Below are 288358 nucleotides of genomic sequence, written 5' to 3'. Positions count from 1 at the left end.
CGTGTTTCTCCTTGGATTTATCCTGTATGGCACTCTCTGTGCTTCCTGGACTTGATTAACTATTTCCTTTCCCATATTAGGGAAGTTTTCACCTATAATCTCTTCAAATATTTTCTCAGTCCCTTTCTTTTTCTCTTCTTCTTCTGGAACCCCTATAATTCAAACATTGGCACGTTTAATGTTGTTCCAGAGGTCTCTGAGACCGTCCTCAGTTCTTTTCATTCTTTTTTCTTTATTCTGCTCTGCAGTAGTTATTTCCACTATTTTATCTTCCCGGTCACTTATCCGTTCTTCTGCCTCAGTTATTCTGCTATTGATCCCATCTAGAGTATTTTTAATTTCATTTATTGTGTTGTTCATCGTTGCTTGCTTCATCTTTAGTTCCTCTAGGTCCTTGTTGAATGTTTCTTGCATTTTCTATATTCTATTTCCAAGATTTTGGATCATCTTTACTATCATTATTCTGAATTCTTTTTCAGGTAGACGGCCTATTTCCTCTTCATTTGTTAAGTCTGGTGGGTTTTTATCTTGCTCCTTCATCTGCTGTGTGTTTTTCTATCTTCTCATTTTGCTCAACTTACTGTGTTTGAGGTCTCCTTTTTGCAGGCTGCAGGTTCGTAGTTCCCGTTGTTTTTGGTGTCTGTCCTCAGTGGCTAAAGTTGGTTCAGTGGGTTGTGTAGGCTTCCTGGTGGAGGGGGCTAGTGCCTGTGTTCTGGTGGATGAGGCTGGTTCTTGTCTTTCTGGTGGGCAGGTCCACATCTGGTGGTGTGCTTTGGGGTGTCTGTGGACTTATTATGATTTTAGGCAGCCTCTCTGCTAATGGGTAGGGCTGTGTTCCTGTCTTGTAGTTGTTTGGCATAGGATGTCCAGCACTGTAGCTTGCTGGTCGTTGAGTGAAGCTGGGTGCTGGTGTTGAGATGGAGATCTCTGGGAGATTTTTGCCATTTCATATTATGTGAAGCTGGGAGATCTCTTGTGGACCAGTGTCCTGAAGTTGGCTCTCCCACCTCAGAGATGCAGCACTGACTCCTAGCTGCAGCACCCAGAGTCTGTCATCCACACGGCTCAGAATAAAAGGGGAAAAAAATAGAAGAAAGAAAGAAAGAAGGGATGGAGGGAGGGAGTGAGGGAGAGAGGGAGGAAGGAAGGAAGGAAGGAAGGAGGGAAGGAAGGAAGGAAGCAGGGAAGGAAGGAAACAAAGAAAGAAAGAAGATAAAATAAAATAAAGTAAGATAAAATAAAATAAAGTTATTAAAATAAAAAATAATTATTAAGAAAAAAATTTTTTTAAAGAAACAAACAAAATGGACGGATAGAACCCTAGGACAAATGGTGGAAGCAAAGCTATACAAAGTCTCACACAGAAGCATACACATACACACTCTCAAAAAGAGGAAAAGGGGGAAAAAAAATATATCTTGCTCTCCAAGTCCACCTGCTCAGTTTGTGATGATTCGTTGTCTATTCAGGTATTCCACAGATGCAGGGTACATCAAGTTGATTGTGGAGCTTTAATCTGCTGCTTCTGAACCTGCTGGGAGAGATTTCCCTTTCTCTTCTTTGTTCTCACAGCTCCAGGGGCTCAGCTTTGGATTTGTCCCCGACTCTGTGTGTAAGTCGCCGGAGGGCGTCTGTTCTTCGCTCAGACACGACGGGGTTAAAGGAGCAGCTGCTTCGGGGACTCTGGCTCACTCAGGCCGGGGGGAGGGAGGGGTGCAGATGCGGGGCGAGCCTGCGGCGGCAGAGGCCGGCGTGACGTTGCACCAGCCTAAGGCGCGCCGTGCGTTCTCCCGGGGAAGTTGCCCGTGGATCACGGGACCCTGGCAGTGGCGGGCTGCACAGGCTCCCCGGAAGGGGGTTGTGGATAGTGGCCCGTGCTCGCACCCAGGCTTCTTGGTGGCGGCAGCAGCAGCCTTAGCGTCCCATGCCCGTCTCTGGGGTCCGCGCTTTTAGCCGCGGCTCGCGCCCGTCTCTGGAGCTCCTTGAAGCAGCGCTCTTAATCCCCTCTCCTCACGCAACAGGAACAAAGAGGGAAGAAAAAGTCTTTTGCCTCTTCGGCAGGTCCAGACCTTTTCCCGGAATGCCTTCTGGCTAGCTGTCGCGCACTAGCCCCTTCAGGCTGTGTTCACGCCGCCAACCCCAGTCCTCTCCCTGCGCTCAGACCGAAACCCGAGTCTCAGCTCCCAGACCCCGCCCGCCCCGGCGGGGGAGCAGACAAGCCTCTCGGGCTGGTGAGTGCCGGTCGGCACCGATCCTCTGTGCGGAAATCTCTCCGCTTTGTCCTCTGCACCCCTGTGGCTGTGCTCTCCTCCGCGGCTCCAAAGCTTTCCCCCTCCGCCACCCGCAGTCTCCACCCGCGAAGGGGCTTCTAGTGTGTGGAATCCTTTCCTCCTTCACAGCTCCCTCCCACTGGTGCAGGTCCCGTCCCTACCCTTTTGTATCTGTTTATTCTCTTTTCTTTTGCCCTACCCAGGTACGTGGGGGAGTTTCTTGCCTTTTGGGAGGTCTGAGGTCTTCTGCCAGCGTTCAGTAGGTGTTCTGTAGGAGTTGTTCCACGTGTAGATGTATTTCTGGTGTATCTGTGGGGAGGAAGGTCATCTCCGCGTCTTACTCTTCCGCCATCTTCCCTGCCCGTCCCCTGGTGTATTTTTAAAATAACCTTTTCTCTGAAGCTTAAAAATAAGAATGAAGATTGATTTAGTCATCCTCCACGGAATGTGTGTATGTGTGTGCGCGCGTGTGTGTGTGATACTAGGTTTTGAGGACAATTATAAGGGCAAGAAAGTTTTGGGTTTTGGCTTTAGTTAATGTAGATACTGGTTAAAGTTAACTAGGACAAAATGCATTTGAAGTTCCCTTTGCAGTATCACATTAGCTAATTTATAACAACACGCATTTTCATAATACTCTCAAAGGCTTTGCTTTAATGATGAAAAATAGTTTCTGAATGAAATAAAATTCATATATTCTTTGGGCTTAACAAGCTCAAGAGTTCTCTTCAATTAAAGACACATAATGTTTATAAGAAAGATGATCCACAGTGGGAGTTTTGTGATTTCTTGGACTCTCTAGGTCTAATTTCTGAATTCTAAGTTCATTTTTTTCTAGTTGTAGAGAAATAAGTTGACAGAGCATGTAAGTAACTTGTATAATTTTTCTTGCTGTTCTAAAACTACCAAAAGTTTCAATTTTTATCTTTAGAGAATGAAAGTGGCCAAAATAATTGGGAAAAATAGAAAAATAACAATTTCTGGACTTTAAATAAGAGGATCTGAATAAATGTTTCTCTAGCAATACCAAGGCAAGGAAAAGTGTGAATATACCAACATATCTGGAACATTATAATTCAATTAGAGAAAAGCATTCTGTCTTTAGAAAGGGCATTATGTGTAATTTCCTCCATAGACTCAATAACTGTATAAAAATATTTTATGAAATAAAGAGAATGAGGTCAGGTTCATGAATTTTTAGTTCATGCATCCTTTTAAGACCGTAGTTTGGAACAACTACATTTCTGGGGTAGCAGATGGATGACCATGGGGTAGCCGTGGGCCAGGACCTAAAGAAGCTTGATAATATATCTGGAAGGCTAGGTAAAGTATTCTTTAAAATAAGTCTTTAAAGGCACACAATCATAGGCTATGTCTAGTTCTGGAAATTTCAGAAGTAATTCAAGTCTACTAAAAAGGAGAAAATGACGAGAGAAACGTTCAGATGAGTGGAGCATAGGTTTAGAGCTGGAACTCTGGAGACAAAGACACAGACACTGCTTTAAAGGCCAGTCTTTGTACTGGATCAGATGCTCTGCATTTCTATTCCGTCAACTGTCTAACCCTCATTTCCCTCATCATAAAATGGGAGAAATTAGTGCCTATTTTATGATATTGCTGAAAAGATTAAAATGGGATAAATCATGCAAAATACTTAGCATAGCATATGATGCAAAGTAAATGCTAAATAAAAATGTTGGTTACATTTTGCCAGCATTGTTGCTGTAGTTTCTGTATCAGCCACGTTCATTCAGAGAAGAAAAGCCACTATGAGTTACCTAGAATAAGGAATTTATTATGTAGATCATATGGACCTTACACAAATGCAGAAGCTAGTCAAGATATCTATGCCAGACTAGGTGGCCTTTGTACCTGGTGTTGGGGCAAAGTCACTATAAGTTAGCTGGGCTGGCAGTTGAAGAGAGCTGGATGAGAATGTTGGGGGTGGGGTAGGGGGACGGGGGGAGCAAGGACAAGCTACATCTTGCAATGATGAAGGGAACCCCTGAAAACAAACTGGATTCCATGAGGATACCTGGAACCTCAGTGGTGTGAGGGACCTACTGGAGAAGATGGTGTTCTTTACTGTGGAGTTTCATATATACCTAGCCCTGGACACTAAGAAGAGATCTGGGGGGAGCTGGAGAAGCTGTGAGCCCCGGTGGTATCCCAAGCAACAAGGTTAACTAGAAGATCAGCAACAAGTGTGAGCTGCCATACTGCCTGGCACCCTATACCAAATTTTAGAACACAAAAACGGCAGCTTTAAAATGTTTCTGCCATATAAATTTTGAGCAAATTTCTTTGTGACCAACCCTAACATGGGACTACACAGGAAAGGGAATTATGGGAAACAACCCAGCTTGGCCAAGCTGAAACAGTAAAAAGCCATCACAGTTCACCTCCTGTCAACTTGGTATTTGTACACACTTCTTTAAAACTCTACTTGAACTCTACTTCATGGTCAAGTACAGATGACAGCAAAACCAAGCATCCATCTAACATGATGCAAATATCTCTTACATAACCAAAATCATGCAAACCCTCTCTCCAAAGAGGATACAAATTCCCCGTATATATTTTTATAGATCATGTACATTTCTCTTCTAGCTGAATCACATATGCTTTTGATAGTTGATAACTTAAATTCTAAGATATCAGACTATTATTAACACATCCTATGTTAGATAAGAGAGAAATGGATGAGGGGAAAGATTGGTTACTATATACACAAACATATTTATATCAAACTCAAGGACCAAATACTCATAATTTTTATACTGTTTCTTTCTACAACTAGTCATGTAGTTGTAGCTGTGTAGCATCTCCTTTTGCTACCTATTTGCCCTCAGTAAGTAGCTTGGCAGCTCATGGTTCCTTCTTTGCTGGGTGACTCAAATTTTCATTCCTGAGGGGTGTAAGTCATTAGGAGCCCTGCCTATATTGGGTTGTTGTAGTTTTCCACTGAATTATTTTTAAAAAGCTTTGTTGAAGTTTAATTTACATGTCTATAATTTTCACTCATTTAACACAGTTCAGTGATTTTGGGTAAATTTTTAGATTTGTTTAACCATCATCACTCTTCAGTTTTGGAACATTTCCATCATCCCAAAGAGATCCCTCGAGTTCCTTGGAAAATAATCCCCATTCCCACCCTCACAGCCAGGAAGCAACTAATCTACTTTCTGACTCTGTAGATTTGCCTTTTCTGGACATTTCATATAAATGAAATTGTACAGTATGTGATCTTTTGCATTTGGCTTCTCTTAAGTAGCATAATATTTTTGAGGATCATCCATATTGTAGTATGTATCAGTATTTTTTTCCTTTGACTTATATCACAGTACATGAAAGTTTTTTGAGTTACTCGCAGTGATCTCCTGCATTCCAGACATGCTCTTCCTTACCTCATTGTATAGTATCAGTGTCCCCTTGATAGTCAGGATCAATCACTCCAGTAATACATTTAACTCTCTTCTTTGTTGATTCACAGGTTTAATAAACCCCAAACAGGCAGGTAGCAATCTCAACTTCTACTTTAATGGAACTATGGCTGTGTCTGGATGGAGATATGGAGATATGCCATCCTTAAGAACTAGGAACGCTAGACCAGCAGAGCCCAAAGTCATGGACACAGGAAGCAAAATTTTTCATAGAGTATCACAAAGGGAAGTGCCTGTGTGAAAAAGAAAAATATGCAACAATTAAAATAATTTAAAAACGTGACTATATACGTAGCCCCAGGTTGTCTAATCTGTTTGGATGCCCTTCTCAACCTTGTAACTCTGCCTGGTAGGGGTGTGATGACCTTATGGACTAGGAACTCTAATCTGATGGGAAATGGCTGCTCCCTTTGCATCATAACAGTCATAAGGCAAACAAAGATGTTATTTAAAAAATTTTTGTGTTATCATTTATCATGATTTTTGTATTAATTTTGATTTTAAAATATTATATTAAAATATTGTTGACACTGATTACTACATTTTCGGCACCTAGTTAAATTTTGCACCATGAGTGAGTGCTTCACTCATCTCATCTTAATTCTGGCCCTGATTAGAGGCAATACTGAGAAGAAACATTCCCATTTCAACCAGTTATTCCCAGACATATAAATTCTTGGAAATGGGAGGAGGAGCATCATATACTGGTCACTGATTTAGAATATACACTGCATCCTACAGATCATTACCCAAGCCTTGCAAGGTGTTGTCCTTTTAACTGAGTCTTCAAAAGGCTATCCCACCATTCTATCAGGCTGGCTACTTCAGGGTGATTCGATGTGGCCCATTGCCACATTTCATTTGCTCTAAAGTGAACTGCTCAGTGAGAAGCAATGTTGTGTGGAATATAATGATGGTGAATAAGACGTTTTCTAAGTTCACTGGTGATGGCTTTGGCAGATGCACTGTAGGCAGGGAAAGCAAATCCACAGCCAGAGTAAGTGTCTATCACAATGAGAACAAAGTGATCTATCTTCCATGACAGAAATAGGCAATGTAATCAGTCAGGAGGTTCTCTGATTTCCCTGTGGAATGGTCCCATATGTTTAGTAGATTACGTAGCCAGCTCAGCCTTAGTGCTTAGAAGTCTGTATTGCTAAGCAAATACATAACCTCCATTTGGACAGTTTGTCATGATTGCATTGGGCAAGGATGAGGTAGCTAGGGAAAGAGGTTGACTGATGTCTGTAGAATTGGTCATCTTGTTCACTTGATAATAACAGCTCTTTCTGTTGAGCTTGTTCTTTGATAAGCATCTATCTGGGACACAAATATCTTTGCTTCCAGAAACAACTATCCATGGACCTTTTCTCCAGATCTCTTTGTCACCAGTTTTCCAGCTGTGTTCCTACCAATTCTCTGACAATCCAGCCAAATTATTAGCTTTTGTCCATGACTTAGAGTAGATTTCTACCTTTGGTATTCCAGGAAAAATAAAAAAAACAGATAGATTGGTTGAAGTCCCGCCCACTGGAAGGATTTCCCTTCAAGACCACTCCAGAGTGGATCTGTAGTGCTAAGTCATCCACAGTTCACTTTTGCGGTATCAGATATCACGCAGAACCGAATGTAAAATTAAACCCTTTTCCCCCTAAGTTAACTGGCAATGGAAAACACTCCATAAGAAGGAGGAACTGTAGCAACAAGAGGGACCTTGGAAACCTGGGCTACTTGCTCACGCAACTTATTTGTACCTACAGGACCTTCTCAAGTCCAGCTTCATATACACCACTTCTATTTTACAATAGAGCACAATTGTGCATACCCAATATTATGACTTAGTGGATTAGACAACACTCAGTTCATGACGGGCAGCTCAGGTTGCATGTTACTTTATGGCCCAGGGTAAGTCAGTATTCTATCTTTACTAGGGCTCAGTAACAAACTGGATGGTCTTTCTTAGAAGAAGTATAGTTATGTGCTGAGAGTGGCATAGCTTTGCTCAAACATCTTAAATGTCTGCCCTGTAACTCATTTATAGACACCTGTCAAAGCCTCCATGCAGCATCCCTGTCTGCCACATACACTTTAAGTATCATGTCTGCTGGGTCATATGACCCAAGTGGCAGAGCAGCTTGCATGGCAGCCTGGCCCATGTCAGAGCCTTTATTTCTTCTACACTTCATCAAAACTGGCAACTTTTCCAATTACACAGTAAATACTTCAGAAGAGTATACCCAAATGAATATATGTATTACCTCCAAAATCCAAAGAGACCCACTAATTGTTATGCTTCTTTATTAGTAGTAAAGGGGCCAGATATAGCAATTTGTTCTTTACCCCTTTGGAAGGGGTAGCTTAATGTGCCTTGAACTTTGGAACCCTAGAAATTTACTGAGGTGTCAGGCGTCTGAGGTTTTGTGACTTAATTTCTTTTTTAAAAATAAATTTATTTATTTAACTTATTTTTGGCCGCATTGGGTCTTCGTTGCTGCTCAGGCTTTCTCTAGTTGTGGAAAGCGGAGGCTACTCTTTGTTGCGATGCGTGGGCTTTCATTGTGGTGGCTTCTCTTGTTGCAGAACACAGGCTCTAGGCATGTGGGCTTCAGTAGTTGTGGCTCGCGGGCTCAGTAGTTGTGTCTCGTGGGCTCTAGAGCACAGGCTCAGTAGTTCTGGTGCACGGGCTTAATTGCTCCATGGCACGTGGGATCTTCCCGGACCAGGGCTCAAACCCATGTCCCTTGCATTGGCAGGCGGATTCTTAACCACTGTGCCACCAGGGAAGTCTCTTGTGACTTTATTTCTTACCACCAGACATTCACGCATCTTACCAAAATGTCTAGAAGAGTTTCTACTTCCTGCATACCAGGCGAATCATCATGATATCGTCAACGAAATTGACCATAGTAACATCCTATGGAATGCAGGAGCAGTCAAGGTCCTTGAGGACCAGATCTTGGCATGAGTTGAAGAATTGCTATAACCTTGAGGTAGGAACCTTGTTGGCCCTAGTAGTTAAAAAGAAACTATTTCTGATCATTTTCGTAGTAGGTTTAGAGAATAAAAACATAAGCTGGATGAACAGCTTGCATGAAAGGCATCAGGGATATGTCGATTTGCACCAGCAACAAACTTCATATGGAATAGGAGCTGCAGTTGAAGCTAACATCTGATTAAGTTCACAAGAATCCACTTTCATTCTCTGAGGTCCATCAATCTTCTGTATGGGTCACGTCATTCCTATGCTTGAAACACTCCAATGTCTCCCTCCGCCTACAGGACAAAATCGAAAATCCTCAGCCTCAGCCTTAGGTGTTCAGACTAAGAAACACCTCGTGTTATTTTCATGTTTTCTTTCAAGTATTTTAAGGGATTTTATCCCTTAGTGAATTTACTATATTTTGAGTATATGGAGTAGGTAAATATAGAATTTTTTCATGTGACTAGCAATTTTTTTCAGCAACATTTATTTAAAGATCCATCATTTCACCAATGATTTCTTATTCCCCCCTTGTCACTTACCAAGGTTCCATATATTCATGCATCTGTTTCTGAGTTTTTCAGTTGGTTCCATATGTCTGTTCCATATGAATGTTTGTTTTGTTTTACCCTAAAACACTGGGAAGTCCTTAGAGAAGGCAGTATATAGTTTCCCCCAGCTTTGTGTAACTCCCTCAACTCTGTTGTCACCCATGCATGGCACCCATGACCTGGATTTGCCTCCTCACACAAACATTAAATTTCCAGCTCTCTGCCTTTAAGGACTATATTCAGTTCTGATAAGCTTATAAGCTATTACTCACCATTCGAACTGATTTCCTGCTTACTTCTGGCACTTTGGATTTTCCTTTTCTTAACTTTGAGTTCACTAAAAAAATTAAAAATATATTTTTTGCAGTGTTTCTATGTGTTGAAAGCATGTACATGGTGTATCTTCCATGTCAGATCAGTTCATCACATTTACCACATTTCTATTATTTGGGAATTTTTCTTCTTTCCTTGAAATTATTTTCTTTGTTCCTAAATTCTCCACCAACTCGACTAATATTCATTGCCTCAGGGTAAAGCAGATAAAGCTCTACAACAAAGACGTTTGTAGAGATGTTAAGTGGAATTTTTTAAACACTCAGCAGGCACACAGTCTGAAACCAAAGAGCTTTTGATTTGCAAGGGCTAGGACTTCAGAGGAAAGTTGTTTGTTTTGATTTCTAAAAAGATTTGGCTTGGATCATCAAAGCTAGAGCCTGCAGGACTAGAGCATAGATATTATAAAAGATAAATGTTGAGTAGGGCAAAATACAGAGTACAGTACTAGCCCCTTAGAGGAAGCACAGAAAATAAATGACAATAAAAAAGTCAGTATATCTAAAGGGAGTCACTACAGCAGGAGGCAAGGGAACCCTGTAGCAGAACCTACAGGTAGACCACCCCAAAAGGGGTCCAGATGGAGGATTCAGCTGAGCCTCAAAGAATCAGCAAGCCAGAGTGATGCCTGGGGTAATCATCCAGTCCTACTCAATCCCAGACATCAAACAACAAGCTACATTATTAGTAGGGGAGACGAGTAAGGACCAGAGGGCATCAAGAGAACAAGAAGCCCCTCTTCCACTACAGTGATAATGGATAATACTTACTGAGAATTTACTATGTGTTAGAACCTGTTTTTAGCATTCACGTTCCCTATCTAATTTAATTCTAGTAACAACCTATGAGATTGGTGGTGTTATTATCTCTATTTTAAAGATGAGGCAATAAAATGCAGAAAATTTATGGTCATATGGCTAGAATTTGGTAGATTCAGGGTTTAAGTCCCTATGTATCCAGACCCTACTAAAGGGAGAAATAAGGAGAAAATCCTTTAGAGGAATGAAAAGCAAGATGGAAGTTTGAATTTGAAAACAACTTGGGGGGCAGAATCAAGATGGCAAACTAGGGGTGAGGAGTTTCAAGATGGCGGAAGAGTAAGACGCAGAGATCACCTTCCTCTCTACAAATACATCAGAAATACATCTACATGTGGAACAGCTCCTACAGAACACCTGCTGAACGCTGGCAGAAGACCTCCGACCTCCCAAAAGGCAAGAAACTCCCCACGTACCTGGGTAGGGCAAAAGAAAAAAGAAAAAATAGAGACAAAAGAATAGGGACGGGACCTGCGCCAGTGGGAGGGAGCTGTGAAGGAGGAAAGGTTTCCACACACTAGGAAGCCGCTTCGCGGGCTGAGACTACAGGTGGCGGAGCGGGAAAGCTTCAAAGCAGCAGAGGAGAGCACAGCAACAGGGGTGCAGAGGAGAAAGCGGAGAGATTCCCGCACAGAGGATCGGTGCCCACCAGCCCGAGAGGCTTGTCTGCTCCCCCGCTGGGGCGGGCGGGGGCTGGGAGCTGAGGCTCAGGCTTTGTTCAGATCCCAAGGAGAGGACTGGGTTTGGCTGCATGAACACAGCCTGAAGGGGGCTAGTGCGCCACAGCTAGCCAGGAGGGAGTCCGGGAAAATGTCTGGAGCTGCCGAAGAGGCAAGAGACTTTTTCTTGCCTCTTTGTTTCCTCGTACGCGAGGGGAGGAGATTAACAGCGCCGCTTAAAGGAGCTCCAGAGACGGGCGCGAGGCGCAGCTATCAGCGTGGACCCCAGAGACGGGCATGAGATGCTAAGGCTGCTGCTGCAGCCACCAAGAAGCCTGTGTGCGAGCACAGGTCACTCTCCACACCTCCCCTCCCGGAAGCCTGTGCAGTCCGCCACTGCCAGGGTCCCGTGATCCAGGAACAACTTCCCCGGAAGAACACACAGCGCGCCTCAGGCTGGTGCAATGTCACGCTGGCCTCTGCTGCCACAGGCTCCCCCGCATCCGTACCCTGCCCTCCCCCCGGCCTTAGTGAGCCAGAGCCCCCGAATCAGCTGCTCCTTTAACCCCGTCCTGTCTGAGCAAAGAACAGACACCCTCCGGCAACCTACATGCAGAGGTGGGGCCAAATCAAAAGCTGAACCCCGGGAGCTGTGCGAACAAAGAAGAGAAGGGAAAGTCTCTCCCAGCAGCCTCAGGAGCAGAGGATTAAATCTCCTCGATCAACTTGATGTACCCTGCATCCGTGGAATACCTGAATAGACAACGAGTCATCCCAAACTGAGGAGGTGGATTTTGGGAGCAAAGATATGTATACTTTTTTCCCTTTTTCTCTTTTTGCAAGTGTGTATGTGTATGCTTCTGTGTGTGATTTTGTCTGTACAGCTTTGATTTTACCATTTGTTCTAGGGATCTGTCTGTCCATTAAAAAATTTTTTTTCATTACTTTAAAAAAATTTTTCTTGGGCTTCCCTGGTGGCGCACTGGTTGAGAGTCCACCTGCCAATGCAGGGGACATGGGTTCAGGCCCCAGTCCGGGAGAATCCCACATGCCACGGAGCGGCTGGGCCCGTGAGCCATGGCCGCTGAGCCTGCGCGTCCGGAGCCTGTGCTCCACAACGGGAGAGAGGCCACAACAGTGAGAGGCCTGTGTACTGCAAAAAAAAAAAAAAAAAAAAAAAAAAAAAAAAAAAAAATTCTTAATAATCATTTTTACTTTAATAACTACTTTACTTTATTACATTTTATTTTATCTTTCTTTCTTTCCCTTTCCTTCTTTCTTTCTTTCTTTCTTTCTTTCTTTCTTTCTTTTCTTACTTTTCTCCCTTTTATTCTGCAGTGTGGATGAAAGGCTCTTGGTGCTCCAGCCAGGCATCAGGGCTGTGCCTCTGAGGTGAGAGAACCAAGTTCAGGACACTGGTCCACAAGAGATCTCCCAGCTTCACGTAATATCAAATGTCGAAAATCTCCCAGAGATCTCCATCTCAACACCAAGCTCCAGCTTCACTCAACGACCAGCAAGCTACAGTGCTGGACATCCTATGCCAAACAACTAGCAAGACAGGAACACAACCCCATCCATTAGCAGAGAGGCTGCCTAAAATCATAAAAATGCCACAGACACCCCAAACACACCACCAGACGTGGACCTGCCCACCAGAAAGACAAGATACAGACTCATCCACCAGAATACAGGCACTAGTCCCCTCCACCAGGAAGACTACACAACCCACTGAACCAACCTTAGCCACTGGGGACAGACACCAAAAACAACGGGAACTACGAACCTGCAGCCTGTGAAAAGGAGCCTCCAAACAGAGTAAGTTAAGCAAAATGAGAAGATAGAAAAACACACAACAGATGAAGGAGCAAGGCAAAAACAGAGCAGACCTAACAAATGAAGAGGAAATAGGCAGTCTACCTGAAAAAGAATTCAGAATAATGATAGTAAAGATCACCAAAATCTTGGAAATAGAATAGAGAAAATACAAGAAACGTTTAACAAGGACCCAGAAGAACTAAAGAACAAACAAACAATGATGAACAACACAATAAATGAAATTAAAAATTCTCTAGAAAGGATCAATAGCAGAATAACTGAGGCAGAAGAACGGATAAGTGACCTGGAAGATAAAAGAGTGGAAATAACTACTGCAGAGCAGAATAAATAAAAAACAATGAAAAGAATTGAAGACAGTCTCAGAGACCTCTGGGACAACATTAAATGCACCAACATTAGAATTATAGTGGTCCCAGAAGAAGAAGAGAAAAAGAAAGGGACTGAGAAAACATTTGAAGAGATTATACTTGAAAACTTCCCTAATATGGGAAATGAAATAGTTAGTCAAGTCCAGGAAGCACAGAGAGTGCCATACAGGATAAATCCAAGGAGAAACACGCCACGACAAATATTAATCAAACTATCAAAAATTAAATACAAAGAGAAAATATTAAAAGGAAAATCAACAAATAACATACAAGGGAATCCCCATAATGTTAACAGCTGATCTTTCAGCAGAAACTCTGCAAGACAGAAGGGAGTGACAGGACATATTTAAAGTGATGAAAGGGAAAAACCTACAACCAAGATTACTGTACCCAGCAAGGATCTCATTCAGATTCCATGGAGAAATTAAAACCTTTACAGACAAGCAAAAGTTAAGAGAATTCAGCACCACCAAACAGCTTTACAGCAAATGCTAAAGGAACTTCTCTAGGCAGGAAACACAAGAGAAGGAAAAGACCTACAATAACAAACCCAAAACAATTAAGAAAATGGTAATAGGAACATACATATCGATAATTACCTTAAATGTAAACGGATTAAATGCTGCAACCAAAAGACATAGACTGGCTGAATGGACACAAAAACAATACCCATATATATGCTGTCTACAAGAGACCCACTTCAGACCTAGGGACACATACAGACTAAAAGTGAGGGGATGGAAAATGAGATTCCATGCAAATGGATATCAAAAGAAAGCTGGAGTAACAATTCTCATATCAGACAAAATAGACTTTAAAATAAAGACTATTACAAGACACAAAGAAGAACACTACATAATGGTCAAGGGATTGATCCAAGAAGAAGATATAACAATTGTAAATATTTATGCACCCAACATAGGAGCACCTGGATACATAACACGAATGCTAACAGCCATAAAAGGGGAAAATGACAGTAACACAATAATAGTAGGGGAATTTTACAGCCCACTTTCACCAATGGACAGATCATCCAAAATGAAAATAAATAAGGAAACACAAGCTTTAAATGATACATTAAACAAGGCAGACTTAATTGATAATTACAGGACATTCCATACGAAAACAACAGAATACACTTTCTTCTCAAGTGCTCATGGAACATTCTCCAGGATAGAGCATATCTTAGGTCACAAATCAAGCCTTGGTAAATTTAACAAAATTGAAATTGTATCAAGTATCTTTTCCCACCACAACGCTATGAGACTAGCTATCAATTACAGGAAAAGATCTGTAAGAAATAGAAACACATGGAGCCTAAACAATACACTACTTAATAACCAAGGTGTCAGTGAAGAAATCAAAGGGGAAATCAAAAAATACCTAGAAACAAATGACAAATGACAATCACGATTACCCAAAACCTATGGGATGCTGCAAAAGCAGTTCTAAGAGGGAAGTTTATAGCAGTAAAATTCTTCCGTAAGAAACAAGAAGGATCTCAAATAAACAATCTAACCTTACACCTAAAGCAATTAAGAAAGATGAACAATAAAACCCCAAAGTTAGCAGAAGGAAAGCAATCATAAAGATCAGATCAGAAATAAATGAAAAAAATTGAAGGAAACGATAGCAAAGCTCAATAAAACAAAAAGCTGGTTCTTTGAGAAGATAAACAAAGTTGATAAACCATTAGCCAGACTCACCAAGAAAAAAAGGGAGAGGACTCAAATCAATAGAATTAGAAATGAAAAAGGAGAAGTAACAACTGACACTGCAGAAATACAAAGGATCATGAGAGATTACTACAAGCAACTCTATGCCAATAAAATGGACAACCTGGAAGAAATGGACAAATTCTTAGACATGCACAACCTTCTGATACTGAACTAGGAAGAAATGGAAAATATGAACAGACCATTCACAAGCACTGAATTTGAAACTGTGATTAAAAATCTTCCAACAAACGAAAGCCCCAGACCACATGGCTTCACAGGCGAATTCTATCAAACAATTAGAGAAGAGCCAACACCTATCCTTCTCAAACTCTTCCAAAATATAGCAGAGGGAGGAACACTCCCAAACTCATTCTACGAGGCCACCATCACCCTGATACCAAAACCAGACAAAGATGTCACAAAGAAAGAAAACTACAGGCCAATATCACTGATGAACATAGATGCAAAAATCCTCAACAAAATACTAGCAAACAGAATCCAACAGCACATTAAAAGGATCATACACCATGATCAAGTGGGCTTTATCCCAGGAATTCAAGGATTCTACAATATATGCAAATCAATCAACGTGATACACCATATTAACAAATTGAAGGAGAAAAACCATATGATCATCTCAATAGATGCAGAGAAAGCTTTTGACAAAATTCAACACCCATTAAGATAAAAACCCTCCAGAAAGTAGGCATAGAGGTAACTTTCTTCAACATAATAAAGGCCATATATGACAAACCCACAGCCAAAATTGCCCTCAATGGTGAAAAACTGAAACCATTTCCTCTAAGATCAGGAACAAGTCAAGGTTGCCCACTCTCATCACTATTACTCAACATAGTTTTGGTAATTTTAGCCACAGCAATCAGAGACGAAAAAGAAATAAAAGGAATCCAAGTCAGAAAAGAAGAAGTAAAGCTGTCACTGTTTGCAGAAGACATGATACTGCACATAGAGAATCCTAAAGATGCTACCAGAAAACTACTAGAGCTAATCAATGAATTTGGTAATGTATCAGGATAAAAAATTAATGCGCAGAAATCTCTGGCATTCCTGTATACTAATGATGAAAAATCTGAAAGTGAAATCAAGAAAACACTCCCATTTACCATTGCAACAAAAAGAATAAAATATCTAGGAATAAACCTACCTAAGGAGACAAAAGACCTGTATGCAGAAAATTATAAGACACTGATGAAAGAAATTCAAGATGATACAAATAGATGGAGAGATATACCATGTTCTTGGATTGGAAGAATCAACATTGTGAAAATGACTCTACTACCCAAAGCAATCAACAGATTCAATGCAATCCCTATCAAACTACCACTGGCAATTTTCACAAAAGTAGAACAAAAAATTTCACAATTTGTATGGAAACACAAAAACACCGAATAGCCAAAGCAATCTTGAGAACGAAAAACAGAGCTGGAGGAATCAGGCTCCCTGACTTCAGACTATACTACAAAGCTACAGTAATCAAGACAGTATGATACTGGCACAAAAACAAAAATATAGATCAATGGAATGGGATAGAAAGGCCAGAGATAAATCCACGCACCTATGGTCACCTTATCTTTGATAAAGGATGCAAGAATATACAGTGGAAAAAAGACAGTCTTCAATAAGTGGTGCTGGGAAAACTTGACATTTACATGTAAAAGTATGAAATTAGAACACTCCCTAACACCATACACAAAAAAAACTCAAGATGGATTAAATACCTTAATATAAGGCCAGACACTATAAAACTCTTAGAGGAAAACACAGGCAGAACAGTCTATGACATAAATCACAGCAAGATCCTTTTTGACCCACCTCTTAGAGAAATAGAAATAAAAAGAAAAATAAACAAATGGGACCTAATGAAACTTAAGAGCTTTTGCACAGCAAAGAACACCATAAAAAAGGCGAAAAGACAACCCTCAGAATGGGAGAAAATATTTGCAAATGAAGCAGCTGACAAAGGATTAATCTCCAAAATATACAAGCAGCTCATGCAGCTTAGTATCAAAGAATCTAACAACCCAATCCAAAAGTTGGCAGAAGACCTAAATAGACATTTCTCCAAAGAACATATACAGATTGCCAACCACCACATGAAAAGATGCTCAACATCACTAATGATTAGAGAAATGCAAATCAAAACCACAATGAGGTATGACCTCACACCGGTCAGAATAGCCTTCATCAAAAAATGTACAAACAATAAATGCTGGAGAGGGTGTGGAGAAAAGGGAACCCTGTTGCTCTTTTGGTGGGAATGTAAATTGATACAGCCACTATGGAGAACAGTATGGAGGGTCTTTAAAAAACTAAAAATAGAACTGCCATATGACACAGCAAGCCCACTACTAGGCATATACCCTGAGAAAACCATAATTCAAAAAGAGTCATGTACCACAATGTTCATTGCAGAACTATTTACAACAGCCAAGACATGGAAGCAACCTCAGTGTCCATTGACAGATGAATGGATAAAGAAGATAAAGAAGATGTGGCACATATATACAATAGAATATTACTCAACCGTGAAAAGAAACGAAATTGAGTTATTTGTAGTGAGGTGGATGAACCTAGGGTCTGTCATATTGAGTGAAGTCAGAAAGAGAAAAACAAATACAGTATACGAACACATATATATGGAATCTAAGAAAAACCACAAAAAACGGTTCTGATGAACCTAAGGTCAGGACAGGAATAAAGACACAGACATAGAGGATGGACTTCAGGACACGGGGAGGGGGAAGGGTCATCTGGGACGAAGTGAGAGAGTAGTACTGACATATATACACTACCAAATGTAAAATAGATAGCTAGTGCAAACAGCTGCATGACACAGGGAGATCAGCTCTGTGCTTTGCGACCACCTAGAGGGGTGGGATAAAGAGGGTGGGAGGGAGAAGTGAGAGGGAGGGGATATGGGGATATACGTATGCAAATAGCTGATTTACTTTGTTATACAGCAGAAACTAAACACTATCAAGCAATTATACTCCAATAAAGATGTTAAAAAAAAAAAAAACGAAAATGACTCAATTTAGATCCTGAAGAAAATTGCCCCAAATAGTCAAGATTCTCCAGAGAAACTGAGCATGCGCATGCACATACACACATATATACATTTTTAAATAAAAAGATTTATTATAATAAATTGGCTCACATAATTATGGAGGCTGAGAAGTTCCTCAATCTACTGTCTACAAGCTGGAAACACAGGAAAGCTGGTGTTATCATTCCATTCTGAGTTCAAAGGCCTGATACCTGGACAGCCATGGTATAGGTCCCAGTTCAAAAGCAGGGGAAGATTGATGTCCTAGTTCATACAGTTATGTACTTAGAGCAAAATTTCCCATACCCTGCCTTTGTTGTATTCAGGCCTCCAACAGATTGGATGAGGCCCACCCACGTTGGGGAAGGCAATCTCCTTACTCTGTCTACCGATTTAAATGTTAATCTCATCTAGAAACACCTTCACATACATACCCAGAAATCACTTCTTTTTTTTTAAATTGTATTTATTTATTTTTGTCTCTGTTGGGTCTTCGTTGCTGCATGCGAGCTTTCTCTAGTTGCAGTGAGAGGGGGCTACTTTTTGTTGAGGTGCACAGGCTTCTCATTGCGGTGTCTTCTCTTGTTTCAGAGCACGGGCTCTAGGAGCGCGGGCTTCTGTAGTTTTGGCACGTGGGCTCTAGAGCACAGGCTCAGTAGTTGTGACGCACGGGCTTAGTTGCTCCACGGCATGTGGGATCTTCCCAGACCAGGGCTCGAACCCGTGTCCCCTGCATTGGCAGGAAGATTCTTAACCACTGTGCCAGCAGTGAAGCCCCAGGAATCACGTTTTAACAACTACCTGAGAATCCCTAGCCCAGTAAAGTTGACACATAAAATTAAGCATCACAGGTCCATGCTTTGTCAACTTGGCCTCCATACACACCTCCTTAAATTATACTTAATCTCCAAGTAAAGACAACTCAAGGTCATAATTTCACCTAACATGACACAACTATTCTGCCTACAACTGAAAATGCACTAAAACCCTTTCTCAGAAAAGGAGGTAATGTTTTTAAGTGATATTTACTTTCATCCTTGATATCCCATAACCTAAATACTATGATGTAAGATTAATAATACTTAAATACTGTGATAATAAGTCAGTGCATCCTATGTTACATGATAAGGGAATAAGAGAGGGAAAAAAACAGAGATACTTGCTTTATATATACGTATATATATAGATAAATACATACTTGCAGAAACATATTTATAACAAAATAAGGAGGAATAATCGTAATAACTACAGTCCTCATTTCTTTAACTGGTCACATGGTCACAGTTGGTATTTACATCTACTTTCTTCTACTATGCATTCTGTATTCCCATTGTCTTCAGAAAGCACCTCAGCATTTCATGGTTCTTTACCCAGTGGAGTGACCTAAACTTTCCTTCCTGAAGGGTCTGGACTGTTAGTAGTCTCACCTGGATTGGATTGTTGTAGTTTTCCATTGACCTTAATCACAGGACATGGTAATACTAAAAGACATCTTAAGAGATCCCTTGTATTCCAGACATACTCTTCCTTACCTATACTGTGGAGTTACAGTCCAATTTCCCCTTGGTAGTCAGGATCAGTTACACAAGCCAGCACAGTAACTCCCTTCTTTGCTTGTTGATTCAGCAGCATGAGGAGTCCAAGGATGTTGGGCAGCAGTCTTAGCTTTCAGTTCAATGGAATTATTGTGTGTCTCTTGGTGAAAACATTCCTTTCTTTGGAATGAAGACCTCTAGGCCAGCAAAACACAAGTTCCTGGGAACAGGAGGCACAAATTTTGTCTAGTGGGTCACTAGGGGTAATAAAGGGTGGTGCCATTATTACTCCCATTTCTGTGCCTTGATTCCTGAATCTATAAATCCTTGCTATGGGAGAAACGGTACCATATATTGGATGCTGATTCAGAGCATACACAGTCTTCTGGAGAACCTTGCCCCAGCCTTGCAAGGTATTGCCACCTAGCTTGTACCATAACTGAATTTTCAAAAGGCCATTCCACTGTTCCATCAAACTAGCTGCTTCAGGATGGTGGGGATCATGATAAAACCAGTGAATTCCATGAGAATGGGCCCATTGCAACTCTTCTTTTGCTATGAAATAAGTTCCTTGAGTAGAAGCAATGCTGTGTGGGTAAGGCATTCTGTAAGTCTATGGATGGTAGTTTTGGCAGACATGTTATGTGCAGGGAAGGCAAATCTGTATCCAGAGTATCTATGCCAATAAGAATAAAATGACGGATGCAGTCCAATGTAATCAACCTGCCACCAGGGAGCTGACTGATTACCCTGGGGAATGGTGCCATACTGAGCACTCAGTGTTAGACTCTGCGGCTGGTAGATTGAGCACTCAGCAATGGTTGTAGCCAGGTGAGCCTTAGTGAGTGGAAGTCCATGTTGCTGATCCCATGCATAACCTTTATCCTTGTCATCATGGCCACCTTGTTCATAAGCCCATTGGGTGATGCAGGGATGGCTGGGGAAAGAGGCTGACTGATAACCACAGAATGAGTCATGCTATTCGCCTGATTACTAAAATCCTCCTCTGCTGAAGTCATCCTATAGCGAGCATTCACATGGGACACAAATACACAAACACCTTCCCATATTTTTCCCATTCAGAGAACTCTGATCTAGCAGCTTTTTGGGTGGCACAGTAAATGGGCCAGAGTAACACATTCAAATGAGGAATATATTGCTTCCAAAAATCAGAGGCCCACTAGGCATTGTGACTCTTTTTTGGTTGTGGGAAGAACCAGATGTAACAAGTTTTTCTTCCTCTTAGAAGAGAATGTCTTGACATGCCCCACGCCACTGAACCCTTAGAAATTTCAGTGAGATCGGAGACTCCTGAACTTTTATCAGATTTGTTTCCCACCCTCTGGCATACTAATGTCTTACCAATAATTCTAGAGTAATTGCTACTTCTTGCTTACTAGGTTCGATCAGCATAATGTCATCAGTGTCGTGGACCAATGTGATATCATTTGGAAGGGAAAAGCTATCAAGATCCCAGTGAACTAAAGGATGATATACTGCCAGAGAGTTGATATACCTCTGAGGTAGGACAATGAAGGTGTATTGCTGGCCTTGACAACCGAAAGCAAACTGTTTCTGGTGGGCCTTATTGACAGGGGTGGAGAAAAAGCATTTGCCAGATCAATAACCGCATATCAGTTACCAGGGGGTGTGTTAGTTTGCTCAAGCAATAAAACCACATCTGGTACAGCAGCTGCCATTGGAGTCACTACCTGGTTAAGCTTACAATAATCCACTGTCATTCTCTGAGATCTGTCTGTCCCCTCACAGGCCAAATAGGCAAGTTGAATGCAGACGTGTGGGAATCACCACCCCTGCATCCTTCACGTCCTCGATAGTGGCACTAATCTCTGCAATTACCTCAAGAGTATATTATTGCTTTTGGTTTACTATTTTCCTAGGTAGAGGCAGTTCTAGTAGCTGCTACTTGGCATTTCCTACCATAATGGCTCTCACTCTACAAGTCAGGGAACCAATGTGTTATGCTACTTAGTGGCAAGATTGAGTGTTTTCCTCTGGACTGACATAAGTGGGAGTTGCAGGGGAAACATGAGTGAGTTAATTTCAGTTACAAAGAAATAAAAGTGGTTACACTGCTGCTCATCTGTACACATATGACACTGCTACACATATAAACCTCTGGCACATAGTAAGTATTCTATAAACATTTACAATTGTTATTGTTGTAAATATTTATAAAATACTTAATAATACAATAAAAACAATATCCCTCCGACCATGCAGATTTTCATGGCTCCCTACCCAGGAGTCTTATACTAAAATTCCAGGTGTCTGCTTTATCCCAATGGTCACTCCTGGCACTGAATTTTTAAAGTGGAGCTGCACTTTTCTGATATTGGTTGCTTGCCTTATAATGTACACTTTTGGCTCTTGCTGCTACCACTTGCCTACTACCTGGTGTATTAGTGTGCTTGGGCTGCCATAACAAAATTCAAGAGTCTGGGTGACTTAAAACAACAAAAATATATTTTCTCACAGTTCTGGAGGCTAGAAGTCCAAAATCAAGGTTAATGCCAATTTGGTTTCTGGTAAAAAGGCCCTCTTCCTCGCTGGCAGATAGCCAGCTTCTCACAATGTCTTCACATGGCTTTTCCTTGGTGCATGTGCAGAGAGAGAGAGAGAGAGGGAGAGAGAGGGAGAGGGAGAGGGAGGGGGAGAGGGAGAGGGAGAGGGAGAGAGTGCACGAGAGCGAGCTCTGGTATCTTTTCTTATAAAGACACTAATTCTATTGGATCAGGGCCCTACCCTTACAACTTCATTTTACCTTAATTGCTTCCTTAGAGGGCCCACAGACACACTGGGGGACTGGGAGTTATGGCATCAGTATATGAATTTTGAGGGACACATGGATATTTAGTCCATGATAGTCCACATCCCTGCCTGTTGCTCCACTTTCACCTGGATTACTTCCTTTGCCCTGGGGAATCCCTATATTTGCTTGGTTATGACCATTTCTTTTCTGGGCTAACCATTCAAATCAAGCAAACTATTCCTCTCCATTTTTTCCTTATTCCTCAGTTTATTTAAAAGCTTTTAACCAAAATTGTTATAAACCCTGTTAAGTTATTCCATTTAATTTCATTTGATATTTTGTCAACCACTATCAGAGCATGGCATATTTCAGTGGAAAGGCATAAAATAAAACTTTAATTCACTAGCATAGATTCTTAAAACACCAAATTTTTTCAAAGTTATTACAATAGATTATCGGGGGAGAGGAGGTGGGGACCTGCCTAGCCTTCTTACCTGCTTCAGAAAACTGAATAATAAGGAAGCCACTAGCAGCCCTACTTATTTTAATTTACCTGACCATACTCCTTTCTCTCCCAACCCCACCGTTCCCTACCCTCTACCTGTGCTGCCTACACACACTTATGCACATACCAGAAGAAGAAGAAATAAGCTGTCAGCAATCCTTTGTGGTAAATATTATAGATGTGGGAATTGAGTCTCGAATAAAATATTATTTTAATTAAAGATTTATGTTTTTAGAACCATTTTAAGTTCACAGCAAAGTTAAGAGTAAGGTACAGACATTCCTGTATATCTCCGCCCCCCTCACCATATGCATAACCTCCCCCATTTTCGACATTCCCCACCAGAATGGGACATTTATTACAATCAATGAACCAACATTGACACATCATTATCAATCGAAGTCCAGAGTTTACATTAGTGTTGTCATTCTATGGATTTGGATAAATGTATAACAACACATATCCATCATTATCGTATCGTACAGAGTATCTTTACTGCCCTAAAAATCCTCTGTGCTTTGCCTATTCATCTCTCTCTCAACTCCAACCACTGGCAGTCAATGACTTTTTTTTTTACTGTCTCCATAGTTTTGCCTTTTCCAGAATGTCATGCAATATGTAGCCTTTTTAGATTGGCTTCTTTCACTTAGTAGTATGCATTTAAAGTTCTTCCATGTCTTTTTATGACTGGATAACTCATTTTTGTTTAGTGCTGAATAATACCCTATTGTCTGGATGTAACGCAGTTTATTTATCCACTCACGTACTGAAGGACATATTGGTTGCTGCCATATTTTGGCAATTATGAATAAGGCTGTTATAAACATCTACGTGCAAGTTTTTGTGTGGGCATAAGTTTTCATCTCCTTTGGGTAAATATCAAGCAGTGTGATTGCTTCATTGTATGGTAAGCGTATGCTTAGTTTTGTAAGAAACAGCCAACTGTTCTCAAGTGGCTGTACCACTTGACATTTCCACCAGCAATGAATGAGAGTTCCTGCTGCGTCACGTCCTCATCAGCACTTGGTGTTGTCACTGTTCTGGATTTTGGCCATTTTAATAGATATGGAGTGGTATCTTATTGTTGTTTTAATTTGCACTTTCCCGATGACATATAATGTGGAGCATCTTTTCCTATGCTTATTTGTCATCTGCGTATCATCTTTGGTGAGGTGTCTGTTAAGGTCTTTGTACCATTTTTAAATTACTTTTTTAAAAAGTTATTATTTATTTATTGATTGATATTTTTGGCTGCGCTGGGTCTTCCTTGCTGTGTGTGGGCTTTCTCTAGTTGCAGCGAGCGGGGGCTGCTCTTTGCTGTGGTGTGCGGGCTTCTCATTGCAGTGGCTTCTCGTTGTGGAGCATGGGCTCTAGGCACACGGGCTTCAGTAGTTGTGGCACGTGGGCTCAGTAGTTGTGGCGCACAGGCTTAGTTGCTCCGGGGAGTGTGGGATCTTCCTGGACCAGGGCTCGAACCCATGTCCCCTGCATTGGCAGGTGGATTCTTTTTTTGTTTTTTTTTGTTTTTTGGTGGGGTTTTTTTGCGGTACGCGGGCCTCTCACTGTTGTGGCCTCTCCCGTTGCGGAGCACAGGCTCCGGACATGCAGGCTCAGCAGCCATGGCTCACGGGCCTAGCCGCTCCGCAGCATGTGGGATCTTCCCGGATCGGGGCACAAATCCGTGTCCCCTGCATCGGCAGGCGGACTCTCAACCACTGCGCCACCAGGGAAGCCCGGCAGGTGGATTCTTAACCACTGCACCACCAGGGAAGTCCCTGGCCCATTTTTAAATCAGGTTGTTTGCTTGCTTATTGTTGAGGTTTAAGAGTTGTGGGTTTTTTGTTTTTGTATATTTTGGATAACAGTCCCTTATCAGATGTGTCTTTTGCAGTTATTTTCTTTCAGTCTGTGGCTTGTCTTCTCATCCTCTTAAGTTTGTCTTTTGCAGAGCAGAAGTTTTTAATTTTAATGAAGTCCAGGTTATCAACTATTTTTTTTTTTTTTTTGCGGTACGCAGGCCTCTCACTGTTGTGGCCTCTCCCATTGGGGAGCACAGGCTCCGGACGCGCAGGCCCAGTGGCCATGGCTCACGGGCCCAGCCGCTCCGCGGCATGTGGGATCTTCCTGGACCGGGACACGAACCCGTGTCCCCTGCATTGGCAGGTGGACTCTCAACCACTGTGCCACCAGGGAAGCCCTCAACTATTTTTTCATGGATCATGAGGAGGAGAGCAGAGGAAGAGAGAGATGGGAGCGGCCACAGAGAGTAGAATTAGAACCACTGGCTATATGAAGTTAAAGGAAAATTAAATTCCACTAAAAGTAAGAAAGAATTTTCTAACATGTAAAGCTGTCTTAAATGAAGTGGGCTGCCTTGTGAAGGAGTGAGTTTCTCACCACTACAGTTGGTTAAGCAGAAGTTTGTCACAGATATCAAATAGAATATGCAAGTGTTATCCAATTGTCCCTTGGTATCTGAGGGAGATTGGTTCCAGGATCCCCGTGGATACCAATATTCAGGGATGCTCAAGTCTCATAAAATGGTGTAGTATTTACAGATAACCTACTCACATCCTCTCATATAATTGAAATCATCTCTAGATTACTTATAATACCTAATATAATGTAAATGCTGTATAAATACTTGCCACTGTGCAGAAATTCAAGTTTTGCTTTTTGAAACTTTCTGGAATTTTTTGGGGGGGATATTTTCGAGCTGAGCTTGGTTGAATCTGCAGATATTGAGGGCCAACTGTATAGGGAATCAGACCAAATGACATTAGGGTCCTTCCCAAACCTGAGACTTTTAAGAATCAATGTCCTCCTCCTTGAACTTTGAAGATATATGCATATGTATGGAAGCCAACCCAAGATGCTTAAATGATTATGGATGGGAGTGTGTAAATAATCCACATGGTGGAGTATGGAGCAGGAAAATGTCAAAGCCCCAAGGTATCAGTTCACTTTGGCTAAGATATGCTGCAGTTACAAACAATCCCCAAATCGTGGTGGCTTACTATAATAAAGATTTCTTTCTTACTCTCTTTACATGTTAGCTGAAGATTGACTGAAGTCTAGACCACTCTACTCTTGGAGTCCAGGCTGAAAAAGAAGCCTGTATCTAGACATTGCTGGAATTATGGAACCACATGGAGGCTATTAAAACTTCTTGGAGCTGATATCACCACTTCCATTCCATTTCTTTGGTCACAGCAAGACATTTGGCTAAGCCTGCCATCAAAAGGGAAGGAAAGATGGCCCTGAAAGGGAGGAAATAATTTAGCTATATTTAAATATACTACATCAAATCTTGTAGTCATGGTTTGACATTTGACAATTCCACACAATGAAATAAATGATCTCTAGGGAGTAAGAAAAACCTTTTTTGTATAGCATATATTTTGGAAGTGCTTTTTCCTTCAAAGGCAGAGTAATCTAAAAACCTATGATGGATTTCACTGCAGAAAGAGAAAATGGAACTCCCAGGCATTTATAGCAGGTATACTTGCAGAGTTGCAGGAAGAAATCATCTCCATTTATTCCATCATTGCCTTTCAGAAATATTAATATTCATGGCTACCTACATGTAGTTGATAAAGCCTTTGTACTTTAAAAATAAAATTTTGAATAATTAATCACAGAGATCGAGAATTCTCTGTAAGTCCATGACGAGAACTGTTTGGGTCATGGCAGATGTGACTCTGTTTCATGTGGGGACTGTGCAGCTGAGTGGAGGAGCTGGTGTTGGAATTAGACCAGAATGAAAGAGATAAGAAAACAGAAGATATCCAAAGTGTTTTTATGTCAAACTAATAGTCTGGACTTACTCTGGAGGCTATAAAGAGCTAAGGGAGACTTTTAAGCAGGGAAGAGACAGGATCAAAACTATTCCGACAATAATATGGAGGGTGGATTGGAAATGGAAAAACATTTGAGACAAGGCTGAGTAATTATTATAATTAGAGTAATGTTGGCTATAAGTGAAGTACCCTGAAACTAGGCCAGAGTAGTAGTAACAGAAAAATGAGAACAAATGGAAAACTATTATAGAGACAAAAAAGATTAGGTCTTGGTGACTGATGGATGAGAAGGCTGAATGAGAAGGACTCTGACAATTGCCAAATTTGGGGCTTGGTGCAGCTGGGCAAGTATAAAAATTCAGGCTTAGGGTTAAGCCCTTGTTGCTACTTCTTAGATCTGTGACCTTGAACAAGTTATTTTATCTTGCCAGCCTCCATTTCCTTTTCTGTAAAATTTAGCTGATAATAATACTCCGATCATAGAACTATTGTGAGAAGTTACACACTGTGACCAGTGCCAGCTTTCAGAGACCCTTTAAGGCACTTTTGAGACTTGGGGACATGTTAAGATAGACCAGTCTGCCATCTAGACCGTCATTTTATTGCTGGAATGGATAGGCCACATGGACAACAGAGCATGAATGTCTCTAGTCTTGCTTCAAAATGGATATTCTAAAAAATGCTTTCTAAATGTTAAAAACTTTTACTTTCATCCTGCCACTGTGTCAGTTCGGGTTGACCTCACAAATGTTTATCTTTGAAGACTTTTCTCCTCTCTTTAGTTCCTTACTAGATGCCTTAGAGCTGGAGCCTTCACCCAACTCCAGGTTCTCAGTACTCAGAATTAGTATAGATGTTACACATCCACTAGGGAGGAATGGTGACACATTTAAGGATTAGTGATTTGCTTAACAGAAAAGGAAACTACATAGAAAGTAGGCAGTAAATTTTTAAAATTTTGGATCAACTATGACAATAAACCCCAATACTTTAGTGATGAATCAGAGTACTTAACCTTAATGCCTTAATATCACCCTAATACTGATTGCCCACCCCATTGTAAGCAACAAAACTATTACTTTTGTGATGTGACGATGAGGATGATGAAGGATAGATGGCCAGTTGAAGTCTTGACAAAGACTATTAAGATTTCTTGAGGTACATAAAAAATCAAAAGGGAAAAGTCTAACTAGAAAAATATGTTTGTATCCATTTACTCTGGATACATAAAATGATGATTTCTATTTATTCCTCAATATTCATTTTCCCCTTCTTTCTCTTAGTCATAGAACTCCCTAACTTTAGACTCAGCCAAAGACTGTATATCCCAATCCACTCTGCAGCAAGTTTTGGCCATGTGACCATCTGGTCAAGGATATGAGTATGAGTGGGAAGTGCAGCCTCCAGGTCACATGCTTGAGAGGAAGCTCCTTGCCCTTCACTTTCTTGTTCCTTTTCTCATGACAATTGGGTGACTGTCAACCATGTAAACAAGGGAAACAAAGATAAAGAACCCGAAGAACTTGGATGGCCTTGTGGAGCAAAGCCACTAATAGCCCAGCTACCTCCAGCCTCTTACATGGGAGACTACTAGTTTCCATTTTGTTTCAGCCACTGAATGTTTGAGTCTCTTCATCATTTATAGCAAGTTGGTGTAATACATGAAATAAAATGCCTGGTACAGTGCCAATCAACTATAAAAGAAAAGAACACACTTTAAAAAGGTTAAATGATTAAAATATACCATTAAAGATGGTGTCTAAAATGTGACTATAATTAAGTTTTAATTCTCTGGGTACAGAAGTCATCACACTTCCATATTGTGCATATATATATTGCTTGAATTTCACACATTCAAGGCTATTTCACTTTTTGAGTGAATGAATACATTGTGAGTGAAGGTAGGGGATTCTCAAGTATGTTTTTAAAGATTCACATTCTTTGTGAGGGTTATGGCTCTCTCAGTCCTCAGAAATCAGACCACAGGATATTTGTCTTGGTACCAGCACCAACAGGACCCTTATTTTTTTGTCCGGACAAGGCATGAAGTCTGCTCCCACATCAGGTATACTGGATGTGTAGGAAAGGTTTCAAGCTGCATAATGCAATGATGGCCATAGTGCAGAAGCTGCAGGGGAGATAAATGCAAAGTTAAAATGAGAAAAAGCACTTTTCTATTCACAAAGAAGGCCATGTTTCTTTGGTTGGCTTATTACAGACACTCCTATCCAAGCACCTGGTCTTTTCTTCACTGTGTTTTGACATCTAATGTATTAAATATATCAGAGGATTCAGCTAGTATTATTCTGATACTTCTTTCATCTCCCAAGTTTTCTAAATGTACACATGATACTAGGACCTCTGAAACTCCACTGACCAGACTTTTTCCCCTGCAATCAAGAAACCCCTGCATTTATATTTCCATAAATGTAAAGCTGCCAATTGAATTAATGACAGGTGGACTTCAAAAGGTCACTAACCTAGAAGTCAGGCTTCTGGTTCTAGCTCTGCTATGCATAACTTTGTGACTTTAGTCACATAATCAGTTTGGGTCCTAATCTTTAAATGAAAGAATAGAACTAACTGGTTTCCTAAGGGCCATGTTCTGTGATTCTACAAATACGTATGTTATAAGAGGGATTCTATCCACATGGAGTTAAATTTTTGTTTTAACATATTCAGCTCTTGAGGAACATATGTAAAGGCAGACTCTTTTGGAGAGAGTGTATGCATCATATATTTGAATATGTTTTAAAATGAAAATTCCAAAATTATGAGAGTTTAAAAATATTCAAAAAACTTTTATTGAGTGTCTGCTAAGTGCTAGAGATAGAGTGGGGAGTAAATCAGACATGGTCCTGTCCCCTACAGAGTTCAGGAAAGGTAGATATCAAAAAAAAAAAAGGTAATAACATACATGATGAGTGTTCTGAGGGAGAAGTAGAGAAGGCTTTGGCAGTGTATAATTAGTGGGCTTAGGATAATCAGCGTAGGAGACAGTGATGTTATAAAGCAAGAGACGTAAATTTTGAGGTTGACTTTTGGGGAATAAATGACCATTTCCTTTGTGTGGAAGTAGAGCTCAGAGGCCATGTACACCTGGGTTGAATCCCAGCTCTGCCACACACTGCGTCATCTTGGGTAACTTCTGTAAACCAGTTTTCTTAACCATCAAATGGGGATGATGATAGTACCTACCTCATGAGATTGTTAGGAGGATTGAATGAGATACTGGTGTGCCTAGCACAATCATTATACGAACCACCATTATAATTGCCATTAATGAAGAGTATTGTGTGTCTTTGGGTCTAGTCAAGCATTGATATCAATCTCCCAGCTGTCCCCAAGAACCCTGTTATCAGTAAAGCAGTCCTGAGTGGCATGAGAAATTTTTAAATTTGCAAACTGGCAAGCAATCTGTGGTTTATCAGAAACATCCAAGACGGGGCTTCATAAAGCTTCCCTGAGCTCTTGCTCCCATGTCTCTCTACCCAAGCTTCCCTTGGGGGAGCTCCAGCATATGTTCCAGAGCCCAGCCTGAGGGAGGTGGACCTGCAGCCACCCAATTGCTGTTCCAGCAAGATGTACACTTGATATAATTTGAACACAAATATAAACCTATGGTCAGTCATGACATGTTTAATTTCTGACAGTGATCCAAAGAATATGAGTTGGCAAAACAGAACAAACTTAAAAAGGAATGACACAAAGACTTCAATGAGAGGCAAGAGAAAGCTTTTTTGGCTCAGTTATAACTAGATCAGAGAATGTTGTATTCCACCCAAGTCAGCCAACAGCACACTCTCCCAGCTGCTCCCACACCTCTGCAGGCAGACATTCCTGTTTGTAAGACAATGAGGTGCCTGCAGCTATATTTCCAGCCCTTCTTCATGATGTTTCTAGCCTCCTTGACAGCCTACCCTTCGTTACTCTGAAAAAGCCTCAGTTGCCTAAAATGTCTATCAGCTTTGGCTCATATGGCATAATATGATATGACATGATATGGTATGATAATCATACAGCAGAATATGATTAAGTTTGGGAGGAGCTATGATTCACTCCAGAATTAGTGTCTTAACGTTCAAAATGACAAAGGGGCTGACATCAGCCCAGCACCTAATTCAGAATCTAAACTGATTAGAAACAGATAACCGTTATCATTTACATACATCAATCACTTCATAGGAAAAAGAAGTTGCACTCTATATTTTCTCAATGATTTGAGTATTCTTTTGGTCATATCCTCTCCACAGAAGGTCCCAACCACTTGGCAGAGAACTCTTTAAATTAATAATAAATCTGTATTATAAAATTAATAATAAAATAAAAACTAATGTGTTGATGAATTTTATTCTGTTTTCAGCCCAGTATGAACAATAGCACCCCCTTCTTGGCTACTTTCAGACAATCTCTTTCTGAACTTCCAAATGATAATGTTATTAATATTATTAGTAATATTGCTATTTCTGATCTATCACTTCATAAAGTTTTCAACCCAAACCACTCTGAAACCAGCATAATTTGATGATTCTAACTCCTGGCATTTCACTGAACACAAGTCAGAGCATGGCGTGGCATGGCAAGAACACTCGGGAATGCTCCAGCTATGGATATGCACCACGTGGTTTCAGCAACTCTGAGGTAGAAGGGGCAGAGGCCCTGGAAGGACACACCAGAGTGATCCTCAGACATGGCAGTCAAACCTTCTGGGGCCTTAGGGTGTCTCCACGCATGATGTTGGGGCAAATTGCTCCAGTGAGTTATGCCAGAACGTAAGCACATGAAAAAAAGAATAGCCTGTAAGTCCTGTCATCATGAAAAACCCACTCACAAAAGATAAACATTCAAGCTGCCTGTAATCCCATCTCACAAGAGATGAGCTAAGGGCAAAAGCTCTCCATATCCCTTTCCCCGTAGAAAAATGTCATTAATCCCTCCATTAATGACTTCAATAAAAGGATGTCAAAGGAGCAATTCAATAAGACTCAACCGGCATTAATTTGAGATCTACTTAAGAGGGGTAAAAATAAAGTGGCTGCACAGAATTATCAGAAAACTGGAAAGTATGTTAGTACCAGAGCAAAGCTCTGAACCATCTCAAAGATGAATAACAAATTTGCTGAAAGAAAAAGGGAAAAGCAACCAAACTTCTATCTCCTGAAAACCTTATATTTTGAGATCTTCAGTTATGCTGCATGATGAAGCTTTATTTTCCTAGTTAACACTCCCTGCAGCAAACCAGAGATGACAATGTATTGCTTGTTCCCTAGAGGAAGAAGTCAGCCAGACATTACGGAAAACAAGAATTGGGAGGATTTTGCCCTTTCTGAGCTAGTTTTCTTTGTTTGCTTTTTGGTGTTTTGTTTTAGGGTGTTGCTATATAGTAAAGGTCCTGCTGTGAGGTGAAATGCAGAATGTTTCAATCAGGCACACGGGATTTGCTTTACTCCTGTATGGTAAGATGCAGACACAGAAATGGTTGTCATGAAGGAGCTTTACGCTCACTGATCCCTAGAGAGAGAAGGCACAGCACGTGCCACAGGGCCACACAGGGAATAAAAGGCAGAGGGTAAAATGCAGGCAAGAACCTTTATTGTGGTTTCTGAGGGAAGGAACAGGTGAGGCGGGCTGAGCAGGTTTGGGATAGGCTAGTTTCAAGAATTTCAGCAGGCTGTGGGGGACAGGGGCTGGTTGTCTGGTCCCTGGCCCTGGGATGATAGGGCAGGGTAATAGTGGCCCTGAGTGTGAGAGCCCATTAGAGGAAGGGGTTAGGGGTGTGGGCTCTGGATGGGTTAGTTTGCATGTGAAAGACACGCTGGCTGGTGAGTTGCTTGCTAGCTCTAGAAATTAACTATCTCTGGGAGGGGTAGTCCCTCTGGTTCAGCAAGACCTCAGATGTCAAACATCAAAATACAGAAACTAGAAAACATGGTTATTACACAGAAATATGTCACACTTCATAACTGAAAAAATCATAAAAGTGCATAAAAATATGGCCAAACTTCATATTGAAAAAAAACAAAACCCTGAAAAACATTGAAGTTCTCAGTATGTAAAAGCCATAGTTTCATTTTATTTGCAAATTTACATTTTTTAGTACCATTTGGAGTAGTTCCAGTATAAGTATAAATATTGTAAAACTTTTAATTTATACTTTTCTTACGTCATTTGTTACATTCATAGATTTATACAATGGCATGACATCTGGCTGGCTAAAAGCAACTTGTTTAAAAACTAACTACGATGTACCTTTTAAAAAAATACTATATGAACAGAAAATGACATTTTTCCTACCAAATTGTTTAGCCTTGCCCCCCAAAAAGCTCAAAAATATGGTGCAAGTAAAAGAATATTATGACTATTCATTAAAAAAAATCGTATTTCCGGATCTTCAAGGTGACCAGTCAAACATGGCTCAGTGATAATTGTCAGTCTGTCAGGATTAATACAATCCACTCATACAATCAGGTGTGTCTAGGGATAATGGATCAGCCTTCTTTGCTGGGTCCTCTTCTTCTCAACCTCTTAAGTTTGGAATGTCTTAGGGCTCAGTCCTTGGGCCTTTTCTGTTTCAATGAATATCCCCTCTCACAGTACCCTCAGCTAGACTTATGGCTTTAAATCTCATCTATATATTTTGAACTCCCAATTTTACTTCTCAAGCCCAGATATATTTCCCCAGTTCCAAACTCAGACATCCAACTTTCTACTTGACTTCTCCACTTCGGATGTTTGATAAACAAATCAAGCTTAATGTGTCTAAAATGGAACTCCTGGGCTTCCCTGGTGGCGCAGTGGTTGAGAGTCCGCCTGCCGATGCAGGGGACACGGGTTCGTGCCCCGGTCCGGGAAGATCCCACATGCCGCGGAGCGGCTGGGCCCGTGAGCCATGGCCGCTGAGCCTGTGCGTCCGGAGCCTGTGCTCCGCACGGGAGAGGCCACAACAGCGAGAGGCCCGCATACAGAAAAAAAATAAAATAAAAAAAAAAAAATAATAAAAAAAAATAAAATGGAACTCCTTGTTGCCACGCCCCAAACCCTGCCCACACCATCACCAGACCTTCTACTTCAGTACACTTCTGCAGATCACTTGACGCATCTCCATCCTATATATCAGGTTAGTCAGGACTCCCCTCTTTCTCTCACATCCCACATCCAATCCTTAAGCAAATCCTTCAGGACAGCCCTGTCCAGCTTTCACTGCTCCTTTTTTCTGGTTGCAAGTTTGGGAGCCTGAAGGTTGTGTTAAATCTCAAATAGTTAAATGTTGTTTTAGTCAGAGTTCATAATCTCTTTAGCAATATAATTTCTTCAAAAATTTAGAAGGCACTTGGTCTATTTTTCTGCTGAAATTCCTCATTGATTTTTGTACGTTCTCCAACTTTTACATTTGATCCTTTAGTATATTAAGCATAATTATTCTAAAGATTCTGTCTGATAGTTGCAACATCTGGGTCATCTCTGAGTCTATTTTTGTTGATTGTTTTATCTCCTCTCAGTGGGTTGTTTTTTCTTGCTTGTTTGTCTTATAATTTTGTATTGACTGCTGAATATCATGTGTAGGACAGTAGAGACTAAGGTAAATAGTATTTAGTCCTGGATATGGGAATACCTTTTCTTCTGTCAGACCATTAGTGTGGGGTTGAGTCAACATAGTCAGGAATTGAATTGGGCTTAGGTATTGTTTTGCTTTTGTTGTCTTCTGTGCACCACAGCCTTCAGATTCTTTTAGCAGTTGGGCTACTACTCTCTTGTGCTTGCAATGAGAGATTGAGTGCTGGAGGGTTTCTCTTGATGTTTCTGCTCCTCCCTCACCTGTCAGTCTCTGCCTACATTCCAACAACTCTCTGTTGTCCTGTTCCAGCCTTATTCTTTGGCAAGCCCTGTGCAGCTGGGCCTTGGAAGTGAAGCTTTCTCTCTCTTTCTCTTTTTTTTACCTTTGGATGCTTTTTTTATTTTACATTTCATATATTATCCAGTTTCACATTCTCACAGGATCAGCAGTTACAACAGCTTCCTCCTTTCCCAAGTCTGAAAATAGCAAGAAAGCCACAGCTGCGGCCAAAGGCAAAGCACTGATGTGCTCATGAAACAAAAAATTGTGTACTTTTTCCTTCTTTTTCTTTCTTTTCTTTTTTTTGCAGTACACGGGCCTCTCACTGTTGTGGCCTCTTCCGTTGTGGAGCACAGGCTCCGGACGCACAGGCTCAGCGGCCACGGCTCACGGGCCCAGCCGCTCCGTGGCATGTGGGAACTTCCCAGACCGGGGCACGAACCCGTGTCCCCTGCATCGGCAGGCGGACTCTCAACCACTGCGCCACCAGGGAAGCCCCATTATTTTTCTTAAAATAAAGGTTGACACTAAGGCTCACTGCTGGAGAACGGAAACCCTTTTCTTCTTCACACCTCAAACACAATGTTAAACTTATGTGGGGGAATTCCCTGGTGGTCCAGTGGTTGGGACTCTGCTTTCACTGCTGAGGGCCCAGGCTGGGGAACTAAGATCCCTCAAGCCACATGGTGTGGCAAATAAAAAAAAAAAAAAAAAAGAAAGAAAGAAAAACCAAAACCAAACCAAACCAAACCAAACCAACAAAAAAAAACACCAAAACTTCATCTGAAAAACTTATCTGACGGGCAAAAAGGTCTCCTCAATAATTGCACACACTTGAAAAACTCTTTATGATTCACAAATATTTCATTATACAGGGTACAAAAATACTTTCGCTTTTTGGTTGGTTTTGAATTGTGGAAAGAATGAGGAGCCATGGCACGGGTGGGGTGCCCTGGGAAGAGGTAAGCAAAATAGGCAGAGAGGGCTTCCCTGGTGGCGCAGTGGTTGAGAGTCCACCTGCCGATGCAGGGGGCACGGGTTCGTGCCCTGGTCTGGGAAGATCCCATATGCCGTGCAGTGGCTGCGTCCGTTAGCCATGGCCGCTGAGCCTGCACATCCGGAGCCTGTGCTCCACGACGGGAGAGGCCACAACAGTGAGAGGCCCGTGTACTGAAAAAAAAAAAAGAAAAAAAAAAAAGGGCAGAGAAAGAATTTCCTTAAAGGGTGTTGGCCTGTCTGAGGAGAAGGACGTGGAGGACCCTGATTTGAAATGACAAAGAAAACACTCTCTCTGTGTTGGGTGGTCCTTCCTGTTCAGCCTGGGAGTGTGTGTGGTAGTGGGGAGTGCTGGTCCCTGGGAAAAAACAGGCTGCAGCGCTTGGCCCTCACTGAAGCAGGATAGGTACAGGGGAGAGGTACAGGGAGGGACCAGGAATGATGAACTATTCGTGGCCAGGACCTGTTGCTATGGCGACACAATGTGAGAACAAACTGTACACTCACATATACACAAGTTTGTGTCTTAATTCATGTCAGAAAACATGGAAAATGAAAGGCCTTGTTTCTCTGAGTTGGAGCTACAGAAGCAAGTTTGGAGTGGAGGTCGGGTCTTGCTCAGTCCCAGAGAGGCCTCTCAGCTGGATCTGGGTGGCCCAGCAAGAAGGCCCCTGAATCCTGCCATGAGGCCTTGGAGAGGGGATTTAGGGCTGGGCAGGGCTGAGGAAGAGGAGAAAAAGGAAACAGGAAGCAGTCCACTGAGTCAGGCTTAAAATTCACAGTCTTTGGAGGGAAGTGGCAGCTCTGCACAGGCCACTTGGGGGCAGGGGGCACTCAGGGAATCTTCCTCCCCAGTGGGGCAGGGACTTCAAGCCTTGGTGACAAGACTGAAGATCTAACAGAACTGGCCCTATTTCCATCCTTTCTGGGTGGTGTCTGAGGAAGGGGGCCAACGTAGCAGAACAGGCAGGGCGGTGGCAGCAGTGGTAGCTGGGCAGGTGAGAGCAGCAGGTGAGATGGCTGGGGTCAGCTCTGTGGGGTACAGAGGGTAGGAGACCCAGGCCTCTGGGGATGTGGGGATCAGAGTGGTCCCCATCAGGTCATAGAGGCCCTTGCGATAAAGTGTACTCCTAGGGCGGGGTGGGCATTGGTGGGATTTGGTATAGCCATTAGCTTGTTCTTGGCCCTCTCGGTTTGGCTTTGGCAAACTCTACCCTCAAGATCTGCAGATTCTTGGGATCTAAGTGAATACATTTCCATGCATTCTTGGCCACTTCTGCTCCTGCCCAGCTGTCAAAGATCACAAAACAAAGCCTCTCTCTATGTGAGCTTGATCAGGGACGCTTCATACTCCTTGGATGTTACAAGGGGACGCAGAGGGCAAGCAGGGCTTCCGGCTTCGGGGAGGAGGTGGGAAGGGGCGCAGTGAGCCGTGGGCTCCGGGGGTGGAGCATTGGGGCCATGAGCGGGGCAGCCTCTGTTTGGGGGCTGGGATCACCTCAACTTTGCCTGATGTGGGAGATGGGGAGGGGTGCGGGGGCGGCACTGGGAACCTGAGCCGACTGGAGCTTTCTCACTGTGTCTACACATCCTGTCGATGGCAGCTAGACTCTGTCTTGTATCTGGGATTGGTCTTGCGCAGGAGTTTCTTGCCTCTCCCTCGCTGGTGGCAGCACTCTGATAAGATCAAGATCCAGGACGGTTTCTTGCCTCTCTTCCAGAGCAGGTGGCTTTTTGCTTCTACTTCCTCCTTAGATGCAAGGCGTCTTTGCCTCTACCCTGTAAGCAAGAGGGTTTGCTGCCCTTCCTTGCAGAGATTAAGGCCTTTGCTTCGTAGGGGAGAAGAAAACAAGGGAGCAAGTAAGGCCTTGTGCCCATCCCCAAATAGCCGTCCATTACTTCTTCATACCTGCATTAGCGAGGTGGTTCTCTCAAATCTCCTGCCCAGTCCCCAGTCTCTTTGTGAGTACCCTGTGGAAGCCTGTGGGCAAAAGCTTGCAGTGAGTGCAATCTCCCCTTGTTTCTAGGAGGTTCAGCTATCCCAAACTGATGCATCAGCCCACATGTGTCTTTAATATATATTTTTAAAATTTTAGCTATTTTTTCCCAACCCATTTATTTGTATGGCTGCCACCAGCTTTCCCCCTACTCTGCCACAGGTTGAAAGGCTCACGTGTTCCATCTGTCCTGGAAGGATTTTGTCCCTTATTAGAATTCAGGTTATGCAGTTGCCTTGTGATCTCAGCTCTCTGAAATGCTCAAGGAAAGTTTTTGCTTTTGTGGGTTAACTACCTTTCACACCCCCCCTCATGTTTAGGTTTAATGCGATAATCTTTACAAGTTTGTACATCCTAGGTGGGAGCTGAAATTTTGTGTTCTTCAGTTTTAAGTAATAGAAATTAATTCTAGCTAATTAAAGCAGAAAAGACATCTTATTACATTGATACCAGGTAATTAACAAAATCTACAGGTAAGGTAAAGAACAAAGCTCAAATTAGACAAGAACCAGGGGGATTCTAAGGGTCCAGTCAACAAGGACCACTTAGCTCTCTTGGCAGGGTACCTTTACAGGAAGGAACAAATTCCAGCAGTCCTAGGTTCTCAAGGTTTGGCCTTGGGAAAATTTCTAATTGGTCAGTTTGGCCCTCATGCTTTCCTCTTAGTTTTAAGAAGAAACAGTGGTTATACAAATGGAAGATAGGAATGTACCAAAATAGGTGTTATATCACTGGAATAGGGTGAGTGGACTCTGGATAGGGAAGAAAAACAATTTCCTACTATGCCTATAGGGGTTCCTGATTTACTGATTTCGATCTGTTATAAAGATTTCATTCATTTATTTGTTCAACAATATTTACCAAATATTTATTATATGCAAGGCAATGTTCTTGTTAGAATCATGTGCAAATGAGCCCAAAATAGGGAACATTTAATTAATTAAATTATTAATTTTGTGATATATATGAATGTTTTTGCTTGCTTCCGTGTTCTCAGTTTTATTCTTGGATATTTAGATAATAATGAGTATGTAAAATTTGAATCTTTTGTTTTGGAAGTGAGTTACAGGGGAAGAGTAAACAATAGTAATAGGGAATGTATTTTTACTCACTGAAAATGTGAAATCATCATTCAGATTGTTGCATGATACTTTAAGAGATAGAATAGACTTTAGAAGAGAAATGCTCTGTCTAGTATCAAAAATACTTAAAAAAAATCTTTGTATAATTAGATGAATTTCAATAATTATTCTCTATATCCTGAAAATATTATGAGAACTAGTAACTTAAGGCAAAAGGGCAAGGTCAGAGGCAGTACAGAAGTACATCTGATAGAATTATTTATAGTGAGTGAGATTTTCATTCCTTGTACTTCTAAGGAAATTATTCTTCTTGGAATCTGAGAATGGGACACATGGTTTGCAAGTTTAATTTTTTCTTATTTGCCTGGCAAATGGAATGGCTTTTCCTAAGGAATTGGTCTGATGATAAAATGTGCTAAGTCTGGGATACTTGGGTCCACAAATGGGATAAAATATATTAGCTTCTCTTCCTCAATGAGGCAGTAGAATGGGACAGGAGCTCAGGAATCAGAACGAGCTAGATTTAGACAAACCTGGATTTAAGTCGCACTTTGGCAATTTCTAGCTTTTTAACATTCCAGAAGTTATTTAATTCCTTTACATTTTCAGTTTCTTTATCTATAAGATGGGACTAACATGGTCTTTTCATGAGTTTAAATGAAGATTAAATGAAGTATTTAGTATAGTGTATTTTACTTACTGAAAACTCAATAAAAAAGTACTATTATTATTATTATTTATTTATTTTTTTTGCGGTACGCGGGCCTCTCACTGTTGTGGCCTCTCCCGTTGTGGAGCACAGGCTCCGGACGCGCAGCTCAGTGGCCATGGCTCAGGGGCCTAGCCGCTCTGCGGCATGTGGGATCTTCCCAGAACCCATGTCCCTGCATCGGCAGGCAGACTCTCAACCACTGCGCCACCAGGGAAGCCCAAAAAGTACTATTATTATTATTAGCTCTCTTACCATAATAATCTACCAAGCTTGTATGTTCTCTGGATGATTTATGTTGAATTATTTATAATTTATTCTGGAAATGAACTTGATACACTGAAATCCTGTTATTAACACATGGATTTACTATAATTATCAACCAGAAATATTACAGTCTCACTTTTAAATAACCAGATGTGCAAATTACAATTATAAGAAGAAAGGTGTCTGTCACTGGGAGCAGCAAACAGAAAACCTTAAGCTACATCCTCGACAGAGTGAAGAAGAGGGGTTGCATTGGATAGGAAGGGCCAAGTTCCTTCTTCAAAACATATCACTGTTGTGTGGGAAACATGCACAAGACTGAAGATCACTCACTGCTTGAAGGGCTGACAAGCTTGTAGTCTCTCAAATCCAATTATAAAATCGTAGAGCCATTAATCTGTGGGACAAATATTTGAGGGTTTTTATATTTTGTCTGCTTTGTTATGATTTACTTTGAATCATTCCTTCCTTCAATGAAAGGGGACTGACATCATGGGTTAAAAACTAGACAAACTAGGCTTTAGTCAGACCCATTTTTAATTTCTTATGTGACTCTGGCAAGTGCTCATGTGACTCAGTTTCCTTCTCTGTCAAGCGTTGGTTATAAAATTGTGTTTCCTCCAAGTTCAGCAGCTGTGAGTAAAAAAGAGAGACACAATAACTACAACAATTAGTATTCCTGTTTTCTTTCCCCATGTTTCCTAGGATTTCCCCGTATCTTTGTGTGAGGTACCTTGAGTTTTACTCAGAGTGTTCCTGTTATTTCAGGGAGAAAAATGGGACTGGTGAAGAGTTGCCTGAGAACTTAAGATGCCCAGTTATCTTAGAGCACTTGCCATTTCCTTTCCCTCTGCTTGAGTATCCAGGAAATCACAGTCTGTTTCTGCCTGTGATGCAGCTTCTCCCCAGTTTGCTGGTATTGCTGATGCCCGTGTGTGATAAGTGACTATCCTCAAAATGGCCACAGCTGATATTAGGATAACAAACAAGCAGTAACAACACCAAAATTAAACAAAAACTCCCACCCATTTTTTTCATGGAGGTCCCAATTATTCCTGTTTTATGTTTTCAGTGTCTTATTGAGTTTTCAGTAAAACAGTTTTTCTTGAGCCCTCGTTTTCCTAGGACTTGAACCTGAGAACTGGGCTAGAACTCAACGTGAGCAAAAGATACCTAGCTGCACTCAAATTCTGCCACTGAGCACAGAGGCATAATTATTGAAACAAGCTGGCGAACCTGACTTTTTTTTCCCAGAAGACTCCTCAGTCTCTCATTGAAATATGTTCTTGGCAGACATTAGTCTTGTAGACAAGCCCTAACTGAACTTCAAAGCATGGACTGCCTGAGCTCAGCCAAGAACCCTAGTTTCATTGTCATTTATGTGTCCTTTCTATAACATGAAATAGGTGTTAGAACATGTAATAACAACTAACACAGTTTGGCTCTACACAGGTGGAGTTTGCAAAATGGATACATGACTCAGACCAGATGCCCACTTCTCCTGTCCAAACATCTCAGCACCACATAAGAACTCCAGAATCAGGATTCTGTTCCAGAGAAAAAAAGACAGGATCTTGAATTGACTGAGATTAAATCTTTATTACCTGATGGAGCGAGAAACTTAAGTAAAAGTTGACGTGAGTTACAGAAAAGCACAGTTAGATCTCTGCACCCAACATAGGAGTATCTGAATACATAAGGCAAATGCTAACAGCCATAAAAGGGGAAATCAACAGTAACATAATCAGAGTAGGGGACTTTATCACCCCACTTTCACCAATGGACAGATCATCCAAAATGAAAATAAATAAGGAAACACAAGCTTTAGATGACACATTAGACAAGATGGACTTAATTGATATTTATAAGACATTCTATTCAAAAACAACAAAATACACTTTCTTCTCAAGTGCACATGGAACATTCTCCAGGATAGATCAAATCTTGGGTCACAAATCAAGCCTTGGTAAATTTAAGAAAATTGAAATCACATCAAGTATCTTTCCGACCACAACACTATGAGACTAGATATCAATTACAGGAAAACAACTGTAAAAAGTACGAACACATGGAGGCTAAACAGTACACTACTAAATAACCAAGAGATCACTAAAGAAATCAAGAGGAAATCAAAAAATACCTAGAAACAAATGACAATGAAAACAAGACGACCCAAAACCTATGGGATGCAGCAAAAGCAGTTCTAAGAGGGAGGTTTATAGCAATACAATCCTACCTCAAGAAGCAAGAAACATCTCAAATAAAATATCTAACCTTACATCTAAAGCAATTAGAGAAAGAAGAACAAAAGAAAGCCCAAAGTTAGCATAAGGAAAGAAATCATAAAGATCTGATAAGAAATAAATGAAAAATAAATGAAGGAAACAATAGCAAAGACCACTAAAACTAAAAGTTGGTTCTTTGAGAAGATAAACAAAATTGATAAACCATTAGCCAGACTCATCAAGAAAAAAAGGGAGAAGACTCAAATCAGCAGAATTAGAAATGAAAAAGAAGTAACAACTGACACTGCAGACATACAAAGGATCATGAGAGGTTACTACAAGCAACTCTATGACAATAAAATGGACAACCTGGAAGAAATGGACAAATTCTTACAAAAGCACAACCTTCCAAGACTGAACCAGGAAGAAATAGAAAATATGAACCGACCAATCACAAGCACTGAAATGAAACTGTGATTAAAAATTTTCCGACAAACAAAAGCCCAGGACCAGTTGGCTTCACAGGTGAGTTCTATCAAAAATTTAGGGAAGAGCTAACACCTATCCTTCTCAAACTCTTCCAAAAGATAGCAGTGGGAGGAACACTCCCAAACTCATTCTACAAGGCCACCATCACCCTGATACCCAAACCAGACAAAAATGTCACAAAAAAAGAAAACTACATACCAATATCACTGACGAACATAGATGCAAATATCCTCAGCAAAATACTAGCAAACAGAATCCAACAGCACACTAAAAGGATGATACACCACGATCAAGCGAGATTTATCCTAGGAATTCAAGAATTCTTCAATATACGCAAATCAATCAATGTGATACATCATATTAACAAACTGAATGAGAAAAACCATATGCTCATCTCAATAGATGCAGAAAAAGCTTTTGACAAAATTCAACACCAATTTATGATAAAAATTCTCCAGAAAGTGGGCATAGAGGGAACCTACCTCAACCTAATAAAGGCCATATATGACAAACCCACAGCCAACATCATTCTCAATGGTGAAAAACTGAAACCATTTCCTCTAAGATCAGGAACAAGACAAGGTTGCCCACTCTCACCACTACTATTCAACATAGTTTTGAAAGTTTTAGCCATGGCAATCAGAGAAGAAAAAGAAATAAAAGGAATCCAAATCAGAAAAGAAGTAAAACTGTCACTGTTTGCAGATGACCTGATACTTTTCATAGAGAATCCTAAAGATGCTACTGGAAAACTACTAGAGCTAATCAATGAATTTGGTAGAGTAGCAGGATATAAAGTTAATGTACAGAAATATCTTGCATTCCTATACACTAATGATGAAAAATCTGAAAGAGAAATTATGGAAACACTCTCATTTACCATTGCAACAAAAAGAATAAAATACCTAGGAATAAACCTCCCTAGGGAGACAAAAGACCTGTATGCAGAAAACTATAGGACACTGATAAAAGAAATTAAAGAATACACCAACAGTTGGAGCGATATACCATGTTTGTGGATTGCAAGAATCAATATTGTGAAAATGACTATACTACTGCAAGCAATCTACAGATTCAATGCAATCCCTATCAAATTACCAATGGCATTTTTTACAGAACTAGAACAAAAAATCTTAAAATTTGTATGGAAACAAAAAAGACCCCGAATAGCCAAAGCAGTCTTGAGGGAAAGAAATGGAGCTGGAGGAATCAGACTGTCAAACTTTGGAGTAACTACAAAGCTACAGTAATCAAGACTGTACGGTACTGGGACCAAAAACAGAAATACAGATCAATGAAACAGGATAGAAAGCCCAGAGATAAACCCACACACCTATGGTCAACTAATCTATGACAAAGGAGGCAAGGACATACAATGGAGAATAGACAGTCTCTTCAATAAGTGGTGCTGGGAAAACTGGACAGCTACATGTAAAAGAATGAAATTAGAACACTTCCTAACACCATACACAAAAATAAACTCAAAATGGATTAGAGACCTAAATGTAAGGCCTGACACTATAAAACTCTTAGAGGCAAACATAGGAAGAACACTCTTTGACCTAAATCACAGCAAGATCTTTTTTGACCCACCTCCTAGAGTAATGGAAATAAAAGCAAAAATAAACAAATGGGACCTAATGAAACTTAAAAGCTTTTGCACAGCAAAGGAAACCATAAACAAGATGAAAAGACAACCCTCAGAATGGGAGAAAATATTTGCAAATGAAGAAACCGACAAAGGATTAATCTCCAGAATATACAAGCAGCTCATGCCGCTCAATATCAAAAAAACAAACCACCCAATCCAAAATGGGCAGAAGACCTAAATAGACATTTCTCCAAAGAAGATATACAGATTGCTAGCAAACACATGAAAGGATGCTCAACATCACTAATCATTAGAGATATGCAAATCAAAACCACAGTGAGGTATCACCTCACACTGGTCAGAATGGCCATCATCAAAAATCTACAAACAGGGCTTCCCTGGTGGCGCAGCGGTTGAGAGTCCGCCTGCTGATGCAGGGGACACGGGTTCGTGCCCCGGTCCAGGAAGATCCCACATGCCGCGGAGCGGCTGGGCCCGTGAGCCATGGCCGCTGAGCCTGCGTGTCCGGAGCCTGTGCTCCACAATGGAAGAGGCCACAACAGTGAGAGATCCACATACTGCAAAAAAAAAAAACAAAATCTACAAACAATAAATGCTGGAAAGGGTATGGAATAAAGGGAACCCTCTTGCACTGTTGGTGGGAATGTAAATTGATACAACCACTATGGAGAACAGTATGGAGGTTCCTTAAAAAACTACAAATAGAACTACCATATGACTCAGCAATCCCACTACTGGCCATATACCCTGAGAAAACCATAATTCAAAGAGAGACTTGTACCACAATGTTCATTACAGCACTATTTACAATAGCCAGGACATGAAAGCAACCTACGTGTCCATTGACAAATGAGTGGATAAAGAAGATGTGGCACATATAAACAATGGAATATTACTCAGCCATAAAGAGAAAAGAAATTGAGTTATTTGTAGTGAGGTTGATGGACCTAGAGTCTATCATACAGAGTGAAGTAAGTCAGAAAGAGAAAAACAAATACCGCATGCTAACAAATATATATGGAATCTACCAAAAAAAAAAAATGGTTCTGATGAACCTATGGGCAGAACAGGAATAAAGACACAGATGTGGAGAATGGACTTGAGGATATGGGGAGGGGGAAGGGTAAGCTGGGATGAAGTGGGAGAGTAGCATTGACATATATACACTGCCAAATGTAAAATAGATAGCTAGTGGGAAGCAGCTGCATAGCACAAGGGGATCCTCTTGGTGCTTTGTGACCACCTACAGGGGTGGGATAGGGAGGGTGGGAGGGAGACGCAAGAGGGAGGAGATATGGGGATATATGTATATGTATAGCTGATTCACTTTGTTATACAGCAGCAACTAACACACCATTGTAAAGCAATTATACTCCAAAAATGATGTTAAAAAAACCCCAAAATACAGGCTTAAGGGAGATTCTGGTGGTATGTTGACATGAACTCAGCTCCTCTTTCCTTCGCCCTCAGCTCTAAGCTATCTGCCTTTCAAGAGCCTAATGGCTGCTGGCTTCCATGGGAAGCTAGGGAGATGTTAGGTCTCAGGCTCTGTTGAGGTTCTAGCAGAGGGTAATTAGTCTGATGCTTTTTCCTTTATGGGAAGTGTAACGTCCTCAGTGGATGTTCGGAAATGCTGGGAGGTCAGAGATCTGTAACTCTCCAGACAGAAGACAATGTTGGCCCAGATCTTCTTACCTTCACACGGCCAAACCAAAGCTGTGCAGGAACACTGGATCTCCCTGTTCCTCAGGCTGTGGGAGATCTGAGAGCAGGGAGGGGGTTTCCTTCAAGACCAGCAGCAGGGTCTGGCAGGCTCCTGTAGTTAGAGATAGCTTCATCTTTCAAGGTCTGTGAGATTCTTTTCATTTAGCATCTGAGCTCCAATGAGTTGACATAGAAAAATAACCCACACAATAACTGAGAGAAAAGCAGTCATTAGAACAGACACACCACTGATAGAGTGCTGTTGAAGGAGATGGTGACATTTTGAATTAAGATTCAAGACTAGAATAAAAAAATTCTTCCTATAATTGAAAATGTGGCTTCCAAAATAAAAAAAAATCAGGAAAAGAACTGTGGGAGAGGACAGTCTCTATTGAAACTGAATCAGTGGTCTGAAACATCAAGTGCTAAGAAATATCTCAAAGCATAAGGCAAAGTGAAGTGAACCTCAAAAGGAAATGGAAGTCAGGTCCAAGGGACCTAACACCTATGGAATTTCAAAGGGAGAAGAAAGAACAATTGGAGATAAGGCAATAAGTAAAAATAATCAGTATAAAAATTTCCCTATTTTAAGACCTAAGTCTGCTAAAATCCATGAATGCCAAGGATACAGGGGAAATTCTCACATGTTTCCAAGCACTTATGAACAAATTATCTAAAAAAACGCATCAGACTTCTTATTTGCAACAATGGAGCTAGAAACAAGAATGTACTAGTATCTGTAGATTTCTCTCAGAATAGGACCACAACCAAAGAATTCAATACCTGGACAAGTATGAAAGAAAGGTATTTGAAGATATACAAGAAAGAGTTTACTACTTATGCACCTCATCAGAGGCAAATCTACAAGAAAATGCTTTAACCAAATAAGACACAGGCCAGAATAGAAATTTCAAGATGGAAAAAGATAAAGACAGAAATAGAACTGGAGCGTAGGAGAGAAAGAATGTTGAAAGAGAAAGAATGTTGAAAGAGGAAGAAAGTGAAAGTATTCTAAACCTTATTGAAATGGAAAAGGAGGAAAATAGAATCTTGGTAAGGAAAGTAATTAATATCTTGCTCTCAAATAATAGCCCAGTAATAATATCTGATTATGAGAACAAGAGAAGGGGAGATAACCATTTATGAAAAACAAATTAAAAGATGGTATAACTTGCAAATAAACAAGGGGAAAGAGGAATGAATAAAACTTGATCAGACAAGCAAGCATAAAAAAGGTAAAGGTTTCCCCTTATCCCACTTATCATAATGTGGTGTGATAAGTAAGTAAAAAATAATATGGAAAGAGCAATGTGATACATATCAAGCATTATATAAAATGTGATAGACTCAAATTCTATTATTACAAAAGTCTGTTACAGTTTTTTAAAAAAGAGCAGAATTTTGCTCTTTGCAAAATACATACTTAAAATACAGTAATAAAAGGGATTTGAAAATAAAAGAACCATAAAAACCAAAACCAAACAAAACATTGGAAATGCATAGAAAGACATCAAGAGAGGAAATATTAATGGCAGACAAAGTGGAATAGAAGGATAAAAGCACCCAATAGGATAAGGACAGACATTATAAATTGATTAAATGCACTGTTTTTAGCAAATAAAATAAGAAACTAAATATACAAACAAAACTTTTAGGATTACAAGGGGACATTTTATTTCTATGAAAAAAAATAAATGAAAGAACATGATAAAAATACAATTGTACTGAATTTTTCAGTATATTTCCAAGAATTCGAATAATTTAATAGACTCCCCCTGCAAAAGCTATAGAGAGGATATAGAGGAAACGAATAATGCAATTTATAAACTTGATTTAACATATTAATATAGAACATTTTATTTCTTGAATAGGATATATAAAAACATGTTTCCACAGAATATTTCCAAAAATCAATCATGTGCTAGGCAAAAAGAAAACCTTAACAAATTCAAAGTAGAGAGCTTTTACGTTATGTTCTCTCATTACAGTCCAATAAAGTTAATTGGAAATTAAGAAATACACAATGAGATAAACCTGGTATGAAAGAGAAAATTAAAGAATTGTTTTAGTCTCTCTGGGCTGTTATAACAAAATATCACAGATTGAGTAGCTTATAAACAACAAAAAATTATTTCTCACAGTTCTGGAAGCTGGAAGTCTAATATCACTTCTGGTGAGGGTTTTATTCCTGGTTCATAGCAGGCACTTTCTCACTGTGTCCTCACATGGTGGAAGGGACTAAGGATCTTTCTAGGACTCTTTTTACAAAGGCACTGATCTCATTCATGAGGGATTCACCCTCATAACTTTAGCACATCCCAAAGGCTCCACCTCCTAATACCATTATCTTTGGGGATTAAGATTTTAACATATGAATTTGGGAGGGGACATAAATGTTCATACCACAGAAGCAATGGAAAAACAAACAATTTGTACTAAAATAATGGGGAACAGCAAAGGTGAACTTAGAGGAAAATGTGTTGCCCTTAGGTATGGAAGCAGAAATGTAAAAATAAAAGAATTAAGTACTTATCTTAATGAATCCAGATAAGAACATCAATGAAAGCAAAACAAAAGAAACTTTGAAGAGAGAATTAATATTGATAAAAGCTGAAATTATTAAAATAGATGAAATAGCAGAAAAGAATAATAAATTCAAAGATTGATTCTTTAAAGAAGACCAATAAAACAGATAAATACTATATGAGCCTGATAAGAAAAGAGAATGCAATAAAAATTAGACAAGATTAATAATGTGAAAGTAGAAAGAACTTAAAAGAATTCCAAGTAAATACAGTGACTCTAAAGCAGTATTAAAAGAACAAGAACCTAGAAGAAATGAATACTTTCCTAGGAAAATATACATGATCACAAATGAGATAGAGGTGAAAACTTGAATAGACCAATTATTACAGAAAAGATTGGAAAAGTGATAAATGATCTCCTATCAAAAAAGGCAGCAGGCAGATGGATTCACAGGTGAATTTTTAATCTAACCATTAAAGAATAGATAATTCCAATATTATTTAAACTATTGTGGGTCTTAGAAAAGGATTGAAAGTTCTCCAGTTAGTTTTATGAGATCAGAGCACCTCCAATACTGATGCCAAAGAAGGAATGCAACAACAACAACAAAAGTGCAGGCCATTTCATCTATGACTATAAATGCCAAATGTTTAAATAATATATTAGAGAACATAATAGAGGAGTGAATCAAGTGAGTGATACACTATGACAAAACAGTCTTTTATTAGAGAAATGAAAGGGCAGTTCAATTCCAGGAAGTCTACCTACATATTGATTACATTAAAAATTAAAGGGAAAAATCCCAACCATTATCAATAGGTGGTGAAAAGGCATCAGACAAAGGTCAAGCAACCAATGCCAAGGGAAACTTGAAGCAAAATAGGAATAGAAGGAAATTACTTATAATAAAGAGAAGCCCACAAATAAACATTATCTTAAATGGCAAAAAATATATCTTTCACTTAAAATCAGGAATCAGACAGGCATCACTGTAATCACTTGTATTGGTGATTCTAGCAAATGTAAGTAAAATAACTAGTATAAATAATGGAAAAGGAGATAAAGTTCCTGATGATGATGACTGTTTTTTTAGAAAACCCAAAAGACTCTCATGAAAAAGCAAGTTAGAAGAGAATCTGGTGTGTTGAATACAAAATAAATTACAGAAGTAACCAGTCTAGCTCTGTTCACGCAAAAGCACCTAAAAAAAGAAATGGGAAGAATATTTTACTCAAAGGACAAATGCTAGAAAATAATTTGGTGTAAGTTTAGTAGGTGCAGAACATATATGAACAAAACTACGAAAATATTCTTAGGAAATGCATGACAAAATATAAGCAAATGGAAAAGTCCATTATCATCTTGGATGGAATGACTTATTGTTACAGATATGTCAATTCTCCAAAAATTAATGCATAAATTTACACTGTGCTAATTGGACTCTTTTTTCTTGCACGAAAAATACCATATAATAATTGAAAAGAGTCTTAAGTTCCAGATATCTACATATAATAGTAATTGTGAGTGAGTATAATCTTTAACTTAAGGCTTTTTGAAGAATTTTCAGAATGATCAAAACAATACTGAAAAAGACTCTAAACAATTTAATAAATACACTTCAGTACAAGAAATGTGAAATTATATATAGTAGGTTTTAAATACTAGTCTCCCATTTCCTTCTCAATAATTGGTAGGGTTAAGGGGCGAGTCTAGGAGACTGGATGTTTTTGTGAGCCCCAAGCTGTTCTTGTTTGTATGGACTGGTCAAACTTGGTTGTGCATTAGAATCACCTATGGTGCTTCATAAAAGTAGAGATTCTAGGGTCTCACCCAGGAGTTCCTGCAATCAGAATCTGTAGCAAAAGTGTAGAAATCACTGGCTAAGTCTATACTGCAATGGTCACTTCTTGTTTCAGGGTTTCTATTCCGAGCACGGAAACCTAACGTTTACCCAATGTTCCACTGAAACAGTCCATAGAAAAGGGTACAGTGTTTCCACTGGGAGGACTCTCATTTAAATCCTCTTTGTGAGAAATGATTCATTTCCTTTTAAATATGAGAGTTGAAAATCAATTACAAAAAAAGAAAATAGATTTCCCACGGTAGACAAACATACGATGTGAAACTTGCTTTCTGTGTATCAGGAGGCAGTAAAAGTATGTAGACAGTTACGTCATGTATTGGTTTGAGTTTGAAACCTGGCTTTGCTTTTTTCCAGCTGTGTTACCTTTGACAAATTAACCTTTAAGTATCTTCATCTAAAAAATGAGGATGAAAATAGTGCTTCATAGGATAATAGTACTTACTTTAAAAATAATAATGATTTAAAAAGTGTTAGCTAAAAGCAAATAAACAGAAATAATGATCTCAGGGGACCTGTAGGGTGGCCACGGCTGTGGGGACTTGAAGTGGCATCTCGGTTCCCCGACCAGGGATTGAACCTAGATGGCGGCACTGCTTTGGGTCTCGGCCCCTTTGGGAAAGAATTTCAACAAAGAGATGGAAAATAGCCAAGCAGTAAAGTGCTTATTAAGAGAGGAATATGTGCAGATAGACACATGGGTGGGCTCAGTAAGAGTTGTACCTTTGGGAAGTTTAGATCATTTATAAGGGGGCAGTCTTCCAGGTCTTTGTTTTCCTCTGGCCAATTGTCTTGCTTTGACCCTGTGCCTGATTTGTCTCAGGGTCCTCCCTATGTGCACGTGCATCCTTTAGCCAAGATGGATTTCAACTTGAGGGTCTCTGGGAAGTTAGCAAAACTTATTGTGGTCTGGTGCCCCCTCTCCTGAGGAAACTTTCTGTGCATGTGTAATTTGGGGTGTCTCCCTGACCCCAACAATGAGAAAGATGTGACTTCCTTATCTTTTATCCAAGCAGGGCTTAGCCCCTCTCTGCCTCTGCCATTATTGTTATCTTAAAGTGTTCACAGGAGACAAAGTCCAGCTATTCATCCTATTCCTGTTGTTATTTCTATCTGAAGTATAAATAGGAGGCTAGTTGTAAATTCTACAACTGGAACCCATTTATCTCCTGCCTCAATTACGCTAGTAAATACTCTCCTCAGCAAGACTAGCTTGGAAGGTTAATGTCACCATACACCTTAGTATGGGGCCAACACATAGTAGGTACTTAATATTCTTGAATCAAGTTTCAACATGGTGTGGCTCACACTGTACTTTTATCAAAGGCATTAAGTAGTTTCTTTCTCTCTAGCTCTCTTTTTATTAATATAATTTTAAGTGTAATAGCATTTGAACATCCCCAGGTGATTCTGGTTTGTGAATACAAATGAATTCACCTTAATATCACTGCCTAAATAAGTTTTATCAATTACCTCCCTCTACCCGGGCTCCACCACTTAGGACAGGAAATCTTCAGTTGTTTCTCTCAGATGCTCAGGAAGAATTCCACTTCTGTTCTACTGGTCTCTTCTCCTCATCAAGTTATCTTGACCCTGGATTGGGCACTAGTGTCCTTTATGAGAATATGCCTTCTCTGGGTAGAGCCCTTCCTTACTGGTGACAAGGTACACAGAGGTCTGTGGCAGACTGGGTTGAGAGAATGACCCTCTCTCCAGTTCTGTGCTATACTTTGTCACCAGAGCCCAAAGTAATACTTCTTAAATCTGAAATCCCACAGTCATTTGCAAAAATGATTCCTCAGTCTCTGGCCCTAAGTTATTTCCCCAAAGGGCTTAAAACCCTTCAAAGACTCTGTGGGAGAGCAGGGAATGCAGGCACAGCATCACTCCCTCCATTCCTTTCGACAGTTTCCCAAGGCCTCTGGCACAAAATTTCTCCATCCTTCTTTATTCAGAAACACATGCTCCAAGATCATCAATGTATACGAACAGATGGCTGGAGCTGTCACCAAGTCCATCAGGTTTATAGATGATAAGGTTCTAAATCCCAGTTTGGTCTCAGGTGGCCCACCAAAGACCTTATGCTCCTTGCTTATATCTCTGTCAACCAGACAGAGAATTCTAATTCAAAAGGCATCTTGTCTACCTCAGTTCTGTTCCTTTGTTGTCTCCTTTGAAAGTGAAACATCTGTGCGTGGAGAGAAGAATCACACATTTCCGAGGCAGAGGCCATCCTGGCCCTGAGTCACAGCTGCCTGGCTTCACTGAGGATCTAGTGCCCCGGCTTCTCAGCAACGTGGAGCTCAGGGCATTTCTGTTGCGCTGGTACTGATGTACGAACATCTATAACAAAAGTTAACATCATAACAATGGCACAACATAAGGTTAACAATTTAATTTCTTAATTTTCAGAAAGCTTCTTTAAGGTGATATGAAAGTTGTTAATGCCCTGTTAACTTCTTTAAATTCTAGTAAGGTATATAAGGAGGTATATAATGACATTAGGCTCATTAAAAAACTCTTTCTCCTACCTGGGATTGGAAGAATAATAGCGTAAAGTGTAATAGAGTAACAATTGTTTAAGTGTTGTGTAAAATGCCATATAGTGATTAACAAAAAAAATAGTGAAGAATTCCTCCTCACCTTCACATGACTTTAATCATGCGTTTTTGAAATAGATGTTTTCAGTCTAGTTCTGGATGAAGTCCAGCTTCTTCTTTCTGATCCTTATTCCTAATCTCAGGGTGACGTCCAACTTAGATACTGAAGTGTTCCTTTCTCCACTATGAAACCTAGTTTTCACAAGGGAAGGATAAACAAACTCATGTTCAAGTGCCAATCATGGGTGGGATAAGGCTTAGCCTGTGTTTCCCAGAGGCATTCTAGTGGAAAGGCGTTAGTCAAAAACTCCAGGTTGCAATGCCTGGTCTGCCACTCATTCTATGATATGTGAACCCAGCACAACAAACTCTGAGGCCAGTTTCTTTTTTAAAAATAGCAGCTATATGGGGACTTCCCTGGCAGTCCAGTGGTTAAGACCTCATGCTTCCACTGCAGGGGCCACAGGTTGATTCCTGGTTGGGAAACTAAAATCCCTCATGCCCCGTGTTTGGTCCATAGCTGGTACTCAATTTATGTTAAAAAGTCTTGTTAATTTACTCAAAAGAGAACAAAGCCTTAATCCAGAGAAAACGGCTTTTAACTGTGGAATTTCATATTGAGGAGAATCTGGTGGGCCTTTTTTTGGTCTCCCTTAAATCATATTTTATAGGTAGTTGCCAACTCTGTTCTTTTTTTTTCTTTCTATAAGGAGAACAATACACTCGTCTCCATCTCCACCATGGTCTGACAGGAACTTGTTTCAGCCTGGTTGTGTCAGGGGCAGGGACCACAAAAGTGCTTTCACTAAAGTCTAAGGGATGTCACGTGTGGGGCGTCTCTTTCCAGTTACATAAAGTTCACTTCATATGAAGACACGATTCCCTCCCCATTCCCAAGACACTGATCTGTAAAATGGTGCACAATGACCCTCAAATAGTTGTGCATTTCTTTAATCATCTTGTATAGATCTATATGTTAAAGCGGTTTCCTAAATCTACATTTTCCATCTGCTGTGGTTCAACCTTTGCGAAGGAAAGGAAAACGGATATCAGACTGTCGCTCACTTCTCCGTAACTACAAAGCACCTACAGGATGGGGGCACCACTTGATTTTATTTTCTAACTTTCAAGCTGGCTTTGGATAAATACCCGTTTATTTTTTGCTCCACAGAGATGCTTGGATAAAAGATCTGAAGAGTCCCTTCAAGTGCTCCAGACGGCCCGCTCTGTTTGGTGGTAATACATCAGTGGTGAGCTCTGCAGCAGGACTGGCGCCCCGGGGGCCCGCGCTGGAGCAGCAGGGGCACGGAGGCAGGGCTCCGGGCCAGCGCCCTTTCACATCTCCTTAGGAGGGGGACACCGCCCAGGCGCCCGCGTTGCTAGGTCTTCTGTTTGCCGGCTTCTAAAAGAACCCAGAGCGGGACCAAAGCAAACCGGGAGGGGGGCCGGAAAAGCTAAAGCGCCTTCTCAGTCGTCAGTAGGGAAAAGCGGTCGCTCCTCGGTTGGCCCCTCCCGCCCGTAGCCATCCCGGAGAGGGGCGGGGTGCTGAGAAGCCCCCTCGTCCTTGGTTCCTCCCAACCGTCGCCGGTCCCGGCGCCCTCGCTCCCGCTCCGCCGCGCACGTCGCGCACCCCCGGTCGCCGCCCGCGAATGGTCTGGCCCGTCGGTAGCCACCACCCCTTTGGCAACGACCCCTGTTCCAGCTGCTCCGGGTCGAGCGCCGGCGCCCAGAGCTGTGGCTGCCGCGGGCGGTGGGTGGGTGGGCGGGCGGAGGGGAGCAGCCGACATTCAGCGCGGGCTGCCGGGCCCGGGGCAGCTGCGGTGGGAAGCCGAGGCGCGCGGGAGCCGTGGAGGGACCGTCCGCAGCCCGGAGGCGAGGACCCGGGCTGGGTTTTCCTTACTCCGGTGAGTACCTGCTGCCCCGATCCTCCCTGACCCCCTTTCCCTGTCCCCACGCCCCCGAGGTGTCGGTCCCCCCCCGGACGGTCACTGCTCCGGGGACACTGGCCCCCGCGGGAGCAGCGGCACGGGGAGCTGCTGCTGTTGGTGCTAATGATTCAGCACCATTCGCGCCCTGAGAGATTTGGGCAGAATGGGGGAGGGTGGGGGGGCGAGGTCAGTTGCTGCTCTCTCCTCAGCTTCTGGGTTCCAGATGAACGACCCCGGCGGGCGAGGTCGGGTGGGGGGAGCTAGGAGGCTCCCTGCTGGCTTGTTCTGTGATTCTGTCCTTTTCCCACATCACGGTACAGACCTCCGTGAGTGTGCGGTGCAGTATTCAGTGTGTCTTTTTCGCACAGGCGAGTGAAGTCTAGGGCCCTTTTCTACACCTGTCATTTTTTCTACTTCTTCCTCGGTTGGATGCCCAATTCGTGCCATCATTCGTGCAACTTGACATCGCGTTGCATCCCCCGCAAACGTGTGAGAAAGATGCTGTATCCAAGCTGTCTTGTATTCAGAGTGGGTTTGATTGGTCTTGACATAGTAGGAAAAGATTTAAGGGAGGTAGGAAATAATACTTTCAGAGCCTAGGCACTTTATGTATACATATATATATATAAATAATTTCATTAAATCACGACAACAACTCAGAACCAATGTACAAAGTGAAAAGCGGGGAAGTTAAATTACGTGCTCAAGGTCACAGCATAGGTATTTGGATATGAGATGCCCTGATCCCAAAGCCCACGAACCTTCCACTGTATTAAGGAGTTGTGTATCCAAGTGTGTCCAAGTTATATGTACAAGTATATGATTTATTACATATTAAACATAGTATTAATTTTCATAGAAGTGATCTCAAACAACAGCAACAACCTGTAAACTTCCTGTGTATGGAATTATCATTCTTTTAGTGTAAAAGTAGGAGCATTCTTTGAATTATATGAAAAAATATACTATTTTCTTAGAAAGCATATGCCAAAATGTAGTATCTTGACCACACTGCATAGGAGAGCTAGGTCATAACAGGAGCTGTTCAACACTTTTTTGGCAGTGATAGATGGTGCTTTGGCATAGCAGGTGATAGCTCCATTTTACAGATGAAGGAACTGAAATACAGAGAAGGTTCAAGATTACACAGCTAGCTAGTGGTGGAATCTGGACAAGCATTGACTCTTACACAAAACATGTGTTGTAGCAAAGTGTAGCTCTGTATAGTGGGAGACTGTATTGATTTGTTTTTACCCTGCCCTTCAGAGTCAACAGTTATATTGACCTTGTATGCTCTTTCTATAAAAATAATGGATGCTAGGTTTTTCTTTGTTCCTTGCTTGGCCATTTGATTTGCTTTCATTTACGATTTATGTATTTTCTCTTAAGATATGCAACTCTTGTTGATGTTTCAGGAAGCAGGTTGCTATAGTACAAATGCTCATTATCTCCAAGTACTGGACTAGTATATGAGGGCAGATAGGATCATAGTCATCTTCGTCCATCATTTCTAAAGTATTTAACCATTTGCATTGGAGAATTCTTTTTTGAGTTGATGAGGATATTGATAGACTAAAGGGATAAAATGGAGGCACAAATTTACATTTGTTGTTCAGACAAGGCTGTTAAGAGAAGTAGGGTCTTGAGATGAGTCTTAAGTTTGATTTCTAGGAGGTCATTTCTTTTTGTTCTTTATATGGCTATAGACCATACCCTGACCTCAGTGAGGCCTCTTGTGGTCCAATCTGTTTAATCCCAAAGGAGACAGCAGAATTGGTATAAATGAATAAGCAAAAATACAATCCCACTGCTATTTAAAAAAAAAGGAAAGTGCATGTTCTAGCGTTGGAGGGTCAGTAGGAGCATTTTAAAACAGATGCAATACACTTTATTTAGATAACATCACTGAGTATGAATATAATACCAACTTGGCTTTGGAACTGTATTCTCTCTCTCTCTTCCCTTTGTGTGTGTGTGTGTTTGTCAAATGACTACTATCTGCAGACCATCTAAATTCTAAAAGTCTAGCTGGGGAAACTAAAAGTCTAGCTGAGAAAATATTTACCTACATATGAGCGATTAACCAAATAGGTAGAATTGGCTTAATACTGGAAAAATGTAGTGCAGACTTAAGTGCCACATGAACACCTTAAGAAGAAGGAGAAATAGTAATGGCTAGGGCCATAAGAGGATCAGGAAAGTCTTCATGGATGGAAGTGTATTAAATCACTCTCTGAGAGATGGGAAGGCTTTTAGTAGGAAAGAGAAAGCCAGATGAAGAAGTTCAGCAGAGAAGTGGTCATGTACTGTTTGGATGCATGATGACAAATTATGAGGAACCTTGCGTATCAGGCAGTGAAATCTGCTCCTTATTGGGTAATCATAGGGAACTAGTGTAGGTGACTGAGCAAGCCAAGTTTCTCTTTGGCTTGTCTTGCTCCATATTCCTTGTTCCAAGTGCTGTTTGAGAAAATGTTATATTTCCTGGGTACTGATATTAAAAGTACTAACCCAGAAAGTTTTCTATGCAAGTAAGATTTTTCCTCTTCCAAGGAGGTTTGCCTTTTTAAAAGCTTTCCCCCTTTCATTATAGTATTACAAACAATTTGGAAACTAAGAATATATTAAAAAAATCACCGTAATCTTACTAACTGAAGACAACCACTATTAACATACTGATGTGTTTCCTTCCACTCTTTTTTCCGCACATAGTTTTAATCATGCTGTGTATATTACTTTTTATACATTTTTACTTTAAATTTTATAACAGTAATTTTCACTTAATTACAATTTGACAGTGAACATTTAAAATGCCTACATAAGTTTCCATGAGGTAGATGTGCCATAAATTCCTAATCACTCCTCATTGGCACTGTATTTTTTAAAAAAATTTTATTGCAGTATAATTGATTCACAATGTTGTGTTAGTTTCAGGTATACAGCAAAGTGAATCTGTTATACAAATACATAGCCATTGTATAATAAATAACACTGTGATGAACATCTTTGTTCATAAGCTCTTTTCTAAATTTTAGAAATTAGTTCTTTAGGATAGAGTCTCAGAAATAAAAGTTCTGGGTTAAAAGGTATGAGTTCTTGTTTGACTTTTTTTTAAAAAATTGAGCTATAATTGGTATATAACATTTTAATAGTTTTGGGTATATAACGTAATGATTTAATATTTGTATATGTTGCAAAATGATCACCACAGTAAGTCTAGTTAACATCCATTACTACACATAGTTACAGGTTTTTTTTGTGATGCTTACTTTGACTAAATTTTATGCAAGTTTTAAAACTCTACTGGATTCTGTATTCTTTGGAGCATTAGCATATTAAGTACAGGATATTTGCATGTTAATAATTAATAACACTCCTGTCTGTGACTCCTCAGATTATACTGTTTCAGGCAAACTTGTCTTTTGATTAGAAAGATTAGTTAAATCATGGATACTGGGAGAAAGGCAGGCAGTTGGGGCCACTGAAGAGAGAAGATGTAAATAATGGAGGACAGGTTTGGTGAGAGTGAGCAAGAGTTTGTAGCCAGAGAAGGGGCTTGTGTGATAGACTACTTTCTGGTCCTGGTGTTGTATTTGTGGACGTCAACTCTCTCCTTTACCGTGCTCTTCCCTCAGGAATCCACCCCTATCCTCCACACAATATCTGTCTCTTTCAAACTTCTTCCACCCTTCTGTATCAGGTTCCCAGGTCTCAGCTGCAGTATCCCAGCAGTGCAAGGCTTATGAACTCACTATCGCGTTCTAATTTGGAGAATCCACATAGGTAAGCACAGGAATTCCAGACCTCCTTCAGTTCTCAGCAGAAGCCCAGGTTACATGGTGCAAGAGTGTCTGGTGGACGTTGAAGAGTCTCGCCCTCTCCACCGTGCACATTGCCAGAGATGGCCTTTGAGAACAGCAGCCGCTGGGGAGTCGCCTAAGGTTTCCAACATCCCCTGCTGGCATTCGGGTGTCCCCTCCTCTCGTTCCCAGTATTTCTCGACCAGAGGAAATTCCCCTCATTGAGGAGAGACAGTGTGCTTCAGTGTCCCACCAGTTGTAGGGTTACATGACGCTACCTCCTTGGACAGGTACATTGGCCAGGCCTCTGCCTTGCTTCCCCAGGCTCTCACCTGGGTTTCCTCTGGATCCCACCCCCATTCTCCTTGGAATTTGAGGCCAGGGAGCCACTGAGGCAGGGAGGCCATGAAGTATCTCTGAGAACCAGTGGAAGGGGAGTTAGGGACACGAAAGTGCCTCGAGGGCACAAGTGGTTAGCAGAGAGGCAGGCACTTGGAATATATCATCAGTTTGGGAAGATGTGAAAGGAAACAATGAAAACTGAAGCATCACTTTACAAACCAAAAATAGGCCCCGTCTTTTTAGGACCTGACAGATGATTTCTGGTGGAAATTGGGCACTGAGGTAGGCTGAGTAATATTCTGGGCAGAATTTGTCGTGTGCTTAGTTGGGACCTACTATTTAAAACAGTTTGCTTAAGCTATTAGAAGGTGGTAAGTCTATTTCCATTCCTCCCAGGCATTATTTGTCAAAGTTCAACTGGGCTTAGTCAACAGTTTTCCCTAGGGTTAAGTTAAAGCTAAAAACTTAAATTATTTATTATTATTATTTATTCTCCACTACCCTTGTTTCGTTAGTTCCCATTTGACATTTACCTGACACGTTCCCACCCATGGTATACATGATAGTTGACAAAGCCAAGGTGTTGGGTTGTTTAGGCTCTGGGAGTTGAGTGATAAATCCAATTTTCTCTTTTTTCTTTCACTTCTTACTTGTAAGCAACTAGTTGGACTGTGTTTCTTTGACTTCTTTGAAGGTTTAGAGTTAGGTGGTCAAGTGGTCACTGCGTCTCCCCTGGGGCTGATTACTCCTTTCTTTTGAAATTGATGATATTTTTGGTCCAATGGGCATGCTGAACTGTCCACATTGTTTGGTTTTTCTAAATTGTGTTATGGCACCTGAGCTTCCAAACTTCTGTGTTATTTTTGTTCTGCGTAGCTACGTGAAATGGAACATTGTGTTTGATAAAAGATTATTTTGAACATTTCTCTCTCTTTTACCCACTACTTTGCAAAGTCTGAACTGGTGACACATCTAATTCAGCAAGGTGGCAGTAGCTTGTTTTCATAAAAATTCTCCTCCCTCCTCTGTGAGCTTATTTGCAGTGAAGTTGACTTTTTAAAGTAAAGTGAGCATTTGTAAATTTGGAAGATGGATCAGCAGTAATCCAGGCAGCAGCTTCAAGATTATTTCTATGCTCTTTGCTGGATTAGAATTTTAGGGCTGTTTAGGTATACTTCTCATTTAAGGTAGTACTGTCTTTCTTTTGTAAGAGAAGAGAGCTCACTTAAAATTTGTGTAAAATCTAATTGATGTGATTCTAGTACTGTGTTTGACTGGCTTTGTGATATGAATCGTTGTATGTGTGGTGTATTGGTAGGAAAAGTTAGGAACTGTGGATTTAATTTGCATCATTGCATTTGATGGGAAGATTTTCATGTGTAATTTTGTCATTGCTATTATTTAAAATCTATTTTTTCCAGGTATTTAATAAATAAAATCTGTAATCATGTGTGACATTCATAGTGATTGCTGAAAAATCAGGACAGTAATTTTAGCACACGTCTCAGTTTATATTTAGAATCGGTCTGTCTGCAGTTACCCAAACAAATATGTGCTAGCTACTCTATGGAGAGGAAAGATAGAAATTGAACACTTTCTACAATCAGTTTAGTTCACATGAAACCAGATGGAGACATTTTCATTTAGCTGTAGGTTTGATCACATCCAAGATGATAATGTTGTATTTAATTACTTACATCTCTCAATCTAGAATCCTGAAGATTGACAGATATTACTTCCTCCGTTTTAATGATGTGAAAAATCGAGCTAGGCAGAGGGAAAAAAAAAAAAAAGGCAAAATGCATGCCGAATCATCATAAGATTAGAAATTGGTCTACAACTGCCCCTTTTATACTAATTTTGACAATAGGCGCTACTATTTACTGTTATATGTAAACAAGGGGATGACCTTCATTCATTTATTAGATAGTTTTAATGGTTTTACTACATTTACAGTATTTGAGAAAAAAAAAAAGTCGTCAAATCCATTGAATACTTTTTCCTAATCTCTGATGTCTACTTTAGTCCATGTCAGTTTCACCCTTAGTCAACACACACATACTTCAATCCATTATTTTTGGAAAATTTAAACAAGTTATTTCTGGAATTTGCTGCAAAAATTAAAGGAAAACATACATTTTAATTTTCAGGAAAGTTTTAAAGGGAAGGATCAGTGCTTCTTAAAATCAAGTGGACTATACATATGTGGAAAACTTTTTCACTTGTCAGAAATCAGTGCCAAATGGGCATTTCTGGCAGAAAGAAAAGTTTGCTGCTACATATGTTAGGAGGTTGTCATTTTGGGATAGGAGGCATTTTCTCTTTTAAAAATGTATCTTGGGGCTTCCCTGGTGGCGCAGTGGTTGAGAGTCCGTCTGCCGATACAGGGGACACGGGTTCGTTCCCCGGTCCGGGAAGATCCCACATACCGCGGAGCGGCTGGGCCCGTGAGCCGTGGCTGCTGAGCCTGCGCGTCGGGAGCCTGTGCTCCGCAACGGGAGAGACCGCAACAGTGAGAGGCCCGCGTACCACAAAAAACAAAAACAAAAACAAACGAACATGTATCTTGGGTATGTGTTGAGAGCTATTTTCATCCTTGACTAAGGAATTAAAAGTTAAATGTATTTTTCATTAGTTATAATATGGCCTATTTACTTCCATAATGTGCTTGAAAGCATATCTGTGAATTTTGTTTTTGAATTCATAAGGAACCAGAATAATAAATATAGGATGAAGTGAAGGTCCTAAAGTATAGCTTCTACTGAGAACAAAATTAAACAAATACACTCAGCAATACCTATGAATATAGATATTTAGATCTCCAAGTAAAATTACCTAATGGTAATCCAAGAGTTTTTCTCCCGTTGGTATAACTATACATATTATGGTAATATGCAAGTGATATTCATGTTTTCTGGAAGAAAAGAGTCCAGAGTAGTGTAAAAATACTGTGATTTATGTAATTATTTGGGTGATTTCTGATATTTTGTAGGCATTCCACAAATGCAACAATTTTTTCTTTCAGTTAATGTTTTGTATTTTTTATCGTGATAAAAACACATAACATAAAATTTACCATGTTAACCATTTTTAAGTGTATGGTTCAGTAGTGTTAAATATATTCACATTGTTGTGAAATAGATCCCTAGATCTTTCTCATCTTGCAAATCTGAAATTTTATATCCATTAAACAACAACTCCCCTTTCCCCTTCCCCCAGGTCTCTGGTAACCACCATTCTACTTTCTGTTTCTATGAGTTTTAGTAGTTTAGATACCTTAATATAAATGGAATCATACAGTATTTGTCTTTTTGTGACTGGTTTATTTCACTTAATAAAATGGCCTAAGGTTTTATCCATGTTGTAGCATATGACAGTATTTCCTTCCTTTTTAAAGCCAAGTAATATTTCATTGTATATACACCACATTTTGTTTATCCATTCATCTGTTGATGTATATTTGGGTTGCTTCCACATCTTTGCTATTGAGAATAGTGCCGCTATGAACATAGGTGTGCAAATATCTCTCCAATACCCTGCTTTCAGTTCTTTTTGATATATAGCTAGAAATGGGCTTGTTATATCATCTTTGGAGAAATGTCTATGCAAGTCCTTTCCCCATTTTTACTCTAAACCAGTCAAACAACTGTTCTTTTGTTTTTGTTTTTTTTTGCGGTACGCCGGCCTCTCACTGTTGTGGCCTCTCCCATTGCGGAGCACAGGCTCCTGACACGCAGGCTCAGCGGCCATGGCTCACGGGCCCAGACACTCCGCGGCATGTGGGATCTTCCCGGACCGGGGCACGAACCCATGTCCCCTGCATCGGCAGGCGGACTCTCAACCACTGCGCCAGCAAGGAAGCCCCTTTCCCCATTTTTAAATCTGGTTATTTGATTTTTTGTTGTTGAGTTGTTGGAATTCTTTATATCAGATAAATGATTTTCTCCCACTCCATAGGTTGCCTTTTCACTCTATTGATTGTGTTCTTTGACGTACACAAACATTTTGTTTAATATAGTCCCATTTGTGTAGTTTTGCTTTTATTGCCTGTGTAGCACTGATTATTTTTAGCAGTTTAAAAATGTATTGATAGAATTGTTTCAAGTTGCTGTTTATTATTTTCCTCTTTATTCTTTGAAGTCCATGAGATTTTTTGAGACTTTGCAATTATGATGCCTGGTGTAATTATTTAACAAATTAAACTTAATTTTGATTAACTTTTTCTTTTTCGAAGATCCATTTTTTAATCTGTTTAATGTAGAATTTTGTTGCTGTAACTTAACTAATATGTTAATAGGAATTATGTTAATCCTGTACATTAATTTAGGGAGAATTAACATTTTTAAAAAATTAATTAATTTTTGGCTGCGTTGGGTCTTTGTTGCTGTGCATTGGCTTTCTCTAGTTGCGGCAAGCAGGGGCTACTCTTTGTTGCAGTGCTAGGGCTTCTCATTGCAGTGGCTTCTCTTGTTGTGGAGCATGGGCTCTAGGCACACAGGCTTCAGTAGTTGTGGCACGTGGGCATGGTAGTTGTGGCCCGTGGGCTTAGTTGCTCCATGGTATGTGGGGTCTTCCCAGACCAGGGCTTGAACCCGTGTCCCCTGCATTGGCAGGCAGATTCTTAACCACTGCACCACCAGGGAAGTCCAGAATTAACATCTTTACCATATTGATTCTTCCAATCTGTGAACATGATATATGTCTCCAGGTATATATGTCTCCCTTGATTTCTTTTATCAAAATATCATAATTTTAATTACACATATCTTGCACATGTTTTGTTAGATTTATACTGAAGTATTTCATATTCCTTGGGGCAACTGTAAATGATACTGCATTAAAATTTTTTTGTTTCCATTTCTTTGCTGTCAATATATAGAAATGCAATTGGTTTTTGTGTTGGTCTTGTATCCTGAAACCTCATTGAACTCGCATTTTGGATCTAGGACTGTAGATCCTTTGATTTTTTTTAATGTAGACAATCATGTCATTTGCAAACTGAAACAATTTCTTTTCAATCTGTATGCCTTTAATTTATTTTTCTTGCCTTGTTGCAATGGCTAGAACTTCTAGTATTGTGCTAAATAATTTGAATGGTGAGAGTGGACGTCCTTGCCTTCTTCCCAATATTAGAGAAAAATTATTCTGTCTTTTACAATTAAGTATGATGTTAGCTGTATGTTTTTTTGTAGATATTCTTTATTAGGTTGAGGTGGTTCCCCCCCTCTGTTCCTAGTGTACTGAGACTTTTTATCCTGAGTGGATATCAAATTACATCAAATGCTTTTTCTGCAACAATTGATATGGACATATGATTTTTCCCTTAGCCTATTGATATGGTGGATTGTATTGATTAATTTTTTTAATATTGAATCAGCCTTGCATACATGGAATAAATCCCATTTGGTCACGTATACATGACACACACATACATACACGCATACAAACACACATACATATACATGCTTATTGTAGTATTCAATTTGCCAACATTGTTAAATATTTTTTGCTATTAATTTCAGGAGAGATATTGGTTGTAGTTTCCTTTTTGTTGTGCTTCCTTTATTTGGTTTTGGTTGTTAGAATATTACTGGCCTCATGTGGTACTAAGAAACTACCGCTTGTTGAGTTTGGGTGTTGTATCAAATTCAAATATCTATAATAACCTGAGAAGGGTATTAAAATACTCCTTTTTTCCAACTACATATTTCTGTGAGGCCAGTTTTTTCCATATATTTCAACCAGAAGAACTTATCAAAATGAATGCAGAAACAGGTATGAGAATCTGTTTTCTTGAAGAAAGATATTAGAGGAATTTGAAGAAGTATAAAACAATGTTACTCATTCCTTTTTTAAAAAACTATAGTTATTTTTTAATACAGTATGTTTTTGTTAACATGTAATGGTTTTATTATTGTTATTTTTAAATGAATGAATAAGTATTTTAAACATTTATCAGTTTTATTTTTTAATAAGGTGAATATTGATAGATATGACCCACAAAAACAAAGCTCAACAAAACTGAAAGAGCATAAAGAGTTCCAGCACCAAAAGTTTGAGAAACACTACTAAGATGACCAAGGCAAGGAGAAAAGTGAAGCCAGAGGCATGGGCATATGCATCTCACACTTGGCATTGGTTGAAACAAGTTGTTACACGTGCACATTTTCCTTTTTCTCTGCTAGTATTTTTATTTCACAAAAAGATGCTTTTTCCTCCACATCAATTCATTGATATGTATGCTAATCTCTTAGGAAAAAATACAACACATCAATTCATTGATATGTATGCTAATCTCTTAGGAAAAAATACGATAAATAGACCAATAGAAGTCCATAATGTAATCTTTACAAAATGAAATGCCTCAAAATTATCTCCACCCTAACTTTAACAAATGTCTTATATAGACATATAACTATATTTTAAGTTACAAATTATAAAAGAAATATTCAGTTATAACTTATGCAAGGATTAAGTAATTTAGAATGTTTTACCAAGAATTGACTAAAAGATAGTACAAGAAATATTTACATTACTGTCTTTTGATTTTGATTATTGTAAATGGCTTTTCTTTTGTATTTTTCCCCAGTACTTCATTGAAGTATAATTTGTATATAGTAAAATGTATACCTTGTGGAGTTTTTATAAGATTTTGGTAATACCATTCGAAGATACCTAGTTTGTAATAGAATGAACATGCAAGATGAGATGATAAAAAAATCTTAGGGGTCTTCCCTGGTGGCGCAGTGGTTGAGAGTCCGCCTGCCGATGCGGGGGACACGGGTGCGTGCCGCGGTCCGGGAGAATCCCACATACCACGGAGCGGCTGGGCCCGTGAGCCAGGGCCGCTGAGTCTGCGCGTCCGGAGCCTGTGCTCCGCAGCGGGAGGGGCCGCAACAGTGAGAGGCCCGAGTACCGCAAAAAAAAAAAAAAAAAAAAACTTAGAATATCAGTGAGGGGAAAAAATAAGATGAAGTGAGCTAGGGGAGACATTAGCTCACAAAATCCATGTTATGAAATCCTGCATGTTTATTAGAGCTGGACACGCTTTTTTTTTTTAACATCTTTATTGGAGTATAATTGCTTTACAGTGTTGTGTAAGTTTCTGCTGTATAACAACGTGAATCAACTATATGCATACATATATCCCCATATCCCCTCCCTCTTGCATCTCCCTTCCACCCTCCTTATCCCACCCCTCTAGGTGGTCGCAAAGCACTGAGCTGGGCACACATTTAATTCAAGTTTTCTAACTTCCAGGCAAAGAGGGACATACACAGAAAGTTTAATGATTAATTGAAAAGCTAATCAAAGAGAAAAACAAACCAATTGCCTAAGAGGAACAAAGTTGTTGCTATGTAGAATCCAAAGTGAAATTTATGCTACAGTTTCTTTTAAAGTGAATTCAGTATAGTGTAATGCAACATGTCTTCAACATCCTTATAGTGGAATTCAGTAGGATATTTTGGGCTATTTTTTATGATGTCCTTCAATGGGCCCATGATGTGGATCTGTGTTTTGGGGGGAAGTAACCTCCAAAGATCTGATTATTTTCTTCTCTAACATGAGAATAATATCTACCTTGAGAGCATTGTGATATAGGTGAAGATTATAGTCTGTGCTCAATAAATGATAACTATTCTGTTATAGGGTGGCTGTGACCAACAGTGTAGTGTGGTCCAGGTATGTAGCTCTCTGATGATCTGGCTTAATCTAGGAATGGATGTTACAGTGTCTCAAAGAAAGTTCTGCATATCTTTTAGGAATTCCTTCATACATATTATTATTCTTAGCTGAGATGTTAAGGAGCAATCCGTTTGAGGTTTTGCTCCCTGAGAATTACCTGCTATTATTTCTTTTCAGTCAAGTAAAGAATTCCATGATTTGAGAGTCAGCTGGACCGAGTAATAGGAGGACTTTACCAAATGTATGTAGCTAAATAGAAGGCCACAGCTCCTCTGCAGCAAATGGGCTAAAGTAATGATCTTAGACAGGTTTAAATCTCCTCCAAAATCAATTTTGCATTTGTTCCAACACACAGAAGAGTAGGTGTTGGAAGTCCTAAATTTATGACATGGAATGTGACTCCAAATGCCCATTTCAGCTAGAACAGTTTTAGGTAGAGATACAATAGTTGGAATTACCGCTTCTGCCTCTCTTGCAGAGAAGTGTAATTTTTTTCTTCAGACCAAAATATTTTTTCTGGAGTGTTTTTTAAACCATCAGTTAAGTTTCTGTCGAGAGAAAGTGAAAACAAAATTGTTGGGGTTTGGAAAATTCTCACCTAGCAAAAGTTGAATTAGGCCTCAGACTTTTTTGAATAGAGGAGTAAACTTAGTTTGTAGTAATTGCATGAGCATTTTAGGTTGGTTTGCTTCCTGAGCAGTAGTCTTTTAAAGCTAGCTGTCAGATCAACGTAATGGGTATTTGATTTTTAAAAATCTTTTGAGCGTTTGAGTCTAATTTTCTTTCATTGGTAATCCCTTGTGAATTTGCCTTAAGTAAGTCCTACAATCTGTACACATTTTCCACATCATTTAAAGCCTTCTGGGGCTGCCCACGGTGGACTAACTCAGATTCACTGTGATGTCTGCAGGCGGCTGAAGCTAGAGCACGGGCTCCTCTCTGCTTCCCAGGGCCCACAAGACGAAGGAGGGCCCATCCTTCTTGTCCAGACTAAATCAGTGGGAAGGTCATGATCTTAGGTTTGGAGTCAGTTAGGTACTTTTAACATGTGCTAAAGAATGAATTAGACTCAATTATATATCCTAGCCTCAATGATTGTTTTCAAATTCTAAGCAACTAATTTGATTATAACGTAGCCAAATTTCCATCATATTAGAAATTTCCATTTTCCTCACTGCCAGATTAGAGTTTTGGGGTTTAAATAAATGCTTATTTATTTGTAACATATAAAAATAACATAATCTATTATTAATTATAAATGATTATTAATATATAGTATTATATGTTATAATAATATAATAAACTATAATTCTCATTCAGTTTTCCTTTTCCAAATACCAAAACACCTCTTGCTTTATTGGAAAGTCTTCTGTATAGTTTGATTTAATTTTGATTTAAACTATCCTTAAAAAATGAGTCATACAATGTGTTACAAAAATCAGTTATAAAAATATAAAAATATTTAATTATTAGATTTATGCTACCTATTTATTAGTCTTGCTTTCATGGTTGAGATTTGCAGTTTCTCATAGGAAAACTAGATGAATGTTTAATTTTTGGCAAAGAGCAATTCTTCTCTATATTATGGAAAATCTGCAGGATTTCATTCTAGAGGGTAAATAAGAGGGGTACCCTTTCCCCTCCCCTCCCCTCCCCTCCCCTTTCCTTCCTTCCCCTCCCCTCCCCTTCCCTTCCTTCCCCTCCCCTCCCCTCCCCTCCCCTTCCCTTCTTTCCCCTCCCCTCCCCTCCCCTCCCCTTCCCTTCCTTCCCCTCCCCTCTCTTCTCCTCTCCTCTCCTCTCCTCTCCTTTCCTTTCCTTTCTTTCTATGACTATAATTTATCTGTCTCATTTGAGTTTTGGATGTGGTTCTGGTTTAGGGTCCCTTAGTCTATCTCCTCTAATTAGTGGATTCTGGTCTGTGAGGAGCCAGATAAATGGACTGGGAAGCTGAGAAAGAAAAGCTTCTCTGGTGCATATAGTCCCCAGGGCACATTTGTAACTCAATCTCTATGACTGGTGTCTGCATCATTTTTATCCTAATGGTCTTCTTAAGCAGTTGTCTCAGACTGTATAATATAATAGATGAAGGGTTATTATTTTAACTCTAAAATGTTTAGGTGTATATTTGGTAGGTGAGATAGTTGTTATATAAATTCTAATGGACTAAAATGAGGAAAATAGGAAATTCATTTTTTTTGTTATAGGTTACCTCCAGGTTATAAAGTACAAGCTAAATACTTAGCATAGTATAGGTGAAATAGTCATATAACTTGTTAATGAAATTACGTGAAACAGGAAAATGTTACTGTATTCTAAAAAGCATACTTAAATTGTCCAATCTTCGGATCACAGTATAGCTCTGCAAATTATTACTTTTACCTCCCCACTGCCCTTTTCTGGCCCAAAGGAACCACATTTAAATTGAAATTCAAATGTAGCGAGCTCAGAGTTTTGTCTACTTCCAGTCCTTCTGTCTGTGCTCCAAGAGGAAATACTTGGCTTATGACCATTACTTTACCCTCTTTGGACATCATCAGAACTGTGGGTGCTGCCGCCTGCTTCTTCCCGAGATGAATCAGCGATGCTGTCTGCCAGTCCGCTCCAGCCATGGCTGGCTGTTCATTCTAATAGTTGGGCCCATAATGTTCCGTGAAGCTGCATAAAGTAGAAGGTCATAAAGCCATTTGATTTGGGCCAAAAATTTGAAACCAAAGAATGGTATGTGATTTTCTTCTTCACATTTTAAGATTGCAAAAGTTTGTAACTAGAAATTTTGAAGGTTAACTTTGCAGAAAGACTGGCAGAATTTTTCACATGGATTCCTAAAATAGATTTTTAGGGAGTATGCTTTCTGGCATTCTTCCAATTTTAATTCTCATTTATATCCTATTATAATTTTAAATTACTTTCTTCTAATGCTAAATAAATTTGAGTTCTGTTTTATTTAAATTTCTGTAGTTTCTATTAACTGCTTACTAGATATGGTGAATGATATCTGTTAAATGTCTTAATTATTCAGATCACTGTGATAATATTGGACTTTTGACTGGTCAGGGATATAAGATAGTAAAACCTCATATTTGTATATATATTTATATATATAATGTATATTTTTAAAAGACTTTTTTTGAATAATCAAATAGTGCATGTATTTCAATGAAGTTAAGAAATGTGAAAGACATGATAAAATACCTTTATTTAGATGAACATAGATGATAAAAAGAGTTTGGTGGAGTTAAGAATTTAAGATTAAGAGAGAATAAATCATTATTTGTTTCATTTTGATTTGCCTTTTAGTAAAAATGTTTTTTTTTCCCCATTACCATTTGTAAAATGGAAACAAAACATAACCTATTTAGTGTATTTTGTTTGGTAAGTGTTCAGTAAATCTGTTTAATTAAAACCAAGTATGAAAACAGAAATTGGAATAGTCTATTTAATATTAAAATAGATAAAAGAGTAGGCTGGTATAAACAATGTAGGCTAATGCAATAGAGATACCTTCAAAGTTTGTCTTCCTGCTTCTTTGATGTAATCCTTGGCAGAGAAAGGGTATCATGTAGACTAGGTGTCGATAAGCCAGATATTAAAGTAACTATATTTGTGATTATTTAGAAAGATGGAAGATGTGATTCATTCTTAACTTTTATTTTGTATCACCAAAATTTCATGAGTAAAATAATGCAGAGTTGCTATAACCTAATTAAAAAAAACCCAGATAAACACATTAAGCTCTACTATGTATCAGGCTCTGTGTTTTGTTCATATTGCTCAGAATGAGAGACACTGCCTTTTCCAGTAAAGAACTTTAAATCAAATACTTTAAAAATATGATACAATGTGGTAGATTATGTAACAGTGTTCATGGGAAGGACAGACCATACTGCCTAAGAGATAGAAGGAAAAGAAAGGGCATCTAAGCTGTGCTTGAATGTTGGGTGGTGAAAGAGAACATTCCAGGATTAGAGAAAAACACAGGTTAAGTGCATGCAAATTAGAAAATGAATACCATTTTCAGGATCGTCTTTTTATCTCATGCTTTTATCTCTAGCTAGAATATTTTTCAAACATATTTGGCTGCAACTCATGGTAAGAAGAAATAACAATTTATTTCTTGCCATAGTATACATACACCCAAACACACCCATGCGTTCCCCCCTGCCCCCCACCAGAAAGAAAAATGTCAAGACTCGGTACTTACTTTTCCTCCTACATGCAATGCAGTCTGTCTCTCTTATATTTTCATCTATTCTATTCTTTCATTTAAAAATGCTGATTGAATCTCACTAAATTGATTTCATGACCCTCTCTATAGGTCATGGTCTGTATTTAAAAAACAAATAAGCAAAAACCTGTACTAGAGTTCCGAATTCATAGGGAGGACCCTTTCATACCCAATATGCAGGTTTACAAAGGAACTATTTGGCTTTTTCTCATCAGGGTTTCAAGATTGTGAGAAACAGACCGATGGCTTTAGCATATTTGCAGTTCAGAAGGCAACATGGTATAGTTCAAAGGTTTTGAGAGCGGAGGAGACCTGTCCAAGTCTTTGACAAGTTAGTGAATCTGTCTGAATCTCAGTTTTCCCATCTGTAAAATGGAACTAATAAAGCAATCTATGAGGATCAAATGAAACAACACATCTATTTAAATAGTGGTTCTCAAACTTTTCTGTATGTCTAAATCATATGGGGAGCTTTAACAAATTTCAATACCCAGCCTGTATCTCAGACCAATTCAATTGAAATGTTTGGGGCTGGGACCCAGGCATCAGTATTTTTTTTTTCTTTTTTGAAACTTTATATTTTTTGAATAGCAACTCTTCATATTCCCCTCCCTTCAACTCCTGGCAACTGCCATTCTTCTTTCTGTTTCTCCTTGTTTGACTATTATAGACACCTCATAAAAATGTTATTATGCAGTATCTGTCATTCTGTGACTGGTTTATTCCACTTAACATAATATCCTCAAGATTCACCCATATTGTCATATATGGCAGGATTTCTTTCTTTTTTAAAGCATAATAATATTCCATTGTGTGCATACACCACATTTTATTTATCCCTTCATCTACTGATGGACATTTAGGTTGTTTCCATGTCTTGGAATGAACCTGGGAGTGCAGATGTCTCTTCATAATCATGATTTCAATTATTTTGGATAAATACTCAGAAGTGGGATTGCTGGATCATATGGTAGTTCTATTTTTAATTTTTTGAGGAAACTTCATACTGTTTTTCACAGTGCCTGCACCATTTTACATTCCCACCAACAATGTGAGAGGGTTCCAGTTTCACCTCATCCTCACCAACACTTGTTATCTTTTTTTTTTTTTGAATAATAGCCAGTCTAATTGTGTGAGGTGATATCTCATTGTGGTTTTGATTTGCATTTCTCTGATAATTAGTGATATTGAGAATCTTTTCATATACCTGTTGACCATTTGCAGGTCTTCTATGGAGAAATGTCTATTCAACTCCTTTGCCCATTTTTTAATTGGTTTATTGTTTTGCTATTGAGTTGAAGGAGTTTCTCATATATTATGACTATTAGCCCCTTATCAGATATATGGTTTGCAAATATTTTCTCCCATTCTGTAGATTGTCCTTTCACTCTTTTGACAGTTTCATTTGCTGTGCAGAAACTTTTTAGTTTGATGTAGTCTCACTTGTCTACCTTTGCTTTTGTTGCCTGTACTTTTGGTGTCATATCCAAGAAATCATTGCCAAGACCACTATCATGAAGCATTTCCCTTGTTTTCTTCTAGGAGTCTACAGTTTCAGGTCTTACACTTAAGTGTTTAATCCATTTTGATTTTTTGCATATAGTGTTAAGATAGGGTCCAATTTCATCCTGTTGCATGTGGATGTACAGTTTTCCCAACACCATTTGTTGAAGGGACTATCCTTTCCCTATTGTTTATGCTTGGAATCCTTGTCGAAGATAAGTTGACCATATTTACGTGGGTTTATTTCTGGACTCTCTTTTGTTCCACTGGTCTATGTGTCTAGCCTTATGCCAGTATCATGCTATTATAATTACTATAAGTTTGTAATATATTTTGAAATTAGGAAGTATGTTACCTTCAGCTTTGTTCTTTTTCAAAATAGTTTTGGCTTTTTGATGTCCTTTGTAGTTCCATATGAATTTTAAGATTGTTTTCTCTATTTCTGTAAGAAATGTCATTGGGATTTTGGTAGGGATTGCATTGAATCTGTAAGTCATTTTGGGAAGTGTGGCTATTTTAACAGTATTGTCTTCTAATTCATGAACGTGGGGTGTCTTTCCATTTACTTGGCCCTTTTAGGATTTCTTTTGTCACTGTTCTGTAGTTTTTAGTGTACAAGTTTCACGTCCTTAGTTAAGCTTATTCCTAAGTATTGTATAGGCATAAGTATTTTTTTAAACCTCCTCTGGTGCAGTGTACGTTGAAATGCCTGATTGTGAAGCCTATAGTGCAATGTGTGGAATATGGTAGGCATTTGATACATGTCTGGTTTCCTTGATTAACAACATCAACAATAATGTATAGCTAACCCTTTTGTGGTGCTTACTATGTTTTAGGCACTGTGCTAAATAAAGACTTTTCATATCATGTAGAAAACACCATGTTTTGTTTTTGTTCTGTCAAACAATAGAATAGCATATGACTGAGAAAAAAAGGGAGAACACTGCTTACTAGAGAGGAAAATGGCTACTTTTATCATCAGGAGCTGAGTTACCCATGCAGTTATTTCAATGAATTATAGAATTGTCTTTCACTGAACAGCCTCAAGAATATAGATTGAATACCTTAAAAAAATATTTTAGATTCAAGTTTAAACCTTACACAGTGACTTACAGGGCAGGTATAGCAGATCAGTTTGATTCAGATAAATATCTCAAACGTGAGTATTCTAATTTTATTAGAAATGTATTGATATTATATAGTGGATTGTGTCTGGTGTATATTTTCTAGAAAGTACAAAAAAGTGGGTATTAACCTACAAATGCTTTTGCCACTTGACGTCAAAATCTGTTACGCTTAATATCATGATGACTGGAATATTTTTTGTGTGCTTATTAACAACGTCTATATTTTCCATTGTGTTAAGTTGATATACTTAGTAGTCTTCTGGTATGCTTTTTCCTATTGTTGTTTGTTTTGATTTTGGTCTTAGGAAGCTTATTTATTTATTATAATTATTTTTCAGTATGATTTTTCTGTAATATAATTGCTTCAAAAAGAATATCTGAATGATTTATTTCAAATATATAATTTATTAGTTGCCTTTGCATTTAAATAACAATTTACTAGTTCTTGTCATAATCTTTAGTTTGCTTCTTAGTTTTCAATAACAGCTTCCATAATGGTGACTGAGAAAGCATTCATTTTTCATGGATGTATGTGTTCCTTATACTTAATAATGTTCAAATAACAAAACAAACATTTTTTTGTGTCCAGGAAATGGATTTGTAAGTTGCTACATCAACTCTGTTTAGATAAAGTGCATTCTTGTCTTACCTTTTTCTTTGTGCATTTTCTTTCAACCTATTCAAGTATTAAAGCATTTGTAGGGTACATATGCTCTTAAATTTAAATGAGTTAATAGATGTAAAGTTCTTAGAATAGTATCTGGTACTTAGTAAGCATTTACTATATGTTAGTTATTGTTTATTGACAATGACTTACAAAAATGTGTAATGCAAAAGTGTATCATGGTAGAGTCAGATATTTGCAAAAGAAGTTGAAGAACTTTATGCTTTGTGACTGAGAATAAAAGTTGGTATTTCTGCTTGTCAGTGCACCTGAAAATGAAATGCTTGATATACCAACAGGCATCATGTATTCAAAGCTGAAATTAGGTATTTAAAATTGAAGTGTCAGATTTCAGGAAGGAAAATTAGCTTTTTAAGGTTTTACAGATGATTTAGTTTAAAAAGCTTTGCTATTGAGGTTATCAAGAAAATTAAAGAATTTTAAGCCTAAAGAAGGGCTTAATCCTTTACTTTGTTAACCTTTGTAGGCACAAAATTAAATTCATTTGATAGCAGTAGAACAGTTTTGAGGTGAGGTATTAGTAGAGAAAGGAAGAACATTTTCTGAATGTAGGATTTGAATGAAGGATTATTTGTTTCCAGAGCATTCCAATATGATAAAACCCAAGCTAGGAATAATCCACTTGGATTGGACTTTAGAATTTGTGAGAAGTATCTAAACCATTGAGTTGAGTCTTATAAAGATTGACATGTGTTGTCGGTATGATTATCTGCCATGTGCTCTCACTCTGCTGTCCTCATTCTCAAATTATTACCTTTGACACTGTGGAACTATTAGAGTCTCTTGTGATTGACAGTTGAAATCTAGAATGTGTCACACAGGACAGCCGTTGTCAGAGGCCGTGTGATTTACTTAGAATTAATGACTAAGCATATTTTGTAGAGGCAAATGAAATCATACACTCCTATGTGACTGAAAAAATGGCTTACTTTTGTTAGGAAGAAAAATTTAACTCTCAACCCATCCTTTCCACCCTCTTCCCTTGGCTTTCCTCCCTTACTCTTTTATTCTATTTTTTTATTTTTGGCTGTGTTGGGTCTTCGTTGCTGCTCAGGCTTTCTCTAGTTGTGGTGAGCAGGGGCTGCTCTTTGTTGCGGTGTGTGGGCTTCTCATTGCGGTGTCTTCTCTTGTTGCGGAGCACGGGCTCTAGGCGCGTGGGCTTCAGTAGTTGCAGCACGCGGGCTCAGTAGTTGTGGCTTGCAGGCTCTAGAGTGCAGGCTCAGTAGTTATGGTGCACGGGCTTAGTTGCTCTGCGGCATGTGGGATCTTCCTGGACCAGGGCTCAAACCTGTGTCCCCTGCATTGACAGGCAGATTCTTAACCACTGTGCCACCAGGGAAGCCCTCCCTTACTCTTATTTCTTCCTTCTTCCTTACTTCCTTTTCCTTATGAAAAGTTAACTTCATCCTTTTGAAGAACTTTTCCATATAAATATGCTATGATATACATTTCCCCCCGTTCTATATTCCCTTTGATTAAAGGTCTTAAGATGTGTTAAAATGATGCTAACGGAAACTAAGCCATGGCATTGTATGACATTAGCATACAACTGTGTTGTTTAAAGTGCTGTGCTATGTCTTCCCATTAACTTTATTAATTTCTGAAAAGAAGATCGTGCTCATAGAGAGTTTACTGTGGAGGTTAGTCACAGAAGGAGAGATTTGGTGAATCTGAATGTGGATACAGTATAGGGATGAATTTTGTGCCTGGCTGAAGAGAGGTAGCGGGATTAAGGTTTTTTTTTAAAAAAGCAACGAACTTGGTGTTGGACCTGGGCTCTAGCCTTAGCTGGTACCTAGCATGGCCTTAGGCAAGTCAACTAACTTCTTAACTCTCAGCTTATTCATTTGTCAAATGAAAAAGAAAAATCTTATTAAATTGGCCTTATAGTGTTGTGAAGGGCAAAGGGATTGATAGTGTGAATGCTGGAGTAAAGCTGTTCTTTGTGCATAAGTGGTAAGGTACCAGTCTTACCACTTATAGCAATGGAACTTCATCTATTCATCTGTAAAATGGGAATGATAATAGTTCCAGACTCATAGCGTTTTTGTAAGTATTACATGAGATAATCTACATAAAGCATTTTACATAGTGCTTGGTACAAAGCAAATATTCATTCATTTATTCACTCATTATTGAGCGCCTGTCATGTCCCAGGTGCTTTTCTAGGTGCTTGGAAAACACCTGTGAGCAGAACCAAACATAGTCGCATTTCTTTGCAAGTTTATAGGCCAGTGACAGAGATGGAATTGATTAAAAATAAATGTATAATTATTACTATAAGTGCTATGAAGGAAAAGTACCCAATGCTCTGAGAGTAATGTCAGGGAAGGTGGACTCTAACTAGGCAAAGGCCAGGGACCGATGGAGGTGGATTTCAGTCAGAAAGAGTATCATGTATAAAGCCTATGTAGTGGGAACATGCAGTGGGTGGTTACCGCACAGAGAGTGAAAGGGAAGGTGGCTCAGAGGCTGGAAAGACAGGCAGGCTAATCGGCACTTGCATCTGTTCAGGGTTCCATCAGCGAAGCAGAACCACTAAGAGTGATATGGAATAAAATATTTATTATAAAGATGAAAAGCGGTCTACAGAGGGCTTATAATTTTGCATCTGGTGCTGGGTCAGCAGGGCTGAAAATCGGAAAGAACTAATATGAACTAGAATCTACTAGAACAGATTGGAACCCATAAGAACAAACTGGAACCTATATCTGACTCTTGCCTTCTTTAGTCTTGACAATGTGGGTGACCTCCAGGAAGAGGTGCTGTTCTTTGCCATGGAACTGCACGTGTGCCTGGTCCAGAAAGGCTTGATGTGCCAGGATTTGGAGAAGCTGAAGAATATCTGGCAGGATCTGGAGCAGCTGCAGGCTCAGATGCTGCTCTATACCAACAGGGGGAGCCAGCAGATTAGTGTCAACATGCACAGCAGTGCATGGCGCCCCTGTACTGACCTTTGGAGCATAAAGGCTACTTCTTTGCTTCTGCCTTCAAAATTACATGCAGATTTCTTCTTGTGGCTAACTCTAACCTGAAACTATGTAAGGAAGGGATATCTAGGAAATATTATTAGCTTAGCTGAATTGACTAGTATCACAGGTCTTTTTTGGAAAGGTCTTTTTGGGCCATGAGTGGGCTTTTGGATTTTATCAGATGAGCACTGAAAAGCTGTCAAAGGGGTTTAAGCCAGCTAGGATGACGGGGGGTGGGGGGGGGAAGGGAAGTGCGAGAATAACATGACAAGATTGTGATCAGATTTGTATTTTGGAATCTGTATTGTAGGAAATGGATTGGACTAAGAATATAAGTATGAGTAGTTCTATTAGGAAGCTAGTGTAGTGGTTCAAGTGAAAGAGTGATGGTGGCTAGGACTAGATGTGGAGGTGAAGGGGACAGAAACAAGTAGATGGGTTCCAAAAATAATCGGGGATAAACAAAGCAGGAATTGAGCATGGAATTGCTAGTGGGTAGGGAGAGGAAGATTACAAGATTATGAGTTTGTTTTTGAGTTTGTGGTGACATTGAAAATATCCAGATGGAAATGTTCAGTAAGCAGTATGATATTAATATCAGTCATTGCTGTAGTAGTAGAAGCATCAGTAGTAGTTGTTAACATTATTATAGTTGACTTATTTTCTGGGGGCCTGAAACCGTTTCTAATTTATATATGGACACTCAGTGCACTGCTCATTCCCTGGCATAGAATAGGACTAATTTTTTTATATCCCTCCTCTCTCGATCACTATTTGTTGACAAAATCTCACATTTTCTACTCTTGTAGAGAGTTAACCTCTCTATGTCTATTAATTCTCCTTTTAGCTCTTAGAGTACCCTCATTCTGGGGTCAGTAAACTTTTCTGTATGAGGTCAGATGGTTTCTATTGCAACTATTCAGTCCTACTGTTTTAGGGCAAAAACAGCCTTAGACAATGATATGCAAATGGGGGGGGGTCACTGTGTTACACTAAATATTTATTTGTAAAATAGGCAGTAGGCTGGATTTGGCCTGTGGGCTGTAGTTAGATCCTGGTGCCTAGCCCATTAGGCATTTCATTCCTTTTTTATTTTTAATTATTTTTAACTCACTGGCTCAACATATTCAAGTTTTTTCTCTCATATCCCTCTCTTACTACACACCTCCAAAAAGACCCAACTTTCCTTTAGACCTTCTTTCCCCTAAACTACATGCCATCTTTCTTTTTCCATTCCCTTTTGAAGGTCGTCTCTTCCTTCTTTTATCTAGTAAACCCTCAGTAATCTGACTTTTCCTGTTGCTGTCCCCCAAACAGTCATAACTTCCACTTTTCTAAATAAGGTGACTACTTCTTGGTCATTTTTCTTTTTGATTTTTCTTTCTGTAGTACTCATGTGGTTGATCATACCTTACCTTTTTGGAAACCCTGTTCTCCTTTTGACTTCTGTGACCCTGGAGTCTCCTTATTCTCCTCCTATCTCTGATGGTTCTGTATCACTACCTTTTTAAAAATTGAGGTCTCACACACATGCACACACACATACACACACACAAATATATGTAACATATATAGAGTAAACGGCACACATATTAAGGATATGGCTTGATGGATTTTTAAGTATGTTTAAACTTGTGTAAGCATCACCCAGGTAGAGATATAGAACATTTCCAGCATCCCAGGTTTCCCTCATGACTAATTACAGTGAATGACCTCTGATTCTACCCAGAGGTGGCCTTTATTCTGAATTCTATCATTTTAGGTTTATGTTTTTTTAAAAAATTGAATCATAGTTGATTTACAATATTATATTAGTTTCAGTTGTACAACATAGTAATTCAATATTTTTATAGATTCTACTCCATTCACAGTTATTACAAACTAATGGCTTTATTTCTCTGTACTATAAAATATATCCTTGTTGCTTATTTATTTTATACATAGTAGTTTGTATCTCTTAATACCATATCTCTATCTTGCGCCTCCCCTGTTTCCTCTCCTCACTGGTAACGAATAGTTTGTTCTCTATATCTGTGAGTTTGTTTCTGTTTTGTTATACACATTTGTTTTATTGTTTTAGATTCCACATGTAAGTGATAACATAGAGTATTTGTCTTTCCCTGTCTGACTTATTACACTAAGCATAACACCCTCTAGGTACAGCCACATTTTTGCAAATGGCATTATTTCATTCTTTTTTATGGCTGAGTAATACCCCTGTCTGTGTGGGCGTGTGTGTATGTGTGTGTACATCTTCTTTATCCATTCATCTGTTGTGGACACTTAGGTTGCTTCCATATCTTAGCTACTGTACATAATGCTGCTATGAACATTGGGGTGCATGTATCCTTTTGAATTAGTGTTTTCATTTTCTTTGGATATATACCCAGGAGTAGAATAGCTAGAGCATATGGTACTTCTATTTTTAGTTTTTTGAGGAACCTCCATACTGCTTTCTATAGTGGCTGCACCAATTTACATTCCCACCAACAGTGTACTAAGGTTCACTTTTCTCTACATCCTCACCATTTGTTATTTATAGACTTTTTGATAATAGCCATTTTGACAGGCATGAGGTGATATCTCATTGTGGTTCTGATTTGCAGTTTCTTTGATGATTAGTGATGTTGAGTTTTTTTTTTTTTTTTTTTTTGGCGGTACACGGGCCTCTCACTGCTGTGGCCTCTCCCGTTGTGGAGCACAGGCTCAGGACGCGCAGGCTCAGCGGGCATGGCTCACGGGCCCAGCCACTCCGCGGCATGTGGGATCTTCCCGGACCGGGGCATGAACCTGTGTCCCCTGCATCGGCAGGCAGATCCTCAACCACTGCGCCACCAGGGAAGCCCCCACGTTGAGCATTTTTAATGTGCCTGTTGGCCATCTGTATATCTTCTTTGGAAAAATGTCTATTCATGTCTTCTGCCCATGTGTTAATCAGGTTGTTTATGTTTTTTTGATACTGGTTTGTTTGAACATTTTATATACTTTGGATATTAACCTCTTATCAGTCATATCATTTGCAAATATTTTCTCCCATTCAGTATGTTGTCTTTTCTTTTTGTCGGTGGTTTCTTTTGCTGTGTAAAAGCTTTTAAGTTTTTAGGTCCCATTTGTTTATTTTTGCTTCTATTTCTTTTGCCTTAGGAGACAGATAAAAAACAATATTGCTACTATTTAAGTCAAAGAGCGTTCTGCCTATGTTCTCTTCTAGGGGTTTTATGGTTTCAGGTCTTATATTTAGGTCTTTAATCCATTTTGAGTTTATTTTTGTACATTGTATGAAAATGTTATAATTTCATTCTTTTATATGTAGCTGTCCAGTTTTCCATCACCACTTATTGGAGAGATTTTCTTTTTCCATTGTATATTCTTGGCTCCTTTGTTGTGGAATAATTGATCATAAGTGCATGAGTTTATTTCTGGGCTGTCTATTCTGTTTCATTGATCTACGTGTCTGTTTTTGTGCCAGTACCATGCTGTTTTGATTATTGTATAGATTAAGTTTTTCCTCTTCTTGAACCATATAAATGAAATCATACAGAATATATGGGCATACTATTTCATATCCAGCTTCTTTCACTCATCATTATGCTGTGATAGTAATCCATGTTGTTGTGACTAGATGTACTTCATTCTTTTTTAATATGTAGTTTTCCATTGTATTGATATGTCACAATTTATTTCTTCATTTTACTCTTAGTTGTTATTTGTGTTGTTTCTGGTTTCATCCTATTATTACTAAAGCTGCTATGAATATTCTCATACAAGTCTCTTGGTAGACATATGGGATGTGTTACTTACTGGGATTGTTGAAGTTTTAAGATAGAAAATGCTACTAAGTTTGAAATGTCAGAGGGAAAAGCTTTGGTTATAGAATCTGGAGTTTAAAGGAGAGTTAGGAACTAGAGGTTTAAATGGTGTAAATCCTTTCTTCCCATCTCTTCCTTTTCTTCCTCTTACCTTATATTTTTAGGATTGGTTTTTACAGGGCAGGGGGACTGGAGTGGGAAGTTTATTATTAGAGATAACAGAGGCATTAAAACCTTAACAGCAAAGAGAACCAAGGACTGCATGCCAAGAACTGGAAGATAAGTCTGAATAGGCAGTAAAACTGTAGGGTCCAGAAGAAACATTCAAGGATGGGGTACAGAACCAGGAGTGTAGCAAACTCCAGTGCATGCAGTGGAGTTGACAGAATGAAAGGTTCCAGCAGTGGGCCACTGAGGTGTATTCTGTGGATGTGAACCACATATGTAGAACCTCTACATCAACTTCATCAAAATCACACATACACACACACACACAAAACCCAATCTAATTAATATAGAATACCTACTATGCAAATACAGCAAGTAAACAATATAAGCAACTGTAGTGTACTTGATGTGCAATATCAAATCTCCTAGCACACCCATCTAAACCAGATTGTTATTCCTAAGTCCTCCATATAGAAACTGGATCCTAGACCTTGCTAAGAACTGGTGCTGATATTTTAACTTGTTTTTATATGATAGCTGGGCCACGATAGATGGTCTGTTGGTTGAATTTAAATGATAGTGTAGAATGGATCCATCATCAGGTAAGTGATAATTAAGTCTTGGACACAAATAATGTAATTTAGGGATAGCTGTTGATTAAAAGCCCTCAGTGTCCTGACCATATCTTTGGTACTTTACCACTTCATTATGCTCTCCCTACTTCCACCTGCTTGCCAACATCTGCATTACTTTCCCTTAGGGCTTTTGACAACCTTTCTGGAAGCCATGGAACTACAGGACCCTTGCCTTTCCAGACCTCATCTCCCCACACCCACTCTCACCCCTCAGGAGGGCTAAAAGTGCTAGGGAATTAATACTCATCTGCCCCCTACAGCAGCCATCAACCAGTGGTTGATCCATGGCTACGTTAACTCTGAAGCGTGGCGTTTTACACTGGTTCTCAGAGTTTCCTCAGGGATTAAGCTTCAGCCACCTATAGTGTAGCTGGCTTTGACTGGCTTGATTGGCTTCCTTCCCTTACCTGTCTCACAGTTCCCCTAACAGGATTTCCTGTACTTCCTGAAATAAACTACTTGTATCTGAATCCTATTATTAGGGTTTGTTTATGGGGATCTCAAACTAAGGGAGATCTCTTTCATAATATTCCCAGCTGAAAGGTAGACAAGTGAAGAACTACATCTTATTTATTTTTATTTTTTTGTGGTACACGAGCCTCTCACTGTTGTGGCCTCTCCCGTTGCGGAGCACAGGCTCCGGACGCGCAGGCTCAGCGGCCATGTCTCACGGGCCCAGCCGCCCCGCGGCATGTGGGATCTTCCCGGACCGGGGCATGAACCCGTGTCCCCTGCATCGGCAGGCGGACTCTCAACCACTGCGCCACCAGGGAAGCCCTAAAGGGAAACATTTTTAAGTGAGTTCAGTATTACTATGTGTTCTTAATTTTCTCTGAGTTGCAATGTGAATAAAACCTCAAACAAGTATAACTTGTACTGTATCTAACTTGCTAGATACTTTTACTTGATGATCTAAGTCTTGGCTTGAATTCCTGGAATCTGGGATCACTTAGTTTACATTTTGATTTACTCTAGAAATGTTAACCTCTGAGGTAGTTTAGAAAACACTTCAAGTACCAAAATAAACACAATGTTGTAATTCACAATCATAATCCTTGTGTACTACTTAGGAATCAGTCTTTTTTTAGAAGTAGCCAATTTATAGATTTATTTTAAGTGGTTTTTATTAATACTGTATACTAAAGTTCATCCTGGCATATAATTCATAATTGATGATTTTCTTATCTTTGCTTTAAAGTATTTTGAAATTTCAGAAAACTAAAAATAGAACTACCATATGACCCAGCAATCCCACTACTGGCCATATACCCTGAGAAAACCATAATTCCAAAAGAGTCATGTACCACAATGTTCACTGTGGCTCTATTTACAATAGCCAGGACATGGAAGCAACCTAAGTGTCCATTGACAGATGAATGGATAAAGAGGATGTGGCACATATATACAATGGAATATTACTCAGCCATAAAAAGAAACAAAATTGAGTTATTTGTAGTGAGGCGGATGGACCTAGAGCCTGTCATACAGAGTGAAGTAAATCAGAAAAAGAAAAACAAATACCGTATGCTAACACATATATATGGAACCAAAAAAAAAAAAAAAAAAAAAGGTTCTGATGAACCTAGGGGCAAGACAGGAATAAAGATGCAGACGTAGAGAATGGAGTTGAAGCCATGGGGTGGGGGAAGGATAATCTGGGACGAAGTGAGAGAGTAGCACTGACATATGCACACTACCAAATGTAAAATAGATAGCTAGTGGGAAGCAGCCACGTAGCACAGGGAGATCAGCTCAGCTTTGTGACCACCTAGAGGAGTGGGATAGGGAGGGTGGGAGGGAGACGCAAGAGGGAGGAGATATGGGGATATATGTATATGTATAGCTGATTCACTTTGTTATAAAGCAGAAACTAACACACCATTGTAAAACAATTGTACTCCAATAAAGATGTTAAAAACAAACAAGCAAACAAAAACAAATGGAATGTGGCATGTAAAGCAGGTAAGTGGTGAATATAAGATCTCAGTGTGAACCGACCAATCGCAAGCACTGAAATGAAACTGTGATTAAAAAATCTTCCAACAAACAAAAGCCCAGGACCAGATGGCTTCACAGGTAAATTCTATCAAAAATTTAGAGAAGAGCTAACACCTATCCTTCTCAAACTCTTCCAAAATATAGCAGAGGGAGGAACACTCCCAAGCACATTCTACAAGGCCACCATCACCCTGATACCAAAACCAGACAAAGATGTCACAAAGAAAGAAAACTACAGTCCAATATCACTGATGAACATAGATTCAAAAATCCTCAACAAAATACTAGCAAACAGAATCCAACAGCACATTAAAAGGATCATAACACCATGATCAAGTGGGGTGTATCCCAGGAATGCAAGGATTCTTCAGTATGTGCAAATCAATCAATGTGATACACCATATTAACGAATTGAAGGATAAAAACCGTATACTCATCTCAATAGATGCAGAAAAAGCATTTGAAAAAATTCAAAACTCATTTATGATAAAAACTCTTCAGAAAGTGGGCATAGAGGGAACCTACCTCAACATAATAAAGGCCATATATGGCAAACCCACAGCCAACATCGTTCTCAATGGTGAAAAACAAACCATTTCTCTAACATAGGAAAAGGACAAGGCTGCACACTCTTACCACTATTATTCAACATAGTTTTGGAAGTTTTAGCCACGGCAATCAGAGAAGAAAAAGAAATAAAAGGAATTCAAATCAGAAAAGAAGTAAAACTGCCACTGTTTGCAGATGACCTGGTACTATACATAGAGGATCCTAAAGATGCTACCAGAAAACTACTAGAGCTAATCAATAAATTTGGTGGAGTAGCAGGATACAAAGTTAATGTACAGAAATCTCTTGCATTCCTATACACTAATGATGAAAAATCTGAAAGAGAAATTAAGGAAACACTCCCATTTACTATTGCAGCAGAAAGAATAAAATACCTAGGAATAAACCTCCCTAGGGAGACAAAAGACCTGTATGCAGAAAACTGTAGGACACTGATGAAAGAAATTAAAGATGATACCAAGAGATGGAGAGATATACCATGTTCTTGGATTGGAAGAATCAATATTGTGAAAATGACTATACTACCCAAAGCAATGTACAGATTCAATGCAATCCCTATCAAATTACCAATGGCATTTTTTACAGAACTAGAACAAAAAATCTTAAATTTTGTATGGAGACACAGAAGACCCCCAATAGCCAAAGCAGTCTTGAGGGAAAAAAATGGAGCAGGAGGAATCAGACTCCCTGACTTCAGACTATACTATAAAGCTACAGTAATCAAGACAATATGGTACTGGCACGAGAAGAGAAACACAGATCAATGGAACAAGATAGAAAGCCCAGGGGTAAACCCACACACCTATGGTCAACTAATCTATGACAAAGGAGGCAAGGATATACAATGGAGAAAATATAGTCTCTTCAATAAGTGGTGCTGGGAAAACTAGATAGCTACATGTAAAAGAATGAAATTAGAAAGCTTCCTAACACAATGCACGAAAATACCCTCAAAATGGATTAGAGACCTTAATGTAAGACCAGACACTATAAAACTCTTAGAAGAAAACATAGGAAGAACACTCTTTTTTTTTTTTTTTTTTTTTTTTTGTGGTATATGGGCCTCTCACTGTTGTGGCCTCTCCCGTTGCAGAGCACAGGCTCCAGACGTGCAGGCTCATTGGCCATGTCTCACGGGCCTTGCCGCTCCGCGGTATGTGGGGTCTTCCTGGATCAGGGCATGAACCCGTGTCCGCTGCATCGACAGGTGGACTCTCAACCACTGCACCACCAGGGAAGCCCAGGAAGAACACTCTTTGACGTAAATCACAGCAATATCTTTTTTGATCCACCTCCTAGAGTAATGAAAATTAAAACAAAAATAAACAGATGGGACCTAATGAAACTTCAAAGCTTTTGCAAATCAATGGAAACTACAAACAAGACGAAAAGACAACCCTCAGAATGGGAGACAGTATTTGCAAATGAATCAATGGACAAAGGATTAATCTGCAAAATATATTAACAGCTCATGCAGCTCAATATTAAAGAAAAAACAACCCAATCCAAAAACGGGCAGAAGATCTAAATAGACATTTCTCCAAAGAAGACATACCGATGGCAATAAAGCACGTGAAAATCTGTTCAACATCACTAATTATTAGAGAAATGCAAATCAAAACTACATGAGGTATCACCTCAGACCAGTTAGAATGGGCATCATCAGAACATCTACAAACAACAAATGCTCAAGAGGGTGTGGAGAAAAGGGAACCCTCTTGCCCCATTGGTGGGAATGTAAATTGATACAGCCACTATGGAGGTTCCTGAGAAAACTAAAAATAGAATTACCATGTGACCCAGCAATACCACTACTGGTGGGCATATACCCAGAGAAAACCATAATTCAAAAAGACACATGCACTCCAATGTTCATTGCAGCACTATTTACAATAGCCAGGTAATGAAAGCAACCTAAATGCCCATAGACAGATGAGTGGATAAAGAAGATGTGGTACATATATACAGTGGAATATTACTCAGCCATAAAAAGGAGCGAAATTGGGTCATTTGTAGAGATGTGGATGAATTTAGAGACTGTCATACAGAGTGAAGTAAGTCAGAAAGATAAAAACAAATATCATATATTAACACATATATGTGGAACCTAGAAAAATGGCACAGAGGAACCGGTTTGCAGGGCAGAAATTGATGTAGAGAACAAATGTATGGACACCAAGCAGGGAAAGCAGTGGTGGGTGGGGGTGGTGGTGTGATGAATTGGGAGATTGGGATTGACATGTATACACTGATGTGTATAAAATTGATGACTAATAAGAACCTGCTGTATAAAAAAATAATAAAAAATAAATAAAATACGTATTTAAATAAAGGGTAGACAGAGAGACTTCCTATAAAGAACTTCTACATTTATTATTAATATCTTCACCACAACTTACCACCTCCTTGGGTGAAGGAAAATTCCATTTGACAGTTACATAGATTGAGATTATAAAGTTAGCATTTCCATTTTTCTTTGACAGCGTAAGATGGAAACTCTGTTGTGGGGATAAACATTAGGGACTCATAAGTTGAGAAAGTTATCTCAATTCCTTAACCTTAGTGTTACAAGAGGGCAAAAGAAAAGATGCTTTTCCAGGCCAATATCTTAGCTGACTTTTATTAGTGTTTGTAATAAAACCTCTTCTCCTTGGAACTCAATTGTAATATGTCTCATCTAACTAGAACCCAACTGAGAGTCAAGAAGCAGATATAATTGACTTCTCACTAGCCAGAGGGGAGTCATGTCTTCATTGAAAACATGAATTTAGATATAATCTGTGTGTCTTTGGATTCCATGCTTAAGTTCTTATTCTTTTTAGGGGTGGGTAAGGAGTGGAGGTGATGAGTAAAGAGGGCAGAGAAAATGGCAGGCCACTCTTCATTTTGGGATTAGGTGTGATGGAGGGTGGGTACTTATGACTCCAGTATTTTTCTGGTCCAGTAATGGTATAGACAGGATCACAGCCACAGGCAACTGTGATGTTGGCCTTCCCTGATTATTTGCCACCAAGTTTGCTATTCTTTTTCATAATGCCTATGGGCATGGTGCTTTTCCACACTTTGCTTCAAATCAAGTCAGGTCTATTTAGCAGCAAAGCTGCTGCATTTCATGCCCTGCCCAGCCCTGGTACTGATGGAGCTAGAGGGTACTGGTGTATGAGGACGGCTCCAGGCTAAAATGCCACTCCCACTGTTCTTCCTCCAAGTTCAGTACTTTTTCTTGAGTGAAAGCCTTTCAATTTCTTATATTCCAGAGGCCTGGAATGGTTGTTTGTGACAGTTTTGTGCAGTGATAAACATTGTTTTGAGGAGAAGAATTGCTGAACTTTGCACTTCACTACTTTAGAAGTTCTTCATTTGGAGTCCAGTTTTAACTGGAATGTTAAAATTTATATTTTGAGTGAGGCCTGAGTAGAAAGCCTATCCAGATCATGAGTGACCTAGATTATAATTTGTTTTTCTTTGCTTGGGACAAAGATTTTAGAATTTTAGAGCTAGAAGGGGTCTTAGTTCTTCCTTGTTTTTCAGGTTAATAATTGGAAATGTTAGTACGTTGTGCAGTTACCACACAGATTGTTGGTGTCAGAATTGGATTTGGAAATGGATCACACATGTGTCAGTCACTGTTTCCCCTCCCTCTGTGCAGCTGCAGGTACTGATACCCTTTCTCTGCAGGCTCAACCCTTTGCCCTGAGCTAATCCTGCCCAGGTCAAGAGTATATGAGGTTTCGCAGCCTTGCTGTAGTAGGTCTGACATGAGTTGTGCTGCCTTGAGCGAAAAGCTTGGGGAAGGGGCCTAGCAATCTTATTCAAGCCCTCCAGGAGATTTTGATGCATATTCAAGTTTGAGAACTGTTGGCATAGAGTGAAGGTTCAAAAGATGGTTGAAGTTGTCATTAGTTCTATACACTCTGTATTCTGATAGCCAATATGCTGCTATTTTTCATTGCAGTTAAGATCACATTCATTGTAAGACACACTGTTGTTTTATCAGTTTGGGGAAAAAAAACCCTCTGCAATTTCAACTATGAAGCGACACTTTCTTAGTACTACAATTTTATTTTATACACACTGGAAGAGCATTTATTTTAAATGCTCTTAAAGATAATTTTAAAAAGTCACATCACTTTCATGCAAACAAGAAAAGGAAAAATATAAGTCAAATAAATTGATCAAGGCATTCCTTAAACTTCTTCACATTCAAAGGCAGACACTTTTGAATCTCTTATTCTTTAGAGTCCTCATTGTCCATGTTTTTCTGTACAACATCATCCTCTCTGTCATCAAGAGTTGGTGATGCAACATTTCTTAAAAGAGTGTTCCATTATCATATCTGCGTTTTTCTCTCAGTCTCTGACACTGGTTCTGCGAATTTTGATGTAAATGCACAGGCAGTGATCACTATGTCAGGACTGCCACCCAGCTGTCACTGACTGTAAGATGCATCACAATTTTATGTTTTTGAATGTTAAGAAACAAAACAGGGGCTTCCCTGGTGGCGCAGTGGTTGAGAGTCCGCCTGCCGAAGCAGGGGACACGGGTTCGTGCTCCGGTCCGGGAGGATCCCACATACCATGGAGTGGCTGGGCCTGTGAGCCATGGCCGCTGGGCCTGCGCGTCTGGAGCCTGTGCTCCGCAACGGGAGAGGCCACAACAGTGAGAGACCCGCTTACCACAAAAAAACCCAAAAAACAAAAAACAAACAAAAAAACCAAAACAGTATGGTTTAGAATCAAAGACATATGGTGGTAATTATGAAATAGTCTATATAATCTACTCTTTTTCTCTCTTCTATTAAGGTAATTCCTGTAGATTGTTCTTTATACAACTGTCCTCATCCATCCTTTTTATAATAATCTAACATCCTTAGTTTAGGCCTTGGTTATATTTAGGTTGGTATATCTTTTTCTCCAGAAACTTTTTGCCTTAAAGAGTATGTTAAATCATGGTTTTAGTCTCATGAAATGTAGCTGACCCTGTGGAATAATGAATGTATTACTCAGGGTTCTCTCAAGAAAGAGAACCAATAGTATATATAGAGTGGAAAGGACGAGGGGGAGAGGGAGTGGGAGAGGGAGGAGGAGAGAATGAATATGAATTGGTTTATGTGACTGTGGCCACTGGGAAATCCAAAATCTGCAGGGTTGGCAATCTGGAGACCCAGGGAAGAGCTGATGTTGCAACTCAAGTCCAAGACAGTCTGAGGCTGAGTTCCCTCTTTCTTTGGGGTTTCAGTGTGTTTTCTCTTAAGGCCTTCAACTAATTGAATGAGGCCCACCCACATTTTGAACATGCGGAGTGCTGTGGAGAATGCAGAATATATATACTGTACAGAAGCTTATATTCTAGTTAAAGAAGACATTAAAGTGAATATTTAAATAACTAAATAATAGCAGAAAATAATATAGGTAGAGACAATATTTAAAATTGCACACCAAATGTATATTGCTGTTTTAAGATTCATCTTTTTCATGTTCTTAAAGAAAGCAAATCTTTTTTCTTTAATAGATTGATTGGGAAGATATAAATGAAGCTTTAAAAAAATAATCTGTTAGTATAAGTTCTAGCAATGTGGCATGATCACCAAAGTCAGCCCAAGACAGAAATAGATGACAGTTTTTCAGTACCTTGTTTAAAATTGTTTTAAAGAAAGCACATTTTTATAGTCAGACTTGTATAATATATGGATAGCTTTTTAAAATTTCTCCTTCTTATTGAAGTATAATTTATAATATTATGTTAGTTTCAGGTGTACAGCATAGTGATTCAGTATTTTTGCAGATTATACTCCATTATAGGTTATTACAAGGTAATAGGTATAATTCCCTGTGCTATACAGTATATCCTTGTTGTTTGTCTATTTTATATATAGCAGTTTGTGTCTCTCAATCCCATACCCCTAATTTGTCACTCTCTCCTTTGGTAACAAATTAGTTTTCTATATCTGTGAATCTGTTTCTGTTTTGCATATACATTTGTGTTATTTTTTAGATTTCACATGTGATATCATAGAGTATTTGTCTTTCTTTGTCTGACTCATTTCACTAAGCATAATATTTAGTGCATCCACATTGCTGCAAATGGCCGTATTTCATTCTTTTTTATGGCTGAGTAATATTCCATTTTATTATACTCCATATTATGCATATATTACATATATATATATATGTATATATACCACATCTTCTAATCCAATCATCTGTTGATGGGCACTTGGGTTGCTTCCATGTCTTGGCTATTGTAGATAGTGCTGCTATGAGCATTGGGGTGCATGTATCTTTTTGAATTAAGAGTTTTCATCTTTTCTGGATATATGCCCAGGAGTGGGTTGGGTGGATCATATGGTAGCTTTAGTTTTAGTGTTTTGAGGAACCTGCATACTGTTCTCCATAGTGTTTGTACCAAATTACATTCCCACCAACAGTGTATGAGGGTTCCTTTTTCTCCACACCCTCTCCAGCATTTATTATTTGTAGACTTTTTGATGATAGCCATTCTGACAGGTGTGAGGTGATATCTCATTGTTTTGATTTGCATTTCTCTAACAATTAGTGATATTCAGCAACTTTTCATGTGCCTGTTAACCATCTGCATGTCTTCTTTGGAAAAGTATCTATTTAGGTCTTCTGCTCATTTTTTGATTGGGTTGTTTGTTTTTTGATATTGAGTTATAAGAGCTGTTTGTATAATTTGGATATTAACCCCTTGTCAGTCACATCATTTGCAAATATTTTCTCTCATTCCGTAGGTTGTCTTTTTATTTTGTTGATAGTCTCTTTTGCTATGCAAAAAAGCTTTTTAAGTTTAATTAGATCCCATTTGTTTATTTATGCTTTTATTTATTTTACCTTACGATACTGATCCAAGGAAATATTGCTACAATTTATGTCAAAGAGTGTTCCACCTACATTCTCTTCTAGGAGTTTTATGGTTTCAAACCGCTCTTACATTTAAGTCTTTAAACCATGTTGAGTTTATTTCTGTATATGGTGTGAGAGAATGTTCTAATCTCATTGCTTTACATGTGGCTGTCCAGTTTTCTCAGCACCACTTGTTGAAGAGACTGTCTTTTGTTCATTGTATACTCTTCCCTCCTTTGTTGTAGATCAATTGCATAGGTTTATTTCTGGGTTCTCTATTCTGCTTCATTGATCTTTGTGTCTGTTTTTGTGCCAGTACCATGCTGTTTTGATTACTGTAGCTGTGTAGTATTGTCTGAAGTCTAGGAGGTTTATACCTCCAGCTTTGTTCTTTTTTCTCAAGACTGCTTTGGCAATTCAGGGTCTTTTGTGGTGCTATATGAATTTTAGGATTATTTGTTCTAGTTCTTTGAAAAATGTTATGGGTATTTTGATAGGTGTCATGTTAAATCTCTAGATTTCTTTTGGTAGTACAGCCATTTTAACAATATTAATTCTTCCAATCCAAGAGCATGGAATATCTTTCTGTTTCTTTGTATCATCTTTAAATTCCTTCATCAATGTTTTATAGTTTTTAGAGTATAGGTCTTTCACCTCCTTGGTTAAGTTTATTCCTAGTTTTTTTTTTTTTCAAAAAACTTTCTCATATTTCATTATTAGTGTAGAGAAATGCAACAGATTTCTGTATATTAATCTTGTATCCTGCAACCTAGCTGAATTCATTTATTAGTTCTAATAGTTTTTTGGGTAGAGACTTTGAGGTTCTCTATAGAGTGTCATGTCATCTGCAAATAGTGATAATTTTACCTCTTCCCTTTGAATTTGGATATCTTTTACTTCTTTCTCTTGTCTGATTGCTGTTGCTAGGACTTCTAATACTATATGACTAGAAGTGGTGAGAGTGGGCATTCCTGTCTTGTTCTTGAATATAGTGAAGGCTTTTAGCTCTTCTTATTCCTTTTTTTTTTATTGTTTCACTTTATTGCAATTCACAGATACTGTATTTTTTTTTTTTTTTTTTTTTTTTTTTTTTTTTTTACAAACTGAAGGTTTGTGACAACCTGCATGGAGCTAGACTATTGGCGCCATTTTTCCAACAGTATTTGCTTACTTACTGTCTATGTCACATTTTTTTAATTTAAATTTTTAAATTAAATTAAATTAAATTTATTTTTTTATACAGTAGGTTCTTATTAGTCATCAATTTTATACACATCAGTGTATAGAAGTCAATCCCAATCGCCCAATTCATCACTCCACCACCCCCACCCCCTGCCGCTTTCCCCCCTTGGTATCTATATGTTTGTTCTCTACATCTGTGTCTCAATTTCTGCCCTGCAAACCGGATCATCTGTACCACTTTTCTGGGTTCCACATATATACGTTAATATATGATATTTGTTTTCCTCTTTCTGACTTACTTCACTCTGTATGACAGTCTCTAGACCCATTCATGGCTCAACAGATGACCCAATTTCGTTCCTTTTTATGGCTGAGTAATATCCCATTGTATATATGTACTACATCTTCTTTATCCATTCATCTGTCGATGGGCATTTAGGTTGCTTCCATGACCCGGCTATTGTAAATAGTGCTGCAGTGGACACTGGGGTGCATGTGTCTTTTTGAATTATGCTTTTCTCTGGGTATGTGCCCAGTCGTGGGATTGTTGGATCATCTGGTAATTCTATTTTTACTTTTTTCAGGAACCTCCATACTGTTTTCCATAGTGGCTGTATCAATTTACATTCCCACCAACAGTGCAAGGGGGGTTCCCTTTTCTCCACATCCTCTCCAGCATTTGTTGTTTGTAGATTTTCTGATGATGCCCATTCTAACTGGTCTGAGGTGATGCCTCATTGTAGTTTTGATTTGCATTTCTCTAATAATTAGTGATGCTGAGCAGCTTTTCATGTGCTTCTTGGCCATCTGTATGTTTTCTTTTTAGAAATGTCTATTTAGGTCTTCTGCCCTTTTTTGGATTGGGTTGTTTGTTTTTTTAATATTGAGCTGCATGAGCTGTTTATATATTTTGCAGATTAATCCTTTGTCCATTGATTTGTTTGCAAATATTTCCTCCCATTCTGAGGGTTGTCTTTTCGTCTTGTTTATGGTTACCTTTGCTGTGAAAAAGCTTTTAAGTTTCATTAGATCCCATCTGTTTATTTTTGTTTTTATTTCCATTACTGTAGGAGGTGGATCAAAAAAGATCTTGCTGCGATTTATGTCAAAGAGTAGTCTTCTTATGTTTCCTCTAAGAGTTTTATACTGTCCGATCTTACATTTAGGTGTCTAATCCATTTTGAGGGTATTTTTGTGCATTGTGTTAGGAAGCTTTCTAATTTCATTCTTTTTTTTTTTTTTTTTGTGGTACGCGGGCCTCTCACTGTTGTGGCCTCTCCCGTTGCAGAGCACAGGCTCTGGGTGCATATATGTTTATAATTGTTATATCTTCTTCTTGGATTGATCCCCTGATCATTAGGTAGTGTCCTTCCTTGTCTCTTGTAACATTCTTTTTTTTAAAGTCTATATTATCTGATATGAGTATTGCTACTCCAGCTTTCTTTTTTTTTTTTTTTTTTTTGGTACGCGGGCCTCTCACTGTTGTGGCCTGTGCCGTTGCGGAGCACAGGCTCCGGACACGCAGGCTCCGCGGCCATGGCTCACGGGCCCAGCCGCTGTGTCCCCTGCATCGGCAGGCAGACTCTTAACCACTGCGCCACCAGGGAAGCCCTCCAGCTTTCTTTTGATTTCCATTTGCATGGAATATCTTTTTCCATCCCCTCACTTTCAGTCTGAATATGTCCCTAGGTATGAAGTGGGTCTCTTGTAGACAGCATATATATGGGTCTTGGTTTTGTATCCATTCAGCAAGCCTGTGTCTTTTGGTTGGAGCATTTAATCTATTCACGTTTAAGGTAATTATCAATATGTATGTTCCTATGACCGTTTTCTTAATTGTTTTCGGTTTGTTTTTGTAGGTCCTTTTCTTCTCTTGTGTTTCCTACTTAGAGAAGTTCCTTTAGCATTTGTTGTAGAGCTGGTTTGGTTGTGCTGAATTCTCTTAGCTTTTGCTTTGTCTGTAAAGCTTTTGATTTCTCCATCGAATCCGAATGAGATCCTTGCTGGGTAGAGAAATCTTGTTTGTAGGCTCTTCCCTTTCATCACTTTGAGTATATCATGCCACTCCCTTCTGGCTTGTAGAGTGTCTGCTGAGAAATCAGCTGTTAACCCTATGGGAGTTCCCTTGTATGTTATTTGTCATTTTTCCCTTGCTGCTTTTAATAATTTTTCTTTGTCTTTCATTTTGGCCAATTTGATTATTATGTGTCTCGGCGTGTTTCTCCTTGGGTTTATCCTGTATGGGACTCTCTGTGCTTCCTGGACTTGTGTGGCCATTTCCTTTCCCATGTTAAGGAAGTTTTTGACTATAATCTCTTCAAATATTTTCTCAGGTCCTTTCTCTCTTTCTTCTCCTTCTGGGACCCCCACAATGCAAATGTTGTTGCATTTAATGTTGTCCCAGAGGTCTTTTAGGCTGTCTTCATTTCTTTTCATTCTTTTTTCTTTATTCTGTTCCACAGCAGTGAATTCTACCATTCTGTCTTCCAGGTCACTTATCCGTTCTTCTGCCTCAGTGATTCTGCTATTGATTCCTTCTACTGTATTTTTTATTTCAGTTATTGTATTGTTCATCTCTGTTTGTTTGTTCGTTAATTCTTCTAGGCCTTTGTTAAACATTTCTTGCATCTTCTCAATCTTTGCTTCCATTCTTTTTCTGAGGTCCTGGATCATCTTCACTGTCACTATTCTGAATTCTTTTTCTGGAAGATTGCCTATCTCCACTTCAGTTAGTTGTTTTTCTGGGGTTTTATCTTGTTCCTTCATCTGGTACATAGTCCTCTGCCTTTTCATCTTGTCTATCTTTCTGTGAATGTGGTTTTTGTTCCACAGGCTGCAGGATTGTAATTCTTCTTGCTGCTGCTGTCTGCCCTCTCGCTTTTAGCTTTTCACCGTTGAGTATTCTATTGGCTGTGAGTTTGTCATAAAGGGTTTTTATTATATTGGGGGGTGTTCCTTCCTCTTCAATCTTTTGGAATAGTTTGAGAAGGATAGGTATTAGTTCTTTATACGTTTGGTAGAATTCCCCAGTGAATCTATGTGGTCCTGGAATTTTGCTTATTGCAAGTTTCTAAATTACTGATTCAAATTCATTACTGGTAATTTGTCTGTTCGTATTTTCTGTTTCTTCCTGTTTCAGTCTTGGTAGTCAGCAGTTTAGCTCCTTGTTCTAGGCTGTGTATTTGAGATTGAAGAATATGTAAATTAAAAGACAATTTTAAAGCTGCTACCTCAGAGCTAATTTTCTCATGGAAGAAACATGTAAGGAAGCCTGTTCTTATTTCACCTGAGTTGTGGCATTTTATGTAAGGACATTGGGAAGTAATTTTCTTTGTTTAAGAACAAAATAAAAAAATGGAACGTAAGCTTATAATTGTTTGTATTGGTTGAGAATCTGGTTTAAGCAAAAAAGGAATTTTTTAGTTTATTTTTTCAGCCATAATTTCTTCAAATACATTCTCATTACTCATCTTGCTCTCTCGTCTCCTTCTGGAACCCCTATAATATGAATGCTGGCATGTTTAATGTTATCCCATAGATCTCATATGTTGTTTTCATTTTTTTTTTATTTGTCTTTCTGTCTGCTGATCTGAATGAGTGACTTCCATTATTCTCTCTTCCAGATCACTTATGCATTCTTCTGTGTCATTTAGTCTGCTATTCATTGCTTCTAGTGTGCTTTTTATCTCAGATATCGAATTATCTATTTTTGATTGGCTTTTTATATTTTCTACTTCCTTGTTAAAATGATTTGTGTTTAGATCAATTCTCTCCTCTAATTCAGTTAGTGTATTTATTGCAAAGGTTTTGAATTATTTGTGTGGTAGATTGACTGTTTCTGTTTCATTATTTAGTTTTTTCAGGGGTTTTCTCTTGCTTTTTCAATTGAGAGTAGTTCCTTTTTATTTTACTTAACTTTATCTGTCTCTATGAATTTAGGTGAAATAGTTATCTGTTGTGGTCTTGAAGGGGTATTCTTATGTAGGAGCATCCTTATGTAACTGTGTTTACCCAGTGCGTTTGGTGGGAGGGCTGGATTTGATGTGGACCCCAGCTGACTTTCCTCGGGGTGTGCTGACCACTATCTCCTTAATAGGTGGTGTGGCTGGTGATGGAGCAGCTAGAGCCTGTGCAGGGTGTGAGGCACTACTTTCTCTTTGCTCAGTGGCTATCACTGCCTGCTTAAGGGCCCTGCTTCCAAGTTGCTGGAGTGGAATCCCTGAGTGTCAGGTTTGAGCTGACTCTGTTCCGTTTAAGTGTGTGTTTTTCCTTCTCTCTGCACTGGGGCCTTTGCCCCAATAGAGGGAGGGGCTGAAGCAGTTTGAGTTTGTGTACTTACAGAGATTTGATCAGCTGCTTGTGTAGGCATCTGTGGCTCTGTTCAGATGCAGCCCCCAGTCGTGTCTTTTCCCCTGTTGTGGCTGCCCCAGGTCTAGTGCTAGTCTATAGCATGGAGTGGGTGAGGCAGGAGCATTTGCTCAGCTAGAACTGGGTAGGGCAAGGTGGTCTCAGGAATTCTGGTGGCCATGGTGCCAGGAGTTTGGGCTGCTTCTGGGGTGCTGTTTGTGTAAGCGCTAACAGTGCTGCTGCTGCTGCCCCACCTGGACCACACCCTAGGCCCCTGGGTCACCTGTGCATCCCTAGATCGAGTCTTTTCCCAGGTCCTGGCTGCTATAGACCCAGCATCAAGCTGTGGCGTGGAGTGAGGGGGGCTGGGGTGCTCACTTGGCTCAGATTAGGTAGTGGAGAGGCGGTAGCTGCTAGGGCAGGCCTCTTTCCGCCCTGCCTGGGGGCAAACCAGCACCGGTGCTCTCTCACCAGTGGAGTCTAGGCTTCCCCAGTCTTTCTATCTGTCCCAGCAGTTCTCCAAGTAGTCAAGGTGGCTTGTCTCTTATGCGTTGGACCCCAGGACTGGGACACCCACTCATTCCCCAGGAGGAATGTCTGCCTGTGTGATGTCCCTTTTCCTCCTAATCCCCTCCTAGGGGCAGAGGTCCCGACCTCATGCTTTTCTTCCCACCCTACCCAATTCCGTGTAAATCTTTTCTGCAGCCTTTGTTATATAGGAGTCCTGCTGCAGGTTTCCAGTTAGTTTCCCATGAGAGTTATTCCACTTGTAGTTGTTTCTTTGATGTGTTTGTGGGGGAGGTGAGCTCCACATCGTCTTACATTGCCATCTTGAGCTCCCGTATATGGATAACTTTGAATACTAGGTAAGAGTAGAAAATAGTAAATGTAAATCCCATGAGGCACAACTGAAAATCAGCTTTGTTGATTTTATATAGTAGTTAATTTATAACACTGAGATACATGTTGTGGATATATGGTTGCATGTATAATTTTATAGATACTTAGAGTCTACTTTCATTCTTAAGTATATTTCTATTGATATAATCAGTATGTCAGTCTGTTTTAGATGAATTCTTATTTTTAGGTAGTTTTGGATATGCTTAGCTACTTCTCTCAAAGATAAATGTGTATGTCGAAGGCAAGATGCATATTTTTTTCTCAGTAGAGACCTAATAAAATGATGAGCATTAAAATGTGTATTGCCTTAATTAGGAATGTGATGAGATAATGGAGGGTAACTAAACTTCAAACAGATCGGTGATACATCCTAATAGTATTTATTTACTCTGTGTGAGAAGGGAAGGTAGAGGTCAAGAGAAGAAAGAACTATTAAAAGAGAAATTTGTATTGCTTGAGCGTTTAGTATCTGTGGATATTATATTACTGAGCACTGGTTAACTTCGGGCACTAATTCTATTCTGCATTCCGTTATTGTTTTTAGAATGAAGGACAAAAATAGTTCTTTTTCTATGCATTTCTGTAAAAGGACTGGTTTCACAGCAAAGATTGTGGTGCCAGATAGATACACTGTTTTTAAAGGTATGGAATGACTTTGGGGAAAGATTCTTATTTTAAAATGAGCTAAACTTATTAAAATATAGTTAAGTTTAATTAGTTTTCTTAATACTGGGCCTGTTAGATAAAAGCTATTAGTATTTTACTTCTTTCCAAAAGCTGATCTTGTAAATTCTCTTTACACCTAGTTTAACGATCTAGAAACAAAGTAGTCTTATTATTCCTTCCCTCCTTAGGATCTTATGGTGACATACTCAGCTTAATTTAGCTGATGGGGGCATGCAGAGCATTATATGAACTAGGCCTGTGCATTTTCCTTTTTCCATATGGATTTTCTACACTTAGACTGACTCTAAGACCATGGATTAATTTTACTGGGATTTAATTTAATTTAGAGGGATTTGAAAACTGTGACAAATTTACCTGATTCTATTGATAGAAATTAATACAATGGAAATTTAAAAAGTTTTTATATAGTTTTAAATGTTACACTCCATTTACAGTTATCACAAAATACTGGTTATCTTCCCCGTGTTGTACAATACATCCTTGTAGCCTATCTCACACCCAGTAGTTTATACCTCCCACTTCCTCACCCCAATATTGTCCCACCCCTCCCTCCCCAGTGGTAACCACTAGTTTGCTCTCTATATCTGTGAGTCTGCTTTCTTATTTTAAGTTCAAAAACCTCCTACAGAACTGTATCCCTCTGATATGGAAGCTCAGCAGTTTAGTTTCTATGTTCCAGACTGTGTGTTTGAGATTGAAGAATATGTAAATTAAAATACTTTTTTCTAAAGCTGCTGCCTTGAAGCCAATTGTCTCATGGAGAAAACGTGCAAGGAAGCCTGTTCTTATTTCACTTGAGTTGTGGAATTTTATGCAAGGACATTTTGAAGTAACTTTCTTTATTTAAAATCAAAATTAAAAATGGAACCTATGTTGGTTAAGTTCCATCGGTTAGGAATCTGTTTTAAGCAAAAAATGAATTTTTTAGGTTATGTTACTGAAAAGTTCAGGAATATGTTATCTGTCTTTGTCTCTGCCTCCTTCACATTGACTTTATCCTCAGACTCTGTGTAGAGGCAAGATGACGACCAGCAATGCAGATCCTCTCAGGTTCAAATCCAGCTCAGAAGAGAACCTATATTCTTTAAGAGTCTGAAGGCGAGTTCTAGACTTGATTCTTGCTGGTCTTAGTTGGATCCAATGTTCCTCTCTGAACCAGTTCCATGGTCAAGGGAATGGACTTCCACAATCACTTTAGATCTGAGTCATTTGCCTAGCCTTGGAGCTGGGATTGGCATCAACCCCATGAAGGCACAGGGAATGAAAGCAGGCGGAGTAGTTCTTCACAGGAGATTCAGATCACTGTTCACAGAAAATGGGTAAATGTAAGCTGTGGCAAAAACGATAAATGCCTAAAGTCACTTGTGCCAGTGACTTTGCATTTGGTTTATCTTTTTCAGAAACAAAACTCATAATTTCTATTGGAGTAGCATGTCCATTAGAAGGCACATCTAGCTGATGATGACAGAAACTTAAAATAACCATGGCTTAACAAGATGGAGGCCCCCCCACCCCAGGTAGGCAGTCCAAGACTGAATTAGCATTTCCATGACAAAACCAACGCCCCTTTGAATTGCTGCAGCTCCTGCAATCACATTTGCATTCCAGGATGGAAGGAAGAAAGCAAATAAATGAGTGTCCATCAATTGTCTACCTCCCTTTTACTGGAAAGTCCTGCTCAACAACTTCTACTTGCACCTCACTGGCCAGAACTTGGTCACATGGCCATGTATACCTGTAAGGATGTCTGGGAAATGTGCTTATTTAGATCGGTACAATGCCACCTCTAATAATAACTCAATAGGTGTTTTGTTAGTAAGGAAGAACTAGTGAAAGGCTATTAGGTAGATAGCTAGTGGTCTTTCTACATGTGTTAACTCATTAACTGATACGGATGCCATCTGAGGTTTAACAACCCAATGCATTTTATACATTTACGACTTAAAACACATTTTAGAGGTAGATGGTAAGATGAATAATGGAACTAATATATACCCTAAAATTAGTAACAGGGTGTTCATTGAATGAGTATCAAACAAGGAAGTCAAAAAAAGAGTTAAAGATGATTCTGACTTATCTGTCTCTTGAATACTTGGCTGTAGTGATGCCTTTGCCTAAGATAAGGAACATAAGAGGAGTGCCAGGTTTTCAGCAGAAGTTAAAGCGTTAAGTTTTGGACATTGAACACTATAAATGCTGGCATCAGATGACCTTTCGGGTGATGTCATTTGTTCACCAGCTGCGCATTTTGATATCTATTGTGCATTTTCTGGCAGAGTACAGAGAACTAGATACTTTAGAAATTTTCCGCTTCCCTCAGTCCCTCTCTTTCAACTTGTGATCTAGGTTCCTGAAAATCATGGAAAGTTGGGTCCAAGGAACCTTTAACTCCAATTCTATAGCTTAGAACAAGAGAGAGGTCTTTGTGGAGTCAAGCATGGGTTGCGTATTTTTCATTATCCTAAGTACGGGAAATACAGCTATTAATAAGGAAAAAAATGCCTTCAAGCTATGCTTTGTTATCATTACTTATTTATCAATCCCTATTTTTTCATGTCATACTACACTAAATTCCAAAGACAAGGAATTCCACAGAACTTAGTGGAATTTTGTATGGGTGCTGTAATTTAATTATAAACATTGAACAAATGCTAAACAGTCTAAGGCAATTTGAAATATAAATAAGCAGTACATTCATGGGAGCTACTGTTGCTCAAGGTAAATATTCATTGTTGCTAGAATGAATAAATAGTTCTTCTGTTTATTCTTATGTAATGTCACACTTGGCTTCCTATTGGGTCTTTACAAGTGGTTGATCAAATGGTTGTTTTTAAGGTCTGGAAAACACTACGGATCTAGCTTTTGAGAATATACCCAGTCTGGGATAGGGAGACAAAAGTTTCTGTGTTCAGGGAGTAAGTAGCTTCTCTAAAAACCCTTTTAATTTGTACACACAATGAGTGGTGGCAAAGCAGTATCACTGTGATAGTTGTTTGGGTGATGTCATTTGTTCACCAGTCAGGCAGCTGGGCATTTTGAAAATCTGTTGCCATTTCTTGGCAGAGAGCACAGAGATAAGAGCATTTATGCTTTGGAAAGGACCTTTCTGTGTTTAACCAAAAGCATTTTATTTTTAAAAGTGGAGGTTTTCCTTATCTTCAGTCATCACTAATTCCATTGTCTTATTGTCTTTTTTTTTCCATCTATCCTTTTCTGCAAATATAAAACTGAAATCATCTTATCCCTCAAAATGCCTTTTCTTTCTGCTTTCTCTTGTTGAATGGTGCTGTCTTCTACCCAGTTCTCCTAAGGCAGAGATCTGTAAGTCATCCAAGATTACTTTTTCCTTCTTGATCACCAAGTTCTGCTGTTCTTCCGTAGTTAACGTGTTCTTTCTCCCTGTGTCTGTTGCTTGTATCCATGATCGAACTCTTACCATCTCTCTCCTGGACTTGTGCAACTCTTGAGACTCTCTGTTCACTCCTGCCCCTCTCCCATCCAGCCCCCACAATAACTGCTGGTGTAATCTATAAAAAAGAAATTTGGATTATGTTACTCCTCTTTAAATCCTTCAGTGACTCCACCATATTGCTAGTGAGTCAGAATTGGACCTACATTTTCAACAGTGTGACTTAAAACAGAATACTTCCAAGGAGACATATAGTGGTTCAAACAAAAGTATTTTGGCTATTTCATTTCTACCTATTCTTTCAAAAGGCTAGAATGATAAGGGTATATTCATTCTTTACATTAAGGGTTACATCTTTGGCATGTATAGGAGCATAGCTGCTCACTTTCTGTAAAACAGGACTGGCTATTACATGCTCTCCCTTCCTCTCAAGAGGTATCATGGGGTGTTTATCATCCCCATGTAGTTCTTTACACTTTTATTTCATATGCATTAATTTCTAAGAGATCTATATGTATATCTCAATGTTTATCATATATTATTGTTTTAATAATTTTAAACTTCATGTAAATAATGTACTGCCGTGTATATTCCTCAACTTTTTTGATATGCATTGCTTGTGAGAGTCATCATGTAGTTCTAGTTCATTTAGTTTCACTCGTGTGTAGTACTTTCACTGTATGAGTGTACCACAATGTGTGCACTGTCCTGTTGATCATTTTATCCCCTCCCCCACCATTTTACTGCTATCCATGACCTTTTCAGATCAAGCTCCCACGCTCCTGGACCAATACTTGGGAGTAGAGGGTATATAATTGATCTTTGTGGTTGCTGTTAATCTTCAAATAATTATTTTTGGTAGATTGCTTATCTTTAAAATGAATGTCTTTGTTGGTCAGCACTGGCAACTGCCTTGGGCTCAAGCAAGGGGTATAAATTGTCTTTCTAAATTAGCAAAACCTCACCTCACTTAGCAGGGCTGTCTGCAGTAGTAAATGAGATCCTTTGTAGCAAATGCCTTCCTTTGCAGCTGCTCAAAGCCCTGCGTGGCATGTGCTTTCTCCACTACTTGTTGCTTGGCCAGGTGATTTCTAAGTCATATGGCTTTGCTTCAAAAGACCCCTGAGGAGAGAATAGGCTCCAGTAGTGGTGTCCCTTACTTTCTTGGGGTTTGCATGTCACTGGTGCTTGGCCCTCTAGTACAGTGGTTATCAAACTTTAGCCTACATCAGAATCACCTGGAGAGCTTGTCAACTGGTGGGCCTCACCCCCAGATTTCTGATTCAGAAGATCTCAGGTTGGGTCTGAGAATATGCATTTCTCATACGTTTGCAGGTGATACTGCTGTTCCTAGGACCGTACTTTTGAGAATCACTGTTCTAGGTCAACATTTCCCAACCTTTTAAATTTTATTTTAATTTTTTTGACTCATGGACCCATTTAATATTAATACATAACTTCACATAACTACATGAATTTAAAAATAATTTTAGGCCTTCCCCGGTGGCACAGTGGTTAAGAATCCCCCTGCCAATGCAGGGGACATGGGTTCGATCGCTGGTCCGGGCAGATCCCACATGCTGCGGAGCAATTAAGCCCATGCACCACAACTACTGAGCCTGCGCTCTAGAGCCTGTGAGCCACAACTACTGAGCCCAGGTGCCTAGACCCCGTGCTCTGCAACAAGAGAAGCCACTGCAATAAGAAGCATACGCACCGCAACCAAGAGTAGCCGCCTCTCGCTGCAACTAGAGAAAGCCCACGCGCAGCAACAAAGACCCAATGCAGCCAAAAATAAATAAATAGAATAAATAAATTAAAAAAAATTAAAAAATCAGTTTATAATTTCATAATTTTTACATATTATAAAGAAAGGCTTTAAGTTAAAAAAATTCTATCAGCATAGTATTAAGCATTGTGGTTGTCTAGAGCCTTGCTACTCTAAGTGTGGTCTATAGACCAACAGAGCTGGGAACTTGTTAGAAATGCAGACTCTCAGGCCTCACCCAGACCTAATGAATCAGAATCTGAACTTTAACAACATACCCAGGTGATTAGTATGCACATTAAAATTGAAGTTGGTGGTCTAAGGCTCACATTAAATATGATCCTAATCATATGTAAAACAAATAAGAAACACTTCAAATTTTAACGTTTAAAAAGTAGCACATGATTCATTTACTTTCATTATCTTATTTTCATGTAAGAAAATGCATCATTTCTTGGAAAATAAAAATAACATCAAATTTGGTTTAAGGACCAACTGCTGACATTTAATGATGTTTTAAAACACAATGGACAAAATTGTATTTATGACCTGATGTTTGGAAATATTACTATTTTACCTAAAAAACCAACTGCCTTATTTTGATGATTTTCGTGAAATAATAGATTCCTGACTGCTACTTGCAATAACCTCTCTGCAAATAATACATTATGTGTAAGGCGAGTGTTTTCCCCACCAAGTTAAATGGATATAATTTTTGTTATATTTATTATTTTTCATTTTTCTTGAAGTAGTAGTCGAAACATCTTTCATCAGTTGATAACAGTTTGACATCCAGAGAGAATTATCTTGGGGCAAATTTGCAAAATTGTTATCACTTAAAAATTTTATTTGTGTTTTAATATCATTGTTCATTATACCTCTTTTCTTTAAACAACCGTCTGTGGGGATAATAGTAACAGGATACCATTTAGGGTTGGGAAGATCAGAGTTTTATATGTAGAAACCTAAAAGAGTGCCTGGCACATAGTATGTTTTACATAAATGACTGTGTCAACCCCATCCTCCTCTTCCTCCTTGTCTTCTTCCTCTTCTTCACCATCTTTATTTCATTCCATAGCAGCTCAGGATAGAGAAATTTAACTATCTACTGCGTAAAGCTGAGAGGTAGAGTGGACCCAATACAGATCTCAGCAATTTTTCTTCCAGGCAAGGGAGAACACTATAAAGTGGAGTCACGGAGAACTAGAAACTAGGTTCATGTAAGCAGTAATCAAGGTCTGAGTCTGTGGTGGTTCTTAGTGTTATTTACTGGCTTTTTTTCCGGCTAGTCATTTGATATGATTGCACTTCCTAACTCTTGTTGGCCAGGGTCATGTGACTGCTTGAGGCCATTGAATTGTGAGCAGAAATTGTGTGTGTCATTAGCTGCTGGGAAAAGATCCTCCAAAACTTTCTTTCCCTCTGGCACAGTGACTGGTTATTGTTAGGATGATGGCTGTTCTGACAGCTTGGGTTTCTGTGTGACTGTGATATGTGGAGCACCCCTGCCATGGTTGAGATGTAACATGATCAAGAAATAGACCTTAGTTGTTTCAAGCTGCTAAGATTTGGGGGTTGTTTATTATTGCAGCATTATATAGCTTGTACTGACTAATATAGATTTTTTGATGGGTTTTGAAAACCGAAAGTATGGAAGTGGGGTGAGGGTGAGCTAGATGCCAAAAACTACACAGTTCTTGCTAGGAGCCCAAGAACCAAAGAGGGTCCTCAGGAGTGTGTCACAATCTAGTGTCGGTATACGGGACACAAGGTGGAGGGAGTGGTTGGGATCTTTCTAGTGCCTCCCTCCTTCAGAAAAGTGATACACTATCAAAAGTATACAAATCTACATACATTGTGAAACATATCTGTTCTACTCCTTGCCAGTGTGAAAATAGAAATATGAAAATCAATGTAGAAAATGATGTAGGAAAACTAGGATTTAGGAAGAATCATGTTGAAGGGCTGAAAGATTGTTCAGTACCCAGAAGGTAGTAGGTTTCCCCATTTCCTCCCTATTGTACATGTTCACATCCACACATGCTTACATGCCCATATGCTCACATATGCATAATATTTTTTAAAAATATTTATTTATTTATTTATGGCTGAGTTGTGTCTTTGTTGCTGCTCGCGGGCTCTCTCTAGTTGTGGCGAGCAGGGGCTACTCTTCGTTGTGGTGTGCGGGCTTCTCATTGTGGTGGCTTCTCTTGTTGCAGAGCATGGGCTCTAGGCGTTCAGAATTCAGTAGTTGTGGCTCGCGGGCTCTAGAGCGCAGGCTCAGCAGTTGTGGTGCATGTGGGATCTTCCTGGACCAGGGCTCGAACCCATGTCCCCTGCATTGGCAGGCAGATTCTTAACCACTACGCCCAGGGAAGCCCCTGCATAATATTTTTATCAACTCCACTTGTGATTACAAATCATTGTCCTCCTTAGTATATCATCCCCAGTGAGGCCTGTCTGGATACAGTACTTAAAATTGCAAACTTTCACCCTTTCCCCCCCACACTACTGACATCCTAACTAGTAGCTCTGTTTTTTTTTTCCCCATAGAACTTAGCATATTCTTTAGTTTATTTACTTATTTTTAAAATTTATGTCAATAATTTTATTGACATATATAGTTGATTTACAGTGTTGTTTTAATTTCTACTGTAAAACAAAATGACTCAGTTATACATATATATTCTTTTTCATATTCTTTTCCATTATGGTTTATCACAGGATATTGAATATAGTTCCCTATGCTATGAAGTAGGACATTGTTGTTTATCCATCCTATATATAATAGTTTGCATCTGCTAATCCCAAACTCCCAATTCTTTGCCCCCTCCCAACACCCTGGCAACCACAAATCTGTTCTCTATGTCTGTGAGTCTGTTCTTGTTTTTGTACACATGTTCATTTGTGTCGTATTTTAGATTCCACGTATGTGATATCATATGGTATTTGTCTTTCTCTTTCTGACTTACGTTGCTTAGTATGATAATCTCTAGGTCCATTCATGTTGCTGCAAATGGCATTATTTCATTCATTTTAATGGCTGAGTAATATTACATTGAATATATACCACATCTTCTTTAGCCATTCATCTGTTGATGGACATTTAGGTTGCTTCCATGTCTTGGCTATTGTAAATAGTGCTGCTATGAACATAGGGGGTGCATGTATCTTTTCTAATTATAGTTTGTCTGGGTATATGCCCAGGAGTGGATTACTGGATCATATGGCAATTCTATTTTTACTTTTTTGAGGAACCTCTGTACTGTTTTCCATAGTGGCTGCACAAATGTACATTCCCACCAACAGCATAGGGGGGTTCCCTTCACACCCTCTCCAGCATTTATTATTTGTAGACTTTTTAATGATGGCCATTTTGACTGGTGTGATGTGGTACCTTGTTGTTTTGATTTGCATTTCTCTAATAATTAGCAACGATGAGCATCTTTTTTGTGTGCCTATTGGCCATCCATGTGTCTTCTTTGGAGAAATGTCTATTTAGGTCTTCTGCCCATTTTTCAACTGAGTTTTTTGTTATTAAATTGTAGGAGCTGTTTGTATATTTTTGAAGTTAGGCCCTTGTCAGTCACATCATTTGCAAATATTTTCTCCCAGTCTGTAGGTTGTCTTTTCATTTTGTTTATGGCTTCCTTTGCTGTGCAAAAGCTTGTAAGTTTCATTAGGTCCCATTTGTTTATTTTTGCTTTTATATCTATTGCCTTGGAAGAGTGACCTAAGAAAATTTCTGTAGTTTACTGTTATTGTTTGTCTCTCCACAACTAGAATGCAAGCACCACAGAGAAAGAAAATTTTTATCTATTTTGTTTACTGAGAACAGTACCTGATATATAACAGTACTTGTTGAATTGCAGTACATTCATGAAGGAGAAACCCGGGACGATGATCTGGATCCTGCTAGCTGCCTAGGTGTTCCAAGAAGGAAAACTAAAGCTGATGCAACTTTGTGATCTCAACCACATTTTAAACTACACTTTGATTCTCTTGCTTTCATTCCCTAGCTTTTAAAATAGTTCCAGTCAAGCAGAATTAAGCTTCTTTGTGAAATTGTTAATATGTCATGTTTAAAGACTGAGTTTTGAAGGTAGCACAAAAAGTGGGAAAGAATATGGGCTTTAGAGAGAAATCACTTCATTGTCACCTATTAAGGTGTGACTTTGGGCAAGTTACTTATCCACGGAATCTAAATTTTACCATATGTAAAATTAGAATAAAAAATGCTTTGTATGGACTAAATACACATAAAGGTATGTGAAAGTGCTTAGTATACAGTAGGTACTGGTTTATTTGGGTCCCTTCTCCTTTCTCTCATCACCAGAAAACCAGCTTTTATTACATTTCTATTTAATGTTATTACACATATTTTCAATTTAGCTCTAATTTTGGTTCCCATGACCTTTTGTTAGATTATTTTAGTAATCTTTGGTAAGCTAAAATTTCAGTACGTACAAAGAGCCCATATACCATTCACCAGGGCATGGGTTTGGGGGAATTGTTGGAGAAGGTCTGAGTTTCCTAGTTTTTTTACACAAAAGTAGTTTTGCCTTCATCTTGTTGTCATCCGAAATATCAACAATGCTATCCTCATTGGTTGACATTTTAGACTTTAGGGCTGGAAAGAATCAATTCCTTCCTTTTGCATATTAAGAAATTAAGTTATCTATTTGGTAAATGGCAGAGTAAAGGGTAAGAGTTCTAATTGACTTCTTGTTCAGTGCTCTTTCTACCATATTATACTTTCATCTAGATTAAATTATTTTCATCTAAATGAAATACACAATTTGATGGGTTTTGTTGTCCACATGATAATGTTGACACAAACTTTTATCACATATATTTAACTTTTTGAATAGGTGATACATGCCTGGGTCACTGAAGGGTATGCATGAAAGTTAGCCTCCCTTAGCTCTGCCCCCAGCTACAAAAGGCCACCACTGCTCTGTGCATATATCCATGTATTCACCTATCATTTTACACAAATGTAAACTTTTATGTACTTTGCTGTTTTCACTTAAAAATGTGAAAGTACTATATACATGTGTTTTGCTTCTCAGAGCTCCATAACCACCTCTTCTTACTCCCAGGTGTCGTTAGTTGATTGATTTTTTAAAATTCATGAGCAAGCACTTATTGAGCACTGAGTTAGGTACTATTCTAGGCTCTGGGAGTGGAAAAGTAAACAAGATAGAAGAAAACCACTGTTTTCACAGAGCTTAGTTTCTTGGTTTGTGATTGGTGATATGATAGGGGTACAAATAATGGTCTCTAGGATAGGCCAGAAGAGGGAGAAATGAATTTCTTCAGACATGATCAGAGGAAGCTTTAAGGAAAAAGTGGAAGTTTATTTGGATTTTAAGTGATGGGTAGAAATTCAGCAGGAAGAACTGGGAAGAAAGGGTACTCCATCACGAATATATTAGAATTTTTGTTGTTTCAGTCTTATGCAGCTGTTGTTTTGCGTGGTAGCACTTGAAGTTCTACATTTAAGGATACTATTTGCTTGACATTTTAGTAAATTGATTCCTTTTGGAGATGGCTTCTTTACTTGCAAAATAAAATTGTCTTAGACATTAATTTCTGCTGATCTAATTCTTTTTTCTTCTAATTTGTTTACTTGAACTAGATATGAGGATTTTTATAGATGACTTCTACCTATTTGACCCTTTTCATTCAGTTATAAGAGTTTTCATCTTTGTTTTACTTTTTTCTTATAATTTGATATGTGTATGTTGTAATTAACTATTATTTGCTTTAGTGCAGTTATGTGCTTACAGCAGAGGTTGTCAACCTTGGCTGTACACTAGCATCATTTGGAGAGCTTTAAAAATGCTGATGCTTAAACCCCACCTGGGTCTGGGATGTGGCCTGGGTACCAGGATTTTCAAAAGTGCCTCAGGTGATTTACTTTGCAGCGAAACTTGGCTTATTTGGGAGGTAACCAAAACATGCTTTCTGCTTTCGGAAAGTAGGTAACCATGGTTCATCTGAGTGGTGTGATCAATCTGTCATCTCAAATCTCTTGTTTAGAATAAAGTGAAATGGTTAGAATTGGATGGCAGAATGAGGTCCTGGAGTTTGTTAGAGCACTTTTATTGTTAATCACCAAACCATAAATGGAATTAAGCATAATCTATGGAGAGAATAATTTTAAGGCCTTTAAATTCTGTGTGGTTGGGGGAAGGGATAACAGTTCTTGTTTTGAGCTCTATACAAATCAAAGTTATTAGGCTCATTATGTAAGTCAGAAATTAATAAATCTGTTTTTACAGCCTATAACAATTATTAATTTATTGTTAGTATAGTTAGGCAAACATTGTTCTCAAGCTCTTGTTTACTTTGTCACCTACTTTCAATGTAATAAGTACTCCATTACCGTAAGAGGATCTTTGTTTATTCCAGTAACAAGGTGTTGCACAAGGACTTGTAAACTCAAATAGTTACCTCCCTGAGGTATCAGACCTTCCAGAAGGAAACCAAACTGAACCATAGACTACTCCTTTCTTTTATTCTGAAAAATGATCTAGTCTATTTCCAGCTTGGAACTGGGAACTGTCGTCAGGTTAGGGTTGTTTACTGTGATTTCACTGTTGGGTTTGAAGTATCGTGAATTCCCAGATACACCCATATCTTGCAGTATGGACTGCAGTAGGGTCACAAACTTCTTGTACATCTATGTAGCATATTAGCACGCTGTCTGAAACTAGTGGGGCTCAGTGAATAGAACAGATAATCAGACAAAATTGGGTTCAAAGCCCAGGTTTTCTATTTATAAGCTGTATTACCTTGATTTACTTAACTTATCTAGCCTTAGTTTCCAAGTCTGGAAAACTGGGGGAAATGATACCTAAGTTCCAAGTTTGTTAATGAGGTAAAATAGTTTAGATTCTTAACATAGTGCCTGCCCACAGTTGGTCTGTAATAAATAATAGTGCCCTGGTTTTGATATTGAATTATTCTAGAGGATTATTCTAGTGAAATGATACTTGAGAACAAATTAAGCTCTATATTTTCTTTAATAATGAATCTTATTATTAATAATGTGTGTTGGGAGTGGTGTATATGAGTCACATTTTTTGTAGCTGAATTTTTAAATACTTGTGAACTTCTCATAAACCTGATAATATCCTGATAAAGGTGTTGATACCATACCTGTGTTTATTGTGATAGGTTTTATAACTTTCATTATGTTTAGAGACATTTTACAAGAACTTGAAGATTCTTGAAGTATGAAGGGAGAAGTTAGAAAGTTGATAGTATAGACTGGGCAGTATAGTATAGTCAGGGCACAACCCCTAGGTTCATACATACACAATGAAAATATAAGTGAAGTGTAATAGGTCATGTTGAGGCATAGCCAAACTAATTAGTTCATTCATTACAAAATGTTTATTGTGTTCCTCCGTGTGCCCAAATAAGATCATCATGGTAATGACTCCTATTTTCTGCCTTTCAAAATTGTTCTCATTTTTAAAGGCGTAATTCAAATGTGGTCTGTTTGATGAAGTCACCCCTCCCCCTCACACAACTTAAAAGGAATTTCTTTTTCCTCCATTCTGTCAGCATGTGATCTCTACCCTGACACTGGCACTTATTTCACTGTTTCACATTAAAAGCGGGGCTGCAACTAAGTTACAGGCATTGGGTTTGAAGGTTGTATGGGGTCCTGGTTAAGGGCACTGGTTTTAACATCAGAGAGATGTTATTTTAATCTCTACTTTGTCACTTACTTTCTTTATGAAGATTTGTCCTTTCTGAGCTCAATTTACTTATCTGTTAGATGGGGATAAAAGCTTCTACCTTATAGTTTTGTTGAAAGTTTAAGTGGTATAAGTGACCTGAGATAGTAAATGTTCAACAAATGGTAGTGAATATTGTTATTGTTGTTCTTGTTTGTGTAAAGCATGTTATTTATTGTATGCAAATATGATACATGACTTAAAACCTCCTCCTTTAGATTGTGCACTTTTAAAAACGGGGGACTATTGCTTGGCATTTTTACATAAGGTTTAATAAATTAATATTTGTTGTTAACTACATTAACTTTCATCTCTCCTTGACTTTTAAAAAGAAGAATATTGGCATATATCAAAAAAATGCCATAAAAGTTGTTTTCTAATGCCTTTGTTTTAAAATCACTGCAGGTCCCTTCTTATCTCATAATGTCAATGTCCTGAAATCTGAGGATTCCACCAAGATAATATGATAGGAACTTTCAGTGATTTGGAGCCGTATCCTACTTAGACTAATGCGGGCCTTCCAGGTTTCCTAAGAGCTTGTACAGCAGCACACACTGCTGTTGTTAATCGGCACAGGCAAGAATGCCATCTTTGCCTCAAGAAAGAGGTAAGCAGCTTGATTTAATCATGTGTACCTATTATGTGGCTGCATTATAGATCAACACTGCTAATTTTTTTAAGAATTAAAAATTAATTGGGGACTCAAAGAATCAGCATTTATAATTTTACCTTGTGGGGGGCATTTATGTTCTCTGGTATGGAGTTTTTTGTTATTTCAGTGATGTTTGGTTGGTTTACATTTCTTTTAAAGTTATTCAAGGACCCTCTCCCCTGGATCTGAATACAGAATTGCCTTATCAAAGCACGATGAAAAGGAAAGTCAGAAAGAAGAAAAAGAAGGGAACCATTACAGCAAATGTTGCTGGGACAAAGTTTGAAATTGGTAGGTCTCCTCAGAATCCTGAGATTTTCATAATTGTTGGAAAAACTAATTTGATGTTGAAAACAACATAGAAATTCAGAGATAATTATCTTCTCAGAGATAATTATCTTCTATGTAATGGATTTTTGAATGGCTTCTATAAAATTTTCTTTTTTTATGAGATATTTAACATGTCAGTAATCAAATAGAACATCACTGTAAACTAAAAGGCTTTAGTTATTGATGGGATTGGATTAAATATATATGATTTTGATTAATACTTAGTTTTTAAATCAATTTTAAACCATTGGTTTCAAGCTAAACCAATGGTTCTAGCTTTAATCTTTAAATACAGAAGTGCTTTAATCTTTAAATACAGAAGTGCTTAGGAAAATTGTATTGTTGTAATGCATTTTTCACTTGGGGCTAAAATTATGTTTAATCTTTAACATTCATTATTTTGTAAATCTTTTTTTTTTTTTTTTTTTTGCTGTACACGGGCCTCTCACTGTTGTGGCCTCTCCTGTTGCGGAGCACAGGCTCCGGACGCACAGGCTCAGCAGCCATGGCTCACGGGCCCAGCCGCTCCGTGGCATGTGGGATCCTCCCGGACTGGGGCACGAACCCATGTCCCCTGCATTGGCAGGCAGACGCTCAACCACTGCGCCACCAGGGAAGCCCTGTAAATCATTTTTAAAACAGATTAAAAATGTAAAATGAAAAGTGCAGAATTTGAGATTTATATTAAACAATGAGAACCTGACAATAGAGTAAGAACATATTTCTCTCTATGCTTTAAAAATTATTTTGATGATACTGTTGCCTTTTATTAATAGAATTTTAGTTTTTATATGTAAGCAGTATCTGCAGTGGAGAGAATAGGTAAGAATTAATTACCTTAAATTAAGATACTTTTGCCCGGCACTGAGAAACTCATTACTACTACAAGTACTCAAAAAATCTTCCTCTTTTTAAAACATAATTTTGCATTAAAAGAGTTGAGGAAACCATGTGAATCTCAAGAATGTTAATTATTCTTACTCTTATTAACCTTTGAGGGTCGTGTTTCCACTTACAGTAATTCACCAAAGTTCATCAGGGGTCAATGGAATATTTCATAGGAATCGAGGTCCCCTAATACTCTATTTCAACAAGTGTTCCTCAGAGGAAAAAACTTTGGGCGAGTTAGTGTGGAAGGGTGAGATGTGAATTATGTGTAGCGTATTTTCTAGAGTGAAAAAACAAGAGTAACTGTTGTCAAGGTGACTAATGGGCGGTGTCAGCTTATCCTCCTGTTTGCTTTTAAGGTCTTGGTGGGGTTTATAAGCAACTTGATCTAAAGGAGAGTGTTTTTGACTGTAGTTCCCTCTCACTTCTAAGGGCTGAAGTTGCATTAGCCTTCTTCACACTGATTCCAGACCTCTTTGCTGAGCCTGCTCAGTTGTGCTTAGCAAAAGCCCTGGCTAGATCAGGCTTGGAGACTTGGACAAGGGACTGCTGGGAGAATACAAAGCTAAGTATAGGGGAGGGAAAGAGACAATTGGCTGTGTGTCCAGGAGAAAGTGTTACCTTGCTTTCCCTTATTTAACCTTGTGATATGCAACAGATTACTTCTTGTAATTTAATTACTGCTCCTTTGACAGGTTGAATTATATAATAGAAAGATAATTAATCCATAGTCAGGACACTTGTGTTTTGTTCCTGGTGTTGCCTGTTTCCTCATGTAGAATACTTTGATCACTACTAGTCTTAATATTAATTCTTTTATAACCCTGGACCAAATATTTTCACAAGAATTACCTCATTTAATCTTCCAGTAACCCTGTCAAATAGGCTGCATTACTCCCTTGTTGTCCTTTTCCCTGACTTTCCTCACTCTAATAGTGAATTTGAAGTGGCTAACAGCCATAAGAAAATAAATAAGGAAAAATAAAAACAGTAAAATAGGATGAATCTTGTGGCTGATCAGAATACAAACTGCATTCCATGAAATCCTGTATAGTTAGAGATGTGCATGGGTTTGACTCTGAGCTTCCTAGCAAGCAAAGCAAATCATCGAAACATAATCAGCTATATAGAATACACAGTGCCCAGAAGATAAAACCATACTGGTTATTCAAGAGAAATGCAATTTTTTTCTAATTCTGAGTCTTGAGAGAAATTTCTCCCATAATCCCTCTTGGAGACACGTTGTGGAATGGGGAACTACATTCTCACACTAGTCCTATAATTAATACGTTATGAAATTTTAATTATTACTTTTTAAAATGCCCCTTAGCACAGTTGAAGAAACTGAAGCTCACTGAGAGTTAGCAACTTACTCAAGATCGTACAGATGGCAAAAGTAGAACTTGAATCTGAATTAGTTTGCTTCCAAATTTAGTGTTCTTTTTACTCTATCATACTGCCTAAATAAAATATGAATTGAAATTTAAATTGAGGAACATTAAGGTGTCCTCTGTATCTAAAATTCAGAGAGTTGTTGCATGGATTCCTATTTTTAAAACTCCTGAACAGCCTCTGAAAGCTCTATGGGTCAAGGTAAGAAAAAAGTAGGACAAATTTGTGAGGAATGTATTTTTGGTAATTTTCATTAAATGGGGACAAGACAGATTGGAGAAGGGGGTACTTAATTATGCAAGGGGAAATGTGAGAAAAATGGTTGGTGTGGTTATCTCTATTTTATCAGTGGGGAGTTTGGTTTGGTAGAAATTCAATATTGAGGCAATTACTTCACTTCTTTTTGTACAGAGAGCTCCTAAAAGACCAACATTTAAAAGCACGGATTTAGGCTTTGGCTGCCAACAGCCTTCTATTTGAAACTGACATGTTAAAGGAAGTTCTTTTCTATGCAATGGAGGATGGTATACTTAAAAAGATGCCAATTGATTTCTAAAACTTCAATTCAAACAAAAATATGATTAAATAGCTTAGCTGAAAAAAATAGTGACAGTTTAATACCCTACATTGTATTTTTCTTTGAAGCTCAACTTTGTCAGCTCTCCAAGCTTTGAATTTCATAATAAGAGAGATTTATATATGACCGACCTTACAAATTTGACTTTGAGAATCTAAAAAAAGAATGGATCTTTTCCACCATTATGTACCCTGAATGTTCCCAGCCTCACCAGCTCATGTGTACATTAATACCCACATTTTAGTAGCTCATTATACTCCCTCCGTCCATAACTGCCACCAGTTCCATCTCTCTCCTCAGGGGTTTCCCAGTTATTTGAGAGGCCCAGGGCAATGACTTCCATGCACTCAGAAATGGATCTGCCCCTGAGCTGCGGTTCTGGCCTTGTCATTGTTTTCTGCTTGTGAACCAGTGAAAGAACTCTCCTAGGCTGTGTCACTACAGTCCTTGCCCTCCCCACGAGCTCTAGATGACACAGAAGCTCTTGGGCCCTCAGGACGCCAGCACTGCATGGTGGTCTGCAGCAGAGAGAGGAACAGCCCTTTCCCCAAATTCTTGTACTGTATGTTGTCACGTAGGTCTTCAGAACAATCCCACGTTTTATCAAGCTTCTCATGGATAAAAGCAACTTCACGTCAACAATTCCTTCCCTGACCTCATCCATCTCCAGTCACTGTCCTCTTCTTTTATTATGCCTGTGTTCTAGGCATTATTGCATAAAAAGCCCATTCTTTCTCCTCAGCCAAAAAGAAATCAAGAGTCCCTAGGACTTGACCAGCAGGTGTCTGGTCATCAGTTGCATACTTGAGCCAAGTACATTCAGACAATTAATCCCTTTTTACCGTATCTCCCCATATATAGGGCAGTAAAAAGAAAATGTTTAAAAATAAACATCGAAGTGCTGCTAATTTGTTACGCCATTCTATTAAGACTCCAAATTCTGTTGGAACCTAAATTTATCCTAAGTATTTGCTGATCTTTATTCTAAATTTGAACTTCATTGGAAGAAAAATGTCAATATGTTAATTGTGTAATTGTGATATCAATGTGTTGATTGTGAAATCTAAAAAACAAGATTTTCTCTGAGCATAAATTTTTTCCATAGGATTAGAGGGTTGGGAGCAGATAGGAGGGCCAGAGTTTCCAAATCTCTACTGTAATTCTGCTTCATTATTTTGTATCCTGTGTCAATATAGCTGACTTGGTTTTAACTGCTAAAAATAATTTGAACTAGGGAGGTGGAAAATATAGAATAGGTCTAATGATCGGGGCTATTTTTATCTTTTCCTTTTTGTACCTAACCCAAGGTCATGAAAAAGCCATAAGTACATTTTCCTGAGTAGAGGTGTTGTCAGCTGTGTGTGTATTTTCACTATGCTATGAATAATCACTAAACTCTTTAATAGTGTTTGTACCTGTTAAATCTCAGAAAATTGAAACTAAGGATTTTGGGTGCCGCTTAAAAACAGTTCTCTGTTGCTATTGAGTATAATTTGGCATTAAATTGTTGTAGCTAAAGATAAGGTTATGCTATAACTAAAGGAAATTTTACAAGTGAAATACTGTGAGCTAAAATTGATATATATCAAAAAATATTTTCATAATGAATGTATTTCAGAAGTATTTTAATTTTGGTTTAACTTAACTGTTTACTTGCAGTTCGTTTAGTAATAGATGAAATGGGATTTATGAAAACGCCAGATGAGGATGAAACAAGTAACCTTATATGGTGTGATTCAGCTGTTCAGCAGGAGAAGATTGCAGAGCTGCGAAATTACCAGGTGGGAAATTAATCATGACCAATTTTTGGTCAGTAGGAAAGTTATATGAATTCCATTACAATTTTCTTTAGATAAGACTCTTAATAAGTTGACATATTAAATTTCAGTTCTAATTTACCTGAATAGCCTGTTTTGTTGCTGTCCAGTTATACTGACTCTTTGCCTGAAGACTGCATCCTCTCAAATTTAACTTTTAACCTCTTTCCATCTTTGAGGAAGAATTGATAGAGGAAAACTCTTCCTACGCTGGTGCTTTGCATTATGCTTAAAGATGAACAATGTGGAGTAGATTGCATAAAGAGATCTGAACACAGATATCCCTTGTAATGTCAGCTATGTGTAATTTGGCTTCATTATTTTATTTCTGGAATGTAATACAAACATATTAAAAAATAAAAAAGCCAAATACATGGAATTTTAGACAATTGAGATTTTGAATAGTTCTTCCTGTTAGTGTAGAGGGTTATACAAAATTGACTGTAGGCAACAAATTAGTCCATTTTCATCAGGTTTTTTGTTTTCTACTAAAAAAAATTAAACTCAAAGAATGACTGTAACTTTATTATAGTATAAATGAATATATTCATTAAGTTAATGAAAATATTAATGTTGACCTTTTTATTTTCCAGAGGATCAACCATTTCCCAGGAATGGGGGAGATCTGTAGGAAGGATTTCCTAGCAAGAAATATGACCAAGTAATCTTCATTTTCTTGTAGTAGAGAAGACCTGTTCAAAAATTACATTTTGAATGTCATAGTGCTATCTTTCACAAATTTATATTGATTTGAAATGATATTTTGTTGGAAGAGATAGAATTTTAGAGCTAGGAGTGTTTTAAAATTTTCCTGGTTCTATTCTTTGACTTTGCAGAGGAGGTAATTGAGGGTCAGAGACATGAATATCTTGCACAAAGTCAAATAGCTAACAGCAGAGCTGGAGTAGAAACCTGGTCTCCAGAATTTCAAGGTTCTTTTCACTGCAACTTGCTGTCTCTCTAGCAGCATAAGTTTTTCTTTTAAATGTAAAAAGTTTTCTGTACATGGCATTCAATATATACTTAATTATTTTCAGTTAAACCTTGCAGGAACTAATTTGTTGCATTATATCCCGCCTGTGGGTATGTATGTGTTCAGAATACTGGTTATTGAGCAACTAATATGAGCCAGGCACTGTAATAGGTGCCTGTGTGCCCACATATACGCATACACACATGTATATGTTCCTACCTGGGGATACATGCACACATATTTATCTCAGAGACCATTATTTAGAGTAATAATCTGCTTTCATGGGAAAAACTGTTAACAGGTAAAGTGTTATACTGAATATACTGCGGAATTTTTGTGCAGCTTATATTTCTGTTGATTAGATTTTTTTTTATTTTAAGAAAGTTGATAAATTGTATGCTTGGATTTTTTTCTAAATATAACAAAGAATGGTATCATTCATAAACACCTCATGGTTAGTTTTAAAATGTATTGTTCTATTAAAGCTTTAACTTGATCTAATTTCACATTATTGTTAAAATATAATAAATACATGCAAAGGTGTTGGAAATAAAAACAAGTACATTAGCACTGTTATTGTGCTTCCTTTAGATGTATGTGTGTGTGTGTTTCAAAGCAATCAGTGTTAGCCTATTTGGTACTGAGATTATTTACCTGGTTGGCTTATTTTGGATTTAACAGATGTAGTTGGTGATTATTTTCCTTCTCATAGAGGAAACGTAACTTTTTTTATCAGGTTCTCTTGAAAGAGCACTTGAAATATGTAACTGTATGACCTTCCAGTTTTTGTGGAAGCCAGGTAGCTTATATATTCCACACCCTAGTCTTATAGTATAGGCCCTGCTTCTGTGCATATTATATACTATGGTCCCATTTTAGTTTTAACTGATCTTGTTTGGAAACAGTAACTACTCATCTATAAAAGACTTGCATACATTTATAAAGAAGACTTTTTGAAACAATCAGATTTTCTTAAATAGGTAATATTTTAAAATATTTCTAAGGATTTTAAAATTGTTATTGGGAATCAGTATGTACCAAATAATTAGCATTTGGATTAATCAAAAGCAAACATTTTATACCTAGTATTGTATCAGTATCCCTAAGTTATGTACCAAATAGGCAGCCTGATTTATAGCAAATACAAAAATGTCAGGCCATACATTGTAGCCATAAAACTACATGTATAGGTAGATGTAGTTGATGTAAACAAAACCTGACTCAGAGGCTTCAATGGTTTTCTCACAAAAGTAGTAAAACTCCAGAAAACACCGGGGTAAAAGGCAATCTAAAATTTTTCCCTATGGATGACCCAGCAAACTCCAAATCATCTTTTAAGAAGCAATATGAATGGCACCTGGCTGTGAACCGTACTAACCACCCGCATCCCAGAGGCAGAGTTAATGCCTCCTTCCACATGTTACCTTGCCTTATGTAGCTTTATTGCACCTATCACACTGTATTTAACTAATAGCCTATATATAAATTCCTTAGAACAGAGACCATGTTAATCCTCAGTGCCCAACACGTAGTATATACTCAAATGTTTGATCTACTAATATGTAAATTAATACATGGGGCAGAAATTCTTGTCTATTTTTTCCACTAATGTATCCCTAGTATCTAGAATAGTGCCTAACATATAGTAGGTGATTAATAGGCATTTTAAAAAATTAATGAATTGATCAATAAATGAAGAAATGGAGGGAATTTAAATCCTTGTAGTAAATGTCAGTAGCACAGAGAAAGAAAGTTTAGATAAGTTTGAATAGAAATTACTTTTCATATTATCTCTAACTTACAGAATGATCAAGTCCCGGCCTCTGGATTATACCTTTGTTCCTCGAACATGGATCTTCCCTGCTGAATATACACAATTTCAGAATTATATGAAAGAATTAAAGAAAAAAAGAAAGCAGAAGACTTTTATAGTAAAACCAGCTAATGGTGCAATGGGTCATGGGTAGGTATTTTTCATATGGAATACATAAAAATTTTAAAAAATTGGGGGAAAGAATAAGTGTGACCATTTGCTCATGGTTGAGTACTAATATGAAAAAAAAATAAAATAGCTTTCTAACTTTTGCTTTTTTGGAACTAAATATTTAATGAGCCCTTTTACCCTGTCCTGGAGACTTCAATAATTCAATCTAAAAATTTAATCAACAGGTTGTGAGACTTTGATAGGAGACTACAAAATAGAGAAAGTAAATATTTTCTAATTTTTTTCTTAAACATAAAATTTGCATTCATCATAATTTTAGAGTAAGCTTGGAGAGGAAAATCAGTTGACACAATAGAGCTAAATTGAGTTGGTGAATGAAATGGAAAGGGTGTTACTGTTTTCATCTTAAAAAAAAAATCTTAAGCACAAAATATCTATTTTCTTTGCTTTACAAATGATTTTTTCCTTTATGTAGCCATGGTAATTGGATTGAAGATGAGTAGAACACATTTTAAGTTAAAGTGCTGAGAACTAGACCTGTTAGCTGGGGATAGATTATACAACTTAATATTCCTGTTTACTTTTGCTTTCTTATGTTAGTTTTCTGCTGTTTACTTTTTCAAAGAAAATGTGGCTGAAGCTACTTTTAATAAAAACACAAGTAATTTTTATCTTTGATTTAGAGTGCTGTGGGGAAAAAAGATATTTGGAAATATAGCTGCCAGGTAAATTACTGTTCAACACATTTCCTTTTAACTTTTAATCATAATTTAATAATTTAATCAGACATTATTTTAAACTGTGGTTTAGTGACTTAAAAGACAAATGACATGTAGTGTTAGTGGAAATTGTATATTAATTGTTTAATGTAAATTTGGTTCACTATATGTTAGTATCAAGGTAAACATTTTGGGGAAGATAATTGAAGTTCACATTTTCTCAATTTTAATGTTAAAAATTATGTTAAAAATTCATTTTTATATATATTTAATGTTAGTATAATAGTTAATAATATGAATTGACTACAGTAATAAAATAGCTGAAAAAGTATACTATACATACTGTGCTGCCATGGTTTATCTCATGCAATGCAGAAGTACATAGGTAAAGTACACCTGTCTCATCTGTAGAATATATCTATTTCCTTGCTGGTTTTCTGTTTAATTGTCCTGTTCATTATTGAGAGTGGGGGGCATTGAACACTTCAGCTGCTATTGTTGAACTGTCTATCTGTGCCTTCAATTCTATCAGTTTTTGCTTCATATATTTTGGAGCTCTGTTGTGAGGTGCATATGTTTATAATTATTATATCTTCTTGATGCATTGACTTTTAAAAATTATTATATTACTGTTCTTCTTCGTCTGTTGCAGTACTTTTTGTCTTAAAGTCTATTTTGTCTGATACTAGTATAGCCACTTCAGTTCTCTCTTGGTTACTGTTTGCATGGAATATCTTTTCCATTTGTTCACTTTCAGCCTATTTAAGTCTTTGAATATAAAGTGTGGCTCTTGTTGACAGCATGTAGTTGGGCCATATTTTTTATACATTCTGCCAAATCTTGTCTTTCAACTGGAGAGTTAATCCATTCTTATTTATTATGTAATTATTGATAAGGAAAGATTTACTTTTGGCATTTTGCTATTTGTTTTCTTTATGTCTTATATAGTTTTCATACCTCAATTTCTCCATTTCTGCCCTCTTGTGTATTACATGGGTATTTTCTAGTGTACCATTTTAATTTCATTGTCATTTATTTTACTATATATTTTTTGAGTTATTTTTTAAATGGTTGCTTTGGGGTTACAATTAGCATCTCCATTTATAACAACCTAGTTTGGATTAATATCATTACTTTTAACAGTAAAAACAACAACAACAACAACAAAACTTGCTTCTATTTGCCTCTGCCCCCTTTATGATGTTTTTGTCACAAATTACACCTGTATGTATTGTGTACCCATCAAAATAGATTTATAATAATTGTTTTATGCAGTTGTGTTTTAAATAATACAGGAAAAATAAGCAGTTACAAACCTAAACTACACTAGTAGTGACTTTTATTTTTACCTATGTAGTAATCTTTACAGGTGCTCTTTATTTCTTTGTGTAGATTTGAATTACTGCCTAGTGTCCCTTTGCTTCAGCCTGAAGGATTGTCTTTAGCATTTCTTATAGGCCAGGTATAATAGCAACAAAATCTCTCAGTTTTTGTTTATCTGGTAATGTCTTAATTTCTCTTTCAATTTTGAATATTTTGTCAGGTATAGATTTCTTGGTTAACAGTTTTTTTTTTTTTTATCAGCACTTTGAATATGTCATCTTACTGTGTTCTGCCCTCCATTGTTTCTGATGAGAAATTAGCTCTTTATCTTAATGAGGATCCCTTGGGTGGGATGAGTGGCCTGTCTTGCTACTTTTTTCTCTTTCTCTAGGCTTTTGACAGTTTGATTAGAACATGTCTTAGTGTGGCTCTCTTTGAGTTTATCTTACTTGAAATTTATTAGGCTTCTTGATTTGTAGGTTAATATTTTTCATCAGATTGGGAGATTCTCAGCCATTAATTCTTCAAAGAGTCTTTTTGCCCCTCTCTCTTTTCTTCTTTTGAGACACCCATTATTAGTGTGTTGATATTATTGATGTTGTCTTGCAGGACTCTTAAGCTCTGTTCATTTTTCTTCATTCTTTTTCCTTTCTGTTCCTCAGACTAATCTCAATTGATTTATCTTCAGGTTTACTGAGTCTTTCCCTGCCTTCCCACATCTTCTGTTTAGCCCCTCTAATGTATTTTTGTTTCAGTTATTGTACTTTTCAACTTCAGAATTTTTGTTTGGTTACCCCCACCTACCCCGCCACCTTTAAAAGTAATTTCTATCTCTACTGATATTCTGCATTGGTGAGATATTATTCCCATGGTTTCCTTCAGTTCTTTGTACATGATTTCTTTTAGCTCTTTGAACAAATTTAAAATAGTTGATTTAAATAATTTATTGTCTAGTAAGCCAAATGTCTGGGTTTCCTCAGGTATAGTTTCTATTAATTGAGAATTTTTTTTGTGTATGGGTCATACTTTTTTTTTTTTTGAATGACTCATGATATTTTGTTGAAAATTGGACATTTTGTGTATTGTAATGTAGCAACTCTGACAATTAGATTCTCCCTCCTCTACAGGGTTTTTTGTTACCATTTGTTCTAGTTGATGTTTATTTGTTTAGTGACCTTTCTGAAATAATTTTGTAAAGTTTGTATTTTTTAATTGTGTGTGACCTCTGAAGTTCCTGTTCTGTTAGATCAGTGGTCAGTGTAATTGTCCAATCCATTAGTAATTGAACAGAAATTTCCTTAAACACTGGGAACCAAATATCTGTATCTATACCTATATCCATATACACACACACACATATATATATGTGTGTGTGTGTATATGGATATAGGTATAGATATACATATATATCCCCCAATCCTTGCAGATGGTGTGTGTGTGTGTGTGTGTGTGTGTGTGTGTGTTAGAACATGCCTTCAACACTTAGCTAGGTAGTTTATAACTCTGCCTTAGCCTTCACCTCCTACTTGATGGTTAGCTGGAGGTAAGAGCTTAGGGCCATCTCAGATCTTTCCTGAGCATGCACTTAGCCCTGGGCATTCATGTAGTCTTCTAGAATCCCAGAAATATATGAGAGCTTTTCAAAGTCCTTATTCCCCAAAGATTGTCATTCCTGTCTTTCCCCCCAATCTTTGCAGTTAGTCTGATGGTTTTCCCAACTGCTATTTGTTGCAGGGACTACTACATTTGTCTTTAAATGTTTTCAATATTGTCTCTGCCGACCACCCCCCCCCCCGCCCCGCCCCCGGCAAGTGGCTGCCTCAGCACTGGGAGAGTTTGCAGTTAGACAAGATAAAAGAAAACCTTTGAGATTGTCCAGGGAACCACAGAACTGAATTAAACAAATAGACAAACAAACAAACAAACAAAACAACCACAAGAATAGGTCTGTTCTACTGCCTCTAGAACCAGTACCTGTACTGGGAACACAGGTTATTGCTCAAGGCCACTGCTGAGCTGGGGGTTGGGGGTGGTACCAGAGTAAATTAAAATGCTAGGAATCTCTTTTACACAGATTCAGCTGGGTTTTTTTTTTTGTTGTTTGTTTTTTATTACATGTTCCTTGGTTAGTATCCATGGTTCTAAAAAAGTTGCTTCTGACAGTATTTTTATGCTGTATTTTTTTTGTGTGTGTGTGATGGGACCACTTTCCTCTTGAGTATTACCTATAACTTTGTTAAAATCCTGACTCCATAACAAATTATTCTTTTAACCTTTTCTTTAAATTTAGGATTTCTTTGATAAGAAATGGTGACAAACTTCCATCTCAGGATCATTTGATTGTTCAAGAATACATTGAAAAGCCTTTCCTAATGGAAGGTTACAAGTTTGATTTACGAATTTATATTCTGGTAACATCGTGTGATCCACTAAAAATATTTCTCTACCACGATGGACTTGTGCGAATGGGAACAGAGAAGTACATTCCACCTAATGAGACCAATTTGGTAAGTGATACCAGACACTATGATTTTATTAATTTATTCAACATCTATTTTTTAAAACACCTATTGTGTATAAATGTTAAATGAACAAAGTTCCTCCTCTCAGGCTTTTATAGTCTAGAAGAATTATATACATAAATAAGACTGCCTCTAATTTAAGACAGCTTTGTGGAAATTAGAAAAAAAAGTGCCTGCTTCTCCAGGTAGGCTAATTAGGAAAATACACCCCATCTGGGTGCTGTGAGCATGAGGATGGATTTCGAAGTATATATGTGTGTGTAGTGGTACTGGATAGAAATGATTGATACAGAAATACAAATTAAAATAATATGCCATTGAGAAATACAGATAAAGTGTTATAGAATTGAGTGTAGGAATAGGTTTTGTTCAGCTTCTCATGGGAGAGGTGGTATTTGAGCAGTCTTTGTATGAAAGGTATGGTTTAAACATGTAGAATGTGGGAGAAAGTATATGAAACAGAGAAAGCAAAAGTTATCAGAAAGTAGAGTTATTTTTTGTTGGAACAAAAGAGAAGATTTTAAATTTATGTTGATCAATTGTGAAGTAGAGACCTAAATTGGCAGTTTCATAGTACGTTTTTAATTCTGTTAAGTGGAGATTTTTGTAAGTATTTTTCCATTAAGATTATCTTTGTGTAACCATAACATATTGATGAAAGTCATAACTGTAGTTTATGAAGGTCAAACTGTAATTTATTATCATAATTTATCATGAAAGTCATAAATGTAATTTATAGTTTATGAGAGACAAACCGTACTTTATTATCCATACTTCAAAGTTTAGTTAACCTCTACCTCTATTTTTGGATCTACTAATTACAGTAAAAAAATATACCTAATTAAGGATCGTTTCCCATTTTTGTCAAAGGCCTGGGTATTGTTCTATAATATTATGCACATAAATGACTACATTGAGTGGTCATTTTCCAAAATTAAATGACTAATCATAAATGTTGCTACGTTCAATTAACTAAAAAATGTTGTAAACCTGGCAAAGGAAGAATAAGGGAACTGTCAAAGTTTTTACAGGGAAGGAAGATAAAAGAAAGAATCATCTCTTCAAAGCTCATAAGGTGTGGATACATCCAAGCTCCAAGAAATGTTTGAACTCTACTGCATTCTAGACATTGTGCTGGTTTGGGAAAAACGGTGACCAAGACAGATACAGTACTTGATCTCACAAAAGCAACAATCTAGTGGGGAGGCAGAAAATAAAATAAGCATTTATAATACCCAGTGGTAAGTGTAATGGTTTAAGAAACTGAGAATGCTATGGCAGTGCATAGCAGGAACATCTAACTCAGTTGGAGATACAGTTAGAGAGGGAGTTTGTAAAGTGAAATCTGAAGAGTGAGGGGTTAGCTAAGTTAGAGGTGGGGTGGGATGGGTTAAGACTCCAGGTAGAAGAATGGCCCAGAGGTAGGAGGGAGAGTGATACGTCTGGAGAGAGCACACACGTTCAATATGGCTAAAGTACAGACTAAGACATCAGGATGGAGAGTCCCAGAGGCCAGATCTTGGTAGATCATGGCTAGGATTTTGGAACTTAACCTAAGAAGAAGGGAAGCATTGAAAGATTTTAAACAAGGGAAAGAAGGAATGAGATTGTTGTCTTAAAAAGGTCACCTGGTCTATGGTGTGGGGAATGTGAGATGGGGCTGTAGATGGATAGGGGAAACTAGAGTAAGGGAGACAAGAAGCTGTATTCTAGTCTAACCACATGTGAGAGACAAGATGACTTAATTTGAAGTGATAGTAGGGCAGGACTACGAATAAGAACACAGATTTCAGATATATTTACGATACCATGGGTAACACTGATATACCAACAAGTTGATTTGTAGAATAAGGGAAAGAGAGAGAGAAATTAAGGATAAAACTCAAAAGAGTTTTGGCACAGCAGTTGGGTGGATGGTGACATTCACTGTGATAGGGAGTATAGGAGCTTTTAAAGTTTTGCAGAAAGCTGATGTGTTTGATTTGAGATGCCTGTGTGACTTCCAAATGGATCTATACTATTGGCATTTGGATATACAGTATAGGTCTAAAGCTCAGATGAGAGAACTGAGCTACAGGCGTAATTTGGGGCTTATCAGTTTATAGATTATAATTAAAATAGTTGGAGTGGGTAAGACTGGATTATATATATGTAAAGCAGATAGTCATGTTTTGAGAGGAAAGAGTAAAGGAAGAGATAGGAAAGGGTAAGACTTGAAAGCTCATTTAGGTGATAAAGTGATTTATTCTAATTTCTTAAGTTGGATGTATGTGATTTGCTTAAGTACACTGGGTTAGGAAATCATATTGAAAGATTGGGAGTCAGGAAATGTGGCCTCTAGGTTTCGCTTTGCCAAGTGCTCTTGAGTCACATAATCTCCTGGCTTTGGTTTTCACATATATGAAAAATGATGTTCTCCTGTATAAACATCAGTGTTCCTCATATATCTCTAAAATTTCACGGTTGAGTTCCTACATGAAGATACTAAAAATTTAAGAAGTGAAGTGCAAAACTTTATCTAAAGTGAGATCACTCTTATTTAAAAGATAAGTTTAAGAAAAAAGGTGGAAAAAATAAACCAAAATGCTCCCATTGGTTGTTTTTGGACAGCAGACTGCTTCATATTTTTTTCCTTCTTCGTATTTCCAATTTTTAAAATAGCGTGCATTTTGTCATGAGCTGTATATTGATAAGCTACATGTAAGGAAATCATGAGAGAATTTCAGAAATTGAAATATAATAAACATAAATTTTTTGGCCACCCCGTGTAGCAGTCAGTCAATCCTTGAAAGGTTCTGTATATTCCAATTCATTATTTTGAGCCTATGCACTATAAAATAGGATAGAGAATAGTTATATACTTTTTATGCATTGCAGGTTGCTATTTGATTCAGAGCTGCCATTACTCCTCCTTATGGCAAATGTCCAACTGACAGTGAACTGTTTAGAAGGGGATTTTTGTCAAAGTAGATGTGAAATTGTGGAATTTCCAATGCTACATATAAAAATAATGTTTTAAGAAAAATGCAAAGTTCCATTTCTTATTCACGTTTCCACTAGGGTAGCTAGAGTTTTTATTACTGCTGTTAGTATTTATTTTAAGAAATTCCTGCCAAATGGAGAGCTCCTCAAAAAATTATTTTCCAAACAAAAATAATTTCTATTTTGGAAACTAAGAAATGTTATAGTTTGATTAATTTCCTTTTTTCTTTAAATCAAGCACTTAAAATTAGACAAGTATGAGGTTATGCTCTTTCTTTTAAATATCACTTAAAGTGATAAATTTCATGAAGGTAGGGACTATGTCTGCCTTATTAATCTTTGTGTCCACAGTGCACAGCACACATTCCTGCCAGTGGTGGGTGCTCCTTAAATATTGTTCAATATACAAAAAAAATTCTTAATTACTGGTGGGCATATGGATTAATAAACAACATGTAGCTCATATGATCAGTTCTGCATATTTGCTTCAAAGATTTCAATACTGTAGACTTAAGTAACTGCAGTGAAAATAAAATATGATATAAATATCATTGGTTATTAACAAATCAGAATAGTAATGATGTGCTCAAAGTATGTATTCATTGTGATGCAACATTGCTATCTAAAGTGGTTTCTGGGAATAGGATCATGAGGGTGGGATTTACAGACCTCATGAATGTTTATGATAGATTGATAAAGAGCTATTAATGTATATTAATTGACAATTATGAGAAATTTTAAATTTTGCATTCTTTTTCAAGTTTATTTGAGGATAACACTGTCAACAAACATAAGAATATAGAGAGACTAAGACCTAAGAACTCGAGTATGGAGCGCTATAAATTTGCTGTTAATCATTTAGACATTTGTACAGCATCGTGTGGTGCTTCTGTCTCCTGACTCTGAGTGCACTCTGTCTTGTTAACAAGTTACAGTGATCTTCCAGTCAGGATGGGAGGGCAGAGGTTGAGGTTGGTATCCTACCTCTAGGTTTCTGCTACTTACTTGAGCTTTTACTTTTAAATGTTTGTTTGAGAAGATATAGAATACTCTCTCAGAAAATTCCTTTCCCAAAACAAGTTAGGATGAAAATTTTAGAAAAACATTAAAAACAAACCAACTAAGAAAAACAGACTTCAAAGTTACAGCATTTTTCTTGCTTAGCAATATGTAGTTTCACATTTTCATTTAATTACTCTATATATTCTTATTATTTTCATACTTTCTATGGTAGATATCTTTTCAATAATATACAAAGTAACTTTGAAGGTGACTACTTTCACAACCTTTTTTAGAAAAATGTGCCATTGCATTTTGAAAATTACCTTTATAATCATTAAATTATGAATATGTATATTTTAAACTTTAAAATTGGCTTTCCTCTTTGGATGCTTTCTTTTCTGTGAAACATCATGGTTCTAGAGTCTCATAGGTGATAACAACTTTGGTTCTGACTTGTTACAGACCCAGTTATACATGCATCTGACAAACTACTCTGTGAACAAGCACAATGAGCATTTTGAAAGGGATGAAACTGAAAACAAAGGCAGCAAACGTTCCATCAGATGGTTTACAGAATTTCTACAAGCAAATCAACATGATGTTGCTAAGTTTTGGAGTGATATTTCAGTAAGATTATACCATTTCACAATTTTAACTGTCTTTCCTCATATTAACTGAAAGGATCATCAACCATTTTAAATAAAAAACGGATTACATTAGATTGGGCAGATAAAGTGTGCTTTTATGAAGAAAGTGAAATTTGTCATGGACCTTAATAGATAAGTAGTACTTTTACTGCTAGGATCGGAAAGAGGGAATGCTAAGCGGAGGCAAAAGCATGAGTAAAGGCATGGTGGTATGAAAATAGTTCAAAGTGGCCCAGGTTGGTGCATATCGTATTTGTGGGAGATACATGAAGACTTGATGGCTGGAAAGATATGTGGAGCCAAGTTTTAGGTCTGGAAATCAAGGCTTCACTTGGTAGGCAGTAAGGATTCATTCAGTTTTTAAGGGAGGAGATTAATAAGGCCAAAGACCATGCATGCATTTGAAAGATAAATCTGACAATGGGTATAGGATGGGTTAGAGTGAAGACCAGAAGTAGGTAGAGGAGGGCATTTGGGAGTAGTTTCAGGGAAAAGAATGGCCTGAATTGAACCACAATAAAAGAGGTGACAATGAAGTAGACCTTGAGATTAACTGAATGTTTAGAATGGGGAGGGGGGAAGAAGTATTCAGATATTCTTCTGCAGTTTTGAGGAATAATTATAAGGAGAATGGGTGTGGTCTTATTTGAAATAGAATAGGAAGGAATTTATTTTGAGAAGATGTAGAGCTTAGTTTTGTAGATGAGAGAAAAGAGTTCTATTCACTTATTTGCTAGTTCATTTATTCATTTATTCAGTAAACATTTATTGAACCCATAATATAAGCCTGTCCCTGGCTGATAATTTGAGGATTTATAAGATACAGCTCCAAGCCTCAAAAAACTCAAGAGTTTGGTAGGAAACACTTGCACATAAATTGTTAATGAAATGCACTGTAGCAAGTACAAAAACAGAGGCATACATTGGCTTCTGTGGGGTTGTAGAGGAAGACCACATGTAGTAGCTTTGAGTGGATGGGCATAGCAGGACTTCCTGGAGGCATTGACACCTGAACTCAGTTTTTTAAAAGTCCATGAGGCTATGATGAATTCTACTTTCGATATGTTAAACTTGAAATGCTCTCTCAGGTAGAAAAGTTGAGCAGGCAGTTAAAAGTGTATGTATGAGGTGTAATGGATAATTAAAGCCATGGCAGTAGATGAAATTCCAAATGGTAAGGGTAAAGAGAGAAAAGGAAACATGTATGAGAAGATAACCTTGGTGAAACAGACCCTTTTATTAATCCTAGCAGAAATATTAAAATGGTATTCATAGTTAAGAAGAGTATGTTGAAAATACTTAACATGATTAGGGCTATACAATTTGACTTCTGGGACAAGTAATATATATTTAAATAAAAATATCGTGGAAAATGGATGTGAAAGTTCATTGTTGGTTGAACTTGGTTCTCTTGAGAAAATCAGAGAAAAAATCAGCATCATTATATTTATTCCTTTTCTTAGTGTTTTGTTAGTTTGAATCTTTTTAAAAATCTTATTTTCTGTCTCACAGAATGTAAACCGGAAGATACTTAGGTGTCAGACAAGTAAAAAGGAGTTAAGTAGTCTGGATAGAAGAAAATAGGGCAGGCTGAGAACGGTGGTCATTTGAGGAGCGTAAGCGGTCTAAAGGGGATAGATATCACTCAGCACCAGCCTATTGGTGCCATGTGGTATTTTGGGCCCAGTGTGCCTCATTCTCTAATTTGTCAATAGATGCCCTAAGTCTCCTGATTTATAAATGTTAGCAACAAATTCAAAATTTTTAAAAATTTAGGGGTCCCATCAAATTTTAAAGTTTGTCATTTGGGTTTGGTCAGATTCTCACCAACTTGTTAACTTTCTTTTATGTCTTCCCGAGAGACTAAATATTGATACATCCAAACAAGAAATTTGATTCCAACAATGCCGTTTATTTATCTATTTACTTTATCAAGGCCAGTTTTTTGGAAATTCCAAAAAATATTCTAATAATGATAGTTTACTATCATGTGGGTCAGAAACATCAAAGTGGTAAAATTTGCAATTTTGATACAGTAGCTCAATGATGGAAGATCTACTTGATGATACCTGGATGATTTAATGAATGGGTCATTTGGTGACTAGCTCAGAGAGACCAAGAAAGTTTTAGATGCCCTCTGGTATTCTTTTTCTTTACCAGATTCTTCACTTCTTATGAGTTTGATTGTTCAGGGAAGTCTTTGTGAAAAGGTGCAATCTGTTGTGTTGCCTTGGTGAGGAATGTACGGAGAGAATCAGTCAGAGAGAAAAATGGATATCATTAGCTTTACAGACATTGGTTTTAAGTGGTACTTTCCCCACATAATTGAATTAGGACAAGGTATACAACTAAGACTAATACTAATAAGAGTATGGAAATTAACTCCTCAGAGCTTAAAATATAATTTTCAGATATTACCTGAACATAGCAATTGCCGGCCTATTAAGCTCTGATACACTGCATGATCATTTCTATAAATGGGTAAATTTTGCATCATTCTTGCCTACATTTGTTAAAATGTATATTAATAAATCTATAAGTAACCAATTAATAAATAATAACATTAACTTTTCCAAGTACCTTCTTACAATTATCTTGTCAAACTATCTGCACTTATGTAATTCTTTTAAGAATTGAAATTTGTCATGGACCTTAATAGATAAGTAGTACTTTTTCTTGTTAAGAATTGCATGTACTTACAGATGTCTGTTGAAGGTGAATCAATAGGATAGTATACAAAGAGAATAAGAGGAGATGAAGAAGGCAATTGTGCAATAAATTTTTATCTTAATAGTTTACCAATTTCATGAATTTAACTTAGAACTTTTTTTCGGTGACTACTTTATTGATGGTAATTTCTCTAAAAAGTAGCTGTCTGCATATGAAAACTAACATTCAGCAATACCTTCTATGAAGAACAGATATATGTGCTTTTGTGCTGGTCAAGAATAAATAAGAAATCAACAGAAAAGCAGGCCATGGAGGTTAAAAATGACTTTAATCACTCATAAGATCATCCTTAATGAATGCTTTTTATATACTTCGGGTACAAATCTACAAAATCATCTTTCAAAGCAATGTTGGAAATTCTCAAAAGCGTTAGTGGAATTTGATTTGATTAGTGGAATTTGTATTTGGTTGTATCATTACTGATTTCACATATACCTGCAATCTTGCCTCTGGATTCCTAAAATTGTGCTGTTTTTATGTAGTAAAAACACAGATTTGTAATCCAGAGTCTAAATATTCATTCCCCCTCACTCTGCCCCCCCCCCCATCTCCCCACCTGTCTTGTTTCACATAGACACTTACTAGTCAAGGTTTTAACTTCTTTTTCCTACTCAGGTGATTTCAGTAATATCTCAAGATTTATATAATGTGGACTTTTCTTTTTTATCCTCACATACTGTGGTGCTACCACACATTTGTTATTTTGAATAGAATTTTCTAAGAACAGCCTCTTGTGGCATCTCTGATATCCCCAAATACGTTCTGGGTTGGGATTCTTGGTAACAGCGAGGTTAACTTCATCTTCCATTTCTTTCTCTCATAATAAATACTGCTCCCACCAGGCAGCTGAATGTTTGTGTCTGACCAGATATATGAGGTGGAATTCCAGAAGAATAATAGAATAAATATAACTACAGTAGTTAAGTTGCTAACCCCTCTTGATGGTTTACTCTGTTCTAGGCACTATGCTAAGAGTTATACATGGAGTCTCATTTTGTCCTTCCATCAGTCTTTTGCAGCAGGTATTATTGCTGTTGCCAGTTTACATTTTAGAAAAATGAGACAAAGTTTAAGCAACATGACTGAGGATGCACATCTAACAAGTAGCAAAGCCTGGGATAAAGCCAGAAAGTCAACTTTGGAGCCATTTTCTTAACTGCCATGCTATATTGCCTGTACCTGTAGAATGGGAGTTAAAAAGACAGTATATTCTAAGCAAAAACCAGCAAGACAGCTTTTCCACAATCCATAGCTTGTTCTCAAACTTCGGTAAACCAACTTTTTCTTTTATTAGCATTAGTAACTCACCCTAGTAGTATTATGTGTTCTCACAGAAAATGCTGACAGCTAGTTTGTTAATTGGCAGTACTCTGATTTCAGATAAACCTTATGAACAACAGAATCATCACTGCACAGAGAAACCCAGCTCTCCTAGATTCTGTCCTCTTGACCTTTCAGGCTTTGTCTAAGTGGAGGTTCTATAATGTTGTTTGTGAAATAGTTTTCTCTCCTTGGAAGTTTACTCTCCTTGTCTTCCCTCCCATCACCTTGCCTTCTGTATGGTTTCTGAGAAGGCAAGCATGTGATCCTACCTTACTTATTTAACAAATACAAGCCGCATTCATAAATTTTTATTTGTTCACAGGTGATCTTGAGCATTTACTAAATGCCAGGCACTATTGTTAAGCACTGGGAATGGGGTTGTAAATAATACAGACAAGGACTCTGTTTTAACAAAAAAAAGAAAAAGATCAGCTTGTCCTATGCTGTGTAGTGACACAGTAATGAATGATGTATGGGTGCCTACTTTTGACTCAGGGGTCAGGGACGGACTCTCTGAGTATCAAGGGGCCAGACATGGGAATATTGGGGGAAGAGTGTTCCAGGAAGAGGGATCAGCTAGTGTGAGAGGCCTAGAGAAGAGGAGCATGGCTGGAGTACAGTGGGCAGGGGGAGAGTTGGGTGAGATGAGGTCAGAGCAGTGGCAGGGGTTAGATGCCACAGAGCTTTGTGAACCTGGCCAGGATGCTAGTTGGTAAGTCCAGGCCTGATTTCCAAGTATGTAAATGAGATACAAAGAAATAAGGCTTTTCATCTTTTTTTTTAAATGACAATCTTTACAGGAATTGGTGGTAAAGACTCTGATTGTAGCAGAACCTCATGTCCTGCATGCATATCGAATGTGCAGACCTGGTCAACCTCCAGGAAGTGAAAGTGTCTGCTTCGAAGTCCTGGGATTTGATATTTTGTTGGATAGAAAACTAAAGCCATGGCTTCTGGAGGTAAGGCATTTCTTTAAGAAGAAAGAGAACTGATCTCTATTCTTTTTTTTTTTTTTTCTTTTTTCTTTTGAATTTTATTTTATTTTTTTTAAACAGCAGATTCTTATTAGTCATCCATTTTATACACATCAGTGTATACATGTCAATCCCAATCGCCCAATTCAGCACACCACCACGCCCACCCCCCTGTGGCTTTCCCCCCTTGGTTTCCATACGTTTGTTTTCTATATCTGTGTCTCAATTTCTGCCCTGCAAACCAGTTAATCTGTACCATTTTTCTAGTTTCCACATATATGCGTTAATATACGATATTTGTTTTTCTCTTTCTGACTTACTTCACTCTGTATGACAGTTTCTAGATCCATCCACGTATCAACAAATGACCCAATTTCGTTCCTTTTTATGGCTGAGTAATATTCCATTGTATATATGTACCACATCTTCTTTATCCATTCGTCTGTTGGTGGGCATTTAGGTTGCTTCCATGACCTGGCTATTGTAAATAGTGCTGCAATGAACATTGGGTGCATGTGTCTTTTTGAATTATGGTTTTCTCTGGGTATATGCCCAATAGTGGGAATGCTGGATCATATGGTAATTCTATTTTTAGGTTTTTAAGGAACCTCCATACTGTTCTCCATAGTGGCCGTATCAATTTACATTCCCACCAACAGTGCAAGAGGGTTCCCTTTTCTCCACACCCTCTCCAGCATTTGTTGTTCGTAGATTTTCTGATGATGCCCATTCTAACTGGTGTGAGGTGATACCTCACTGTAGTTTTGCAATTACATTTCTCCAATAATTAGTGATGTTGAGCAGCTTTTCATGTGCCTCTTGGCCATCTGTATGTCTTCTTTGCAGAAATGTCTATTTAGGTCTTCTGCCATTTTTGGATTGGGTTGTTTGTTTTTTTAATATTGAGCTGCATGAGCTCTTTATATATTTTGGAGATTAATCCTTTGTCCATTGATTCATTTGCAAATATTTTCTCCCATTCTGAAGGCTGTGTTTTTGTCTTGTTTATGGTTTCCTTTGCTGTGCAAAAGCTTTTAAGTTTCATTAGGTCCCATTTGTTTATTTTTGGGTTCACTTCCATTTCTTTGGGAGGTGGGTCAAAAAGGATCTTGGTGTGGTTGATGTCATAGAGTGTTCTGCCTATGTTTTCCTCTAAGAGTTTTATAGTGTCCAGTCTTACATTTAGGTCTTTAATCCATTTTGAGTTTATTATTATGTATGGTGTTAGGGAGTGTTCTAATTTCATTCTTTTGAATGTAGCTGTCCAGTTTTCCCAGCACCATTTATTGAAGAGACTGTATTTTCTCCATTATATATCCTTGCCTCCTTTTTCATAGATTAGTTGACCATAGGTGTGTGGGTTTATCTCTGGGCTTTCTGTCTTGTTCCATTGATCTGTGTTTCTGTTTTTGTGCCAGTACCATATTGTCTTGATTACTATAGCTTTGTAGTATAGTCTGAAGTCAGTGAGTCTGGTTCCTCCAGCTCTGTTTTTTTTCCCTCAAGAATGCTTTGGCTATTTGGGGTCTTTTGTTTCTCCATACAAATTTTAACATTTTTTCTTCTAGTTCTGTAAAAAATGCCATTGGCAATTTGATAGGGATTGCATTGAATCTGTACATTGCTTTGGGTAGTATAGTCATTTTCACAATTTTGATTTCCAATCCAAGAACATGGTATATCTCTCCATCTCTTGGTATCATCTTTAATTTCTTTCATCAGTGTCTTATAGTTTTCTGCATACAGGTCTTTTGTCTCCCTAGGTAGGTTTATTCCTAGGTATTTTATTGTTTTTGTTGTTTTGGTAAATGGGAGTGTTACTATAATTTCTCTTTCAGATTTTTTATCATTAGTGTATAGGAATGCAAGACATTTCTGTGCATTAGTTTTGTATCCTGCAACTTTACCAAATTCATTGATTAGCTGTAGTAGTTTTCTGGTGGCATCTTTAGGATTCTCTATGTATAGTATCATGTCATCTGCAAACAGTGACAGTTTTACTTCTTCTTTTCCAATTTGGATTCCTTTTATATCTTTTTCTTCTTTGATTGCCATGGCTAGGACTTCCAAAACTATGTTGAATAATAGTGGTGAGAGTGGACATCCTTGTCTTGTTCCTGATCTTAGAGGAAATGCTTTCAGTGTTTCACCATTGAGAACGATGTTTGCTGTGGGTTTGTCGTATATGGCCTTTATTATGTTGAGGTAGGTTCCCTCTATGCCCACTTTCTGGAGAGTTTTTATCATAAATGGGTGTTGAATTTTGTCAAAAGCTTTTTCTGCATCTATTGAGATGACCATATTGTTTTTATTATTCAATTTGTTATTTATTATTCAATTTGTTAATATGGTGTATCACATTGATTGATTTGCTTATAGTGAAGAATCCTCGCATCCCTGGGATAAATCCCACTTGATCATGTTGTATGATCCTTTTAATGTGTTGTTGGATTCTGATTGCTAGTATTTTGTTGAGGATTTTTGTATCTATATTCATCAGTGATATTGGTCTGTAATTTTCTTTTTTTGTAGTATCTTTGTCTGGTTTTGGTATCAGTGTGATGGTGGCCTAATAGAATGAGTTTGGGACTGTTCCTTACACTAAAATTTTTTGGAAGAGTTTGAGAAGGATGGGTGTTTGCTCTTCTCTAAATGTTTGATAGAATTCACCTGTGAAGCCTTCTGGTCCTGGACTTTTGTTTGTTGGAAGACTTTTAATCACAGTTTCAATTTCATTACTTGTGATTGGTCTGTTCATATATTCTGTTTCTTCCTCGTTCAGTCTTGGAAGGTTATACCTTTCTAAGAATTTGTCCGTTTCTTCCAGGTTGTCCATTTTATTGGCAAAGAGTTGCTTGTAGTTATCTCTTAGGATGCTTTGTATTTCTGTGGTGTCTGTTATAACTTCTCCTTTTTCATTTCTGGTTTTATTGATTTGAGTCCTCTCCCTTCTTTTCTTGATGAGTCTGGCTAATGGTTTATCAATTTTGTTTATCTTCTCAAAGAACCAGCTTTTAATTTTACTGATCTTTGCTTTGTTTTCTTTGTTTCTATTTCATTTATTTCTGCTCTCATCTTGATGAGTTCTTTCCTTCTGCTAACTTTGGGTTTTGTTTGTTCTTCTTTCTCTGGTTTCTTTAGGTGTAAGGTTAGATTGTTTATTTGAAATTTTTCTTGTTTCTTGAGGTAGGCTTGTTATAAACTTCCCACTAGAACTGCTTTTGCAGTTCTAGGTTTTGGATCATCGTGTTTCATTGTCTTTTGTCTCTACGTATTTTTTGATTTCCTATTTGATTTCTTACGTGATCTATTGGTTATTTAGTAACGTATTGTTTAGCCTCCATGTGTTTGTGTTTTTTACGTTTTTTTCCCTGTAATTTATTTCTAATCTTATAGCATTGTGGTCAGAAAAGATGCTTGATATGATTTCAATTTTCTTAAATTTACCAAGGCTTGATTTGTGACCCAAGATGTGATCTATCCTGGAAAATGTTCCATGCGCACTTGAGAAGAAAGTGTAATCTCCTGTTGTTAGATGGAATGTCCTATAAATATCAATTAAATCTATCTGGTCTATTGTGTTATTTATAGCTTGTGTTTTCTTATTTACTTTCATTTTGGATGATCTGTCCATTGGTGTAAGTGAGGTGTTCAAGTTCCCCACTATTACTGTGTTACGGTCGATTTCTTCTTTTATAGCTGTTAGCAGCTGCCTTATGTATCGAGGTGCTCCTATGTTGGGTGCATATACATTTATAATTCTTATATCTTCTTCTTGGATTGATCCCTTGATCATTATGCAATGTCCTTGTCTCTTGTAATATTCTTTATTTTAAAGTCTATTTTATCTGATATGATTGTTGCTACTCCAGCTTTCTTTTGATTTCTATTTGCATGGAGTATCTTTTTCCATCCCATCACTTTCAGTCTGTATGTATCCCTAGGTCTGAAGTGGGTCTCTTGTAGATAGCATATATATGGGTCTTGTTTTTGTAACCATTCAGTGAGCCTGTGTCTTTTGGTTGGAGCATTTAATCCATTCATGTTTAAGGTAATTATCGATATGTATGTTCCTGTGAACATTTTCTTAATTGTTTTGGGTTTGTTTTTGTAGGTCCTTTTCTTCTCTTGTGTTTCCCAGTTAGAGAAGTTTCTTTAGCATTTGTTGTAGAGATGGTTTGGTGGTTTTGAATTCTCTTAGATTTTGCTTGTCTGTAAAGCTTTTGATATCTCCATCGAATCCGAATGAGATCCTTGCTGGGTAGACTAATCTTGGTTGTAGGTTTTTACCTTTCATCACTTTAAGTATATCATGCTAATCCCTTCTGGCTTGTAGAGTTTCTGCTTAGAAATCAGCTGTTAACCTTATGGGAGTTCCTTTGTATGTTATTTGTTGTTCCTCCCTTGCTGCTTTCAATAATTTTTCTTTGTTTTTAACTTTGGCTAATTTGATTTTATGTGTCTCGGCATGTTTCTCCTTGGGCTTATCCTCTATGGGATTCTCTGTGCTTCGTGGACTTGGGTGGCTATTTCCTTTCCCTTGTTAGGGAAGTTTTCGACTATAATCTCTTCAAATATTTTCTCTGGTCCTTTCTGTCTCTCTTCTCCTTCTGGGACCCCTACAATGCAAATGTTGTTGTGTTTAATGTTGTCCCAGAGGTCTCTTAGGCTGTCTTCATTTCTTTTCATTCTTTTTTCTTTATTCTGTTCCGCAGCAGTGAATCCCTCCATTCTGTCTTCCATGTCACTTATCCATTCTTCTGCCTCAGTTATTCTGCTATTGATTCCTTCTAGTGTATTTTTCACTAAAGTTATTGTATTGTTCATCTTTGTTTGTTTGTTCTTTAATTCTTCTAGATCTTTGTTGAACATTTCTTGCCTCTTCTCGATCTTTGCCTCCATTCTTTTTCCGAGGTCCTGGATCATCTTCACTATCATTATTCTGAGTTCTTTTTCTGGAATGTTGTCTATCTCCACTTTATTTAGTTGTTTTTCTGGGGTTTTATCTTGTTCCTTCATCTGGACATAGCCCTCTGCCTTTTCATCTTTTCTGTCTTTCTGTGAATGTGGTTTTTGTTCCACAGGCTGCAGGATTGTAGTTCTTCTTGCTTCTGCTGTCTGCCCTCTGGTTGATGAGGCTTGTGCAAGTTTCCTGATGGGAGGGACTGGTGGTGGGTAGAGCTGACTGTTGCTCTGGTGGGCAGAGCTCAGCAAAACTTTAATCTGCCTGACTGCTGATGGGTGTGGCTGGGTTCCCTCCCTGTTTGTTGTTTGGCCTGAGGCAACCCAACACTGCAGCCTACCTGGGCTCTTTGGTGGGGCTAATGGCAGACTCTGGGAGGGCTCATGCCAAGGAGTACTTCCCAACCTTCTGCTGCCAGTGTCCTTGTTCCCACGGTGAGCCACAGCCACCACCCACCTCTGCAGGAGACCCTCCAACACTAGCAGGTAGGTCTGGTTCAGTCTCCCCTGGGGTCACTGCTCCTTCTCCTGGGTCCCGATATGCACACTACTTTGTGTGTGCCCTCCAAGAGTGGAGTCTCTGTTTCCCCCAGTCCTGTCGAAGTCCTGCAATCAAATCCTGCTAGCCTTCAAAGTCTGATTCTCTAGGAATTCCTCCTCCCATTGGTGGATCCGCAGGTTGGGCAGCCTGACGTGGGGTCAGAACCTTCACTCCAGTGGGTGGACTTCTGTGGCATAAGTGTTCGCCAGTCTGTGAGTCACCCACCAGCAGTTATGGGATTTGATTTTTTTGCGATTGCGCTCCTCCTGCCATCTCATTGTGGCTTCTCCTTTGTCTTTGGATGTGGGGTATCTTTTTTGGTGAGTTGCAGTGTCTTCCTGTTGATGATTGTCTAGCAGCTAGTTGTGATTCTGGTGTTCTCGCAAGAGGGAGTGAGAGCACATCCTTCTACTCTGCCATATTGGTTCAGGGCCCCTGTGATCCCTATTCTTGTGTACTAAAACAAATGTTTCTTACATGTGTACTTGGCACGGTTGTTTCATTAACTGAGCAGACAGAAGACTGAATAGAGTATGTGGGAGGAAGAGAATGAGCATTCGGGGAATAGAACAGTTCCGATAGTGGGCCAGTGTATTTAATCCTACTTTTCCCAAATTAGCACTGGGTGAATTTCTAGGTTAGGCATTTTGCATATACACATGGATCTGCTTTTACTGATTTGTTGTCTACTCTCTCCACTATTTTCTCAGCCTCACAGCTCTACCACTTCATGACTTCTGGTTGTTGTCTTTCCTCTCCGTGGGTGCCTAGGCTGCAGGACTGTAGCTCCCTGCCTTCAGTGTGTCTCCCCTTCAAACTCTCTAGGAGGAGAGAGGCTCCAATTAGTTCATTAATCAGTAGTTAATACTTCACACCCCAGGTGACATGAATTCTCCTTTAAGGCCATATTACGTGCCTGGGGCTCCCCTCATGTCTAGCCTGTGAACTGTGCCTTTGGGCTTGCTCCCAGACCCTGGTTTGGTCAGAGTCATCATTATTTTTCTTCCATTATAAAAGATCATTTGGAAAATATAGAATAATATAAAGGCAAAATAAAAATAATGTCTAAGATTTCTGTACCTTTTCAGTCATGTTTGTATTTATATTGTATACAGAAGAAACCTTGGAAGTCACACAGTACCACATCCAGCAATTCCCCTAAGCTCCCTGATCATAGAGTATGTGGCTCTGATCATCGAGCTCCATGGTCATAGATCACATGGCCACAGAATACTGTGTTTAGGAAACTTTGTCAGGAAAATAACACCTACCTAAACAGTGTTTACTAGATTAGTTACATTTTAAGGAAAATATTACTATAGAAGATATCATCAACAACTACCTGTCATTTTAAGCTGGTTATCTCTTTTTTTGTTAATGATTTAGAAGTTAGAAGTTACATCTGTAATATCAAGGTTTGCAAAAGCAAATTGAATGAGTGATAGGTGAGATCAAGACACTCAAAATATATTTTTAGGAAAGAACACTTTTCCAGTTTGAGGGCTACTGGTTTCATTTGTGTGTGTGTTGAATCTACTATGAGCAAATAATGTGTGTTATATTTCCAATCAAATACAGTTCTGTCAGGTATTCAAATTTTGCTCCTGCCTGGGTCCTAGAAATATGATAAATGTGAAGAATTTTGATTATCATTTTGCTTCCTCTGTTCCTTGGATATGAAAGCACTTGACTCTGGACTATGGCCCTTCACCTAAGGCCTAACATTTTCTTCCTTTTATTTTGCTGTTTTCCTCTTCTTACTTTCCTTTCCTGTTTTTACCTGTATTTTTTTTTTTTTTCCTGCCCCTGTTGCTTGTCTTTTAGCCTTGATGGAGTGGGAAGGAAGTGAAGGCAGTATGCATGAAGTAGAACTGAAAGGATAGCAAGGAATAATGATTTTATATATATTTTATTTACCTGTTTTTAAAAGCACTTGCCTAACTGGAGCTTACCATTAGCTTGGTAGATCCGAATTGACTAAATGGTTCTGTATTTTTTAAAGGCTCAGAAATACTATTGTTTACATTCATGTTTCTTTATACTTTATTTTCTCCATCATTTCCAGATCAATAAGAACCATTAAAAAACTCCACAATAACTTCATTTCATTTTCTATTCATTCTTTCATCATTTTCAGATCAATCATAACCATTTAAAAACTCCACAATAACCAACAGCTGTGGGTAATGAACATTTATTATATCAAAACAGTTTAAAGAATCTTATTTAGATCTTCCTTTGTATTTTCTCCCGGCTGCAATCATAGTACTTCTAATATACATTGGTTAAAAACCTTTTGGCGCCATCAAGTGGAATTAGGTGGAGAGTGCCTCTGAACATGTTAACTTTTAGTTGACTGGAATAATTGCAGGCAATGATTCGTAGTGGCAAATTGCAGAAATTTTCAATCATAGAAAACATTTTTAGGGAAAAACATGGAAATTGAGTGGAGTATAAATATAATGCTAATATTTTAAGTATCCTTGAATTAATTTCAACAAATCATTGGGCCAGATGGTGGAGATAGAAGAAAAATAAGGTTGTCCTGGTCTAGTGGGGACTCAGATATGTGTTTATGCTAGTATTTACAAGTATAAGTAGGGAATAAGGAGCCAGCACAAGCAGAGTGATTAATCTCTCTGTGTACATGTGTAAATTTGAGAGTTAAAAAAATGTCTTTGCAGAAGAGGGAACACCTGAGGAGTATTTAAGGTGGTAGAAAGTGGGGTAGGGGCTGGGGCTGGGAGAAGTTACTGGTCGGAGGAAACAGCACTAATTTAGGAGCACAGAATCTATTATGGAAACTTTTATGTGTGCATGAAATGATTGTGCTTATCTTGATAATAAAACTGTGATTTGGTTGGTTAATAAATAGTATTTATTAATTTAATTTGCTTTCTAATAATTTTCCTTTTTGCACGCATTTACAAGCTGCTGAGCTTTAAGACTCTAACACTTGTGGGTTTTGTTTGTTTTACAGTTGGGTTAGGAAATGAGAACCAAAAGAAGCCGTCCACATTATAGAATAGAACTTGGGCTGGAACCCTAATTTTCAGCGTTTCTTCTGTCAGCCATTTGTGGTTTTTCTTTTATTTTTTTCTTTACCTTTCTCATAAAACTTAAAGAAAAAATCCAAAATGTTAATTGAATTAAGTTTTTCTACCTTTCCATGTATTAGTTTATTTGATGTGTAGGTACATTTCTTGATAGACCAATTTCTCTTGCATGAGAGTAGAGTGAAGAATCTGAAATAGAAAAGAGAGAGGGTCTGAGATTATGTTGTACCAAGACTGTCTACCATCCTGGAGGAGGGATATGCTTGGCAGAATTCCAGACTGCAGTTTTAGAATGAAGCACTGAGGAATTCTATAAAGATAGATAACATTTCAGTAAACCACTTAATCATCAGTTCAAAAATGTTTTTTTTTAATAATCCTGTTACATGTAGTAGCAGAACTATCTTTGTTTTTCAAATTCCAGAGATTTGAATCAGTATTGAATGGTTGAAACTTTTTTCATATAAAAATATTACTTTACCCTTTCTCTGTACTTGTAAGAGGAAATACTTGGAGCTTTAAAGTAGTAGATTAATAAACTGCCTTTTTCAAATTTACCTGGAATAAATGGATGTTCTTGCAATTACCAAGCTGTTCTATTCCCGTTGAGACCACATCACACAGACAAGAATATGTTCATCACCTTCTATATCAGAAATCAGCAAAGGCATAATATAGTAAGGCATTTCTCTATTGAAAAAAATACAGTTTGCCATAATTCTATACAAGGAATACCAGGTAACTATCAAAATGATGACATGAAAGATTTTCACAATACATTATTAAGAGAAAACCTTGGATTATAAAGTAGTATATTTAGTATAGAGATATATTGGAAGGCAAATGAATATTATAAAATGTATACATAGCAAATATCTGGAGCACCATTTATCAAATGGTTAACAAGACACAAGGTAGTGGAATTGCAGGTGATCTTTCTGTTGTTTGTTTGGCTTCTGTTTCTAATTTTTCTGCAGTGATCTTGTGCCACATTTATAATTAGAGGCATTTGTATTCCTGGATGATTTCTTAAGTGTAATGTGGCATTTCCTTCAGCTGCCAGTTGTAAAATGCATGTTGTCAGTTATCTTGTCTTTTGTGCTGATGGTTTTGTATAAGATGACCCTCCTCTATGAGGAGTAGCATGCATGTTTTTTGAGATAGCCTGTGGAGTTAGTTGGTGGTCATGAAGCAAAGCTGTAGTTTTGAACTCAGCAGTGTTCTCACCAACTGAGTTAATTGAGTAAGTAATTTTCTTAAACATCTGCTATCCCAATTACATTTTCATAACAACAACAACAACAACAATAAAATCCAAAACAACAAAGACAAAAACAAACACTCCAGCTCTTGAAGTGGTAATATATTGTATACTAGATTTCAGGGTATATGTAGTTACTTCTTATTTTTCTTCTTAGTGAAATCTTAGAAATGATGTGGGAAAGAACAACCACAAATGGCTCAGTTATTCCCATGACTCCTTAAACAGTTAGAAAAGCTCATAGAGGTTAGTTTGCAGCTACCTTTAATGATATCCTCTGAGTAATTTCAATGAAATGAAATGAAAATTGATGAATTATTGTCTGACCCAGGAAGAAAGAAATACAATTTATTTTTCAGGCAACAATAGACATATTCATCCAGAAGATCTGAAAGCAGTGAAAAGAGGGCACTGATAATTTCAATATGGGAAATACATACATGAATATAATTATTACTATATTGGTAATATCCCTATTATTTTTTGTTCCATTTTTATTATTGTTATTGTTATTACTGGTCCTCCAACCTTTTTGTCTGGATGAGTCACTTTAACTTCCTAAAGTTAAGACCTAGAGTTCATGGAGTAATAGATTGGAGAGAGTGGAGAGGAGGGAGAAGGCAGATATGCTGACTGAACATCTGAAGCTAAGGCAGCAGGGGGAAGGGGCAGTGATGACAGTCAATTCCTTGCAACTCTTTGACTTAAGGTGTTGGGGAAGGGAGGAGTGGCAATGGTGACTGGGCCATCTACCATATAGTGCTTTGAGATTTATTGTAGAGTCCTTCTACTGGTTGGGGATCCCACATTAAATTAACAAATTTGTACTGCATATTGATTGACCTACCAACATTTGTTTACTTATTGTTTTCTTTGTAAATTTCAGATCAATCGAGCTCCAAGCTTTGGAACTGATCAGAAAATAGACTATGATGTAAAAAGGGGAGTGCTGCTAAATGCACTGAAGCTACTAAATATCAGGTAAAGTGTTTCCTCCATCTTCTGGAATTTTTGTCACCATATTTGGCATAGAACAATCATTTGTAAGTGGAATTGTCTTGTAATTTTAGTATTTTGTATTGTGAATTTCTTGATTCCATTCTTCAAACCCATTTAGTTTTCTTCTTTTTAAATATCTTTTCCTCTTCTCCTGAACTCAGCTTCTCCTTCTCCCCATATTATTTGAACCTACAGTAAATATGCTTAAATTGCATTGTTGGTATAATACAGACTATGGGGTGGAATTGGAGAATACCTTAGGCAACCTTCTGGACTGTTTTCCTCACCTCACAAGAAAAACCTAAAGCACAATGGTCACTCAGGGAGTTAAAAAACCTCAAAAATGCATTTCCAACCTTTCTGTCCAAAGGTCTTTCCACTGTATCATGCTGCCTGGGTAAACAGAGAAGAAAAGAGAAGCAGTTAAGTGAGAGTTAACCTTCCCATTGAACAGCATTAACAGGATTTCCTTCGTTTTTAAGGCTGAATAATATTCCATCTTATATATACCACATTTTTTATCCATCCATTGCAGAACATTTAGGTTGTTTCCATGTCTTAGATGTTGTGCATAATGCTGCAGTGAACATGGGAATGTGGGTATCTTTAGATCATATACCCACAGGGTATCTGTTGAATCCTGGTTCAACAGGATCAGTCAAATCCTGATTTCAACTTCTTTAAATATATACCCAGAACTGGGATTGCTGCATCAATAGAATATTATTAGTTTGGTTGAAGCATACATAATCATGAATGTCAAATGTTTGAAATCTTATTATGTGGTAAGCTTTGGCTCATTATGAAAAAAATTGTTAGAAGTTTAACTGAACTGCTTAATGAGGTAGTGAGTTGTCTGCTATTATAAGTGTTCAAATAGCATTTAGGATCACATCTTGGGTCACAAATCAAGCCTCAGTAAATTTAAGAAAATTGAAATCATATCAAGCATCTTTTCTGACCACAACATATGATATTAGAAATGAATTACAGGGGAAAAACAGTAAAAAACACAAACACATGGAGGCTAAACAATACGTTACTAAATAAGCAAGAGATCACGTAAGAAATCAAATAGGAAATCGAAAAATACCTAGAGACAAATGACAATGAAAACACGATGATCCAAAACCTATGGGATGCAGCAAAAGCAGTTCTAAGAGTGAAATTTATAGCTATACAAGCCTACCTTAAGAAATAAGAAAAATCTCAAGTAAACAATCTAACCTTACACCTAAAGGAACTAGAGAAAGAAGAACAAACAAAACCCAAAATTAGCAGAGGGAAAGAAATCATAAAGACCAGAGCAGAAATAAATGAAATAGGAACAAAGAAAACAATAGCAAAGATCAATAAAACTAAAATCTGGTTCTTTGAGAAGATAAACAAAACTGATAAACCATTAGCCAGACTCATGAAGAAAAAGAAGGAGAGGACTCAAATCAATAAAATTAGAAATGAAAAGGAGAAGTTACAACAGACACCGCAGAAATAAAAGCATCCTAAGAGACTACTACAAGCAACTCTGTGCCAATAAAATGGACAACATGGAAGAAATGGACAAATTCTTAGAAACGTATAACCTTCCAAGGCTGAACCAGGAAGAAACAGAAAATATGAACAGACCAATCACAAGTAATGAAATTGAAACTGTGATTAAAAATCTTCCAGCAAACAAAAGTCCAGGACCAGATGGCTTCACAGGTGAATCCTACCAAACATTTAGAGAAGAGCTAAAACCCATCCTTCTCAAACTCTTCCAAAAAACTGGGGAGGAAGGAACACTCCCGAACTCATTATTTGAGGCCACCATCACCCTGGTACCAAAACCAAAGATACTACAAAAAAAGAAAATTACAGACCAATATCACTGATGAATTTAGATGCAAAAATCCTCAACAAAATACTAGCAAACAGGGGCTTCCCTGGTGGCGCAGTGGTTGAGTCCGCCTGCCGATGCAGGGGATGCGGGTTCGTGCCCCGGTCCGGGAGGATCCCACATGCCGTGGAGCAGCTGGACCCGTGAGCCACGGCTGCTGATCCTGCGCATCCGGAGCCTGTGCTCCGCAACGGGAGAGGCCACAACAGTGAGAGGCCCGCGTACCGCAAAAAAAAAAAAAAAAAAATACCAGCAAACAGAATCCAACAACACATTAAAAGGATCATGCACCATGATCAAGTGAGATTTATCCCAGGGATGCGAGGATTTTTCAATATATGCAAATCAATCAATGTGATACACCATATTAACAAATTGAAGAATAAAAACCATATGATCATCTCAATAGATGCAGAAAAAGCTTTTGACAAAATTCAACACCCATTTATGATAAAAACTCTCCAGAAAGTGGGCATGGAGGGAACCTACCTCAACATAATAAAGGCTATATACGACAAAGCCACAGAAAACATCGTTCTCAGTGGTGAAACACTGAAAGCATTTCCTCTAAGATCAGGAACAAGACAAGGATGTCCACTCTCACCACTATTATTCAACATAGTTTTGGAAGTCCTAGCCACGGCAATCAGAGAAGAAAAATGAATAAAAGGAATCCAAATTGGAAAAGAAGTAAAACTGTCACTGTTTGCAGATGACATGATACTATACATAGAGAATCCTAAAGATGCCACCAGAAAGCTACTAGAGCTAATCAATGAATTTGGTAAAGTTGCAGGATACAAAATTAATGCACAGAAATCTCTTGTATTCCTATACACTATGATGAAAAATCTGAAAGAGAAATTATGGAAACACTCCCATTTACCATTGCAACAAAAAGAATAAAATACCTAGCAATAAACCTACCTAGGGAGACAAAAGACCTGTATGCAGAACACTATAAGACACTGATGAAAGAAATTAAAGATGATACCAACAGATGGAGAGATATACCATCTTCTTGGATTGGAAGAATCAAAATTGTGAAAATGACTATACTACCCAAAGCAATCTACAGATTCAATGCAATCCCTATCAAATTACCAATGGCATTTTTTACGGAACTAGAACAAAGTATCTTAAAATTTGTATGGAGAAACAAAAGACCCCAAATAGCCAAAGCAGTATTGAAGGAAAAAAACAGAGCAGGAGGAATCAGACTCCCTGACTTCAGACTATACTACAAAGCTATAGTAATCAAGACAATATGGTACTGGCACAAAAGCAGAAACATAGATCAATGGAACAAGATAGGAAGCCCAGAGGTAAACCCACACACCTGTGGTCAACTAATCTATGTCAAAGGAGGCAAAGATATACAATGGAGAAAAGACAGTTTCTTCAATAAGTGGTGCTGGGAAGACTGGGCAGCTACATGTAAAAGACTGTAATTAGAACACTCCCTAACACCATACACAAAAATAAACTCAAAATGGATTTGAGACCTAAATGTAAGACCGGACGCTATAAAACCCTTAGAGGAAAACTTTGGAAGAACACTCTTTGACATATATCACAGCAAGATCTGTTTTGATCCACCTCCTAGAGTAATGGAAATAAAAACAAAAATAAACAAATGGGACCTAATGAAACTTAAAAGCTTTTGCGCAGCAAAGGAAACCATAAACAAGACAAAAAGACAACCCTCAGAATGGGAGAAAATATTTGCAAATGAAGCAACAGACAAAGGATTAATCTCCAAAACATATAAACAGCTCATGCAGCTTAATATTAAAGAAACAAACAACCCAATCCAAAAATGGGAAGAAGACCTAAATAGACATTTCTGCCAAGAAGACATACAGATGGCCAAGAAGCACATGAAAAGCTGGTCAACGTCACTAATTATTAGAGAAATGCAAATCAAAACTATGATGAGGTATCACCTCACACCAGTTAGAATGGGTATCATCAGAAAATCTACAAACAACAAATGCTGGAGAGGGTGTGGAGAAAAGGGAACCCTCTTGCACTGTTGGTGGGAATGTAAATTGATACAGCCACTATGGAGAACAGTATGGAGGTTCCTTAAAAACCTAAAAATAGAATTACCATATGATCCAGCAATCCCACTACTGGGCATATACCCAGAGAAAACCATGATTCAAAAAGACACATGCACCCCAGTGTTTATTGCAGCACTATTTACAATAGCCAGGTCATGGAAGCAACCTAAATGCCCATCGACAGACGAATGGATAAAGATGTGGTACATATATACAATGGAATATTACTCAGCCATAAAAGGATTGAAATTTAGTCTTTTCTTGAGACGTGGATGCATCTAAAGACTCTCATACAGAGTAAAGTACGTCAGAAAGAGAAAAACAAATATCGTATATTAACGCATGTATGTGGAACCTAGAAAAATGGTACAGATGAACCGGTTTGTAGGGCAGAAGTTGAGACACAGATGTAGAGAACAAATGTATGGGCACCAAGGGGGGAAAACCGCGGTGGGGTGGGGATGGTGGTGTGCTGAATTGGGCAATTGGAATTGATATGTATACACTGATGTGTATAAAATTGATGACTAATAATAACCTGCAGTATAAAAAACAAACCAAACAAACAAAAAGAAACAACTAATACTAAACTTTCTTTGGGTTATTTGTATGGAAATATGTTAATATAAATGTTTCATACATTACATGAAATTTCTAAAAATCTTATACGTTCTAGTATAATGTTATAAGTCATAATTCTAGTTATTACTTTAAAATATATATCTCAGAAGTAACTAAATTTCCTTGTCAATTGCATTATTATGAACTTTCATCAAATCTTTAACCGTGGTCATTTTTAAGTCTTTTGTCATTTACAGACAGTTCTGGGTGTATTCTGATGCTTTTGCAAAAATGTTCTTATAAAAGGGTTTCATTTTCGAGGAATTCATGGAAAAGACTCTGACAAGTACAGGTTTCTGGTAACTGACTATACTGCTGAACTGAATGGATAAGCATTTTCAGAACTCTAATGGAAAACTGATGAATTCATAAAAGTGCTAACAGAAGATCAAGATAAAAAAAATAATTACATGGGACTGAGTGAACTGATGAGGATGATTATAATTTTTGTGACTTTCTGTTTGAATAAAAAAAAATCCCTCAAGAACTCAGAGGCAAAAAATATACAACTGAATTTTCACTGCAAAGTAAAGGAGCTGTTACAGTGGAGGATTACTGGACTGAATGTCAATATTGTGACATAGTATGAGTGTGTTTCATGTTTGGCAATTGCAATCATTGTTGCTTTCGTTGTGGTCATCCATTTACAATGCTTGGTGTCAGTTTATTTTATCTCTTGTAAAAATAAAATACAGTGTTTGTGTGCGAAAAAGAAAACAAAAAACAAATAGCATTTAAGGTATTAGATTAAAGGACCTCTGAGGTCATTTAAACTCAGGAATTTTATGATCTCAGTTGGTTCTAATTGTCATTTCAGGAACTCTAAAAGAGTTGTGGGATATTTCCAAGCAATTTATTTATTTGAAATGTTTTCAAGCATTTAGCAGATGCCTGATTGAGAAGTAGATTTATGTGGAAGGCATTATTAAAAAAAGATTGACATGTAAACTTGTTCAGAAATTTTCATATGGCCCCTTCTTTTGTATGATCAAGTTATGATTTGCCTAAACTCTACTGATATTTCAATTATTCTAAAGGAAATGAGGAGAAAGGAAAGAAATGTAGAATCGGAAAATTTTATTTAGCTTATACAAGTGTATCAAGTATTTTAGATTATTTAAGCAATATGCCTATACATTTTTTTGGCATATATATTGTTTAAGTAGTTCTGTCAAATGTATGACTTCCGCTTAATTTCTTAGACTCCTTTTCAAGTTTAGGGACTTCTAATTTCTCTCCTTGGCTATTTTATTGGATTCCTTCCTTCCTTCAGCACTAACCTTCACCCCGTTTTGCAGTGTCCACTCTGTTGATCTGCAAATCACTTAACAAGTATTTATTGAGTGCCCGCTACTATAGGGGTAGGTGCTGGGAGTTCAAAGTCTCCGTTTCTGGCTTGGATGACTTATTTGACAGTATACCATTTATTTAGATAGAGCTTTAAGGCAAGAAACAGGCTTAGAAGTGATGGGAGAAGGTAGAAATGAGAGATAATTCAGTCTTAAACATGTTGATTTTGAAGTGCTTTGAGACACCCAGGCAGAATTGTTAAGTGGGAGATTTGATATACAGGGCTCCAGGGGATAGAGACATCTATGTGATTGAAATCTGTATATAGATTGCTGTTGAATCCAGTGGATGAGAACATACAGTTGGAGTGTATATATTGAGAAGTAAAGTGGGGTAAGGGCAGAGCCTGAGTGATGCCAACATTTAAAGAGATATTTATAAACTCTAATATTCTGCTCAGATTGTTTCACACAATCAGATAAAGTTTAAACATTGCCTACAAAGTGTTTTTGATCTTTAGACACAAGACTTTTTTTGATCTGGCCCTTGCATATCTCGCCAATCTGATCACTTTTTGTTCTTCTCTTTTCCCTGACTTAGAATTAATTTTTCTAAGAACTCTCGTGCGATGCTGTTTCACATGTTCATGGTTTTGCGTGTATTCTTATTTAAATTTTCTCTTAGCTTTGTTCCTCTGGTGAATGTTGATTCATTTTTAAAAATCGTGGTAAAATATACTTAAACTTTACTATTGTAACCATTTTTAAGTCTGCAACTCAGTGGCGATAGGTACATTCACATTATTATGCAACCATTACCACCATCCTTCTCTGAACCTTTCTTCATTGTGCAAAACTGAAATTCTGTACCCATTAAACAACTCCCCATTTCCACCTGCCACAAGCCCCTGGCAGCCACCATTCCACTTTCTGTCTTTATGAATTTGCCTAGGTACCTCATATAAGTATAATCATACAGTATTTGCTCTTTTGTGACTGTCTTATTTCACTTAGCATAATGTCTTCAGGGTTCATCCATGTTGTAGCATGTGTCATAATTTCCTTCCCTTTTAAGACCAAATAATATTCCATTGCATGCATATACCACATTTTTGTCAGCTAATCCTTAAATACCTAGCACAGGCCTGACTTCCTATTTGAAGCTTTTGCTGAGGCAAAGTGGTTTACTTCCTCCCTTGTGCCATCACCCTACCTACTATCACTTTTTAAAATAGCATCCATTGTACTCTATGTATTTATTCACATGCCATTGCTGACACTTGAGGGCAATGTCTCTGTCTATTCATCTTTGTATTTCCAGGGCCATATCTAGGACTAGCGTATAGTGAGTACTAAAAAAAAAATAGGTTGGAAGACAAGGGTAGGGGAAGGACATTTCATTCCAAGGTAACTCCTTGTGGTAAGATAAGGAAGTGAGGCAAGCACAGGATGTTCATAGAACTTCCAGGGATTCCATATTACAGGAGCTTGAGTGTGTGAAGCCAGCTGATTAGAAAGAGAAATCCCTTGTATGGAATCACAGAGTAATGAGTAGTGGAAAGAGCTCCAGAAACTATAAACAAAACTCCTTAGGACAGTGTGTGGATACAGCTGAATGGAAAAATGCTGATTACAATGCTAAGTGAATGGTGATCCTTTGGTCTCTGGTTAAATTTTTATTGTGGACTAAGAGTCATTAGTGCTGATTTATACCTATATTTATAGGAATCCAAACACAGTTTTTAGAATGGCAGTATTGCTCAACGCCAGAATATGGGAGCAGTCATCTAGAGAAAATATCTGGGTGTGACTGGCTTTTCTTTGTTTCTCAGTGTGTCCAAAGGACTTTGTGAGCTTATTTCTGTTACTCTTCTTTATAGGTATGTTCTTGAGCTGTGTGTGTGTCAGTGTCCTTGTCTGTGAGTGCCGTGTTTGCTGTGAAGGTGCATATAGCTCTATGTTCATTTCTTCCACAGCATTCTCATAATATTCTCAATCCTTTTTTTTTTAATTCTCCCTTCCTCTTTTCTGTCATTTCATTTTTCTTTCCTCTCTTACATTTTTTTTTCTTACCAACTGTTTGGTCTTTGTTCTTCTTTTCTCTCCTCTCCTTCCTTTAAATTGTATGGTAAATAGAAATGATTGTTCTACGTAAAATGGAATATCAAAAAAATTAAAAGTTAAGAGCTACCTAAACCACATTTCCCCTTTCCCTAAACAAAGGAAACTCATCCAGATTTAGTATTTACCATTGGAAAAATGATATTCTCAATCATCCAGTCACTAAAATCAATCTTGTTGCCATCTCAAGTTCAGCCCTTTTTGTTACTCCTCACATCTAACTAATAATAATAATTAATCACCAAAGTCATTCATTCTTCCTCTAAAATAACCCTTTGAATCTTTCCTTATTTTCTAATCTGACTGCTGCTTCCCTGGTCCAGGCTGTCATATTTTATATTTGCTAATGAAATAGCATTCCATTTGTTTTAATTTGTTTGGGCTGCTATAACAAAATACCATAGACTTAATAGGTTATAAAAAACAGAGATTTATTTCTCATGGTTCTGTAGGCTGGTGGTCCAAGATTAGGGTGCCAGTGTGGTTGAGTGTGGCCTGCTTCTGGGTCACATACTTCTTATTGTATCATCACATGGCAGAAGGGTCTAGGGAGCCCTCTGGAGTCTCTTTTATAAGGACACTAATCCCTTTCAAGGAGGTTCCACCCTCATGGCCTAATCACCTCCCAGAGGCCCCACGTACTAATATCATCACCTTTGGGAGTTAATATTTCAACATATGGGTTTTGGGGGGGGCACAAACATTCAGACCATAGACTATCTTAACAGCCTGCTTCTTTTCTCATCCACTTCTAAGCTACTGTACATATTGCCAAGGGATACTCTTTTTTTTTTTTTTTGATTTTGATTTACTTATTTTTATACAGCAGGTTCCTATTAGTTATCAGTTTTACACATATTAGTGTATATATGTCAATCCCAATCGCCCAATTCATCCCACTACCATCCACCCCCACTTTCCCCGCTTGGTGTCCATACGTTTGTTCTCTCTCTACATCTGTGTCTTTATTTCTGCCTTGCAAACTGGTTCATCTGTACCATTTTTCTACATTCCACATATATGTGTTAATATATGATATTTGTTTTTCTCTTTCTGACTTAGTCTCTAGGTCCATCCACATCTCTACAAATGACCCAATTTTGTTCCTTTTTATGGCTGAGTAATATTCCATTGTATAAATGTACCACATCTTCTTTATCCATTCGTCTGTCAATGGGCATTTAAGTTGCTTCCATGACCTGGCTATTGTAAATAGCGCTGCAATGAACATTGTGATATATGACTCTTTTTGAATTATGGGTTCCTCTGGTTATATGCCCAGTAGTGGGGTTGCTGGGTCATATGGTAATTCTTTTTTTAGCTGTTTAAGGAACCTCCATGCTGTTATTCATAGTGGCTGTATCAATTTACATTCCCACCAACAGTGCAAGAGGGTTCCCTTTTCTCCACACCTTCTCCAGCATTTGTTGTTTATAGATTTTCTGACAATGCCCATTCTAACTGGTGTGAGGTGATACCTCATTGTAGTTTTGCAATTACATTTCTCTAATAATTAGTGATGTTGAGCAGCTTTTCATGTGGCTCTTGGCCATCTGTATGTGTTCTCTGCAGAAATGACTATTTAGGTCTTCTGCCCATTTTTGGATTGGGTTGTTTGTTTTTTTAATAATGAGCTGCATGAGCTCTTTATATATTTTGGAGATTAATCCTTTGTCCGCTGATTCGTTTGCAAATATTTTCTCCCATTCTGAGGGTTGTCTTTTTGTCTTGTTTATGGTTTCCTTTGCTGTGCAAAAGCTTTTAAGTTTCATTAGGTCCCATTTGTTTATTTTTGGGTTTATTTCCATTTCTTTAGGAGATGGGTCAAAAAAGATCTTCCTGTGATTTATGTCATAGTGTTCTGCCTATGTTTTCCTCTAAGAGTTTTGTAGTGTCCGGTCTTACAGTTAGGTCTTTAATCCATTTTGAGTTTATTTTTGTGGATGGTGTCAGGGAGTGTTCTGATATCATTCTTTTACATGTAGCCGTCCTGTTTTCTCAGCATGATTTATTAAAGAGACTGTCTTTTCTCCATTGTATATCTTTGGCTCCTTTGTCATAGATTAGTTGACCATAGGTACGTGGGTTTATCTCTGGGCTTTCTATCCTGTTCCGTTGATCTATATTTCTGTTTTTGTGTCAGTACCATATTGTGTTGATTACTGTAGTTTTGTAGTATAGTCTGAAGTCAGGGAGTCTGATTCCTCCAGCTCTGTTTTTTTCCCTCAAAGTTGCTTTGGCTCTTCAGGGTCTGTTGCATCTCCATACAAATTGTAAGACATTTTTGTTCTAGTCCTGTAAAAAGTGCCATGGGTAATTTGATAGGGATTGTATTGAATCTGTAGATTGCTTTGTGTAGCATAGTCAGTTTCACAATAATGATTTTTCCAATCCAAGAATATGGCCTTTATAATGTTGAGGTAGTTTCCCTCTATACCCACTTTCTGGAGAATTTTTACCATAAATGGGTGATGAATTTTGTCAAAAGCTTTTTCTGCATCTGTTGAGATTATCATAGGGTTTTTATTCTTCCGTTTTTTAATATGGTGTATCACATTGATTGATTTGCATATATTGAAGAATCCTTGCATCCCTGGGATAAATCCCACTTGCTTATGGTGTATGGTCCTTTTAATGTGCTGTTGGATTCTGATTGCTAGTATTTTGTTGAGGATTTTTGCATCTATATTCATCAGTGATATTGGTCTGTAATTTTCTTTTTTTGTAGTATCTTTGTCTGGTTTTGGTATCAGGGTGATGGTGGCCTCGTAGAATGAGTTTGGGAGTGTTCCATCCTCTGCAGTTTTTTGGAAGAGTTTGAGAAGGATGGGTGTCAGCTCTTCTCTAAATGTTTGATAGAATTCACCTGTGAAGCCATCTGGTCCTGACCTGGACTTTTGTTTGTTGGAAGATTTTTAATCACAGTTTCAATTTCAGTGCTTGTGATTGGTCTGTTCATATTTTTCCTTTCTTCCTGGTTCATTTTCAAAGGTTGTGCTTTTCTAAGAATTTGTCCATTTCTTCCAGGTTGTCCATTTTATTGGCGAAGAGTTGCTTGTAGTAGTCTCTTATGATGCTTTGTTTTTCCGTGGTGTCTGTTGTAACTTCTCTTTTTTCATTTCTAATACTATTGATTTGAGTCCTCTCCCTCTTTTTCTTGATAAGTCTGGCTAAAGGTTTATCAATTTGTTTATCTTCTCAAAGAACCAGCTTTTAGTTTTATTGATCTTTGCTATTGTTTTCTTTGTTTCTATTTCAGTGTTTTCTTCTCTGATCTTTATGATTTTTTTCCTTCTACTAACTTTGGGTTTTATTTGTTCTTCTTTCTCTCGTTCCTTTAGGTGTAAGGTTAGATAGTTTATTTGAGATTTTTCTTGTTTCCTGAGGTAGGATTGTATTGCTATAAACTTCCCTCTTAGGACTGTTTTTCCTGCATCCCATAGGTTTGGGTTGTCGTGTCTCCATTGTCATTTGTTTCTAGGTATTTTTTGATTTCCTCTTTGATTTCTTCAGTGATCTCTTGGTTATTTAGTAACATATTGTGTAGCCTCCATGTGTTTGTGTTTTTTACATTTTTTTTCCCCTGTAATTTATTTCTAATCTCATAGCATTGTGGTCAGAAAAGATGCTTGATATGATTTCAATTTTTCTTAAATTTACTGAGGCTTGATTTGTGACCCAATATATGATCTATCTTGGACAATATTCCGTGCGCACTTGGGACAAAAGTGTAGTCTGCTGTTTTTGGATGGAATGTCCTATAAATATCAAATCTATCTGGTCTATTGTTTCATTTAAAGCTTGTGTTTCCTTATTAATTTTCTGTCTGGATGATATGTTCTTTGGTGAGGTGTTCAAGTCCCCCACTATTACTGTTTTACTGTTGATTTCCTCTTTTATAGCTGTTAGCAGTTGCCTTATGTATCGAGGTGCTCCTACGTTGGGTGCATATATATTTATAATTATTATATCTTCTTCTTGGATTGATCCGTTGATCATTATGTAGTATCCTTCCTTGTCTCTTGTAACATTCTTTGTTTTAAAATCTATTTTATCTGATATTAGTATTGCTACTCCAGCTTTCTTTTGATTTCCATTTGCATGGAGTATCTTTTTCTGTCCCCTCACTTTCAGTCTGTATGTGTCCCTAGGTCTGAAGTGGGTCTCTTGTCGACAGCATATATATGGGTCTTGTTTTTATAACCATTCAGTGAGCCTGTATCTTTTGGTTGGAGCATTTAATCCATTCACATTTAAGGTAATTATCGATATGTATGTTCCTGTGACCATTTTCTTAATTGTTTTGGGTTTATTTTTGTAGGTCCTTCTCTTCTCTTGTGTTTCCCACTTAGAGAAGTTCCTTTAGCATTTGTTGTAGACCTGGTTTGGTGGTGCTGAATTCTCTTAGCTTTTGCTTGTCTGTAAAGCTTTTGATTTCTCCATTGAATCTGAACGAGATCGTCACCAGGTAGAGTAATCTTGGTTTTAGGTTCTTCCCTTTCATCACTTTAAATACATCATGCCACTCCCTTCTGGCTTGTAGAGTTTCTGCTGAGAAATCAGCTCTTAACCTTATGGGAGTTCCGTGGTATGTTGTTTGTCATTTTTCCCCTGTTACTTTTAATAATTTTTCTTTGTCTTTAATTTTTGTCAATTTGCTTACTCTTTGTCTCAGTGTGTTTCTCCTTGGAATTCTCTGCACTTCCTGGACCTGGGTGGCTATTTCCTTTCCCATGTTAGGAAGTTTTCGACTATAATCTCTGCCAGTATTTTCTTGGGTCCTTTCCCTCTCTCTTCTCCTTCTGGGACCCCTCTAATGTGAATGTTGGTGTTTTTAATGTTGTCCCGGAGGTCTCTTAGGCTGTCTTCATTTCTTTTAATTCTTGTTTCTTTATTCTGTTCCACAGCAGTGAATTCCACCATTCTGGCTTCCAGGTCACTTATCCGTTCTTCGGCCTCAGTTATTCTGCTATTGATTCCTTGTAGTGTATTTTTCATTTCATTTATTGTATTGTTCATCTCTGTTTGTTTGTTCTTTATTTCTTCTAGGTGTTTGTTCTTTACTTCTTCTAGGTCTTTGTTGAACATTTCTTTCCTCTTCTTGATCTTTGCCTCCATTGTTTTTCCAAGGTCCTGGATCATCTTCACTATCATTATTCTGAATTATTTTCCTGGAAGATTGCCTATCTCCACTTCATATGGTTATTTTTCTGGGGTTTTGTCTTGTTCCTTCATCTGGTACATAGTCCTCTGCCTTTTCTTTTTGTCTATCTTTCTGTGAATGTGGTTTTCGTTCCACCGCCTGCAGGATTGTGGTTCTTCTTGCTTCTGCTGCCAAGGCATAACATTTAAAACCTGCAAATATAATTATTCTCTTCTCCTTTTAAAACTCACTCTCTCCTCTCCCCCATTGCCTAAAGTTCAATTTGAGAGTCAGTAACCTAGTATTAAAGCTAGAAGGCTTTAATTAGCTGAGTTTCCTGCATTCACTGATAGCTCCAGACATACTAAATGACTTACAATTTTCTGGACGTGTTTATTCCTTTTCTCAAATTATTCCTTCTATCCTGTTCACTTGTTGAACTCCTGCCACTCAAACCGTAATGTTGTTATGAAAGATAATAGATCAGTTTCCTAATACCCTTGCAAGTTCAAGTTGTGAGGTGGTGCATACTTGAGGCAAAAGAACACTCTCTATTATCTAGGGCCTTGGCCCAGTATTTTCAGTGCAATCCCTTATTGAATAGAATGGGACCTTCTGTAAACTTAGGTGTGTCTTTTACCTCTCCACACTAGAAGCTGGCCAGATGGCCTCTTTGTCCCCTTTCCTTTGCTTTACACCTTCATCTGGGCCCTACCAGACTAATGACATTGCAAGGCATGGAAATATAAGCTCAAGAATAAGAACTCTATTTTTTCCTATGGCTGAGGGAAAAATTGGCTTTGCCTTTTCTTTTTTGCCTTTTTCTTTTTTCACCCTGTTCCTGCTAGATCTTTAAGATTGGTATATAATAGTGTAAGTCAGAGGGAGAGAGAAGAGACCTCAGGCTTATCTGATCGTACCAGCTACATGGGAGGGAAGAGAGAGAAAACAAGTTCAGAGGAAAGCACTCTTACAACAGGAATTTTCCAATAAAAATCAGACAGCTATGATTAAATTTGCATCACTGGGCAAAAATGAGAAGGACTATGCAGATGCTTTCAATTCAGTAATGATTGTTAGGCTGAGATTTCAATCTGAATTGAAAATATGCTGAAGGGTGGTCAGTATAAGTAAGAATGCTTAAATATAAAGGGCATTGGTTGAAGGAAGAGTAAGGAAACAACATTTATTAAGGACCTATTAATGTTACCCCAAGTTAATCTTTATAAGAACTCTAGGAGGGAAATGATATTGTTAGCATTTAATGTATGGGAAAACAGACCCCGCAGTTAATTGACCTAAGGTTGTATTGCTAGTAAGTTGCTATACTGTCTCCATTTTATCTTGTTACCTTCAGAACGTCTATTTACTGTATGGAGATCCATATTTGATGAATGACTAGGTGAATATAACATATGTGAATATATAAATTTAATAAAAACTGATTCTTGTCTCCACTGGGTCCCCTCTTCTGCTGATTCTCACAGGGATAAGGTTAGAGCTTATTTGAATTCTTGAATATGGTCTTGTGTTCTATATTTTAGGACCAGTGATAAAAGGAGAAACTTGGCTAAACAAAAAGCTGAGGCTCAAAGGAGGCTTTATGGTCAAAATTCAATCAAAAGGCTTTTACCGGGTTCCTCAGACTCAGAACAGCAGAGACATCAGTTGGAGAGGCGGAAAGAAGAGTTGGTATGAAAAATTTAACAATGTACCTGCAATTTGAATTGCATAATTCATTTGTCAGGTTTTATTTGTAAAATTTCTTCATTTCTAGAAGGAGAGACTTGCTCAGGTACGGAAGCAGATCTCGAAAGAAGAACATGAAAATCGACACATGGGGAATTACAGGTAACTGTGCTTTTGTTTTTTAATAGATTGAAGAAGTGAAGTGTCAAAACAGAAGTGCCTGCATTTTTTAACTTTTAAGCTTATCTTAAGCGCTGTTTATTTCATTCTGAGAAAGTGCTTTTTGTTTAATTTATTTCCAGAAAGAAAAGATAGTTAGCAAGTAGATGGTTCAGACTTGGAGAGAGCTCCTGGGGTGGTTTGTGTGAAGTCTTTTCAGGCTGATGTAATCATATGACCTTATTTAATTATAATACACTATTTTGAAAAAGTCAGGTTTCAGGTCTCTTAGTATTCTTTCTGTCAGTTCAGAGTGGTTGCTGTACTTTGTTTTACTTTTATTTATTTATTACTATTTTTTTTTTTGCGGTACACGGGCCTCTCACTATTGTGGCCTCTCCCGTTGCGGAGCACAGGCTCCGGACATGCAGGCTCAGCGGCCATGGCTCACGGGCCCAGGTGCTCCGCGGCATGTGGGATCTTCCCGGACCGGGGCACGAACCCACGTCCCCTGTGTCGGCAGGTGGACGCTAAACCACTGCCCCACCAGGGAAGCCCCTGTACTTTGTTTTAAGTTCAAATATATCAGGAACCAGGCAAATAATGAAAATGTTTGGAGGAGGCAGGTATGAGACAATAGAAAGGGGTTTGGACTGTACAGAACTGGACCTCCTCCACAGTATCACCTTTGACAGGAGAAAAGGGGATCCCCTAAGCTCTTTGTGTTCTTGGAAAGACAGCCCCTCCTCCCAAGCTTTGATACTGACTCAGCAGAATTAGGAGGATTTGACATCATAGAGCTTCCCGCACTCCTGGTAAGATGTTCTTTCCGGCCTTAACACTATCAACAGTGATGATGAGAACACATTCCTCTCACCCTACGTCTACCTAATTCTCTCCACCAGAGAGACAAATTCCACCACCCCTCAAAAGATCATTAGGATTAATCCCTACATTCTGGTATACATCAATAATCACACTGAGTCTAAAACTTCTCAAATTATCCCTCATCACCTAAACTCTCTCCAGTAAAGTTCTATATTTCTCAATATGCCCAATTGTGATTCTTCTTCAACCACCTCCCCTTGACCAAACCTTTATACTGTGCCTTCTGGAACTGCATTGTTTAATGATAATTTTCTAGATAAACTTCAATTTGTATTGGTAACAAATGAAAATTTATGGATTTCTTGTAACTATATTCACCTTTATTTCTAGCACCTAGTAAAGTGACTGACAGAGTAGATGGTCAAGAATTATCTATGTAGTTGACCTTAACTCTTGTGCTATGATAGCTTTTTTTAAACAAGCTGGTTTATCTGATTTTATTGTAGGCGAATTTATCCTCCTGAAGATAAAACACTACTTGAAAAGTATGAAAATTTGTTGGCTGTTGCCTTTCAGACCTTCCTTTCAGGAAGAGCAGCTTCATTCCAGCGAGAGATGAATAATCCTTTGAAAAAGATGAAGGTAAAGGAATGAATGTTTATAAAGAAAAAAAAGAATGAAGCCACACAATATGTCTTTATAAACAACCCATCTTAATTCCACATATAAAAACATTTTACTTTTAAGATGCACTTTCCTTCCATTTTAACAGTTGGTAATGTTTCATAACCAACCAAATGATTTCATAAATAAGATGTTTTTTAACAAGACAAGTTAAGCAGTAGAAAATGTTGATATTATGTTGTAATCTATTTTAATAAATGTTTTATTACAGTTATTTATACATAACTGAATAAAAAAATAGATTGAAATAACCTAGTGGTTTGTGATGTTCTCATTGTTTGAGAATGAGATATGAGTTACATAGTTAACCATATAGTTAACTATGTAACTATATTGCTACATAGTTAGATTGTAACTAACGTTATACAATAATTTTTTCCTGATACTGCGTAGACCTGGCATATGAGAAGTAATTGAAACACACACACAGAGTAATCTATTTGCCTTACTAAAAGGTCTGTTAGTTATCTTTTGCAGTATAATAAGCCATTGCATTTATTTGCTCATTATTCCACAGTCTTGGCTGGGCTTAGTTGAGTGGTTCTTCTGCTGAGCTAGCTTGGAGTGAATCATATATTTGCATTTATCAACTCAACTGGGGAAGGAAATCCAAGAAGGCTTCACTTCTGTGTCTGGTGCATCAGATGAGATAGCTGGAACATCTGGGGAGCAGGCTGGGTGTCTCTTTCTCTCTACATGACCATGTAAGGAGGGTAACTGGATCTCTTAATACGATAGCTCAGGGTTCCAAAATGGAGCATTTCAAGAGGACAAGCCCAGAGTGCAGCGACTAATCAAGCCTCTGCTAGCATCATGCTTGCTAATGTTCCATTGGACAAACAAGTTTATATTTGTTGTCTAAACAGTCAGTGGTCTTTAATAGTTTTCTAAGTATTCATATTTACTCACGTACTTACTCTTCCTTGTGTTCGTCATTCCATCACACAGACCTATTAAAATTGTTTATATTTTACATTACTGGAAATCTCCCTAGAGTGATACCTCCAGTATCTTGGATACCCTGTTATATTGAGTGATTCAAAAATCTTGATAAAGTTTATTATAGATAGATTTTGCTATGGTCTTTTCACTAAAATTCTGCAACAGGAGGATATAAAGCCATTTTCAAGCTGGCTAGGCCTAAGGGACAGAAGCAGAAGGAATATTGTATACCCCAATGCTCTTTTCCTTTAAATATCCCTCTTTTGACATATGCAAGTATTTTCACCATTAGAATTATGTTCTGTGGTCTTTTTGTTTTTCCTGACCCAGACAGTGAGAGACCTTTTCATTTTCCTCTACCTGTTTTATAATGTCATTTCTCTCTCCTCTGGATGCAGCCTCTGTTCATCTTCCCATCACTCTGCTCCTAGAAATCCTAAGGATTCTGGAGCCAGATAGACCTACATTCAAATTCCAGCTCCCCCACATGTTAATTTTGTAAACTTACATTAAACTATTTGATCAATCAGATCACTAAAATAGTAGTATTAAAAGTATACTTGACAGGTTATGAAACTAAAATTGAGGTTAATTAAAATAGTCTGTTTTAAGTACCTTGGCACATAATAAATAGGCTTCAAGTCTCAATTTGATTCTTCAAAATCTAGTTTAAATGTCACCACTTTGCCTGCCCCCTTCCATTGATCTGGGAGCCTCTTCTTATATAACACTCACACAGTCTTTACTACTGTTGTTTTATAATGAGTGTCAAAACTAGGTAGTGTGAGTCCTTAAATTTATTCTATTTAAAACTCTTTTGGCTTTTCTAGGTCCTTTTATGCTTTCATACACATTTTAGAATCAATTTGATTCTAGATTTTGATTAATTTTTTAATTACAAAAAAAGGCTGCTGGGATTTTAATTTGGACTGAGGAATCTACAAAACAATTTCTGGGGAATTAACAATACTGAGTCTTCCGATCCATTAATATGACATATCTCTCCATCTACTTGGATCTTTAATAACTCTGCTATATTCGTAGTTTTCAGTTTATAGTTTTTGCACATCTTTCATTAAATTTATTTTTAAGTATTTGATGTTTTTGCTGCTGTTGCTGATAATATTGTTTGTAATTTTTTTTAATTTTTAACTTGTTGCCAGGATGTGAACACCTGATTATTTTTGTATATTACCCTTATATCTAGCATTTTTATATATTGTATTTTTACTAACTGCATTTTAAATTATTTTTTTATTTTTATTTTGGTTACTTAGAAGTTTGTTGCTTAATTTCCATACATTTAAAATGTTCTAGTTTTAGTTTTGGTAAAGTTTCTAGCTTAGTTCATTGGTGTTAGAAAACATATTCTGATTTCAGTCTTGTAAAATAAATTGAGACTTGCTTTAACTCAATATGGTACTTATATTAGTGAATGTCCAAGTCTACTTGAAAATAATGTGTACACTACAGGCGATGGTTATAGAGTTTTATTTAATTTATTTATTTATATTTAATTAATTAATTATTTTGGCTGCGGTGGGTCTTAGTTGCAGCTCGTGGGTCTTCATTGAGGTATGCGGGATCTTTCGTTGCAGCGCGGGCTCTTTGTTGCAGTGCGTGAGCTTCTCTCTAGTTCTGGTTTTCCATCCATGCCTCTATCCTCCTATTCTACTACATACTCAACTAAAATTGCTATTGGAAAGACCCAGCAGGCGAAGAGAACCAGCTCTGTGGGGCTCTTCTAGATGTCTCAGTAGCCCACGTGACCTTTGAAAACTCCACTGGATTCTCTTTACCCCCACAGAATCTCTCTATTATAGACCTAATCTCTGCTCATCTGTGTCCAGACCTGACAAATGAACGTAAAGTAGAAAGTGGCCACTTATCTCTGCTCACCTAGGGAGAACTTTTCCCTCTCTGGTATAATTCCTTTTACACTACTTTTATCCACAGCTTTCTAATGTCTTAAAATATATGATTATTTAGTTTATCATCTTTTTTTAGCTCTTATGATGAAAATGCTGTCTATATGACCTTCCTTCTCCTGAACAGAAGCAGAACTCCTTACTTTTTAACTGTCTTATGCTGCTGTCTTTGGAATCCTTTGTAGGGTTATTGTTTAATCAAACTTTATATTAAGAGTCTTTTGATATTTTAATAGCTAAATCTTAGATTGCGATGAAGAGTAACCTATTTTACAGATTTCCATTGCACAGTGAGATTTCTAGTTTCTCTAAAACCCTTTTTTTAAAAAAAGAAGCACAGATATAAATCATAAATATATAAATGAAGTTGTGATATTTGTATAGGTTGAATAAATAACTCAATGAAAGCAGTTAACTCTACCTCGTTTAGTAAAGCTGTTGTACTCCTATTGCTCTGATTTGCTCAACATCCACTTGAGTGTATGTTTTTATAACTTTACCCTTTGACTTCAAAGTGACTCTAGAAGAGCATGAGAAAAGGTGTTAGGCCTATAGAGTGAAAACCTTTCATAAAGTTCTAAAGATACTCGTGTGCAATAGGTAAAAATTTTAAAGTTTCATTAAATTGTGCCTATTACCTAAATACTAACATTAGATTGTTCTAAATGAAACTATTAGGCCAATCATCAGTGTTCTGTCTGCAGTCGTAATATTATTTTGCACTAATTGATACAGCAATGATTGATGAAATTGCGGTCTGGAAAAATTAGAGTGAACTTTTAGAAATTTTAAAGTGTCCAATAGGCTAATTTATTGAAGTATTGTATTCTAAGATTTTAATAGTATACTAGAACATAAGGATATATTTGTTTATGATAATCAATACATAATAGATTTCAGCTAAGTATTATTTTTATTGCCAGGTTTTAGTGAAAGTTTCTTTAAGAGGGTTTGCCATGACCCTTTATTTCTCATTTGATCTGAGCAATCTTTGTTAAATACTTTTCGGAATCCTTGTTGTACACAAGATTAATAATCTTTTAATTAATTCTGGAGTCCATTAGTCATAACAATTTTAATTAAATATTTTTTAAGGAGGAAGATATTTTGGATCTTCTGGAACAATGTGAAATTGATGACGAAAAGTTGATGGGCAAAACTGCCAAGTCTCGAGGACCAAAGGTGCAGTATCTTTATCTTCCTTAATATCAGAGTAGATAGACTCTACTAAGGACAGTTGATTTTCCCTTTGTATTTCTCACTGTAAGAATGACTGATGCTACTTTCAAGGAACTCTGTGGACTGTGTTTCCAGTGAAGATAGAATTAGGAAGATCATGCTTTCTTATACTCAGGAGAAGCTTTGTTTTGTTTTGATAGTTTTCCTCATTTTCTGACTCTTCCCTCATCTAGTGAAAGCCCTGTGAGTCAGGGCCAAGCAGGACCTAGAACTGGTACCCTCATTCTATACTCAGTATTATGTTTTCCTATCTCCAAACATATAATTATCAGAGACGTGTAGCATTATAGATCAGGCAAATCATGACTCCAGAGATCCTAATGGGGAGCCCCATCTTTTGCTGGCACGGCAATATTGAAATTTTGTAAGGAAAAATAGTTACAGTTTCTAGGAAGACATAGAAAGCTGTCATGCTGGCAAAAATAGGCAGGTGTTTGCTTTACCTTCATCTGCTCTGTGGTGATGACATCCACATGTTCTTTTGTTATATGTCAAAGTCCTTGCTAGTAGAGTAGGAAAGAGTTGAATTTGTAAAGTCTTGGAAAGTTTTTTCATTCTGCTGTTTTTCACTTTACATTTCAGCAATACTGAACTATTACTATATCCTTACATACATCATGCTCTGTCATGCTTTTTCTATACGCCTGGAATGCTTGCCTATTAAAAGAATAATTGATTAATTGCTTGATTGATTAGAGACCCCCCTCCTAATCCAGCTGCTTTTGTGAAATCTTCCCTCTTTCTCCTAGCTGGACTTAGATCTTCTGTTCCCTCCTTCTATTGCTGTACCACAAGTGACACTTCTATAGAGCAGATGTGACAAATAATTGTTTGCATGCTTGCCTTAGTATGAGCTTGTAAGTTCCTTGAGGATAGGAGGTGTATTCCATCTTTACATCTCTAGCACCTAGCATAGCATCTGGCACTTAGTAGGTTCTCAAAACCATTAGTTAAATTTGTTGAATGTGTCCACAAGGACCTCACTGACTAGTGGAAGGGCAGATAGGTGAACCAAAAACCAGGGTATATTGTGGCAAGTACTGTAATTAAGGGAGTGGGAAGTGCTACAGCAACATAGAGAAGAAAGGGATTGGTAGATTATGGATGGCTTCATAAAGGCAGTGCCATTTGAATTGAACATTAAAGGCAAAGACATGGAGGTATGATGCTGCTTAGGATGTTGGAGAAATGACAAGGAATTTGGTATGACTCAGGTGGAAGATTCTTGGAGAGTAAATTGGTGCAAGATGAACCTGGTAAAAGATACATATCTGATGAAGACCAGAGACCTTGAATGTCAGGCACTGTTCTTCTGAATTATGTATTCTATATCAAAGAACTGTAGAAGATGTTGATAATTCCTTTGGAACAAATATTTTTTAGGGTATCTGTAAAAGTCAATACCTTCGTGAGTTATTGCTTCATTTTGGAAAACATCGGGAAGTCTCTAAACTTTGTATATTAATTATTTAGCAATTTGGCAAACCAGATATGAGGCAACCTGGGGGCACAATATTCATGGAAGATTGGCAAATGCAAAGGCTCTAAGTCAGTCTTCTACTGTCTTATATTTTCCTTTGCTTCATCAAATAAGGCTTATCATCCAAATAAAAATATAACCTCCTAGAGGGCAGAATTCACACTGTGTATATTTCAACCCCTCTTATTCCAGGCAAATAGTAGGAACTAACAATGTATTCGTTGAAATGAAATGAATTGGTTAGTTCCTATAGTTATTAACACCAGAAATGTTTTGAAGTGTTGAAAACTGCATAATCAGTAAAAAGGTAAAAAGTAAAAAAAGTAAAATTATTTTTATAACTTCTAACCTTAGGTATACTGAGGGTCTGGAGTGAGCCAAACTTCAAAGCAGCCTTTCCTTTTTAGAGGGTTGTTATCACATGTCAAACACTGATTTCCAGTGTCTTTACTGGTAAAATAATTGAAGGTTATCAAGGTTAAATTGAACTTGGGAGAAATAACTTTTCACTTATTTGAGAATCTAAGAAGTATTAATTAGCTATGTAAATAATATCACGTAAAGTATTAGCATTGTTCTTCAGCCAAGTGCTAGGTACTTAGTATTTATTATTCTTTATGCCATTTATATATATTTTAATATATGAGCCAGTTCATAATACAATTGGACATAAAAATAAATGGTATGGTTTGTGTCAGAACTCAGCGCCGGTTTACAAATTCCAATTTGTAGTTACGGCACTGTTTGGAGTTTATGTTGCTGTGACTTCTTATTACTTATTGCTTTAACAGTGTATTGGTTAACAAATCCCAAATGCATATATGACACAAAGGTTCAACTATCCGTTTCCCTTTGTGATTCTTTATAGGATCGAGTAACTCATTATGTAGTCAAGCTCCTTAAGAAACTTTAAAGCTGTTTGCCTACTTGAAGGAAGGCACTACTAGCAAGCCTGATTGTGCCACTGTTTCTTCTGGGTACGCTAGACTTCTGAAGAAACATCCTTCCTCTAGAATTCATATTCCCTAAGACTATCAAAATGTTTGATGATTGTGTTACTGGTAAATGTTTTTATGCATATCTCTTTGAACATTGTTAGTGCTCAGTAAATATTAAGACTATCAAAAGGAGAACATATTTTTAAACACAAGTTGGTACCTTAGTGTATTAAACTACTTCCCCGCTTTGGTTATTTTTCATCCTCTGCTAAGACAGTAACTTTAAGAACATCATGCTTTGGCTTACTATGTATTCCAGGCACTTCGTGAAATGTTATTTCTTTCTTTATCTTTCATCCTACACTGTTACATGAGAGGATATACCTTATTTCAGTGAAATCTCAGGGTAACCCAGGATTTCATTATGGTATATGCTAACATCAAAGCATTTTTGTTTGATTTAACAGAGAACAAGAAACTAGTATACAACTGCAGGAACCTTCCCCAGGAAGTAAGAGGCATGTGGCATGTGTAATTGTCTCTTAAAATGACTAAGTTACAAAACTGTTGTGCTCTTGGTTGTGCACATTCTTTCTGAAGTGAAGATGTCCCACTTATCTTTTATTCCTTCAGCTGGCATCATTGGAAACACATTGATTGGGAGATTCAGAGACAAGTGATTCTGATGGAGATATTTTTGGAACATGATAGCCTGGCATTTAAAATCTTCACAGATTTACCCTTCTACATGGCACTTATCCTCTAAAAAATTTATGCCATACTGATTTTTACATTATATCCCTTTTTAAAAATGTAGTGTGGGCAATGAAAAGTAATGTTGCTCCATTATGTCCAGATCCTATGTAACAGAGGTAGAAATCCTCCAAGCAAAGCTGTGAGTTTGGCCAATTTGGAAAGTGGATAATTAACTAAAAATTTTTATTTCTAAAAATGTCCAAAGAGAAATTAGACATGTGAGGAATGCCTTGCTTCTTGTTGCATATTATCTGAGTGTATCATAGGCTCATAGGCTCTGTTTTAAGATATGACCTACTTTATTGATAGTGGATTATTTTACTTATAGTGGTTTATCTGGCTTCTGCTTCCTTATTTTATTTTACTTTTGCCTCTCTTGCCCCTCCTTCCCCTTCTTCTCTCCTCTCTCTCTCTCTCTCTCTCTCTCTCTCTCACACACACACAAGTGCACATACACACACACACAAATACACATTTGTTGAGTGATTTTGAACATTAGGGATACAACAGAGGTATACCTCTGAGTCTTGATGAGTAATGAGTAATCATTCTGCATGGAATGAAGAAAAGCTATGTTTGATTTTTATGTTTTTAGCTCAAATGTTTTTTCTTTATTTTGTTATTCTTTGTGGATATTTTGGTCCTTTATTTGAATCGTGCATAAACGGCATTTTCCTCATCATGACTGAACTGTATTATTTAAGAAAGAATATTTCATAGAAACAGAACAATTAGTGGATAGCATTAGAGCAGTAGTACTTCGGGGGGATTTTTCAGACTTAAGTGAAAAGCAGTAATCGTAAGTGAGAAATTAAAAATAGTAAGTAATCATGTGAATGAGCCTTTCTGAATTGTAACAAAATATCACGTTTCCTTCCATTTTAGCCTCTGTCTTCCATGCCCGAGAGTACCGAGATAACCAAAAGACAGAAGTACTACAGCAGTGACAGCAGCTATGGTAGTAGCAGCAGCTCTTCAGAATCAGAAGAAAATGAAAAAGAAGAGTACCAAAATAAGAAAAGAGAAAAGCAAGTTACATATAATCTTGAACAGTCCAACCACTACAGATTAATCCAACCATCCAGTAAGTTAATTTCTTCTAATTTAGTTGTTATGTGACAAATTATGGAACTGAACTCAATAAAAAGACCTTGGGCCAAACGAACCCTTGTGTGTGAGGAGACCTGGATTCTATCCCACTTCCTTCTCCAACCAGACCTTGATTAGGTCTGGATCCCACAACCCTTTTCGGGGTCTGCAAATAGAAAACAAAAGAGTTGACTTAAGGATCTCTACAGTCCATTCTTCTATATTTCAAAGTTTTTGTTAAGTCCTAGATTTCTGCATGAATTGTGTAAAATGTGCCTCATGGTTGATCTGATGACTGCATTCTCTTTTAAGCCCAAATATTCTCTCATTGCATTCCCCACTCTGGCACTCATTTTGTTTCATATTCTCGCCTGTTTTTAAAAATGTGTGTATCTCCCTAGGCATTTGACTTGACTGTATCTGTGAGCCACACAATTGTGAAATAGTTAGAAGTTTTGTTCCCTCCCATTTTCGTCACGGGTAAGCACTTCAGTCAGGGCTTCGGTGTATAGGAAGGAAGTATTCAGGAGAGGAACCAACCAGCTTCTCTGTCTCCTTCCTTTCCTGCTGCCTTTTTCCTCTTTCCTCTTTTATTCCTTTTCCCATTTTCTCTCTCTTCCATTCTCCTGTCTTTCATTCCTTCTTCGATCCCAAATGTCCACTATTGTGTCTGTTATTCGTCTTTCATCCCCAGATGTCCAGTGTGGTACTGCTGTTGCCCAGGCTCAGTCGGATACCCCTTCCTGATGCTGCCTCCAAAGCAGGACTTTTCTTAACCTCTGTTTCTCATCTCGCTGTTTGCCTTGTCCTCCCTCATCCTAGGGCTCCACAAAGGGACCGGTCCAATCACGCAATAAACACATTTCTGAGCCTTTGTTGCTCTATCTCCAGCAATGGTTTAATAGTTACCTGATAATATGTATGTTTTAAACCTGGCCTTCCAGACTTATGAGAAAATGCATAAGGAATGCAGACCTAATAGTTGAAGGTTTTCAATGGTCTTTCTTTTACTTCCAAATTATTCCATAAAGATACGTGCTAAAGTTCCTGTCTTTGAGGGCTTATGTGTTTGGAGGGGAAATAATGTATTATGTTCCATTTCATTTGTTTATTTACTCCTTTAATATATGTTTATTGAGCATCTGTTCCAGAGTTTGTAAGCTATTTTATCTATTATTTCCCTTTTTCTTAAAAGCTCCTTAAGTACTTTCAGTGCATCTCTGTGTAAATATGACTCTGTTTCTCTTTTGGAAGCTGACATTGTTCTGCCCAGATCTTGTCAGTTTTGGAGCCCCTTTTCTATTGGCTAATGTGTGTATCCTTAACAGCAGGAACTGACAGAGGATAAGGGTAGTGGTGAGAAAAAATTGCTAGGGCTCCTATAGCTCTGAGATTCTTCTTTCTTCTCAGACCAATAGGTTAATAAATTGAGATCAGACAAAGAGTGTACTAGAAATGTTTTTAAGCATAAATTCACACTTTATAGCTAGTCTATTTCAATTAATATCTTTTTCCTTATTGGTTATTTGTTTTTATAGTCATTAAGAATTGCAGCAAGGCTTTCAATTTGTTTTATATTCCCTCTTTAATCTTACACTAAGGAATATTTTAGCCACAAGCACTCCTTGAGTTTTCTCTACAAAGGGATGTTGATAACCGAGGACAAAAATCCAGATTATGTACAATGCTTTCTGTTGTAGATAGTTAATTTAGGCAATTTAAAATTATTACAGTACCAAAGGATATATTTAGATTTGATATATGGTAGTCCTACACAAAACTATATGAAGTATTTTTTTCTCAGATAATTTGTGTATGCAAGTTTCAACCATTTATTGTTAATCTACCTAAGTATCATTGGCATGTCTAGCTATTTAGTTGTTCTGTCTGAATTCTAGTGTATGCAGAAGAAAAAATGGAAATCTCTGGTGACTCAAGAGAAAGGATATTTCTTTCTGCAGCTATGATCAGATTATATATGTCCAAACCCATCACTGTAAGCCCTTGAAGAGAGCAGGGCCAAGGTGTAGGTATTAGTACATGCTTATGGGTATTTCTTAGTAGAAGATTGACGAGTGTTATGTACCCCACACAGCCCTTTTTAGAAGCACCGTTCTTTAAAAAAATAGTGTGACTTTCAGGTTCAGAAGGAGGTTGGAACAAATGGAAGGTTTTTTTTTTTTTTTAACATCTTTTATAGCTTGAATGAGTATACTTTTTTGGTCCTCTCCAGAACCAAAAGAGGACTATTAGACTTATCATCAATTCAAAATATTCTTTAGAAATACTTCCCTAAACATAAGGTTCATGTCCATTGCCTTTATAAAGGTTTAAATTTTTTTCAACAGCTAATGAAGAGAAATATTTGGGTATTCATCCTGCCTTCATGTGAGTTTTATTAAATTATTTAATTAATGAAGAGTGATTGATATATTTCCCAAGCCGAGAGAGAATATACAACAGAGGGTATATAGAATATATGTATTAAAAAAGATATAAATGTTGATAATATTGAGTGATATTCTATTTCTCTGTGTCAGGAATTAAAATTTACCTGGAATAGTTGGTTCTCTTTTTTAAATGTTCTCAATATGCCCTGAGGAAGATGTTCTGTGGTTTTCCCTAGTTGTTCTGATAACAACCCTTTTGATCCAGACATTTTTCTTCACTTAAATCTTTTACTATAGGAATGTAAATCTAATTTTTAAAATTCTTCTGTCCTGTGAATAAGAAGACTTATCTGTCTAGTACTACTCTTATAATAACCAGTTACATATTTAAACTTCATTAGGATAATCTTTGTTTTTCTTCTGTTTTATTATCATTATTTTATTCTCATGGGCCCTAAATTTTATAACATCCACTTATCCTGGCCATTATATAGACTCCTATCCATTTCCCCCTATGAATCCTGTTGTAAAATATTCTATTGCTAACCTCTACACAGATTCTGATGAGCGACCAGTCTAGTCTGAAGATAGTAGGTGGCATCATGACGTCATAGAAAGAGGGAGGCTGCTGCCATTAAGTCAGGATTTAAATCTGAACTTGGTAACTTTCTTGTCATGTGACCTTGAGAAATTTCTTTCTCTGAGTCTCCAGGTGATGGAGATTTGTACTTCAGAGGGTTTCTGTGAGAACAAAAATAAAAGTGAAGCACCTAGCATGATGCCTGGTTTATAGAAGGAGCTCCATACATGTTAGCGTTCCTTTCTTTTGTTCCTTTTATGTCATGTTTTGAGACTAGAACATTAAAGTACTGTATAAGTATTATTCTCATGATAGCCATTCTTTACACATGACAGGGGTTCTGCACCAAGTTCACTGCTTAAATTGAAGAGTTAACTCCAAACTCATATTCTCATGATGATGCCTATGCTTTGACATTTACTGCCACCCTGCTAATTATTACTTTGTATAGATCCAATACAGTGGAAAACTTCTACTAACTCTGCTACTGTGCGATCCCTCCTCTCCATCATCCATAGGCTCCATAAGGCGTTCAGTCAGTTGCCCTCGGTCCATCTCTTCTCAATCACCATCCAGTGCAGACAACCGCCCCTTTTCTGCTCAACAAGTGATATCATCATCCCGGTCAGCTTCAGGGTCTCGGTCACATTCTTTAAACCGTGCTTCCTCCTACATGGGGCATCCGCCTCAAAGACATGATTCCAGCTCTACCGACTCTCCGATGGTAAGTCTTCTGTTTTGCTCCCCTGAGATTAGCGCTGTATATAGGATTTAAGTGGCAAAGAGATTAGCTGGAAGGAGGACAGATTGAACTTCAGATCCTTTCTATAATTCAACTCATGGCCTCCTGGAATTTGCGTTTATTCATCTTTCTTCACCTATAACTGAGTATGGACTCTTAAAAGGCAGACTTCACTGTATCACAGAACTTGAGGATGAACACTGAGAATAGTATTTTATTTTCCATTTGCTGATGGAGTAGGATAATTTTGTTGAAAATCATCTGAGTAGATATGTGATTTTCCAATGTACTGTACAGTATATCTGTAAATTTGGGGAAATTTGTTGTATGGAAAATTTTCCTTAATGGGACTATTGATTAATAGTTTAAAAAAATAAACTATTGGTAAATTAGCCTTAGAGCACTGAAGTACGGCATTGTTTATAATGTTTCCTGTATGTTGTTAACATATAGTATTAGTTTTATAAATGCTCAAATAGATATCTCCATGTACCTTCACATAGACCAGGGACTTATTTAATTTGTTTATTTAATGTGGAAGTTGCTTCCAAAGGGAAGAGTCTGAAGAATATAAGTGAATGAATTTCACTGGGTAACAATGAATGCTTTTTTTTCTAATCAAGAATTGCCTAAGGTATATGTAGAAAATGAAACTGACCAGGAAGTCTTTTTTAAACACTTGTATTTTTGTTTTAGTATTTTGAGCTACATAAAATACAACTGTGTGGAAGTGTGAAAGACACTCTTGGGAAATCATACCCTTTTAATGCTAAGATTTTAATGCTAAGAATAAATGTAAAAACATTATTTTCTTCCTTTTTTATTGTTATTTTATCAATTAAAAGTGCATCATTTTTACCTAGAAATATCTTTCAGATTATAGTGGCACAATGAAATAAGACCCCCTCCAAATATCTGTATTCTTTCAAATTTAAGAGTGAGTCTTTGCGGCAACTGAGACCAAAAGAACAAGAAGACGATCTAACAAGTCAGACCTTATTTGTTCTCAAGGACATGAAGATCCGGTTTCCAGGAAAATCAGATGCAGAATCATTACTTCTGATAGAAGATGTGAGTATTTGATGTATATAAAATACCAAGGAGCTCATGCCTTTTTATTCTTCTTCTTAAAATATTAAAATTTATTGCTTGATGGCATTATCCTCAATGACATAGTAAACTTAATTGATGTTCTTTTCAACCTCCACAAGCTTTAGAAGATACAGGGGTTATTTTAATTGTTATGATTCACGAGCAACGAAATCACATTTATAATCAGCAATGCAAAATATCTTTTAGTGTATAGTCCTATTTTAATGATGCTTCATCAAGTGAAAATAATTAGTGTTAAATAATTATCGTTCTTAATGATTAAAGACATATCAAGTTAAGCCTGCTTCTGTAACGATTTAGAAAGATCTAATATGGAATGAGATAATAAGGAAAAAAGTGGGGCCATGGGCATAAAGTGTCCAGAATATTTGAATGTGACACCTTGCATGGTGTTAGTCAGATTTTGAAATGGCTTATGTTGTGTGTGTTTTCTTGTTACACAAGCATTTGCACCACCCAGTGGAACGTTCTAAAATGTCAGTCCTAAAATTCACATTAAAGTCAATGACTTACTCCTAATTTAGAAAGAAGGTCCAAGGTATTCGAATATTTTTGGTGAAAGAGCATTTCTTCACTCAGAGTTCTATTTCTTCATTCAAGAATTCTCCTCAAATTGTCCTTCTTAGATAATTCCTCAGAATAGACCGTTGTTTTCTGGTTTCCCTGTTTTTTTTTTTTTTTTTAATCCAGAGGAGAAGGCACCATCTAGTGGCCAGTTGTAGGATAAAAACCACAGCCATACATTTGGCTTTTTTCACTTTTTAGCTTTACTTTAGGCCTGTCTAAAAGCGCTGTCTAGAAACAAAACAAACAAAAAACAATAATAAAAAAGACTTTCTTAGTTAACAAATCAATAATGGCAATTTGTATTTTGTAGTCATAACATAGTTATAACCAAAATCCCCAAATATTATGCGTTGCATTTGTTATATATTTTTTAAAAAGTGAAATGGTATCTTGTTTGCAAATGAGGTGCTATTTGTTACATCAGGGGAAAAGGAAGAAAAATGAACATTAGTTATAAAGCATTATGCTAGATATATTTTTATTTACATATGTTATTTTATTCAATAAAGTAGGACGTCTTTGTACCAGATATTTTATTTCTATATCTTAGAGATATAAGTTATGTAATACCTTTCTGAATCAGCTAGATGAAAAATTAGATAATCTGAGAGTAGAACTAATATTTGTGGCTACTGTGATTGTTCTATAAAGAATGTGGATATAGGCTTATATAATTGATAAAAGATATTAATAATTATACAAGACATTAGATTATTTACTATATGTTTACTTATGCAGCAACTATTTTTATCTATTTATTATAATATATATAACTAGAATATATATTCAGAAATTTTGCAGATTTGCACAAAAAATAAAACAGGGGCATAATGGAATCCTAATTAAATATAGGCTATCTTCTAATGTGTTATTCAATATTTTGTTACTGTGAATGATGTTGTAAATACAGTTCTTGGAATTAAAATGAAAAATCTATGTTTTGGGCTTCTTCCCAAACCTTATATTCCTGAAGACATTTGACTTTCAACCATTAGAGATTGTGTGCTTTTTTTACAGCAAAAAGAGAAAAGCTTTAAATTCAGATGGCTTCTTTATCTTACATTAAAAGTCTTTTCGCATGTCTTTTTATGAAAGTAGACATTCTTTATTGCAAATAGTATTATAGTGCTTTCATTTCACAAATTAATTAGATTAAATTTCTTAATGTTTCTCCTCCAAAACAGATGATTGATAACTGGAAGTATCATAAAACAAAAGTGGCTTCATATTGGCTCATAAAATTGGACTCTGTAAAACAACGAAAAGTGAGTAATGAATACCCCAAAACAGGTTTGCTCTTTTGGATTATGTATTAAGCTAGGATCATTAAGCCACATTCATAATCAAACTATATAAATGCTCATCTGCTTACTCATTTCCTCAACAAATATTTATTGTGTATCTACTATGTTTCAGGCACTGTTCTAGCTTCTGAGGATAAACAAGTAGATTAAAAAAAGATTCCATGGTCTCATAGAGCTTATATTCCAGTTAAGGTGTTTGACAATAAACCAGTATATACTGGAATGTAAGGTAGTATTAAGTACTATGAAGAAAAATAAATCAGGATTAAAAAATTGAGAGAAGGTGACCTAAATGAAATGAGAAAATTACTATGCAGACATCTGTAGGTACAATGCATCAGACAGAGGGAAGAGCAGATACAGAGGCCCTGGGGTAGAAGTCAGCTTGATGTATCCATGAGACAGGAGACACCATTTATTTCCTTATGTACAGGATAGTTGGTTTGTGCTGGTTAAGAGTGAGTGATGTGGAGGTGACAATTGGATAGATAATCAGGGGTCAGATCACAACTTTACAAGCCATGGACAGTCTTTGGGTTTTATTCCAAGTAATGAAAAACCACTGGAAAATTTTGAGCAGAGGAGTTACATAGTCTGGTTTATAATTTAGAAGGTTCATGAGAGCTACTTGTGAAGAATAGAACTAGGGGAGAGGGAATGTGGCAGAACAGAAGTAGAGACCAGGTAGGTTTTTCGAGTAACTGAGGCAAGAGCTAATGGTTGCTTAGCTAGGGTGGTAACTGAATTGGGTGGATGCTGGAGAAAGAGCATGGCTTTGTTGTTCCTGTTGTTTTGTTTTACTTTGATTTTGGTTTTGGACCTGCTAAGGTTGATATATTGGTTAGACATCCAACTGAAGATATTGAGTGTGTAGGTGTATATATGAGTTTTTTAGTTCAGAGCTAAGGTTGCATATGGAGATACAAAATTTAAGGGTCACTAGGATATTTAAGCCTTGGGACTAGGTGAGGTTACCTAGAGAGTAAGTGTGGTTAGAAAAGAGAAGAGTTTTGAGGACTGAGCCCTGGGCCACTTCTATGTATAGAAATCAGAGAGATGGGGTGGAGGGATTAATCTAAGGGGACTAAGAAGGAGCAGCCAGTAAAGTATGAAAAACCATGGGAACTTGGGGTCCTTGAGACCAAGTAAAGAAATTATTTCAGGGTTGGAGTGATCAACTGAGTCAGATGTTGCTGATAGGAGTTATAAGATGAACACCAAGACCTGACTGTTGTTTTTGACAACTTGGAGGTTAATGGTTACCTGATCATAACAAATTCAGGGGAATGGTGGGGAGTAAAACTTGAATGGAGTAGGTTCAAGAGATGGGAAAAAGCACAGCTAGTCCAAGCACTTTTTCAAGGAATTTTGCTATAGAGGGGAAAGTTAAATGTGATGTTAGCTGGAGAGGTATGTGGGTTGAGGACAAGGTGTTTTTTATTTTTTTTTAAGATGAAGCTATTTACACTTGTTAGTTGCTGATGAGAATGATCTAGAAGAGAGGAATGGTACAGAAAAGAGAGGTGATAGAAAATCCTCGAAGTAAGTAAGCTGGGAAGGTTTGTCCTACCAGGAGCAGTTATTCTAATAGGAGGGAAGGTAGAGTCTGTGGCATTGTGGTGGGAAGATGTGAAGGTTCTCCTCCAATGGGGAGGGGCTTTGGAGATTTTCAGAGACAGTACAACATCTCAGAGAGTAGGAGAGGGGAGTGGCCAGCAGCCCGAGGGGCCCATAGATGCATTGCAACATTATCTGGGGGGAGATGTACTATTTTAGTAGCTTTAGTGAAGCTGTTGTATTCCTAAATAGTGCAAATTATTACTTCCCCTTTCTAGGATTTATTGCTAGTAAGCTGAAAGTTGACAGCGATCAAATAATGACTTTGAAGTTATGTACTTTCCTCTGAGTAAACTGAACTCATTATTAAGCATTAACTCATTCAACAAAGGACAACTTAGTGTCCTGTCATGTGCCAAACACTGTGCTGCTGTTGAGGAGGGTGTAACAAAGCTGGTAACAGAAGTAGATTGAAAACATACTGTAAGCCCAGAACTCCTGTTTGTCAAGTCACTAACTGTGGCCTTATTCATTAAAATAAGGACTTCTTCATGGAATTGGAACCCTGAATCTTTTCAAGTCCTTGTACTTTTTGTAACCTAGAAGATAGAAGAGTTTAGCTAAATTGGTAATTAAAGCAAAATAGATAACCCAGAAACAGATTAAAATACTTATAAGATATTAATACTTGATAAATGTGACATTTCAAATCAGTGGAGTAAAGATAATTTTTTCCCCTAAATGATACTGAAACAATTGACTACCTATTTGTAAGAAAATTAAGTTGGAGCATTACCTCTCACCATATGCAGAAATAAATTCCAGATAGATGATAGTTTTATATGTAAAAAAATATTAAAAGTTTAAAAGAAAATACAGAAAGCTATGTTTATAATCTTAGAATGAAGAAACGACTTCATAAGGAAGACTTAGGTTTTAGAACCCAGAAATCATAAATGAGAAGAACGACATATTTGATGACATAAAAACTTAATGGATGGCAAAAGGTGTCTTAAACCAGGTTAAAAGGCAGAAGTGGTGAGGAGAATTGGGTGGCAGGGGAAAGGGGTGGATGTTGAAGAGGACAGATGTTTGCAGCACATAAAACACAAAGTAGCACAAGTAAACCAATACTTCCTACCGATCAATCAGCAGAAGACATACTATCTTGTAAAGTTAATAAATAAAATGGAAAAGCATATAAAAAAGCCATGAAAAGACAATTTATGGATCTTCAAAGAGCCAATTAACATGGAACTAGATCTTGTCCTCACTAATGCTGAAGGAAAAGCAAGTAAAAAAACATATCGGCAAAAATTAATAAGACATAATATGCAATGATGGAAATAGTCTGGATAAAAGGGGCTTTATTATACTATCAGAGAGAGAACACATTGGTACAGCTCTTTAGAAAGGTAGTTTGCTGTATCTATTAAAGTTACAAACGTTCACAACCTTATGACTCAGCAAAACCACTTCCAGCATTCTGTCCTACAGAATAATAACCTGTATAAAATGTATGTGTAAAAGATTTATGCACATGAGCATTCACTGCAGTGGTATTTGTACAAGCAAAACACTTGAAGCAGCCTAAATATCTATCAGTAGATTTATGATTAAATAAATTATAGTACATCCATACTATTCAGTTGTGTTAAATTGAGTGCTATTCTGGAATCATAGATCTTAACTTGAGATACAGCACAAGATTATGACTTGTGACATATGCAACATATGTACATTGGTAAAATTAGCCAGATTTTACTAATCATGAGTGAAGAATATAAGCGATAAGCAGCCACCAAGTGCATGGTTTCTGGGAGGTCATGAGTCCATCAGCCGTCAGGCATCTCTTTTCACATATGGGAAGCATTCTGGTTCAGAGTGATGAGTGCCAACTAAGTGTGGTTCACGTTGGCACTGAGGGAGCCTTCCAGATTTGGGTGGCTTTCATCTTTATTCTTCATTAGTTACCCATGCAGTCTTTGTGACCAATCCATTCTCTAGCCAGGTGAAATAAAAATACCAGGTTTATTTACTGTGAGTGTTGTCCCATAGAACTTTCTGCAGTGACGGATATGTTATGTATCTGTGATGTCCAATACGCTGGTCACTAGCTACATGTGGCCATTGAGTGAGATCTTGAAATGTGGCTATTGTGACTAAGGAACTGAACTTTTAATTTTAATTAACTTAAATGTAAATAGCCAAATGTGTCTAGTGACTACTGCATTTAAGAGCGTGGATCTAGACAGACCACGTGTAGCCTTCTAAGTTCTTACATGAGAACCTTCTCAGTTATTTTCCCGCTGAGAAATTCTATCAGAGGGTTTGCAAGGATGTCCATTAAGGTCACCATTGCCTTGGGCATCTCAAAGAGAGAGTGCCTTTTTCCTTTTCATATGCCATCTTATACCAAGATAGTAAATTAAACAAACAAGTTATACAGTAATATGTGTTGTCCTCCTTTAAATCACCACTCTGATTTTTACTGTTTTAAAAATATATATCTAGTGTTAAAAAATTTCAAAAATTAAGATATTTTATTTCTGGAGGATAGACTTACTGAGCCAGAGAAAGGAAAGTGGTAGTATTTGGTGTCATATTTCCTTTTGTTTTTGTATATTTCTGTTTTTTTTCAAGTGAACATAATCTTTTTAGAAATGAAAGAATGACAGGGAGACACAGGCATTTCTGTGAGGCCTGTCTGTATTCCCCCATAACCAGATATTATCTTTACCTATTCTAAATCCTCACAGTACTTCATACTCAGTTGTACTTATGATCTGACTTGAGAGGTTTCTGTATTAATTTTTCCACCTTTCTAAAAGCCAGGGGCGAAGGGGGAGGTGTGTCTTACTTTGTAGTCAGCTGTAGGCTTTCTATAAACATTTGTTCAGTTGATTCAAATCTAGACTCTTTTGTGGATTCTGTCAATAGCAAGTTAGCTTCTTCTTTCTTTACCCTTGTTTCGTTACTAGTGCTATGTATTTATCTGAACATCAACAAATTAAGATAATGCTGTTATGTTTTTTTAACGTGATATGAGAAGGTCTGATAAAACATTGTATGGGGTGATCAAATGATGTGCATGAATAGTAATAATGTTTATCAATTAGAAGAAACAGTCTATTTCATGTTTTAGGGTTGTTATGCTCGATTGTCTTTATAAATTTCGAGTAAAAGTAAATACTTGCTTATAAATTTACTAGCAAGTACTTGTGTCAGTATAGTGACTTCTGCTATACTGATTTACTCTAAGAATATTTGGAGTAAGTTATCTTTGTGTAATCCTTCCCTCCAGTTCTCAGATGTGCATCTGCATCTCTGTATTCATCATACTCTGTTATGTTAAGGGAGTGAGAGCACTGATGAGAGAGGGCATTACAACTTAAACACCTTTTTCTTTTTCTTTGAACTCCTTTGTTGCATCTTCCATTTTGGCATTAATCAAAGTTACTATATTTCCTTTGTGCTTGTTATCAGTGATAAGATGTCCCATCTCCAACACAAAGCTACCCAAGCAGTTACAGTCATTCTTCTACAAGGTAATTTAATAGACAGTTCTATTTGGGGCAGAAGAATTCATAGCTTGAATTTAAAAAAAAAATTATTGGAGTATAGTTGATTTACAATGTTGTGTTAGTTTCTGCTGTACAGCAAAGTGAATCAGTTGTACATATATACACTCTATTAGATTATTTTCCCATATAGGTCATTACAGAGTATTGAGTAGAGTTCCCTGGGCTATATAGTACATCCTGATTAGTTATCTATTTTATATATAGTAGTGTGTATATGTCAATCCCAATCTCCCAATTTATCCCTCCTCTTCCCTCACACCCTGGTAACCATAAGTTTGTTTTCTGCATCTGTGCCTCTATTTCTGTTTTTAGATAAGTTCATTTGTACCTTATTTTTTCTTGATTCCATATATAAGCGATATCATATGATATTGGGTTGGCCAAAAAGTCCGTTTGTGTTTTTTTCCATTACACTGTACGGAAAAACCCGAATGAACTTTTTGGCCAATCCAATATTTGTCTTTCTCTGTCTGACTTACTTCACTCAGTATGGCAATCTCTAGGTCCATCCATGTTGCTGCAAATGGCATTATTTTATAGCTTGAATTTTGACTCTCAGAGAAGAGTAAAGGCTGATCTTAACAAGAATAAGTTTATCTTGCAAAGTTGCCCAGGTTCATGGAGGGTCCGGAAAGGTGGCTGAGGGATGCTAGGTGTCGGTTATGATGAGAAGAGGAAGCCCAGTATTTACACAGTATGCAGCTTATCTGTAGCAACTTTTCTTCCAGTTGTTACGATTACTCTGTTTCCTGTTCTTTCATCAACCATTTTGTTCTTTAAAAGGCTTTTTCCCCCCAAAACAGACTCTAATTTCCTGGATATATAGCGATGGATGAGACTTCCTTATATATTTATAAAAATGTATATATTATACATTATTCCCTACCTTGTTTATTTCAGATGAAATCAGAGGTAAAGTGGGATCAGAGAATGACTGACTGACCGGAATATTTTTTTTCTTGACAACAAGAGAGCCAATATAATAATTAGCTGCAAAGTGTATTGAAAATTTTTTTTAAAGCTTTTATATGTTGATATTAAACTAAAGGGGCAATAATAGGTACTGGAAAGAGGAACTGGACTTGTAGTCATATGGACTTGGGTTCAGTACTGCCCCTGCCCTTTTTGCGGGGGCAGGTAACTTCTCACAACTTCTCTGAGGTTCGTAGCATTAAGTATTGGAGAGTTCTTGTGAGGAAGTAGGCCATCGTATGGCAAAGGTGCTCTAGGCTTAGAAGGTATAAAATGCAGGTGACTTTTTTTTCCTTCTGAGGATCTTCATGCCAGGCTGTTTCTCTGATGTATTTTATTACTAAGAACTCTTCATGTGTAGAATTATTTTATGTAGAATATGTATAAATGAAGCATAAAAATGTGTCTGTTGGGTTGTAACATGTTGACTCTTCATTTGACTATCTGTTTGAAACCTGTGCTATTGCTTTATAAAGCTAGAAACTGCATCCAAGACAAAAAAGAAACCTAGAAATGTGGGTCGGCTTTAGAATGTAGCATTAGGTATTATTAAAAGTTACCCATTTAGAAGGCCAAGAACTTAACTAATTTAACATCTAGATGTGGATTAATCAGATCTATCCTTTGGACTATGATGATAGTCAATAATCATTGGATGGCTATGTCAGTTCAGTTCCCTGGGAAGCAGACATAAGACAGAATTAGAAGTGAAAGACATTTATGAGAGAAGACACCCAAGAAGGATAAAGGGGAGAGAAAGTTTGAGCAGGTAGAAGAGCCTTCCACCTGCAATATTGGTCTAACACCAGTGAATGGAAGGCAGGAGGATTGGGGAGGAAGATCTTCAGACTTTAGTGAAGTTCTGAGAAAGGCCTGTCAGGCTGATGGGGAGCCCAGAACACAGATTGCCTGTTAGAAGGATCACACGGGGCAGAAATATTGCCCCTCTGGTATCCCAACCGTGCTCAATCCTTGGTCGGGAGCAGCCTGGGGAGAGTATAAGCTTGGCTTGACTGTTGTAACGGATCCTGAATGGGGATGCTGTCAGCTAACTGCACTCTTAGAAGCTGGTTGATTCAAATGGCATGTCTCCATGACTACCACAAAGGTTGTGTGTGATACAATTTAATTTGACAAACATTTATTGGTTGCCAATTTTGTTCAAGAGCTATACTAGGCACTATTGGGGATTTTGAGAGTTGTTTATTCATTTATTTATTTGCTCATTAAAACATGCACTCAACAATATTGATTGAGAGACGACCATGTCCCAAGGAGAATTCTAGATGTGGAATGCACAAGACTCTCATTTAAATCTCTTAATTCCATTTAGAAACCATTGTTGACATATGTATCTCACTTTTTCTGCTCCAGTATTGGAAGCTTTTGCTAGTTTCTCATTTGAATATTGCAAAACTCTTAAGATTAGAATGCCACACACACAAACTCTTCCACATGTCTTATTTCAAATTTTTCTTAATGGGAGTAAAATTTAAAGGTCGGTGATGTAGGACTAAACTACTGAAAGGAATCCTCACCAGGTGAAAATGGAATCAGCTGATCTTACTTAATGTCATGTTGTGGTAACTCCACACTAGCATAATTCAGCTTTCTGCTAAGAATGCAGTTGCTTTATATAGTTTGTAAGGAATATACTTGAAGTATGAAAATATCACAGCAATGGTGGGCTGTGAAGAATGCCAAATTTTCTGAAAAGCGTATTCTCTGATATCTAGGCATAAACTAAGATCGGAGAAGGAAGAGAAATAAGTAGTGATAATAAGGTTGTACAATATTTGCATTTATTTTGGGGTTCTAAGAAACCCTTGTTTATCAAGTATTTCTTCTCTAAATAGCAATTTTTTAAATACCTACTGTAGCTGCTTCTGCATGAATTTTGACGTTATTGTTTTCCATCTCTCTTTTTCATTTGGGCTGACATAGATGCTGTACAGGGCTGTTCATTTTCCATCAGCAGAGATGCCTTTACTCTATGTCATGGCTGCTGCGTGCATCATTAGTACAGCATGTAGTGTTTTTAATGTTATTTCTAAACCTCCCTCACCTCATGCCATTATTTTAATTTAGGACCAACTGTTCAGCCATATGGAACAGTTTGTCATTCAGCATCTGTATGTTCTTGCAAAATATGAATTTGTCTGTGGGCTTTATGCCTTCAAAATGTGCTATATTTCATATGGAAAAGATAAATCTTTTCATTTTATTAATGCTTTCATTGACTGAATATCCCATTTATTTTTTCCCTTGGAGAGCTTGATGTTGGATCGGGATGCTTTTAAAAGTCACAATGTCAGGAAATGGATCCATTACCTAACATATTCTATAAGTTAGCCTCACATGAGTCCACAGGTAAACACAAAGGGCACCTTGCTGACTATTTGTTTTTGTGTTTCACAAGTTATTCATCTCCCATCCATTTACTTCTAACTGCAAAACACCCAGAAATCCAAATAGCATTGCAGATAGAACTGACACTAATTTTCCTCATCCCAGTCTGATTTCTTGCCTGTTTTCTGCCTTCCTAAAATTACTCAGCCAGTGTTTTGCTAGAGGTACAGGCATTGTCTCCCCATCTGTGTGGCCTTTTAAGCAAACTGGTTCCTGATGGACTGCATGGCCTTATTGGAGGGGGTGCCTGGGCAACCTTGTTTGTACACAGTGACTCCACCCATTTTCCCAAGTATTACTTGACTAGAGGTGAATCTGAATCTAAGAAGAGACAATCTCTTCTAGAATTTTGCTGTTGGCACCAGGACAGATCAAATTAATTATGAGGCATTGGCAGGTAGTGGTTAAGATCATGGGTCTGGCTACATAGCTATCCATTACCTAACTGTGCAATCCTGGGTAAGTTACCTATCTGCTCTATGCCTGGGTTTTCTCATCCATAAAATGAGACCCAAAATGTTTTCAGAACCAAACATTTTTCATAACCATTAGGCAGCAAAACCTAACCCGCCGGAACTCCTTTGGAGACAATGACCCTACAGGAAGTTATTTGTTACTTTTGTCTGTCTCTTGGTTTGAATATTCACATGTTTTCCTGTGGAAATAGTAATGTGTATGATTATGAAATCTAGCCTCAAGATTTTTGGAAAGGGATTGTGGACCAGTGTTATCTATCTCAATGTTTTTATTTTGAGGATTAAATGAATTGCTATATGTAAAAGTGATTAGAACAGTGTTTGGTCCATTGTAAGCCTTCAATAAGTGTTAGCTCTGATTTTTACCTTGTTTGCATAGGTTTCACTTTCTTGCAAGAAGCATTTTCACTAAGACAAACACCTACTAAGTGCTAGACCTCTTTTGAGCCTTGGGGACATGGTAGGTATACTGGTATAATTCCTCTTTTTATGTAGCTAACAGTCTCCATTAACTAAACAGGAAATTAAAATAAAATGAGATATAATTATTAATAGGGGAAGAGTTGGGCATTCAGGGATCATACAATAGTTTAGTGGCAGGTAAAGGTCTCCCTGGAGAAGTGATGTTTGAGGTAAAACATAGAAGTTCACCAAGTGAACAGATGGGGCAAGACTGTTCCAGGCAGAGGAGAGAGGCTATGTGAAGACTCAGAGGAGAGATGAAGGGTTTGGGCTCTTGCTTCCTTGGTTTATATGCCCTCATATCCTCCAAATTACAGGTCTCTCTAACCCACTCCTTTCTCCAGGACCAGAGCTTGAAATTGAAAGATGAAGGGAAGCAAAGGAGAATGTATCTTCCCAGAAGGTGCTCTGGCAAAGAACGAGCAAGTTTCTGGGTTGCCCAGACCATGCTGGTCTCACAATCTGGGAGATCACTCCTCAGGCAGAGTTGTTTGCTCGGTTGCAAGAGGCCTGAAGATTTATCCGTCTCCATGTTGGAGGAAACATGAGGAGTGGCACAGCTGCATTCCCTATCCCTAACTCCTGGGCCGTTTTCCGAAGTTGCTGCTTTTAGCCATGTGTAGGCTAGTATATTAGACCATCATGCTTTAAAATTCCCTCGAAATTAAGAACAAAGCATATACAGAGTAGCGGCCAAGAGAGCCTCCTCTAAGTGATGTACGGAGAGCAGTGCTTGGCGCGGAGCAGGCAGCCAGTTCATGCGAGCTGCCCTCCTCTTTGGTTCTGTCGCATCCTATGGATTTCACTGTGCGCATATTCAGAAGGAAATAACGAATAACTCGTCATCTCAAATGCTGTGTCACTTTAAAGCTGAATAATTATTTAATAATAGAATATGAAACGAAGATAATGTTAAAATTTCCAGTATTGTTAACATTTTAATTGCATTTATTATGTAGAACTCATATTTATTCTTGAAACCAATTTATGGGTTATCTTTGCTGCTTTTTAAATTCTTCCTGTGTTATGACTTTTGGCCTGTTATTACTCACTAATACATAGAAAGGAGGAAGGGAAGTTGAGAAGAGAATTGATTAAAATTTGCTGTTTACTGCTAGTGTTGATTCTTGTATCACATCAATTATGAGTCCTGTTTTCTACATTAAAAATATAAAAGGTTAAACTATTAGCTTAACTGAAAATCGTAAAAAGATAAAAAGTATGAATTAATGTCTGATATCCAAATTATATCAGTATTATTGTGAACAACTCATATCAAAAATTTTTAAATCCCTTTTCATAATTAAGATTTCATTATCTAATAACAAGCTTTTCCAGGACAATTTTTTTTCACAAGCTACTTTATTACAGATTGCATTATCTCTCCTCATTCTCCTCCCCTTCAGCCCACACACCCCTGACGCCTGTAGGGTTTACATACTGTTCCCACTTCACAGTGAAAGAAGCTGGAGTAGGAAAGGAAGGAATCATGCTGCTTACACACTTCACTGTGAGAAGCTGTAGTTGATATTCTTCTATAAATAAAATGTTATTTTGAAATTTTTTCCCTAAATTGATTTTTTTTGCTTTATTTATTTATTTTTCATCTTTATTGGAGTATAATTGCTTTACAATGGTGTGTTAGTTTCTGCTTTATAACAAAGTGAATCAGTTATACATATACATATGTTCCCATATCTCTTCCCTCTTGCGTCTCCCTCCCTCCCACCCTCCCTATCCCACCCCTCCAGGCGGTCACAAAGCACCAAGCTGATCTCCCTGTGCTATGCGGCTGCTTCCCACTAGCTAGCTATTTTACGTTTGGTAGTGTATATATGTCCATGCCACTCTCTCACTTTGTCACAGCTTACCCGTCCCCCTCCCCATATCCTCAAGTCAATTCTCTAGGTCTGTGTCTTTATTCCTGTCTTACCCCTAGGTTCTTCATGACATTTTTTTTTCTTAAATTCCATATGTATGTGTTAACATACGGTATTTGTCTTTCTCTTTCTGACTTACTTCACTCTGTATGACAGACTCCAGGTCTATCCACTTCATTACAAATAGCTCAATTTCGTTTCTTTTTATGGCTGAGTAATATCCCATTGTATATATGTGCCACATCTTCTTTATCCATTCATCCAATGATGGACACTTAGGTTGTTTCCATCTCTGGACTATTGTAAATAGAGCTGCAATGAACATTTTGGTACAAGACTATTTTTGAATTACGGTTTTCTCAGGATATATGCCCATTAGTGGGATTGCTGGGTCATATGGTAGTTCTATTTGTAGTTTTTTAAGGAACCTCCTTACTGTTTTCCATAGTGGCTGTACCAATTCACATTCCCACCAGCAGTGCAAGAGTGTTCCTTTTCTCCACACCCTCTCCAGCATTTATTGTTTGTAGATTTTTTGATGATGGCCATTCTGACTGGTGTGAGATGATATCTCATTGTAGTTTTGATTTGCATTTCTCTAATGATTGATGATGTTGAAACACATGAAAGTAGCTTTGATTTGCATTTCTCTAATGATTAATGATGTTGAAACACATGAAAGAATGTGTTTGTTGGCAGTCTGTATATCTTCTTTGGAGAAATGTCTATTTAGGTCTTCTGCCCATTTTTGGATTGGGTTGTTTGTTTGTTTTTGTTATTGAGCTGCATGAGCTGCTTATAAATTTTGAAGATTAATCCTTTGTCAGTTGCTTCATTTGCAAATATTTTTCTCCCATTCTGAGGGTTGTCTTTTGGCCTTGTTTATGTTTTTGGTTTCCTTTGCTGTGCAAAAGCTTTGAAGTTTCATTAGGTCCCATTTGTTTATTTTTGCTTTTATTTCCATTTCTCTAGGAGGTGGGTCAAAAAGGATCTTGCTGTGATTTATGTCATAGAGTGTTCTGCCTATGTTTTCCTCTAACAGTTTGATAGTTTCTGACATTACATTTAGGTCTTTAATCCATTTTGAGATTATTTTTGTGTGTGGTGTTAGGGAGTGATCTAATCTCATACTTTTACATGTACCTGTCCAATTTTCCCAGCACCACTTATTGAAGAGGCTGTCCTTTCTCCACTGTACATTCCTGCCTCCTTTATCAAAGATAAGGTGACCATATGTGCATGGGTTTATCTCTGGCCTTTCTATCCTGTTCCATTGATCTATCTTTCTGTTTTTGTGCCAGTACCATACTGTCTTGATTACTGTAGCTTTGTAGTATAGTCTGAAGTCAGGGAGCCTGATTCCTCCAGCTCCATTTTTCGTTCTCAAGACTGCTTTGGCTATTCAGGGTCTTTTGTGTTTCTATACAAATTGTGAAATTTTTTGTTCTAGTTCTGTGAAAAGTGCCAGTGGTAGTTTGATAGGGATTGCATTGAATCTGTACATTACTTTGGGTAGTAGAGTCATTTTCACAATGTTGATTCTTCCAGTCCAAGAACATGGTATATCTCTCCATCTATTTGTATCATCTTTGATATCTTTCATCAGTGTCTTATAATTTTCTGCATACAGGTCTTTTGTCTCCTTAGGTAGGTTTATTCCTAGATATTTTATTCTTTTTGTTGCAATGGTAAATGGGAGTGTTTTCTTGATTTCACTTTCAGATTTTTCATCACTAGTGTATAGGAATGCCAGAGATTTCTGTGCATTAATTTTGTATCCTGCCACTTTACCAGATTCATTGATTAGCTCTAGTAGTTTTCTGGTAGCATCTTTAGGATTCTCTGTGTATAGTATCATGTCATCTGCAAACAATGACAGCTTTACTTCTTCTTTTCCAGTTTGTATTCCTTTTATTTCCTTTTCTTCTCTGATTGCTGTGGCTAAAACTTCCAAAACTATGTTGAATAGGAGTGGTGAGAGTGAGCAACCTTGTCTTTTCCTGATATTAATGGAAATGCTTTCAGTTTTTCACCATTGAGGACGATGTTGGCTATAGGTTTGTCATATATGGCCTTTATTATGTTGAGGAAAGTTCTCTCTATGTCTGCTTTCTGCAGGGTTTTTATCATAAATGGGTGTTGAATTTTGTCGAAAACTTTCTCTGCATCTATTGAGATGATCATATGTTTTTTCTCCTTCAATTTGTTAATATGGTGAATCACATTGATTGATTTGCGTATATTGAAGAATCCTTGCATTCTTGGAATAAACCCCACTTGATCATGGTGTATGATCCTTTTAATGTGCTGTTGGATTCTGTTTGCTAGGATTTTGTTGAGGATTTTTGCATCTATGTTCATCAGTGATACTGGCCTGTAGTTTTCTTTCTTTGTGACATCCTTTTCTGGTTTTGGTATCAAGGTGATGGTGGCCTCGTAGAATGAGTTTTTAAACAGATGTTTATTCTAAATTTGCCTTTTTCAGAGAAAACTAATATCACTTCTTTAAATATGGCTGTTTTAAAGAGAAACAAATTAAATTCTTCTTTTATATGCTCCCAATTTTCTATACGTTTGTACCTATGGAGAAAAATTGTATCTTCATTCAGTCTGTATGTTTGAAAGTCTTTCTCTTTTCATCTCTCACTGTCATCTTTACAAGGATTCCCTTTAATTAGATAAAATAAGAAGTGAAAAATCTACTTTGGTGAACTGAAATTAGGATAACTGTATTTGTTCATATTTACTTTTTAAAAAAAGTGTTTCCTTGCAAATACCTGAATTGCAGAAGTATTAAATACATTGAATTAGTCAAAGTAGCTTTTTGGGATTTATAAATTTTTCAGAACCTCTAGGATTTTAGTTTCCCAGAATTAGATTAATCCTAGGCCTGTTTCATGATACTTCCTCATTATTGGTCCATATGTGGTCTGCTTTTATTTAGTTAGTGTTTTTAAGTTATTGTACCATTTGTGAACCCAACACCCAAATCAAGTATCTTGGTAATAATCTATTTTTTTATCAAATGACTACGTTCCATCCCCCTGGCCCTTTATGTCTCAGGTAGCCATTTTCTTAAATTCAGTATTCCCCAGTCCCTTGCTTTCTTTCTTTATATATTCTTATTATATCTATGTGTATTCCTCATAAGTATTTTTAAAATTTAATTGTCTTTACTTCTATTAAAAGAGTTTCATACTGTATGTAATGACTGGTATGTATTTTTTAAAAACTTAACCATTGATAATTAAGATGCTCCGGATTGTTGTGTGCCCTTTAATTTCATTCATTTTGACTGCTGTATAAAAGTCCAAGGGAATGAGTATACGACTTTTATTCACTCTCCCATTGATGGAGAGTTAGAATTTTTCAAGTTGTCTGTAATTGTGAACAGCTGTTTGAACATTCTTGTACATGGCTTTTGTTTTTAACCTGTGAGAGAGTTTCTCTTAGGAATAAACTTGCTGGGTCTTGGGGTATATGCATTTTCAACTTTAGGAGATAATGCCCAGCTATTTTCCAATTTGTACTCCTGCCAACAAGTCTAAGAGACGCTGTAGATCCATATTTCTCCAGCACTTGGTGCTGTCAGACTTTTAATTTTTGTCAATTAAATGGATAGAAAATGATGTCTTATATAGTCTTAATTTTTATTCTTTATGTTTATCAGACATATTTATTTCCTCTTTTGTGAAATTCCTGTTCATGTATTTTTGTCCATTTTTTTCTGTTAATTTGTTGGTGTGTATTTAACAATTGGTTAGGCATTCATTATATATTCCTGATACTAATCTTTTGTTAGATGTATATGTTTTGAATGTATTTTCCCAGTTTGTAACTTGATCTTTATTTCTTTCAAGCTATCTTTTGATGGCCAGAAGTTCTTAATTTTAATATAAGGGAAACCTATTAATCTTTTATGTTCTATACTTTTTTGCTACTTAAGTAACCTTTTTCTAAACCAGGGTCTAAAAGATATTCACTAATACTTTTCACTAAGATATTTAATGGCTTATTTTTCAAACTTAAAACCTTAATCACTCTAGAGTTGATTTTTGTGAATTGAGGGAATGATTCAACTTTATCTATTTTTTCCATGAAGATTACTATTTAAAAATTCTCCATTTATTGATTTAATTTAAATTTCACTTAACTTTAATTTTTAAATTTAATCTCTTCTTACTCCAATGAGTCAGACTTGCCACCTATGTCATATACCAGAGTTTCATAAATACTGGATCTATTTCTGGACTTTTCATTCTGTGCTGTCGTTTAGTGAGTGAGTGAGTATGTGTGTGTGTGTATTCATTTTTGAATTATATATATTCATCTTTGAATTTTAGGCACACACATATACACCTAGATTTTGAAATATTTTGGGTTTTCCACTAGGTTTTGGATATAGTAAAAACAAGTGTCCGTACAGTTCTTCCACGCATCTGGAAGGTACCTGATGTTGAGGAAGTAAATTTATATCGGATTTTCAACCGAGTTTTTAATCGCTTACTCTGGAGTCATGGCCAAGGACTGTGGAACTGTTTCTGTGATTCAGGGTAAGTGTTAAGTTACCTTTTATTATTGTCATTTTTAATAATTTACTATTTAGTTATAAAGTTTGCCCAATAAAATGGCTGAATTTCTTTAATCTCTTAAAATGTGGATTTGTAACTGCATGTAAGTTTCAGTACTCAACTATAATTTATAGCATTTAAGCTGATGTAGATGAGATGATGGGTATGAACACAACACCACCCAACAAATTTGAATTCAGTGGAGAGAAAGTAGTCTTAATTAATAAAAAATCTCAGTTAGACATCTGTATCCTTACAGCTCTTCTGCTGTTGCCTTTATGTAGCAGACTTCCAAAATCATGGCTACACTCCTGCTCCTCTGCAGACTTTCAGTCCTGTCAAAGCTGTTGTGACTCACTGTCATTTTGTCTTCAAGATATCTAAAGCCAAACGTTCCATACCTCCTTTTTATTCAGAAATGGCTTCCCTTCTGGACTTCCCAAAACCCCATTGTTATTCTCCCAATCACATGGTTTTGATATCTCAGGGGCATCCGCATCCTTGTTCTCCTTCATTTTCTTTATTCAGTCATGTGCTAAATCTTGTTAGTTTTTCTGTCACATCCCCACTGTGGCTACTCTAGATTGTTTTTCATTATTCTTAACAATTATCAATTATTTAATTGTAGGTTGTTTTTCACTGTTCTTCACAATTATCGAGTATTTACTTGATAATTTAAATACTTTTGGAGATACAAAGCTGAATCTGACATAGATCCTGCCCTGAAGAAACTTAAAAATGATAATAGCTAACACTATACCACTTATACTATGTGCCAGGCATTGTTCTAAGCACTGTACATGTATTAAGTAATTTAATCCACACAACATCACTTTGAAGCAAGTTTTATGATAATTTCCATTTTATAGATAAGGAAACCAAGGCACAGATAGGTGCTAAGGACATAGTGCAACTGGGATTTGAACTTAAGCAGCCTGGTCCCAGATTTCATGCTCTTAACCAATAAAACTCTGCTGTCTCTAATAGACAAAATAAGATACATGCAAAAGTCATGATCATGAAGGAGATGACAGATACGTTATTGTAGGATTTCAGAGAAGAGGAGCCTTTTTGGTAGAAAGGCTAAATGAAATTAATAGATTCCCAGGCATTTTTGCCTCCAGTTTTTTGTTTCCCTTATCCATCCTACTGTCAGAGTCATTTCCTAAAATCTGTAATGATTTCCCTCATTTATCATTAAAGTCTAGACTTTTTATCTAGAGATATAAGACTCTCTAATATGCTGATTCTTTCTTATTTCTCCAGTCTTCTCTCTCATTACTCTCCTACTTAAACTTTGCTCCCCAAAAACAAATTCATTATTTTTCAAATATCTTAAAAATTTGTCCTTTTCTGCCTCCGAACTGTTAGTGTCAATGAGTAGCTGATTGGGCTGCCTTCTACAACCCCATTTCTCCAGTCCCCCCTGCATTATTTAAATCCTATGTAAAGACCCAGACCATGCCCTTTTTTTGGTAAAACCTTAACAGACTATTCTAGTCTGACATGATCTCTGAATGTCTTCCATTTAAATATTCTAGTCATCTAGTACTGAATCATTTATACCATTTGCAGACTTATTCTCACCACCATAATTTTCCTCAGCTACCATTCACCAACAGGGAGAATTCACAAGGTGCTCTGGGTTGTGATGAAATCTGAGAATAATCTTGGCCATAAATTATTTCTACAGAGACTTAAGTGAAACATTTGAACTGTACTCCATGGCCCTTAGTTGATGGCTGTCTGTAGAAGTTCAATTAATCTAAAGTCATAATTAGAATTTTTTTCTGTTTGTTGATCCACTGGTTGGAATGTTGAACATGGATTTCAGTTACTCTTCACAAATGGAAGGCACTGAGATAGTCTGCTACTGAAATTGGTGCTGATGACACTATTTTGGTAATTTACTCTGACTCCATTCAGAATCCTTTTCTCTTGTACCTAGCACACTACTCCCCCCCAGATGTCTCTGGTGGTATCTATTACTACTAGTAATCATAAAGAATGTAAATAACATTTATTGAAAGATTACTAAGTGCCTGATACTGTTTTTCATAGTAAACATTTTTATAATTACCACTACAATATTTTGAGTAAACTATTATTATTTTCATTGTATAGATAAGGAAATGGAAGCATAAAGTATATAACTTGCCCAAGTTCTCATAGTGAGCCTGGATTTAAACCCAGGTTGTCTGAGTCAAGAGCCCAAGCTCTTAACTCTATGCTTTATTCAGTCCTCTCAAAGCAGCATTGCCCATGGTTGCCAAGCTTGCTATACTGCAAGCCCATAGCATTAGCCCAATCCCCAGCCCACTGCACTGGAGCGGCTGGAGCAGGAGTAACTTTGAGTCCTATTTGACCTCCACTCTCCATCCATTTCTTTAAAAACTTGGAGGCTTGTAGAGATGAGTTTTACATCTGATTTTTTTTTTTTTTTTGTACCTTTACAAATGGCATTCCTAGGCTTCTTCAACTTAGTGAAGTCACATAGTGTTGTGTGTGTTTGATTGTCACTTTGGACCCAGACTAGTTCTGCTTATTCTTTGAATCGTATCTAGTCAATGTATACTCCTTTGACCTTTGATCTAACAGCCTAGCGGTCTAGGTAAAAATCTACTCTTAGCTCATTTCTAAAGGAATGATTTTAATAAAAGGTGTAGCTGTCTTTCACAGTTAGGTGTAAAACTCTTAGAAAAAATATTCCAAATAACTCTGGGCCACCTTGATTCCTGCCTCTGCCTGTCAACATCTCAATAATAAAACAAAATGAATAAACCATTCCCTGTCCACGTCCAGAAACTTCAAAGAATATTGTAGATGTTTGTCATAGGTTTTCCTAGAATTGGCCCAGGGGTTTGGCTGATGCATCAAAGAGAAAACACCCTCATCCCCCTCTCTTGCTCTTCCAGGCTGCTGAAGCCCATGCTCAGTGACCGTTTTTTATCACATGCAGCCTCCTGGGAGTGCTATTCAGAATGATGCTCCACGTTCTGAATGTGTCCTCTCCAGGGGAACAGCTCTTGGAATTTTCATGCATAAAATTATCCACCATGTTTTACTGAGCTAGGGGAAGCCTAGGTGCTATGGGACTCAAACTCAGGCCACAGAGCTCAGGAAGGGTGGCCAAGGGAAGCAATATTTCAGCTTAGACTTGCAGGATGAGGAAGAAGAGGAATCTGCCAGGTAAAGCAAAGAGGAGGAGGCAGGGGAACTATGGGAGAAGGAATGTATTATTTGGAAAAGCCCTCTTTCCACTCAAACTCCTGATATGTAAACCCCAAAGAAAAGAATCTAGTTTAGACCCTTTAGCCAAAGACATTTTCCTATGGAAGTTTGTCGTAGAAAAGCTTTTCTTTTACAATCTCAGGGAAAGAAGAAATTGTAAGGAATATTCTAAGGCAGCAGTCTGCTTCTAGGCTGAATTATATGCCTACCTGAAAATGTATGCGTATCATATAGACTACTTAAAATGATGTGAATCTTTCTGTTCTTATATCACTTTCAACTGGATGTTGCGTTGTTCATACTTTTCAGCTCATTAATCTTTCTGTTGCTGATTGTCCGGTTGGTGTAGTCCAGATTTTTTTTTTTTTTTTTTTTTAAACTTTCCTTTCTTCTTTGGGCTACTCAGTCATTCATTTGGGCTTCTACCAGAGGAGAAAGAAATGAATGTTTCACTTTTTAGATAGCTGCTTTATTAAATATTTTGATGAAAAAGCTGGTAAAGATTATTGGATTACTGGATAATATGAGGCTTTTCAAGTCTCTGGATTTCATTAATCATTCCCCTTTGTTACCGGGAGGTTATTCAGTATTCTGTATCTTATTGTTATATTATTAAAAATGTCATTTGAAGTCATTTCTTTTCATATTTCTCTGAGGATTAGGGAGTTCTGGAGAGAACTTTTTAACCATTTAATTTTTCTTTTTGAATTCATAGATTTTGGCCCTCCCATTTCCTTGGAATTTAGATTTAGAAAGCAGGCAGATAAGACCCTGGGTTCTTTGATAAAGGCACTGATATTTTAAATTATTTCTCCATCCTTTCACCTTCTTAAAATTTTGTGTGTTAGTATTGAAAATTGAGAACACTGTCGTGTTCTAGAGGCATTTCATATTACTCAGCTGTGCCAGGTAGTGGGTAGGAGGGAGGGGACACGGTTCAAAAACATTCAGGTTGAAGAATAGGTTTCTTTTGTGCAGAGGGGGTGCCATTAGCCTAGTACCAAACAAAGCAAGTCCTGGTCATTTTCTTTTTTCTTTATGAGTGATTCTGGAGTGTTGACACTTAAATATGGATTAATAGCGTAGAATGTGGTCTTTGGTCAGTGATGGTGAACATACACACCAAAATTAGGTAGAGAACCTTGATTCGTATGTTTATTTTAAATATTTAAGGAACAATGAGAGAATGAGAAGCCAAAGCTGCTTATATTATAACTCACATATTACTCAGAGTGTTACATCAAATTAAGGTGCTATTTGAAGAAGGTCCTTTGCCTTTCCTCCATTTTATGTGTTCTTTTCTTACGTCTGTACTCCAAGTCAGCAAAAGAAAAATTACCGTGATGTGAGGAACCTGATAGTGAATCTAATCAGATGTCTCCAAAGTATCAAAATATAAATATATTCAAATTCAGGGGGGAGGGTGGTGATGGAGGTAGGCTTTTACAGAAATACCCAGAATCCCAGGGGAGAGAAAGTAAAAGTGCTAAGCTGAGAGTCAGACAGTCAGAATGTTTTCTTCGTGTATTTACGTTTGTATGAAATTTTGATTTCTCTGGGCCCAGGCATGTAAGCCTTGCTAGATCAAGACTTATCAGTTATAAACATATTCCCTTATTAATTGGTGTTCTCCTGTTTTTCTTGATTACATCAAGTAAATTGGAGATATATCTATATACACACAAATATGCATATCATATCTAGTTTTTCTTATATTTAGTAATAATTTAAATTTTTAGAGTTAATTTAACTAACATATTACTATTTCTTGAATGAAAGTAACTTTTAATCCTTTTTAAATAATAAAAACAGTATTATATTTAGCCCTGAACATCTTAGAAAATGGAGGAAAATTTATTCCTTTCAATCTACTTATTTGAATCTTATTCCCTTTAAGAAAATCTGTCATTCACTGATGACATGCTGTCTTTTCTCCTGAAAAAATAAACAGTAGCCTTTCTACTAAAAAATACCTTTCTGAGTTTCTAAAGCATTTTTTAAAAATTCCAAAGATATCAAATATCCACAGGAGATTGAAAATGGAATCTCTGAATTTCCCACTGGGAAGTACATTTCTTCAGAAAAATATTTTCCTTAATATTTTTTTCTTTCTAGTCTTTTCTCTCTCTGCGGGTTAAGCGAATTGGTTTATGTAAAATGAGACTTGAACCATTACCAAGTCTTAAAGCAAACCTTCCCCTTGAGGCTTGAAAGGAGTTTCAGTTACACTAAGGAAATAAGTCAGTCCCTCTCTCTCTCTCTGTCTCTCTCTCCCTTTCTCGATGGTGGTAGGGTGATAAGATGTTTCCTGATTTGGGCCATGACAATCAGCTTAGGAATTGTGAATACATATATATGTGTACACACACACACGCACGCACGCATGCATGCATGCACACATTTAAATTTACCAAGACAGTATGTACTACTGCCTGCTGTGCACTAAGCTGAGTGCACTGAAGGAGGGAAGACACTACCTTTGGAACTGCAGTAGGGCAGGACTTGTGGAGATTACATTACATCTACAGTATAGAACCTGTGCTCTAGGAATATCATGGACATAATTACATATGAAAGTGTTTTGAAAGGGGTGGTCATAAGCAAAGGATTAACCAAAATTCTCAGAGAGAATCTGAGAGATAACAATTAAGAGATCACAAATTAAGTTGCAGCAACTTTTTAATTTGTGGGATCATTATTAATATAAAATTAAATGTAGCTTCCTAGAAAATGTAAATTCTTAGAATACCTAACTTGTGAGAAATTAGCTCAATATTTTACAGTTACTTTAATGTAGAGTAACTCAATTTTTAGGAGGTGTTGGGAAACCATCCTGTTACTTACAGCTAGCAGCAGTGAAGTCTTTAAAGATATGAATTCTATGTTGTGTTTTTTTTCATGTAAAGATTAATTTCCAAATTTGTATATTTACTTTATACCTCTCAACCATCTGTAGTCACTTCAAATGTGTGAGGCCATTTCTACGTTTTTTTAATGGGTTTGTTGCTAGGTAAGTGATATAGTTGGTTGTCATTTTTAACAGCCACATGAGGTCATGTCTGTTTCCATGCCAACAGATCCTCTTGGGAGAGTATTTTCAGTAAAAGCCGGGAGGTGGTGACTCCTTTGCAGCTCCAATGTTGCCAGCGCCTGGTCGAGCTTTGTAAACAGTGCCTGCTAGTGGTTTACAAATATGCAACTGACTCAAGAGGATCACTCTCAGGCATTGGTACCAATTGGGGTAATTCCAGGTACTGGTTTACATTTCCTAGACCCTGTGAGTTTTATATAAAGTAATGCCACAATGCAGTTTGAAATTGAAAGTCTCTTTTTGTCTATATGGTTAGAGAAAAAGCTAAAGACTAAAACTTCATACATGCTATTATCTATAAGATTCTTTTAATTTGAACAATCTTTACCTTTAAAGGACTGAACAAGGACAGCAATTACAAACCCGGAGGTGACAGAAATAACCTACATGGAGATGGTATTATTTAACTTATATACTTTTGCTTTCAAAAGCCAAGTAAGAGCATACAAAAGAGTAATAAATTTAATTTTTCCCCCAGTAGGGATATTTCAACATTTGTCCTTTATCCTAATATAGTTGAGAAGATGCCTTTAGTTTAATTTTTATTGTTCAGTATGCCTCTACTATTCCCTTCATCACCAAAAAGATCTATGGGAGGTGGATTTTAAGTTCCATTTAAAAACTGGATTTTTATAAATATTGTCCAGTTAAAATAGGTAGTTTTCCAAAAGTATGAAAATATTGTTTTTAAGCTGCAAAGATACACGAATAAACAGGAAGTACATTTTAGCACTTCTCAAGACAGTCGTTAGTTCCATTTAGAATTAAAGACGAATATGTGACTTTTAGTATGTGTAAGTTGTAGTACTCTCAGAGACAATTTTCAGTCTCAGCATCTCTGTATTTCTATCTTTCATGTACTGAGCTTCCATATAAGCTCATTTACGTGGCTAAAAACATTTTTTAAAAACCACTGAGTTAGGGCTTCTGCCTTTGGTAATAGAGCAAGCACTGGGTATTTGGACAAATCCTCCCTCTGATGACAACAAGAAAAGCTGGACAAAATACCAAAACATTTGCTTGAAGACATCAGAGAGTTAAAACCAGGTACTTGTTAGTGAGTACTTGTTAGTACTGAATAATGCTTTTGACAGACTCATGGGCCTAAGGGAAAAAGTAGGAGTTCAGGGCCTGTCAAAGATTGGGGCCTTGATAAACACCATAGATTCCTTCAAGTGACAATGTCCCAGATGTTTTGCAAAGCAAAAGTTGACAGAATTACAGGGAAAAATAGACAAATCTACAACCATCAAGGGAGATTTTAATATATACTTCTCAAAAAATTAGAGACAAAGAACATTTTAACAATATGATTAACAAATTTAACTGTCATATAATAGTGAATTCAGTGACCTCAGAATACAATACACCAAGCATATCTGAATCTTTTATAAATATCAACTATATAGTGGAATAATAAAACATAGTTCGAAAAATTGAAATCACACAGAGTATTGTTTCTCATCACATGCTATTAAAAATAACAAAATATCCAGAAAATCCATACTTTGGAAAGATAAAAAATATACTTTAAATAACCCATGAATCAAAGAAGAAATCATAATGAATGTAAGAAAATATTTTTAACTGAATGATAACAAAAATATTACAAATAAAAACAGAGTATGTACATAAATCATTATTATAGGAATACTTATAGGCTTAAATGAACATATTAGGGAGGAGTAAGGCAAAAATTAAATGATCTAAGCAACCGTCCTGAATGATGACAGAATGATATTAAACTAAACCCAAAGAATACAGAAAAAGGAAATAATAAAAATGAGAGCAGAAATTAATATAATGATGCAAATGGAATAAAGAAGATCAAAATGGCAAAAGTGGGTTTTTTAAAAGGCTAATAAAATTGATAAACAACTGGTGAGACTGATCAAAATGTAAAAGACAAAAGTAGTTAACGTCAAGAATAGAAATAGAGATGTTACTGCAGATATTACAAATATTGAAAATTTTATAAGAAATATGAATAATTTCATGCTGATAAATTCAGTAATTTAGATTGTTAACAAATTCCTTGAAAAACACATATTACCAAAAGTGAGAAGAAGATACACTCTTAATTATTGAAAAAATTGAATCAGTAATTAAAAACCCTCCCACAAAGATGAGTCCAGATTCATAGGTCTTTACTATCTAATTCTACCCACCCAGAGAAGAGAAAATTACTATCTAATTCTATCTAATTAAACCCACCCAGAGAAGAGAGAAAAGGAAGGAATGTTCTCTAACTTGTTTTATGAGGCTACCATACCTTTGATACCTGACCAGGACATTGACAGTCTAATCTCACTCCTGTACATAGATGGAAAAATCTTACATAAAATATTAGCAAAACAAACCCAGAAACCTTAAATAGGATAATGTATCTTGACTAACTTTTGTTTATTGCATCAGCTTAATTGTACAATAACATTAAAAAGTGATCAATGTAATTTTAGTAGAATAAAAAATCATTTAAAAATATATGGATGGGCTTCCCTGGTGGCGCAGTGGTTGAGAGTCCGCCTGCCGATACAGGGGACACGGGTTCGTGCCCCGGTCCGGGAAGATCCCACATGCCGTGGAGCGGCTGGGCCCGTGAGCCATGGCCGCTGAGCCTGCGCGTCTGGAGCCTGTGCTCCGCAACGGGAGAGGCCACAACAGTGAGAGGCCCGCGTACCGCAAAAAAAAAAAAAAAAAAAAAAAAAGGGTAAGTCACTTGTTAGAATTCAGTATATTACATTCATGCTTAAAAAATGCTTAGCAAGTTAGAAACCAAAGGGAAATTCCTTAATCTAATAAAGGATAAGTACAAAAACCCTACAATCATATACTTAATGGTGAAATGTTGAAGGCTTTCCTTCTGAGGTGAGAAACAAGACAAGATTGACTGTTATTACCGCTTCTATTTACCATTGTGTTGGACCTAGCTCATTCAAGGAAGCATGCCAAAGAAGTAAAAGGCATTGGATTTGAGAGAAAGAACTAAAACTCATTACTAATGGATATGATTGTGTTCACAGAATCTAAGTAAATCTACAGATAAATTATTAAGTAAATTTAACAATTTTGATGAAATCAAAGTTGGGATAAAATCAGTTGTATTTTTTCTATATTAATAACAAACAGCTAGAATATATGACATTTTAGATACAATATCATTTTTCAATAGCATCAAAGAGTAATTCTTAGGAATAAATGTAACAAAAATGTGTAAGTCTAAGGTGTTTCTCCTTGGGATGAGTTAGCTACAACTTAGCTAGTTTTGTACTTCGAGAATAAGCTACAATAAAAATAAAGCTGGAAACTTCACATTTTTTGGTGCTTTAGCACAAACTCTTTAGATACAGTCTATAGAACCACTTTCTAGAGATTCTTCCTGCTAAAAAAATCAAATTGTATTATTTAACTTCATTGCAAAGAACATTTCAAAAATAATCTTTGATGTTCAGCTAGTGTGGGATCTCCCAAGAGATACTAATGGAGATATTAAGGCAAATAATCCATTGTGTTTCCCTGTAATGCTTTAAAATATCCCACAGCACTTGCTTTAGGGAAGCAAAATGTTTCTTCCAATGTGATTTTATATGCTTTTTCTAGTTCACAGTGGATTTCTTTTCCTTTCTAAGTCTTTAAAAAAGTTTTATTTTAGCCTTTTCTGCTTCTATTAAAAAGTTTAGGTTTGCAGATATATAATATTTTTCTACTTTTTAGGTTTTTTATACTTTATATTTCTGAAAAAAATGAGTATAATCATTATATCCTTTAGTTTTAAAATTGGGATTCACACAGAAATGACAGTATAGTATAGTTGCTGGGAGCACTGGTTCTGGAGTGAGACCAAATGGATTTGAATCCTGGCTCTGCCACTTACTAGCTACGTGCCTGTGGGCAAGGCATTTAACTCCTGTGCACTCTGGTGTTTTCATCTTTAAAATGGAGCTGATAATAATACGTATCATAGAGAATCATTAGAAATAACTAATATTTTTAAATCAATTATAATGGCCCTGGCACACAAAAACACTTTTAAAATACAAAATAGTGTTAAAGAAAATAGTGTAAGTTAGCTCTAACCCTGGACTTTGTACTTTTATTTTTTCATCTGTGAAAATGGAGATCTTTAGCTCAGAAGGCTGTGTGAATGTTATCGTAATGTCAGTAGTAACTACTGCTTGGAAATTCTTCAAAAGAAAGTCAGCAAAAGTTACTGTTTACTATAATAATTATCAATGAAATCAGAATGTATTTTCAGTAGAAGATAGAATAACTCTCAACTAATATGGAATAGTGGTTTTTGATCAAACACTTTAGTTTCTTTTGCACCTTTGCCCTAGATAGGAAGGGTAGCCTTTTCCTGGCAGAAGATATCAGATCAATCATCATGACTCCACTAGCTCTTGACATAATAATTAATCCATATAAATTACCCAAGTGGTATTAAGAAAATAATTTATATAATCTGTGATGTGAGAAATCAATTGTTTCATTATTCATCACCCATTGTGCAATTTTGATTTAATTTATATTGTTGTATATTATTTAACTGCTCTATTAACTTAATGATTTGAGCAATTATTTATAGTTTGTGATATTAAGTAATAGATTAAGGGGATATTATCAGATAATTCATGATCAAATGATATTTATGAATATTATGGAGAATTCTGCCATCTTAATCTGAATGCTATATGCAGTTTGATCATAGTGAATTCATATTCTTCTACAAAATTCATATAACACAACTATAAATGTAATTTCCCATTGACACAGAGGTTAGTAGTTACCAACATTATTTCATATAGAATAGGTAGCTACTCCTTGGCCTTCAATTTCTTCATGTGTCTTTGGAAGTATGATACTGTGGCTGGAAGATGCTAAAGTCAAGTGAAGAAAATAAGTGATTTGATGCTCTACCTTCATTTCTTTTTTCAAGACTAATTATAAATCTCCTTCTGTTGCTACTTCTGCTCTTGGAATTTTTTATAGATATCTTTGTCCTGACTTTCTAGCATGTCCTTCTCATCATTACCAGGATTTAACGCTTTTCATAGTGATGCTTATTTGCATTTGCTCATGTGGATTTCCTTGATCATTTCTCTCTCGATATATAGACTGGACTGGCCTAATGCTAATCAGAGGTTTTCCAGAGAAAACAGATTATATAGGCACACACTCCTACTTGTAATTACTGAATCCCAAAGCTCTGAAAACTCAAACGAATAAAAGTAAAATAAAAGTAACCCATTTATTGGCACATCTGAATTGACACGAAGTTGTTTATAGTCTATATCCAATTTATTGTGAATATTTCTCTGTTTCACTACAGAAATATTAATGATTTGTTTACAGGATGCTGCCCCAAGACCCTAATGATGTTACATTATATATAATATATATACTATAGTGTCCTAAAATCTGGAAAATTTATGTATTCTGAAATATATTTGGCTGAAACGGTTGCATGCAACCTGTAATTATGATTGTTTTTGGTTTTCTGTAATCACAAGCACCCAGTAGTCCAAGAATATAAAATTTACAATCTAGTTATGAATGTTAATCTTTAACTTTTTCTTTTAGATTACTATAGTCATAACACATCAATGATATATTTATTAAATAATAATCAATGGTTTCAACATCCTTGAAACATTATTTTAATTGGTTAGCCAAATTCTCATGTCACATGTTTTTAAGAAATATTTGACTGGTTACACACATTTACAGAGGTGAATGATGAATTCCAAATTAACATGAGTCATATAAACAGTCTCCTAGCATATGAGTTCATGGCTGTTTATGGGATGTCTCGGGACACTAAGATCACATGTTACATCTATATTCAACTCTTTGGGTGAGGCTTTATGACCCTCTCCCTGCCTCCCCTCCTCAACTCAGGAGAGGAAATCTTTTTATGTGGGTTGCATTGTTATAGTATCATTTCTCATGTAAGATGTACAAATTATTAACCACATAATATTTTAGTGAGAGATGTTAATATTAGTTTGTAAAGTCTAATTTTTTAACTATCATTTTTAGGTATTTACTACCAGGAAGTACACAATTCTTCATGAGAACACCAACCTACAACTTGAAATACAGTTCACCTGGAATGGCTCGCTCCAATGTTTTGTTTACATCCCGGTATGGCCACTTGTGAAACAGAGGGAAGATCGCCATGGGTTATGCACAATAGCAATTCATATTTTTCCCAACTTAACATTGCAAAGACAGTGACCATTAAGTGCTGTTTTATGTATATATGACATATATGTGTGTGAAACTATATACACACATGCACTCAAATAACATATATATTTATTATAATATATGAAGGAAGAATTAGCAGGAAACTGGATATAAGATTTAACCTTTCTGGAAATGTAATAAACCATGTTAAAATTGTTTACACAAATATGTGAATGTCTAGAATTTGCTAGGTTTATAATTAATACCTTCCTACTAGAAATGTTATTTTTGCTGCAGAGTATATAAAACAGAATTGATCTTGAAGATCCCATTACAGTGTTAAATTATTTTCTAGGTAATATGTCTTTTGACTTGAAAAAGCATTAATAGTAAATTACCTTATTAATTCTCATATATAGTGGCTATTTAAAATGAAAACAAAAATTAGAAGCCTGGTGTTGCTTGATGATAGGATTAAGTATGAAACAGGTTTGTCATTACTATAGCACACTGTAAAGTACTATAAAAATCCCAACCAGATTCTCCAAGATTTTTATCCCTCAGTGTGGAAATTTAGCTACTTGTGAAAGTGATAATGTAAATTTTCAGTAAGGATCTAGTAAGGTCATACTATGATCTAAAATGGAAGACAATCCAGTGGGTTAAAAATAAACAAAACTTACTAGCTTGTATTTTTACTTTTTATTGGGAGTCACATAAAGGGAACAGAAAATGGTGGTAATGACAAAATCGTTCCGTATGATTTTGGTATCTCTTACCGCTGTTACCACTCACTTTTTTGGGGAAAGTATATCTCTGATGAGTACATATGGTCAAATACAATTTCTTCTGTTCAAAGAGCTGGTATTTTAAACTTATTTCAGTGTTACAGAAGTGTCACACTTATTTTATAAGTCTCTCAATGCTGAGACCAAATTACATTGCAAAGACTAATACAGAGTTTCATATTGCACCATAGAAAATAAGCTAAATTATTGCAAATAGGAGATTCTGATTACTAAATATTATTAGTTATCGATGTGCCCTTGAGAATTTAAAAAAAAGTCAAAATAGAGTTTGAAGTTTTCTTCTTGTCCATAGTTATTATGTGTAAGTTTCATAGCAGTTTACTTCCTTTTTTTTTGCTTACAGTTTCAAAAACAATGAGTGAGCTTTCAGTTTTCTATACAAATATAAATAGTACCATGGATATCCTTAGAGATTGCAATATTCACCTTTTAGAATTTTATTTAAACTTCTCCCAGTAGTTTTATTCTCTCACAGATGGTAATTATTTGCAACATTCATGAGTGTTTTACCTCCTTTTACTATCCTGAAAGCTATTTCCAGTAAATGGAGAAATGGTCCCAAAGCAGAAGGAGAATTGAGAGGGGCAAACTGGCCTGCTTTAATTCACAAGCTGGATAACTGGCAACCCAAAGCTGTAAGTTGATATATTGTGCTTTTAAAGCCATGTTCTGAGGCTGTATTAGGATAAAATAGGTTCTTCCCTAAATTATTGCTGGCTACTTGATTCTTTATGACTACCTATCATCCGTATTCCAGTGGATACTTTTCCTTGCTAATTGCATCCCAAAGAAGAGTTTGTTATTGTCTTTGTGGGAAAAGAGGATAAGGATGTCAGGATGAAGGAAACTGCAGTGTAGCTCTGAGTGTTTATGACGCCATTTTGTGAATTCTTAAATATGTTTAGAATTTTTTGGAATAAATAATGCAAAAATTGGGAGATTAACACAATTATTATAAGAATGATCATCAAGTAGGCCTTTTCATGGAGCAGTTTTAGTCATTTTTCATTGAAATTCATGATTTTGTTCATGAATGAGACACAATTTCAGGTGTCTGATATATGATATCAACCCAGTTTGTTGGCCACTCACTTGCATTAGCTTAAATCACAACGGTGACTTAATTTGCTAGAGTGGGTACTTTGGAAGTTCTTTTCTTAGTTGTATAAAAGTGAAATTTTTATTTAAAACGAGAAAAGAATGTCTAACATGTCTCCCCCTGGGGAAAAATAAATACAAAAAAAAGTAAATTTAAATGTATGAAACTACCCAGTTAGTTACTGATGAGCAAATTTCATTTTCATTCCTCTAGTTACCTAAGTCTGGCATTGTTTGAGTGCTAGAATTTTATTGCCCACATTTGCCTCTTTATACTGATCTAGTCTGATATGATGAAGTTTTGAATAAAAGCCATGTGCTCATTATTTATGTATACTACCTGGTATGCTGTGGACTACGGTTGTGTTAATGCTTATTCCCTAATGAGAAACTAAGAAAAGAAGATACAGTAATAAACCGTGGAAGTCTTTAGAGGCCATAGAAATATTTTAGTGATATAAAATATTCCTTAGTTTTTATTATAAATTTTTTATTCATAGAGTTAAAACGTAGCAGTATAAGTGATAGTATGGGTCTGACTCTCTCTCTTCTAGGAGAGAAAATAACTTTATCTGAAAAACTCAGAAGCTATTCAATCTTACCAAGAGATTTTGATAGGGAATTTGGTTTACTTATGATGAAAGCATATTTTCATTCTGTTATTAAAAAATATATCCCTGCTCATTCTGTGACTAATGCTTTCCAGAACTGTATATGTTTGGAATGATTGCAGAATTGTACAAGAAGTAACCTTTTAATGTTAAATTATCATCTATGAACATTGTATGAGATTGCAGATTAGTTTTCACTGTAATAATCCAGCATTGTAATAATTACCATTTGCTTTATGTATTCTGTTGAAGGAACTATTTGTGATTCATATTATGATTATTAGCAACAAATTTTATTTCATGTTGCATGTGTAAAAATGAAATTATAACAGGATCAAATATGGAAATGCCAATGGTAACCTCTATCAGATGCAAAGATCTATACAAATTTTTTCATATATCTGAATTAGGTCTAAATACACAAAATTTTTCTACTAATTCCTCCCCCCAGAACTAAAATGAACCAAACTCAAGCAAAAAACCCCGATCTTCTTCTCATCTAATATTTACACACAGCTAGATGATAGTGGCTTCTAGACATCAAGAAAAAGATTTCATTCTAATTCTTTTTTTAATTTGGAAAGTATATGATTATAGAATCTTGTTACCTAACTCTAAATTTCACATTTTAATATAAATTAATCCAAATGCTTTCTTCTTTAGCATGACAAAGTCATTCCATTTAAAACTTCTCTTTAAATCTAAACTTCCACATTACTTATTTTCAAAAGTACCAAAAAATTGATAGTTGCATAAACTATATAAAGCATTGCTTCATTCTTAAACGTATATTTTTGAACATATAATACCAAATACCTTGAGAAGAGTGACAATAAATACTTTCCTTTTCTGTTCTGTAATGCTGTTTTACATTTTGAGTCTTAGTTTACTTGGTTCTAAGGGTTAAACAATAAAAAGTGTAAGTACAATTAGTTGTGCTCCTGTGACCTGATGGTTTTTGAAAATTTCTTTTCTCTTTAAATTGAGAAATTTAATAAAGCTTTCAAGAACTGAATTAGTTATCTAAATATTTTGCACTAATGCTACTTACCAATAAATTAAAATTTTGAAAGTATTTTGATGATCAAAATTTTACTCCTTACACTGTTTTTTCTTTCTTCTTCTTTTTTAAACTTAAGTTCCATTTGAAGTTTTGACCTTTGCATGGACAAATTCAAGAAAAGAGAAATCCTGCCTTTTAAACATTGGTTTATGGTGGTGTATTTTTGCTTCAGCAACAATAAAACTTATAAGATGTGTTATTGGATCAAGTTCAGTTTTTCTGCTGAGATTTTTAAGAACAAGGTTGAACTTTCAATGTCTAAAAAGCATTAATTGTCTGGATCCATATGAACCAAGATAATGGCCACAAATAACAGTCTTGCGACCAAAAATTGTTAAATTAAAACTAATTGCACATTTTGAGATTCTTGCCCTTTTTTGGTGCTTTTTTGCCTTGTTATGGGTATTGAAGGAAGACTATTCAGGTGAAACATTCTGCATTAACTGGGCTGTATTACCTAAAAAGAACTACGTAAAGTTTTTATTTTATCCCCACCTGCTAATTTGAAAACTATTGGTAAAGTCATCATTCAGTACACTAATATTTTCTAAATTAGTAAGACTTACCTTACAAAAATAATCAGATAATGCTGATATTTCTCTTTCAAAGGCTAACAATGACAGTTCTTGGTCCTGAGCTGGTTGGTTCATACAATAACTAATGTACATGCTACTACATTGAATATTAATAGATTTGCTGAAGATTCTGGGTTTGAGGGTTAGCTTGAAAGCAATACATTTGCTACCATGAATCATGATGCAAATTATCCCCATGTGTTTTACTACCTGTATATGAATGCAAATGTTGTTACAGAAAATATGCTTGAAATGTCAACACAATGTGCAATTAGTATTGCATTGTCATGCTTCAGCATGTGATATCTGTATGGTGAAGTTATTTCAATTACTCAGATATGTTACTATAATAAAAAATATTTAATATAAGAAAGCTACATATGTCATCAGATGGTTATTTCTGTTTCCCCCCCCCCCCCCCCCCCACACACACACTGTTTTTAGTAGTAGAAGAGACTGGCTCTCAATTAAGCTTTCAGGGTGATGAAATATATTTTCACAGTAATTTTCTTCTGCTGTAGAGTCAGCAGTAGAACTGTGGGGATAACTTTACCTGCTATTAAAGTCAGGTTGAGTAAACAGAATTGGTGTCAATTCCTCTCTTAGTTAGCTGGAAGGTAGACTGGTCTAAAATTTAGAAATGACATTTTTATATCTTTCTAGCATCATTATAACAATAGTATTACTAATCTGAATAGAAATATGTCAGCATCTCAGCTATGACATTTTTTTCAGGAATTTATAGTTTTATCACTATTAAAATATACTAAACCTCAATAAGTAGCATATCCTAGTCTTACTGCCACTATTACCATTGTCTATAAGACGATTGTATATAAAGAAATTGAATATTTTTCCTTTAAAGAAAGGAAGCTCTTTGGATAAAAATCTATCATGATAGGAACTTTAATGCATGTATACCTCAGCAACAAGTGATATAGATATTGACTTTTTAAATGTATTTTTAAAGATTTGTTATTTTATAAAGTAAAAATATTCTATAAAAGCTTTAAACTTTGAATTTTTTTCAGTGACAGATAAAGATGAGACCAATGTGGGTAGTTTAGTATCTCCCTATTATATCAAATAATTTGTAAGATAAATATACATATAGTAAATGATTGAAAATCTTTTAAAACTATAAATAAATCATTCTGAAATAATCTCAAGTGTTAGAAAACTTCTTGTAGTGCCTTAAAATAAGATTAACATTTCACTCTTTTGTACAAAGTAAGATAATAGATCTTTAATTTGCAGAGAGTAGTCTCTTAGTGATTATTCATGTACATATAGAATATAGTGACGAAAATGTCCATCACCACAGTCAAGTAAATGTGGAAAACATTGGTGTATAAATTGGAATGTGTTTCCTTCTACTTTCAGGACCTATCAAGAGTCTTTAGTATTCTAAGATGCTTTGAGAGTCCCCAGTGAGGGACTGGGACATACACTAGTTCCTAAACTAATTTCACTGTGGTATCTTATTTAAAATGCATCTCCCAGGACTAGTCTTCTATTGACTAAGGTTTGGAAAACACTTAACTACACCAAGTCATTCACTAATAAAGGAATCAAGGTATTTATTAATTTATTTATTTAATATAAACGGTGATATAATTATGAACACTGACAAATCTAGTGCAAGAATTTACTTGCACTTGTTGCTTGAGAATTTGGTCATTTCCAGAGGAATATTTGAACAAGTGTTTCAGCAGGAATGTCTTGACCCAAGAAGGATGACTGCAGATAAGTAGTCTTAATGGTAAACATGAGTTATATTAGATACTTGAAACATAATCATGATATGCAAAGTAATATAAAATGCTTAAGATGTGGTCAGAATGTGGTTCAAGCCCTTATGAAAAACTATTAATGATGTATTGGGTCTAACATGATAAAAGTTTGTCTTTAATGAGAGTCTAACGTCACCCATCAGCAGATGATAAGAGCTTTGTATAACAGACAATATATCTAGATGCCCTTGCTGGCCATCTGAAAGACTCTTCTTATATAAACAAAAAGGCCTGTTTGTGGCTGATAAGTTTCCTTCAGAGCTGGAATTTATTAAAAATTTGTTGTATTTGTGAGAGACAAAATCTACTGAACCTATTTATTTTCTGTGGTTAAGTTTTCCTTAAGCAGTACGTTAGACACTTTGGGAGCCTTCAGAAGTTTCATCTTTCATTTCTATTTGTCCTTATGAAATATTGCCAAATTAGTCTCCCTCTTTAAAAATATAGGAAAAATACTGCTATTCAGTATATTTAGGGAGTTATACACTGAATGGTACTATAATGACCTAAACTGAACTATTTTATACAGTTATCAAAAATACTAAAATTTTGGCTTGGAAAGTAGTGTCTAGACTTTTGTACAGAAATGACACCATTTTTATAACTTTATAGCAAGGCAGCCTTCAATATTTTATATAGAAGTAGAAATGTACAGTGAAGGTAAGCAAATTCCACATTTTGTCCTAAGAACAGGTGCAAGCGGACATAAACCACATAAATTGGCACTGTTGTAACAAAAACCTTCAAGGATAATAACAAAACTATGTAAATTTAGCCAAGCTCTGTTCTATTACAGATGCTGCTGTTGTTCGTGATAGAGTAAGATAACTTTTTAAAGGTCAAGAAACATAATAAAATTTATTTTTTTAAATGGCAATACAGTATGCTGTTAGCAGTAAAAACGTTAATATATTGCCATGGTTATATCTGATTTTGTGGAAAATATATGACAGTGTTTGTGAAAAATACAGAGTATATAAACCTTAATGCAATCTAAGAAAATACAATTTCAACATATTACCTCATTTTCATTAAAATGATGAAAATGTGAATTCAGAAAATCACATAGGGGCTTCCCTGGTGGCTCAGTGGTTGGGAGTCCGCCTGCCGACGCAGGGGACGCGGGTTCGTGCCCCGGTCCGGGAAGATCCCACATGCCGCGGAGCGGCTGGGCCCGTAAGGCATAGCCGCTGAGCCTGCGTGTCTGGATTGACTGTGCTCTGCAACTGGAGAGGCCACACAGTGAAAGGCCCGCATACCGCAAAAAAAAAAAAAAAAAAAAAAAAAAAAAAATCACATAGTCCTTAGTCTAAAAATAGGTAGATCATCAAAACCTAATATCATTTAAACTCAAATTGGTATTTGTTCAGTAAATGTTCTACATCATAATGTGATGTAGAAAGGAAATCTCACATTTGTGGAAGAAAATGAAGGGATTATTTTTTAAAAAAGCAACTTTAGCTAATCCCATTATGTTTTTGACTTCCAAACTGAAGCAACAGTCTTGTTGTCATGAAACATTTACTGCAAATAAAGAATAAGTACATTCCTCAGAAGTTAGCTTCATTTTGTATTTTAGCCTCAGGTTTCTCAGCCACAGACTACTTATATTTGTGTTTTTGAATTTTTTTCCTGATCATTTCTAATTTTCCACATTTCATCTCCTCTGGTTCCTCTTATTACCATGTGAAGCATTACCACATTATTCTCACTCTAAAAATACTAAATGATCATTGCCTATTTTGGTTGTTTTAACTAAAACATTGAGTTCTTATAAACGTATACAAAGTGCAAAGGCAGATTCCACTTCTGCATTATCGTCTACACTTTTGGATTAATACTTTTTTCAGCATTTTGGTCCACATAGTATCCATTTTTTTCTGAGCAACAGGTAAATGGTTTCACTTAAGTTGTGTGGTTTAGAATCTCCTGAGAATGTACATCCTGATAAACCAGGAGAAGCTCACTTCTAGAGCTGAAATGTTCTAATATCGATCTTGCTTCTTATACATGCTAGAACTTTCCACACCAGTTTGCACATCCGACCTAGGTACTTAATTATTAAATAGGGGATTACAGATTTCTAGAGAACTCCATGGCACCATAACACCTTGCTAAGTAATCCCAAGGCTTTGGGAAAATAAAAGGAAGTTCTTTATAAAGGTTGGAGTCTACTTTATTACCTTCCTTAGCTTATTATCTCTCATCTACTGTCTTTTTTACTTTTCTTATGTAATAGAACATCCAATGGAATAGGAAGCAGATGATGTGTGTTCCAATCCTGGTTCTGCTATGATCTACCTGAGTGGGACAGGGTCTTTGTTTCTTAAAAATAAAAACCAACTTTGTCTATATGAGAACTGTGTTGTGAGGAAAATAGGAAGCACTAGTCTCTGTAGTAAAGTAGTGTCATTTCCCCATTGTATATAAAAAAAAAAATCTCACCGACGATCAGAAGACTCTTCTTTGTGAGTCTGAGTCTGTCGGGGTATCATCAGGATGTCAGGATCTGTAAGAATGAGACGAAGGAAACTTGTTACCAGGTGGTGATCATCTTCACCCATTCTATAAAAACACCGTACATATACCCACTAAATTCAGTCTCAAGATCACAAGTAAGTTAAAAGTTATTTACACAGGGCTTCCCTGGTGGCGCAGTGGTTGAGAGTCCGCCTGCCGATGCAGGGGACACGGGTTTGTGCCCCGGTCCGGGAGGATCCCACATGCAGCGGAGCGGCTGGGTCCGTGAGCCATGGCCGCTGAGCCTGCGTGTCCGGAGCCTGTGCTCCGCAACGGGAGAGGCCACAACAGTGCGAGGCCCGCGTACCGCAAAAAAAAAAAAAAAAAAAAAAAAAAAAAAGTTATTTACACAGCCAGGGATTTTAGACAAAACAAAACCAAAATCTGTAGATTTTGTTATTCTAAGTAAAGTAAGATGCTGTTTGAAAGACTGGCCTCAGATGCCAGATGACCTGGGTTTCAATGACTCTGAGCCTCAGTTTCTTCATGGTAGAATAGGGCATTCCCTATAGTGTTGTAAGGGAACTAACTGGACTATTCTATGCAGGGTTCTGAGCCTGGTGCATACCTCCCAATAAATGTTCGTTGCTGTCATTTTACTTCCACGTGATGCCTTTCTCCACCATCCCAGAGAAACACAATTCTGTGGTGATATTTTAGGATTGAGAGCTCCCCAAACCGTCACAGCACTCTGGGCCATGCTCCAGGTCCTCCCATCACATATTTCCAGCCTTGCTGTCTAGCTCGTTCCTCCTCTTGAAGCAGGTCAGTTTTGGTCAAGGGAACAATGTGTCTGTTCAATTCCCCAAAAGTTCCTCTAACCATCAAGATCTCTGAATACACTGAATAGAAGGGAAAATAGAGTGTTCTGTAAGGAACAGACTTACGTATTTGTTCTTAGGAAATGCTAAGTATAAACATCACAGAATTACCGTGCACATGCCTTTTCTGAAACAAGAAGATGTAAAGAAAAATCATAAGTGAAAATTTTTATGGGCTGCTCTTGGTTTTGCTCACTAGGGCTTGATGTATGCTGTCAGCACCACAAACAGCACTAGGCCTCCTACCTGTCAAGCACTGCTGAACGGAGCTCTGGGGTATACAGACCTCACATTCTGGGTGGGGAGATACATAGGCACTGCTAGGTAGCGGTAACGCAGGCAGGTGGCACAATGGAGATATGAGGGTTTTGTGCGAGAACAGCAGAAACCACGAGCATCCTGCGTGGGAGAACTGGGAACAGTGTCACAAGACAGCAGTGGTGTTAGGTTTTGATATATGAGCAGGATTTCAAAAGAAAAGAAGAGGGTTCCAGATACAGGGAATATCAGAGGTGAGAGGGCCCGACTCACTCACAGAGCCGAGAAACTCCGTGTGGCTCAGCGTGGGTTGGGGTATGGAGTGGATGAAGAGATGTAGGTTGAGCCCAAACTGCAAAATCCTTAGATGCTACAGTTAAGAGTTTGGATTATACCCTTTACACACTGGAATCGATGGGTATTAAAAAAAAATCAAGTAGTAAGGAGGTGGGGTCTGCAACTTATGGAGTTGGCTACGCTGGCCTGGTGGGAGAAGGAGGAAGACTGGGCTGGGCGGCAGGAAAGTAGTTAGGACTGGAGTTAGGACCAGGGCCTCAACTTAGGTGGGTGGATCCAGATTCAAGAGACATTTCTGAGGAAGAATCCTTCAGACCTTTGGACCAATTTTATATGAGGAATGAAGGAGAGAGATCAAGGGATTGTCTACTTTTTAAAAAATTATTGTGAAAAATTTAGTGTAAAAAACTTGTGTTTAATATTCAGGCTGAAGCTGTTCCTTTCAAGCCTGCTTTTGTTGGCTGAGGCATGTAATTTCATTTTGACAAACATGTATCAAGTATCAGCTGTATGTCAGGAGCTGTGCTAGATACCAGAGAAACAAATGATTAATAAGACAACATGCTCACTTTCCATGAGCTGCAATTCCAGCAGATGAAAAAGTCAGCTAAATAGATCGTTATAATAAAATATACTAAGGATAAATAACAGAGAGGTATGTAAGGAACTCTGTAAAATGTTCTATTCTTGGTGACATGGAGGACCTCTATAATGTGAGGGCTTAGCTCTGGTTGCCAGATGGAATTGCCCTTATAGGCATCCAGGTACCATGAGTAATTTGCTTAACAGAAAGCGGAATTGAGGCTTAATATTTAGATTAAAAATAGGAGCACATAATAGGAAGAGGTAAAAAAAAAAAAACAAAAAAGTTAAACTTTCTCTTCAGAAAGGACTCCTGGATTTTCTACAGTTTCAGCTTTAGTCCAAATGATGAGAGGTGTGTAACGCAGCTGCTCGGAGGCAGGACTCAGAAGTGAAACTGTCAGGATTTGAATCCCAGTCCTACCACCTCCTAAGAGTCTGACCTTAATACCCTGTTTCTCATTTTCCTTATCTGTAAAATGGGGAGAATAATGACAGTGTTGATAGGGTGGTTATGAAGATTTTTTGTGCATTTCTGAAGTCATCAATGAGAGAGATGCATTTCATTCCTTATGCTAGATAACCTTCAAAATAGCTGTACCAGAGGTCAGGCTTTTATTTTAGTAAGGAAATACCTTATTGATTTGATGCAGTTTTTAAAGTTATTTTTATTATATGGTTTCACAATAGATTCTGATTATATGTTGTATTTAAAACTTGATTCTCACATATCTTCAACTGAATGACTTGTAACAGTGCAAATTGCATTCCCATTGATCTTTGCAGTGTGATAATTCTTTCTTTCTACGTTACTGATATGATGATCTTCCTGTTTGTCTGTCAATATTAGCAACAACCTTATATCGCTAGATATTCTATTCTGAGGTTTACATGATAGAGAGACAACTCTTGCTGCTTTAATGATTATATATTCTCTAACATCTTTTCATCTAAAATGTGCTTCTGTTATTGGTTTTCATTAGGAGGAAATACATGGAAAGATTAATTTAAAAGACACTGTTTCTGCCCTCAGTATCTGGTACTGTTTATCCATTGCTCAGCTCTGCTGTCACTCTTAGTGACATTGTTAAGCTACTTAACTGAACTATTGCTCAGTTAGTCTCTTTCCATTATTTATATGTAATCATTAATTAATATTATATTACTTTCAATAAAATAGTCACCTTGTGGTATAACATCTTCAAGCAGATCCTGTGGGAAGAGGCAGAACTGAAATAATAATAATCAAACCTCTATTCGATAATCCTCCCTGCACAGTGAGCTGTACTTAATGCAGATGCAAGCTACCAGACCATGCGCTGTGAGTTCCTTGCATTGCCTTTGACATCTGTGAGCTGCAGAAGACTATGATACTTCAGAAGTTAAGTTTTCGTACCTTGTAGATAGAAGGTCCTGCTCTAAGGTTTTAAACAACATAACACTTGTTTCCTGAGGTTATTTCTCTAAACTTATGGGTAAGTCTTCCAAGGGAAAGGAAAACTCTGAAGTCCCTGAGTCTTGCCTTCCAAAGATGACCCAGTGAGCACAAGAGGGGCTTGGCTTATGGAATACCATTTTCAAGTCTTTGTCAAAGAAACTTTTGCTTACATCTTTCATATCTTCGTTCACCTGATAGAACATCCACTTTATTCAGTCTCGTATTTAAAATACAAAAGCATACAAAACGTTCTTTCACTTTGTTGGTTGAGTGTGGTATTTTGGTAAGCTAAATTTCCCAAAGGTTAGTCAGGTCTATTTGACTAATGCAGAGAACTGGTTAAAGTATGACTGGAGTGACTCTCTGAAAAGACTCTTGATTTGGAGGAGAGGAAATGGTAATTGTGAAGTTTCTATTCTGACAATAAAATGCTATATGTTGCTTGAATTATAAGTGAATTAAAGAGAAAGGAAAAGTTGCCTGTTTATTCCAAGATTCTACACTCAGTTTAGTTGTATTTTCATTTATACAATGTTTAGTAGGTAATGGCTTCCCCTGGTTCTTTATTCAGTGTTTATATTCATCGTAATTAGGAAAAAATTTGTTTTTTGTTAATTATAGATCAATTGTCATTAACCAGTGGGAAAGACCTTTTTGGCATGTTTTTTGACATTTCTGGTGGTGTGCTGGTAAATACACACACATACAGAAAAACAAAACGCTGATTTACAGTGTTTGCCAATTTCTGTAGTGTTAATACTCCCACATGACAGATTTCTCATATCAAAATTATGTCAGTGAACGTGGAGTTGGGACATTATTTTCAGAGTCAGCTTTTGCAAGTTGGTAAGAGTTGGCTCCAGCAAACCACTGGCTCTGATTTTAAAATTGGTAATCACACAAGTTTTTTTTTTTTATTAATCATTTGGACTTTTGCTACTACTTATGTTTATACAGTAAGTTTTCTTTTCAAATGGTTCATAATTTGTTTCTGCAAATATGTAAATGGATAGAGCACTTAGGAAACTGCAAAGACTTTCACTTTTCAGTAAATCAGTTTCTCAAAGCTGAATTTTTTAAGTAGTTAGTACCCTCCTGTTCATTTTCTTTGGTACTTTGTTTATTACAAAATGAAATTTCCTGGCAGGCCATAAATGAAAACGTTTAAGTGTGTGCTCCAACTGGCTTTTAATTCATGTCAATTTAGAAACTCGGAATTATTTGAAGCAGTTCTAGCTGTTCTAAGGTTAGCAATTAGCACTTCAATTTGTGCAAATGGCACTGAAAATGCTGTTTTGAAACAGACTGTTTCTCTTAACAAGAAAACCTTTAAACAAAGTTTTAAAAAATCGGTGGCAATCAATTTGAACAGTACTACTTTTTCACCAAGAGAGAGCAACATAAGCACGCTTTACAAAAATACATTAAGTGGCCATTTTACACTGTAAGTGGTAGAATCGTGTCCGAGCTTTACTTAGGAATCTATTACTTTACCTGCCTCTGAACATGATGGATGAGGTGCAGTGATTAGTTAGGGTTATGGCAGTTGACGATCTCTATAAAGATCATATTTTTGCCTTCAGATATTTTTCTATGCACAATATGTTTCTTCATTACGATTTCATTTATCGTCCATGTTTAAGTTTCTGAATATTGACACTGTCCTGTCAGAAATGTTTTTCAACAAGATATATTTTCTCCATCTGATATAATGAAGTTAAGTGAAACTGCAGGAGTTTTAAATGTGTGAGTGGTGGATTTTTAATTTTTATATTGTTTGAAAATAATTAAGGTGTATAATATCCAACTTTAAGAGAACTGGTATGTCTGGAACTTTTCTTTAGGGAGATTTTAGTTCTATTAAATGGAATGGCAACTCTGAATACAAACAACTGGCACTTGACCATAAAGTGGAAGAGTGAAGATGTCACCAATAAATTTTGAGCTTTCAAAGAATTAATTGTGATTAACTTTAATTGGACATTTTGCTGGATTTTGTGTCTCGAAGTCTTGCCTTAATTACTTTAGGGACAAAATTTCCTCTTAAGGTTTTCATACTTTAGTAAGACAGTGTCTTTAGGTTGCAGTAACTAAATATTAAACTTATATTGCTTCCATATAACAGCAGGACTACCTGCAAAACATATCAGTTAAAACTCGATAAGGCCAAATCTTAAAAATGTCAGTGACAAATGATTTATTATACTTTTAAATTCAAGTTTTATGGATCTTTAGATACTTGTCAACCTCTGGGAGTGCATTTACCAGGTGAGGGCAGAAAAAGAAAAAAAAAGGTCATGGCTGCAAATAAATTCATCAGATCTATGCTTTTAGGAAAGTTACTTTCATGTTACTTTAATTCAGGAAAATTCAGAAAAAATACACCTAAAGCATTTATTTTTAAAAGATTTACTTCTAGAATTCTTTATAAGAAGAAGCTTGTGGCTTTAAAAAATTCTGTGTAAATATTTGCCTGGTTTCTGTAGCTTGCTGCTGGGAATGTTGACAGGCGTGTGCTAGGAATGTTAATGCCACAAGGAGGCGTTGCCCTGTACCCTTGAGGTCTGGTCCTGCTCTTGTCCTTTCATATTGTACTTAGTTTTGAAAAAACAGTAATTATATTTAACATCCTGGGCCTAACTCTATACTAGACATAGTTACCTCAGAATATAACAAATTTTATGTATTCAGTGAGCCACCTACTTTGCAAAAAAATCTTCAGATCATGTATATGTGCACACACACACACACACACACACACACACACACACTCTTATAACTCGTATAACACACACTTATTACTGCAAGATCCCAATTTTAAAGTTGTAACTTAGGAATTATTTTGCACATTTAATAGTATTTTACTTCTGGTTTCTTTATATAGAAAATTCCCCTAAAGCATTTAAAATACAAATTAAATGAATAAAATTTTGACTTGTAGACTTTAAAGGGCCATCCATCAATCAAAAAGCTATTGATATTTATAGAACACACACTGTTCCAGGCAGTCTGATGAGTAGTAGAGATCCAGAGGTAAAATATCTCTGCCAGTGGAAGGACATCCCACCAAAGCTCAAAGTCCTTGAAAGGTACAAGATGGCAAGTTTAGGGAACAGAGAAAGGCTGTGACAAGAGGGAGGGGTGGCCTGTGGTAGGTCAGGGAGGGTGGCACAGATAAGGATGGAGACGAAGGAGCTACTCACACGGGCTTGCTAGGTCATAGTGTGGAGGCTGGATTTTTTAAGTTCTGTGGAAAGCCACTGCACACTCTTAAGCAGAAGAGTGAGGCGCTGCTATACCTTTGAAGAAAGACCTTTCTTACTCCTATGCATAAGACAGATTGTAGGGTGGAAGGAGTGAATATAACGTGATTTGGGAGGCTACTAATGTTAGTAGATTTGATGAGGGTGAAAGAGACGATGAAGATGAAGAAAGGAGAAATTAAAATATTGGGGAGGTAGAGGAAAAGACTTGCTGGTATTGGGGGTCAGTAAAGGGAAAGAATCAAGGATGTTTTTAGATTTTTTGACGTGAACACCTGAATGTATGGTTTATTGACATTTATTGACATGAGGAGGAAAGGTTTGTGAGGGGCTGGGGAATATAGAATTCACTTTTGATGTGTTAAATTTGATATCCAAGTGGAATTATTAGGAAGATAGTTGTATATAAAAATAGCTACTATTCTCATATCCATTTTCAAATGGGAGTACTGAGGCACAGAGAGGTTAAGCAACTAACCCAAGATCATCCAGTTTAGTTTAGTCAGTGGAGCTAGGATTACCATCCAGGAAGTCTGGCTCCAGCGTCTACTCTTTAAGCCACTTCTCTGTCATTTTGGCATTCAGAGTTGGAGATTTTTAAAATCATGGTGTTGGAAGGAGCTCCCTCTGGAAGAGAAGGTAGATAGGGAGTAGAAAGACTCCCAGCCATGCCTGTATGCTCCTGCATTAGAGGTGTTGAAGGAGAAGCTAGCAAGGGAGATAGAAAAAGAGCCACAACTGAGGTCGAAGGAAAACCAGGGGTAGGAAGGGTCATAGGAGCCAAGAGGAGAAATTGTTTCAAGCAGATGAAAGCTGCATGGACATTGAGTGAGATGAGAAAAGAGGTGAATTGGTCAACATGGGACAGTTTGTGACCTTCACAAGAGCTGTTTCAATAGAGCGGTAGGGAAGGAAGCCAGTTTAAATTAGGTTGACCATATTATGGGAAGCACAATATCGACAAGGAATTAGGAATTAAGAAGGTATCTCATGTTGCTACATATGTGACATATGTGTAATATGGACAGTGAATCGCATTCTGTTTGGGTCAATAATGTGGAGAGCATGGGCTCTGGAGTCAGACCTGAGTATTAATTCTAAATCTGATACTAGTTCTGTCATCTTAAGACTTTTACAAGAGCTTTTAAGCCTCTTTTATCTTAAGCTTCTCTGAGGCTCTTTGTTTATCCGTAACATTTGTTTCATGCAATTCTTGGAAGAGGTTCTGCTGGTTACCTCCTTGCTTTTCCTTTTCTAAAATGCTATTCCCTTTACTTGAAATCGGTTGAAATCTCCACCTGCCCCTAACGTGTCTTTTCATTTTTTATCTCTAAACACCAATCAGATTGTGCAGCATAGAGTACATATCCCAAACATTTTGACTGAGTTGAATTACTTTAGTCCCACGGTGTGAGTAGAGCATGAAGCCAGTAAGGACTGCTGTGGGGGTAAGGAGAGGGCAGGGAACACTGGAGCTACACAGATGCTTTAGGCAGCAGTGCAGTGGTGCAATCCGTTTTCAGTTTAAACGCCAAATGCAGACATGTGACCAAAGAGATTTAAAACTTCTCCCATCACACAACATAGAGAGAAGGCAGCTGTCAGAACAAAGGATCCAAGGTCCCTACAGAGAGAACTCAGACATGTTTGTTGTGCAGTGTTAGAGAGACAGGGAGTTGTGCAGTGGTAGAGAGACAGGGAGCTGCAGCAGTCTACAGCCGTGGCCAGGAGTTCATAAAGCGGATTGGCGGAGGCAAAGTTTTCAGGAGAAAACAGTTGATAATATATTCACTCAGTACTTTGAGCTAAGATTAAGGGTAAGTCTTAATAGTAAAAGAGTCCCCAAATAAGAATAAATAAGGTGAATAATCTGACTTTAGAATGTTGGAGTTTCACAAAATATTGTTTACTTAATATACATGTAAACTTGATCTTGCTTTGCATGGGGGAGTTGGTTATATAAGGGCATGAAATAAAGTAAAATGATGATTGAGCCAGGTTTGTTCATATGTTATTTTCTAGGTGTGATGGAATTTTTTTTCTTGCTCATAATCTGTTCATTTTCTGATTTCTTTTAAGGGCATTTCTTATTGCTCTCAAATTAAATAGCTTTATTTTGGCCCACATACTAAGAACATAAAAGAAATGAGGTCAAGTCTAATGAAAATCATAGAGTGAGACACTTGCTGTCAGACAATGAGTAGAAATGAGAAATGAATGTAATCACCTTCTATTATTTACGGGTTTTTATTATTATCATTATATTTCATGAGGAACTGTTTTGGGATATAATTGAAGCATCTAAATATGAAAAGAACCTCAAAGTTGTCAGCTCAGAAGGTAAAGAACTTGTTTTTCTGTTGAGTTCTACTGACATATATAGGGAGAAATATAGGCTACCTAAGCAGTAAAGAGACATTTTAAGTGTAAAAATTAAGATTTGAGATCAGGGAACACAAAAATCTAACAAATCTAACAAATATAAAATAACGTATACTTTCACTTAACTCCCTAAGGAAGGGAGAAGAAATATAAGGAAGTTTGAGGTGGAAGGAGGGAGAGGACCAGAAAAAGAAATAGACTTCTGACATTCATGTGGACAGCTACCAAGAGAGGGAAGGAGAATCAGATTTCCCCTCAAACACAGCAACACAAGTATGAAAACAAAGTTTAACAGGCACACCCCATTTATCTAGATAAATTGAATAGAAGAAAAGAATACCATATAAATACACTAAATAAAAGAGATTATGAACTCCCTAAAGGCAAGGCTTGTTTCTCATTTATCTTTGTGTCTTCAGCTCCTAGTACACCAAAGTAGGTTCTTAGTAAATGTTTGTTAAAATGTTGAAAAAACAGAAAACAATTTCTTGTTGAGTAATAGCTCATCCTGTAGCCTACAAAGGTACTTTGCAACCACAGGCATGAACAGAATATATAAACTGTAGTCACTCATCCAAGGACTGTAAGAGATTCACTGAATATTGAAGGTTTTCCATTATGCTTTAGCCTACTGATATGGAAAGCAATGGAAGAAGGAGTCATGACTTATAATTGTTGAGGTCAACACTGATATGTTCTGAAATGGTCAATACAAATACATTTCAAAAGACACCAAAAAAATTTCTAAGAAGTTGAAATAAATATTTGCTTGTGAATATCTAGAGAAGTGTGGAATGCACCACGAACATTTTTTACGACCCAATAAATTTTAGGTATTTAATTTTGAAAACTGAGTATTATTGAATTCAGTATAGAGTGTCTTTAAATGCCTGTGTTGATTTGACTTTAGAATTCCTCATAGCCATACCACCTCTGCATATGTTTCTTCCTCTCTGTTTTCTTTTAATAAGAAACTTATTTGACATAACTTAGAGTTTTTAGAAAAGAATAAAATATTCTTGTTATATTGCTCTTAATATATGAGACTATGGGAGAAAGTGGTTTGAAGCCCTGCTATCCAGGAAAGCCCATTTTCCCCACATATTCTAGTTGAGAAAGTAGTTAGAATAGCTGGTGTGATAACTTGTAGTAAGATGGAAACTTACTTTGCTGTATTCTGCTTTTTTCCGATTGTCAGGTTTTATTGTTGTTGTTATGCTTTTCTCCTAGGTAAACCTTGGTATGTTTGAAACAATGATAACTGTGGTGTTTTGGCATGGGGGCTGCTAGGGGCATTGGGTGGGAGTAATCACTCAACATAACCCATGTACAGAAGCTGGGGGCTGTTGGCCTCTCCTTCTACTGTGATACCACCACACTAAGACTCCAGTGCACTCTGTTGGAGACTTTCAAGTGTCCTGAGCTTCCAGAGAGACAGTAGGAGGAAGTAGATTGTCCATAAAGGATGATTCAGATAGGGCTGAAACAGATAGGCATGATCACCAGGTGATAAGTAGACTGCAGTGAATAGTAAATTCCTGGATGGTAATAAAAAGAAAAGCCGATGGAATTTCTTAGCATCAATGACGTGTACTGGTCCATTGGATGCTCTTAGAATGGACATGGGACAATGAGAGGGTTTTCTATGCCTCTCTGATGCTCGTAACATGTACCTTTTGCTCTGGCAAAGGCTGGGCAGTTTCGGGGTGCATTTTGTTTTTCCTTCAGGCTCAGGCCCCCGTCTTGGGCCTCAGGGACCTCTTCCCCTAGTCACATCCTCTTTCATTATTGTCTTTCCTCTTCCAGCCCCGTGAATCTTTATCTCCTCTGGAGTGCAGTAACCTGGCTCTCTTTTGGTCTTTCCAATTAGTGTTTATGGCATAAAGTTTATGTCCCAAGTTCTTTCAGTGCTTTGCCTTTTTATTTCTTACCCAATTCCCCAAACCATGCTTTCGAATTAAAAAAAAATCTTTCTTGCAAAATAACCTGGTTCTTGCAAGGAAAAACTTCAGTGTTCACACTTTGCTCTCTGCTATCAGTTTCGCAAATCTACTTTAAAATTTAAAAACTGAGCACTCTCTCACTTCGTCCCAGCTTACCCTTCCCCCTCCCCGTGTCCTCAAGTCCATTCTCTACGTCTGTGTCTTTATTCCTATCCTGCCCCTAGGTTCTTCATAACCCTTTTTTTTTTTAAAGATTCCATATATATGTGTTAGCATACAGTATTTGTTTTCCTCTTTCTGACTTACTTCACTCTGTATGACAGACTCTAGATATATAGTGGGAAGCAGCCGCATAGCACAGGGAGATCAGCTCAGTGCTTTGTGACCACCTAGAGGGGTGGGATAAGGAGGCTGGGAGGGAGACACAAGAGGGAAGAGATATGGGGATATATGTATATGTATAGCAGATTCACTTTGTTATAAGGCAGAAAGTAACACACCACTGTAAAGCAATTATACTCCAATAAAGATGTTAAAAAATAAAAAACTAAAAACTGAGCACTGACCGTTTCTCTTCTCTCTCTCTCTTCATTCCTGTTATAACAAGGCTGATCTCCCAGAGACAAAGAAGGCTATTCATTATTGAGTGATGGGTTCATCAAGATTTTGTGGGGCTTATGGAGGCACCTGTGCAGGGAGAAGTGGCAGCATTAAGGCAGGTCTCTGCTCCCATCAGCTGGTGTCACACAAATATGTATTTTCCATAGAACAAGTTCTCAATGTAACTGGGCTCCAACTGCTTTGATGAGACCCTGGTGTGTGTGTGTGTGTGTGTGTGTGTGTGATAAGAAGTTAGGTGGGGCATGCCCACATCTACTAAATAGGGGGCTATGATGATGTACCCATAAATGGCCCCCACAGAAAAGCTAACATGTGAATACACAGATGGCATGTAAAGTATCAGGAGCAGCCAGTATAGAACTATAAGCATCATTGCCTAAGTAACAATATTTTGTCCCTTTCTCTGGACACTCCTTCTCCCTGTCCTGACTCTAGAAAAGCCAGAGTAGCTGGTGGAGGAAAGAGAGAGAGAGAGGAACAGACAATGCCCAGCTTTTCTGCTACAGGATCCTGGACTCAGGTTGGGCCTGAACCGTGCTTGGGGGAGAAGAGAAGCTTTGAATGAGATGTGAGATTAAAGTTTCAATTTTTTTTTCTTTTTTTTTTGGATGAAGTAGAAAAGCATAGCTTTATTGCTTTGCCAGGCAATGGGGGCTATAGGGGGCTCATGCCCTCAAAACTGTGTGTCCCAACCTGGAAGGGGTAGTGAGGAGTTTCATAGTAATTGTACAAAGAGGAGGGCATGATCAGCTGGTGGACATTCTTCTGATTGGCTGGTGGGGAGGCAAGCAGGAGTCAGCATCATCAGCCTTCTGGTTCCTACCGGTCTGGGGTCTATGTGCCTGTGGGTAGCACACAGTTAACCTCTCCCACCTGGTGGGGGTTTCAGTATCTGGTTTCAGGACTTAATGAAGCTCAGGTTCTTGATGTCTCATCGCAGAAAGAATTCAGTGAGAGACAAAGTGATAGGTAAGAAGTGGATTTATTTAGAGAGAAACACACTCCACAGACAGAGTGTGGGCCATCTTAGAAGGTGAGAAAGGCCTCAAGTTTCAAATTTAAGAGAAGCTTTTACTATCTGGAAGTGTGTCATAATTACTGAAATGGGACTAATTTTTGTTGTTGTTGTTATTGAAAATGACTAGAAAGTAATGAAGCTGCCTAAAATGTCATTCAGGTATGGGAGAAGGGAATCTGACATGTTGAAAGGCAGTGGTAGGAGGAAGATACAGCTGCTTCCTGTTTGTACTCAGTATGTTCAGTCCTTTCAATAGACTGGTTACACATCTATTGATTCTCATGTCGTCATACAATGACTAATAGCAACCCACACTGAATCCCAAGCATGAAAGCCAGAAGACGGAGGATCCCAAGCAGAACATGGAGGGGCTCGGATTCCCCAGCTCACAGAGAGGTACGCATGGGCTGACATGCATGTCTATTGTGTCTATGCCTGGAACCCTGACCTCTCTTTCTCCTTGTCTTCTTCAAGCCCCAGCCTGAAATTGTTAACATTTATCTTTTACTTTCTTACTCATCCTAACCTGTGTTTTCTGATTTCTTTTGCAAGATCATCCTCACCATCACCTAGGCTTGACCTTGTATTTGACACCCTTCATAGCTTTATCATTCACGTTTAACAGGCAACAAACCTATGCAACAGCCTCCAAAACACCCCTAGTTTAAGACTTTATTACTTCTGAGTTGAACCATTTATTGATTTATTCACAAATGTAGAAAGGCCTATGATAAAGCCTACCCAGCTAGATAAGAAATGCTACTAGTTCTCTGGGCCCTTGAGGTTTAGAGAGCAATGGACTCATCAGTAAGTCACTACAATGCAATGGGATGAGTGTGATAGTGGAGACACAGTCAAGCTGCTATGGAGTCTGGGGAAGAGCTAACTGCTTAGCGGAATGGAGAAGACTCGTCAGGGAAGGGGCATTGGAACTGTTCTTTAAGGAGGAAATACAGAGAAGTGAAAAGCAAGGGGGGGAATCAGCCAGCTGGAAGCCATTAAGTAGAGGGAGACTGTTAACAAAAGACAATGAGAATTGCCAGTAGTTCCTTACAGCTGGAGCTAGAGAGTGCTGTGGGAAGTGACAGAGATAGGGCTAAAGAGAGACAGTTTAATATTTTAGACTCTTCCTTTAGAATAGATTCCCTGAAACAAAATGATAAATGTCATTAGTATTTCTTCTGGGAGAGAAGGGGAGCACAGGACATTGCAACAGAGGCTGAATGGGCTTTAGGAAATGTTGGGAGGGTGTATGTGTGTGTGCACATTTGTGTTGGAAGCAGATAAAAGGTAGATTATGGGTCTGCTTTTGGCTAACCAAGTACATACCATGTCCTTTGTTTAATAGGCAATATGGAGCCATCAGCGGTGTTGAAGTAGGGTGGTGAGGAATATACATACGATTTAGGAATATGATTCTAGCAGTAATGAGAAAGTGAGGCAGGAGGCTATTACAGTCATCCAGGTGAGAAATAGTGAGGACCTGAGGTGGGCAGTGGGGGTGGGTATGAAAGGAAGAGACATATTGAATGAGAGGAAATTGAAAGTAGCCGGTGACTCCCAACTTGGTTGAGTATCGGATCACTTGTGGATCATTATAGCTATAGATTCAAAGGCTGTACCCCAGGCCACCTCAGTCGGAATTTCTTAAAACTGACAATTAACCAGATTTGCAAATAGTGGCACTGATTGGTCTGCCTTTGACTTCTCTCCTACCTCCTTTTACTAGTAGTTACAATCCAGTCTAACCACCTAGTAAATCTGAATGTCTACCAGCTACTGTTAGTGCTCCCCATAAGTCCCTTCTCTGCCCCTGTGCCTTTACATGTGCCACTACCTTCTTTTTGAAATGTCCAGTATCCTACTTCCCTGCATGGCCAATTCCTAGACATCCTTGGAGGACCACCACAATTAAAATCTGTCATGTAAAGCTTTCTCACATCCCTCTTCCTTCTTCACATGTCCAAACCCAGACTCATCCAGTGAATGAGACTGAGATGATAATCCTGCCTCAAGCTCCAGAATAATTAACCTATAATTCGTGGATGGACCATCACCTTTTACCATGCAATAAGGTTATATATGAATATATCTTATCTCTTCTATCAGGCTGTGAACTCCTTAGGAAAGGGATCATGTCTGGCATAAGATAGGTGCTCAGTAAATAATAAGTAAGTGAATATTGGTAATCATGTTTACCAACTCGTGATTAAAAGAATAGTATATTTTCCTCTTTTCAATCTGGGGGAGACACAACAACTTTAAAAGATACAAAACATAGTTTTAATTAAGTCTTTCAGTTTGATCATAATCTTCATAAAATTTTGCACACTTGAGGATTCCATTTTCTGACATTAAGATCTAAATATATAAATGCTACTCATTCCTTTATTTTAAATAGAGATTAATTCTTTTTCAAAGGAAAACTGCAATCCTTCAATAGTAAAACTCACAAAAATGACTCCCATAATTCTGTTTTAAAAAGCAGAGGAGGAGAGACCTTCAAGATGGTGGAGGAGTAAGACATGGAGATCACCCTCCTCCCCACAAATACATCAAAAATACATCTACATGTGGAACAACTCCTACCAAACACCTACTGAATGCTGGCAGAAGACCTCAGACTTCCCAAAAGGCAAGAAAATCCTCACGTACCTGGGTAGGGCAAAAGAAAAAAGAAAAAACAGAGACAAAAGAATAGGGATGGGACCTGTACCTCTGGGAGGGAGCTGTGAAGGAGGCAAAGTTTCCACACACTAGGAAGCCGCTTCGTGGGCGGAGACTGCAGGTGGTGGAGGGGGGAAGCTTCAGAGCCAAAGAGGAGAGCGCAGCCACAGGGGTGCAGAGGGCAAAGCGGAGAGATTCCCGCACAGAGGATCAGTGCCGACCAGCACTCACCAGCCCGAGAGGCTTGTCTGCTCACCCGCCGGGGCTGGGAGCTGAGGATCGGGCTTTGGAGGTCAGATCCCAGGGAGAGGACTGGGGTTGGCTGCGTGAAGACAGCCAGAAGGGTGCTAGTGTGGCACAGCTAGCCAGGAGGGAGTCTGAGAAAAAGTCTGGATCTGCCTAAGAGGCAAGAGACCATTGTTTTGGGGTGCACGTGGAGAGGGGCTTCCTGCTCTGTGTGCCCACAGCTGGCTTAAGTGAGCTCCAGAGATGGGTGCAAGCTGAAGCTATCATCTCAAACCCCACAGGCAGGTATGGACCACTAACACTGACGCTGCTGCCTCCAAGAATCCTGTGTGCAAGCACAGGTCACTACCCACACTCCCCATGGGAACCTGTGCAGCCTGCCACTGCCAGGGTCCTGTGATCCAGGGACAACTTCCCCAGGAGAACACACAGTGTGTCTCAGGCTGTTGCAATGTCACACTGGCCTCTGCAGCCACAGGCTCGTCCAGCATTCCAATTATGGCTCCCATACCCCTCCCTCTCCCTGGCCTGAGTGAGCAAGAGAGCCCTAATCAGCCACTGCTTTAACCCCCTCCTGTCTGGGCAGGGAACAGATGCCTGAGGGTGGCCTACATGCAGAGGCGGGGCCAAAACCAAAGCTGAACCCCAGGAGCTGTGCGATCAAAGAAGAGAAAGAGAAATTTCTCTGTGCAGCCCCAAAAGCAGCAGATTAAATCTCCACAATCAACTTAATAAACCCTGCATCTGTGGAGAACCTGAATAGACAACAAAAATTCCCAAAATTGAGGCAGTGGACATTGGGAGCAAATGTAGACTTGGAGTTTGCTTTCTGCATCTGATTGGTTTTTGGTTTTATGTTTATCTTAGTTTAGCTTGTAGTGCTTGTTATCATTGGTGGATTTGTTTATTGGTTTGGTTGCTCTCTCCCTTTTATTTTTTCCTTTTGATCTTTCTGTGCGTGTGTGTGTGTGTGTGTTTCTTTGTGTGATTTTGTATGTTTAGGTTTACTTCTACCATTTGTCCTATGGTTCTGCCTGTTCATTTTTGTTTGTTTTGTTTGTTTGTTTGTTTTCTTTTTATGAGGGTTTGTGTGTATGTCTCTTTGTGTGATTTTGTCTGTTTAGTTTTGCTTTTACCGTTTGTTTCGGGGTTCTATCTGTTCTTTTTTTTTTTTCTTCCTTAACTTCTGAGCCATGCGGCTGGCAGGGTCTTGGTGCTCCAGCTGGGTGTTGGGCCTGAGCTGAGGAGGTGGGAGAGCCGAGTCCAGGACATTGGACCACCAGAGATCTTCTGGCCCCACATAATATTAATTGTTGACAGCTCTCACAGAGATCTCCATCTTGACCCTAAAACCCAGCTCCACCCAACAGCCAGCAAGCACCAGTGCTTGATGCCCCATGCCAAACAACTAGCAAGACAGGAACACAACCCCACCAATTAGCAGAGAGGCTGCCTAAAGTCATACTAAGTTCACAGACACTCCGAAACACACCATCAGAAGCAGTCCTGCCCACCAGAAGGAAAAGATCCAGCCCCACGCACCAGAACACAGGAACCAGTCCCCTCAACCAGGAAGCCTACACACAACCACTGAACCAACCTCACCCACTGGGGGCAGACACCAAAAATAACAGGAACTATGAACCTGCAGCCTGCAAAAAGGAGACACCAAACACAGTATGTTAAAAAAAAATAAGAAGACAGAGAAATATGCAGCAGATGAAGGAGCAAGGTAAAAACCCACCAGACCAAACAAATGAAGAGGAAATAGGCAGTCTACCTGAAAAAGAATTCAGAGTAATGAGAGTAAGTATGATCCAAAATCTCGGAAATAGAATGGGGAAAATACAAGAAACATTTAACAAGCACCTAGGAGAACTAAAGAGCAAACAAACAGTGATGAACAACACAATAAATGAAATTAAAAACACTTTAGAAGGAATCAATAGCAGAATAACTGAGGCAGAAGAAAGGATAAGTGACCTGGAAGATAGAATAGTAGAAATAACTGCCAGGGAGCATAATAAAGAAAAAAGAATGAAAAGAATTGAGGACAGTCTCAGGGACCTCTGGACAACATTAAACACACCAATATTCGAATTATAGTGGTCCCAGAAGAAGAAGAGAAAAAGAAAGGGACTGAGAAAATATTTGAAGAGATTATAGTCGAAAACTTCCCTAACATGGGAAAGGAAGTAGTCAATCAAGTCCAGGAAGCGCAGAGAGTCCCATACAGGATAAATCCAAGGAGAAACATGCCCAGACACATATTAATCAAACTACCAAAAACTAAATACAAAGAAAAAATATTAAAAGCATCAAGGGAAAAACAACAAATAACATACAAGGGAATTCCCATAAGGTTAACACCTGACCTTTCAGCAGAAACTCTGCAAGCAAGAATGGAGTGGCAGGACATATATAAAGTGATGAAAGGGAAAGACCTACAACCAACATTATTATACCCAGCAAGGATCTCATTCAGATTCGATGGAGAAATTAAAACCTTTACAGACAAGCAAAAGTTAAAAGAATTCAGCACAACCAAACCAGCTTTACAACAAATGCTAAAGGAGACTCTCCAGGCAAGAAACACAAGAGACCTACAAAAACAAACCCAAAACAATTAAGAAAATGGTAATATGAATATACATATTGATAATTACCTTACATGTAAATGGATTAAATGCTCCAACCAAAAGACACAGACTGGCTGAATGGATGCAAAAACAAGACCTGTATATATGCTGTCAACAAGAGACCCACTTCAGACCTAGGGACACATACAGGCTGAAAGTGAGGGGATGAATAAAGATATTCCCTGTAAATGGAAATCAAAAGAAAGCTGGGGTAGCAATACTCATATCAGACAAAATAGATTTTAAAATAAAGACTATTACAAGAGACAAAGAAGGACAGTACATAGTGATCAAGGGATCGATCCAAGAAGAAGATAAAACAATTGTAAATATATATGCACCCAACATAGGAGCACCTCAATACATAAGGCAAATGCTAACAGCCATAAAAGGGGAAATCGACAGTAACACAATAACCGTAGTGGACTTCAACACCCCACTTTCACCAATAGACAGATCATCCAAAATGAAAATAAATAAGTAAACACAAGCTTTATATGACAAATTAGACCAAATGGACTTAATTGATATTTATAGGACATTCCATCCAAAAACAACAGAATGTGCTTTCTTAAGTGCACATGAAACAGTCTCCAGGATTGATCATATCTTGGGTCACAAACCAAGCCTTGGTAAATTTAAGAATATTGAAATTGTATCAAGCATCTTTTCTGACCACAACACTATGAGACTAGATATCAATTACAGGAAAAAAATGTAAAAAATATAAATACATGGAGGCTAAACAATACGCTACTAAATAACTAAGAAATCACTGAAGAAATCAAAGAGGAAATCAAAAAATACCTAGAAACAAATGATGATGAAAACACGATGACCCAAAACCTTTATGACACAGCAAAAGCAGTTCTAAGAGGGAAGTTTATAGCAATACAATCCTTCATGAAGAAACAAGAAAAATCTCAAATAAACAACCTAATCTTATACCTAAAGCAATTAGAGAAAGAAGAACAAAAAAACCCCTGCAAAGTTAGGAGAAGGAAAGAAATCATAAAGATCAGATCAAAATAAATGAAAAAGAAATGAAGGAAATGAGAGCAAAGATGAATAAAACTAAAAGCTGGTTCTTGGAGAAGATAAACAAAATTGATAAACCGTTAGCCAGACTCATCAAGAGAAAAAGGGAGAAGATGTAAATCAACAGAAGTAGAAATGAAAAAGGAGAAGTAACATCTGACACTGCAGAAATACAAAGAATCATGAGAGATTACTACAAGCAACACTATGCCAATAAGATGGACAACCTGGAAGAAATGGACAAATTCTTAGAAAAGCACAACCTTCTGAGACTGAACCACGAAGAAATAGAAAATACAAACAGACCAGTCACAAGCACTGAAATTGAAACTGTGATTAAAAATCTTCCAACGAACAAAAAGCCCAGGACCAGATGGCTTAACAGGCTAATTCTGTCAAAAATTTAGAGAAGAGCTAACACTTATATTTCTCAAACTTTTCCAAAATATAGCAGAGGGAGGAACACTCCCAAACTCATTCTACAAGGCCACCATCACGCCGATACCAAAACCAGGCAAAGATGTCACAAAAAAAAGGAAACTACAGACCAATATCACTGATGAACATAGATGCAAAACTCCTCAACAAAATACTAGCAAACAGAATCCAACAGCACGTTAAAAGGATCATGCACCATGATCAAGTGAAGTTTATGCCAGGAATTTAAGGATTCTTCAATATACGCAAATCAATCAATGCAATACACCATATTAACAAATTGAAGGACAAAAACCATATAATAATCTCAATAGGTGAGGAAAAAGCTTTTGACAAAATTCAAAACCCATTTATGCGAAAAACTATCCAGAAAGTGGGCATAGAGGGAACCTACCTCAACATAATACAGGCTATATATGACAAACCCACAGCCAACATCATTTTCAATGGTGAAAAACTGAAACCATTTCTTCTAAGATCAGGAACAAGTCAAAAGGGCCACTCTCACCACCCTTGTTCAACATAGTTTTGGAAGTTTTAGCCATGGCAATCAGAGAAGAAAAATAAATAAAAGGAATCCAAATTGGAAAAGAAGAAGTAAAACTCTCACTGTTTGCAGATGACATGATACTATACATAGAGAATCCTAAAGAAGCTACCAGAGAACTGCTAGAGCTAATCAACGAATTTGGTAAAGTAGCAGGATACAAAATTAATGCACAGAAACTTGTTGCATTCCCGTACAGTAGTGATAAAAAGTCTGAAAGAGAATTTAAAGAAACATTCCCATTTACTATTGCAACAAAAAGCGTAAAATACCTAGGAATAAACCTATGTAGGAGACAAAAGTCCTGTATGCAGAAAACTGTAAGACACTGATGAAAATATTAAAGATAATATAAACAGATGGAGAGATATACCATGTTCTTGGATTGGAAGAATCAACATTGTGAAAATGACTCTACCACCCAAAGCAATATACAGATTCAATGCAATCCTTATCCAACTACCAATGACATTTTCCACAAAGGTAGAACAAAAAATTTCACAATTTGTATGGAAACACAAAAGACCCTGAATAGCCAAAGCAATCTTGAGGAAGAAAAACAGAGCTGGAGGAGTCAGTCTCCCTGACTTCAGACTATACTACAAAGCTACAATAATCAAGACAGTATGGTACTGACATAGATACAGAAATATAGATCAACAGGATAGAAAGCCCAGGGGTAAACCCACACACCTATGGTCACCTTATCTTTGATAAAGGAGGCAAGAATATACAATGGAGAAAAGAGAGCCTGTTCAATAAGTGGTCCTGGGAAAACTGCACAGCTACATGTGAAAGAATGAAATTAGAATGCTTCCTAACACCATACACAAAAATAAACTCAAAATTGATTAAACACCTAAATGTAAGACTGTTTACTATAAAACTCTTAGAGGAAAACATAGGAAGAAAACTCTTTGACCTAAGTCACAGCAAGATCATTCTCGACCCACCTCCTAGAATAATGGAAATAAAAACAAAAATAAACAAATTGGACCTAATGAAACAAAAGCTTTTGCACAGCAAAGGAAACTATAAGCAAGACAAAAAGACAACCCTCAGGATGGAGAAAACATTTGCAAATGAAACAACTGACAAAGGATTAATCTCCAAAATATACAAGCAGCTCATGCAGCTCAATATCAAAGAAACAAACCCAATCCAAAAATGGGCAGAAGACCTAAATAGACATTTCTCCAAAGAAGATATACAGATTGCCAACAAACACATGAAAGGTTGCTCAACATCACTAATCATTAGAGAAATGTAAATCAAAACCACAATTAGGTGTCACCTCACACTGGTCACAATGGCCATCATCAAAATACCCACAAACAATAAATGCTGGGGAGGGCGTGGAGAAAAGGGAACACTCTTGCACTGTTAGTAGGAATGTAAATTGATATAGCCCCTCTGGAGAATGGTATGAGGTTCCTTAAAAAACAAAAAATAGAACTACCATAGGACCTAGCAATATCACTACTGGCCATATACCCAGAAAACCATAATTCAAAAAGAGACAAGTACCACAATGTTCATTGCAACACCATTTACAATAGTCAGGACATGGAAGCAACCTAAGTGTCCATCAACAGATGAATGGATAAGGAAGATGTGGAACATATATACAATGGACTATTACTCACCCATAAAAAGAAACGAAATTAAATTATTTGTAGTGAGGTGGATGGACCTAGAATCTGTCATACAGAGTGAAGTAAGTCAGAAAGAGAAAAACAAATACCGTATGCTAACACATATATGGAATCTAAAAAAAAAATCGTTCTGGTGAGCCTAGGGGCATGACAGGAATAAAGATGCAGATGTAGAGAGTGGACTTGAGGACATGGGGGTGGGGGAAGGGGAAGCTGGAATGAAGCGAGAGAGTGGCATGGACATATATACACTACCAAATGTAAAATAGGTAGCTAGTGGGAAGTAGCTGCATAGCACAGAGGGATCAGCTTGATGCTTTGTGATTGCCTAGAGGGGTTGGATAGAGAGGGTGGGAAGGAGGTGCAAGAGGGTGGGGATATAGGGATATTTGTATACACATAGATGATTCACTTTATTATATAGCAGAAAGTAACAATATTGTAAAGCAATTATACTCCAATAAAGATGTAAAGAAGAAAAAGAAATAAAGGAGAAATAAAGAATGTCTCAGACAAAAAGGAAGAAACTCAAAAACAGGAAAATCTCAGGAAAACAAATGTAATCAGGTAACTGCACCCATGTTATTGTGACATGTTACATCTCTCCAGGGAGCCCATATTAGATAGCTTTGCTATTTTCCAGCGGGCATCTTTATTTTTTTTCCCTGTATCCTAAGTGGCTTGCTTAGGGTTTACTGGAATGCTAAATTATTTCTAGTAAATTATGAGCAATATGGATGAATGGACATGTAGTATTTCACTTTTGCCTCATTATGCCTTAGATTTGGGATCTCCAGTTTTGTAAATGATAGCTATGATATTTCAGGCCATCTTTACACATGCTTATGCTTGAATGCATCTTGCTTCTCCTCCCATATGGAACAATGTCAATCATTGATGTACAGCTGTTGTTAAGATGCATCCTATGTCTACAGAAAATAACCCATAAGTATTTGCTATAAAATAATGCATAAGATTGCAGAAAAACACAGGAGAAATGGTCTTGGCTGAAAAAAGGAAACTAACAAACAAGAAAATAAATCCTTTGGAATATTTTTAGGTAAAGGGAGACAGGAAGTATTCCCTTTTCTTAAGGCTCTGAATTCACCTCATACCTCCTGCTACTCCCTGGGTGACTGAGATGTTTGCCATCATCTTCCTGAACCTCAGTTTCTTCATTTGTAAATAATTCTCAGAGTTGACAGTGTTTTTTGAGGAAAAACAGATAAAAATGCCTTGAAAGTACTTTGTGAGCCTACGGTACTCTGTAAATGCTTAATGATAATAATATACAGTAGGGTATCTTCCCTTGAAAACAGCAGGAGCGTTTCTTTACATAATGACCTGACAGATGGGTTATGGTATCTAATCCCCTTAAACCCCCAAAGCTCTTTGATAGTGGATGTTGTAAAAGGCCAGATTAAAGTGCATGCTGCTCTTTTATTGAGCCCTTTCTTTCAGTATCTATGCCATATTCAATTGCTTCCTTTTCTAAGTACAATGCATGTTAACCTACTACCTGCAGGAACAATTAGGAGCAGAAATAGAGATTGAAGGACAGTGCACTACAGTAGAAAAAATTAGTAAATTCTTTTTGTCCCCAAGATTAAAATCCACTTTGGCCTTTATATGTGGCTTTTATCAAAGGTTCCTGCCTTCCTAATTCCTGACTATTAGTCTCAAGCTGTGGGTATTTGTCGATGTTGAACACAGGCTGTGTGTGTGTGTGTGTTTGTGTGTGTGTGTGACAGTCCTGTAAGTGGTGAGAATGGAGCTTTAGTGGTATTAATTCTAAACCAGTGAGGCTTATGGAAATCACTGGCAGTTTAGGATATTTGTAACATTTATGGAAGAGCTGGAGCTTTCAATCTTTTCAAAATGAGGAAAGGATGATTACCAGTTATTCTACTGTAACCTTAATTCAGCTCTTGAACCTGCATTGGACCAAGAAGTTTACATTTCCTCTTTATGTTGTGCTTGTCTTTTGAGAATAGCCATTAAAAGTTATCAGTTTCTAAAACCTTCTGTGAAAATCCCTTAACCCAAATTCATCATCCTTCCTTAGTGACAAACTTGCTTTCTTTGCATGCTGTGAGAAGTGTTAATTGTGAAATCACCCATGGTATGTAATCTGTATAAACAAAGAAAAGAAAAGGAGGAGCAATAGTAGTGTGTGTGTGTGTGTGTGTGTGTGCATGTGTGTGTGTGTGTGTTTCTTTTTTGGCAACTGAGTATATGCCAGCACTGCATTAAACATTTTAAATGCACTATCTCTTTTAATTTGGTGTGTTTAAAGAGACCACGATGGTTGTTCAAAAACCTTTCTGAAGAGTCCCTCCATTTATATTCTGGATCCATCCCATCTTACCTTCTTAAGAACGTCACTTCTATATTTGGGTCTTCTTTCCCTGTATCTTCACGTACTCTTTCTTTTCTGAATCATGGTGCAAAAAGGCTGAAATATCACCCGACTTTATACAAACAATGTTACCTTGACCCCACATTCCCTTCCTGCTCTGTTTTTCTGAATCTCTTTGTAGCAGAAATTCCCCAAAGAGTTATCTCTACTTGCTATCTCAACTTTCTCTTTTCCTATTCTCTCTCATTCTCTATTTCTCTCTCTCTCTCTTTCTAACTCTCACTCTTTCTCTCATTGAGAAATATATATATATATATATATATATATATACACACACATATATATATTCATATATATATATGAATATTCCTCAACCCCATAGGCAATCACCATTCTGATTTTTTGTACCTAGATTTGTTCTGCCTGTTCTGGATTTCATGGAATAATAGAATAATAAAGTATGTGTTTGTGTTTCTTTGCTCAACACAATCCATTTGAGATTCATCCAGTTGCTGCTTGTATCAATCCATTCTTTTTGCTCTTGCTGAATAGTAACTGATGTTATGAATATGCCACGGTTGGTTTTTTGTTTTTACTGTATTCTCTTGTTGAGATTTTGCATTGCTTCCATTTTTTTTTTTTTTGGCTATTATGAATAAGGTCTCTACAAACATTCTTGTACAAGTATTATATTTGTCTTTGTCTTGGCATATGTCTCTATTTCTCTTGGGTAAATATCTAGGAGAGGAACTGCTAGGTAACGAGGGTAAATGTATGTTTGACTATATAAGAAACTGCTGGTTTTGAAAGTGGTTGTAGCATTTTTATACTCTTGCCAGAAGTATATGAGAGCTCCAGTTGCTACACATTCTCACCAACATATGATTTTGTCAGTATTAATTTTAGCCATTTAAAAAAGTGTGTGTGAAATAGTACCACATTCTGGTTTAAATTTGCATTTCTCCAATGAGCACTTTTTGTGAGCTTATTGACCATTTGTGCATCTTTTTTGTAAATTGTTCAATCTTTTGCCCATTTGAAAAAATTGGGTTGTTTTTCTTTTTATTACTGATTGTAGTAGTTCCTTTTATACTCTGTATACAAATCCTTTGTTAGGTGTATGCATTATAGGAGTTCCTTGCAGTCCTGCTTTTTTATATGCATAAATGGTATATTTTGTTAAGAACAAGTCTTTAATATTGATGATGTCTACTCAATATTTTCTTTTAAGGTTAATGCTTTTTTGGTGTCCTATTTAAGAAATCTTTGCATATCACAAGGTGATGAAAATGTTCTTTTATATTTTCTTCTCCAAGTTTTATAGATTTAGCTTTTACATTTAGGTCTGTAATCCATCTCAAATTAGTTCTTGTATATTGAGTGAGATAGGGGGTGAAGTTTGTTTGTTTTTCCATAAGGATATCCTTTTATTTCAGTGCTACTTGTTGAAAAGATTTTCCTTTCCTCATTGAATAATCTTGGTACTTTGGTCAAAACTATCTTGACCATATATACACCCTAACGTATTTTTACACAGAGTTTTTTGTCTATCGTTACACTAGCACTACATGTATACCACATAATTATGGTAGCTTTATATTAAAGTCTTGAAATCAAATAGTGGCATCAATACAACTTTATTTTGCTTTTTGTAAAAAAAAGGTTGTTTGGCTGTTTTAAGTCCTTTATAGCATAATATAATTTTATGATATATATGTCAATTTTTACAAAATTCTTCTAGGGTTTTGATTGGGATTACATTGACTCTACATCAATTTGGGTAAAATTAACATCTTAACATTATTGAGTCTTTTAATCGCTGAATATGGTTTATCTCTGTCCATTTATTTAGGAATTCTTTAGTGTTTCACAGAATGATTTGAATTTTCAATATATATGTCTTGATTTTTTTTGTTAGATGTATTCATAAGTATGTATTTTGGGTGCTTTTTAAAGGGAAAATTTTTATTTTCTAAGTTTTTGCTGATAGGATACAGAAATATAATTGCTTTATTTATTATTGGGTTGGCCAAAAGGTTCAATCGTTTTCTTTCCGTAAGATGGCTCTAGCAGCACTTAGTCGTCTTTAACTTCATTCAGAACAAATTGGTTAGACTGTATGTAACAGCTGTCTTATCAGCGCACATTTAAAAAAAAGACTTATCAAAATTGGTGAATTTTTGTGTAGCCATTTTAATATTGAAGGTGGAAGAAGAACAGCAACATTTCTGGCATATTATGCTTTATTATTTCAAGAAAGGTAAAAATGCAACCGAAATGCAAAAACAGATTTGTGTAGTGTATGGAGAAGGTGCTGTGACTGATCAAACGTGTCAAAACTGGTTTGTGAAGTTTTGTGCTGGAGATTTCTCACTGGACGATGCTCCATAGTCAGGTAGACCAGTTGAAGTTGATACCGATCAAATTGAGACATTAATTGAGAAAAGTCAACATTATAGCACATGGGAGATAGCTGACATACTCAAAATATCCAAATGAAGTGCTGAAAATAATTTGCACCAGCTTGGTTATGTGAATGGCTTTGACGTTTGGGTTCCACATGAGTTAAGCAAAAAAACCTTCTTGACCATATTTCCATATGCAATTCTCTACTTAAAGGTAATGAAAACATTCCATTTTTAAAACAAATTGTGATGGACAATGAGAAGTGGATACTGTACAATAATGTGAGATGGAAGAGATTGTGGGGCAAGTGAAATGAGCCACCACCAACCACACCAAAGGCCGGACTGCATACAGAGAAGGTGATGTTGTGTATATGGTGGGATTAGAAGGGAGTCCTCTATTATGAGCTCTTTCTGGAAAACCAAACGATTAATTCCAATAAGTACTGCTCCCAATTAGACCAAATGAAAGCAGCACTCAATGAAAAGCATCTGGAATTAGTTAACAGAGAACGCATAATCTTCCATCAGGATACTGCAAGGCCACATGTTTCTTTGATGACTAGACAAAAACTATTACAGCTTGGCTGGGAAGCTCTGATTCATCCGCCGTATTCACCAGACATTGCACCTTCGGATTTCCATTTATTTTGGTCTTTACAAAATTCTCTTAATGGAAAAAATTTCAATTCCCTGGAAGACTGTCAAAGGCACGTGGAACAGTTCTTTGCTCAGAAAGATAAAAAGTTTTGGGAAGATGGAATTATGAAGTTGCCTGAAAAATGGCAGAAGGCAGTGGAACAAAAGGGTGAATATGTAGTTCAATAAAGTTCTTTGTAAAGATGAAAAATGTGTCTTTTATTTTTACTTAAGAACCGAAGGCACTTTTTGGCCTACAACCCAATACTTTGTATCCTAATCCCACCAGTGGTAGATTCTTCACGTTTCTGCCTGGGATGAGAGCATCTGGAGGTTTTACTTTTCCAACATAATATGGCTCCTTTATTTCTGATGTTTGGGTTATTTGCGGTTCTTTTTGTGCTCTGTATTTTGATTGGTTTTATAATCCTATTATTTTGTAGTTTATCTGATCTGCCTTGTCTTGGTTGCTAGGATGAGAGTGATGGTCTCTTGCAACTTTCTATATCTAAGCCAGTGGTGGAATGGCCCTTACTATAGTTTCAATGTCTGTAGGATCTGGAGTGATATCCCCTCTAAGTTATATTTTATGTCTTAATCTCTTGCTCAGTTCACTAGAAGTTTATCAGTTATTTTTATTCTTTTCAAACAGCCACCTTTTGATTTTGTTAACTTTCCCTGATTTTTTTTTCTATTTCCTTTTTTTTTTCTGCTCCAATATTTTTATTTCCTTCCCTCTACTTACCTTGGTTTTTATTTGCTCTTCTTTTTCCAGATTCTTAATGTAGAAATTTATATCACTATTTTTATACCATCTTTCCTTCCTAATATATGTGTTTAAACCTATAAATTTCCCTCTAAACACTGCTTTAGTTGAATCACACAAATTTTAATATGTTGTATTTTTATTGCTATTCAATTATTCAATTAAAATTGTTTTAATTGAATTAAAACAGTGATTTATTCTTGGCCCATGAGTTATTTAGAAATGTGTTACTTAAAAATATTTTGGCATTTCATAGATCTCTTTCCGTTGTTGATTTCTGGTTTACTTCTGCTGTGCTCAGATAACATATTCTATAAAATTTTGGCCTGCAGTCAGTTATTTTTAAAATAAATGTCAATTAAGTCAACTTTGTTATTTAAATCTTTATCTTGATAGATATTTTTTGTCTAGTTGTTCCATCAGTTTCTGATAGAGGAATGTTAAAGGAATCAACTGTGATTGTGGATTTGTCTGTTTATCCTTTTAATTCAGTCAGTTTTTGATTCCTGTATTTTGAAGTTCATTAAGATTATTATATGTGCATTGAAGGACATGATCAACAGAGTGAAAACCAATGGAATAAGAGAAAATATTTGCAAATCATGTATCTAATAAGGGATTAATATAGAGTATATAAAGGACTCCCACAACTCAACAACAAAAAACAAACAACTCAACTTAAAAATGGGCAAAGGAACTAAGTAGAGATTTCTCAAAAGAAGATATACAGATGGCCAATAAGCACATTAAAAGCTACTCAATATCGCTAATCTTTACAGAAATATAATTGAAAGCCACAATAAGATACTACTTTATATCTTTTAGGATAGTCATTATATATTTAAATAACCCAGAAAATAACAAGTATTGATGAGGATGTGGAGAAACTGGAACTCTTGTGTATTGCTGGTGGAAATGTAAAATGGTGCAGCTACTGTGGAAAACAGTATGGCTGGTCCTCAAAAAATTAAACATAGAATTTCTATATGATCCAGCAATTTCACTTCTGGGTATATACCCAAAAGAATAGAAAGAAGAGAATTGAACAGATATTTGTATCAATACAACCATGTTCATAGCAACATTATTCACAATAGCCAAAAAGTGGAAACAATCCAAACATCCATTGACAGATGAATGGATAATAAAAATGTGGTATATACATGCAATGAAATAATATTTAGCCTTAAAAAGGTAAGAAATCCTGACACATTTCACAACATAAATGAACCCTGAAGATGTGCTAAATGAAATAAGCCAGAAACAAAAGGACAAATATCGTATGATTCCACTTATATGAGGTACCTAAAGTAGTCAACTTCACAGAGATAGAAAATAGAATGGTGGTATCCAGGGGGTTGGGGCAAGCAGGAAATGGGAAGTTATTGTTTAAGGGGTATAGAGGTTTAGTTTGGGAGATGAGAAAGTTCTCTAGATGAATGGTGGCCATGGTTGGTCAACAATGTGAATGTACTTAATGCCACTGAACTGTGCACCTGAAAGTAGTTAAATTGTAAATCTTATGTTATATATATTCTACCACAAAAAAATGATTGTTATGTCTTTCAGTTGAGTTTACACTTGTAATGTTATAAAATGTCCCTCTTTATACCTGGTAATACTTCTTGTCTTGAAGTCTCTTTTGTCTGACACTAGTAAAGCCATACCAGGTGTCTTATGGTTAGTGATTATATGACATATCTTTTGCTATTCGATTGCTTTTGATCTTTCTGAATCTTTATTTAAAGATTCTTGTAGACAGCTGTTTTTTATACATAGCATATAGTTGAGTCTTGCTTTTTTAACCAGACTGACAATCTCTGATTTTTAATTGGGTTAGACCATACGTATTTAATGTAATTATTGATGTGGTTGATTTACATCTTCCATCTTGCTATTTGTTTTCAATTTGTCCCATCTGTCTACTTCTCATTTTATTTTTTCCTGTATTCCTTTTCTGTTTTATAGTGTCACATTTTATTTTACCTGCCAGCTCACTTTCATCCATTGTGGTGAACAAAGACAAACACAGTTCCTCCTCAAGGCTTCGCCCTAATTATTCCATCTGCCTATTAAGTGCTCCACACAGATATCTTACAGCTCGGTCCTTCCCTTCCACTCTGCTCAAATGTGACCTTGAGAGGACTTCCTTCATCACCCTATTCATTAACTCTCTTGCACTGCCTTATTTTTCATTATAGCATTTTCACCACCTGACATTATATTTACACTAGTTTGCTGAATTTATTTCTCCTCAGATCAGAATATAGGCACCAAAAACCAGATCTTTGTTTGCCCTTTGTTTTGTTTATGAAGTATTATCAGCACTTACAAAAGATTTGGCAAATAGAAGGCTCCCAGAAATATTTTTGGAATAAATGAATTAAAAGGATATGTACAAAAGATTTAAATGAGGACATTTAATTATGGTGATTAAAAGACAGTGGACCAGACCTATAATAACAGTGTCGACCAGATTAAAACACAAAATACTGAGGTTTAACGTAATTGTTAAAGACTGATCGTATAATATTGAAGGAAAAGAAAACCTTCAGAACTTCTTAATATTCCAACTAAATATGATAGAACTGAAATTATACAGGAAAAATAGATCCAAGGAGACAAGAAAACCTAGATATCTAAATGATATTGAGTCCTTAACACAGCTGGTTATACTCTAAATGTCATTGTTTCTTTGGTCATGGAACATGTTAGGAACCCAGAAACTGGCTGAATGGGAGTTGAGGAAACAAACCAGAATACCTAAGAACTTACAGAAGAGTTACTCCTATCCACGGTGAAGCCAGACAGACATCCAAGGTCCCTAAATATAAGAGAAGATAACAAATTCTAATTCTAGCCAGGACTCTAGTGATGTAAAGAGGCCCTTTGAGATGGTAGACAGGGCATGGCAATAGTGTGTAATTGGCAGGTCATATTGCTGTATAAAGTCAATAACAGGAGTATCAGAAGCAAGGTCCAGTCTCTGGCTGGCAATAAACAGAAGAGTTCAGTACCCCAAGCTTAGGAATTAGTGCCAGGCCTCAGCTGCAGTTAAAAACTGTACATGGGTAGTCAGGCTTATACTAACAAATAGTCCAACATATGTGCTCAATGTTAGAACAAAGAGCTAGAGGTCAAAGCTCTTTTAGATACTCAGGGCACAAAATTTATTACAGAATCATAGGGTGTGAGAACTACAGACATATTCACTGGTTGGGAAGGATAGTACTTTGCCATTATCACCTCAGTATCAATTTAAGGCTGATTCTGTCTGTAATTTCATATTACTTCTGGCACATCTGGAGCAGAGAACTTCTTGAGAAATTGTGTGAGGATCAGAAGACTAGAAACACATGCCATTTGGATTTTAAAAAAATGGGACAAGAGTGAATTCACTGAACCACAGATCCATTCATTCAACCAACCAACCAACCATCAATTAACCAACTAACCAACATTTATTGAGTGCCTACTGGATGCTAGGCATTGTGCAGGGCTCTCAGGACACAAGGCAGTTATGGTACCCTGCTGTCATGGGGCTTTCCATTTACCTTTATTAAACCCAAAGGTAAATTCTAGAAATCAATGTCAACTACAGGCAAAATTATAGGCAAGCTATTGAATGGATGGCTGGATTTACTAAAAATAAGACATGTTAATCTAATTCTTTCTTTGCCAGAGCTATTTTACTAGAAGATCTTGGAGATGTATTATTTTATATTGACATTTTCCTCTGTGTCATGATAAGCTTAAATTGAGGGGACAAAAAGACTGCTTGGAAGTAAAATTAGGCAGTGTCATAACAAATTAAGCAACTATGGTAAAATATTTCTGATGAATTCAATATATTAATAATAATATATTAATCTGATAGCAAGTTTGTAACATTTCTGTCTTCAAACCTGTTCTGTATAATGTTCTGTTAATAGTTTGCTTGAAAACATGAAAGGGTGATTTTCAAATTTGCTGATAAGATGAGGCTGAAGAATATCAAATATTTGTTAAATGAATACAACAAGTGTTGAATTGGAAAACCTGTTCTCCACGTTGACCTCCATTAGAAGTTTTCTTAGTCTTGACAAACATGTTCAGTGAATACTCCTTTAAGAACTCACCTCCATGTAGATTCATACTCCCCCACCCTTAGAGACACTCCTGTGTAGAAATTCTGCAGCCACTTTGATTTGGAAGGCAAAATTACTAGTATGACTGAAGATACTGACAAGCTGAAGGGGTAAGCAGAATCTAAGAAGACAAGATTTTATGAGTTAACTGTAAGATTATGTATGTGTGTTAAAATAAAAATTAAATAAATGACAATGATATAGAATCAGGGAAATGAAAAGGGGACTTAACTTGCCAACAATTTCTGTTAAAAAAATGATTTTGTCAGTCAGAGACACCTGAGACACCTCACCAAAGAAGATATTCAAATAACAAATAAGCATATAAAGAATGCTCCACATCCTATATCATCAGGGAAATACAAGTTAAAACAACCATGAGATACCGCTACACACCTATTAGGATGGCCAAAATCTGGAACACTGACATCATCAAATGCTGGTGAGGATGTGGGGCAATAAGAACTCATTCATTTTTAGTGGGAATGCAGACTGGTACAGCTACTTTAGAACAGTTTGGTGGTTAATTATGAAACTAAACATACTCTTACCATATGATCCAGCAATTGCTGTCCTTAATATTTACCCCCAAAATGTGAAAACTTATGTTCACACAAAAACCTGTACACAGATGATTATAGCAGCTTTATTCATAACTGCCAAAACTTGGAAGTAGCCAATATGCCCTTCAGTAGGTTTATGAATAAACTGTGGTATATCCAGATAATGAAATTTTACTCAGCACTAAAAAGAAATGATCTTTAATCCATTTGGAGTTTATTTTTGTGTATGGTGTTAGGTAGTGTTCTAACTTCATTCTTTTACATGTACCTGTCCAGTCTTCCCAGCACCACTTATTGAAGAGGCTGTCTTTTCTCCATTGTATGTTCTTGCCTCTTTTGTCATAAGTTAGGTGCCCATATGTGCGTGGGTTTATCTTTGGGCATTGTGTCCTAAGACCAGACTATAAAAGTCTTAGAGGAAAACATAGGAAAAACACCCTTTGACATAAACCACAGCAAGATCTTTTTTGACTCACCTCCTAGAGTAACGGAAATAAAAACAAAAATAAACAAATGGGACTTAATTAAACTTAAAATCTTTTGCACAGCAAAGGAAACCATAAACAAGACAAAAAGACAACCCTCAGAATAGGAGAAAATATTTGCAAATGAAACAACAAACAAAGGATTAATCTCCAAAATATACAAGCAGCTCATGCAGCTCAATATCAAAAAGACAAACAGTCCAGTTAAAAAATGGGCAGAAGACCTAAATAGACATTTCACCAAGGAAGACATACAGATGGCCAAGAGGAACATGAAAAGCTGCTCAACATCACTAATTATTAGAGAAATGCAAATCAAACCTACAATGAGATATCACCTCACACGGTCAGAATGGCCACTATCAAAAAATCTAGAAACAATAAATACTGGAAAGGGTGTGGTAAAAAGGGAACCCTCCTGAATTGTTGGTGGGAATGTAAATTGATACAACCACTATGGAAAACAGTATGGAGAGTCCTTAAAAAACTAAGGATAGAACTACCATATGACCCAGCAATCCCACTCCTGGACATATACCCTAAGAAAACCATAGCAACCTAAATGTCTATTGATAGATGAATGGATAAAGAAGATGTGGCACATATATACAACTGAATATTATTCAGCCATAAAAAGAAACAAAATTTAGTTTTTTGTACTGAGGTGGATGGACCTAGAGTCTGTCATACAGAGTGAAGTAAGTCAGAAAGAGAAAAACAAATACTGCATGCTAACACATATACATGGAATCTAAAAAAAAAAAAAAAAAAATGGTACTGATGAACCTAGTTGCAGAGCAGGAATAAAGATGTATACATAGAGGATGGACTTGAGGACACGGGGTGGGAGGCGGAAGCTAGGTCGAAGTGAGAGTAGCATCGACATATATACACTACCGAATGTAAAATAGTTAGCTAGTGGGAAGCAGCCGCATAGCACAGGGAAATCGGCTCAGTGCTTTGAGACCACCTAGAGGGGTGGGTAGGGAGGATGGGAGGGAGGCTCAAGAGGGAGGGGATATGGGGATATATGTGTGCATATGGCTGATTCACTTTGTTGTACAACAGAAACTAACACAGTATTGTGAAGCAATTATACTCCAATAAAGATCTATAAATAAATAAACAAACAAGCAAATAAATAAAAGTATCCTAGGATACCTGAACACTTTATTTTAAAAAAAATAGAAATGATCTACCAAGCCATCAAAAGACATGGAGGAACCTTAAATGCATAATACTAAGTGAAAGAAACTAACCTGAAAGGCTACATACTCTATGATTCCAACTATATGACATTTTGGAAAAGGCAAAATTATGGAGAGAGTAGAGATCAGTGATTTTCAGGGGTTGGGATTGGGGGAAAGATGAATAGGTGGAGCACAGAGGATTTTTAGGGCAGTGAAAATACTCCATGTGATATTATAATGATGGATACACATCACTACACATCTATCCAAACCCATAGGATGTACACCACCAACAGTGAACCCTAATGTAAACTATGAAGTTTTGGTGATTATGATGAGTTAATGTAGGTCCATCAATTGTAACAAATGTACTACTCTGATAAGTGATGCTGATAACGGGGGAGGCTATGCGTGTGTAGGGGCAGAGGGTATATGGGAGATCTCTCTACATTCCTCTGATTTTTACTGTGAACCTAAAAACCTCTCTAAAAAAATAGTCTTTAAAAATCTGAAAAAAATATTAGAAGTTGGCTACCTTATAAAAAGTTTATCAAATTGATGTGTCATTTTTCAGGAATATTCCTAGACAAAATGTTAAAATTCCCCAGTATTTAGGAGATGTGTTGTATTGGACATGGTACAATGACTAAATAGATTTGCAATTTCTTGAGGGTCAAGCTGGGTCAGATTGATTTTGTTTTTCTCTTGCAGGGTATTTGTCTGGAAAGCCAGATATGCTAGATCTAGTTTTGTTAACGACTTTTTTCCATTACCTGATTGACCTATAATTGGCCTGCTGTTTATTAGAGGATGTACAATATGAGACAGCCTTGAATTTTTACATAAGAACTAACATACTGACTCTGGGTTCTCCTCATATAATTAGAGAATAGATTCTCCATTTTACCAAATCAATTAAAGAGTTGGAATATGAAGCATCAATTTACAAATGCTTAGTCTCTTAGGTATAGAGGATTTAGCTATATGTTTAGGTTAATGTCCAAATAACATCTACTTGAAATGCTAAAACAATGAATTTTAGCCTTTAGCAACATAAAATATTCAGGTATGTTAATGCATGGATACTGATTTAACCATATAAGAGATTCACTATAAAGAAGAAACAAGATATGATAGCAGTGAGAGTATGTCAAATAACATGTCAAATCATGAAGCTCAGTTCAAGAGAGAACTGAGTTAGAATCTTATCTTCACCCTATCTATTAGTTGGATGATCTTGGATAAGATGCTTAAGTTTCATTGTCATTGCCTATAGATTGGGAATAAAAAATAATATTTCTATAATATTTTGTACCAATAGAATGGCAGTGACATTGCTTTAAGAAAGATGTGGAGATTGTTCCTTTGAGTAACAGTGTTCTTGCTGACCCATTTAACATCTCTTTACTAAGGTGTTTACTGGACAAGACTTTGAATTGAACTCTCTCTATGCCTCAGATATGCAGGCAATCCCCCAAAATGAGAACAGTAGGCCTCCCATTCTAAAAACTGTCTCCAAAAATCCTTGCAAGACATACTTAAGAGGTGGCCAAACTAGCCCCTCCATTTATATAAGGAAGTCAAGAAGAATAATCAGAGAAGTTGTCAGCTTAGAGGACAATGCATTCTTGGAGCACCTATACACTGCAGCCACCAGAACAAGTGAGGGGAGAGCCACTTAAGTTTGAAAGGGGGACTGGAAAAAAGGGAGAGAGTCTGGCTTCTTCTCTCCAGGTGGATCTCTGTATGAAGAGGACTTGCTGATGTGAATAAAGAAAAAAGGAATTGGCAAGAGATGAGAATGGAAATATTGCTTACAGCTACACCACTGTCTGGCCTAGGAGGGTTCTATGAGATTCTTTTTGACCTCTTGGACTCCACGGGAGCTAGCTGGGCTTGAACCGTCTGGTCAGGATGCCGACCAAGAGCTGAAAGAAGTGACACCAGTAGCAAGGGGGCTGTAGTAATTGTACAAGGGGCCAATAAAAAGAGAAAGTTTGAAGAAATCATGGCAGAGAGCATCTCCCCTACAAGAAAGTATGTAGCAGGGACTGAGCCTTGCAGTGTCCAGATTGTTCAATACACCACTTATATTTGCTTTCCATGAGATTCTTATCTGCAGCCACAATAGGATCACAATAATGGGGGAAAACAATAATCTCCAGCTTAACACCCCCAGTGAAATCACTGGCACCCTAGTTCCCCCAAATCCTTTCTATCAATGAAAGAAGTATCTGTGTTATCAAGTCCTTTGATCCTGCTGATCTCCACATATTTCCCCTTGTTATTTCTGTTCTGACACTCTCAACAATGGCCACAATGCTCTCAGGTATCTGTAGTATCTTCTGCTATTTTCTTTCTTTTTTTAAAATCCTTTTAAAAATTGTAGTATAGTTTATTTACAATGTCATGTTAGTTTCAGGTGTACAGCACAGTAATTCAGTTATACATACACATATATCCATTATTTTTCAGATTCTTTTCCCATCTAGGTTATTATAGAATATTGAGTAGAGTTCCCTGTGCTACACAGTAGGTCCTTGTTGATGATCTCTTTTATATACAGTAGTGTGTACATGTTAATCCCATCTTCTTCTGCTGTTTTCAGATGGCTTAGTTGTCCTTCAGTCTTGCACATGGAAGTGGGGAAATGCTCTCTTCTCTCTCTTGCTTTGCTCCTTTCTCATCTCTGGTGGCTTGATCTCCCAAGTGACTCCGCATCTATAATCATTTTCCTTTGAAGGTAATATGAGTGCCACCAAACTGAGAGATGCTTAAAGTCATTCATCCTCTGTGACTGCCCGTCCCCCAACCTCATCCCTGGGTCAAGTGTTGAACCTCCAACTTCTCTTCTTAGGATGGCTTGTTTCCCCATCTGACCACCAGCATCATTACCTTCATTTCTTCACTGTGTCTATCCAGGTGCACTGCTTGGGGCCCCTGGGAAGGCTGATTGCTGGAGAGTTTAGGATCTTAGCCCTAGCAGTCACGTGTCAGTCTCAGTATTACTAAGGCATTTTGAAACCTTGAATCTTCTTGCAGATGAGATCTGGTTGGCCTTCCTTGCCAGCCCCTGGGGCAAGTAAAGCTCACTGAGTTTTGCTGTATATATTTAGTTTAAAACTTTGTTTTGGTACCCCCTCAGAGAGAAGAAAATTCATGCAGGTGATGCTAATGGGGAAAAAGATCTGAAGAAAAGGGCGTGTGTTCATAGCATTACAAAAATATTCTCTCAGTTTATTTTCTCTGATGAATCATATGCTCATAATCAAGCTTTACCATGTTGGCAAATCTCAAGGCTTTGCTTTCAAACAACTTTGAGAAATGTTTCTAGGTACAAGTGATTGCTAACAACCGTATATACATTATTTTGCAATATAATGAGTAGTTACAGAGCTTAATAAAAGGGAAAGAGCCAAGCAAAAATTTTGAGAAGAATAGGGAAATTGAACATTTGACAGGATTTGTTTTCAAGCTGTTTTTTGGGAGATTTAAATAAATCCTCTTAAGTACTCCAACTTTTGAGCCCTAACTGTGCCTTAGTTAGTTTTACAAATTGTTTTTAATCGGGTAAATGGGAGTGTAAAGAAAGACCCTCCCAGAGTCTGGGTGTGATGAAGTCTTCTCTCTCAGGTTCATGGAAGGTTATGCCATGAAATCTGTGAAAGATGCTTCTACACTAATGATGCTACTTAAAAAGTTGTCTCCAGTTCTTGGCGCTTTTAAAGACAATGACAGTATTTTCAGGATTCAACCATTTTGAGATCAAAGTCCACATCCAGGGTCAGGCTAATTTGGGCAGATATTTCAGTGCTTAACAATCAAAGATGCACTTCCCAACTATAAATCTGACTTTCCTGTCATACAATATGCACGAGTATATCTGTCAAAAATGGAATATTTTGATTAATTGGGGCTTTGTGATGGCATCTGGCTTAGGAGGACTTAGTCACCCCAGGGAAGTATGGATTGTCCTCTGGAAGACCTTCAGGCATAGAGGTTTCAAAACCTTCTTCAATTTTCTTCACCATCTAAATGTCCTGTGCACTTGAAGGTTTCCTTTCTTAATTTTTTTTCTTCTAGTGAAGATAAGGTACAGATGGTCCATATTTGTATAACATTTTTAAATTTATGATCATCTTATTCCTTCCTTGCTTTATTAAAAAATGAAATACTAGTTTCTCTATCTAAAATACTCCTTAATTAATTAAAAAATGAAATTCCAGCTCCTTATACATTTAGTAAAACTTGCTACTTATTGAACCCATAGGGAACACATTGTTTTGAAAAAATGGTATTTGCCGCTAAATGAAGTTTCAAGTCTCTTTGTAATAAACAGTTATTGAACAGAGCAGTTTGCTTACAAGAGGACTGTCTTCGTGGAGACGTAGGTAAATGTGAACCATGTGGCAGTTTTCTAGAAGCTGTATTTTCCCAGGGTGGGCTCAGAGATCTTAGATGACATTGATCCATACTGTATACCCAGCTTCCCAAATTTACCAAAAAATACAAGGTATGACCATGGTCATTTACTTAATGCTTTGTACTGGTCAATCCCAATGTGTGAGAATTAATTTAAGTAACAGTGAAATACTGAAAGACCAATTAGGATAACAGTAAAATCATATCTAACACTCCCAAACTCTCACAAATTTTAATAATTTTGTAGTTTCTTCATGTATGGGTGAAGGTTTTAGAAGTCAAATTTTGGTTTAAAATAACTACACGTTCACAGCTGTGCAAACTGGCTTTTCTCATCTTTCTCAATTTATGACCATTCAATGAGAAGAATGTTATTTCATATCTAGAGACATTTTAATAAAAGCCTTCAGCTTTCATGTCCTTTCTTCAAATGTTTAACAGATGACAGTGTATCATTCTTGATTCTTAAAGAGACAACTTGCTTCAAGCATATGAAAAACATGAACTTAATGTAAAACAGTAATGTATATTTCTTGGCCAGAGGCTGAAGACAGAAAAAAAAAAATGCAGCCATGTTAATGGTGGACTCGTGTCCTTTTAACAGAAATTTCCTATATCTAACAATACAGTGAAAGCAGCAGTATAACTTATTGAGTGGTTCTTACGTGGTGATCATGGTACTAAGTCTTTACAGTATTTCACAACCCTAGGAGATAGCTATTGCCTTTTCTACTTACAGCTCTATTAAATCACTAAACTTCCAGAGGATAAGTAACTTGTCCAAGGTCATTCCTTTAATAAGTGACTGAGCTAAGTTTTTTTTGTTTGTTTGCGGTATGCGGGCCTCTCACTGTTGTGGCCTCTCCCGTTGCGGAAAACAGGCTCCGGACGCGCAGGCTCAGCGGCCATGGCTCACGGGCCTAGCCGCTCCGCGGCATGTGGGATCTTCCCGGACCGGGGCACGAACCCGTATCCCCTGCATTTGCAGGCGGACTCTCAACCACTGCGCCACCAGGGAAGCCCCTGAGCTAAGATTTGAACCCAAGCTATCTGACTCCAAAGTCATGCCTTTTAGCCATCTGATGGCACTTCATTTCCCACTAGAGAACTGTATCGGATAGTCACTCCTTGAGATTGTTAAAAATCTCCAATTTTTTCCATTTTAAAACCACAAAGTTATATGCAGGCAGTTTAAAAGGATGTTGAGCTCAGCCATCCTGAATGTCAAGACCGTGTCTTTCCTGGGAGTTTTAGTCTTGTCGCTAGTGTTTCAGTGACACATATTAGTGGCAGCAATTATATTTCTCCATTAACAGAACTCAGAGAATAATACCTAATTCTAAAGCTGTTTTTTCTTTTTTAATTGTTCGTAAGGAAACTGACTTTTCCACTTATTAAAAAAAAATGCTAAGCCTTTACCTAATATATGCAGAATTGCCCCTACTGAGTCTATCTCATGTTGATATTTGCTTATGAATTTCATTTCTCTTATCCCAGAAGGACTGCTCCTTGATTGAACAACTTGAATGGTCATGATGAGCTATGGGCACCTCACATAACTCCAGTCTGTTAGAAGATGACTTGAGGATAGGGGTGCTTCAAATATATTGCCTGTCTAAGGCATTTCCCTCTTTTTTTCCTGTGTGATGTATTGTGTGTGTGACCACAAAGCACTTATCTCCTATGATTCATACCAAATGTAACTTTGGACTAGAACCATATTCAGCTTATCATATCTATGGTTTGCTATCCAGAAAGTTCTGTCTCTCCTTAAATAATGTAATCAAAACAAAAATAGATAAGTTAAAAGTTATTTTATAATATCCATAGTCCTATTACTAGTTACTATGTGTATTAGAAACTACCTTCATCACTTATAAAATTTTGAAATTTTAAAATCCAATATATTGTATGATTAAGGTTACCTATAATTTAAATTAATGTTGAATTCTCAAAATTAAAACTCCCTACTTTTTTTCTAAATCTTTGAAGTTCAATTTATAAATAGTTCTTGTTACAAATTTACATTTTTAAACAACTATGGAGCATAACTTTGAGGGGGAATTGACTAAGTGTTTGATCAACTTAACAAACTAGTTTCTCTTTAAATAGTCAGGCTCATTTACAAACTTGGGCATTTTAAACTGCAGCTATAAATGTAATGCATTCAGTTTTCTTTTTAAGCACTTTAGATACTTGACCAGACAAGTTGATGTCTCTAATGAGCAAAACTGCCTTGAGAATTCAAATACGTCATTTCAGTCTAATAAATTATTAAACTTATAAATATAGTAAATCTAATTCTCTTAAACGTTCTAATTCTGTTTACAAACTTAGCCAAAAATCTTATACCTCAACTTGAAATCACAAGTCAATTACATATTTTAAATCGGAATCACAAGGCTAATCTGTCAGACTCTCTAATATGCCAATTCTAAATTATTACGAACACTTTAAATACTGAATATACACAGGTTGTCCCAATGATGAAAAACTTATTCTTGAACTTAACACGAAAGTATTAATACTTCATCATCTTTATAATTAATTCTAAACCATCCTGGATTTGGAAAGACACTCACTAAAGGAATAGTTTTTTCATCTCAGATGTGGAATCCAAGGCTTTGCATGTTCAGGGTTATTATTTTTATCTCAGATATGGACACCTGGACCCCTTTTTAGTAGTTGCTATGAAAACAAGAATTTCAAGCTACTTTCTTCAGATGAGGTTTGTTTTACAATCCCTATCTTCTGGGTTCAAGGTACGCTTTATCTAATTGCTTCAGCTGATTAGTTTAGTTGCCAGCCTATAATATTGTACCTTCAACCAGGATATAACTAACTACCCTTTATTTTCTAAATTTTCTGATTAAATTTTGGATCCTTTCTGCCTCTTTGGGCCACAATAGTTATGGATATTTTAATGACATCTTATTGGATTCTGCATATTTCTCATTTACACATCTGATTCTACAAATAGCCATAAAGACACACTAATGACAGATACATTTTTGGGGAAATATATTACAAATTGGAAATGAGTTTTAGTAAATTCTTGCTAATAGATGAGTGTAGAAGATCATAGAATACTCCTTACTCTTTATGTGTCAAATTGACAAATTAGTTTTTCTTTTCAATGAGTTTGTAAGTCAGACTTTAAGAAAGATATTTTCTAAGAGGCTTTTTCAGATATAGCAAAAGCAATAAGAAAAAGTAGATAAATTATACTTCATCAAAATTAAAAACTTTTGTGCATCAGAGGACACTATCAAGGAAGTAAAGATACAACCTTATAGAATGGAAGAAAATACTTGCAAATCATACATCTGATAAGGGCCTAGAACCCAGAATATGTAAAGAACTCTTATAATTCCACAAGAAAAAGGAAAAAAATCCACTTAAAAATGGGCAAAGGACTTGAACAGATATTTCTCTAAAGATGATATACAAGTGTCCAACAAGCACATGAATAGACATTCCACATAATTAGAATTAGGGAAATGCAAATCATTAGAGAAGCACACCCACTAGAACGGCTAAAAAAATACAGAAAATAACAAGTGCTGACAAAGATGTGGAGAAATTGGAACACTTATATATTGCTAGTGGGAATGTAAAATGATATAGTCACTGTGGAAAACAGTTTGGAAATTCCCCCCAAAATAAAATTTAGAATTACCGTATGACCTAGCAATTCTACTCCTAGATATATATCTAAAATAATTTAAAACAGATATTCAAACAAAAACTTGTACATGAATGTTCATAGCAGCACTATTATCAATAGCCAAAGGATGGAAACAATCCAAATATCCACCTACTGATTAATGGATAAACAAAATGTGGTAAATCCATACAATGGAATATTATTCACTCGTAAAAATAAACGAAGTACTGATCTGTGCTACAAAATGGATGAACTTTGAATATATGCCAAATGACTGAAACCAGACACAAGAGGTCACATATGATATAATTCTATTTATATGAAGTGTCCAGAATAGGTAAATCCATAGGGACAGAAAACATGTGGTAGGTTTTCAAGAGCTCAGAGGGAGTGGGGGATGGGAAATGACTGCTTAATGGTTATGAGGTTTCTTTGGGCTGTGAAAATATTTTGGCAGGAGGTAGAGGTGATGGTTGCACAGCGTTCTGAATGTGTCAAATGCCACTGAATTGTACACAGTAAAATGATTAATTCTATGTTGTGTGAATTTTACCTCAATTTAAAAATGAAAAGGTTTTTTTCAACAAAGTCCCATTTTTTTTTTCTCCACTAAGGATGATATTAAGAATCAGATTATTACCAACATTCTTTCTCATAACTTTACTGGTGAAAATCTGGCACAAAGATGGAGGTTTGCTACATAAGGGGTGAACAATGTTCCATGAAAACTATATGCTCCAAGCTATACAGGAGAAAAGTTTTCTGACTCCCTCTTATAAAGAGATGATTGACAATGATGACATCAATTATGACTTTTCTTTCTCTATGGGGTCACCAACAAGGCAAATTCCTCTATTTAATACAATTTTTGCTAAGCACTAAGGTATAATTACTCAGGACAGAGATGAATAAAATTTTCAGACTATTTCGTACATGACACACCCTCCACCCTTTTTTGGTTTTAACATCTGTAAATTATCTTTTGCAAATGAAATGGCTCAATTCTTGTGGTATCTTGCTCTAGAAACACTCATAATAAAAACTTACAAGCTCAGAACAAGCTTATAAGAGAGGCAGTATTATTATCTTCATTTGATAGGGAGAAGATTGAGGGACAGAGAGAAGAAGTGAATTGGTCAAGTATACTTAGCTATTTAGTGGTGGAGCTGGCAGTCAAACCCAATCTCACTCTGCAGTCCAGGCTTTTAAACTATCCCAGAATCAGTTTATCAAACCTATCATGTTCTAGGTGAAGAAAGATGTGGCAAAGGTAGTTTATGCTCATTAAATATCCATGTGCTTCTCTATATTTCCCAGCTGTCTTTGCAACTGAGTTGAGGTCACGTTACTAACTGTGGTCTATTAATTGGGAGTAGAAGTGATTTGTGTCACTTCCAACCCAAGGCAGTTAAGAGCAAGGGTGAGTTTTTCATGCTCTTTCTCACTCATCTTCAAGGCTGGAAAGGAAGAACTTTGAGATGGTGATAGATGCAAGACGAAAACAGTCTGGATCCCTGAGTCACTGTTAGAGGCAAGTAGTATCCCCCACCCTGCCCTCAAAAAATAGCTACCAGATCCACTACAAACTTTGACATGAGTGAGAAATAAACCTTTGTTGTATTAAGCCATGCATTAGTTTGTGACCAAAGCACATCCTTCTCTCTTCTGCTAGTTCAGGATTGTCATACGATAAATGACATAAAGTCTGGACCCAAGAAACAGGCTTTTTCTAAGGGTCTTTTGGTGTCTCCTTAGGGATTGTTAAGGGTTGAATTGTGTCTTCCTCCCAAATTCATATATTGAAGTACTAACCCCAAGTACCTCATGTGACCTTATTTGGAAATAGGGTTGTTACAGATATAATTAGTTAAAATGAGGTCATTAGCATGAGCTCTGATCCAAGAGGACTCGTGTCCTTATAAAAAGGAAAAAAGTCTGGACAGAGAGTCACTCACACCAGAAGTATATCATGTGAAAATGAAGGTATAGATCTAAGAGCCAAGGAGTGCCATAGGTTGCCAGCCAACCACCAGAAGCTAGGGGAGAGGCACTAAACAGATTCCTTCTCACCATCCCAGGAGGAAAGAACCCTGTGGACACTTTGATTTTGGACTTCTACCCTCCAGAAATGTGAGACAATACATTTCTATTGTTTTAAACCACACAGTCTATGATACTTTTTTATGGCAATCCTCACAAACTAACACAGTGATCCCCGTACGCTGCATCTCAGTGGAATGGCAGTTGTGATGCATTCAGACCTGGGCAGACCAACCAGCACGTGGACATGGCACACTTGCAGCTGTGATTCTCCACTAAACTCCATTAAGAACTACCACAAGCCTGTTAAGAATCCTTTGGGATGCTGGATAAAATGGCCCAGATGAAGTAATAAGTCTTTGTTTTAAAAGAAAATCTCTTTAAAAACAAACATGGAAAGGATCATAGGGTGAAAAAAAAATGTTCAAACAATGATAGGACGTGTATTATAAATACATGGCATGGACAGAGCGTGAGGCCAAGCAAGACAATTTTAAGGTCTGAAATTGAAATTCCTCACTAATAAACATTTTACCCCGTGACAAAGGGGAGTCTTGAAAGGGAGAGCTCGCTAACCTTTGGGAGCTTGTTCAGACACCGATAGCAAACTCAATCTTCCTGAGCCAGGCAGAGGTCGAGCTCCAAATGGAATCCCTTTTTTCTTTCAGCCTGTGGATCTGGCAATTCCCCTGCCTGTCTGAGCTACTCTCTGCATCATAAGTGGGATACCTGAGGCTGGGTGCCCTTGTGTTAGCAAGTTGCGCTGGAAAAAGGAACAAACCTTCTCACATTCCAGCCTCAGAAAGTAACTATTCTCGTGGAACAGCATCCCTTTCGAGAGGTCCATCTAATTCAGGAAAAGCCCTGCCATATAGATCTGGGCCTAAAACTTCCCTGAAGAATATTTTTTTCTCTTAACAAAAACTAGAAAGATGGTTAATAAATCACCCCAGATAACCCCAAGCGATATGCCTTGAATCTGAACTGAGCAATCCAGCCCCATGAGCAATTTACAATATTTATTATTTTCTCCTCACATATCTTGAGTAGAAATAGCTTAACCGCAATGAATCATGGTTGGTCCTACTATTTATTTACTTTAGGTGGTTTTTATTCTCTAAACAGAGAGGTTGGAAAAATGGCTCTGCTTTACCAGCTACCGCTTAGATTCTTTGGCTATGCTTTTCTTCGTATACCCTCCAGCAAGGTTTGCTTAGTGAAAGTTGTAAGTAAGTAAGGTATTGATTGCCAGAGGGATGTTACAAACCAAGAGCTAGCTAGTCGTGGCAGGGTCTCGCAGGGAGCATAATGAGCTATAATTGTTGGCTGGGATCTAAGAGGAAGGGAAATCGTTTGAACAGGACTGTGGTTCCTGTTCCGGGTAGTACAAGGTTCCTTGCCTGTTTCTGCACTGTGTGCTTCCTTGTGCTAAGGGGAGAAAATCTGAGAAATGGAAACAGTTGCCTCTATGGCAGTATACCAGGTCTCTGAGCTCAGGAAATACCTGCCAAGGTAAAAATCCTTACCCTTCAGTCAATCAACAACCACTTAATGAGAATGTGTTTAATTCAATTCAGTTATTTGTTGAGCTCTAACTATGTGCAAAGCAGTTATAGGAGCTGTAGAGATACACACTTGAAGCAAATAGAGTCCTGACCTCGGGAGGTTCATAAAGAAGACGGAGGAGGGGTGGAGTCAAGATGGCAGACTAGGGGGACGTGGAATTCACGGCTCCACACAACTAGGGCACTACCAGGCACCAGTGGGGGACCACGGACACCTAGGGGACAGGAGGAATCCCCAGCAACCGGGCAGGACTTGGGTGTGGGGGGAGTGAAGGGGGAGGAGAAGTGGAGGTGGGATGGGACCGGTACCCCTGAGGGACACCTGGGGGAGGTGAAGGGATCCCACGCCTGAAAGGGGAAATTGGGGGATCACTGGGAGGGCAGAGGATCAAAAGGGAGTGTGGCCAGGTTTCCCTGCCCACTTGGGTGCCCGGGAGCCAGCTGAGATCCTGGGCCTGATGCTCTGTCCCCATCCAGCAGTGCAGGTCCTGCGGGAGTGGGAGGGAGGAAAGGGGGAGAGAAAGTAAAGGCTGGACCTACGCACCCCTGAGGGGCGCCTGGGGGGAGGGGAGGAATTCCTACACCCAGTGGAACCCACCCACAGTTAGGGGTCCAGCAGGGATGGGGGAGACACTGGGGGAGACAGGGAGGGGGCGTGCACAGAGGAACGGAAGGGAATGCCGCCAGCACTTTGTCTACTTACGCACTGCGGAGCCTGTTGGGCTCCTGGGCCTAATCCTCTGCCCACGGAGCCTCCCTCCTGCTGTGCAAAGCCCAAGCCCCGCCCCTACACTCTGAGACCCCTCTGAGACCCCCTCCAATACGCTGGGCCTAAACCCCACCTGCACAGACTCATCTAGGGCCCTACCTCCAAACTCCAGAACTCCACACTACAGAGGTCCTCCTTTCCATGTGCTGCCTCTCCCCTTCCACGCAGGTCCTAAGCAGAGGCTCCGTCCCATGCTTTTGAATGTCGTCCTGCCTAGGCCCCACCCCTAAGGCCTTTTCCAGTTGCTGCTGTGGGTCCTGAGCCTAGGCCCTGCCCCATGCTCAAACGTCACCGCCTCCACCAGCCTAGATCCTGCCCCTGCCTAATTTCTGTCCCCACCTAAACTCTGTCCCCATAGCCAAGGTTTTTTTTTTTTTTCATTTTTCCTCTTTTAGATTTGGGTTCTGTTTTACCTTGTTGATTCATTGTTATTGATTCATTTATATTTTTATTTTTTACTAATGAATCTTTTATTTTTCTAATTTTATTTTATTCTTTATACTTTGTTATTGCTCTTTCCTTTTGGATTGTTCCCACACTCCCTTTTTTTTTTTTTTAACATCCTTATTGGAGTATAATTGCTTTACAATGGTGTTTTAGCTTCTGCTTTACAACAAAATGAATCAGTTATATATATATACATATGTTCCCATCTCTCTTCCCGCTTGCGTCTCCCTCCCTCCAACTCTCCCTATCCCACCCCTCCAGGCGGTCACAAAGCACCCAGCTGATCTCCCTGTGCTATGCGGCTGCTTCCCACTAGCTATCTACCTTACGTTGGTAGTGTATATATGTCCATGCCTCTCTCTCGCTTTGTCACAGCTTATCCTTCCCCCTCCCCATATCCTCAAGTCCATTCTCTAGTAGGTCTGTGTCTTTATTCCTGTCTTACCCCTAGGTTCTTCATGACATTTTATTTTTCTTAAATTCCATATATATGTGTTAGCATACCGTATTTGTCTCTCTCTTTCTGACTTACTTCACTCTGTATGACAGACTCTAGGTCTATCCACCTCATTACAAATAGCTCAATTTCGTTTCTTTTTATGGCTGATTAATATCCCATTGTATATATGTGCCACATCTTCTTTATCCATTCATCATCGGATGAATGGCTAAAGAAGATGTGGCAGGATTAAAGACCTAAATGTAAGGCCAGAAACTGTCAAACTCTTAGAGGAAAATATAGGCAGGACACTCTATGACATAAATCACAGCAAGATCCTTTTTGACCCACCTCCTAGAGAAATGGAAATAAAAACAAAAATAAACAAATGGAACCTAATGAAACTTCAAAGCTTTTGCACAGCAAAGGAAACCATAAACAAGACCAAAAGATAACCCTTAGAATGGGAGAAAATATTTGCAAATGAAGCAACTGACAAAGAATTAATCTCCAAAATTTATAAGCAGCTCATGCAGCTTAATAACAAAAAAACAGACAACCCAATCCAAAAATGGGCAGAAGACCTAAATAGACATTTCTCCAAAGAAAATATACAGACTGCCAACAAACACATGAAAGAATGCTCAACATCACTAATCACTAGAGAAATGCAAATCAAAACTACAATGAGATATCATCTCATACCAGTCAGAATAATCATCATCAAAAAATCTAGAAACAATAAATGCTGGAGAGGATGTGGAGAAAAGGGAACCCTCTTACACTGTTGGTGGGAATGTAAATTGATACAGCCACTGTGGCAAACAGTATGGAGGTTCCTTAAAAAACTACAAATAGAACTACCATATGACCCATCATTCCCACTACTGGGCATATACCCTGAGAAAACCATAATTCAAAAAGAGTCATGTACCAAAATGTTCATTGCAGCTCTATTTACAATAGCCCGGAGATGGAAACAACCTAAGTGTCTATCATCAGATGAATGGATAAAGAAGATGTGGCACATACACACTCCCTTTTTTTTTTCTTTTTTCTGTTATGGTTTTATTTTACCTTGTTGCAGTTGTTTCAGTCATATTTTAATTTTTCTTAATATATTTTTTATCTTTCTAATTTTATTATTATTATTTTTTTGTGATTGTACTGCTCTCTTTTTCTTTCTTTCTTTTTTTTTTTTTTTTTTTTTTTGCTGCACCATATGGCTTGCAAGATCTTGGTTCCCAGGCTGGAGGTCTGGCCCAAGCTCCTGAGGTGGGAGCTCCAAGTCCAAACTGCTGGACTAATAGAGAACCTCAGACCCCAGGGAATATTCATTGGAGTGAGACCTCCTGGAGGTCCTAATCTCAGCACCAAGAACTGGTTCTATCTAACTGACTGCAAACTCCAGTGCTGGAAGACTCAGGCCAAACAACCAGTAAGACAGGAATACAGCCCCACACATTAAAAAAAAATGAAACAAAAAAAAAATTGTTACAAACGAAGGAGCAAGGTAAAAACCAAATAAATGAAGATGAAATAGGCAACCTACCTGAAAAAGAATTCAGACTAATGATAGTAAAGATGATCCAAAAATCTCAGAAATAGAATGGAAAAAATACAAGAAACATTTAACAAGGATCTACAAGAACTAAAGAGCAAATAAACAGTGATGAACAACACAATAACTGAAATTAAAAACACTCTAGAAGGATTCAATAGCAGAATAATAGGCAGAGGAACAGATAAGTGAGCTGGAAGATGAAATGGTGGAAATAACTACCATGGGGCAGAATAAAGATAAGGAATGAAAAGAATTGAGGACAGTCTCAGAGACCTCTGGGACAACATTAAATGCACCAACATTCGAATTATAGGGGTCCCAGAAGAAGAAGAGAAAAAAAAAAAAGTTCTGAGAAAATAATTGAAGAGTTACAGTCAAAAACTTCCCTAATATTGGAAAGGAAATAATTGATCAAGTCCAGGAAGCACAGAGAGTACCATACAGGATAAACCCAAAGAGAAACATGCCAAGACATACTAATCAAACTAGCAAAAATTAAATACAAAGAAAAAGTATTAAAAGCAGCAAGGGAAATGCAACAGATAACATACAAAGGAATCCCCAAAAGGTTAACAGCTGATCTTTCAGGAGAAACTCTGCAAGCCATAAGGGAGTGGCAGGACAAATTTAAAGTGATGAAAGGGAAGCACCTACAACCAAGATTACTCTACCCAGCAAGTATCTCATTCAGATGCTATGGAGAAATTAAAACCTTTACAGACAAGCAAAAGCTATGAGAATTCAGCACAACAAAACCAGTTTTACAACAAATGCTAAAGGAACTTCTCTAAGCGGAAAACACGAGAGAAGAAAAAGACCCACAAAAACAAACCCAAAACAAGTAAGAAAATGGTAACAGAAACATACATATCGATAATCACCTTGAATGTAAATGGATTAAATGCTCCAACCAAAAGACACAAACTGGCTGAAAAACAAGACCCTTATATATGCTGTCTCCAAGAAACCCACTTAAGACCTGGGGACACATACAGACTGAAAGTGAGGGGATTGAAAAAGATATTACATGCAAAGAGAAATCACAAGAAAGCTGGAGTAGCAATACTCATATCAGATAAAATGGACTTTAAAATAAAGATTGTTATAAGAGATAAGGAAGGACACTACATAATGATCAAGGGATCAATCCAAGAAGAAAACATAACAATTAGAAATATTTATGCACCCAACATAGTAGCACCTCAGTATATAAGGTAACTGCTAAGAGCCATAAAAGGAGAAATTGACAGTAACACAATAATAGTGGGGGACTTTAACACCTCATTTACACAAATAGACAGATCATCCAGACAGAAAATAAATAAGGAAACACAAGTTTTAAATGACACAATACACCAGATAGACTTAATTGATATTTTTAGAACATTCCACCTGAAAGCAGAAGAATACACTTTCTTCTCAAGTGCACATGGAATATTCTCCAGAGTAGATCACTTTTTGGGTCACAAATCAAACCTTGGAAAATTTAAGAAAATTGAAATCACATCAAGCATCTTTTCTGACCACAACGCTATGAGATTAGGAATCAATTACTGAAAAAAACAAAACAAAACAAAAAAACCCACAAATACATGGAGACTAAACAGTGCACTGCTAAATAACTAAGAGATCATTGAAGAAATCAAAGAGGAAATTAAAAAAAAATACCTAGAAGCAAATGTCAATGAAAACACAATTATCCAAAACCCATGGGACGCAGCAAAAGCAGTTCTAAGAGGGAAGTTCATCGCAATTCAAGCTCACTACAAGAAAGAAGAAAAATCTCAAATAAACAATCTAACCTTACAGCTAAAGCAACTAGAAAAAGAAGAACAAAGAAAACACAAAATTAGTAGAAGGAAAGAAATCATAAAGATCAGAGCAGAAATAAATGAAATAGAAACAAAGAAAACAGTAGCAAAGATCAGTAAAACTAAGAGTTGGTTCTTTGGGAAGATAAAATTGATAAACCTTTAGCCAGACTCATCAAGAAAAAACAGGAGAGGACTCAAATCAATAAAATTAGAAATGAAAAAGGAGAGATTACAACTGATACTGCAGAAATACAAAAGATCATAAGAGACTACTACAAGCAACTATATGCTAATACAATGGACAACCTGGAAGAACTGGACAAATTCTCAGAAAAGTAAAACCTTCCATGATTGAACCAGGAAGAATTAGAAAATATAAACAGACCAATCACAGGTAATGAAATTGAAACTGTAATTAACAATCTTCCAACAAACAAAAGTCCAGGACCAGATGGCTTCACAGGCAAATTCTATCAAACATTTAGATAAGAGTTAACACCTATCCTTCTCAAACTCTTCCAAAAAATAGCAGAGGGAGGAATACTCCCACACTTGTTCTATGAGGCCACCATCACCCTGATACCAAAACCAGACAAAGATGTCACAAAAAAAATAAAACTACAGGCCAATATCACTGATGAACATAGACATAAAAATACTCAACAAAATACTAGGAAACAGGATCCAACAACACATTAAAAAGATCATACACCATGATCAAGTGAGATTTATCCCAGGGGTGCAAGGATTCTTCAATATAAGCAAAGCAATCAATGTGATACACCATATTAACAAATTAAAGAATAAAAACCATATGATCATCTCAATAGATGCAGAGAATGCTTTTGACAAAATTCAACACTGATTTATGATAAAATTCTCCAGAAAGTGGGCATGGAAGGAACATACCTCAAGATAATAAAAGTTATATACGACAAACTCACAGCCAACATCATTCTCAATGGTGAAAAACTGAAAGCATTTCCTCTAAGATCAGGAACAAGACAAGGATGTCCTGTCTTGCCACTACTATTTAACATAGTATTGGAGGTCCTAGCCACAGCAATCAGAGAAGAAAAATAAATAAAAGGAATACAAATTGGAAAAGAAGAAGTAAAAATGTCACTGTTTGCCAATGACATACTATACATAGAAAATCCTAAAGATGCCATGAGAAGACAATTAGAACTAATCAATGAATTTGGTAAGGTTGCAGGATACAAAATTAATGCACAGATACCTCCGGCATTCCTATACACTAACAATGTAAGATCAGAAAGAGAAATTAAGGAAACAATCCCATTTACCATCGCAACAAAAAGAATAAAATACCTAGAAATAAACCTACGTAAGGAGGCAAAAGACCTGTACTCAGAAAATTATAAAACACTGATGAAAGAAATCAAAGATAACATAAACAGGTGGAGAGCTATACCATGCTTCTGGATTGGAAGAATCAATATTGTGAAAATGACTATACTACCCAAAGCAATCTACAGGTTCAATGCAATCCCCATCAAACTACCAATGGCATTTTTCACAGAACTAGAACAAGAAATTTTACAATTTGTATGGAAATACAAAGGACCCCGAACAACAAAAGCAATCCTGAGAAAGAAAAACGGAGCTGGAGGAATCATGCTCCCTGACTTCAGACTATAATATAAAGGTACAATAATCAATACAGTATGGTACTGGCACAAAAACAGAAATGTAGATGAATGGAACAAGATAGAAAGCCCAGAGATAAACCCACGCACATATACTCACCTTATCTTTGACAAAGGAAGCAAGAATATACAATGGAGAAAAGACTGCCTCTTTGACAAGTGTTGCTGGGAAAAATGGACAGCTCCATGTAAAAGAGTGAAATTAGAACACACCCTAATACCATACACAACAATAAACTCAAAATTGATTAAAGACCTAAATGTAAGGCCAGACACTATAAAACTCTTCGAGGAAAATGTAGACAGAACACTCTATGACATAAATCACAGCAAGGTCCTTTTTGACCCACCTCCTAGACTAAGGGAAATAAAAACAAAACTAAACAAATGGGACCTAATGAAACTTAAAACCTTTTGCACAGCAAAGGAAACCAGAAACAAGACAAAAAGACAACACTCAGAATGGGAGAAACTATTTGAAAACAAAGCAATCTCCAAAATATAGAAGCAGCTCATGCAGCTCAATACCACAAAAACAAACAATCCAATCCAAAATGGGTGGAAGACCTAAATAGACATTTCTCCAAAGAAGATGTCTAAATGGCCAACAAATGCATGAAAAGGTGCTCAACATCACTAATCATTAGAGAAATGAAATCAAAACCACAATGAGGTATCACCTCACTCCAGTCAGAATGGCCATCATCAAAAAATCTACAAACAATAAATGCTGGAGAGGGTGTGGAGAAAAGGGAACCATCTTGCACTGTTGGTAGAAATGTAAACTGATATAGCTACTATGGAGAACAGTATGGAGGTTCCTTAAAAATCTAAAAATAGAACTACCATACGACCCAGCAATCCCACTACTGGGTACCATGAGAAAACCATAATTCAAAAAGATACATGTACCACAAACCTAGAAAAATGGTATAGATGAACCTGTTTGCATGGCAGAGTTAGAGACACAGATGTAGAGAACCAATGTATGGACACCAAGGAGGGAAAATGGCAGGGGTGATGGTGGTGGTGGGATGAATTGGGAGATTGGGGTTGACGTATAAACACTAATATGTATAAAGTGGATAACTAATAAGAACCTGCTGTACAAAAAATAAATAAAATAAAATTCAAAAAAAAACACAAAGAGATACTTGTACCACAATGTTCATTGCAGCTTTATTTACGATAGCCAGGACATGGAAGCAACCTAAATGTCCATCAACAGATCATTGAATAAAGAAGATGTGGCACATATATACAATGGAATATTACTCAGCCATAAAAAGGAACGAAATTGAGTTATTTCTAATGAGGTGGATGGACATAGAGTCTGTCATACAGAGTGAAGTAAGTCAGAAAGACAAAAACAAATACCATATGCTAATGCATACATATGGAATTTATGAAAGCGGTACTGATGAACATAGTGGCAGGGCAGGAATAAAGATGCAGACATAGAGAAGGGACTTGAAGGCACAGCCGGGAAAGGGAAGTTGGGATGAAGTGAGAGAGTAGCATTGATGTATGTACACTACCAAATGTAAAATGGGTGGCTGGTGGGAAGCTGCTGCATAGCACAGGGAGATCAGCTCTGTGCTTTGTGACGACCTAGAGGGATGGGATAGGGAGGGTGGGAGGGAGACACAAGAGGGAGGGGATATGGGGATATATGTATACGTATAGCTGATCCACTTTGTTATATAGCAGAAACTAACACAACATTTTAAAGCATTTATACTCCAATAAAGATGTGGAAAAAAAAAAAAAGAAAAGATGGAAAGATTGACATACAGGTAACTAATGCAGGGCATATTGTGATGAGTATCCTAATCCAATTCAATTTCATTAAACAAATATTCATTCGATTCTTACAAGGATAATGGAAAGCCAGTAAAAGTAAAAAAAAAAAAAAAAAAAAAAAGTCTGGCAAATTTATTTGCATGGGGTTTTAGCAGGGCCTGAAGGATGGGTCTTTGGCTGATTCAGATGGGCATTCCAAGATGGAAAGGGCAGGGGAATGCTGCTAAGCTGGACGCAGGCTATTGAAGGAGTGATGAGGAGGTGAGGAGTATGGAACCCAGGATGCGTGTGGTATGGAAGGCTGTGAGGGATTGGACTGAATATGGGGCATATCCTGGAGAACTTCTAAGAGTGACACCTAGAGATCTCTGCCCTGAAACAATAACCTGCAGCTTATAGAATTTGAGGGACCTCCTCTAAGAAAAAAAAAAAGAAAATTATTAATGTAAAACTACATGTGTGAATGAAAGAATATTTACAATGAGAAAATAATTTATCATATTAGTGGAGCCTTGAAGATCAGGTCTCTACCCTCTGAGATCTCTTTAAGCAATTTACCAGAACGGCCTACATAGAAATGCTCATGACTGCAACCTGGCTTCACTCCCTCCCCAGGCGGACGCTCTGTACATCCCAGAATATCCACCACTCCCAGGAGCCTGTTCTGATAAGGGGCCTTGACAGTTAAACCTCTTTCGTGTCACAGTAAATCCACCTGTGCAGAAGTCTCCAACTTTTGCTGATTCCTTGGAAAAAGTTTGAGCGTGAATCCGGACTATGGCAAGGGTAATAGGTACCATGATTAGTCCCCTCTAGGTCAGGTGCTTCCCCCTGTGTCTAGGAGGGGATATCTGTGATGAGAAACTTTCTGTCATCCCAAAACACATGGTTAGAATAGGGAAGCAACAGTTCCCTAAAAGAATGGAAGTGGATGGAAGTTTGTGCTACTCAAAGAGTATTTAAGGAGACAAACATGGTAAGGGTGTAAAGAAAAAACTGGAGAAGGGAGAGTCTTTAGGCTGGAGGCCCAGATGTGAGACTGTAGCCTGGGTCTGAAGAGCTAATGTTTTGGACAAGGCTGATGACTGTGGGAAAGTAAATGAAGGACCAGCCATGAGTACTGTTATGAAGAAGGGGTTAAGGAAACTTGGACCTTACAGCATTCACTGCTATTAGTATATCCATTGCGATTCAACACTTCAACAAAAGTCAGTCACTATTTAAGTATAGATCCTGCTGTCTTGAGTTTTATTTCTTATCCATTCATTGACCTCCAAGTGAGCCATAGATGACTTGTTCAAACCCTATACATATATGCCTGCTCACCAATTCTCAGGCTAGAGGTTCTTTCTTTCTTTCTTTCAATGTGGTCACCACACATATTGTCCCTGCACATCAAAGTGGCAGAAAACTAGTGCTTTGATTACTCAGAATGATCTCCTAGGACAATCTTGGTCTCTATTTGCAATGGTAACATTATTATTTCTTGAATACCAGTCTCTGGCCTCCTTACAAGTAACCGTCGGGTCAGCTTCCACGTGTAATGGCTCCCACGCAGCCTATAAAGCTTTGATATACTTGAACTAGTCTTTCACCGAAAGTTAGCCGTAAACAACTGGCCTATAAAGCTTTCCAAGAAGCAAGAGAACACCCACGTGGTTGCTATAATGATGACTTCTCTCTTCATGATGACCTTTGAGGAAAATAGTTAAAAAGCAGAGATGCCAACTTTCTATTTTTCTCCGCAGTTTATTTTGCACAGTAAGTTGCCAGCTCTGTGTTTGACGTAGGAGCAAAACACTGCTGGGCCTCTTACCTCTAACTCTGACAGAGTAACAACGCGTATACCCTGTAAGTCTAACATAATCAAGAATTTATTTTCTACAAACTACATTTCATCTTTTTCCCTCACACGTGGCTATTGGTGTTTGCAGTAGTTTCAAGTTGTTTGAAAATGTGCTTGCCTCAACAAAATGGGCAATTTATTTCTGCACACAGTGTCAAGACAGAGAAATGGATTATTCTAGTGAGGTTAATGAGAAACCTACCCGTGGCTGGCTTGTTCTCCTGGCCCGTGACAGTATTGGTCAAAGAGTGCTCAATTAGGCAGTACATTCATAACAGTAGATGCCAGGATCCTAAATGTGGCAGGACAAGTGGCTAGGGTCCTAGCATCACTTTGTCTATCTCAAAAATTTCACGGTAGAGGGAAATGGAACCTTTCTCATTACTTGAGGCCTGTTTTGGCAATATCAGTTTAGCAACTGTGGCTCTGAACGGCATTGAGTGGGGTGAGCGTCTTCCTCAGGGGGATTTAGGAAATGGAATAATTGATTGTGCTCTGAGTAGTTGTGCACTCAGAGATGGTTGATATGCTAATTAATTTATATGTCTGCAACTCTCAGCTCAGTTTTATCCACAAATATTTACTTAGTTTTTTAATGTTAATTTTAATTTTTAAATTTTTGTTGAAATATAGTTGATTTACAATATTGTGTTAGTTTCAGGTGTACACCAAAGTGACTCAGATATATATATATAAGAATATATATATGATATATAAAGAATATATATATATATATTTTGCCCTCTATACCAGATACCATGTTATGTGCTGAGAAGCCAAACCTGTCTTATTCCCCTCTTTCAGTGCAGGTTTTGATAGAAGGAAGAATTGTTCATAGCCTGTTTTAATGCAGCGTGGGAAACTCAGTGGTAGCAGTGTGTATTATGCAGGGTTGCACAGGATAAAGGGCACCTGACCCAGTCTACAGGGAATAGAGGAGGAGGACAGGAAGGTTAAAGAGGGGGCAGCTGGAACTGAATTTTTGAAAGGGAGTAGGAACTAGGGGAACAATGAGGGCAAAGGCAGGGGAAGCATGAAACAGCATGGAGCATGTGGGTAACAACAAGCAGTTTGAATTTCTAGTGAGTAAAGAGCAAGACAACGAGTGGAGGAGACGACGGTAGAAAAGTAGGTAGAGACAGATCCTGGAGATGCTTGTACATCTCCTGAAGAGGTGAAGCTTGGTCCTATAGGTAGTGGTGGGGGATGGAGTACTAAAAGTCATAAAGTGAAGGACAGCATGCTTTAATTTGGGTTTAGCAACCTGGGTAGAATAGATTTGAGAAAGGCAATGCTGGTGTAGAGGAGCAGGGACATTGTGGTAGTCCAGGAGGGAATGGATGAGGACGTTGGGAAGGACAGCAGGATGGACTTGGAAAACGTTCTGGAGTTGAAGCTCAGAGAGGGTCGAGGCTGGAGATGGGATGTGGGAATCACCACCATGTAGGCTGGGGTTAATGATGATTAGCATGTTCTTGTGCAGTGTGCACAGTAAGAACAAGAGACTAAGCTCGATCCTCTCATGGATACGACCTTTTTGAGTGGACAGAGGAAAAGAATGTCAGTGAAGGAGACTGGGTACAGAGGAAAAATGAGAATCAGCAGAGTGTGCTGTGACAGAAGCCAGGTGAGCAGAGCTGGAGATATTTTAACAAGAATGCTGAATCGTCACATCTGGAACTGTACTGCAAAAGCTAGCATTAATTAATCCATTCAACAAATATTTACCGGGTCCCAACTACGTATCATGGACATGACGGTTTATAGTATTTTTCATTTATAATTTTCCTGAGATCAACTTGCAGATGATTAGCCTAATGCAAGCTACAAAATAGGTTTGTTGGATTTCACTCCAGCAAGTATTTATCTGCTCTTTTGTTTTGGTCCCATCATTGTTTTCAGTTTATTTCCACTTCTAACTTTAAGATTTTTTTATACAGTACAAAAAAGGAAGAGACTTCCATCTGAGCCTGGCATGCAGAAGGACAATGGCAGAGATGTTGACTGCTGGTGATAAATGCTATAGGATGAGGAAAACATTTGTTCTTTCCATTCCTCAGAGTGAGCAGGCTGGACCATGTCGGGAGAGACTGAGAGTTCCTCACTGTTGAAGGGCAAAGATTGCTCTTCATTAGAGTTTTCCTCTCTCTCCCTGTGCTTCTAGTTCCCATAATGGTCAGTGTAAATGTGTCATATTCTTTCCACATTGTTATGTGCAAACGTACCCTTAACACCTGCTCGGTACCTGACGTGGGATGCTGAAACTCAGCTGAGGTCGTTCTCATGTCAGACTAGTGAATTTTGCTTCTTGTCATCATCTCCCAAGAAATCAGGAAAGAACTGGGCTACATATAGGTAGGGGTAACAAAGATGGGTTAGCTTTACTTAACGGCCTTCGAATTATTCATAGTCTAGCAAGATAATTCATATATGTGAGAATTCTTCATAAACTCTTAAGTTCTTTCTCTTTACCACCTGGCCCTTTAGATCACAGACATTCCAATATGCAGGTAAAAGCAGGAGGGCCAGATGGCTCACATGAAAAGCACCACATCTGTGGCAGGCCGTTGTTGAGCTCTGCGTGGCAGCCTTGTTTTGGTGACTGACTCCAGCCCCATTCAGACTTCCATTTCTCGCAGTTCCTGGCTCTGTTCTCTGAGTTGGAGGGCACTAAATTATCACGGATGAGGTATTCTGTGCTTCTGTCTTGGCCTCTTGGGATCCTCTACTGGGAGAACTGAGGAGGAAGATGCGTATTTCTATATAAATATTTAACCCCGGTAATCATACGTCAAATCCCAACATAATCACTGCATTTGAGCGCTTGTAATTTCTTAATGACCAATATCTCATTAATTTGTAAAAGACATGTTTAATGTAATAGTCTTAGCAATATGCCCTATTCTCTTAGCTAAGTGTTTACACATATAGATTTGTTCTTATGGTTAAAACTCTTATAATCATATTCTCTTCATACTCTCAAAATACCATTTGGCTTAAAGAACTGATGTTTTCTCTGATAACTTCCACATGGCATCTGCTCAAACTACCCTTGAAACTACTGCATTAATTTGCTAAATGTTTATCTCTTTGCACTTGCCTTTGCACTTGTGGAAACTGATCTTTTACTGGTTCTCTTTCCCCTAAATCAGCAAAACCTCAGCCTGCTCCATCTGGCGATATCCTCATTTGCCACTTGGCAATATAGTGTAGTGGTTATGAGCACGGGATTTAGAGTCCATCAGGCCTGGGTTTGAGTCCCGGTTCTAGAACTTTCTAGACATGAGATCTCGAGCAATTGACTTCAACTTTCTGTGCTAGGTTTTCCAACTGTAAAATGGGTAGATTAATGTGATGCATCTTGTAGGGTTATTGCAAAGTGAATACCACTGTGTCTGGTTCAGAATAAATGCTTAATAAAATCTTTTCTTTCTTATTATAATTTTCATGCTATAGTGGGAAGCATTAAAATCAGATGGACTTGTTTGAACTATGTCACTGGGCAAGCCAGTTGCCTTTCTGAATCTCAGTTTCCTCATCTGTTAAACGGAAATATCAATGCCTTCGAGCATTGATATGCTATTTCAAATACTGAGACAACATAGGTAAAAAATAAATCGTCATGGTGCCGGATATGATAAAGAGATAAACACTGCTTATCAAATCTTGTCAAGGATTTCTGCCATGACTCAATCCCCACACCTAAAGTGTCCCTCCTTAAAATCAATCTCTTGCCGAATCTACAAGTATACTCAGTATCAAGAGGGCTTTAGCACATGTAAAAAATCTGGTCTCCTTGACTGGTGTTACATACGGTTTACTAATCATGAAATCCTTTTCTAATTATTTCTCCTTAGGTACAGGTATAAATGTTTTAATAGAAAATATTTTATCTCTAAGTACACTTGAAATTGTCTCTAGTTCATGCCATATCTTTTGCCTATGTTGAAGTACCGCTGGGAGCATGCCGGTACATGCCTGCGCTCGTTCACTCACTCAACAATATTTGTTGTACATCTACTATGTCCTAGGCAGTGCTCTAGGTATTTGAGATGATCAATAAACAAGCCAAACAAACATATATCTTTTTTTTTTTTTTTTTTTTTGCTGTACGCGGTCCTCTCACTGTTGTGGCCTCTCTTCCGTTGTGGAGCACAGGTTCCGGACACGCAGGCTCAGCGGCCATGGCTCACGGGCCCAGCCGCTCCGCGACCTGTGGGATCTTCCCAAACCGGGGCACGAACCCGTGTTCCCTGCATCGGCAGGCGGACTCTCAACCACTGCGCCACCAGGGAAGCCCGAGTCACAGTTTTAAATAGGGTGGTTAGAAGTAACCTCACCGAGAAGGTGACATTTAGACAAACATTTTCGAAAAGTAACTTGGAAACAATTTGAACAGTATCCTACCCTTTTTCTAACTCAATAAAGCCTCAGTAATTCTGACTTGATTACTTCATCCTTCCAAGAACACTGCCTTGCCTTTGTCTTATCTGGATGTCGTGGCATTACCGTTGCCTCCTTGTGGTCTCCCTTTGCCCAGCCCTGGTTCTCTGTTATTAACAATCCCACATTGCTGCAAAATGATATTCTAAAACTATAGGTTAAATTGTGTAGCCTTCCTCCTCAAAGGATCCAGTCGCTCTCTATTGGTTTCAGAGTCAAGTTCATGCTCCTTGGCAGGACCATAATTCCCTGGAATGCTCCTCCAACCTCCTCTTCTGCCATATCCCTTTTGGGGGCCATAATTCAACCACTCTGGAGTTCCTGATCTTTGCCTTTGCCATCATTCCCAACAGAAATACTCTTTCCCACATTTTATGCCTATTAGAAGTTGTACTCATCTTTCAAGTCCCAGATCCAATGCCGTCTTCTTTGTGGAGCTTTTCTGTGCTTTCCAAGTGAAGTTAACAGATCCATGCACTTCCCCATTTCCTTGGCCCTGAATGCTATATGGTTAGTGGATTAGATAGCTTTCTCTTGAAATTGTCAGTTCTTTCTCTACAGAAGACTGTTCTCACTTACCATGGAATCTTTTCAGAGTTTAGCACACTTTTTGGCCCACAGTAGACAACCTGCTTACTTGAATCAATCTAATTGGCCAAGCCACCCCTCAACTTTGAGCCCTAGTTTCCTCATCTTAAAATGGGCTAAAGACACATTTTCATGAGGAATAGATAAGGATTAAATGAAATTACATGAGATAATGTCTCATTATGTGAACGCTTCTTGGCTGGCATGCAACTTGCCTTCAGTAAACATTCTATGAATCTAACTTTGTTTTCTAAATTCCCTTTTAATAATAATGAAGTTCCATCACCCATCATCTTACTTCTTTTCATTGCATTATGGCTTCATAATTGTCACTATTTTTTTCTTTCTGGATTTCCAAAGGAAAGTGCTCCTTCAGTTTTCTGTTTCTAAATGACTTTCATACAATCTCTTTGACTTAATTAATAGATTTTGGTTTTTAGAACACTTTTTGTTTTACAGAAAAATTGAGTGGAAAGTACAGAGAGCTCCATAAACCCCACACATGCACAACCTCCTTCACTATAAACATCCTGTACCAGAGCAGGTATGTTTCTCACAATTAATAGATGAACCTACATTGGCACATCACTTATCACCCAAAGTCCACAGTTTACATTAGGGTTAACTCTGGAAGTTGTACATTCTATGGCTTTGGACAAATGTATAACGACATGTACCCACCATCATAGCATCGTACAGAAGTTTCCCTCCTGAACAATTCTAAATCTTTTGTGTCATTCTGACTGGACTCTTCTGCTATAAAGGACTTTTTGGGAAACAGGAAACTTAAGTGGAATCTGATGATTAGATGGTAGTAATATATCAGCATTAATTTCCTAATTTTGATGACTGTATTTGAAAACATAGGAGAAATATATTGTGGTTTTTTAAAAATAATATAGGAGAATTGTCTTTGTTTATAGGACATATAAACTCAAGTATTTAGGGATTCAGGATATCATGTTAGCAAATTACTCTCAAATGGTTTAGGAAAAATAGTTCTTTGTACTGTACGCACAATTTTCTACAAGTTTGAGATTATTTTTTTAAAAGTTGGGGGAGGCAGAGAGAAGCTTCTATGGAGAGGTCTGGACATGTTACCAGCTAACACATTAATGGAGGCTTCTTTTGTAGTCATTAAAAATACAGCTCTGGAAGATACAGCACCAGGGGAACTTGCCTATGATGGTGGTAAATGCACAGCCGGGGCTGGGTTCCTAGGGGCATGGAGCTCAGGCCTGACTTTGCAATTTAACAGCAGAATGTCTTTAGAGAGAACACCTACTTTCTCTGGATGGCTATTTCCTCATCTGTAAAATGAGGGGTTGCTGTAGCTCCCTTCCAGCTCTAAAATTCAACTCTGTGACTTCACCTTCTAATATATGACAGCCCACCACCGGCTCTGTGGCGGCCTTCGCTGCGAAGTTCTCAGTTCTCTGTATCTCGCTGCCCCGAGGAAGTCTCTGACTGATGTGGTGCTGCCTCGTTTATCAGTTTGGTCACCTTGGCCTGATTTAATTCTCCTCAGGCAGGAGAATTAGTGTCTCTGACATGCAGGGCTCCGGGAAGGGAGCACACCCTGGTCTAATAGTACAGTGATGGCTTTAAGATAAATCCATTCTCTCTTCTGGCCTGTATAATTTCAGCAGCATGACTTGAGGCTCTATTGCACACTGGCCACAGAGAATGTTTCCTTGGAGGGCCTCCAGATGTGAATTCTGGACATGATGGTGGCGCCAGAGGTGACGAGCCAGATGGGCAACGCTGGTCCATGATGAGAATATCATCTCCCCACACCCAGGCCCGTCAGAGTTTTAGAACATGCAAGGAAACTTTAGCAACATCCACATGCGTACATGCCAACCACACACAAAAAATCAGTCATAGCAGTTGACATTTTGCCAATGGAAATTAATATGCTGTAGTGTGCTGGGAATGCTCTCTACTTAATAATAACCAGACTTAAGAGAATGAGAACAAGATGCAAGACTACTGAAAAATGAAGGGCAATAATCTGTATGTCATATTTTTTCATATAGAGTAAATTTCCAAATTCCAAAGGCAGCAGATTTTATATATAATTTAACTGAGGATCTTTCCATCAGGTGTTTGTAATTGAGAATCAGCACTGCATCAGGAGGCCTTGCTTGAGAAAGAACACCAGCAGGATTTAGGAATTTCTTTACTAAATTACCCTAGTGCCTGGCACATAATTGGTGTTCAATAAACATTCACTGAATAAAGAGATAAAAGAATATATTTACCTGTAATGGTGATATTCATGGATATGGACTCAGGCAGCTAACTATATATTTAAAACATTTCACAATTTTGACTCCCTATGGAATTCCAAACCAGATAGATATTTAACAAAAATTGATTAAAACTAATGATAAATATTTCCTGAATGAAATAGAGAGCTCAGCCTAAGAGATCTTTTTCTGTTTGCTGGAATTCTGTTTCTCATTTTGTCTTTTCAGCTCCAAGTTAAGACGGTTTTGGGGGATACTGCCTCTTCCACACCTGACCCCTGCAATCTGGCAGGTAGAGTTAGCATAATATAGACTGATTTTTCCCTATGTGTGCATTGATATTTCTCCAGTGCAGCTCAATCCTGCCACAAGGATGATGGCTTGCTTATAAAGCTTGGGTAATGAGTAGCCCAAGATTTATTTTCACATTTATTTAGGGCAATCTTCTCACTGTCACTGCACCAACACCATCAGTACAACTAGATGTTGCATTAAAAAAAAAACAAAAAAAAAAAACATAGCTTTGGAGAAAAAGAAAAAAGCCTGAGCTTAAATGTCTGCTCTGTCACTTGTCAACTGCATGCATGACCTTGGGCTGGTTATTGAACATACTTGAGCCACATTTTCTTCACAGTATTGTTGTTCCAGTTAAACAAGATCACATTTGTCCAGGGCCTGGTACCTTGTAGGCCTGCAGTGTTAATTTCCTCTTAGATCACTTCCTAGGGGCCCACCTTAGCTTTCTTGTTTCATGACTGCCCTTCTCTGTTCTCCCTTTTCTCCTGGCTCCAAACTGAGGCAAATAAATAATCATTGGCTCACCCTATAGTTGGACTATTCCTGTGATGTTGTAACTTGGTCAGCAGCTCTTTGTTGATCTCACAGGGAAGGTGAGAGTTTGTGATTCTTGGAGGTGCCCTAGGTAGTCTTCTGCCAGAACAGAAGTCTATTATTTTGAACCCTCATGGCTTCAGTAGAAACATGCATAATTTTAAAGTTCACATTCATGATTTAAATTCATACTCTTGCTCAATTTATATAGCTTCACCTTAAAACTTTCCCCTTGGGTCAGATTCGAATTGCCTTGCCTGTTTCTGTTCGAAGTGAGCATGGAGACACCAGCCATCATAGCAGTTGACATTCAATACCGTGGTCACCTCCAAACCACTGAGAGGCTGTCACCTAACATTAGTACCACTAGGTGTTATGGCCTATTTTCAAAACAGCAGCCAGAGTGATTCTTTAGAACATGTCAGATAATAAAGGACACTCTACTGCTCGGGGCTGTCCAGTGGCTTCCCATCTTACCTAGAATAAGATCAGGGCTTTTCATCCCATGACCCAGGTGAGCCCAAGGGACCTGGCCTTGCCTACTCTGGGACCTCATCTCATTCTCTTTCTTACTTACTGTGTTCCAACCCCATGGGCCTCTTTGCCGTTTCCCCACCACTCAGAAGTCAAGGGCCCACCTCAGGACTTTCACACCTATTGTTCCTATGCCTGGATGCTCATCCCTCCGCAGAGCCACATCGTTCCAGCCTCTGCTCAAATGTCACCTCTTCGGGGAAGTCTGCCTACCCTTGTCTAAATTAGCACTGCTGACTACCACTCTCTGTTCCTCAATCAGCTTTATTTTTCTGAACACGCAAATGCACATTTGTTATTAGTTTAAAGCGAATCTCTCCCTCTAGAACATGAGATCTCTAGAATGCAGGGACATTGTTTTCTTCACTGTGGTATCACCTTCACTGCAGTATCTCCAGAGTCTAGAATAGTGCCTGGCCTGGAGAATGCACTTGGTAAATGCTTTATGATTGAATGAAGAGATAGTTTAGGTTAGTTTAAATGGCCCTGAGGGTATTAGGATTTGTAACAAAAGGGCTGTGCAACCACTTTTGCTCTAAAGACATCTAGATGCTATGTCTCCATAATAAGGACAAGAACAACAGCGATGTAATAGCTTCAATTTATTGAAAATTATGATGCCTTGCTCAGTGGAAGTCTACAAGTTGTTTGTGATCATTCGTGAGCTTATAATTTTATCACTTTGGTCTATGTAAAAATGTGCAATAGTTTATTAGAAGGTGATTACAAAGAAAATGTGCAGTTTTAAAGCTACTATACTAAGATAGCACATCATTAAAATTACACTCTCATCTACTGATATACACAAAATGTTCTGTCACAAGAGTTCCTCCTATAATTTTAGTCCTTTCCCTGACACATCCCCAGCACTACCCTGACACTTTCCCCATCTCCTGCCAAACAAATCCAGACAAAGCATCAGGGATCATAAGATTGGGATTCTGAAACTTGAGCACTAGAACAAGACAGATCTGGTTCAAACATATATGGCCTTGGATAAGTTACCTAAAGTCTCTGTGCCTCAGTTTCCTCATCTTTTAAATGGGGAGAATAATAGTATCTACATCATGGGTATGTACTATTTGATGTATGTAAATTAAATAATACATCATGTGATTAGCATAAAGCCATCACTCAACAATTGTTAACATTAGAAAAGGGGTGGGGCTAAGTATATGGGGTTTAAGAAAGGGAGTTCTTTTCTAACGTGAGATAAAGAATTACTTTTCTTTAGGATACATAATCACAATTATACCAGAAATTCATACAAACCTGACAATATCCAAATTTAAAATGGTGGCAGATCTCTGCTCTATAAAATACCTTTGAATTTAAAATGTAATTGTCCTCATAGCTTTCACTATGGCCAGCTACATGACTGTGCAACTTTCAGGTCTCAGTCCTTTGGTGGGGTGAGTGAGTCTTCAGGATTTGTTTTAAGCCATTTTCTTTCATTTTTTTTTTTTTTTAAAGCACAATTTTCATCAATTGCTTTACAGAAAGCTTCTTTGCTCTCTCTGGAATGGTGTGGGAGGAGTAGCTCCAGGAATGACGAAGGCATGACGTGTTTGCCTGTTGTGGAGTCAGATGTGAGAGAGCTCCACCGGGGCTGAGTTCAGACTAAGGCCCTTTGTGTTCCTCAGATGGAGATGTTAGGAGTTCATGGCCTCCTCTTCAACCACGTGCAAAAGCAGGCATTACTGACCTCACGTAGGTACTAGGGCAATTTCATTTGTATTTCTTTTATTTAGCATCAGCTTTTATTTGGAGGAAGAATATTATATTATTTCAAATGGCTACACACACACACACACACACACACATCTGATACATGCATATCTGAGGCTGAGGAAGATCTAGAGAGACCAGATAAAAGTAAGATAATCCGGCCTTCCCTGGTGGTGCAGTGGTTGAGAGTCCACCTGCCGATGCAGGGGACACGGGTTCGTGCCCCGGTCCGGGAAGATTCCACATGCCGCGGAGTGGCTGGGCCCGTGAGCCATGGCCGCTGGGCCTGCGCATCCGGAGCCTGTGCTCCACAACGGGAGAGGCCACAACAGTGAGAGGCCCGTGTACCGCAAAAGAAAAACAACCAACCAAACAAACAAACAAAAAAAGTAAGATAATCCAAGGACACATTCCTGAAATGATCTTGAGTCAACTCAATAACAAAACCCTGTCTCTCTAAGGTGAATTGTATAGTCCTAGAGGAAATGTCAGTGCAGAGTTCTGCAGGAGCCCGGGTGTATGTGTGTGTGAGGTTGGGGGCATGCCAGGGGCACCAGGATAAAGGGAGGACAGAAACAGCCTACTTCAACAGAAATACTTTTCTCTTTCTTGCATATCCTCCCACTCATAGTAAAATATACGTTTTCAAATTACACATCAGCAGTGTCTGAGACTGACTGCCTGGGCTGTGATTTTTTTTTTTTTCCCCAGCAGGAAACTAGGAAATGAGTCATAAAACATTAATACTGCCTTAAAATAACTTAGGGTAGGGTGATCCCAAGATGAACCCGAGTTGAGCACCAGAGGGAAGGAAGCTGCACCTCCAGAGGAGAAATTTCATTAAAGAGGACTTGCCCTTTCCCACAGAGAGCTCTGGGTCTGACTTCTTGAAGCTGGGAGGGCTGTGTCACGCTGAGTGGGAATCCTGGCTGCTTCACACATGTGGGGGACACTCGACTTCTCAGAAACAGAAAAAAACTGAAGAAGTGAGGCAACCTCTCCATTCTAAATGAAGGAATTCTAACACATCAGCTGGGCCCATTACGAAGAATTTTTAAGTTTCCACAATCTCAACCAAATTTAGGACTTCACTAATTCGGACATGTGATAAGGAGGCCGAAATATGCAATAATGCTTAAGGGCACAGGTTTAGGAGTCAGACAGATCTAGGTCAGAATCCTGGCTTTGCCTTTTATTAGCTGTGACCTTGAACAATTTTTTTACTCTCTCTCAGTCTGTTTTCTCTTCTGCAAATCTGGGACAATTATAATTATAAAGTCGTTTTGAGAATTAAATGAGATAATGAATGCACAACCGTCCGTGATTAAAAAGTAAAGTCATATTCCCTTTCATAAATTACCCTAAGCCCTCACCCTACTGATTATAGAAAGTCCAATTTTCCATTGGATCCCCTTTCCCTAAGTTATTTCTGGGAATACCAAAGAAAATACTCACTAGTTCTACAAAACACCCCTGATGATTATTCTTCTTATGAAAGATCTCTGCTCCAGACATCGCCTGTAACCTCATGCCATTGTATAATTCACTTCCCTGGGCTTGAATCAGTTAGAATGAAGGCCATATAGTGCCTTTGTGTGAATCAGCGAAAGATGTCCTTTCCAGATAGGGTCAGGGCTTCAGGAGCAGACAGACTAGGCCTTTGGATGAATTAGAAAATAGGGTCTTCTTTATCCAGGTGGACTCAGTCCCATATCGGATTCATGGTTTGTTGAGGGGAGTACAGTCTGATTCCAGCCCCCATCTCTCTTACCCATCCAGATGCTTTTGTGCAATAAAAAACCAACAGAGGCATGTGCAACCCTGGGTAGTCCCTGGCTGCATGTAACGGAAAATCCCAAAGCAATACTGGCTTCAACAAAATAAAAGTTTATTTCCTATTCATGTAAAAGAAAGTAGGCCTTCAAGGGTGGATCTGACCACTTCATAGTGTCATTAGATTGCTTGGTTCCTGTTTTTCTGCTCCGCTATCCTAAGTAAATGGCTTCCACTGTCAAGGTCATCTAGTAGTCCATGATAACTGCAGAGTTCACGTTATCTTATCCTCCATCCAGGATGGAGGAAGAGATGAAGATGGGCAGTGTAAGGATACTTTGGCATAAATCTTGTTGACCAGAAATTGATCATATGACCGTGCTTGCTTGCAGTGGAAACTGAGAAATGTTTTAGTGGGGCTCACTGCTATGTGGGGTTCTATTATTGAGGAAGGGGGGAATGAATGTTGGAAGTAGGCAGTGGGCAATTTCTCACAAGGCCTTCCTTGCTCCCAGTTCTACTTTGCTCTAAACATGGGCCGAGTCACTCCTTTATCATTACTCCACGCCCTATCCCCCAGTGCAAAAGTGCCAAAAGACTAATTTAATAAAGTTTAACTGAATACAGAGAAGAATAAGAAAACAATCCTGCAGAGAGCTGAAGGCAGTTAAGCACGTTGATTTTAGAGTCAGATTGCCTGGGTCCAAACACTGGCAGTGCGATAGTTTCTTAGCTGTGAGACCTTGGGCAGCTTTTGTCCTACCCTTTCAGGGTTTCTGGTTTCACAATCTTCAAAATAATAGGGTTGTTATGAATATTAAATGAGATAATATACACGTAGGCCATTTCATGCAGAGTGCATGTATTCCCGCAAATTTGCACTCTAACGGGTGTGAGCACAGACAAGCTATGACATACTCTGGCCATAGTTTCTTGAAGATACCATTTATAAGACTGTTGGTCTGTGTTTCCATTCTCCTAATGGAAGTCCCTCCTAATGGCAAAAGACCCACTAATGGCAAAAGTCTCTCCTAATGGAGAAAGACCCACTAATCCCTTCTTCCTTCTCTCTTTCAAAGGCCACGCTCCTTCCTACCTGACAGTGGAAACTTTCACTTCCTTCAGGGGACGCTCCTAACCCTACCCAGAGGTATAGCCTGAATTCCATTGTCCTGACAAGACAATCACAAAGGTTGAAAGTATTTACATCACTCAAAAAGTTTTTTCCAACTTAAGTAATACCATGTGTGAGTTCTAAAATCCAGTTTAAATCCATATTTTGGAAACACATTTCTCTGCATCTGCAAAGATATAGCATAGTTAGAGCTCGATCTAGTTTGTACTGTAGTAATAAACAAACAATATATTAGTCTACAGTATCATCATTAAGGTTTATGGTGACGTCACAGTTTTTCTTTTCCTAAAAATCTATGGATAGAACTTATGTTGTACTAGTAATAGCAAGTTTTTTCTGATCATAATTCCAACCTCCTACTCCGTAAAAGAATGTCCCAGAGGTCTCTATCTGGAGAAACTGAAAACTGTCAACCACTTCCAAATTGCACTTCTATTGCTTAAAAAGAAAGAAAAGAAAAATTCCTTTTTCACTGAAGACCTCACTACGTATATATAGTTCTTGCCAGTGTTTAACATATGATAAGCACTAAAAGAGTAGCTATTGTTCCTGCCTGCTTCTTTCTAATAAAAAAATATTTTTCATGGCTTTAAATAAAGGGCTGATGTAAAATAAGTTTACAATATTGTAAAATCAGGATCATGTAAAAGAAGAGGTCCAACGTTAATTGCAAAAGACAGAACATTACTGTGAGTTTCCTTGTAGCCAGGACAGAGAAAGGTAACATGCCAAGCTTTATAACTACGTACGCTCATTCTTCAAGGGAGAAATTTTTTCATGGCAGTGCATTCTAAAAGATATTTCCCCAATGATCTATTATAGAAAGCACTGAGAGACATAATACAGTGTCCTTGAAAACAGATTTACAGATTTCATATGGCTATTTCTTGTAAGAACTAAGAAAAGCTAAAGGCTCAGGGTTTTTGTTCAACTTAAGACAATTGTCAAAGCAGCTAAGCTGATGTGGAGGTCTGCCTGGGCTGATGGGTAGACGTGAGAATGCAGAGGTGAGGCTTGAGCTTTAGGCCAGCTCTCCCAAATGTTCCTTCTTTGCAGTTGTATGGTAGACATCTGACAATGAATTGTCTGTCTAGTGGCTATTGTCAGACGGTGTGGTAAAGACCAGAGGAGTAGTTGAGAGAGTTGAATTTGACCTTTGGAGGTATCTTTTAAAAAAAGTTTGCTGAGTGCATTGATATATAGAAATAATGTTTACAACTACTTAAATACAACTTTCTCTTTTAAAGTTTTTATTATAAAAATAAAATATATACAATATACAAATAAAATTGGTTAAAAAAGGAACAAATGGGTCCACCCATGTTTCTACAAATGGATGGACCTAGAGACTGTCATACAGAGTGAAGTAAGCCAGAAAGAGAAAAACAAATATTGTATATTAACGCATACCTGTGGAATCTAGAAAAATGGTTCAGATGAACTGGGTTGAAAGGCAGAAATAGAGACACAGATGTAGAGAACAAATGTATGGACACCAAGGGGGGGAAGGGGGGGTGGGATGAACTGGGAGACTGGGATAGACATATATACACTAATATGTATAAAATAGATAGCTAATAAGAACCTGCTGTATAGCACAGGGAACTCCACTTCACTGGCTGTACAGTAGAAACTAACACAACATTGTAAAACTATACCCCAATAAAAAATAAATAAAAGAAAGAAACAAATGGGGTACTTCCCTGGTGGTCCAGTGGTAAAGAAGCCACCTTACAATGTAGGGGACGTGGGTTCGATCCCAGGTCAGGGAACTAAGATCCCATGTGCCACAGGGCAACTAAGCCCGCGCACCACAACTACTGAGCTCGCACGCCTCAACAAGAGAGCTTGAGTGCTTCAAACTACATAGCCCACGCGCTCTGGAGCCCGGGAGCCACAACTAGAGAGAAGCCCGTGTGTCGCAATGAAGAGCCTGTGCGCCACAAGGAAAGATCCCGCATGCCTCAACGAAGATGCCACATGCTGCAACTAAGACCCGACGCAGCCAAAAAAATAAAAATAATAAAAATAAATAAAACTTTAAAAAAAAAGAAACAAATGACTCACACTCCTGTAATTATAATATGATTACTGTGGTGATTATAAAATACACCTGTAATTTCTTTGATAATCCTCCTTTCAAAAGGGGACGCTAATTCCCCTCTCCTTAAGTGAGGGCTGGATTTAGTGACTTGATTCTAACAAGTAGAATGTGGTGGCAGTAAAAACACGTGGGATTTCCAAGCCTAGGTCATAGAAAACATGTGGCTTCCTCTCTGCTCTTGGATCACTTGCTCTGGAGGAAGACACCTGCCATTTAGTAAGGACACTCAGGAAACCCTTCAGAGAGGCCCACGTGGTAAGGAATTGATGCTTCCTGCTAATAGACAACAAGAAACTGAGGTCTCCTGCCACAAGCCATGTGAGTGAGCCCTCTTGGAAGCAGATCTTTGAGCCTCAGTCAAACTTTCAGGTTACTACAGCCCTGGCTGTCAGCTTGACCATGACTTCATGAGAGACCCTGAGTCAGAACTACTCAGTGAAGCCACTCCCAAATTCCTGACCTGCAAAAAACTCTGAGATAATAAATGCTTTCTGCTTCAAGCTGCTAAGTTTGGGGGGTAATTTAGTTACAAAGCAACAGGAATTTATATAATCGCCATTAATACCCTCTTGGTTTATTTTTTCAATTCTCTATTTCATTTATCTCTGCTCTGATTTTTATTATTTCCTTCCCATTGCTAGTATTGGGGTTAGTTTTTTCTTCTCTTTCTAGTTCCTTGAGTTGTAAAGTTAGGTTGTTGATTTCAGATCTTTCTGGTCTTTTTTTGGTGTCTCTTCTTGAGACTGGCTGGCATGTAGTCTGAGTGCAGACAGCTCCTAGTGGGGTCTTGAAGAGCTCAGACACTAACTTCAGTTGAGTTCTGCTGCATCAATACTCACAAGTGCACCAAAATCCAGATAGCAGGGACCGTGGTCCAAAACCTCTGGGAAGCAAGGCATCTGAGCTTACTAGCTGTGTGACCTTGAGTAGGGTCAAGGCTCATTTTCCTCAATTACAAATTTATGGGCTAATAATTCTCACCTTATAAGGAGGGTAGCGAGGATACAATTAAATAGCTTTAGTCCAAGTACAAAGTCACAATATAAAGATAGTAGTTATTCCTAGATTCTGAGCGTCCTGGAAGCAGGGAACTGTGCCTTTTTCTCCTTCTAGTGAGTGAATTCCATAGCAGCTTCCAGATAGGGACCATGCATCTCCAGCATCTAGCACATGATGGACACTCAGCAAATGTCAACTGCATGAAAGGACCACTTCCTCTTACCTTGAGTGGTGACCTGTATGGCCTTTGACAAGCGTTTCACCATCGTATCCCTCTGCTCTGCCTCTCACTAGTGCTATTCCTCCATCAACAGGAACTCCTCCGGGGTCAGTTCTTTCACAGCCAGAGCCAGCACCAGCACGAACATTTGTCATTATCACGGGAGATGCTGTCCCACTGGGATGACTGAGAAGAGGCAGGAGAAAAATAAGGAAGAGTAGTAGCATTCGCTTGTCTCAGCGTTTCTTCATCTGCTTCTTGTCATCTTTCTTGCTTCCCTAACACACACACACACACACGCACACACACACACACACACACACACACACACACACGTCACACACACACGTCTGCTGTCTTCCATCCAGAAAGACACACATACGTCTCCCAAGTATCACTTTCGGGCTGGACTCCACAGTCTTCTCTGATCTGAAATTCACTGTGCACTTGCCACCTGGCAGAGCCTGCAAACAGCTCAGTGGGTGTTTTTATAGTCAGCACTAAAATAAAACTGCCACGCCACTAATAAAGTTGTCTTTATTGTTGTCACTGTTGGCAAAGGCAAATGTCTGGGGAGATTGACTGCCTGAAAAGCTTCATTATGCTGTAAGAACATTTTTGATAGAATTTCAGCAGCGCCTGACTGACTGTCAACTTCATCGTGTGACTTATGTCCCCCCTACCCCTCCCTAACTGGTCCTCAAACTCACAAATACATTCAGGTCAGTTGTTGAGTACCTGAATCTTTTCAAGTAATTAGCAGGTAGAATTACCAGGTAGCAGGCAGTGTTTGCATGTGATCTGTCAGTCTGGGCTGCTGTGGGGATTACTGTCATCTGGAGTGGCCTTGCAAGCATGTTCAATTTAAAGTGTCAATAGAAAGTTTATTTCTGTCTTTTGTTTCCACTGCCAGGTTGTGAGTTTTCCCTTTAGAATCCAGACTCAAAGTAAGACAGGTATTTGGAACATGTGAATTTCAAGGAAAAAATTTCCCCAGCAACCTCCAAAATGTAAAAGCATTTAGGCATCATTCCTCGATCCACAAGACCTGGTCGTGTTATATCAGCTTATATGTTCAAGGCAGATACATGGTATCTGAGAAATGTAAGATAGACATTAAGCCTCTTACCAAGCAAAGTTCCACTTTGCTAGCTGGGTTGGGGACAGGCAGATGAGGGTCTTTTAATGCTAACACACTTGACTAGTAATATCAGTGGCTGCTACCACCATTAGGTTTCTTGCCTTTTTGGCAACCTGTGGACCTTTCTTTCTTAATTCTTCACTGAACTGCTTTTTAGTTCAAGATAGATAGATTTGCCAAAATGACAAAGTGTCTATTGCATAGACAACATGCCTAGATTTACAGGGCACTGGTTCAGGAACACATTTTTCCATTAGCAGAGCCTGGGTCTTGGCTGCAAAGTTTTCTGACAGCTCTTGGGATCAGTCCTGGGTCGAGGCGCTGTGAGGTCCAGCTGACTGCTTCATTCTCAGAAATACCTTCCCTCTTTGAAGTCCCCTTAACTGGAAAAAATCATTCCTTGTTTTATATTTAAAGACAGGGTCCCATTATCTTCCTTTCTTTTCCTCTTTTTTTTTTCTGACTCACATATAGAACCAAGATGTTGGGTTCCAGAAGCCCATATGCTAATTCACAGATGGTTTTTAGTGATGATTTTTTCTTGCCATTGGAATCATTTAGGTAGTGTGCTTTATCTTCCAATACAGAATAAAAAAAACATTCTAAACAGACATCAGTGTCATATGGTGCCTTACAATGTCTTCAGGTACTGCAATCAATGTGGTTTGTTTGGTAACGGTATGGAGTGAGATACATATTTTACTATGAAGTTTTTCTTGGACTTGCTTTCTTGAAGATATCATTTAAGGATGAATTCTAAATGCTGCTGATATAACAGCTCGTATTCAGCATTTGTTTTGAATTTGTATCGAATCAAGATAAATTGATTTTCTTTACAGGTAAAAGAACAACTAGTATGGAAAAAAAGAGTAACTTGCTTATAATCTTATAGCCAATACATTCCATTAATATATTTTAACTTTAAGAAAGTATAACCAGTTTTTATTAGGGAAGAAACAAAACAGCATGCAGAGAAACATGGTTTTACATGGCCTTGTCATAGGCATTCAATATCTATTTGGCCTTAGTAGATCATCATAGAAAGGGAGACTCAAACTTGAGAAAGTAAACCCACTGGAAACTTACCTCTGTAACATTCAGATGATTAAAAATCTTGCCCCCCCATCTCTTTTATTAAACAGCTGTCAGCCAGTACACAAGTGATCCCTGTAACTTTGGGTATAAGGAACAGAAAATGTGTTCCA

At 37.6% G+C, this 288358-nt stretch overlaps 1 protein-coding gene across 3 annotated transcripts; it reads left to right on the top strand.

Moving 5' to 3' along the window:
• The first annotated feature begins 111376 nt into the window (after positions 1 to 111376).
• On the top strand, positions 111377 to 209030 carry TTLL7 (tubulin tyrosine ligase like 7). 3 transcript variants are annotated; one of them, XM_060024288.1, is made up of 22 exons: positions 111377 to 111526; positions 111731 to 111862; positions 116418 to 116539; positions 117169 to 117236; positions 119353 to 119511; positions 123826 to 124042; positions 128504 to 128668; positions 133542 to 133700; positions 144422 to 144516; positions 159198 to 159345; positions 159431 to 159504; positions 160836 to 160971; positions 164979 to 165065; positions 169182 to 169380; positions 172874 to 173079; positions 174034 to 174168; positions 175962 to 176042; positions 191814 to 191974; positions 198301 to 198474; positions 204354 to 204458; positions 205844 to 205947; positions 208161 to 209030. In XM_060024288.1, the coding sequence occupies exons 1-21, from the start codon at positions 111502 to 111504 to the stop codon at positions 205854 to 205856; spliced, it is 2661 nt and encodes an 886-aa protein (XP_059880271.1). In that variant the 5' UTR covers positions 111377 to 111501; the 3' UTR covers positions 205857 to 205947; positions 208161 to 209030. The 3 variants fall into 3 exon arrangements, with proteins under 3 accessions (XP_059880271.1, XP_059880277.1, XP_059880264.1); XM_060024294.1 differs by having other exon boundaries at positions 159434 to 159504; positions 204354 to 205947; XM_060024281.1 differs by having other exon boundaries at positions 204354 to 205947.
• The last annotated feature ends 79328 nt before the right edge of the window (positions 209031 to 288358 follow it).

The sequence above is a fragment of the Delphinus delphis genome, chromosome 1 (assembly GCF_949987515.2).
Source record: "Delphinus delphis chromosome 1, mDelDel1.2, whole genome shotgun sequence".
Classification (NCBI taxonomy): Eukaryota; Metazoa; Chordata; class Mammalia; order Artiodactyla; family Delphinidae; genus Delphinus; species Delphinus delphis.
Note: the sequence above shows the minus strand (reverse complement) of the source record. Positions and strands in the feature narration are given on the sequence as shown.

What these genes read in the sequence shown, in the direction of transcription:
- TTLL7 (XM_060024281.1), top strand. Translation starts at nt 111,502, where the DNA reads ATGCCATCTTTGCCTCAAGAAAGAG. An exon ending in ATCTTTGCCTCAAGAAAGAG is followed by an intron (nt 111,527 to 111,730) that starts GTAAGCAGCTTG and finishes TTTCTTTTAAAG; the next exon opens with TTATTCAAGGACCCTCTCCC. An exon ending in TAAAGCCATGGCTTCTGGAG is followed by an intron (nt 133,701 to 144,421) that starts GTAAGGCATTTC and finishes TGTAAATTTCAG; the next exon opens with ATCAATCGAGCTCCAAGCTT.